A 260,159-nucleotide genomic window follows, 5' to 3' on the forward strand; every position below is an offset into this window, starting at 1 on the left:
TGAGGTTCTGGACAGAGACTTATCAGAGTATTCTTTTCTATTTATTTTGACTTCCTGACTCTGAAAATGTGTTGAGAAGCAGCAGAAGTGTCTGGACGCGCTGGTGTTGCTCCCCACTTGCTTTCTGATGTTGGATGATTAACATGCAAATGTCTGCAAGTTCTCCTCGCTGCTCGCTCGCTGCTTTGTGTCACTGGGTCTGCTCATGACAGTTCATGGTTCCTCTCCCTCTCTTTTTCTTCTTTTTTTTTTCGTGGCACACTGTCTTTCTTAACTCCTCCTTCTCTCTCTTCCTCCTCTCACTACAGCATGTCCCCTCCCTTCCTTCTTCAATGTCCTCCCCACAACGCAACCCCCCGCCGCCCGATTCTGCCCTCCCTTTTCTCCGCTTCCCTCTTGGCAGAGGTGCCAAAGTGGGCAGGCAGACCGAGGCAATCGCATCACGGGGCAGAGCAGAGGGCGAACCAAAAGCTGGCGAATTGATCATGTGTGTGTTTGTGTTTTGGTCTGTCCTCGCTCTCTTTCTGTATGTGTCTGTTCCTAAGTTAGACTCTGCTTTGGTGACACGCAGCTGCAAGTAAGGTGGGTCTTTGATTTTTAAGCTCTTCTCCTCCCTGCTGTTTACACAATGATTGATATTCTGATTTGTGCATTTTTTATTATTATTTTTTGGTTACAGGACTGTGTGAGAGCAGACGTCCCTCTGTTACTCTCTGTACGGACGGACGTACTCACGCCAGTAGGAGGGGATTGTGGGAAAGGGGGTGTAGCTCTCAGAGGGTGCGCTCTACTCCTCTCGCTTCCCTTCTTCCCGCCATCACGGCCCTCTTTTCAGCCAGTCGTCCGGCCCAGCCAGCCCGTCCGCCCGCCCGCCTCACCACATACAGGCCTCAGGTATTTTTATTTTTTATTTTTTTGCCTCGATCCCTGCGACAACCTCTTCTCGTCTTACTTACTGTCCTGCAACGTATCTCCTGCAGTTATCTCTCACCTTCTTTTCTGTTCTCCATCATGGTCTTCCTCCCGTAAAACGTGTTTTCCGTCGCTGGTTGCCACACCGCACCGTGCTCGCCACCATTTTGGCCAAATGGACATAGCGAGAGAAACTTTTCCTTGAGCCGAGAGTTCAACTCCCTCCTGACCATCCTTTTACTACTCCCTACTTTGTCTCTTCTTCCTCCTCCCTCCCCATTGCTCCAGCAGGCTCTGGCACACAGGCTCTGATACACAGTCTCTTTGTGGTTGTCTGTGCTGAACAGGTGTCTATTTGGAGGCTGGCGTTAGGAATGGCAGGCCGTCTTGGTCACGTCTGACCCAAGAGGGTCGACTCAGCTAGACAGCCCCGGTCAGTAAAAGTTAACCGCTGATCAACCAGTGGAAAATCTCGTTCCTCGCCGCCATTTTGATAGCTAGCACAAAAATAATGACCCTGCACATTATTCCACTGCAAACTTGTGTGCACTGTCTCAATGGTACAACTGAGAAGTGGCACCAGACTCAACAACACGTGCATTTGTGCAAACATGCGCTTAGTTTTATCTCTCTGAAATGCAGGGGTGTGGCAGTTCGCTAAAGGTCGGGTGTTTGTCCTGAAACATTAACTCAGTCGATAACATATAAATATCTATGACACAGTTACAGATGAAGAGAAACATGCAGTAATGAAAATGAGTTCAAGTCGATACTGGTATGTCAAAAAGACTGCAAGTTCTTCTTTTTAGCTGTTAACAGTAAAGCAAAAGATCATCTGCTTTCATAATGAAAAAAATATCCTTTATACACAGAGTCATGTCTGTTTGTCTACTTCCTAAAAATAGCCATGAGATTAATGTTTAACTATTAAGAACACCAAGACACGTCAGACACCAGAATAAGTTAAAAACGTGCAAATACAGATGCACGTTTTTAACGTGCATCAGGAAAAGTTAATTAACAAACAGCTTTTCTATACTTACTTGTAGAACTATAACGAAGTATCGACATGCAAAGTTTAGACTGTATTTGAATATCCTATTACCTTACTGTATCTAGGTCTAAATAGGGGTTGGCGTTAAAATGGCGCCTACATGCCACGTGTAAACACGAGCAGACCCTTTCAACATGCCCCTCACAATTCGTGGTTAAGCTGTTGCCAGTTTCTTTTCATCAGGTTTTGCTATTTCACTTTGCTTTGCAATAATTTAGGCTGCAAACTAATGCTCACAAATGTTAGCTAGCTTATCAATAAAAGAAACACTTTCATCGGGGCAACTGAAATAAGAGGATCATTTTTAAAAAGTAGTTTGAGAAAAATAGAGAACAAGAGTTACAGTAGAGAGGCAGAAAGAGAGAGGTAGGAGTGGGAGAGCTCTTTCCCCGCCCCTCTCTTATCCTCAGATGAACTTATCGTGTTGCCTCATAATGTTTCTGAGCTTTTTTCTCCTAGAGGCAGTCAGGCTAACTTCCTGCATTCAGCCTCAGCTCAGTTGATTGGCTGATATCTTGGCTGACCGGCCACAGTTTGCAGCGAGGCAACAGGAAGTTTTTCTTCTCATGCAGGAAGCTGCAGCTGTTTCATCCTGACATACACCACTTTGCACTTTTGCACGCTTCTGAAAAAAAAAAAAAAAAAAACAGAAACATGCACGCAAATGCACACACCCGTTTTGAAAAGGAATACCTGCGTATATGTGCTTTATATATATCTATATCTATATCTATATCTGTGTGTGTGTATCAAGGCTGCATGTGCATGCATGTTTATAGAATTTGTAAATGCTTTAACATGTAGGCGTGTAATGACAAGTCAGATAAGCACTGTTAGGCATCAGAAACATTTGAAACCATGGTAACGTCACATCTAAATGGGGGAAAAATTTATAAATTGAAAACCCTGAGAGAGGAAAGAAAGTGTAAATGGAGAAGGTTAAAGTATTAAATGTTTTTAAAAGTTCTGATGTGTAAAGGAAGAAATAAACTTTTAAAGTAGCAGCAAACTGTTGTCAGATGGCATTTATGGTATAATTAGATGCCCATTTATTCTTCATTAGATTTTGGGACATATGCCTTAACCTACTTGAAACATTTTAGTGTGTATTTACTATATATTTGAATTAACTATCACTAAGCCAAGTTATTAATAGACATTGGCTGAAGTGAGGTTTTCATGGCATAATAGCTTTGTGTAAAATACCACAGTTTCATGGTATAAACTCAATGTTTTAAAGCTAAAATATGTCACATCGTAAATTTGAATTATAAATTAAACTCTAATCTGTTCAGTTATGGGTGGGACCTCTTTAACCCTCACACTTTGACTGTCCATGTTTTTTACATCCATAAACATTTCCAAACCGCCATATTTGTCCACTTTAGCAGCAATGAAAATGTGGATTAGCCTTCATTCCACCAGACGATTGGCAGGCAACAGACTGTATTACTCTTTGATCCGTACAGAAAAATTGTGTAAAATTTGGTTGTTACCCAACATTTTAAACACAATTTTATTTTTGTCAAGCTCAAAGTTGTCTTAAGAAGAGCTATGTAGCTCGTAAACTGCTGTCGGACTGACTAACAATTTTCATTTACAAAACTGGCATTTTGGGGACTGCTTTGAAAAACAAAATGTAATAGAGTGAGACAGTATGAATAATTTGTAAGCACTGTGATAATGCCAAAACCAATTTACTGTTAGCCAGGAACAATGCTAATGGTAGTTTCATCTATTAAAAAAAAACAGAAAACAGGAGTATTGTGTACTAGTATAAGAAACAGCTTAGGTTGAAACAGACACAAACTAAGCACAATATCAAACTTGGACTGAAATATTTCACACTGATTCCAGACTGTTTAGAGCGCAATTTGTAATCTGAGACATCTTTATTCTGTTTTGAAGTAAAACATCGATTCTTTATTTCCAAATAAGAAACTTCAATATTTCCTTGTTTTTTTCTTGTTATTCAAATATTATGCTTAGTCTTGTCATCATCAGCTGGATGTTTCACACACCCTAAGCATTTTTAAGGAGTTTTAAGCATTTTGATATGTTGACTTCAACAAAAAATAGAAAACATACCTGTTGCATTGTTGCATTTATTTTGCAGGACATTGTACTTTGCTATTCTGTTTTTTACAGAGTAATTACTCCAACAATAACATTTAGTTCATTTATATAGAAGCCTTCACAACAAGGTAATATGAAGGCAATTTACCAAAGAAATCCCAGCTTTATAGATGGTAATAAATAGTCAGTTCTATCATTAAAACACATTTAAAGTCACTTATAGACATTTAAAATAGATCGGTAATAAAACAGTGCAGGCAAGTTCAGTTTATTATGACAATTGGTAAGACCTTTTGTGTCTCAGGAAACCCAGCCAAAAGTATTGAGTCTCTGACTTTGCAGCAATCCCTGCTAGGATGCTAGCAGGGTAATTCCTCAGGCTGTCTTCATGGCTGTCATAGCTTGTCGACTGTAGCTGTAAACCAGCGTTTTGATGGGCATCACAACTTTAATTTTAACTATCCATTGATGGTTCAAATTAGCCTTTTGTTCACAGTGAGTGAAAAGTTCATTAGGCATCTTTCAGCCAGCTATCCAGCAGTGCAGAGCAACTTGTGGCAGGGACAATGGTTTATTATTTCATACTCCATGCAGCTGGAAAAACTCTGAACACTCCAAGTACTTTAAATAGGCTGAAAAGTGGGACGGACACTTGAGCTGTAACGTTTTAAAATCATTGTATATCATTTACTGGCGTAAAAAAAGCTCAAGAGATTTAAATATATTGTCTATAGTTTTAGTAAGCCTGGCACTATTATTGAACTGAAAGCAGAGTTGTGAATACATTTTTGTTGTCACAACTGTTTTATATTTGTAATAATTTTATGTGCTGTTCCAGTTTTTTGTTTTTTTTCTTTGGTTGCTTGAACTAACACACCACAAAACCGACATGAATCTTTCGTGGTGTTCGGGAAGAACTAAGTGCTTAACAATATATAATATTTTCCTTGAAAGTCTATAAATGTTCCTCCCTTATGGGAGGTTTTTATCTCTTGCTGATGTCTCCATCCAGCTTTTTCATCTGTATAATTATATGTAGTTGTATGCGGAAGAATCTAATAAAATTAGCCAGTAAAGCACTAGCTCCTTAAATGCATTCAGATGAGGCAACTGGCCTGTTTGTTTTTGTGTAAGCAAATGCATATGGCCTTACACCCATGTATGTACATACACATATGAGCCTGAGTTGTGTGAGTGTTTAGCCGGGTTGATGAGGATATAAAGAACATCAAAGCGGGCACCATGCCAGGTAGCATGGAGGAGGCTTAGAGCACGCATCCTTCGTTCTTAAGTGTAGGAGTGAGTGAGGCCTTCTTTGGAAGGGTAGGAAGATTAAATATGCTGGTTTGACAAATTCTCTGTAGCATTTTTTAAAAAATAGAAGATCAGAGGACCTGGCTGGTGTGAAACAAGACATCCGTATGCATTTCTATAACAGAGAGATTTCTTCATCCTTCCATCTATTGTGTGACATGCTTCCTCTGCCAACACCAGCTCCCCCACTGAGCCTCCTCCTCCTCCTCTTTTTCCTTTTTTTTTTTTTGCCCACCACCTCCTTACTCCTTATTGAAATTCTGCCTGGCAAAGAGACGCTGCCCATTCTTGGCACAAAGCTCAGAGAGAGAGAGAGAGAGAGGGATGGAGAGAGGCAGAGAGTGGGAAGGAAAAAACACACACACAAGAATCTGCACCAATCGTTGGGTCCCCCCCCTTCTTTCTCCTCCTCCTCCTCCTCCTCCTCCTCCTCCTCCTCCTCCTCCTCCTCCTCCTTCTCCTCCTCCTCCTCAGTGGCGTCTCTGTGCCAAGCATTCATCCCGTGTCGTGGACGAAGGGACCAGGCAAGTCAGTAGGTATTTCCTTGCCTCTGCTTCCTGTAATAATCCGCTCCAAATTTGAGGAGTTTTCTTGGCAGCTGAATATTCTGCGAGTACGTTTTTTTTTTGTTGTTTTTTTGAGAGAGAGAGAGGTGGTTACTAATTCATTTGTATATTAGTTGAGGAGTAAATCTTAACAAATCCTGCCTCCAGGGGGGTGAGAGTAAGCTAAGGCCTTTTGTTACCATGATATTTACTGAATTTTGCATGTATTTCTTTTGAAGAGACATTTTTTTTAAAACTGTGTTTGGACAGAAGGAATAATTCTAATTGAATCTTCGAGTTTGTATAATGTGCAGATAAACAGAGGTAATTTCGTTTAGTACCAATTGTAACAGCACACATTTTTAATTATGAAATAAAAAGAAAGAAAGGGACGAAATGACTTGCAACAAGAGCTTTACAGAAATCTTTTACCAGGATTTTATTTCTGTTCTATCAGATTGTCATAACTTACAAGCAAAGCTTTAATCTTTTTTACTCAAAAAGCAATTTGTTGACTTTGAAGATATGGAAAGCTATCTGCTGAGAAGATCCTAAGAGAAACGAATAAGAGTTGTAAGTCATGCAGCTTTAAAAAAAAACAAAAAAAAACTTGTATCTGTCATCCAAAGACAAATGATTGCACTGAAACAGGAAATTGTCTGCAGAAAAACATTTCATTCTGTCACAGCAGAGTGCTGATATCAGAGGGCAAGGGGGCAAAGATTCATGGTCCTTGACTCACTCCTAATGCAAGCTTGAAGACTTGTAGCTTTTATTCTGCAGCAACAGATGCAAAGACAGTCAGATGGACAGATGAGAGTTATACATTTCGTCCCTCTCTCTTGTCTGAGACCCTGCCCAGCTGCCCAGTCGGGCTTTAGGGGGGCATTTATTCTGTAGCTGCTGACAGAAAATGATTTGCCTCAGCTGAGCTGGGCATGCCCTCCTTTTCTTATGTAGCTTAGAAACTGTTTGTAGTCTCAGAAGAGCTCGCGTGACAGACAGGCTCTGGCCTTTACTTACCTTCTAGCCTTTCCCTTTCTAGAATGGGACAGCAATTATTGGCAGTTTAACCCACAAGCATTTAATGTTTAGAATCAATTTATTTGACTAATTTTCCCCAAATAATCAGTTTGAGTTCCTCTCCAAGCCGTCTAGTCAGGGGGATCGTTCTTGGCAAGCAAACGCAGTTCATAGATCTTCTACTAGCTCTTTTGCAGAGGTGGGCATCATGCCAGTTCCCTCACCACCACCCCCTCCACCCTGCCCCATTTTTTTCCCCTGTCTGGTCTTCTGTGATCAGGCTAGTGGGGTTTACAGCATACTAACTGCAAACTAGTCTGGACCCAAGTCTCAGGGGTTGCGGCTGTATGCTAATTTATGCAAGCGGTGCACCTTCTAACCCATTCTGTGTCTTCTGAGGCCCCCCGGCCTGGCATTTAGTCTGGTGCTTATTAACTCTTCAGTTGCTGCCGTTTGAATCTGTTGGCATGCTCCGACCCCGATCTTAGCCGAACGCGCCACATGTGAGCACTCCCTTCTCTATGAACTGTCCAGCTGTCTAACAAGAAATAGTTTCCTCTGCCTCAATATTGGTGATTGAGCGTGTCGTCTGGGTCGGTTGGCTTCGGCTCACTGCTTGGCACAAGATTCGTCCTCTGTAACTTGTGATAGAACAGCTGTTCTCTCTTAATTGTGAGGATTGCAGGCTCAGGAATGAAAAGGGAGAAGAAAAAAACAAAACAAAAAAACAAAAACGACACGCAAAGTGGATCTCGTAATGTTTTTAAGCAGACCTAAAATGGCCGAAGCCTTGCAGGACGCCATTTTGTGTTTCCTCGTTGTGTTTTGGGGGGCAGAATCCCAGCTTTGTATTCAATCAGAGACAGCTGGTGGAAGCCGTTTTTTGCAGGCATCTGTGTGTGCGTACCTCCGCCTGACAAGCAGCAGCCACTCCAACGCAGGGATAGCCCCGCTGGAATGAGCTCAGTTTTTGGCAAAACCGGAGAAGGATTCCTGGCAGAGAATCGAACAACTCTCTCTCTTTTTCTTTCCTCGTTCGATCACATGGCAGAGTCTCAGGAAGCTTGTGAGTTGTTTGCTGAGATTTTGCACACTAGCGGTTACTTTCGCATGTCCATCTACCATTAAATTAGTTATCCGTGATTTATTCTGTTGGGAACAATGCTACAAATTTCTCTTCAGCAACAAAAACGCTACACCGATCAGTAAGAACATGTGGTGCTCCTTTGGCCGTCTTTGGTTTGTAGTGATTATCGTTTTCTCAGTTTGCGGCTGTCGAAAACTTATCATGAAGCATCAAGAGCTCCGAGAACCTGATATTTTCAAAGAAACTGCTTTAGGAACCGCCAAGAAATTAGTTTCACTCTGTTCCACAAAGAATTGTCTGTCAACATTTCATTGAAGATGAACATTTGTTGAAGTCACATCCAGTATCATTTTCAAAAATTATTTAATTAACATTCTCTGTCTCTTTTTTTTTTTCTATATCCTTGCAGGAGAGTGACATTTGTGGATCTTTGGTGTGGATGCAGCATAGATTGTGTCCTTGGGGCTGAGGTAGTAGATTGAATAGTTGTGGGGTTCTTTAACCTCTTTTTCAGATAACTATGCAATCTACTGTCTTTCCCAAGGAGACAGCTGAGCCAACCAGTCGTCAACTATCGTCTAAAGATGGACAATGCTGTTGCCTTGTCAAAATGCATGCAGTAATTGATTTAATATATATATAGAGGGTTATTTTTATTACTTCCTCAATCAGTTTATGTGCAGTGTGTTTGACTTGGGTTCTGTCAGGGTGAGGTAGTAGGTTGTATAGTTTGGTAGGTGGGACTGCACCCTGCTGAGGTGATAACTATACAGTCTATTGCCTTCCCTGAGGAGTCCACTGAACAGTTCAACACAATCTCTTTGCAGGAATGTTTTATTTATTTATTTTTTTCCAGACAACATAAAGAATAGGTAAATGTCTTACAGGAGGATTTATATGTATTTTATAGCTTTTTTTGTGGACAAAAGTTGTTACATGCTTTAAATATGTACATCTCAATAAAACTAGTCTTCTCAAATCAGTTGTCCAGAAGTCACAGAAGCTAAGAAGTTAGTTATTTTTACTCCCTCACATCAACAGGCGCGCACACACCAGCTCTGATTCTATCTGAACAACAATCATTGAGTTTGTTGATGTATGGTGCCCTCTAGTGGAGCGTTAATAAATTGCTGTAACTAACATAAAGCCGTGTTTAAATGTAATAACATCAGAAATCATTAATGCTGTACAATGATGGAATAATGTATTTGATTGATGAAATACCACAAACAAGCCCTTTTTTCTGGTTCTGCAAACACACATTTACATTTCTTAAACTAGTCGCTTGTTATAGCTTGCTGAATTGATTCATTTCTGGTAAAACAATTGAGCTTCAATGTGAGATGCTTCCATATTTGACAGTAGGCCTTCTGGATCTTGGGGATGCGACAAGCGTAGACCACTGGGTTGACTGCTGAGTTGGCGTGAGACAGAAGGATACCTGCAGGACGATCGGTTTGTTACTGAATCAGTAAATTTCTGCAATACATAAGGCTGGAAGAATATTTTGGAACTACAGTTGGTGAGTTTGGTCCATAAACAGGGTCATTCACATAAAAAACTGATTGTTGATGGTCTACATTTATTTATTTAATAACTAAGTTGATATTATTGATGACAAATATAAATGATTTAATAGCTATGCTTCTAGAACTGCTACATTATAGAGGAAACAACTTCTAGGATTTCTAAAAACAAACATTGGATGCACAGCCTTAAACCAATTTTTATTTTCTCAAATCTTCACAGGGTCAAAGGTTTAGGTACAGGCACAAATATGTTTCCACAATTTCTCTAATATTTGTTTTAACCTCACATGACTGAATACTTCTTGTGGCCAGCGACAAACACATGACATGTTTCTGGCTGGATATTTGACCACTATTCTTGGCAGGATTGTAAGTCATTTAAACAGTTGATTTTCTACTGTGGACCTGATTTAAACATACACAGGAGTCTTTAAATAGAGTTGAGAGGCTTTGGGAATCCTAATCTTAGCCTGCTGTGTCCATTCCAGAGTCATTTATCGTATTTTCGGGGGTTCATTGTCCTGTTGAAAGCCTACTTGTGTCCCATATTTCAATATTCTTGCTGCTTTTTGAGGTAATGTTAGTCCTCTTTTATTGCTATTTCACACACTTTGATGCATTAACAAAACAATCCCACAACATGATGCAACCACCACTGTACCTGTTTGCAGATGGCACATTATTTCTTAGGTTTGATCACCTCAGCTTGACTCTTTCAAGCATACAGTATGTCCCTGTGGTCAAGCAGCTCAATCTTTGCCTTATTTGACCATAATACCTTTCTTCCGAATAATATTTACCATTCACTAATATCATATTCGCATCGAGTTATGCTCATCAGTGGACACTAAGAGATTTTGCCAATATAAAAACTATTCTCCTTGTTAGGTCTTTACTGAGTTGCTTGGACTTTGACATTCTTTAAACTGTGTTGAGTATTGTCAAACAAATACTGTATTTTTATACTGGCAAATGGAAACTTAATGCCTGAAATCAATCCTGGTCAATAACTGGTCCTTGTAAAGTTAAAAGACATTAAAGACATTCAGTGAAACATAATAAAAGACCAAAAATGTATGTAAAGAACTAGAACCAAACATGTAGAATCAGGATTCAGTAATTATGCTCCTCTAATCTGGAACTAACTTCCAGAAAACAGCAAAAATCATGAGAGTTCCTTTAAAGCAAAGGCTGAACCCCATTTGTTCAGAGTTGCTTTTGATTAATCATAACTGGAGCCTCATTAGTTTTACGCTGGATTGTAAATTCTCTTTATTTTGCCACTGCAATGTATTAAGTTTTGTTTCTATTATGTAAAGCACTTTGGGTTGCCTTGATGCTGAAATGTTCTGTACATGATGATAATAATGTTAATTAACGATGATATGTTTAAGTCTACTGAAATAATTTGCAGCCTCTGTGGATCACACGAAAGCCACAATAAACGTTAACTTGCAGAACCGATATTGTTCTTATAAAATCAGCAATATAACTGACAGCTTCAACAAAATAAATTACGAAACCCAAAATTAATGTGACGTTAGATTTTTGCATGTAAATTTCCCTAAGACACTTGCTGTCTGGAGCTGTAAGCAATCAACTTGTTGTATATGTGGAGACATTTTAACATCTGTGCAAGGAATAGGAAAACAACTCTGACCTACCTGTATAAAGTGTTCCCTGGGTCACTGCTTGAGGTCCCCAGAGGAACAGAAGACAGTTCATGAGGTGCAGAGGGATCCAGCAGAATGCAAATAATGTGAGAACCAGAGCAAGTGAGCAGGCCAGCTTCTTCTCCCTGAGCAGCAAGGCCTGTGCTTGAGGGCAGCTGTTCTTCAGACGTTTGTGCAGGCTCCAGAAGATGATGATGTACAGAAGTGTCATGACCAATAGAGGGGCCATGATACAGCCGAGAAAGTTGAAATAAACCATAAAGGGCAGTGAGATAACTGAGAGGAAGGTGCATTGGGAAGAGCTAGGCAAGGTAGAAGATGTGTTGGTGGAATAATGGCCAGCGGCAGAGAGATTGTGCCATCCAAGCAGAGGGGTGAATCCCAGTAGAAAAGACAGTATCCAACAGATGGACATGGCCAACAGTGTGCGCCTCTGAGTGACGATGGCTTTGTATCTGAAAAGAGAGAGAAAAAATAAAAGGAGACAATGAGAAAATTATTCCGGCAATTCTTATAAAGTTGTGAGACGGAGGTCGCCTTTACCTGAAAGGCATGTGCAGCCGCAGGTATCGGTCAATGGCAATAGCCAGCAGTGAGAGGACGGAGGCCTCTGTCAGCACAAGTATGACGCAGCTGAGGAACAAGCACTGGTGAGAGGTCAAATTCACCCAGCCATCCAGCAGTACAGCTAGAGGCACGGCAGCTGCACCCACCAAAAAGTCAGCAACAGCCAAGGACACCAAGAAGCAGAAAGTCGGCTCCCGGAAGCAATCGTGGATACCAACAGCCACCGCACACACCACCAGCACGTTCCCAAGGCAACATGCCACAGCAATGAGCACTTCCAGCACTGTGTAAGTTACCCAAGCCCAATCAGCCATCACTGCAAATAGACAGCAAATAGTATCCTTGAAGATATTTCATGCACAAGCGTAATGAATTCAGTAGCAAGAAAAGTCCAACATAATCCTTCCTTGTTGTTCAGACTGTGGTTGCAAATGGCTCAAAAGACAACAAGCAGGGGCCTTTTATATGGGATCATGCGTGCACACTTGAAAGCTGACTGACACTCCATGGAGACACCATCTGTATTTCATCAGCAAGTCAAAAATCCTCCTCAAAACTTTGATAAATATATCCCTGGAGCGTGAGAGGAGAGGACTTCTAGATCGGTGGTTCCCAAACTTTTCAGCCATTGAACCGCAAAATGACACGTAGAGATTTGTGTTCTCAACTGTCACTACTTAAAGTAAACACACACTGTGAGTAAACCAATTAAACAAGAGCACACTGGCAAGCAATCGCATTTGTACATTTTCATTAGTTATTACAACTGTTTTTAAGTGTCGTAACATTAATTAATGTCATGTCCAATTTGCTCCATTTTTAATTTGTTTTAATTTGAGTGGAAATCATTTCAAGAAAACCCCACCTGATGGTTTGAGATCCACAGTGGGTCCCAGCCTTGTGTTCAGGTAATGATAGGAAATCGCAATTGCACTAAGATATGAACAACAGTCTGCATAAACTAGAAAACAGGTTTATTTTACTTAGCATGTGAAAGGTTTGGAAAATCAAATGTAACAAAAGATTTAATTAAACTCACATACTTTACACATTTTAGCAGTAACTGGCAATTTGGTCCTAAACAACACATTACATTTTCTATATAAATGTTTAGTATTAAATGTGAATTCCCTTGGGTTTAATTTTGATGTGACTCATGTTCAATCTGTTTTTAACACCATGTAGTCAGAAGGATGTTAGGGAAGAGAGGGGGGAAAAAATCCAAAGATCACATAAATGACTTGGAAACCATTAGAGGCCATCTAAATATTTTCTGCAAAATGTTACCATCTCAAGTATAAACATGTGGAGCGTGCTAAACACTACTGGGACTTCAACGGGAATCATGTGTTTTGGGTCACATGAGACTTAAATAAAAGTTGTCAGCAACAAACACTTCAAAGGATAAATATGTAGAAAAACACATTATTCTATGTTAAAGTGTGTGGCAACATGAACTCTTAGGAATACCATTTTTAAATAAGGACCCAGAAAAAGCTGCCATCATTTTTTCTATCAGCAGGAAGATGGTCCATATATATATCTATATATAGTGGCTTTTATCTCCTCCTTTGGCCAGCTAATTATTCAGATACCCTGCTGGAATAATTAGCTGGCCAAAGGAGGAGATAAAAGCCACTGATATTAAGACTAGAAAACTACTAACAATGCATGGAGGATTCCATCCCAAATCCAGCACCCTGAGACTGTACACGAGCCGCAAGGAAGGAGGCAGAGGACTAGTGAGTGTGAGAACCACAGTCCAGGACGAAACAACTAAGATCCATAAATACATCAGGGACAAAGCCTCAACAGACAATGTGCTCAGTGAATATCTCAGACAACAGGGAACGGAGGTTGAGGTGCCAGAGATACCATCATGGCAGGACAAGCCCCTACATTGGATGTACCACCAGCAAATAACCCAAGTGGCTGATATCAGTAAATCCTACCAATAGCTGGAAAAAGCTGGACTCAAGGACAGCACAGAGGCCCTCATCCTGGCCGCCCAGGAACAGGCCCTAAACACCAGAGCAATAGAGGCCCAGATATACCACACCAGACAAGACCCAAGGTGTAGGTTGTGCAAGGAGGCCCCTGAGACAGTCCAGCACATAACAGCAGGGTGCAAGATACTGGCAGGGAAAGCGTACATGGAACGACATAACCAAGTTGCAGGCATAGTGTACAGAAACATCTGTGCAGAATATGGACTGGAAACCCCGGGATCAAAGTGGGAAACACCCCCAAAGGTGGCGGAGAACGCCAGAGCTAAGATCCTGTGGGACTTCCAGATCCAGACAGACAAAATGGTAATGGCGAACCAACCAGACATTGTCGTAGTGGATAAACAACAGAGGAAAGCCGTTGTGATAGATGTAGCAATACCAAGCGACTGCAACATCAGGAAAAAGGAGCACGAGAAACTAGAGAAATACCAGGGCCTCAGGGAGGAACTGGAGAGGGCCTGGAAGGTGAAGACCACAGTGGTGCCTGTGGTCATCGGGGCCCTCGGGGCAGTCACCCCCAAACTGGACCAATGGCTACAACAGATCCCAGGAACAACATCAGACATCTCAGTCCAGAAATGTGCAGTCCTTGGCACAGCCAAGATACTGCGCAGAACCCTCAAGCTCCCAGGCCTCTGGTAGAGGACCCGAGCTCAGAGGATAAGAACCACCCGCGGTGGGTGAGAAGGGAATTTTTATATATATATATATATATATATATATATATATATATATATATATATATATATATATATATATATATATATATGAGGTGATAAGGACAACTGGAGCATAACAAAGAGTGACTATCTAAAAATTCTATCAATGATCAATGTGAGATCAGAAAACTGCTTTGGTTTGCAAATTCATGGATGTAACACCAGAAGAAATCGTCACAACACTTATTCTTAAAAGAAACATAAAAAATGGTTGAAAATCTCTATGAAGAAACCAAGTTAGTTTGCTATTGGAAACTTTATGACAGTAATTCTTGGCCTGTACACCTTGCTCAGTTTACGTGTGTGTGGGCGTGTGTTTGCGTGTGTGCGTTTATTGTTGTGAGGGTGTTTTTTGGATGTTACTGATTAGCAGGTCTGTTTGCTGTGGCAGTTTTTAATGCATGCTTGTTTTGCATAGAATTTTGGCTATGGTCACATGCCTGTATCTGCCCTGGTACAGTAAGTCTGTGTATGTGGGCTTGCTTCAAGCACATTAATGTTTATCTCAACAAGCTGCTCTTCACAAGGCATCTTTGTTTGTGTACATAGACAGAGAGAAAAAAAAAGACTTTTTTCTGCTCTTTTTCATTTTATTTTATCTTGAACAAGATATTTTGACACAAACAGAGCACATTTACGCACATATTTTCATTACCTGCAACACAAAATCACAAAACAGAGGAAAAACAACTTTTATTAAGAGACGGATTTAAATTCTACTTATAAAGTAGAGAATATGTCATAATCTTTTAGATTTACTTGGTGTTTGCCAGCTGACCTCTCATTCACAGCCTGAAATTTGCATGGATCACTTTCATCAGTCTTCTGACACACCACTGTTGTATCTATACAAAGCTCCGACTGTCAATAGTTAATGCGCTGGCCTTTCAAATACTTAGTATTTATTTGTCATTAAAATACCTTATAGTTAGAATCTGCACAAAATATGTCACATGAGTCCAATGATTTTCTGATGTGAGCTTTTTGACACACTAGCTACTCTAATTTGCTTTCTCCTTGTAGGCCTTTCAGTGTCTTCTCATCGAAGCGGTATGTGAGCTTCCTCTTCACCTTGTGGATCTCTCCAGTCCGTGAGTAGTTCCTTAGTGCCCGTGCCATCTTCTGGTAGGTCATGGTCTTGCGGTTTCCCTTCCGGCGACCCCACAGCTGCGCCAGGCTCTCCTTGTTCTGGGAGGAGAACTGAAAGGTCCCAGAGGAGGACTGGACCCACCAGATGCAGCTCCTCATTGATGGAGTCTGTAGCATCTCAAACAGGAACTGGAACAGGCGCTCCTTCCTCTTTCCTGTTGAAGAGGAAGCAGAGAGAGAAAAAAAAAGGGGTTGATCTGACCGCATCTTGTGTGCGTAGCTGGACAAAGACACTCCGTCACGAGCTTTTGTTCTGAGAAGTAGTCACTGTAAGGTGTTCTACCTGATAGTGGTGCCAGAGGCAAACTTCTGTCCTTCCTCTCCCCTCTGTCAGAGGGTGGTGATGGTGAATCTTGGTAATCCTGGTACTGGGAACTGCTTGACTGTGAGTCTGAATCAATGTATATACTGGTAGGCTCGTAGTATGTTATGTGTTCCTGGATGAACGAAAATAAAAATAAGACAAATAAATCCAACTGAAGATGTGTGATCTGAATACGCTTGACTTTTCTCACTGAATTTTATAAGATGTCAAAAACTGTTTACTCACCCACTGGTCTTGTGGACTCTGCCAGGCTGGATGTGGAGTTGGCGCCTTGTATTCCTCGTTTGGAGTGTGGCAGCCGTAGCGCCACTCGTACGGATGCTGACCCGACCAGCTGTTCTCTGAGGAGAGAAAGGCACAAGATTCAGTCGGGCAGAACATCTAAAAACAAACAAATATTCCCCCTCCGCTGCCAGCATTCGGCCGACCTATTATCCTGGCGTCCCGGTGGGAGTGAACGTGCGTTTGGTGACCCATGTTAGCAGCCATGGATGTTGAAGGTGTGTGAGCGGGTTGGACCTCGAGCGAATGCTCCTGCAGGTACTCCTCGATGACCTCGAGGTCGACCTCAGCGCAGGACGAGGGGGCCAGCCCACTCCAGGAACCCCGACATCCACCCAGCTTCACCTCAGGCACATAAGCCCTCTGAAAGTCACGCAGCAGGGCAGAAGATTTCAGACGCTCTGGTTTTCATGAACATTTTGTGTGACACTGGGATGATCTTTTGTTAGTTTTAGCCTCAGGTGTTAACACCTTACATTATTTTTGTTGTTTCAAAGCTTTTGTCACTATCTCATGAATTTTAAATGACCTCATCTTTTCCACAAATAATTTTCCATGTCGTCAACTTTCAAAAAATAATGGCTTAGGTAAAACATTTTTTGTGAAAAGTGATTTTGTCAAAGGTGTCTTAGGCAAAAAAAAAAAAAAAAAAAATCACATTTGGCACAAAAAAAAAAAAAGACTTAGGGCATTATTTCAGGAAGGTGTCAATATCCTGTTTTCTAAGCAAAAGACAAACTATTCTTATTTTGATAGATTTTACTCAACATTATGAAAATTCAAACTAGATCCAGGTTGCATATTGTGTCCAGCTAAGGTTTGGATCCTGGAAAAGAGCCAGTTACTAGCTCTGGGATTATGTGTATTTTAGTTTGACTGGCAAATTTATGCAAGTGTTTATGTTTTCATCTGCATAGATAACATTCAGGCACCACTGATGTGTGGTTCCTAGAAATAAACCCCAATGAGAAAGATCAAATCTTACATAAGACTCAAACAGTATTTAAAACACAACAACAGCAAAAGGTGGCATTGAACTCACCGTCTCTAACTCTGTCAGCATGCTTTAAGGACAAACTAGAAAAAAAAAAAACATAGAAACAAAACTCTTATTAGACAACAGAATCAAAGCAAAAAAACATAAAAAGGGAACTGAAAGATGCTTTCACAGACACTTCTCTAAGATGTAAGAGACAATCATATGACAGCAAAACACAATAAATACATAAATAAATAAAATGACAAAAGTGTAGCTGCACCTTTGTCAGGTCCTTTGTCTGGTGCTGTGAAGTAGTATCCTCAGGCAGTGAAGAGTGGCGACATGAGAATTGGAGTGCTCACCTGTACAATGCCTCACTACCTGGGCATCATCTCTCTTATATGGCATGTGCACACTCCCTGCTTCCCTTTCCCATTGGCCAGCAAGTGCTGAGGTGGGAGCGGTTTGCAGAACCAGGGTATTTCTGGATATCTGCTGATCTAATAAGAGAATTTTCCCCCCACACCAATGTACAATAAAAAAAAGTTTACTATGCGCCTGTATCTGATGCAAAGGTGTGAGTTGTTGGATTGTCGGTTTTAAAAAAGGTGGACTTGATTTGTTTTATGTTGCTGTTTTACTTTTTTTTTTTTTAAACTTCAGCACACTGTAAATTTTGAGTTGTTTCTAAAAACTTGTAAATGTCAGGGATATTTGAAATAATTTATTCTCCTAAACGTTCAGAGCTTAAGTTACTGAAGTTAGTTTTACTTAGCAATAAAGTAGGTAAATAAATAAATAAAAACTTTGGACATAGTAGGAAAAAAAGTCAACACAGCTAACAAAAAGTTAACAAGACTCTTTTTTTAAATTAAACACTGGGCTCGTAGTTTTATCAACTAAAACTGCAGCCTGCGAACACATTCTACATTTAGATAAATAATTTAAGTTTACACTTGTGGTTTTATGTTTCTCCGTCAATCCAGCGTCTTTTAAGGTTTGCATGACAGAAATTAGCACTCTGAACAATGTCATAGAAAACAATTTGACCAAAATCAACCATTAGTTCCAAACCCTTAAGTTTTAAAAGAGGAAAATATCGAAGTTGTTCATTTTCAAAACAGACCTTTGGCTAAACATACTTTTTGTTCAAGTTGTGAAGTTTTGACCTATAATTTCAAACTAAACTTGAACATCTGATCACAAGCAATCTTCTGCTCTCACACTGCCATGTCCAGGTGAAAGGGTCTAGTCTGAAGATTCTTGGTACATCAGTGAACATGTGCAAACCTCAACTTGTTTTGTCAAAGTCCTCTCTATTCAGCTCTCAGTACAACCATACCACATTAAAAGAGTTCATTAGTTATTTAGTTCAAATCAAAACTGTAAAGACAAAAATTTAAACGACACCAGTGTAGAGAGTGACACACTTCAAGTGGCTTACAGTCAGTTAAAACTTACAATTTGTTTCTAAGAAAAGCAAAATCTCAAAGTAAAGATTCATCTGGTAATGAAGCTATACTTTTATGTAACAAAATAGATTAATGTCTGATGACATTCTAATTTACTGAGGTGCACCGGTATCTTAAAAAAATAATGCATGTTATCTTTACCCCCAGATTTTGTTTTTGTACTTTTATTTCATGCAAATCACAGCCCATGGGATATCTGTGGTTTCTTATTGCATTTGTGACATTGGAGGAAAATCCTGGCTTTAATGCGGTGTTGGAGACATACAGGTAGACTGAGTACAGTTAGTTAAACATGTCTGCTGCAAATTAGAATTTGTATTAAAATGTCATATTAAAAAAATAGTAATAGATTAAAAGCAAAAAAAAAAATTATAATTTATTAAACTGTTAATAATGTTCACTTTGCTTCTGAATACATTTTAGGTTCTGGTTGTTTAATATCTGGGACAACAAAGAAATGTTTGTAAGGGAATCTTTGTTTTGTGATGATATATTGGTGTGTTATATATGAGAAAGAGAAAGAACACCAGAAAGAGACATATCTGTTTAATCAGATGTCACAAAATAACTTTAAGGTGTTATCATTAATAACCCCCATATAATCACTTTAAAGTAAGTATACATGGATTAAATATGCAGCAGTTTGTATATTATTCAATAAAGCAGGGCTGTTATCTCAAAAATGTTATAAAAGATTATACGTGGGCTGTTAGCAGAATCTAAGGAGAAAACATTTTCTTTAGAAATTCAATTGTTACGCTGACAGCTGCATAGTTGCCTTAGAGGCCATCTGGTGACTCCTTATTGACCCCTCTGCTCAGTTCTGCAAACACCTACTGTACATCTGTCAAACAGAACGAGATCAGTAAACTACTAAAGGGAAGCAAACAAACACCAGCATTGCATCACAGGTTAATGCATGACATGATGTCATGTACAGGTTACACTGCATGTATGCCTCATTGTGTCTTTCTATTGGGTTTGTTCCTTTTTAATGTTGTGCCGGAGTGTGCTTGTGCTGGTGTTTGCGCGCGCATGTGTGTGTGTTAACAGGCGTAGATTCCACTACAAAAAAACGGCAGCGTAACATTTTTTATTTTTTTCCCTTGTGGGCTGTCGGTGTCTAGGGATTCCCCCAGCTATGCTATTTTTTTCCTTTACTGTAAGAACAAATTTGCTAGCACAACAAACTGAAGTAACCTGTTGTGTCAGGAGAGGTCAAACGATTCCTGTATCTTTATGCATTTTGAAATAGACTACATGGTATTTCTTTTTCAAAATCGTTACAGATTAGCAATTCATTGCGCTAATAATCTCACCTAAACAGGTTCCTCCAGATTGTCTTTCAGGAGTTCTGTTAAAAGGTTGCACCCAGTTGCTATTTTTCCTGCAGTGTTTAAGTCTCTCTTTTTTAAGATTCATAAACACTGTTAACATGAACCATTATTGCAGTTTTAAGCTTGGATTTGTTTAAGGATGGTCATTTTGTTTCTGGGCCCTCTTGAGCCTTTGGACCAGCTAATCTGGATTTATGACAAATGAAGACGGGAATAGATTTTACTTGCTTCTAGTGTTTTGCAAGAATATCAACACAAAGATCCTTAAGCAAATTACTTTAAATTGAAATTTGAATGCGCTGACTGTGATGGCTAACTGTTCTTTTTTTTTTTTTTTTTACCTTGATTTCAAAGAGTGCATTATTCTCAGTGAATACATTACAAGCAGATCATTCACTTCAGGCAGACAAGACTTAATTTCCTGGTTTTCTCTGTGTGGGCTGAATACCTGGCATTCATGCGGGATTCCGAAAACAATCTAAAAAAAAAATGTATGCCAAAATGACCTGCAAGCCTCAGCTGGAAACAAGAGAGATCAGGAAATTATACAAAACAGAATTCACCCATGGAGCACTTTCTAGGACACAGGGAGTAAATGTTGACAGATTAACCCAGAACAAATAAAATAAATCAGAAAAAATATCATTAAAATGCTACTGACTGATGAATTTGTGGTCATCTTGAACCCAAGTTCAGAACAGTTGACCTCCTTGATAAGATAATATATGACATGTAATATATTACATTTATGTTTTACACCTGAACCTTTATCTCTTCATAATAAAAACTGGCACTGTGTTTGCAGGAACGGGTTTAATAACTTCAAATCAAATATATCAAAAATATTGCTGCATGGATATACACAGAGCAAAGATGATGGAGGTGAAGTAAGACAGCGTGAACAAAGCTGTGTAAGCGTGTCTTAAAACTGCCACAGTGATAAAATTACACATCCAAGCCCAAATCTTTCCATACATCCTCAATAATATTTGGTTAAATTTTTTTCCAGCATGTTGCACCTCAACCACATGTCTTTTGTAGGTATCAACTGGATTCTGGTAAAATCCAATATGCTTGCCTCAATATGTTTTGGCAGAGTTAGTAGAAATCATTCAGATTGGTTGCTTTTTTGACACAAATCCGGGTTTCAAGCATAGTCCACAAATTTTCAATAGGATTTTCTGGATTGGTTTCTCCCAAAGAGAGGAATGCAACATGCTCTCTATTACTGAACAAGTCTGTCACATGTGAAAGCTGCTTTTGGAAGCATATGTCAAACATATTCATTGATGATTGGCATTCATTTTAAGCACTATGAATAAAACCCAGGAATTTAAACCAAATAATTTTAATAAAATGTGACATTTGGAATGAAGATAGTATTCAAATATTACAAATAATAAGCTGTGGTCAAGGCTTGCTTGGTAACAATTCTCAAAATTGATTATATGGATTTTTGTCCAACAAAGCTTGAATCCTGTGCTGAATGCATTCTTGTTTTCAAAAATCATTGAAGTTTTATGTTGTTGGGAAAATCAATACGTCAAATAAATCAGCTACAGCACAAAATAAATTAGATTCAGGCTCAAGGTGAGTGCATATGTACTTCTGACCAAAAGTGTAGCTATGTGCTCACTCATATCCTAAGCTACTGGAACACCAAACATAAATATTTTCTCTTTTTTTACCCAAAGAACGCCGCTGATGTTCTCCGTGCCATGAATGTTTATGCTGGATCAGTAACTGCATCCACTCAGCTTCTGGTTATTGATTGAGCTGATTTTGTAATAGATTTTTTTCTCATTTATCATTTTGCATAGCCTGACCATTGCCTTCCAGTGCTTCCATCACAGTCTGGGCTTTCTCTCCTTGACTCAGATTATCTCCGGTAGATTTTTTTTTTACCGGGCCAAGTGATTCGGTACAATTTTAAACCTCGACAAAATCCACGGCTGCAGGAAGCAACCATTTCTCAACAGCTGAGAGCCCAGACCTTCTATGCGAAGTAAAGTGAAGTACAAAGGTATGGTTACTACTAGGCTATGCATAACCTTGCAACTCACTGCTGATGAGATTTAAAGTCAAAATGATCCAGGAACAAGTGAAAATGCTCACACCTAATGTACAGAAGAGCATGCACAACTGTTTTAACCCTCAGGATAGGGTGTGCACACATGCAAACAATGTAAAGGTACATACATTCATCCGAATATGTTAGATTAAGATTATACAGCATGTTTCAGTTTTGTCCCTGAGGCATGAGATTATTTAGTACTAATAAAAGCTTCACAAGAAAAGCAAACAGCTACTTTTTTATTAAGTTTATTATTAACCCACCCTGCATCATGCTGAAATCAGGATCATAATTTGTTTTTATGAGCTGTCGCTATCAAAACTCGAAGTGTCACAGACATAACAGCAGCTTTGTTATTTTTATATAATCTCTATGATAAATCCATCCATGTTAAAGTAAAAGAAAAAAAAAACATATCTGAGGGTGCAAAGTTAGATCTCGTGTCCAAACATAAATCTATAACTATTTAAGTTTTGAAAAGTATTTTACAACATTTGAGTGAAGAACATATAAGATCTAGGAGATTTTTAAAGTTTCACCTCAATTTGTATGATATTTTCCATTTTTTTTCATGTTTTTTTATGAATGAACTGAGCTCACAAAACGTTTTTTCAGGGAGATATTTCATTCTACAAGTGCTTGAGATGATAAATTATGTTTATGGGTTACAAAGATAATGTTCCTCTAACTGGCCACCAGATTCCCCAAAAATGACGTGTAACATTGTTATACACGTCATTGTACAACATTGTGTCACAATAAAACACATAGACAATGAGGAAACATTTGAGTGTTTTCTTCATGTTGTAAAAGGTTTTCAGACTCTCAGCTGATTTTTGAAGTTTTTGACTTATAAATGTATTTAACTACGAATTTTATTTTTAAATTTTAGAATTTTTAAATATTATTTCTAAATAAAAACCCCAAAAGACCTCTTTAAGAAAACACCAGGAGGTGAATAAGGGAGACTTGATAAACGTGTTTGGAAAAACCCTGGGCTTTCAGTCAGATGGATGACGGTTAGGATTCCTATTGCTCTGCGCGCACCTGGAGTATTCACACAAGGTGATAAGGCCAGGCAGTCTCTGGACGCTTACAGTCTGAAACACACCTATAAACCCACCGACACAGAGTTTCACTTACTTGATTTGTGTCCCTGAAAGAGTTGGGTATCCAGAAATTCAAAATAATCAACATATTAATGAGTAGACAGTGGCCTCTTCAATTATTAACTAGTTTAAGGAATGTCTGGCTCGTAGGGGCAACTGGAAAGAGACAGAAGTTATTGTTCAGTAACTTTCTGTCCACAAGCTGTGCACAACAATTGTGTAGTTGACTTCAATCAATGTGTATACGTTGCCTGTTGCTGGGCATGTGTGATAATGTCTACATGGGTGTGTAAGGGAAATTAAAAAGCGTGTCTGAGTCACTCATGTCATTCAACGGTCTCAGTGTAGCAGGTGACTTGTAAAACTGATTCAGAAACCTACACACACTGTTGGTCATGAGTGTGTCAGCTCTGAAGCAATTAAGATGATTGCATTGCCTCTTATCAGGCCCACCATCAGTTGCTGATGAGCAAGGGTCTTTGTGTTTATGTGTATATATCTGTGTGTCCAGGTGTCGGTGGATTTACAGTTACAGCTTAACCCCCCCAGATTAGTGAATATACGCAAATCACCTGTACACATGCAGGTTAGCGGGAATTCCCCCAACGCTCACTCAGAAGCAGAGAGTGTGTTTGTGTGTGTCAAGTGATAAGTGCCAGACTTGTTTGTTCCTAAAGGGAGTCTTTCTATGAACACAAACACTTCTCAAGGTGGACTAACTCGACTTATACAGTTTCCAGGGCCTGTTCTCGTCATGGATTTAATTGAAACTAAATGAAACAGCCTTCTTTACAGATGTCTTGTTTTTGTTTTTTTGCTACAGTTTGCATAAAATGTTGCAATAAAAAACAGTTTTGACAATTTACTTCATTTAGTAAGTGGAAATAGATAATTAAATCAACATGGCTCTGATGTGAAAATCTAATACTTGTCTGTGACAACAACAGTGATAACTGAAAGTTAGTTTGCTATGTTGCTCTGGTGAAATTTTTGCCCACTTTTCTTTATTTCAGTCACATTGGAGAGTTTTCAAGCATGAATGTCTTTTGAAAGTTAACACCACAGCATCCCAGTGATATTTAGGCCTGGACTTTGATTAGACCACTTCAAAACCTTATCTTTTTGTGCTTTGGATTATTGTCCAACTGCATAACCCAGCTGCACCTCACACACAGATGGCCGGAAATTCTTCAGGATTTCTTGGTATCAAAAGTAACGGTTCCATCAGTCACACCTCCAAATCACCGTACTGACACCGTCAAGTTCGGGGGTCTCATTGATTCCAAAATTTTGGGAAGCAAAAAGATGGTCTTTAGCAAATGTAGAAAAGCTTTTGAATTTTTGTTAGTAGTTTTTTTTTTTTACTTTGAACTCTCTCGTGGAATCCATTCTCCTCAGTTTTTCTTTCATATTGTTGAATCATGATCTGTGATCCAAACCAAGGTAAATGAGTCCTGAAGTGCTTTGAATGCGATCAACAAATTATTGCTTTGCTAAAGTAATTCTGGTAGTATCATGAACTGCGGTGTGAGGTGGTGAGGCAGGACGCAGCAGACCCAGGTTGGAGTGAGGAGAAGTAGTTTAATGAAGAATATAGTCCAAATGTCCACAAAAACCTGGCAGCACGACTGAGCAGAAGCCTGGGGTCAACGTTAGTAGCGGCAGGATAAACGAAGGGACAGAAAGACAGACTGACACAACAAACGACAAGGACCTGACAGAGATGCAGAGACACAGGTGACATTAAATACACAGGAAGTAATAAGGGAACGAGACACACCTGGGAACAATCAAGGGGAAGACAAGACAACATGGAAACTCAGAAGACACAGAAACTCAAAATAAATACACAGAAAAACACAGATCCTGACAGGTAGTCCACTTCTGAGAAGGTTCAGTGTTATTCTGTGTTTGCTCTATGTGTGGATATTTGCTCTCACTGTTGTTTGCTGGAATGTCAAAGCCTTGGAAATTGTATTAGATGTCAATTTATCTGTTTTTGAATTTGCTCCATTTAAGTATCATCTTGGTTGAGTTTAGCTTGTGAAACTAAATCAAAAATGTTGCTAAACTCAGTTATTTATGACTTACCACAGAAGGTAACACAGCACAGCAGCAGGCTGGTTTGGATCGTTCATTTCCCTTAATAAATAAAATCAACATTTACAAAACATTTAAAAAAAGCATTAAGGGGGTGACACATTTACATGGCATTCTATGCTATGAGCAATAACAACTGTTTGGATGAAAAGATGTGTTAGTTACAAAGATTATTTAAAGTGTCTGTGGCGTGTAACTGTTTTTTAACTGTTTCATGTCCACACCCACAAGTAGGGCCTGCCTCCGAGGCCAGGTGAGTCAGGAGAGGCAGGCTGGCAGGTGAGGAGACAGTTGCACTTCATGTTGGTAAATGATCAGTGTTTCAAAGACGCTGGGAAAATATGCAAAACTTGAGGTTGATGCTGCTGTCTCCACCTTCTCCAACACTATCAGTCTAACACACCCTTTTTTTTCTCTGGCTCTGCCCTGTTTTTTTTTTTTTTTTTTTTAATCTTGGCTCACATGAGAGGCATATTAATGTTTTTTGCAGCAGTCATCTTTGCAACAATGCCATCTAATTGTATACAAGTTTAACAACCTTGCAGCGGAGGCACAAAAGACATTCCATTTGCAATGGTCATGAGCAACCGACAAGTCAAAATGCTCCTGCTTTTTGAAGATAATATACATTGCTCTTATGGGAATGCTTGGAGATAAGGAATGGGACTGGGAACTGGTGGGACTCTGCATTCCCACGGAATATTGTTTGTGTCCTCCAGTAGGCAGTCCGACAATCTGTGGTCTCAATAAACACTCATAAAGCACGCGGACATGAACACAGGCCTACCAGCCTTATCGGAGTGACACATAAACTCGAGTGTGAAGACCGTACATAAATCATCTGTTTTCACGGCGAGATAAGCAGACAGTCAAGTGTTATCTGAGCTCCGAGGATGAAATAAAACATTTATGTGAAATTTTTTTTTATGCAAAAAAAAAAAAAAAAACACACACAATGAAGGCTTCAGGGTGTTTGATGAGTTAATCTGAACCAGACCTTTTTTCAGAGAAAAAAGCCCACACATTGATATCACACTGCGTATTTGTCTGTGAGCACAGGCCGCGCCGTGCGATGGAGAATCCCCCCGGCTGCAGATCCACACCTCCACGCCACAGCTGTCATAAGGACGGACCGGAGGAAAACAACAGCTCTCTTTCTCACCACGCTTTTCGCTTCAATAGCAACAAGCTCTCATGTAACACCTGTCTGCTGTGTTATGAATGACTCTTTTAGAAGGCGATGGGCCAGTAAGCGTTCATAATACAGAGAAAATAGCTTCTTTATAAAGTGGATCACGGAGGATCACTGTACGTTATGTGATAATTAACTGCTTATTCTCTTTAAATCTAATGAACAAAAAAGTTTTAGGTAGCTTTGAGTCTGTTTTAAATCAGACTAATATGATACACTATCCTGATTTTAATTATGATTTGATTGTAACGAAAATTATAAACTTTTATCAAAAGAAAGACATTTATCTTTCCTGGATGCTAAAAATGTGATCCATGCTTTTATTCCATCCCAATTTGGGACTGTAGCAGTTTTCATGAAGTCAGTGTTAACTTTTTGTTTCATGGCAGCAGCCAGTCCAGAATCCCACTGCTCAAAACACAATTATATTTGCTTAGTGCTTGCACTGGTTTCCCTTTAAGTGTCATGAAGTGGTGGATGTGAAGTGGTGAGGCAGACGCGGTAGACCCAGGTTGAAATGAGAAGCTGATTTAATGGTGAAAAATAATCCAAAATGACACGGTCCAAAAGCACAATCCAAAAACAGTCCAACTACCAGGCAGCACGGCTGAGCGGAAGCTAGGGCTCAACACCGGTAGCAACTGGCGAAACGAATGAACGGACTGGATCGACAGAGAACACATTAGACGAGACGGCAACAAACGACTGCTTAGACAAGGACTCGACAGAGACGCAGAGACACAGGTGACATTAAATACACAGGAGGTAATCAGGGAATGAGACACACTTGGGAACAATCAAGGGGAGGACAGGACAACACGGAGACTCAGAAACACAGACAACTCAAAATAAATACATGGAAAAACACAGATCCTGACATTAAGGCCCTTATGGGCCTTAATATAGATTGCCTTTGAATCTGTAGCACCTCAGTTACAGAGCTGATTAACTGATTTTATGTGCAGCCATTTTGTCAGTTTTAAATGTGTTTTGTCAATAGAAGAGAACCAAATGAAAATGTAAACATTGTGAATTTAAAACAAAACAGAAAAGCCTTTTCTGCCAAACCGATAATAGCAGTTTTCTCTTCCTGGATATTTTTTTATTTTAAATTTTATTTTTGCACAACTTTGATTAAGTCGATGCAAATGGCATACATTTTGGCCATTTTATTTATATATTTATTCTTCTTAAAGTTTTCCTTTAAAGAATAGAGCAATTTGTTTTCCATTTTCTTGTTTTTGAGCTGTTGAATCACATTAAGAACACATTTGTGCTCATTAGCTTTTAATATGGCATGAGATATTATTAATGAGATATCATTTGTATCGCCTTTTTATTATTACATTGATTTTCGTACTTTGATGTTGTTTTTCTACTGTATCTAGAGCACTATGTCCTATGTTCCAGTTGCTTTTAAATGTTCTGTATAAGTACATTTGAACTTGAAGATAAAGTGCAAAATCTAAAGCAATAGAGAGACTGTCTCAATTCACCTCCAGAGTGCTTAAATTACGGATAGGCAACTTTGTGTCAATGATGATATAATAGGAAAACAATTTATTAGGACAGGAAAAAAAAAAAAATCATAAAAATCAGTCGTCTTAATAATAATAATAATAACAATAAACTCTTATTGGTGACGTTTGTAAACCTCAGAAGTTGTTATGACATGAAAAGTTACTTTTGCATCATGAATGTCACTGCTAGTTTAAAAAAGAAACTGTGTAAATGCTTTGTTTACACTTAAAAACACAATTTAACACAGTTATTGTAAAGATAATGGCCCTTTATTGATAATGGGCAATTTTGTATTTACAAAGCAGCATTTGTATATTTTCTGATTGCTTGGGCTCAGAGATCTGAAGGCAAAAAGATTTATTTAAAGATTTATATAATTTTTATTTATTTTTTTGTCATTTTTATCTGTAATTATAATAAATTCCACAAATCATTGTGAACTGTTGTGAATGTGAACTAAAAACAATCATTTCAAGTTTTATTGCAACTAAGAACAAAAAATGAAGGAGTCGGCAAAACTAAAAGTTGTGATGGCCACAAATATGAACCTTACCCCAATGACCCATCATGCTTTGCATGAATAAATTGTGCAACTTTGGATCAAAATGCTGGTTAAGAATAAACATTGATGATGATATATGATACACCGATGTTGCTCACTTTTTCTTTTCTGTAACTCATACCTGATCTTGCAGACACTGACATTTCGTTTCTGGTGTTGGTCACGGCTCAACCACAATGTCTTTTTGAGAGTTTTCCTTTGCTGACCAAGTGAGAGAAATTGGCATAGCCTACAGATTTTTCAAAAGTCGCTTCAAATGTTGACACCCCGTTTATCTGGTTGTCTTGTCTGCAAATAACCAATAAAAAAAAATAATAATCTGATCAAAGGAAAAATTCGATACACAAGTTAGGCTTTGTCTGATTATAGGAACTATAGCGAACAGCACAACCACAGCTTAGCAGGGATGTGTCTGTAAGTGCTTGATTATTGAATCAGGCCAAAAAAGCAAAAAATTAGCTAAACTCTAAATCAATTTCTTTGAAAAATATGGCACTCTACATACAAGTTGCACGTACAATTATTCCAACAGCAACACTGAAGAAACAGATTGATTACTGACTGAAAAATAAATATTTAATGACTTCTACGCAGACTTGCAAAACTCCTGGGTTATGTTTAACTGGAGTTCCTTTGAGTAAGACACAGTATATTCATTGCAGATTTCCCTTTTGCATCTCTGAGACAGTTCATAAAGACAACTGTCTATACCTGAATAATGTGACTATGACTGCTGATCAGGAGTCTTTGAATACACAGCTGTTTTTAGGAGTGATTTAACCTGGTGATTATACCTCTTTTATCTTTTTTTTTTAACTGAAGACGTATGTGCTGAATTAGTTTTACAGTTTACATCCCTGCAGGCAAATATGTGCATATTTGAGCCACTGCTTGCATCAGCACATTTACAGATTCAGGAGGTGCAGCATACTGTTTACAATGCCACACAGCTTTGTACTGAAAATGTTGGCAAGCTGAGACTTGCTACAGATAATGATGATGAAAAAGGCCCATTTCACTAAACTAAGTTTTTAGTCGAAAGAGGCTAATGCTCTGCTTAAGGATAAGTTCTTTCCACTACTTGTTTCAGTACATTATATTTGGTGCTCTAAGATACACTGAAAGAATAAAATTAAGTGCCTCTGACTTAATCTGAGAACCTACCTCTGCAGAACCCCCCCCACCCACTCTCACAGAACCTAATTTTTTATGCATTCTGAGACATGAACACAAGCGATGCAACAAGAAATTCCAAAGAGGACATATCACAACACAGCACTGCAGAGTAAAGTTTAATCCATGGGAACTACATTATTTTTGGGTTTTTCTGCTGCTGTGATTTCTACAGGTTCAGGAGTGCCCAGGGAAGCTGGGATAAGTGCGTCAGCTTGTGCACATCGTGCTAAGAGATGCTCTGTTATAGCAGGTGACGGGCTTCCTCTTTCCACCGAAAAACCATGACATCGTCAGAGTGGCTGCAGAGATGTCACTTCCCGTCTGCTGAAATGCTCACAAGCCAGAGTGAGGTCAGCGGAATGAAGAACAGGATGGTTTGCCTTGTTTAGTCCATGCAATTTGGTTAATGTGGTCTGAGATTTGTGCTGAGTGGGCAGCAGAAGAATTATTGTGACATGTGCTAGCTATGACAGTAGAAAGTGTTTTAACAAGTTATTAAGGCCATTGGGCTTGATGTTGATGTTAATGTTTTTAACTCCTAAATCATAAAGACATATTGTCAACTTACAAGAATAATGGTCTAAGTCGTTTTTGCCAAAAGAAATATTTTTGATTTTTTTTTTTCCAAAATAACACTTTATGGATTTTCATAGGAAAATGACGATGTTAAAATACGGCTTTGTGTGTTTGAAATAATTGGAAAGCTTTCCCCCAAAGCAATCAATTTTTGTTTCTGCTACTTTTTTGTTTCTCAAATAAGTGACTCTTTTGTTATTTTTGACAGACTGAGATATTTTTTAAAGCACAACAAGAATCAGTAAGGAAGATGAATTTAGGAAAGAACTCCAGTTTGAAGAAAAAAAAACCCTGAAAACACAACCAAGACGTGGATCTTGATAGTTCGACTTCAAAATTGCTTTAATTCACGTAGCATAGTTGATAACTGTTGGAGACAATTCACCTGGCTTTTGGTCCACATTTACATAATAGCAATGTACATATAATGGACATTGTACAACTTCAGTAAGTTGTCTTTTTTATGTCTAACTGTTTAAATGGGTTGAGTTGCTCTCATGTGATTGGCTGATATGGTAAGCCACAAAAAGGTAGTACATACAAAAACAGGCAGTGAGACTCCTTAGAGCAAATAAAATGCTAATTTGTCAAAAACAATGTTTAGTCAAAGCTCTTTTGACACTGTTTTGTGTCTCTTCACTTATTTGCTTTATATTAGAACACCTCTTATAAAAAATGGAGTAATACATTTATTTTTCCAGTCATGAACAACATTTTAAGCGTTTTCCATGCTTAATAGTCATCTAACCATTTTAAGAAGATAGTGCACAAAGCCTCAATGATCCATACGTACTGACAGCATTGCCTGGTTGATAAAATTTTTTGTCTGCATTAGTCCTGCTGTTTTCACACTTGCCAGTAGATGGCAATATTTTATCACTGCATTTAAAACTAACTTCAATCAGGAGCGATTCACGCAGCAGCAGCACTGGATGATTTATATGATAATTGTATTCATGACTGTAGTTATGATAAGGTAGAGCCTGCAGAGGATTTATGAACTGTAATTTTGCAACTGTCACTATATTTAGTTTAGAGCTGGCTGATATTCTGGTGTGTTTACCCACAATAATCAGTTGGCTTATCTAAGTCCTGCATGAAGGAGATTTTGGGGAGACAGCGCCGTGCTTTCCATCATGGTTAACATTCCACATCTGTCTCCTCCTACAGCCAAACAGCTGAAATCATGTAGACCTGAGCATGATAACAAGAAGGGAACAAACAGCATTATTTGCATTTGAAAATAGTTCACACACACACACACACACACACATATCAATGAGATCCTGCAGTTAAAAAGAAAAAGTGCTCACCTACCCACACGCACACACACCGACATGACCATGCATGGCTACAGAGTTGAACTGCTTTCCAAGACCAATCAGCTTTTTAAGGAGACAGAACCAAGTGTAACAATTACACATACATGCATACACACCATCACACTCAACCAAAAATACATCACTGATTGCAGTGCCAGTGGCTCTGCTCAGAATAGCAACAAACAAAGTGTTACATCTCTTGATTTGCTGCTGGTCATGTGTAGACCTGCCTGTTTTAGTCAGCTTTTTTTTTCTAACCCTTTTGCTGTGTGCGGAGAAACTAAGCAAAGCCAAGATCAAATGCCAAGATGGCTATGTTTCATTTTTGTCTGCTGCATGAGAGTGAGAAGCAGACAAAGAGTCTTTAGATTGATTTCACCTTGTGTTTTGAAAGCTTTCCAAAATTATTTAACTACCCAACAAGCTTGGGCTTGAATAAAAATATATAGCTACGTGTCTATTTTCATACCTGTGGAATACTAGGTAGAGGAAATCTTGGCTTTTTTATAGCTATTCCACTTAGTACTGAGGAAGGACCTCCCTCTCATGTTCTGTTTTAGCTATTGCACAATAAATGAAAAACTGTTATAATCAAAGCAAACACCAACTTACTACGAAGTAATATCAATGTTATTTGTAGCTATCTCTCCATACACATATGAAAAAAGAGAGGAATTAAATCATAAACTCTTTATCTCTGTCAAGAGTTTCCAATTGCTCTGTGCTCAAGCCTTGGAAAACAAGCTGATAGGAGACTGATAGAAAATTGCTGCAAGGTTGATTTTTTTTCTCTATTTTGCTGCAATAATTTACAATTATGAACTCAGCAGATGCACAGTTTCAACAGAGTGTATTTAATGCACCGAAAAGCGGTGCATTAAATAATAAAGCATAACTTAACGAAGCTTCGAGGCAGATAAATTTTACTTGAGGAATTTTAATAATCAAGGTACTCGTATCACTCGAGGAATCGTTTCAGCCCTAGTGCGATGTGCTGACCGGGTCCGGTCGGTAGAACGTGGGGAATGCTTTGAACTTAATTCAGGAATATTCAACATGTTTGTCTTGGCCCGATGATCTCAGCATGTGTGGTGTCCCTCGACTGGGAGCGAGAACGTAGCCTATTGAATGTGACAGGTAAACAATAAATAAAAAAATAAAAAAATATATATATATATATCAAATTGCTATGAAATTTAGGACACCAGGCGGAGACATCTACTTTCTTTATCTGACCTATGTACTCAAGCTATTCAGTGAAAGACATCCACAGACCAAACAACAGATAGTCCCTCCAATGTACCCTGGTATCTCCTGTGTCTCCTCCCATTGGAAAATGCCCACAATATTAGGAAGGAGCTCTCCGTGTGCAGTGGGCACCTCACATCCATAAAAAAATGTCCAATCCACCTCAGCAAACTCTTCGAACTGTGAAAAACCACTCTCTACTCCAAACTCTTCTTGGATGGCTTCTTACACAATCAGTAATAGCGTCAGGATCACCCTGCAGAGAAGTAGGTCATATACACAACTCAAATCCACAATGTCATTCTTTTGATCAATTCCCAAATCCCATGACTCGACATAAGATGAAGAATATAAACCATCGAATAAAGTCTTGCCTTCCAACTCAGTTCTCTCAAAAATACAACAGACTTGTGTGACATCAGCATTTACGCAAAACTCACATCAGTACAGAGTGTCAGCACCCCACTCTGTCCTTCCCTCACATTTTAACCCAACTTCACACAGAACTACCTCCCAACTTTCAGATGTCATCTTGTTCTACCATGTTACAAAAATAAAAAATTGAAAAACGACAAGTGAAGCACTGAACTCAAACTACACCATTCACCTTTATTTTAAAGGATTAACTGAAATATGAAATCTGAACCGTTCTTTTTCAATCGTAATTGGTTTATAAAACAAAAACCCTTCAAGATCTAAAAATATTTGTATACACACTGCATGATACACCATTAAATCATCTGTGAATTAACATGTTAACATAAGACATAAATACAACCTAACCAACATTATATAAGATTCATATACTGTACCTATCATAATCAGCATAAAAGGCAGCTGCAGACTGAATATTTTCGATTTCTACCTGTGCTGCTCCCTGCTTTGTTACAGCTCAGTTGAGTTCTTCTTGAAGAAACTGAGACCGTTGTTGAGCAGACTTCATCTGCTGCTCATTCTTTTCCAGCACATCAAGTGCTAGTTTGAAGATCTTAAAAGATTCCTGAAAGGCATGCATGAAGACATGCTTTATTTGCAGTACAAAGGTACTGCAAATAAAAAACAAATTTCACTGTTCAAAACATTTCACCATTAACACCAATCCTGATTTCATCAGCACTATGAAAATACAATTCTGTAAAACAACTGATATACATTGTGTTCTGTCACTCTAAATGCTTTATGTTCAACATACTTATATTCACTATGTAAATAAGCTAATAGTTTAAAACAGACACAGATATCTTAAAGCGTGATACTCATTCATATTAAAGCTTGACAGAAAATAAATACATCCGTTATAAGTACAGTCACATAAAAAAATTACACTTCATATGAAACGTGGCAGATATTAAATATGTAAAAGCTGTGGTCACGCGTTAATATCACAAGCTTCAAACACAAGAAACATTGCATACAAGTAAGTCTAAATGTGTAAATCATATAGGCATCATCCGATTTGCACAAACTTTTTATGATTGACTTTTGTGAACCTCTAAAGACCCCAGTAGCATTAAATTGTAATTCGACTCCACTACGAACCTTCCATAGCAGCCGATCTGCACCAGATTTTTCGTGTGTCGTCGGGGAGCGCTGCCGGACGCATCGATGATTATCGCCTAGTGGACGGGTGCGGGAACTGCGCAAGAACGTCCACGCGGGTTGCGTCGCCGCAGCCGCCGCAGTCTCCACGAGGCCGGAGCGTCGCTGAGCTACAAGTTTCCGTTCGAGGCTGCTTGCAGCTTTTATTTTATTTTCATAATTTTGGATATTAACTTAATTACTTGGGATAATTTAAGACATGTATATTCAATGCTGCTGTTTTTACTTATTGGGATTCACAAATGATCAAAAGACTGTAGAAGCCCCGTGAGGAGATCTGAAAACTATTACAAACAGAACCAAAGCAAGAACAAACAAAGCCAAAACATGCTTTCTTCTCTACTCTGCTTTGATCCCGTTGGAAGATGGCAGGGTAATCCTTCTTCTAAATGAGGGTATTAATTCAGTGCTGACTTATAATAGCAATAAATGTCATTCAAAATAAGCCCAACGTAGTAAAGAATTCTTAAAAAAAATGCCTACATTAATCAATTTTCCATTATGGAAGTTTAGCCATATTAACAGACGTGTAAACAATTGTGAAACAATCCTGCTAGTTTGCCAGTTTTGTACCATGTGATTATTAAGATCTCTCCAAAGATGAGCAGGATTTTTAAAGCATATTGCATAATCTGGACTGGTTTTCATTGCCATCATCTGAATGCAGTGGTCCTCGTGTTTCCTGTTTATGTCTTCTTCATCTTGCATCTCACTCTTAGAATTTCCACCTCTGCCCATGTCAACTATATACCAGTTGTGAAATTTCTCACACTATTCTTGTCTGATTTCAGGGAAACTTACGGCGTATTATTGAGAGCTGAGAAGCTTGGCTGGCTTTCCATCCATGATATCATCGGAAGTCTCCTCAAAGACCTTTTTATGTCAGTCACAAGCGTGGAGCCAACAATGGTAATCCATTTCTCAGGTGGTATGTGCTGTAAAAGGTTTGAGAAGCTCTTTTGCTCCACCCTCTTGTCTTCAAACTCTTACCTCATCCCCCTTCCTCTCCTGTCCTTTCATTCATTCCTGTCTTTTGTGCTGTGAGATGCAGAAAGGAAGGGAGGAGGGGGAGGAAGGGGTAAAGGAGAGGGATCTTTTGTTGGCTTTCAGGTGCTTTCACATGAAAAGACAGAGTACACACCTAGGTTGCCGCCACAGCAACCCATGGCGTCTCACTTGCTTCCGCTGAGTATACCTGAGTTAGCCTTCAATTGCTTCTGCACCCCGGGTGTGCATAAATACATTGAGAGGCAGGCGCAGATACTGTAAACCTTAAATTGGCAGAAATACACACACCTATGTCACAAGAATATATTTTCAGTTTGTAACTCGCTGAGACACAAGTGGATGATGCTTATCCACGAACATGGTTGCAAAGGAACAAGGCGATACGGAGTGTGTGTGGTTTGAGTGGGGGCACTTGCTGATTGTGCGGCAGCTTTCTCTGTTCTCCCCGTGAAAGGAGCTCAGGTAGCCCTCGGTAATTTTATTTTATTCCCAGGTAGATCACGCTGAGTGCTCTCAAGTTAGAGTCAGGTGTCGGGTAGCTACTTGTCTTTGTGTCTTCAAGGCTGCTGTTGCTTGGATAGTGTTTACAGCCTGGGGAACACAGTGAAAAGGGGGAGGACAGGGCACTAACTTTGATCTGATGCAGACTGTTTGATAGTTTGCGCAGGAAGGAGATAAAGTGTGAGAAAGAGAAACGGGGTAGGGTAAATCCACATTAAGGCCTTGCTACAAATGTTTGCAGCTCTGCGTTTATGTGTATACGTTGTATACGTGTGTACATTCATGTTCAAAAGCCTCAGCAGTGGTACAAATATTATGGTTTGAGTTTTCGTTGTGAAAGTTCACATTGTTTTTATATTTTTGTGCAGATTTGTTATTCTAAAGAATTGTATCTTAATAATCTTAAAACCCAGCTCACTTGTGAAGCTTTCAAAGAGCCCGTCTCTATCAAGAAACACACAGAAAACGTCCGTGCTAATCCATCAATACCCCATTCGTGTCGAAATTATTGTTAAATATTAGTAAATTCTGCTGCTAGACTGATTTGTGCTGCTTCCCTTCTGAGCACACACTCATCCGTGAATTGCAAGAACACGTTCAATCTGACCAAATCCTGTTTGACATTCACAGCTGTATGAGGAGTCATGCAAACCGAAAAGACAGGATCAAAACAGGAAAACAAGAGAGGCCAGTAAAAAAAAAGAGAAACACAGACAGGCAGGAGACCAAACATGCAGTTTTCTTTTACAGAGCACTTTGTGTGTTTTAGGGGCCCCCTGAGGCCAGACAATCAAAGAGCATTTAAAAAAGATGACAGAGTTTTAGTGTGCCAGAAGGTTGGAGGTGCACAGCCAAGGAGAGGGAAAAAAATGTGCAGGTGTATAAAGAACATGTGCATGTTTTTTTATGTTTGTACACACAGATTAATGCCAGTGGGTAAATCTGTGTGCTTGCTTGTGCATCGGCCAACTGCAAGATCCTGCTAGGCATGCCTTTGATCAGAGAAACCATAATGTGTATTTGATGAGTAAGTAAAATAAAAAAAAATCAACTGACAATAGACAGATAGAGCACCAACAGAACTTCCACAACAGATGAAGAAAAGGGAGGAAGAAGAGAGTGTGAGTAAGAGAGAGGGACATTGTGAAGAACTGCTCTGAAAGAGTTTTTGTGGGGCCATAACAAAGGCTCCTCAGAAAACACTGTGGCATAGGAATGTTAATTAATTAATGAGAAACTATTCAGGCTAGAGGATTGTGGAGAAAGAAAAAAAAGTTAAGAGAAAGACAGACAGAGCAACAGGGAAGACAAACCTTTACGAGTGCATATATTTTAGGCCGTGAGGCTATATTTCTTCAATCAGCCTGCGTCCCATCTCCACAATTTTGGTAGTTATGAACTTGCGCGTTACATCCTTGTTTTTGGTTTTGCATCCATTCGCATCTGTGTTTGTGTGCCGTCAACATACTGATGTTCCAGCATGAAAGCCCCTGCCGCCTCTACACCTCAGGCCCAGCATTCGACTTTCTAAGAAATGCACCAGCTTTTATGAGGCCAACCGCTTGGTTTATATTAGCTTATGGAAGACGACGTAATTCCTCATAAAACATCGCCAGAACTGAAGAGATGAGGAGGAATTCTGAGGTGTTTTACTTCTAGGAACCAGCTGCAGGATGATAGTACTGAGAAATTGAATAGGAACAAATAATACAAGCTCTGCTTGATTCTCATAACTGGTCATCTCTTTTTAACTATAGAATTATTTGGATGGTGTGCAACCTCTTGTCACATATAGGAACCACCTGTGTCAAAAATGAAGCGGTACAGGGATCCTACATACAGGATCTTTATTTACCATTTCTATGTTTAACCCTATGTATGCACTCACTAAAAGTGAGATGCAAAATTCATTTGTTCTGTAATCTTGGCAGTAGTGATTCTAGAACAGAAGTTTGGTGTTTACTGTTTATATTGTTGTAATGGAGGGCATAAGGAGACTTTCAATGCATGTTTTATAATTTTAGACTGTATTATTGGCTCTTCTGCTCAGGGACTTCAGATGGAAACTAGTTTAAGCTAAATCTGGTGCGATGCATCTTTTATTAATGCTTTTTGCACATCGTGATGTTTTAAATAAACTAATAACCTAAACATTTGTTAATCGTTATTGGTAAGAACTATAAACATCAAAGTCCTTTCAGTGACCAATCATTTACAAACAGGCCAGAGGTTATGGTCAGTGACTGCCTCTCTTCACTTCTTGTGAAGGGTGGCACAATATTGTGCCTAAGATTATAAACAAGCTTTCTTTTTAGATGACCTATAACTACATTCTGTTGTTACATTAACGTTACATTCATCTTGGTAAACAGGTTGTTATTGTGCCCTACATACTCCATTAAATTTAGTTATTTAATATTGTTTTAATTCACAACAAATACCATCTTCACGTTACGTTACAAAAAATAGCTAAAGAAAATAAATTTAGGTCCATTTAGCTTTTTATATCGTTATAAACATGATACCATTTGTCAGCCCACACAAAAATTGTATTTTCTTCTAGTTAAATTGCAGGTTTTGGGTCAAAATGACTGGTATTAACAACTACTTATAATTTACCTTGACAGAAATTATAGTTCCATCGAAAGAAAAGTAAGCCCCCAGCATGATGATTCCACCTTCATGTTTCACTGTCGCTATGTGTTCCTTACTAAATTTTCCTCTCAGAATTCTGGTCAAAAGTTTACAATTCACTTTGTGAAGGTTTTTTACAAGTGAGACAAAATTTTGCCACGTTTTAGCCAGGCTTTAATGTTTTCTTTTTTAAAGAAAAATTATTCTGCCTTACAACCATACTTCTTAGTCAACTTATGGAGATTGTGGGATATTGTTGTCAAACAAATATTCATCAGTATTGCTGCCATGCTTTTCTCAAGCTCCTTGACCAATCCTATTTCTTTTCTTTTTTTTGGGTTGGTTCATTTGTTACTATTATCTTAAATTTTCTCCAGTCTTGGATGACTGCTTTCATTGTACTGTTAAATATAACTCTATTATGCCTTGATTTTCTTCCCAATTTGTTTTTCAAGTGAATTGTACAAGATATATGTGACATGGTTGAAAAAGTTGTGAAAGTATTTATCATGGTCTCAAAACCCCAATATTTTATAGTTTGAAATTCAGCTGCATTTCTTCAGAAAACCATACGCGAGCTTATGTGAAATGAATCTGCCAGTTGTTTTGCGTAAGTCAGTTACAATCTGCTACTTATCTGTGGGCATTCATACATGTGTGTGGGTGCACGTGCGCGTGTTGGGGTGTGTGTGTGAATGTGACATTCCGGCGGGGGGAACCTGAGAAGGTGCAACTTACGAGACACTAGATTCGGCTCCTTCTGGGAACTGAAGGGTGCTGAAGTGTCAGAATTTCAGTTTTCTCCACATGGTCGCCTCCAGTCACACACTGAACCGCTGCAGCTCTTTCACAAGTTCATTCAGCTGTTTTAGTCCTTATCCTAAAAAAAAAAACTCTACTTTTATTCCTCTGTAGGTCAGGATCACTCTGTGCTATATCATTTGCACTCTGTCGCTCCCATTTCCCCTTGGAAAATTAACTTTCTCACCCTCTGTGCTCAGACCAAGCTTCAAGGCATAGCAAAATTAGAAGGGGGGGAGGAAAGGGGAAAAAGAGAGGGAAGAGTTGGGAGTTTGAGAAGTGCGGGCCCCTCCCACTTTCCGGAGATGCTCCAGCCCATCCCTAAATTGTGGGCCAATGGGGCTGGCTCATTCACTCCTTCTACAATAGGTAAGGAGAGAGAGGCACAGAGCAACAGATATATATTCAGACAGAGATAGACAGAAAGAGGGAGAGATACTGAATTTAGCAGGAGGAGAAAGACAGTGCAGAGAAAAGATTTAAGAAGGGAGACGGAAGGAGGAAGGGAAGTTAAGATTAAGTGAAACCCTAGGGGAGTAAAGTAAAAGCTCGGAGACAAGCAGATTAATGGAGATGAAGAAGCAGATCTTCTGACAGGACAGATTTACAGTGTGGACAACCCACTGGGAGGAAAAGCAGTAACTAAAAAAAAAAGGAGGACAGGAACATCTGAGAGGAAACCATTTATCACAGCTGCCTCGTAAGACATTTCATAGGACAGAGGGGAAGCTCTTTGCAGGTGTAGATGCAGACAGGTGGACGGACAGACATGCTGCTTGGGGTACTGCTTCTCTGTGCTGCTGGAGGAAACTGGGGGTCCACCCCTGGAGCGTGGGGGTATGGACAGGTCCAAGACAGACAGGAGTCTGAGGCAGCTTGCCCGGCCCCTTGCCAGTGTGAGGAAGATGGCATTTTTATCATGGTGGACTGCTCGGAGCTGGGTCTGTCATCTGTGCCGGCGGGCCTGAGCCCTTTCACCACATACCTGTAGGTAACATCTTGAAGTTAAAGAATGTTTTACTGCCTGATCAGACCTGGTTTCCCTGAAATACCTTTAAAATTATGGATCTCTTGAAGTGTTTTAATGGCTGTTTGACTGTGTGGTTGTGCTTAAAGAGTTATCATCATCTAAACATCTGGCTTGCTTATTTTTTATGATGGAAACTTATATTGAAAATATTGTTAGAAACTGTAATACTGCAATAATGGTTGCATGTGTGATCACCAGTCAATGGCATAACACACATTATGTTAAAACTGGAACTAGAGCAACTCCAGCTCAACATATCAATGTAAGAACAAGTGACAGCGCGTGTGGGGGTGTTCGAGTGAGTGTGTTGTGCTGTCCACCACGGTTAAATAGCAGAAGTACTTTCAGTGTCAGGTTTCTCAACACCAACTGGAGACCATGAATATTTGTGCATGGGTGTATGTGTGTGCTCACACACTTTGGAGTTGAGCATGGCTTCTGCATGGTTTGGGCTTAATTTCTCTCCTTTGCCAATTAGTATCTCCATTTCATACCTACATGTTTTCATTTCCCTCTGCCTATTTTCAATTCACATCTAAAGACATAAGCTAGTGGAAATTACTCTTTTTTTCATAAAGTTGTTTTTTAATAAATTACTGAGATAAATTGTTATAAAAATTTTAAAATTTCATGTATGTAATTGTTTCTTTCAATTACCGTACATTATATTTCCATATAGATGTTTCATTGGCATTTGAACCACATGAACAATGACAGATTATGAATCCTGATTAAATCAAAAAATTACTAAGCAAACTTTAGCTAATAGATATCATTTAAAGGTGTAAATAACTTTGTTTCTTCACAGCAGATTATGTTCAGAGGGTAGGAAATGTTCTTCTGGTGGGTACAAAATGACATGCAGATCCGTTTTGTATAATTTTGTACATTTTGTTCGTACAAACTTCTCTACAGCCATTGCAGTCAATGCTCCACAAAAGACCATCGTTTTTAGTTGTGCTCTCTTTTTATTCGCTTCCATTGTCTTGTTATGAGCTTGTCAGAATACTGTCAGCTCCCATTGCTGAATAACTTTAAAATCAATCCAGAGACGTCCATTCTTACATCCACACAGTGTGCTGCTATGTGACATCAGTGTTCTTCTTCTTGGCATGTGGTAGAAGTACACACAGAAGTCTGCTTGCATCATTCGGTGGCACCACACACACAAAAGACAGGATTTCAGTCAAATATTGAAAGTGAGCATCAAAACCTGCTGTGTGAATCTAGACAAAGAGAAGGGTTAAAATGGGCTGAAGTATGCTTCAGTGTTTGTTCGTCTCCAGGCTTTTGTGGACTTTACTGATGTGCACGAACATATATTTGTTTAAAATGTACTATGTCACTCTCACACGTTGGTCTCTCATCGTCAATCAGGTAAAAATAAAACATCTACAATCATTTCTATTTGTAACTTCACAAAATGACTCAGTTGTGTAACTAATTCATAAATGGCGAAATACACAGTTTGTAGATGATTTGTGCGGTTATGTGTTTGAAAGGTTGCCATATCCTCCAAATGCATCTAAGAGCTACCAGCCACTTTAGAGGTAATAAGAGACACTTTAGACATCTTACAGAGCTCTTTCTTGCACCACCCTGCTGTTGCCTAAAAGCACATCTGTCAAATGTCTTCACGGTGCAAGCCTTCAGATGAAAGATTACCAACACTCTGCGATACTGAAGTGATAAAAAGTGATAAAAGTGAAATCCTGACTTATAGAGGTATGCTTGAATGATGCCTTGCTCTATGGACGTCTTGGGGGCCTGCAGCAATCAGATTTCACTGTGAAAGTTTAAATACACATAGTGTTTAGGTTTTAACTCTTAATCAAAGAATCCCTGTATAGTGGAAGCAAACAATTTATGTACACTATAAAAAAATAACAAGAGAAGATTTTATTTTTGATGATTTTTTTAACTCCTTAACACTCAATCCTGGAATCCAGGTTCTTTGCTGCAGGTTATTGAACCGACAATAAAGTTATGCCTTTAAGTCATTTGGGAAACCCATGGTGGTAATGATGCGATGGCTTTGTAAGCTTTTAATTCGCACATTTTTAGATAAGTGAATGCAGATGTATTTTATGGCAACACATCAAACTCACTACTTCCTTGTTCGCCATCACTAAAAAAACCAACAAAAAATAAGCAAAATATCAGAAAGAGAATTGTGACCCACCACAATCGAGCAGCATGGCATAGAAACTTGTTACAGTTACACCAGTTCTATCAGGAGCAATGGGCAAAAAAATAGTACTATCAAGTGTACTACTAAATACTGTATATGTGTATGTGTGCATGTTGCACCTAAAACATGTTTTGTATGGCCTTTTTACATGTGTAGCCAATGAAAAGTTTGTAGTTCTTAATGCTGCTGATAAAAGAGATTTTTTTTATTTCCTGTGGGCAGGATTGCGTCTTATCCTGCATAAGGACATTCAGGATTTTCAGAATTGGTATTGCTTGGTTATAGTGACAGAAATAAGGGCTTGTCCTGCCACAGTTTCCAACAGTGATAAAGAATGGCTTTGTTTGCAAATATCTAATTATAACTACATATGAGCATAGAAATTATTGGTTTGGGGCAACAAAAAAAACAAAAGCAAAACTAGAGTGACCTGAAAGACTATTCCTCTTTGGCAATTCTAATTGCTCCTAGCTGCTCCTCTGCAGCCACACACAAATACTCATCATTCCCTGCAAACACAGGCTTAATTGTTCATTTCCCTCCGTTACCTAACATTGGAACTGACCAATTAGTGAGTTTGAGGGCTGATTTAGAATAAGATAAATAAACTCAGAGGCCAACTACACACACCCACCCTGACTCACTCACACACATGCAGTACTCTTAGAGAAGACAAGAAAGGAATGTGGGATGGCAGTGAAGATGCCACAACAAATGAAGTTCCTACAGGAAAGAAAAAGAAAAAAAACTCAAAAGATTTCTCTTTTAAGTTGTTGATAAAAATGATGAAAGAGAAACAACTTCTGCCTGACTGCACTTAAGTGCATGCACAAACACACTAGGTCCAGTCTCCATGGCGAGGATATACACTTCAACATATTGTACAAAAGTTTATGACAGAGGTGAGCTGATCTCCACCAGCATCTGCTGAAGTGTCCACATCACCCCGTTGGGGTGTTCAGGCAGGATTAGCCTCTGAGTGCACAGTGCAAAGAGATTTTCTTTGGGATTTACTCGGAAACTGTCCACCTTAAAAACTGCATTAACACAAATCTCTGAAAGTGTATGACATCATTCGCTCGTGTCACCAGAGAGCTCTTCAAAGCCAGCCAAAATGTTCACGCTACGACATTGGAGAGGGTGATTCGGGCAGCGCAGGGACTATTACATCTTCCAGAGTTTATTTGCAAACCTGGAAGGCCTTACTGAATTCATGTATAAACATAATTAAATGTGAATCAGCAAAAACAATTGTATCCTAACACTGAGGGGGAGTGCAGTGTGGAACTCTGCAAAGGAATTTAACCACTGGGAGGCAAAAGGTGCTGCGAGAGGCTCAGAGCAAAGTTGCTGAAGATTTATGGCAATAATCGTTTCTGTGGGCAACGCATAAAATGAGCTGTCATGTGTGACGCTTTGAAAATCCTGCTCTTTGATATGAGATTAGGAAGGAAAGACAGTGCCCCAGGGTGAGAGACTTTGTGAGTGTGCATGGATGTGTGCAATGCTAGAGAACACTAAGTACAGTGGAGTTGTTTGAGGATCTAAATAGTTTGATGTTTAGCTGAAGGCTGAGTGTCACAAGAGACGGGGTTACAATGATTCAGTAAGTAGCCTGTATGTAAGAAATGTTATATGACACTAAATGAATTAGTCAACTGTTCTAATGACAGAACTGCTCATACTTAATGCAATTTTTGAAATAGCAACTAACTTGATTTTTGTTTCATGTTATATTGCATGCGAAGACTGATAGCATTTTTATATTTTGCCTTATTACAATCAAAAATGTCTGTTTTTTGCTGGGGTTTGATTTCAGCTCTCCCAAGTCAATACTTTGTAGAGCAACTTTCATAAGTGGGCCAATCTGACAGATGGTTGTGCTTTGATCTGAATCATTTCATTGTAGGCTTGTTGTACAAGGTTATTGTCCTGCTGAAAGGTGAATTTCTGCCCAGTCTTGAGGCTTCTGCAGCATTTAAGGATTGCCCAGTATTTAGCACCAGACATCAATCTATCCGATCTGTCAAATGTTTGAGTTCCTGCAAAAGTAAAGTGTTCCTACAATATGATGCTGTCACCGCCAGGTTTTATAGTGAGAACAATGTATTCAGCGGGATGTTGGTTTACCCAAATGTAGGGCTTTGCATATATCTCAAAATGTTCATCTCACAAGAGCACCTTCTGTCACATGTTTGCTTGAATCCCAAGTAAGATTTATTTCTTTAAATAGTAGCTTTTCGCTTGCCACTATTCCAGAACGGCCAGATTTGTGAAACACACAAAAAAACAACAACAACAAAAAAAAACAAAACAGCAAAAACATCAGTGTTGTCTTAACCATTAACAAACATGAACTGGTACCTTTAACCCAAAATAAAGGCATTTTGTGTCAAAATAGGAGAAATGTTTGGACTCCAGACATGTACAGCTGTACATAGACAAGTGTGAATAGAACAGGTTCATTGGACAGCATGCCTTAAATCGTCATCAGCTGACCAAATACAGGACATGAGGGGGTAAAATAATTGTAACATATTTCTTAACACATGTCTGATGCTGCCAATGTGTATTGACCTTAATAGTAACACGTTTTTTTTTTTCCCATTTTTTTCTCCGAAGAGTTTTTGCGGCGCTAGTGGCTCGTATTTTTTCTACAGTAGGCAGACAGGAAGGAGGGTGAGGAAGACATGCGGTAAAGGTCGTCGGGACTGGGAGTCGAACCCGCGACATCCGCGTCGAGGACTAAGGCCTCCAAACGTGGGGCGTGCTAACCCCCTGCGCCACCACAGCACACCCCAATAGTAACTCTTTTTACCGGGTTGTTGATTTCTCCTTGTCCTCCAAAGTCACCTTGGATGTCTTAGCTGCTTCTACCATTAGTGTTCTCCTTAATGGCTAATCAGTTTAGGTGAATAGCCAGGACCTGGTAGGTTTTGTGGTTCTGTCTTAGTGTTTGCATTTTGAACGATTGATTGATTGAACAGTTTTCCACCTGATGTCAGAAATGTAGCATATTGTTTTATAACCTACATCTGCTTTAACCTTCTCCACAATGTAATCCCTCTTCACACTGTTTGTTCACTGATGTTTTCTAACAAACCTCTGACACTTTTACAAACCAACTGTATTAATACTGAGAATTGCAGAGGATTTAATTTATCAGTATCAGAGTAAAGGGAACACATTAAGATGCAAGCCACAAGATAACGTTTTTAATTGTCAATTATTAAACAAATTATTAAAAGCCATGCATCAGTTTTGTTCCATTTTACAATTATGTGCTGTTATGGTGGTCTATCGCATAGAATCAGAATAAAAATATGTAAGCTTGTGATTATACAGAGAAAATATGGAGAAAGTGCAGAGGGTACGAACCCTTTTGCAAAGCACTGCAAAGTTCTAGTTCCTAAACTTTCCGGAGGCTCATCTTCAAGTGTTTCATGCCACTGTAATCAGTATTTCTTATGTGTATGCGTGTGGTGTGCGTGTGCATGTGGGGGTGCGTGGGGGTGTGTGTGAACTAGGAAAAGAGAGTGGAGCGTTTAGGTGAAGCTTCATGGTAAAGCGGTGGGTGCGGTGAACTTCTAACAGTGTTTTGGCCGAGGCCAGGAAACCACAGCTAGTGCATTACCAGACAGAGAAAAACCAAGGAGAGGGTGAGGATGTGTGCGTGTGCATGTGTGTGAGGACCACCCACACTGCAAGGGTGATTTCTTTTTTTTTTTTTCTTTTCTATTCGGAAGAGTTGAAACAAGAAAGCAAGGATGATGACGGGGCGGAATATGAAGAGAGTCGGAGAAATGCTCAAATCGGTATTGAGGATGCAGGATTGCATTTTGAATGACTTTGAAGATTTTATTGGGAGCGGCAGCGTGCGTATGGAGGGGACAACATCCTGCCTCTGTGGTGGCCATGACAGTAACAGGCGTGTGCGTGTCATTTAGCCATTATGTTGATGGAATGATTCCTATCAGGAGTGACCGGGGGTCACACTGTAAACATAGCCTCTTAGAGACAGAAGTTAGAGAAATTGTATGTGATAAAGTCAAGGGGAGCAAGAGGGGAAAGCAAACTGAAGTCAGAGAAGTGAGGAAAAAAAATAAAATAAAAAGACAACGCTCTGTGATGGGGTGTGTGTATGCATGTGTGTACACTGACAGTAGAAGGTTCTCTTTAGAGCAGTTATCAGCTCAAGCATCAGTGTCCTGGCTCCAGACGTCTCTGTTAGACCCCCGCCTTAATGACCCAGTCCTCCCTTGGTCTCTCTGTTTGACTCACCACAGCCCCCACCCATACCTATTCTCCTTTCCTCACCTGCTCTCTCCTATCTGTTTCAGATTGGAAGAATTTATATGCTCCAGCTTGTGTGCCTTCAGAACAGGTGCTGAAGTTGCCCATGCTGCACTAAAGTGTAAATGTATCATTTCTTAAAAAAGTTCATAGCTCGGACCTCAGGTCTGAAGAGAAGAAATGAAGGGTGTGAAGTGAAGTCAGATTTTGTAAATGTTCATATGTCCAATCTGGCTGTGAGCCAAACAACTGTTGGAGAGCTAAGAGGCCCATATCAGTGACCTACACTATCACGGTTAATCTGCTCTGCTGAAAAGCGTGCAAAAAGAAGTTATTTCCCTTTGCTTTCCTTTGTCCTTTATTATCCCTCATCCGCTCTTTTGTTCCTTCCTTCCTTGACAAAAACCTAAAGTGTTTACATCCAAGGTGTCAGTTCCTTAGGACCTTTCAAGGTTCCCCTGAGGCCCGGTGGCAAGCACTTGCAGAGAAAGCCCTTTCTGCTTGTTAGAAGACATATATTCATACCAGAGGATTCGGAGAAAAAAAGGGATAGGAAGTATATTGGATTGTCCTTTCCTGAGAGTAATCTGGAAGGCCTTTTAAACCCCGCTCAAGGACAGACGGCAGGCAGGCAGGTACAGAACAACAATGAGAACAATGACTTTTCCCTTAGGAGCCACGGGCGGAGAAGACACTGTGGCCATGGTGTACTCTGCCGCTGCACATCCTGTCCTTTAGAAAAAAGGCAGAAACCTATCACGACACAAGATCTTTAAGGGAATCAGGATGGAGGCGGGAGAGATCAATGAAGTATCTGTTTGGACAGCATATGCACAAATGTCGTCTCAGGCCAGACACCGCTATCCTCGCCATTGTCTTCTTGTGCAATTCTGCTTGAATAAAGTCTTGTTTGAGGAGCACAGTTTAGGGTTTCTCCCCTTTGCTTGGATTCCCTCTGGTAGATGTTCTGCTGGGCCAATCATCAAACAGAAGGACAAGTTGTGAACAATGACATTGATATTCTGCACTGTTTTAAAATTGCAGTCTGCATGTATTTTTAGCAATAGCAACAGAGGAAGTGAACGAAGCCATTAAGTTCACGCTGGTTACGCTTCCAAATATTGAATTACCATTAACAGCCGCCTCCTTCATTTCTGTCTTTGCAGTGGACGATGGTTGTTTATAGCACAGGCAATTTCTGTTAAGCTACACAGGGTCAAACTGGTGCATTACATACGTCACAGGTAAACATTAGCAATTGGGTAAAATTTAAAACCTCCAGGAAGCAATCATTTCTAACTAGCCCAAACTTTCAGTGCGAAGCAAATAGCGGTGGAGTAGGAGCTGGTTTTTACTAGGCTAGGTCACCGCTGGCTGAATTTATTAATCTGTATGTTTCAAGTAATGGCAGTGTGACGCAAGTGTATGACACACAGGGGCTAGGAATGCCCTTCTTTTAATGTGTGGTTGTGTGGTGAAGGGCTGCTTGTGTGCCGGCATGGCCCAGATTCCTATTCAGGCCCTTTCCGATCCTGGGAATCCATGGGAATGTTTGTTTGTGTGTGTGCTCACGGGTATATGTGCATGAATTTGTGCGAAAGGACGAGTCCTTTCATTTTCACCACAGAGACGGCATTGTCCTGTCCAGGGACAAACTACAGTTTGGTGCAAATGCGTGTATGTTTCAATGATACACGTATTCAGTTATTACTAGCTGTTTTTTTTGCTTTGGCATGATGAAGTCATCTTTATGAGTATTTGTATTAATTTGCAATTAATACAAAAATATTGCTACTTCCTGTGGTCTTGCTCTAAATACATTATCACAAGTAAAACAACTGATATTTGCTGAATAATTAGTCAAACTAAGTGCCAGACTAGAGCCTGCAGGCGGATGCTAAACACATATGCCACTTGCGGCTTTAAAAGTGGTTTCCCAAAACCAGTTATTTCTTATACCATGACTGGCTGAGTTTTGTGTGACTAGACATATTTTTCCTTCTTATAAGCAAGGGAAGCATATAGTGACATTTTTTTAATGCAACTTACTGTCAGTGTGCAGAAACATGTGAGGATGTGAGAGTGCTGGCTTGGTTTTAAAATCTCGTCACACTGGCACTTTCTCTGGTTTACAATCAAAAGGACTTCAAAACATAGAAACAATATGCTGGAAAATTTGTTAAAAGAGTGATGGCCCCAGTGGCCTTTATAAACAGTAAGAGAGAACAATGGTCCCAAGATCAGGAATCAAACCCCACACAGCTGCACTGAGGACTAATAACCTTTATATATGAAGAGGAGGGGTGTACTGGCCCTGGATGATACAAGGTTGAATCTGTTTTGAAACCATAACTTTTTAAACCGCTGATATACCTTGATACTTGAAGCTAACCGATACTTATTTAGTTCAGTTATTTTTCAAGATTCAAAAATAATAACCCCACAATTATCAGACATAAAGGAGAATGCGAGCGGCAGTGTTGACAGCAGGGTGTGTAAGACACAGACTTCTAAGTTCCTTCCCTACATCTCAACATAGTTTCTGTCTGTCTCCATCTACCTATCTGTAAGATTGCTGGCCAGGTCTGCTGAGCAGAGTGGTTCATGTCGGACTGGCAGTCTGCAGGTGATGACTAGCAAGAGCTAATGATACTTAATGCTTCTTACAACAATGGTCACACACACACACATTCACACACTTTCAAGATCTTATGGGGCACATTGCATGTGAATGTGTTGCACAAGCCTGAGAGTGTGTATTAATATAAATACATCCTTCTTCCGCACACAGAAGAGCTGTTAGTGGGTAATGGTGGATAATGCATCAGTGTTTCCCACAGAGTAGTAATTATTATTATTGTTATTAACCTTTATTTCACCAGGAAAATCCCACTGAGATTAAAAATCTCTTTTGAACGAGAATCCTGGCCAAGTCTGGTAGCAGTAAACAGTTTACTGAACAGTCACACCAAAAAGGGAGGTTGAAATGAGGATCAGATCAGATAAATAAAAAGGTCTGATTGATGCAAGTTTATTATAATTATGAAACACTCACAAATATGGATAAATATCAAATAGTCAGCCAATTAAATTGTCGAAAAAATAAATGGAAATATGATATTCATATCTTTCTGTAAAGTCTCTTAATATAAGCTAGCTTTAAATGGAGAAAAAAAACAGCATTTGGGTCGTTAATAACTGGCACCTTAATATTTTTGCATAGCAAAATGATGCTTGTTGAGAATGGTAGAAAGCAGACATTTTTATAAACAACTCTTATCTTAAAACAGGAATGGATGGACTCATAGTATTAGTATATTAATTCTTTTTAATATATTTTTTGAAAGACATTCACCGCTGCAAGGCCACTGCAACTGCTGCCAGACTTGCTCATGTCTCTATTACACGTCTGAGAAGGAATAAAAAGGGAAATCTGGATTTTTAGACGTGTGGCAAGAGGCCAAGCTAAATCTCTTTAAACCAACAGCAGCCACATGCCTTCATTGGAAGGAGGTAAGATTTCATCAAGTGCTGATCAACATTCTGTTCTAGATATTATCCATGGGTGCCCATAAAATAGACGGCACAACTGCGATGATCACAGCTCTGTAAATGCATGAGCAAAGTAGGACAGATGCCAGCAATGGAGTTGAGTGGTTTTCTAAAAAAAAAAAAAAATGCTTCGTCCTCCTGTTTCTGCCATTCAACCAAATGAAGTCATAATAGAGGATGACATTAATACTCATGAGGTTTCCTTTTACTGCTGGACTTTCTGCTAAGAATTGAATCAGCATGAAGGATAAAATAAATAAATAAAGCTCCTTAGCTTTATTAGCCAAGACTGTGCACAAACAAATAATTTGTCTTAGGATTTATGTGCTTAATGTGAAAATACATTTAGAATAGATACATAAGTAAGTATTTAAACTGAAAACACCTGCGTAAGAGTTATCCTGCAGTTAAATTTGTAATCTTTTCCAGACATTTGTAGCATCAGCAAATGTTTTTATTCTTAACCTCATAGCTTTCATGGTTAGAAAATATCACAAACATATTAAAACCAGAAAAAAAAGCCCAACTTGCTACATTGACTGATTAGTGGGCAGGGCAATGCATGCCTCTCTGCCTCCTAAAGTCATGGCCTACCCACAACAGCTGCCTGTCAGTCCTGTCCACATATTGGAGACAGTTGTATGTTGTGTAGCACCGACTGTTCCAATGCTTCCTGTTCCATTACTGAAGTGCTTGACCTTTCACCCCTCCCTCCGCTCTATCTCATGACAGGGTTTGTGTGTGTGTGTGCATGTGTGTGGGAGGACAGGGAGCGGACGTAGAGTGTGTGCGTGCACGTGGTTATGTGCGTGTGCTGTATACCAGGGTATGAATAAGTCCCAAAGGGCACGAGTACGTTTCCCATGACATGGCCTTAGACTAAACAGCCGTTCTCTCCACCCAGACATCCGCCTGCCATTCTCCCCGAAACCGCAGCAAGGGGAGAAGAGCACAAAACATGGAGGCATCTCTCGTTTTTTGTTTTTTTTTTCGTGTTTTTTTTTCTCTCTTCATTCCCCCCTCCGTGTTTCCTGGCACTTTTGTAGGCAGGTCCTCACCGTATCGCTCCTTGTCCAGGTGAAAGACTTCTCCCTCGCCCTCTCCCTTTAGTCTTTGTGCCCCGTGAATGAGAGACAGAGAGAATAAGAGAGGGAAAGATAAAGAGAGAGTGCATTTCGACACAAAGGCTGGTGTACCCCTCCCAGGAAGTCTGGGAGAGAGGGAGAATGAAAAAAACATCTTCAGAGGAAGGAGGAGGGAGAAAGGCATTGTGCCCTTCTTCCTGACTCTTTGTAAGTGTGTATACGTGTGTGCAAGCTCATGTGTGACCAACAAGAGAAACTGAATGCCAGTGCAGTCAGTCTATTCAGATTGAAAAAAAAAAAGAAAAAGCAAACACACTTAAACCTCACCCTTGCATACAATCCACACATACACAAACATGCTGTTATGCACACAACCATTTAGAGCCTCTTAAAGGCAGCACCCAAGCGCTGACTACCAGTGGCATTGTGAGGAATAAAAGATCCTCTTTCATCGAGCCTTAACCATTTCAAAGCTCTAAGGGGAGAGGATCAGACTGAATCCAGCTGAAGACATCACTATCATAATTACTGTAAAAGAGAGTCAAGGTGCGGCTCAAGCAACCCTGCTGCAGAAGTCCTGCCCTCTGGCTGCTGATTTTCGCTGAAGATCTATTACTCTAATGTTTCTCACATCTAAGCTGCCTTCAAAGGGAGTGAGCTTACTGCCATTATTGGCTGTTTGTCGGCTAAATATCTCCACCTGAGGAATGGGGTAAGGGATTGACAGAGAAGCATGAAAAAAGATGGAGAAGACGAGGAAGTGAAAATAACAGCCTTAGGTTATGGTGCTTTTGATTTTGGGTGTAAGTGTTTTAGATGTTGTACCTACATGCAGCGTTATGACTGTCTTTCAAAACATGTCACTTGTTGACACCTCTAGCATTTCTAGATATACTATCTCGGTATGGAAGCATTATGAGGAGTGAGAGGTCTTGACTGTGGCCCAATTGATGCAAAACAATTTTAATAAGTTACAATATCTGCATTGTGAATGCAAATCTGACATTTTCATTTTTACTAGACTGTCTAGAATATTGAATGATTTGAAATATTTTGCAATAGACCCCATTTCAGTTGAGGTTCTGACCTTTATTTGGCCCAGTTCACTGTTAGAAATGATCAATCTAAACAACTCAGTGATTGGTATGAAACATCCCAAAGCAAGGAATTTTCTTTTACATTTAAAAAGTTGGGCACAAAATGGTTGATTGTTTGGCCATGCACATAAAGTGTTTGGTTAGGCTATGGTTGCACTGAGATTATACTTTTTTATGATCATATGAATGGAACTTTGCAACATTCAGTGTTGATATCTGTTCACTCTCGAGATTACGGCAACTACTTGGACTCATTGTCCTTGTTTGTAGATTTCTCATGCTACGAATTTGATTTGTTGATTATTTATTAAAATCATTGTTCGGGTTGGTGTTGTAACAGAGACTGTCATTGGTTATCAGTATACTGTTTCACAAAAGACTTCAAGTCAGAATGAAATATCTTCTGGCAGTGACTGTAATTATGAAAGGACTGAGAAGGCACAGACGGTGGAAGTCAGTCTGAGTAGTGTCATTCCCATAACAACCATCTACTGCAAAGCTTAGCTGGCTTCACAGATTCAGAGTTATTGTAGAAATCATTGAAGGTCTGCTTTCCTATTACAACACATTGATGAGACAGAACAGACTGCTGGACTTTGTGGGTTGTTAGTTATCACCATGAGTACGACTGTGTTTCTCCAGTCAATCCAACATCACCTCTGTAAACCAATTAATTTTCCATCCTTAACCTTGTTGACCTAATTGCTTTTTTTAGTCTTGTGTTGTCTTGTGCATGAAAAGTGCTAAAACGTGCATCATGCTATATCAAACCTGCTGAGCTCTAGTCCACACCTCCTGTGTTTCTGTGATGTCAGCTTCCTTTACAAACATTTTTCCCCATTGAGACCAGTTCAATTGCTCAGAGCTGTTTGTCTATACAGCAATATGATGGACATTTTTTTGTGGAAGAGGATACAGAGATCCAAGCTTGCTAAACCTCCTCCTATATGTTAGTTCAAAAATATTTTTATTTTTATGTTATTGACAAGAGAAACTGTTCTCTCTTTGTGCAAAGCTTTTCAATTAGTAATGCCTGACATAAAAAATATATATATATATTGGTCAAAACATTTGGCTGTGTTCCTATACCTCACTCAGAATTTCTTATAGGGATCATTGGACTTCCATGCACACTGAAAAATGATGCTTGAGTGGTAGAGGGAGATGTTACAGTGAGTGGTCTTGCCAAATGATCATGACTGATAAGCTGGAATTTAAACAAGCTGCAAGGCTTTTCATTAAAGCAAAATTTTCCCTGCTCAGCTTTGTCTAACTGATGCATGTCACTAAACACTAACACTAAAATCCAAAAACAAACACCTGGTGGTATCTGGCCTGATCTGTGGGCGTATTCACTCACCAGGGTGGTCCGTCAAATACACCCAGAGTCTGGAGTGTGGTGTACGCTTCTCATATGATGTGGCCAGTTGTTGTGCTGTGCTAAATCACCAGCTCTTGTCAGCGAGGCTTCAAGTTTAAAACTGGCAACAATGGAGCTAGGGGCACATTCACACCCACGCATACACACAGCCTTTGATCATGGTGGTGATAACATACTTCAGTAGTTCTGTTGATGCCAAAGTGGAAATTTGATAAATCACATTATTGTAACTACAGAACTGTGTAACTCCATGCTCCAATTGAAATTTAAAACACGGATGCACAGAGAAAGAAGGAGTGTTATAAAGAGGTATAAAGAGCAACTGAAAGGGCCAAGGCTTATGAATGGAAATGTGCTTCTACTTCTTCCTACTTTTGTTCCTCCCTTTACTCAAGCTCTGTGCCATGGATTCACTATCAATCACAACATAAAGCATTTAAATACCCGGTGTTTTATGTTTGTTCCAATGCCAAACCTTTTCTTTTTCTTACATTCTCATGTGCAAAATTGTACACACTTAGTGGAAGAAAGACTAAACTATCAATCAAAGCAAATCTTGAAACAAAGACAGAGTAGAAATGGGAAAATGTTCAAGTCTTTAATTTCTCGATAACTAGCTCACAGTTCCTCACACACTACTGGGTTTAACTTAATAAATTTAATATAAGCACAATGAAATAGAATTCCTTTCACATGAAGGTGAACATGATCATTTAGTTTCTTACACAGCTGACATCCTCTGGTATCAGTAAAACCTTATCAGACATCAACGCAAATAACCTTAACTGTAGGCTGAAGAAAAAAAAGTCTGAACAAACTAACCAGACTAACTAATCAGAGAAGCCAAAGGCCTCAGACCAAGTGTCGCCACCCTCAGGCCTTAACAGGTAACACGTGGAATTCAGCAATTGTGTAACACCAGAGGGCACTGTTTTTTTCTATGAGCACACCTTAACCTCTGTTGTCATGTGATATGTCTGATATGCAGAAGGCATGCTTTCACTTCCTCATCTTTCTCATTGGGTTTTTTCACCATTGTGGTTTCAGTGTTAAATTAGATTAAAGCCAACAGCAACTTCCTAAGTAGCTCTAAAAAAGCAATTTCTTGAGCTACAATATCACATAATTCACTTTTGTGTCTTTTAAGGCCTGAAGGTGGCTGCAGACTTGTCACCAGTAGTTAGATAGTTCTGTTTGAGTTTATTAGATCTTGTAGTATTTGGTCTCAAGCCATTTGTACTAAGACTGATTTGCCTTAGACTGATTGATACGTGGCTGTTGAGTAAAATGGGATTAGGTCTAAGTTGGTTTGGTTTGAGGCCTTTTGGTCTTAGTCCAGGTTGTTTGAGGCCATTTGGCTGATGAGATTTGGTCAGAGGATGTTTTGCCTTGAATTGTTTTGCCTGTGGTCACTTGGTTTCACGCCATTTTGTCTGAAACAGTTTAGGATGAGACTGTTTCACCTAATTCTGGTATGATGCTGTTTGGTCTGAGGCTGATTGCCCTCAAGCCATTTGGGCTAATGGCATTTTGTCTGAGTAAATTCTGTCTGAAATTGTTTAGTCATTTTAGTCTGGTGCTATTTTTTTCTGCATTTTGTATGAGACTTTTTTCCCTGACTACTTGTGCATCGGGGTCTTTGTTCTAAGTGCTTTTGGGGTGTTATCTAGTATCCCAAGATCATATTATTTTTTGTCTATGGTCTTATGTTTGATGTTGTCTTCTCTACTGTCTGAAAAAAATTTTCTGAGACCAAAGGACTGTATTGCTAATCCTTGTGTAGAATCAACAAAAGGAGAATAAAAGGACCTGTTTAGAGTTGCTTTTCAGAGTATATAGAGATGAGCAGCTGTCTGGTTTCTGTGATGCAAGCACTGCTGAGGAGTCTTTAATTTGTCCTTCAACAGTAGAGGGAAATCTAAGCAGTGGTGTTGCTTTGTGAGACCCTTCTTGTTGAGAGATGGGTTCTTCTACAGGCAACATCAGACTGCTGAGTGTGATGGCTAAGATAGGGCAAAAACAATTCCCTGCTGAATTCTCTCATAAAAAATTAAGGGTGCAAACCACATGTGCTTCCATTCTGTCTTCCCCCACACACAGCAATCTATTTCTACGGCCCAGCAGCGTCGCTTGTCTGTGATGTGGTGAAAGGGTGACCAAGAACTGTAGCCACCACATCTGCAGACCCACTGGGAAACAATGGGGGTGTGAAAATGAGCGACAGACATCTTACCACACACACCACAGCCACCTATAAATGGAAGTAATATCATAAGGCACAAGCAGACACAAATACTGACACTCTGTGTTTCTCTCTCGCACACAAAAGTCACACAGTGGAGATGTGCATAAAATGAGGGATAGAGAAAACCAAAATTCTAACTGTGAATCTCCAATACACCACACAGCCTGAGAAACCTTTAAGCGCCCTTTCTCTCATTTCTTTTTGCGGCCGTTTGTTTGCGCTGAAAATATCTGCACGTCACAGCGCCAGCCGACACAATGCACATGTGGTAGTCATCAATCATAATTATCATGGTTTAAAAAAGCCACAGCTGTTATTTGATTTTAAAAACAAGCCATAACACAGTGCCTTCCAACGATACGTCAAGTTGTCAGCGGAGGCCTTGGCCTGCGCAGCAGAAACGTCTCTCTCGAGCTTCCCAATGAGCTTGCTGGAGCGCACAGCCGAGCTGAGCTGCATTCAACCTTTCCCCATGACTCACCAGCCTGTGTCTTTATTTTTAAACCTTTCCTTTCTGACTCTCTCTTTCACTTCATTGCGGCGTGCTTATTCTGTCTGAGCGCGGCGGCAGTCACGGACTTCACACAACGTTTGTTTATGACTTCTTTAATCAGGCCCAGATAATGTAGAGTTGTCTCCATCTGTGGGCACATCCCCAGAAACAGCCTGGATATGCCTGAATGGGAGGTGTGCGTGCGTGTGGGGGCGTGTGTGTGTGTGTGCAGCAGTGCTTTAATGATTGTTCTAGAATGCTCTAATAAATAGTTTGCTAAGTAGATTATTTGCACACGTACAATAAGCAGCATTGAGGTGTGTGTGTGTATTGTTTCCTGAGGCCACACAGATTTTTGGTGTGGTACATGATGTCACACATTTTTTTGATATGATAACAGTGGCATACACTGAAATTTTGATGGGCACCTTGTGCGACACATGGAAATGCTGGATGAGTTGGGAGTGTGATTTATTTTTTTTTTTAACATGAACAGCTTGAACGTCATATATATGCCTTTTTCATATCTATAGCCACATGCTGTCTGATTCATGTTAACCATGCTTAACACTCTTGTTTTTCCTAACAATCAAAACAAAGAATAGTATTAAACAAAAGACGCTGAAGAATTTTATGTGATTGGGTTTTCAGTTTCAGAACAGGAGATATAAACTAGCAACTCCATTCTGAGTAAAGTCACCCCTAAGTTAAATATGAAGGCTTTATCCCATTGATGATGCCCTCCTCAATGGGATGCAGATAATGCTATTCAACATGGCGACGAGAGAACAGAAGAAGGCTGAAAGTGAGCATTAATGAAAATAGACATTTTAATGATGGTACAGGAGAATATCAAAACATTTTTAACAATAAAAAAAAAGCAATACTGTTGCTGCTGCAAAATTGAGAGTTAGCAGGACAGAACCTCCGGGAATGACAAATCATAGAAATCTTCAGACTGAGATTTCTGCAGAATATTTACTCTCCAATATTTACAGACTCCCCCAGAAAAGGACACGTCATTTCTGATTCTTTCCTTGTGCCAGGTCTCAGCTAAAAAGTAGGACAAGCTCGAGGTTTGCTCAAACAATCCTGCTACCGAGAAAGTTTGGTTCACAAAGTAAATTGTGGTAGTAAGTTGACCCGGGATAACAGCTATCTGGCTTTCTGAAACCAAAAACCCAGGATATGCACATAGTTACCCAGGAACTAACTCAGGATTTTTACACTTATTTCACTTCTGAAACGGGGCACCAGTGTTCAGGTGTGGCACGCAGCATGCTTCTATGTCCACCTATCTGCTTTGAGCACTGTGGTTCACCTTGAGAGAAGTGTGGCTTGTCATTGTATGTTTATAGGGGAATGTTGTAATATAGGCTTTTAAGTCCGGAACTGCTACTTGGGCCACACAGTATACACTGCAAAAACAATCAAAAGGAAAAAAAAAAAAACTATTTTGTTAGGGCACTTTTTCGTCCAGTAGAAAACAAACTGGTGCTCTAGCACCACCTAGTGTCTATGTGTGCATGCCCCTGCCTGGAAACTGTGTTATGATTTCAGACTTAACATTTGTTACACTTGTTGCACCGTTCACCTGAAATGAGAGCAGGAACAATATTTAACACAAATGCAGCAATGCGACCCACAGTTACTCTGAAATGTTCCAGAAATCCTAAATTTGGTAATCTTTTGTCTTTTGGCAGGACAAACATTAATGTGCTTCACATATTAGGTTATTGTGGAAGAAGGTCTGTGGGAAAAGGTGATCTGATTAGACGAGAGCCGTATACAAATGATATAAAATATGTCACAATAAAAATTACAGATTTTCATGTTTCTTAGTTTAAAGTTAATTATTAATAATAGCATATTATTGCACCTTGATATTTGGGGATTATCTAGAGGTCCTGTAAAAATAGCTTGATCTACTTCTTTTTCGGCAATGTATGCTAAGCCGACAAGGGACAATGCATCTGGTTTAATGAAAATCTTGGGGGAAAGTTAGATACAAGAACATTCATAGGAAGGCTAATAAGTATTCAAAAACTTTAAAGTTTCAGAGAGCTTAAACTAATGACGGCACACACTGCAAAATCCAATAGCTCACCAGAACCTAAGAGTCGGATATTTAAATAGGACAGGTAGCTCTTTTCACTACATTTTGAGTTTTTAATCTTTGGTGTTTATCTGGTGCCTTTGATTCTAATTTTAAGGATTTATGGGTTCAATACAAAGACATTTTCCATGCACTTCAAAGGGGATTAAGAGCTTTTTTGTCTAAATATTTTTAAAAAGTCAATCCTTTCCAAGGGATTTGCTTATTTTCTTAAGAATTATTTAAAATTATAGCACCATGAAAGAATATTTTCACGAAGTACGTTGCATGCTTTGTTTATGCTTTATCTCAAATTTCGATCCTGCAAGATTTGGCTTTCAGGTGCTAAACTTAATCAGTCAACTCATTTCTCAGTTCAAGAGAAAGACTGATAGAGAATGTTGCTTATATCTGATGAGGCAACATTTCAAGGTGCCTGGGGTCATTGGAAGTATACAGAGAGCTTGGGTTACACAAACATGTCGAACAAATATCCTGTTCCTTCTTAAACATTTTCCAAATTTTATTGAATGTTTCTGTACATGGATTATTTCCGCTGCTTTGCAGTCTCCGTTCCTCCCTTGTTTCATTGGCCCGATCCTACTGAACAGCACCCAGTGTCAAAGCATTTCATAGTGCTCCATTTGATAAATCTGTGCAGAGCTTTAGGTTTGGCTCGCAACCAAAAATCCAAATGGTGGGGGCTGTGTTTCTAATAAACTTTATTAGCCAAGTAGATTAAAATTTGATGCACAGAAACTAAAAGAATGCATGTTATTCATTTCAGTTGAATGTGTTTGACGATTAGAAATCTCTGACTTCAGCTCTGCTCACATATGCATCCTTCACAAATGCCTTAAACTCTATGTAGTCAGAGCCAAGAGTCTTTGTAACAGGAAATTCCCATGCAAAGGAAAGTAGCATGCCATTATGGTATCTTCATAAGAAAGTAATAAATGCAAGCAGATGATGTAAAAAGGCAGACAGAAACATTAAGAACTGGCTGCTCATCCCCCCCAAGAAAAGTCCACCTCATCAGTTAGAGTTGAATGTTAGACTCCAATCAAATGTCCAAATGTCTACAGTAGACAGTTGCCTTAAAGTGATTTGCTCAGGACTCCCTGAAAGTTAGCTGTAGATCACACGTATGATGACAGATCTATTCAGCCCCCTGGCCAGCTTGGTTGATTAGACAAACAAATAGCAAGAGTGTCAAAACTCACAACTGCAAAGCGCTTCCGAAAGCACAGTTTACGCTTGCTAGCCTGGTGGTCTGCCATTATGAGCAATGGTTAGTGTCATACACATATGCAGGCACACACACAGATGAAGCTGACTCTCGAAGACTCAAGCAAGACCCCAAAGGGCCATGAAAGCACAGAACTGGTGACGCAACACCTCCATTGTGTTTATCAAACAGACAACTTTACACGACTGGGGCCATGCAGATATACTTGTTCCCTTACTAAAGTCTGAATCATTAGTTTGTCTTGAAATGTTTTAAAAAAGGGTATTTGTATTTTGAAAGTTTCTCTATCTGTGCGTCCTACACTTTATTTCACCATAATACAGCTGCATCAACACTCACCACAAAACACCCATTCTCACGTCAGCATAGAAACAAACTGTGTCTGTTAGAGCAATGAACAAAGAGGGAGGGTGGTGGTCTCCCAGAAAACCTGAGGGGGAAAAAAAGAAGAGTAATCAGAGAGGGAGAAGGAGAAAGCAAGAGGTAGATATAAGGGGAGCCTAAGGGGGTCAGATGTGAAAGAGAGTAGAGTGAGACATCTGGAAAAGAGAAAAAGTCCACAGGACAAGGAGGAAATTGCAGCTGCCCAACTGTGATTCATTGGGGAAAATTCTCTTCAGCATCTCCCTCTTCACCCTTTTGTCCCCCGACCTCTCTAACTAACCCCCAACCTCTTCCCATCTTGCTCCTGCTTCAAATGACATTTTGCCAAATGAAAACACATTTTATCATTCGTTTTTTCCCCCCACATCACACAAATAATATAAGGTATGCATTGATGCTTTTCCATTTTGTGCCTCCAGGGATCTCAGTATGAACAACATCAGCGAGATCCAGCCCAGAGCCTTCCATCGACTACACCTGTTATCAGAACTGTGAGTACAAAATCATTCAGCTCACACTTAGCTTATGAAACCCCGCTGTCAGAATTTACACTTGACAAGAAACACACATTTCCTGAGCAGTTGATATGAGCAGACCTTGGAGATGGGGTTGATGGGTCTGGCTTGCCTCTGATCTCTCCCACTAAGAAAGTGCCTGCAGTAACACGCTAGTTGATTTTGGGATGGTGGTAAAAAAAAAAAGGAACAAAAGGGAACCGGATAGTCACTCGGAGAGGGAATGCAGTCCTTAAAATATTTATAGGTTAGGTTTTACTATCCAAAGTACTGCTTTTGTCTTCTACCTTGAATTATTTTTCAGAGAATGCGGCAGGGAAAAATACACTTGTAGACGTGAGTATTAGCCAAAATAGACACATTATAGCTTGAGGTCAATTTAATGTAATTATATAAGCAGCACTCCAAGATAAAAGAAGAATGCTTATGAGGAATTTTCAATCCTTAGTGTACATAAATATGATCATACACAGTTTAATATTTCTTGTCCCGTACAGTCACAGAGTATTTTTTTCCATAATGTCAATAATTGGATGGACCAGAATTTTCTTTGGCTTAATCCAGAAAACTATATTTCTGTGCATTTTTGTAAATGCACATTTTAAAATTAGGACTCAACTACATTCGTAAGGCTGAAAACTACAGAGCATGCAAAAAACCTAAGTGCTGTTATGGACCTACATTTAACTAGCAATAAATCGGTGTACTCACATCTTTAAACATTGCTATAAATGTTTAGTACTGAAGCAGAACATGGGAAACTAGCGCAAGCTTCTGTTTTCAGTAGGTTTGGTTATTGTCGACACAGGTGTTGTGCAAAATCAAAAGCAGGTAGGTGCAGCTTATTGAAAAATCCTACTGCCAAATGCCTCTGGACTAGTCATCTCTTTAGAGAAAGGTTTTCTTAGAGTCCACCTCCACGTCTATGCTTCTCAGCTCTAAAAGCAACTCCCTGAAACCAGAGATGTGCAGGTGGCTCCTTTAAGTTACAATTAAAACACAATTGCTCACCCCAGCTTTCCAATGAATCCTCAGGACATTTTTAGACCTGTGTGCTTTAGCCCAAATCAATTATTGAGTTGGTTGAGCTATGGCTTTTTTCCTGCTGGTTTGGTTTCCTTTCATACAAAGATTACTCCAAGTGAACTAAATCACTGCAAACCGCAAGAGAACGTCCAAGTTGTTTATTGGTAAGGTGTGTCCAGGGCAGGAGTATCAGATGTAAATGCAGAAAGCAGATGCTGTGTTCTGAGCTGGTAGAAAAAACTGATTATTTAGTCATATAATTAGAGTGCTTCCGAGTACTATATCAGTCATTCAGCTGAGAAGTACTGAATGATTTTGAGGAGACGTCTCAATGCGTTGAGCTTTGGAAAACAGAAGTGTGACTTTCATTTATTAGTTTGCCTACTGTACTGGGTCCTGGCCAAAGGAAGGCATTTGGATCATCTTTTCCATCCACATCTGCTATGACACCTGAAGGAGGTGGTCTCAATACGTTGGCATGGAAACCTGTTAACTGTGTTCACAAACTGCACCAACGAGGGAAATTAGTCAGAGCTGGTTTTGATTGTGAAAATATTATCTTGTTTACTTTTTTAGTTTGTTTTTTAATCATGTATTATGTGTAATTGGTATTTTGATGCCAAAAAACCCCCCAAAAACTATTATATATGGATTAAATTTCTTATGAAACTTAGCTGTGCTTAGTTTGGTCAGAACCAATTAGTTCTGTGACAATAGATAGTTTAAAACTTAATGAAACTGTTGCTTGCTGCCCCAGCCCAGCCTTCACAGTCTTAGGAGTACCTTCAGATGAACAGATCTTTAATGTTTTGGTCACTAATTTTAATATTTCCACACAGGTGTCAAAACACTATTTTAAATATATTCAAACCTATATGACATAATGTTTATGTCTTAAGAAAGAAAGTTTCTAGTATAGAATGTGCAAAATTCAGCAAAGAAATTCCCACAACCTTTTGAACGTAGACTCCTGTGGCATTGCCGATATTTGATCTGACACTCAGCACATTTAAGCTGAGTCCCTGTTTAAGAAAAAAATAAAAACAGCTTGAAAATTTTCCCTCAGGTTGTGAATGTGAGCATGTCACTCTTCTCAACTGTTTTTTCCTTGAGTCCTGCAGTGTGTGCGTGTAGAGGGGACATGGAGTATGTGTGTGTGTGTGTGTCAGCTTTGTGTGTTTGCACAGCACACTGTTTTCTTTACTAATTCTTGCAGCTGCAGTCTGTGAAGCATGAGATGATGGTCATGATGGTGATCGTGGAAGGAAAGAAGAATAACTGAGTAACCGCTTGTTTTACAAATGCAATTCTGAGCATCTGTCAACCAAAACTCCTTAAAGAACAGATATTGGTGTTGGTCGGACAATAACAACCACACAAAAGGGGGTTATGTTGAACATAGAACCTGACATTTGCCTGCCCTTGGAGAATTAAGGGAATGCATTCTTGGATTGAGCCACACCTGCAGATTTTGTCTAGAGCCAGTATTCTAAATGTTTTACAACCCCATTGATCTCGCTTCGCCTCTATTGCTATGAAATTCTGACACTTTATGGAGACATTCAGCTGCTGTGTACTTCTTCCAAGGAGGATGTTTCTACTCTAAAGCCAAGGTATGTTGCTTGGCCATTTCTGGAAATGTGCTGAGATGAGGAAGATGATAATAACGGTGTTCCAAGGCAGGGAGAAATATAACATAGTTTTTTTTCACATCCACTTCTGTCTAGACAGTTTAGAGAGATGAGTTAAAGCAGACAACTGTAAAGCAATTATAATGAAAACAACTTATAGTGATTACCAAAACAAACCAATGGTCTAAGGTGGGCTGGTTTTGAAACAGACAGCTTTTGAAGTGGGGACTATCACACAGGATGGTAGCAGAAGGAGAGGCGAGGGCCAGGCATGTTGTGACTGGTAGAGTGGTAAACTGTTTGATGTTGGGCTGCACCTTACTGCCTGCCCCCCCTCTCTCTGTGTTTCCCTCCCTTCCAATTAATTCTATAGCCCCCTCTCTTCATTTCACTGCAGGTTATTACAAGCTGGAAATCTCTGCCTTTGATATTGCTTTTCTCCTTTTTGCTTTTCCCACATTTTTACGAACCAAGCAAAGCAATCAATACAAATCCGCTTTTGGCAACCTACTTGAATCTAATGCAGAAGAGAGAGAGTCAGATTTGAGAAGCTTTGGAGTGTCAATGAAAAATACAGCTATTAAGCAGAACCATTTTTATTTTTTTGCTCAGTTCTCACCCCTGCGACACGGAAGTACGAACATTTAATCTCTATTAACCCAGAAATCAGTAATTACATTAACATGCAAAGCAAGTAGAAAATCTCACCAGGATAAACCTGCGTTTGATTCACCGTAGTATCAACACTGATATTAAACTGTTTGTGCAGTTGTTGTCTTTCAAACCCTTTCATTGCCTCTAATTGCCCTATTCTTTTTAAGCTTTCAGTTAATGCTTTGATCAGTGAATCATCTCTTAATTTACACTCAGACCTCAGTGACACGCAGCATGAAAAGAATAAACTGAGAGGTGGATGGTTTAATGAGAGGGCAGAGATGCCCACACTTAAGACACATTGACTGCTTACTTGTCTGCCTGATATTTCAAAGACATCCCCCTCTCTTCGGTTGTCTGCTCTAGTATCAAAGATGGTCTACCTGGTTCTCATCAAATTGCAATTAGGAGGCAGAAGGGGGATGGTTGCCCTGTAAAAAGCTCTTCCTGTAATCCACTTTAGAAGGCGACAGTGGTTTCAGCCTATCATCTTTATCAAAGTCTCCACACACTGTGGAGTCACAGATCACATTTCACTTTTCCTTCTGTGTTTGGCTCTCCACAAAATCACCAGGTTTTGTCAAGTTGCATTGTATGTAGCCATCAATCAGCTACATTTGGTATTTTTACAATAGAACAGGGACGATTTGACACCCTCACCAGATTCTCTGCTTTGTGTTTTATTGGCATAGGAAGACATGTTGCCTAAGGCAGATAACTCTCCTGCATCACCTTCCTACCCATTCATTTTTGTAGTAATTTTAATTTGACCACCAGGTGATGTGAAAAAAAACTGAGTGGGTGTTGCAGCTCCCACTCATAATGTATAATGCAGATACCACTGTTACCTACACATCTCCTACTTAAATTTCACAATCGCCCAATACCATCCTTAAATCCAAAGAAATACTATGAAAGTAAAGATGATCTCAACTCATGACATGAACTTGAAACAGAAACATGACCTACTTTCTGATTAAATCAGTAATTTTTTCTGACCACTGGGGTCACTCAAGCATTCAACAGACATATGCCTTACGCATATACATTAATTAAAGAAGTGACAGAAACTGATATGCTACAAGATCTGTTTTATGGCTCTAGATGCATTTTTTCAGTACTCCAACATACACAATGTGACAGCAGCCTAACATGGCCATATAGGAAAAACTATTTGACAACGCAGCTGTTTTTTTCTTTTTCTCAAATTCAATTTTGCAAATTTGCATTTTTAAATTGATACAAATAAAACATGACAACTCCATTTCTTAGTCTAAAACTAAGTTGTTATCAATCTAGCCTTGTCTTGACCACAAACAGAGCTTAGAAAAATTCATCCAGCCTCGTCAAACAGCTTCAGCAATCACTCTTTCTGCAACGCAGTTAAAATGTAATAGGAATGAGGTCGGGAGAAGAAGCCAGAGCTACCCTGCTCTACTTCTGCACGATAAGATTGTCTGCCGATAAGCCAGGAATATGATGCGGTCGGGGTTTGAGAGGTTATGATATTGGCTTCGTTGATGCTCCAGGTGCAGCCCACAGCTGGGACTATCAAGGTCAATTAGAAGTTCTCATTTTAAAGCTGCCAACATGACCATTTGTCAGCAAGTCTATCCCTGAGAAACACACAGCCTCACACAGAACAGACACTCCTGCTGTGTATGTTTTACTCCTACAAATTTGGAGGTTAATGGCAGGTTAAGTGGTTGACCTTGGGGGTGAGCTGAGGGGTCAAACACCAGTAAGGTTGCTACAGTCAGAATTTTACTTCTATGTGTCACAAATGAGCATGTCCAAGTAGAAGACACTGCTGTGCAAAATGGTGCGTTCTCAGATAAGTCCTGTTTAATCTCTCTGTCTTCTTTCATCATCAGCTCCCATCACTCACCAACGCTCTGCTTTTCTTCTATCACTATGCAAGATTGGAGCCAGAAAAAATGATCTTGTTTTTCATCCTTGCTCTCTAACTCTTTAATCTGTCAGTTTGTTTATTATTCTGAGGCAATAAGACGCGGTGATACGTAGGATAATCAGCAGTTGGCACGCTTCAGTAAAGTCCTCGTTGATTAGCGCTGATAGCAGGGTGGTCTCATCTTCATGAAAAGCAGCACCACTCCTGTTTTTCTCTCCCCTTTACATTTCAACACCACTGTCCTCTGTTGTTTTATATATAAATCATTTTAGCAGAGTTGTGCCGAGGTGTAGTTTTTAATCTATGCAGAGCAGGGGCCAAGAACAATTCTAGCAATCCCCAAATCAAATTAAAAGCAAAAACAGCCGGAGCCCCGGTTTGACAAGTGCAAGGCGCCTTTCATTAGAATGAGATTGATGTGAAACGACTCAAAGCCCGAGTGTGGAACATTCACTCAAACATGCAATCCTTTACACACAAAAATGCACGCACTCATACCATGGAAAGAGTTGGTCCATGGCAACTGTCAGTGTTCTGTTGATGTTGTTTTTATCCCCCCTTTCTTAAATATTCATCTTCAATTTTGACACAAATTGTCTGTTTGACAAAGTCTGAAAATGAAGAAGGAGAAAAAAGGCTAAAGTGTAATTCCAGACTGTTAATTTGGATTCTGTGGTGTAGTTCTTTGATAGCTCACACAAAAACATAAATGCAAGGCTTATTATCTAAAACTTGAAATATAATATAATTGCAAGACTTTGATGCAATCATTTATTTTTCATCCAGTACATACACCACTGATCTCTACTTGTGAACAATAAACAGCAATTAGCCGACTAGCTGGTGTGTTTGTCATTTTATGTACAGTAAATATGTATAATGACAGAAAATTGGCTCGTTTTTGAGAATATTAATTAATATTTTTTCAGAGGAAGCAGATAAAGCAGAGCTTATCACAGCATTTCTTACATCTCTTAGTGTCCAATCAGAAAGAGGACTTGCATCAGAAATCGGTGTGATCTTTTGGTTAACAGTGTTTCTTTACCTGCCTATATCCCGCATCTCCAACAGCTTCACCACTTAATGGTTCTGATCACTTCCGTTAATGCTTTGGGTCTTAACTTAGATTTATCTGCCACACTGTCAGGAAACAGGTTTCACTTTGCCAACTGAATATTTGCTGTCAGTCAGGACTGATAGTATGTCTATCTCAATTCAAAGATGTCGCTATGTTTCTCTCTTGCTGTTGTACATGTTTCAACTATACTTGCAACTCTAAACTATCGATTATATCAAAAAGACAAAAATTAGCAGCAAGAAGGAGTGCTGCTCAGTCTCCATTCCCGGGCATATTTCATGTCTTACATCCTTGCTTAAAGTCATATGGTCAACTGCCTGCAGCAGTTCATCATGACGACTTCTTAATTATCTTCCAAACATCACTGAAGGTTATCCTAATCACGATTAAAATCAAATCCCAAGGATTGTTACAATTGGCGTCAAAATACACATCATTTTTCATACACAAGAGGGGAGACAGCATTCTGGAAGACAATTAAATATAAACCAAGTTCAAATACTGGTTTAGATTTGTTTTACAATTGCGTAGAGCTTTCAACACTTCTCCCTAGAAATGTGACTTTTTAATTGCCTCAAATAGCAATCTTATGCAACAACAAAACCTGACACAGCCCAAGGGTTGGAGAGCTTTCGTTTTTTGAGAGACAGTAAAACCATTTGTTGTAAACAAATCAGACGAACGGACAAAACTGAACTTCCTTTTCTAGATTTCATAAATTCAGGGACCATAGACCACATGTCTCCAATGCATTTTCCGTTGAGATCCAGACGCTGTGAGGGACATTTAATCAATCACTGTCAGTTGAACTGTAGCATTAAGTAACTGAACTGTAGCTATTATAACTTTGTATTTTATTATGCTGATGCACATCTTTTTTTTTCTTTCTTTTTTTTTAGTAAATCTAAGTTTTATAATGGTCTTACACTGAGCTAAGTTTGAGATTTGGCTTTTGTGATTGGAGTTGTGCAGTTCAATACTATGCAGTAATAATCATCTGTGATGCTGACAGCAACATCAGATGTCAGATGAAGTTTTTCCTGAGTTCTCCTTCATTACTGAATGGATGATAGCATGTTGGAAAAGCAGACAGTCCTTGATACTAATATTTCAGTACATTGATATTCATGTTGCAGCTTTGCCAGACAAAAAGCTGCTTAGCATAAAGCTGCACCTGTAGAGAATTGGTCTGATTTGGAGGAGGGTGCCAATGACTAACCTTTAGCGTATGTGTGCATGTGTTTAATAAAAGTGGGTGGTCTTGGGCTGTGAAGAACCAAATCTGTGTTTAAATTGCGATTCCAGCTTGTGACCTTGGGAGTTAAATCTGTTGGACTGAATGTTATTTATTTGGATATTTCATACACACACTCGCAAATGACCATTAGGTGCTGTGTTTGATAAACAAACTGATTGGATTGCTTGTGTGAATGTGTGTGGTTTCTCTGCCGTGCTGTCCTCATGGACCCTCAGAATGGGCCCAATTTCTCCTCAAGGACATGAGAATAGGCACACATATTCACATTGCACATGTGTTTGTGTGCACAAACACTGCATATGTCCCCACGCACATATAATTTCTTGCAGTGCACTCAGTTTTTACTCACTCATCGGAGCTCCCAGGATTGGTTAAGGTTTCAGTTTGAGTTTTCAGCCAATAGTAACCACACAGAAAGGAATCAAATATTGTTATTTGCATACTGCCCCAACTGTAACCCCAAAGTTGTAAATATGGAATGAAGTCATATTGGCGGAGCCTAATCCAAAATCGTAGAGGAAAATAAACGATAAAACTGTTCATCTGAGACTTGTACAACTTTTTAGTTAGTGTAGCTATGCTTGAATTTTTACTTTAAAAAGGCTCTTTTCTAAAACGTATGTTTCTCTTCCAGACGAATCTCCGGGAATCAGCTGAGGTATATATCAGGCAGCGCTCTCCAGGGTCTTCACAACCTCAGAGTTCTGTAAGTAAGCACCTTATGTCTTAGTCCTGTTCTGATATGGCTTTAACTTAATCCAGTGCTGAACAATCTTGGATTGTTCTGAGAAGCAGTCTTCCTGCCTGAAATAAAATGCACTGGCCATGGATTGTTAAAAACAGTTAAAGTTTATGGATTGAGAGAGACATGGTCTGCTTATTATTCCCTTCAAGTCCTAAACAAGTTTAAGTTTCAAGACTGGATTTATGGACAAACACACAAGTCTGGCCTTCCAAGTCAGACTTCCCAACAGGACTGCACCAAGTGTCAAAAAATTTCTTCAGAACCTGTTTAAAGCTGTTTTTTCTGACACTGCAGTTCTCATCCCATGCATGGTCAAAGTACAAGTCAGCAACAAAGCACATAGTACCTTTGGACGTGTGACATCCACTGAGTTATGGTCATATTTCCTGTGAACTTTTAAAGGTTCTAAGGAGGTTTTCACAAGCAATGGCAAGCAGCCCGTCTTTGGTCTTGGCTCGGAAGATTTGGGGTATTTATGCCACAAAATATAAACTTAGCTATTTACACTGCAGTTTGAAATCTGAGGAAATTTGGAAAGAAATAAGGCAAAGCGGTGTATATTTTAAGATCATGGTTTGTGAAACCCTCCAAGATATAAAAAGTCTACCAGCCATGAATTCAACCAATACCAATTAAAAAAAACAAATACATGTCTAAAGGTTTTCATTCACACTACAATGAAACTAACTTCAGAAGTTAGGCCTCAAGGCAAACAGATTCCTTTCCAGGATTCTCTTTGGAAATGTCAACATCTCAAATGCTGTGTTTCAATGTCTTGCAAAATTATTCAAATTCACTTGATCCTTTTACATTTTTTTTCCATGTTATCACAGATTTCAGTAATATTTCATATTATAGAAAACAGAAGATCGATTTCAAAATTGTTTGTTAAAGAAACGAAAACTTGTCATTCATTTTTATTTTGCTTCTTTTTACTTCCAACCCCTAAATAAAACCCTGTGTAATCAGAAGTGATCTAATTAAGAAATAGAGTATGCCATTTAATCTCTGGATAAACACAACTGTTCTGTGAAGGTCTTAGAGGTTTGTTAGTGAAAGTTTGTGAACAAACAGCACTATGGAACACAAAAGAAAAGCCTGGGATAAACCTCTGGGGAAGCTTAAGGGAGAGTTAGGTTAAAAAACAATATCACATTATTTAAACATCTTATAATAGCATTGTTTTATCCAAAAATGGAAAGAGCATGGCACAACTGCAAAACAACAAAGACATCACAGTTTACCAAAACTGGAGTGCGTGGTAATTTTGGTGGAGCTGCAGATGGGGAAAAACTGTAAATGATTAGCCCAGTACCCATTTCTTTGGCTTCTGTAAAAGAGAGGCAAAAAGATGATACATGATAGGAGGCTTTATGGTCAGATGAAACCAAAATAGTGAAAAGTTGTTTAGTCCATTTATTTTTCTATTTGTTGTTTTCCCACTTTTCATTTTTTTTTTTCACTTGCTCATTTGCTCACTGGAATGGAACTGTTTAGTCTATATTCAACAAGCTACATGTGGTGGAATTGTAACACTGTCCATCTGCTTAAACACACCATCGACAAAGTGGAAAATGGTTGTGGCAGCATCATGCTCTTGGAATGCTTTTTTCCATCAGTGAAACATGTTAAAGCTAATAGGGAAATGGATAGACTGGGGAAGTGGGGCTACCTTACAGCAGAAAGACTCTTAAATCTTAGCCAGAGCTGCAATGGAGTTGTTTAAATCAAAGGATAGTCATATGCTAGAATGGCCTAGCCAAAGTACAGACCTAATACCAGCAAGTCATTTTGAGACTGTGGCAAGACACATAAATGCTATTTATCCAATTGTAGTTTCCTCAGGTCAGATTTGTATGTCCTATTTTAAAAACAATGGCAGCAACAGTCGCATCATTACAGTTGCCCACAACAGTGCCGCTAAGAAACACATTGAGATTGATATGCTTTGTAGAAACTGATGTCGAGCAATAGATAGAGAAAATGAAAAATGAAGGAAGGAAGAGAGAAGACGATTGTTTCCTTCCCATTTCCCCCTCATTTTTGCGCCATTCTTTTGAGGATGACATCACCAGCCCACCCAAGGAGGTCCTGGTTGTTTTCCCCTTTTCCTCTGCTTCTCTTCAGACTTACTCAGACCACGCTACCTCCTGTGTCAGATTTCCGTCACAATGGAATTATTTGTTCTGCTTGATGTGAGCTGACAAATTAACTGCACTGATCTGATGCCTGAAGCTGACTCATTTGTTTGTGCCTTTATTAGGATGCTACAAAACAACCAACTGGAGAGACTTCCTGATGATGCTCCATGGGACCTCCCCAACCTCCTGTCCTTGTGAGTCTCTCTCTCTCACTCTCATTGCACACACAGTCTAATTATGCTGCTCTAGCAGGGAATAAGACACCCCGTCCATGGCCACCCACACTTGTCAGCTTTAACCACAGTGCAGGTATAGTGTACCGCTGACAAACTGCAGACTGTACCCCGGTGTCGGCTGCAACGGTCCTGCTTTCAATGCGAGAGCCTGACGGTAGGAGTCACGGCTCCGATTGTGTCATGGTAGCATCTGGAAACCATGAGGGAAACAGCAGACACTGCAGGCCAGCGAGAGCATCTCCAATGAGCTGTGAAACAACCCCATTTTCCACCAATTCTCTCTCTCTTCCTCCTCCGCTCATACTCCTCCGTTCTTCCCCCACCACCCACGCAGCTATCCCCCGGCTAATGAGCGTGTTTGGTCGTTTAATTGTCTAATCTGTGGGGTCAGCGTATAAATGTCAGCGTGCATGTTTAGACGAGCGCATTTGGACCTCCACTCCTGCAATTCCTCAACCCTGGCTGTTCCTCTCAACTTTGCCCCAAAATACATACCCCACTTCTCTGCTTTCCAAATTAATAATTTTCTGCAAACATTCTCTCTTTCATCAGACAGACGCACAAATTGCTCGAGTTGTAATGTACTAGGGGCCGGGCATGAAAGACATGAAGTCCTCTACAGAAAACCTACAACCTACCTTTCTGTTTGCTGTGAAGCAGGCCTGTGTTCCCTAAATAGCTAGAAATCCTGCACTCTCTCTCTCACACACACACATACTCACGCGCACATTGGACTTTGCATTGACTTCCATTCGTTTTTCATTAATTTCTATAGCATAACTCTGTCCCTTTCCCTAAACCAGCCATTACCGGTTCATGCCTACCCCTACACCTAACCTAAATTCACTCTATCTTGCTGATCTTTGTTTTTTTTTTACTTCTGTATGGAAAGGTTAAAAATGACCGAAGATAAATAAATAGAAAAATAGTCCTAAACCTAACCGCCATCTCAAAGAAAACCTCTAATGAGCTCACAACATAATATTTATTGGAAAACTGGACCCTACACTATAACAAATACAAGGCCACAAAACACACACACACGCATGCCCGCGCACACATGCACCTATTTATTGCTTAGGGTCCCCATTAGCTTGGCTTTATACCCAGCTGCTGCTGTCCATCATTTAAAAACGCACTTTGTACAGTAGAAATCATTCAAATACATGACAAATGACAAAATTAAAAATAATTACAGTTCATACAAAATGTTGATAAATTTATAAAATATACAATAATTAAGCATTTCAGTTAGAAGTATGTTGGTCCTAAAAACCTTTTCAGATTCCTTTTTTTAAGAAAAAAAACATATTCTGTTAAACCTTTTTGAGAGTTAATGGTAGAGTTGCACTCTTTTATTAAACATGAATACCATCTACACTGTACAGCACAGGAGAGGGTCTACCTGTTGCTGTCTTTGACCCAATACCTTTACATCTGATTAAACAATGAGCTATCTCATCGATACCTGGTTGTCTTCAGGCTCTGTGTGTGGGAGGTCTTCTTACAGTGCCTTTGAGATAGAAATCACATCGGGTAATGAAAAAAATGCACTCAAATATACACACAAAGCCAATGAACAGAGACGCACCTTGTCATTATAGTAATGATAAGCTCTGAAGAGTAAGATTACTGGAAAGGCTTTTGAGAATGAATCTTGTTGGCGCCTCTCATTGGCATAAGGCAAATCAGGTAAAAAGATGGAGATGGCAAATGAGTCAGCACATGAATCTTACATTGGCATAAACATATAAAGAAGGGTATATCCTAAGTAAACCATTGCTTAATCTCAGCAAAAATCCCTCTAAGTGCAGGAACTGATTCAAAGTTTTTCTCTCACCATTTGAAACAGGAAGCAGTGTTGTTGTTGAGTTTGGTGCCTGTCACAAGCTGACACATGTGTTTTGGGCCTCAACCCGCTGGTTAAGAAGCGTAATCACCACTGATGATCTTCACAAATGGTTGTAAATCAGCCCAAGCCTGTTTTTTAGAGATTTGACTCAAAACACTGACTTTAAAAATGTGGTCCTCCAACTCCCTTATTGCATAAACGCTTAGCCATCTGGAGAATTGAACAAACTCAAGCAGGTTCCCAGATCTCTGGGGTATTTTAAGAGATCCTTTTCTTTTTCTGCCTGCTCCTCATTCCTATAGATGTCAGTTAGACTTTGATGTGATGGGCAGGAAATAGTCTGCTTTATTGGGTTCAGTGGAACTTTCCCTATTTGTCTTGATCCTGTAAAGACCTGAACATTCTACCAAAATTATTTAGTATTTTGCTCCATAGAAATGGATAGGAATTCGAAGAGTCTTCAATACTTTTCACCCTTTGAATTTGTTCAAGGACAAACAAGTTCCCTTCTAAAGAGTAGGTACATGGCTGATCTCTAGGACTGTACAAAAGGCATGTTTTAAACGATTATATTATTTTTAAGAGCAAAAAAGCAGTTGCCCCCTTTCTTCAATTATGAATTAAATTTGATTAACCAAATTTTTGATTGCATTTCACTCGTCACAGCCACACTTTAACAGTCTGATTACTGCCAGATCTCTGGTTAAAATAATTAAATTAAATATAACCTTTATGACAACATGGAGTACACTAAAGGATTTCAAAAGCAACACATCATTGTCTTATCTACAGAAATTTATGAAAAGATGACAAAGTCGCTGACATCTATCAGACTGGAAAGTAATACAAAACATTTTCTGTGGCATTGGAAATCTCATATTCACCAAAAATAAACAAAGAAACATCAACAAAAAAACATCCTGATGATCCACAAGAGTTTTGGAAAGTGTATCCTATTACATTGTTTATGCAACTATGCAGCATTTTGGAATAAAATCTAAAGTGAAATATGGTGGTGACACAGTAATGATCTTGAACTGCTTTGCTTTTTAAAGACATAAATCATATTATAATTGATGGAATCGTGAATTCTGTTCTTTAGCCCCAAACTCTGAAGGATAAAATCAGGCAATAGCTTGTGACTGATTGAAGGTTTTTGAGGCCCTGGGTTTGAATCCTGTCCTGGCATCCGGCTGCATGGAGTTTGGTTTTATTCTCAAACTTCTGAGAGAAAAAAAACACTGAAACTGACACTGGCACTCAAGAAACATGTTTCATGTTTATCGGTCTAAATTGCCCTTAGAGGAGAGTGTGCAGTTGTTTGTAAGGTCTATCTCTGTGGTTCCCTTTGACTGACTGGACAGGATGCTTTTTACCCGATGACTGCTGGAGATATGCACCTGCTCCCCTGTGACCCTTTGAGGATAAGCAGGTATTGAGTATATGTACTATACCTGCTATACTATAGACAGTGGATGGATGGAGAGACCTTGTCAAAATTGAGATTTAAATCTTATTGCGATTTTGTGGCATAGACTTAAATAGGTCGTCCATGTTCTGAAACACCCAGTGTAGCTGAACTCAAACAATCCTGCAAAAAGGATTGGGAAGACATTGTAAAATAACTTCAGAAAGACTGAATGCTAGGTATTGCAAATGCTTGCCAATGTTTGCCAAGTGTGGTACAAACCCTAAATAGTTCTATAAGATAATTTTCCTTAGAAGGCCGAGGTTAGTTTGAAGAGGATTTACCATTTTCTCAGGATAAAATCGATGTGATAATCTGAAGCATTTAGGTGCTACAAACAAAAACGAGAGAGGAGGACAAGTATTTTTTAATAACACTTAGAACATAACTCAGTGCAATGAAGCTGTGTGTGTATACATATATGTATGTTCCATGGGCCTTTCGATTTCAGCATCTGCCAGTGTGTACAGTTGCTCCCCTTAATGGAAAATCTTTCTGCAGAGAAAAGTTCAGAGTTCAAGTTCACATTTCACTTTGATGACGCTTTCTCTTTGGTGTAGCCTCAGAGGGGTGATGAGGATGAGGACCAAGGGAATCAAAGGCGCTCAGTGAAAGACTGATAAGCAAGGATGTTTGAAAGATGGAAAAGAGCTAACGAGAGAGATTCAAGAGTTCACAAAAGCTGGGAGTGGATCAGCATTGATGTTGAAAATGAATGGAGAGGGGCCAGAGGGAGCAATGAGAGATTAATGAATGAATGTGAAGGGCCAGAGAAAAAAGAACAGTAAAAGGAAGTGGTCTCAGCTTGTCAACCCTGCCTTGAGGGGATCGTTCATCACTATCGACAGTGTGTATCCATGTGTGTATTTACCCGGGATGTGTGTATCCAGACTCTTTGCTTCTGGGTATAGGATATTAAAGGATAAAGAGGACAAACATATTTTAGGTTTTCTATGGTTCAAGACAAAAAAGTGTTCACGGTCATAACTTCTGCAGATGAAAGAAAATGTGTTTGTGGTGTTTGATGGAGCACCGTCAGTCCCGATAGTAACTGAGATTCTGATGGAAAGAATGCCAACAGGAAGAACGGCTGAGGACGCCTTTAATGGCCTTTCCCTTTTTCCAGACATGGATCGAAGAAATCTTTATACAGCATAAATAACTCGAGGACAGGGAAAACAGGCTCAGTGTAGTCATTCCTACATGTTTGTGTTTTTCTCATCTTGCATTTGATACTTGTCTGTACTGGTGAAGGTCAACATAGCTTATTTAGCAGGGGAATAAATCATAATGAGGCACTCTAAAGAGGTTCCAGTAAAGATGAAAGAGAGGAAATAAACGGGCTGTAATCCTTATAATACCATTCCCATAATCCAAAGTGTCTAGCGTCATGACGCATAACCACAAATATACAAAGGTATTCACACAAAAACACAAAACTTAAGTAATTATTGTGCTTTTGGTCCCACAGGCGTCTTGATGCCAACCTCCTGAGCAGGGTTCCATCTGAGGCCTTCAAAGGCGTTCGCTCTTTGAGACACCTGTGGTTGGACGACAACTCCCTAACAGAAATACCAGTGACGGCTTTGGACTCCCTGTCCTCTTTGCAGGCAATGACGCTGGCCCTCAACCAGATCACCCACATACCTGATTATGCATTTACCAACCTCTCTGGCCTTGTGGTGCTGTAAGTGACATCTTGATTTGTGCCTTTTTACAGCAGAAATGATAAACATGTCAATGTCTGTTTAAGTGAATGCATATTCAGAGGCCATCTTTACAAGAAATTTACACCAGATTTCAGTAACAACCCTATTAATCCACACAAGTCCATAAATAAAATCATGTGCCATAAAGTGGAATGGAACAGGAAATAAGTACTGAAAACATACTAAAATTGAGTTACCACTTGGGAAAAAATACTTTATTTTTTAATGATAAATGTGAGTGGTGGAAATTGAGAAAATGCTGCAGATGTAATTCTGACCCATCATTCCACATAAAATGTGTTCTGGATTATAGAGATCTTTTTCATTTACTCTAATCTTCAGTTCTTTAAATTTAAATGAATTCAAGTTATGGGACTGACCTGGTCATTAATATATATATATATATTTTTTCCATCTAGTTGAGGGTTTCCCTGACTGTTAGGAATAATTTAACTGAAAAATTTACCCGTTTCATCTTCATATTCTCATCAAGAATATCCCAGTTCATTTTAATCTTCTCTTTATAAGTCTGCCACTAGCATTTGCTGAAAAACAACCCCACCCCATGATGTTCCCTCTTACAAATATTGTTGGTATGGTGTTTTTGGGGTGGTCTGCAGTGTTTCTTCTGCATCCCGGTGTGCAATAACATCCCAGCAGATCAGCTTTGGTTTCATTTGATCAGACTGTATTTTGCCAGTATTTGATATGTCTAAATATTTTGCAGAAAACTTTAAACAAGTTTCAACATGTTTATTTCTGTAGTGGACGCTTGTGCAGTGAATGCTCATAGATGCCATTGTGGTTGAATGCATTACTTACTGTTTCCATGAAAACACTGTTCTAGTTAATTCCAGGTCTTTTTTTAATCACTCGGCAAGAGATTCGTGGCTCTTGCAGAACTGATCCGATTAATCTTTTGACTCCTCAGTCTGAAATATTGTGCGATGGCTGTTTCATTATGGAATAATATTATTTCTCCTTCTGGATTAAGGCTTCAGTGGTGTTCACAGGAATAATCCAAAATTCTAAAAATGTGTGTGTAGCCAACGGCATTAGTATTATGTGCATAAAGGTTGCAAATGCCATTAGAGGTCTTTGCTTTTACCCATAATGATATGTGCAATGCTTAGGTAATGAAAACATTTTTACTATGTAGCATGCTGATGCTGTCATGCTACAACATGAGCCCAGTCCGCCTTATTATCCACGCTAAACATAGTGAAAGTTAGTTCTAAGAATTCTCCATTTCAAACATCCATCAACCTTTTTATAGTTTATCAATAAGAACTAAAAGTTAATAATATACCTAAAAAGAGCAGAATTCCTTTCTTCAGTTATTTTTTAAGCTTTCTCTTTTTTTAATACAGCTTTTCATCATAACTTATCTCCAGTTTATTGCACAGAACTTACTTTATGGAGCAATTTGTGGTGTTAATTTCTTTGTATGTGTCAATTACCTTGGTTGTTGCATACATCTGGTGTAAATGTTAGATCAATAGCCTCATTAGAAATAAATTGAACTAGAAATACTTATTTACTATTCTGCATCTCTCCTGAGTGTTAACAGGCAAACTAATTGGCCATTTTTGCTCCCCAAAAACATGAATCTTTATGGACTTTTCCCAGGCATCTCCACAACAACCACATACAGAGCATGGGTTCAAGATGTTTTGAAGGTTTACAGAGTCTGGAGACACTGTGAGTATCCCCGAATTTAGAATATAATACCTCAGAAAGCGAATGCAATTAAAAGCCATCATTTCTCATACTGTATGCAGTTTTTCCTCATATTTTACACACATAATTGTGCTGGGTGTCATGAAGAAAGCCTTGAGATGTGTTTTTATAAATCATAGGTAACGTGTGCCAAAACGTTTGCACTGCAGCTCTAAATTATAAAGTCATAATGATTAATGTACTGGTAATTTCAGCAGGTGCTCGAGCCATTCGTAAAACCACAAGCGACAATTGAATAGGAATGCAAAGATGAAAAGATCCACTTTGATTACCTTGAAGCATCGTCAATGGAGTCCTCTGTGTTATGTTTAGTAATTGCTAGGCAGTAAGGTCAAGAACAGCACAGCGTGGCTCCAGCAGAGTTTTTCTGGAAGACGTGCCACAGCCTCAATAACCTAATCCTAACCACATGCCAATATGGAGACCACAGAAAACTGACACAGTGAAAGAAAGTGTGAGAAGCCTCCTGCAAAATTCATGGTGGTCTGATGAAAACACAGTTTCTGGCATGCTGCTTTAACAACCTGTTGAAGTGTAAAAAAATTATGCATTATTTCTTTACGAGAATGTGTGTGGGCGAGTGAGCATATGTGCGAATATATTCAAGTACCTTCGCCTGTGCAATCATAAACGTATGGCTCACTTTATACTCATGTTGAAAGCCATAATGCATGCTGGGAAACTGCAGAGGATGAAGGGAAACCAGAGAAAGTGAAAAAGAGATGGAGCCTTTTGGACAAGAATAGTGTGTGTTAAAGTGATTGGGCTATCACAGGGTGGTAGAGACAGATGGTTCGGTGGGGTAAGATGACAGGTGTCACTGACGTGGAGATTGTGCTGGTATGAGGGGTTAATCTCTTGCAGCGGCTTCCTTTATGAGATATATGCATTACCACATCCTACATCAATCCCCAGCATGTATATATAAAGCATTAGCCTGAGGAGCTGTCCAGTGAACTTCTAGAAAACACAACAACATATGTAAACCGGACAAAAGAGCAATAAATTCTCAACCGATTTGGACGGTTTAATAGCAGTACGGAAGAGGATTAGGGCCACCGAAAAAAAAAAAAAGAATTCTGAGATTAAAGTCAGAATTCTGAGTTTAATCTCAGAATTCTGACTTTAAAGTCAGAATTACTTTTTTAATTTTTTCGGTGGCCCTAATCCTCTTCCGTATTTATGTGCATAAAAATCCAGCAGGTAGAGAATGGGAAACTTTAAAGACATTACGTAAGTGTACAGCTGCAATGGCATACAGTACAAGTGTACACATATGCAACTCTACTCATACACACAATCGGGAACATCACTAGAGGCAATAAATGTTGATGTTAGTGCTTCTACTGTGGATCCACATTTGGAGGGGGTCCTTTGAAAAGTTAAGATGGTCAATATGACTTAGAGGACGCTCATAAGAACTGGGATGTGTCGTAGATTGGCTAACAAATATACCATTATTGCAATCTCGGTGTGCACAATATTAAAATCCATAACTTTTTCTTAGAGTTACTTTTGTCTGAAAGTGTGTCTTTAAGAGACCCATTTAGATTTGCAAAGAATTGTGTCACAAAGCCAAAGTATATAGCCTTACTTTCTTTAACACTAACCACTGCTTTGACCACAAAGAGAAGAACAAATGAAGTGAGATGGTGCAGTAAAGAGTGAGGTGAGCAGCTAGCCCTTACCATGTAAAACCAGCACATCTGTGCAGAAGGCAATTTTAAAATGAGATCTCCAGTACTTTCTCATTCTTGCATCATGGTAGGCATTGCATAAAGACCACAGAAAATCTCAGTGGCTTGTTGAAAAAGCAAAGTGTGTCTCCTTTAAATCGGCCGGGCACTTTGCCAAAAGTGATTTTAATTTGAGTAAAAACATAAACTTTGAAAAGGTTGTCTAACTTTGCTACACAAAAACCACACTAATGAGATTGATTTCATGTGCAAACACATCAACATTAATTTCTCATTTAGTTTGTTTCTGGTGTTGTTTAAGCCTGATTAACTTGTCTCTGTTTTTTTGGATTGGACTGGCTTCACTGTGCTACTGAGGGAGAAAGTCATTATGAAACGTTGATGCCATGTAGGGGGCAAAATCGAACACAATGACTTTAGATATTATTTAAGCATGACTGTTTATTTGACTTGCAGGGATTTGAACTACAATGATCTACAGGAGTTCCCTATGGCAATCAGAACACTGAGCAAACTTCAGGAACTGTGAGTACCAGTGCGCACACACACACACCCAAACACACCTGCCCGGCATGACTATCGTGGTTGTGTTATCCCGAGTAATCCCGTTAAGTGATTTTAATGTGGCACTCGGATACAATCTCTCTCGCCCCAAGCAGGTGCTGGCTACACACCCACGCAGCCACTCGCCCTGCACATACACACAGACGCACACGCACAAACCATGTTTTTTCCTCGGCTTCAGCAGATGTTTCGCAGCGTGCATATGTGTCACAGATACAGCGTATGTGTTGTGTGTTTACGTCTCATGTATCCAAAAATGTTCTTCAGCTGTGCAACGGCAGGTGCAACGCGAGGGGCACATGACTCACACTCTCACTCACAGTGTCGCTCCTGCAATCGGCCCGAAATGCAAAACATATTGATTGAGAGAATAACTAACAGGATGTTTTTGCATGTTCAGGGGCTTCCATAACAACAACATCAAAGCGATCCCTGAGAGGGCCTTTGTGGGAAACCCTCAGCTCCAAACCATGTGAGTTTCATGCTTAATCACAATGCTACAACTTGAACATATCAAATAAACACAACTGGAATTGCATGTCAACATCACTTACAACGCAGCTCATTCGAAGCACATTATACAGCATGTGTCTACATACAGTTGAAATCAGAGATTTACATACAGTGGATTTAAAAAGGAACAACATTTTCCCTTCTCAGTGTCTGAGATTAAATCGGATTAAATTGTTCCTGATTTAGCTCAGTTAGAATTACCAAGAGGATTTTCCTTTTTACTAAATGGCATAGTAATGAGAAATAGATTTCTTTAGAACCCGAGCGTTAAGTTCACGTGTTTAAACCATCATTCGCCAGTATAAACACCATGGGAATGTTTAACTATCATACTCCTTAGGAGGGTCAATATGTTCTTTGTCCGTCCCAGACATGAATAGCATTTGCTGTAGAATGTATAAGTCAGTCCCCGAAAAAAAAAACAGAAGATCTTTTAAAGATGCTGGTTAAAGTTGGAAGGAAAGCATCATTAACTACAGCTAAATAAAACGACTCCCCTACTGGCATGGGCTGAAAGGCCACTAAGAGGAAGATGGATTTACTCCAGTGGTGACACAAAAAGGCAGATTACATTTTGCAAATGTGCTCCAGTTATGAATTTACATTGGGCAGAATTGTCCTGTGGTTTGACAGAACTAATATCAAAGTGTTAGGCCATAATGACTATTGTTGCAATTATAGGAAAAAGAGGGAAGCCAAAAAGCCTGATACCAGCCTTTCATCTATGAAGTATGGCAGTGATAGTATCTGTTTGGTTGCAGAAAGGGTTTCTGCATGAGAAAAAGAATATTGTGTGCAAATATTGAAGCAACGTCTCAATAAATCAGTCAGGGTGTCAAAGTCTAAATTAACTTAAAAGCACAAATGGGTTCCATTTAAACAATGCACAAAAGCATTGTGCATTGTTGCAGCTATAGTGTTTGTACACTATAGCTAGTTTGTATAGTGTACAAACTAGCTATAAGCAAAACAGAAATTATTTTGGTCATCCACACTGACATAAAGCAGAAGTTTAATTTAATATTGTGCAAAAAATGGTTATTTGTGTTTTTCTATATAGTATATTTAAACATCTGGTCCAGACTGTATGTTTTCCTCTTTTTCTTGCAGTCACTTTTATGAGAACCCAATCCAGTTTGTGGGGAAATCTGCTTTCCAATTCTTACCAAAGCTGCACACACTGTAAGTATGTGGTCAATAAAAGCCATTCCAGTGAGTTAGTGCAAACACTGTTTAAATCATCCTCTAGCCATTGCAGCCAGAGCTCAGCGGACATGTGTAATGGCCTACTGAATGATGTTGTGTTACTGTATTGCTGTGCCGTGTGCTGATGTGGTAAGAGAGAGTGTGCTGTAAGAACATGTTGAATAGTATGACTTATGATGTCTGGTGAGAGGGCCAAAACATCCCGTGTTGATGTTGGAGGAATAGCTTGATGGCTGCAATGAGCTGTTAGACAGGTTATGCGTTTGTGCATGTGTGTGTGAGCATAAGAGGGGAAGAGAGGCGAAAAAAGCAATTGTTTAGGTTTTTGTTCTTTTTCTTTTTGCTTGACATCAGTTCCTTGAATGGGGCAACCCAAATTCAAGAGTTTCCGGATTTGAAAGGAACAACAAGCCTTGAGATTTTGTAAGTATCAAACACGCAAAGTAATATTTAAGAAATTATAGGATGCTCTAAGACACAAGGAACAAAGGTTTGGCAAACCAAGCCAATTGCCTGTCCACCTAAGTTAGATTGATGAGATTCTGGGATCATTTCATTTACTTGCTCTCCAACAATACGTTTTTTTTTTGTTCTCTATAGGACATTGACTCGGGCCGGTCTCTCAACTCTTCCCCTGGACCTATGTGAGCAGCTGCCTCATCTCAGAGTGCTGTGAGTGCACACATATAGACATGCACACACATGAATAGGATGAACATAACTTAAAAAATGATAGAAAAACCAAATCAAGAGAACTGTGTCCTAAAGCTATCACTCAAATTCACCTCATGAAATAGCAAATAAAATAAATACATGTATAAAAAAACAAAAAATGTATTGTTCTGCAGTATACCCCTGCTCACAGAACTGACACCCAAGTTTTCCTGTCAGCCCATAATTTCCCACACCATAAATTCACAGCTGGTCAAGGGTTTCTCAATGTCTAACACTGCATGTGATTTTTTTAAAATGCATTATTTCTATGTGCTGTTGTAGAGAGCTGTCATACAACCAGATACAGGATCTTCCCAGTTTTTACCACTGCTCTGCACTTCAAGAGATGTGAGTAATGTTCCCTTTCTAAATTACTGTTTACATTCAGGGATGGGCCGGATACTGGGAACAAGGTGGTTGTGCATTTTGAACAATTACATTTTTAAAAGCTCAAGTTTTTTCCACGTGTATGAAGTATAAAATAAGGTAGCACTGCCCCTCCCCATCTATTACTGAACACTGCTGTTCAGTTGGCTCATAGAAGGTCATTGCACTTTTCCCTCACAAAAAAAGGCTGTTTGGAAATTATTTCCTTGAAAATGCAGTATTGTATAGGCAACTAAAGAAAAGCCAACTCAACACATTAAAACGTTTTGAATTCCATAAACAGTAGGCATGTTTTTTTGTAATCTACCAAATTTGGGGTTTTGTATTCATTTAAACATGATTATATCTTAACTAATCAATATTTTAGGTTGGTTTTGCAGCAGTTTTCGTTTTCTCTTTGAAACAATTCCAACTTGTTACAAATGTTTATTTTACAATGTGCGTACAATTACCATATATGCCATGCTATGGACCTATGTGTCAGAATTTTTTATTCAACTTGTGTACATTTTATTTACGTCACTGCATGAAAGCGTCTGTATCTTTGTGTACAACAGTGGACTGCAACATAATCAAGTCAGAAGAATAGAGTCAAGCACCTTTCAGCAGCTCACCTCTCTTAGAGCACTGTGAGTTGATCCTTGATCTATGTTTTTCTCTTCTCTCTTTGTCTTACATTAGTTCTGTTAAAATTTGTTGTCTACATTAGAGTGGGTCAGTATCTAGTTCATATGTTTGAATTTTGGCAGTAACTCCAAATTGCCCCAATGTTTCAGAGTAATAGCGGATATTAGAAGATAGTTAGTGTATACTGTATTCCATTATGCCATTTGGTGAATGTGGCTTTTAATGTAAAGTACTTTGACAGGCCAGTAATATTTGAAAAGTGATAGATAAATGAAGTCCATTTGTGAATACAAAATTTTGAGACTTACAACATGCCAGTGAAAATAGTAAATGATAAATGTATAGGAGCTCTTCATAGCTCTTTCAGAAATACCAAATGGGTTTTCCTCTTTAAAATATTAGAAGTATGAAACAGAAATAACATTAAAGAGAAGAAATGACTTTCTTAATGAATTTAAGAGATAAAAACATGACTAGTGAAAGATGAAAACGCATTGGTCAAGTCAAAATTAGTATTTTAGATTTCCTGATACTGACATCTACAGGATCAGACTACAAAGTTCCTAAACAGTTTTCATATCCAAATTTCATACTTTGTAATACTATGTAGGAAGCCTGAATAATGAGCAGAACTGTAACTTCAATAAGTGCATTGAGTTCACTTTATTGTTTTTCTCTCACAGTGATCTAAGCTGGAACATGATTGAGAGGATCCACCCAGATGCCTTCACCTCACTTCATTCTTTGATCAAACTGTAAGCAAAAAACAGATACACATCTCTCACTTAGCCTGTCATACAGTTTATCTGATTCTTTAGTAGTCCCTTTCCCACTTAAAGTGGGTGACAAGGTTGTGTATCAGAATATATCAGTATGTCAGAAATGTGGGCATAATCACTACGGGTTAACACAACATTTTTAGCCTTAACACATTTGTAGCCAACAATCTCATTTCAAGTCATGCCAACTTAAAATCGCATACTTTGAGTGAAGACTGAAGTTTGTCTATCTAATCTGATAGTAGGTACTATCCAGAGATAATCTGATAGCATGTCTGAACAGGTTAAAGTATCAAAGAGACTAAACATTTTCCTTTTACTCTAAGGACTTCACATGCATAACATTTTACTTCTTTTATTTTTTTTATTTTTTATTTTTAACCATAGGGACCTGACTGAGAACCGCCTCAGCTCTGTACCAGTTGCAGGTTTAGGAGGCCTCACTCATCTCAAACTGAGAGGGAACAAAGACTTATATGAGGCCTTCAGTCCTGATCACTTCCCACAAATGAGGTAATGTACAAAAATATCACCTATCAGCCATATAGCCTATGCTAAAAAAACGTCTTTGCTTAACAAAGCCGGTTCAAAAATTCAAGTGGCCATGCTGTACACAACCAGTAAAATACAAAGTACTGCTGCAAAGCATTTCTGAATTCAACTTAGACAATAAAAATACATCTCAATTACAAAGTTAACTCTTTATGCTAATTTTTTTGAGTCTGAGTGGCACCTAAAAGCCATAATGTCAAGGGTCAAACCAAAAGCATTATGGTTTGAACCTCAAAGGTATTTGCCTAAATACCACCTGCCATGGAATCTTCTTCGTTATGATGATTAATATTGCTCCCATTTGCAACAGGGTGATAGAGATGCCTTATGCCTACCAGTGCTGTGTGTATGCATCCTGTAACACCTACAAGCCCACCACCCAGTGGGACACAGAGCTGAGCAACACAAATGAAGACCTTCACAAGAGGACGGTGGCCATGTACCCAGTCCATGCAGACACTAACTGTAAGACTACAATCCACACTCAACCACATTAAGTTCAATTGCTTAACAAAAATGCCAAACCTTGGTGATTAACAACAATATGATCAAAAGCATAAAAACTAAGATTATATTACTGAGTGTACAAATTCTGTAACTATAACAAAGAGCTGTTAAGCTCTGATATCTGTGTAATTGAGCTTTGTTGCACCTTAAATGATAAAAATTAGACACTGACAATTAAATTTTATGAGTACCAGTTACCTCACTGAAAAAATAACAACAATACAAACAATAGGCCACTTAATATCCACACACAATGCAAAGAACGTCAGTCCTTGTATTTTGATCATATAAACAATGTTATCTTCTAGATGACCCTGATCTGGAGGAGTTTCAGTTGGAAATAGAAGAATCCAAGTTACAGACCAGTGTCCAATGCACCCCCATACCTGGTAGGTGAAATCAGATTTGATATGACAAAGCTTTAAATTTGCTGCGACAAGTATTGACAAGAGTTTTGTGTCCGCTATGTTGCAGGTCCGTTCCGTCCCTGTGACTCCCTCCTGGGCAGCTGGCTAGTCCGCATTGGCTTGTGGTCCATCTCCCTGGTGTCTTTGCTGGGAAACGCCATTCTGTTCCTGTCTCTCTTTGGATCACCAGGCAGTCTGTCGCCACTCCGCTTTATTGTGGCCTGTATGGGTGCCTCTAACCTGCTGATGGGTGTGTGTACATGCACACTGGTCCTTGTGGATGCTCTGACCCTTGGAGAATTCAATGACCATGGAGCCCGCTGGGAGGGCGGACCTGGTTGTCAAGCAACAGGATGGGTTTGGGTGTTTGCATCTGAGGCAAGCGTGCTGCTGCTGACTCTGGCAGCAGTGCAGTGTGGTGCAAGCGTGACATGTGCCCGCGCCTATGGGAAATCACCATCCCTTAGCAGTGTACGCACATGCGCATATTTCTGTCTCACCCTCTGCCTCACAATTGCGTCACTCCCACTAGTTGGAGTGGGGGAGTATGGCTCTTCACCATTCTGCCTTCCGTCACCCCTGCCTACCCCATCTTCTCGCTTGCCATCCTCCCTGGGCTTCCCCTTGGCACTCATAATGATGAACACCATTTGCTTGCTTATTGTCACAGGTTCATATATCCGCCTGTATTGGGAGCTACTTCGGGGGGAGTGTGAGGGGTTGTGGGACTGTGCCATGATCAAACATGTTGCCTGGCTTATCTTTACTAATGGCCTTCTCTACATACCGGTAGCTTTCCTATCACTTTGTTCTCTTCTGGGTCTTCTTTCTTTGGGGGAAGAGGTTCTAAAATCAGTCCTCCTTCTGTTACAGCCCCTGCCCGCTTGCCTCAACCCTCTGCTCTTTCTTCTTTTCACAAGAGATCACTCTCAGTTGTTCTCCTGGTCTCGCCCTAAAACTCGCCCACAGATGCGCCGCGACCGCACCTTGGACTCGCTAGTTTCTGTCGAGACAGAAAAGAGCTCCTGCTCGGATTCTTCAACACAGGTGTCACTGACTGATGCCGATGCCACATACAGGGAAGGGTCTTCTCCCCAGCCTGGACGAGAAACAACCAGGTTTTCTCAATGCTCCTCTACATCCTCCGTTCACCTCATCCCTTGCCAAGTACCAACCGCGACAGCCAAAGGGAGGGAGAGGGTGACAGAATGAGGAAGCATGGGGAGTTTGGATCAAGATGCGATTCTTACCATTTTTCCTTCTGTGATGTGCTACAATGACTCATCTTATATCAATGAGCCCCTGAAACAGATGTCTAAAAATATAGGGGAAAAATTTTGAAGATTCAAGGACCGCAGCATTTCTGGGCTACCCATCTATAAACTCTTGAGAATGAGTCAACAAAAGATGTTGACTAATAAAGAGAGGTCAACAAGCGAACACTCTTTCTGACCAGAGAGCAGGATGGAAGGTTTCTTCTTTTGCCAGTACTGTTGAACTAAAGGACAATTTTGGAGACTATTCAGCGGACTGAGTCAAACAAGGAGCTGAATAAACAAAGCAATGCAAAAAAAAGCTGTTAATCACATTGAGAATCAAAGCTACAGACAAATTAATCGTCTACTCTGAGGGAATAAATGCTTATATTGAAATGTGATGAGAAATGCAGCTCAGAAGTTGCATATTGTTTAACAGCATTTAAGTGGAGTTTTGTTTTTAAATGCAATTCTATCATAGCATTAAGTTGTTTTGCTCCAAAAAGGGGGTATTGTCAATCATACTAGCACATTTCCCTAGTTTAAGCTAATGTGTTTTGTCCAGAGCAATTTTTATAGCCACATATAAAACGTTACAGCTGTGTAATAGAGCAATTTTTATGAAATATTCTAAGTGGAAAATAATCCAAAAATGATCTGGGTTGCACATGTATTTTTATATGGTTTACATAATTACACTCAAAAACATGCAACTTTGTCAAACAAGAGTTAAGCAGTCTTATGGTTTAAATGGGACGTAGCTGTATTTCTGCCAACCTTAGAGTAGGAAAGCGATCTTTATATACATACAATGTAACTACCTCTGAACTATGGTATTGACTCACTACAGCCTTATTGATGTTTGTCTCCTTTTTATAAACAGCAAATATATTATTTTATACATTGAGAAATAAAAATTTTAGTTTGTACAAAATAAAAACTTGTACCACTTAGGTTGTACATACTTTATATGTCTTTTAAATGTATGTTAGAATAAAATTATGATCAACATAGTGTATGAACTTGTACCTCTCTGCTTATGATACAAAAAAAACACCCAAATAATACACAATGTCCAGAAAGTGTATAACGTAGATCCTCAAAGTTTTATTATACACAGAAACACACAGTTAACTTATAAAGACGCAGTTCATGAAATGTATCTATTCAACATATAAGCAACACGTTAGAACAAGAAAAACAAAAAAGAAAGGATGTATATGCTATGCTAACCAACATCAGATAGCTCCAACAACTGAATGAAGAAAACTACACGCAAGGTCTCTTCAGCGGTTCTTCTGCCTCCTGCTGGGAACAGAGTGCATCCCGTTTCCGAGATGATAATTTCTGATCTGGAGCATTTTCTTTGTTGTCTTCCACAACTCCCTGATCAAGGATACATAAAAACTGTTTAATCTTTTCGAAAAACCCTACAAGTTTATAATATTCTGTAGACTATAAATTCAGAACAAAATGAGTACAAATTACAACAAACTCAAGATTTGAAACTGGTGCTTGAAGATGCAACACAGTAAAACATATATATAAATTGCAATCCGTTGCCAATAATAGTCTAACACAGCAACACATTTTTTCCAGGTTATTCAGATGCATTGTTTCATTAGTTGAGCCCACAAAGCTATTAGTAAAATTGTGTAGGAATTCTGGGAAGAAAGGAGCGATGGGAAAGATGCTGCAAGCTAACTATATCCTAATGATCTCAAATATAAGTTCAAAAGTTAATTATAATTTCAGTAAATCCATTCACTATGTGCAATACTGAGGTGATATTGTTGTGGGAATAAGTGTGACAACTTGCTTTGTGAGACAACCAGCTCCTCACCAAAAATAATCTAACTTTTTCTAATAAGAGAATACGGAATAGACAGAAAACAAGTAAAGCTACAGATACCCAGGTGAAACTTTTTTGAAAAATCTACAAAAAGACTCACAACATGTCAATAAATATAAAATCCTATAAATAAATCTGTTGTATTTTGTCGTGCTTAAAGCAAAACAACAAAATAAGGGGTGCCCCAAAACCTTTTAATGAAATTTAACTTAAAATTGCAGAAGATACATTATCCTGTAGACTATGTTCAATCTAGAATCCACAGCACAGCCTTGTGGTTCAGATGAACTACTACACAATTGGTACTAGCAGGACCAAAAATAAAGTATTATGGAAATAAAAACATCCTATTCATGCAGAGATCACACAACAGAGGTAGAAGAAAATGAGATAATATGTCTTACTTTGTTTGTCTGAATTGCATGTTCCTGTGTCCATTTCTTGGCCTTCTCTGTGAAGAGGTATTTGTTGTACTTGAACTCTGATGACTGGATTTAAAGTACATAAATAAACATTCAATAAATAAGAATCAAAAGACTTTCGATTTAGAGCAGTAGCAATATCCAAAAATATATTTTAAGTTCCTTCAAACCCTTAATGAAGCAGCTCAAACACATAGAAATATACGGCTGAAGGAAAACAAAAATAAGAATGCATGCAACTCACTATGTCAGCCATAAGTGGGTCATCTGGATTGGGCTCAGCCATGAGAAGTTGGATTGAGGTGAGGACCGTGGAGATATTTAGAGATGGTTTCCAGGCACCCTGAATAAAAACAAACAAAAAAAACCCCAGCAGATTATTGCGTCTGATTTGAGAATAGAAGCTTAAATAGTTGACAGCAAATACAAAATACAACACTATACTTTTCACAACCTTTGGTGGGAGTTTAAGAGCATCATGGCAGATTCGTCCTGAGTTGTCAATGTTTGGGTGATAGATTGGGGTCAAGAAGCGAATGTTTGGAGGTTCAAATGGATACCTAAGGCACATAAATAGCAGACCTGTTGTATTTAAATGGTTACATCGGTTTTATGAATGTTCAAAAGGACAGAAAAGTACCTTTCTGGGATCTTCACCTCCAGGGAGAAGATTCCACCTTCATAAGGAGTTCCTACACCACCAACGATCTCTGCAAAGTAAGATGACACTAATAAATTACCAAGATAGATCTGAATTGAAATAACAACAAAACATCAGTTAATTAAGTAAAAAAATATAATTCAGTGATTCTTGAGAAGAGGGACAAAACAGGTATTATGGATAAAGCACAGAGTTTGAATAACATATACACAAAATATAATTTTTCAAATATCTGACTAAACTAATGTTTAATTTTACTATACTGTAAAGATTTCAAGGACCTGATGAGCTACAATATGGCCTCCTTCAGAATAACCTCATATAAATTGAGGTAGTTTGGCATTTCGTCAACTCCGTCAGACGTCAACTCCGTCAGAGTTTTTAACCGACGGTGTGACTCTTTCAGTGATAGTGTTGACAAATCTCACTTAAATGTGCAGTTAATTCATTTTAATTTATTTTACATAAATGGCATTACTTCACATGTATCAAGTATTTCTTTTTACTCACTAGTTTGTCACCACCTCCAGTTCTGTGTCAACACTGTCATGCACTGTCAACTCTGTCAGATGGACTTTATGTTGTTTTTTGTTTTAAATAATATTTCTTTTGTTTCTTGAGAAGCATTTGTCTGTAAAACTGAGTAAAAATATCACTAATAGGGTCATTAAACAATAATTTTATATTCATTTTTGTCAGATGGTGATGACAAAGTTCTAGGTCAGGTCCATTAAAAATGTAATTTTCAAAAAAATGTTGCGACTGGGAGCCTGCACCTTAGCATCTTTACATTTCCAAAACATTATTTGTCATATTTGTATATGTAAGCTTGAGGAACAATTAAAACATTTTTGGGGAAAATTTAAACCCATTTTGTCCCTCTTCTCAAGAATCACTGAATTATGTAATTATATCCAAAAGGTTTAAGTAACATGTAAAAGTAATAAGAATCAAAATTTAGACCATAGTGAAACTTAAATATCTATCTAATACATATTTTTACTTTGTCATACCCAGGAACATGGGTATGTTTATGGTTTATCCTCATGTAAAGTTATAGTTCCCATCATTTCTGAACTGTCATCCTGACTATTGCTCCATTATGGAAATATCTCTAACTGCTTTAGGCCCAGTGACAGTAAGCGTACGTGCTCGGAGGTCATCAATCCGCTCCTCGGTCTGCCAGCATGTTATCCCAGGAGGCGGCTCAGTGCTCAACATCTGAAGTTCACGCTTCAAACGGGAAGCTCTCTGCATTCTTTAGAGTGGGGGAAAAAAAGTAAACTCAAAGCAATTTTCTCACACAATTATAAATGATGTCATATAAACACGAGGGTGCGGCATACCATATGAAAATTGAACCTGACTCCTCATCAAAGCAATATAAAAATTGTGAAATTAGATCCTCTCATTCTGATTAGCAACAAACTATGAGACTATTACGGGATATTTTAAAACTGTTTATTGTTGATGAAGACTGAAAAAAACGTGTTTTTTAAATAAGATTTGGCTATGGTGTCCTTAAATCAAAAAAACTCTTTTAAACTCAATCACTTTTGTTGAGCTTTTGAAATTTTTCAAATCATATACAGTGCTTTAACTAGTGCCTGTCATTTTTTGTTGACTTAAAGCAGTTTTTTGTTGTTTTTTAAAAAAAAACTCAGATTACACAAATCACAAACTTTGCTCTGGTCCGAGGTTATCTACAGAGTGAGTCTTGAAATCATAACAATTCTGTCAATGTCTGACTTAATTGGTTTATTATTTTAAGCCGAATCTCATGTAATATTAATATTTCTCACAGTTTTTTGTAAATTTAACGAGGATTTGACTAATTTCACAAACTGTGCTTTACATAGTATGTGGCCATTTTAAAATTAATCCAACTCGGCGTAATTTAAACGCCGAACTAAACGTCATCTTCAGCGTTTAGATATTTATAAGATAATTGGTCATCTCGTCTGTATTTCTGTCGGTTGTTAACCGACCATAAATAAACTAACTGCTCAAGTCACGGTACCCTTCTATCAAGGTAATCAAGGTATTTTTTTCCAGATCCTCCACACATAGTATTATCAGCTCATTTCTTTACGTTTTCTTACCTGTCACAGACGTTGTACTCACTGATGAAGAATTAAAAACTCGTAAACTCAATGAGGGAAGAAAAAAAAAGCTCAGAGAGGACGGTTTTCGGATTTCCCTCTTCAGCGTCACACTTCTTCTCGTGCTAATCTTGTTGTGGTTGAAAAAGAGAATAGCGCCATCTACTGTTATGGAGCCGCGATAACGGAACCAGCCCCCCAAAATATGTGCACTATATTCATATCAGTCGAAGTAAATGGGGAATACAAAAAATATTTTGGTACACCGTATCAAGAGGTGGATGTTCATTCTCCTAGGTTTCTCACAAGTAGTCAATAAAAATATTGTCATGCTATGTTGAAGGAGCGTTTTCAAATTGTTGTTTTTTTTTTTTATCTCAGTTTGATAAATACACATTGCATCATAACACATATGTATTTGGCCAATAAAGCCATTATTTTTCAATCAGACATAAAAAGGAAAATTCTGTATATCCGAAATAATTTGTTGTATTTACATTTTGTTTTCAGATGTATTTTTGTGCTAAAGCAATCACACTGTAAGTTATCAATTATTTTCTTTAATTGATCTCTCTCTACAGTGTGTTGTTTATTTATTTGTTTTATTATATTTTCATTTACTTTTTTGATCATCCCATTGAGCTAAACAAATATAATCTTTGCAATTAGCTGCTATGTTTTTTCTTCTGGTGACATTTCCATTTACCTGTGCTTTGTTCCTCCTTTGCACAACACCCAAGCTGAAAGTGTAGTACTCCTTCCAATTCTCTTCATTTCTCAATTTTCCTTCAAATTCTATAGAATAATGAGTTTTTTCACATTTTCTATTGCTTTTCCCTTGTCAATAGGTCTAAGTTCAGTGCATTCAATTTGTAAAAGTATTGATCTAATAATTTATTTGGTCACTGATGTGTTTTTTCCCAAGCAGTACATACCACAATTATTTTCTCACAAAATTATTTCAGGAAAGCTTTATCTTTTATTCTTTAGAGTTACAAATATGATTTATTGACCGGTTCATTCGTTTTGCAAATGTCTGCAATAATTATAAACTACCTTTGAAACAGTCTCTATTGGCAAGAAGCACAGTAATTAAAGAAAACAAAGCAGGAGGAGAATATTTCTGATGCCAAAACTGCTTAATCTTCTTGTGTTTACATCATATAAGAGGGTGAAGATTGCAGCTTGATCAGAAATTTGCGTCTCAGTGCCCGGTCATAGTTTATCCATTTAAATGGCACACAATGAAAACCTTGTATCTTAATCCTGAGTGCAGCAGTCACAGAGGCAGAGTGAATTAAACACTGTCTCACTTTAATGCCGTGGCATAAATAGCCTGAAAGGTTATGTTTCTGTGTTGAGTGTCTTCCATCCTGACGTCAGTGAAGCCAGAGTCTCTCAAAGCTGCCATGTAGGCCTCAGGGCGCCAGTTCTCCCCCGGCATCACTCGCTTAGCTGCTAAAACAGCTACATGGGAATGCCTCAGTGTTGTGACAATAAGTCCTCCTAGGGTCAAAATGTATTTTAAAAAAACTGTGTTTAAATTTGACCTTTTTTATATACCTCAAGAACGTAGTGTGTCTTACCTGGTTTTATTACACGGTGGATTTCTAAGGCTGCTTTCTGGAGGTCGGGCCAAAAGTAGTAGCAGTTGCAGTGAAAAACTTTATCCACACTGTTGTCCTTCAGAGGCATTGCTGAGACATCACAGAGATGGAGGCTCACTTTGCCACTTTCTAAAAATTCCTTCACTCGTTCTTTGGCCATCTGTCATGGCAGAAAATAAAACAATTTGAAGTTTCAAAGGGAAAATATGACCGCTCTTTCCACATGTCTAAAATCTATTTAGTCATTAATTAGTAATAAATGCAGGGATTGTTGTTTTTCAGACACTTTCTTCATTAAATTTTGGAAAAAACACAGATCTATGTAATAATATGAAAACATCTCACCTGATGCATGTAGTCAGAGTAATCCACTCCTATCATGTGACCTGTAGGCGCTGTGAGGAGTTTGGCTGCTACCTCCAGACCCAGACCTGGGCCATGACCAAGCTCCAGCACCGTGTCCCCTGGTTGGATCCCACACAGCTGAACAGCACGCTCCTCAAGAACCTTGTTGCGTGTTTTGAACATCTTGCTGACCAACCATCCCCCCACAGATCGAGTTGGCCTGCCCAACTGACTCCCCAATTTTGTAGCCCACATGCCTGGGGAAATAAGACTCCAGAGATTACACTGAGAATATATGTGGAGCCTTTTTAATGCAAACTGATGGTAACACAAACAGAGTAGAAAAAATTTATTGTCACCTTATTAACAAAAGTAATGAGCTGTTGTTCATTATTTTTGTCATTATGACCAATAATGAATAGCAAATAACTTCTATAAACAACACACAAAAAAATATTTGCAACAATCATTAAGCAATTTCAATTATTTAAATCCAAAGAGTTTTAATACAGTTTTCATGTTCAGATAAAAAAAAAAATATTCAGCATTATTGAATAATCCTCAACAATGCTGAAATATTATCAGTCAACACTTTTTCTTTTAAAGGATAATGAAAGTAATTATAAAAAATAAAAGTGAATATAATTTAACAATATAAATTCACAATAGCTGCAATTCACTGAAAGCCCACACGTAAATCTGTCGAGTTCGAGTCTGAGACGCAATTTCTGTTCCTTTATCAAATGTTGTTCCACTATGCAAACACCTCTTTGTGGGTTTTTGGTTGTACAAAAATACCTTAAAAGACCTGCAGGAAGATTTGTGTGAGAAAAACATGTGCTGGAGCTTAAGAAAAACGTAGGCTCCAGCACCGTGTGTTGCTATTTCAGTATTAGGATTATATAAAAATCCTATTAAAAGTTCAAAATTGGCTAAAACAATATTAGGCACTTTATCACATAAAGTGATATAATTATATATTCATGAACCTGTTGCATTAAGTAAATGTGTTTTGTAATAAATGTGTTTTTTTTCTGATGTGGGCCCCACTTTATTCACAACAATAGCTAATGGGGATCCTAATAAACAAACAGAATGTATAGCCTTTTTGCTGATTTTTTCTTTACTCCTTCTTCAGTAATTTCTTTTGTCTACTTCTTACTTTTACTTGAGTGAAAATATGTTGAAGTGCCATGTTGAAATAAATCTGTTGAACTCAGTTTTTGGGTTGTCTACCACATTTGTTTACTTCTATCTGAAAAGAGAACTTTGGACCACTGATTAGCCCAGGTTTTAAATCTCGTTCTTCCAGGTTAAATGCCTCTTGTTTTCTTACTTTCGCTTTTCTTAAAAACAGAATAACTTAGCTGGATGGATGATGTTGCAGCTAGTTACTCCTAAAAAGACTCGATTTTCGGAGTTTTTTCCTCTCCATATTTAAAGGGATTGTCTTGAGCGGTGTTCCATAGGGAGCCCCTTCCAGCTTATTTTTTTTATTTTATTTTAATTTTCCTCAATTTATTGCAAGTAACATCAACATGGCGGCTGTCGTTTTAAGGCTATGTTTAATCCAGCCCGTCCCTCTCGCGTTGCCTTAATATATCACTTACTTTCTCTTGCAGAGAAACTCTCTCAAGTGTTTGAGGACTTCCTGTATTAGAAGAGGAGGAGCAAAAGGACGAGCTCCTATTCGTGTTTGGTCGACGCAAGCGCGTCTCCTTTCTTTTCCTTTTCACACTCCCACTGCTTTATAGCCACCCTCGTCCTTCTGCTTTTGTCTTCACCCTTCATTTTAGCAGGAAGTTCCTTGAGATGAAATCTTTTGCTTTCTTTCGACGGAGAAATGGCCTCGGGGCACACAGACAGTTTACAAAATCAAATGGTTCAAAGGTTTCATACAATTACATGTTTTCTGTCAGTCTCTTCCACTGAAGTTATTTTTATTATTTAATACGCAAAAGCACGGGGGAAAATCCCTTTACATGTAACATCTAAGAATTTATTTCTTCCAAAACCGCCCTGTGGAGCTGCAGTCAGGGTTTTTTGGAAAGGTGCGCGATGCCTTCCACCAATGAGCTTGTTTTGCACACACCCCCTACGGGGATTAGGTTTCTTTCGTTTTCATTTCCCGGAAGGGTCGAATGTGAAAATAGTGCAGTTTGTTTTATTTGTTCATCGACAACATCGTGTTTTCTTTAAAAAAAAAAAAAATGGAGTTTGGAAAGGTGTGACGCAATTTTTTTGGAGTTACTCGAGGAATCAGCTTATGAGAAAAATAGCCCCGTTTTTCTGGTGCAAACTAAAAGATAAGGGACATTTACATGGCGAGCGTTTCCCCGTCACCTTTGATCAAGGTAAGTAAAAGTCTCTGGGGCTAAACTTCCAACAATCCAAGTCATTCTCTTAAACTTCAATCAGTTTTAATGTTTTATTAAACACACATAGTCAATCTTGAACAGAAGCCAGTTTATGTTTTATTAAAAAAAGTTAGTTTTTTTTTTCTGCACTATTCTACTGTTGTTTCCAATATCGTGTGTATGTTCGTAGCAAGAAACCAGTCCTTCAGCCATAATGCATGGGAGGGAGGTCAACCTTCCTCCAACTGTACATCACCCTCCCTCAAATCAACCTCCTTTGGTCAGTCTCCACACTCAGGAGGACCTGTGGCATCTACCTGGAAGACTGAGTGAGACCTATTTTTGACCATCTTAAATGAAATTAATACATGTATTCATTTCCCATAAACAGTTTCACTCCACCTGTTAAAGTCAGTGTTTTCTGATTAGGAATAAATCCATCTCTGTGGGATAAGGAGGATGTTGCCCACTGGCTCCACTGGGCGCAGAAGGAGTACTCGTTACGCCGACCAGAAAAGGGACATTTTGAGATGAATGGCAGGGCCCTTTGCCTCTTGACAAAAGAAGACTTTAGACGCCGCTGTCCGAGCTCAGGTACAATTTAATCTCTTTTTTTGTTATATGTAAAAAATATATATTTCTTTTAATAATCTATGGTGGTTTTCCTCAAGGTGATGTTCTTTATGAGATCCTTCAATGTGTAAAGCAACAAAGGAGGAGTGTTGTTTGCCAGTCCCCTAATGTTTCTGCTCTGGCGGCGAGTGGACACATTCAGGCTCCGGTCAGCAGCCAGATACCACCTCACTCTGTCCAAGAGCCACAGTCTCCCATTGTCAGCCCAGGTCAGAACATGGACTTCTAGTCTCTTTTTGTTTTAGCCACACTACAAATGTCTTTCGATCTTTTTTTTACTAAGTGTATTGCACTTAGTAAGTAACATTTAGTAACATTTGCAAATCAAAACCTGCGTAGTGACATGAAAAATTTTGTACCCTTCTTTAGACTTTTTCACAATTTTTTACCTTGCAACCACAAACATTCAGTGTATTTCATCTGGGCTTTAAGTGATGGATAAACACAACGTAGTGCAGAATTGTCAAACTCAAATAGTTACATATCCAAAACACTATGTTGCAATCATTAAGAAAACAACGCTAACACACCATCTTTACTTTGAAACATGGAGGTAGCACAATAATGCCAGGCGCTTCTTTTTGGCAGGAACACAGAAGTTGATTTGAGCTGATGCAAACATGTATGAAGATAAACACAGAACCATGTGGGGACAAATCCTACTAAAGGCTGCAAAAAAAAAAATAGATTAGGGTGGTCACATTTAGTAAGGACAACAACCGTAAACATAAAGCAAGACATCCAAGGTAATGGGTTTGAATGACCAAGTAAAAGCTCAGACATATGTTCAACTGGCGAGGCCATTGTTGTTTACAGATGCTCGTCATCCAATATTAGTTGGAACTATTTTGTCCCTTCCACTGAATAGACAAGAATTTTAGCTGGATGTGCAAAGCTGGGAGAGACATTATATTCACTAAAAAGGGTAGTGAATACAAATGCACATGACACTTATTAGATACTTATTTGTAAAAAAAAAAAAAAAAAAAGAGTTGAAATGCCATGTTTCACCTTTCTTTTCCTCCAAAAATATGCATTATTTTACATAAGTTTAATATCCAATAAAATCCTTTTTTGGGTCATAGCATGGTGAAATGTGAAAAGGCTTGATGCTTATGCAAAGTTTTCCACAGCATTGTAAAGCTAAATTTGTTCTCCTTATCAGGAATAATGTGTTCAGCTTGGAATTTCTTCAGTTGCATTTTGGCAAGCGCAGACAAGAAAAACTAAATCCAAATTACACCACATAAAAAAAAAGTGTCTTAAGGAGCACTGGGGTGGCATTTTCCAAACAATAATTTTAGAATTAAGGAGATCCAGCTGTATGATCACACCATACTAAAGTCAGATCAAAATCCGGAAAAGAAACTTAATAGAAACTAATGCAACATGTATAAAAAAAAGAATGCTATGAAGCATTTGCAGAAAGTTGTGGAACCAAGTACATATTCTTGTAGAAAGAAAAACAGTATAGAGAAACAAGTACTATAAATTCAGTGTGCTCAAATTCAATATTTGTTTTTGGTTTGGTGCACATCAAATCAGACTTGTTTATTCTAGAGAGTGTGTTGGCTAAGAGACTTTCTGATCAACATGTCTTAACACACTGAGGCTACGTTCATGCTCTTTCTTGCTGCATTTCTGAAGAGTCAAATCAAATTGCCTTATCTCTGCAACTTACCCAGCAATGACCATCACGAGTATTAAGAACCCCTTTTGACTTCCATTTAATGCTTTGTCCTTCGGCAAGTTATTGACGCAGGTGTTGCAAAATGCCTCCAAATAATGTTAAATGTTACTGTTTTTAATCGTAGTGTAGCCGTGAATTTATTGATTCGTTACAACTCTTTTGACCATTTTGTTCAAAAAGAAGTGTGAACTCAAATACCAGTAACTTATGAGCTGCCTAATTCATAAAGCTGAACATGAGTGCAGTTGAGCCACATGCATTCCTGTTCTTTGACCCAACCACAACAGGGTGATTTCCATTCTAGGAAGACGGATGTGTGCTAATGGGAGGTAGCTGCATGGATTGTGGTATAATCTCACAACTCCATCGTCTTCCTTTTTGTTTTGGCTTTATTCGATGCCTTACAGAGCCCCATGTAAACTGATGAGAAAATATATTTTTACATTAAACTTTAAATTGATGTTTGATAACTCCTGTTTATGCAAAATTTTGAAGTTGTTGCAAGACATTGGTTTTACTTTCTGTTTAGCTTTTCACATTTCCTCATATTTCACTCTGACAGTTTTCCTTGCAGTCACTGCGGCAGCGCCTGCAGCTGTTGTAGCTACTGTGAGCAATCAGCCTGAGCCCATTTCTCCTCTCAGAGAGCGTCCGCCTGTTTTTTACCCTTACTCTGCTCCACTCACTCATAACAGTGAGTATTAAAAAAAACAACTATTCCAGAAATACTTGAATTCTCTGTCCTGCTCTATTGACCAAGATGGTTTATTTGTTTTATCTCTTTACTTTGCCTCTCTCATAGTTGGTTCTGCAGCTGTGTCTGCTTTACCTCCAAACCAAATTCAATCGTTTCCTCTAAAAGAAAGCGTGATACAGGAGCCTCTCAACCTATCCAGCCGAGAGAAGCCAAGGAGCCCACTGCACAAAGCCAATGGACGCATACCAGGTACTGTCAACTTGGTTTGAAGAGTTGAACAATGATCTTAAGCTGTTTTTGTGGCCTCCAAACTTCTTGGATCTCAATCTATCATTCATACGTAGGCCATGGCGAATAATCAAGTCTGATCCATGCAGGTTTCACCTTTGAACTTGCAATATTTTTGTATCAGATACCACCTCATACATTCAGGGATCCAGTTAAGCCTATGGCCTAAATATATATCTTTTGTGTTCTGGGGATATCTACAATGGGTGAAAGAAGCTTAAACAGACATAATTTGTGTTTGGCCAGAGTGCAGACTGCTGTGGGACTACGTGTATCAGTTGCTGTGTGACGATCGTTACCAAGACTACATTCGGTGGGAAGATCCCGACACACATGTATTCAGGGTGGTTGACCCCAATGGACTGGCACGCCTCTGGGGAAACCACAAGGTGAGTCAAGAGATCTTCACCTCATGAGGAATTTGAACAGATTAAGGAAAATCAGGGCACACAGAACTGTCATGTCAAGCAGTACAGACTTTCTTAGTGGCGTCTTTACTCCATTGACAGAACCGAGACAACATGACCTATGAGAAAATGTCTCGGGCTCTGCGGCACTACTACAAGCTTAACATCATCCAAAAGGAACGAGGACAAAAACTCCTGTTCAGGTCTCTGGTGATTTAGCTTTTTTCACCATTATGCTATTTTCTCTTCTCAAAAACCTAGCAATATCATGCTTACTGTTTTCCCATTGATTCTCCTCAGGTTTCTGAAACTCCCCCTTGACATCAAGAAACACCAAATTGACACATCTGGGTCCCCTGAACATACACCACCTCAGGATGCGGACTTTGCAGACAGCAGTCCTTTACAGGATCTCAGTGACGACCACTTTGAGGTTTCGCCTGACCGAGCTTCTCCACAGCCTCCCCCGACTGGTGCTCCAGTGGGATAGAGAAGAATAATATACAATTTAAATATTCAGGCAGAACAAATACATGTATATTTATTCATTTTCAAAACCGAAACTGTTTTGAAAATGATCCATGCTTGTACAGATTGACTTGAATATTCTAGATGTTTTCTGAGGTTGCGTTATGTGCTGTTCATCATTTTACATGTGAATGAACACTAACATTCAGGTAAAAAGAAATATGGAAAAAAATATCTTGATTCATCCATAAAATCATTGTAGCACATATGGATTTGTTAAACACAATCACAATATGATTTCTGGGTTTATTTTCACAAACCATTCCAGTCTGGTATATAAGTAATAGCTGAAGCAGGGGCTAACTGTGATCAAACAAAATTTCTGCTGGTTCTGTTGTTTTAATATTTTTTTTTTATAATGAAGAATTAGTTTTTGTGAGAGTTTTGGATGGTTGCTTTGCTTATGGAAATAAATGTTTTATATGACAGTCAAAATTTCTATTGCTGTTCATAAAAGTATTCACAACACTCGAACTGCTGCCGCCATGTTTTACAATAAAGTTGGAAACTATTAGCTTTCCACCACATATAACATTTTGAATGTATCCCAAAAAGTAAAGTTTAGTTGGTCATCTGACAGAAGCCTGATGTTTCACTTGTATATTATGGGAAGCTTTAAATATAACTTCCCATGGCTTTCTGGAAACAACAAAGGTTGGCTTCCAAAACTATTAGAGCTCTCAATCTCTGTAGCTTCCCCAGATCCACTATGGGACTTCTATTTGATTCTCTGAGTGGAGTTCACCTAGCTCCAATCAGAGAATGAAGAATGTCCATTCTTCCTGTCAAGAAGGGACATTTCTTGACAGGTTTGCAGTTCAGCCAAACTTTCTACTTTTTATATTTTCAAAGCTTAGAATAATGTTTTCTAAGCTACGGCTTTATGTAACTTTTCCACAACTTTATTTATGACCTGTCAAATGTTCTCAAACAAACTCTTGATGCTTTCATAGACCTGGGTTTCAAAATTAAATTAAACACACGTACTGTTTCATAATGAGGTGACTTCTGAATGTAGCAGGTTGCACATGATTTTATGCAGAGATAACAGAATAAAAGGTGTGCATGCCACACTTTCGATTTTTATTCATACCCTTTGCTTTTATCCTTTACAAATTGAAAACATTTCTTGGGGTATGAATACTTTTAGAGGGCACCTTATCATACAGCATCTTTTGCTAAAATAAAAATAACAAAATCTGTCTTTGCAGATGGGAAAGAGATCTCCCTTTACACTCTGTTGTTTAGGAGTGTGCCAAACTTGTACCTGCAGGGGATGCTGTGGAAGTGCTTTGGTTAAAGCTGTTACCTGACTGCTTGCTTTCTCTCTCTCTTTTGGTTTATGTGTGTTTTGTGAAGTTGCGCTAATGGTCTTTAAATCCCGTCAAAGCAAAGAAAAAAGCTGTTTGAATTTGGTTTGAAAAAATTAGGAAATTAAGGAAAATCTAAATGAAATAAATACCACAGGCATTACATGTATTTTTGGGTGTGTTTTGCAGAAATAAACTATTGTAGATATCTTTTAAATTCTCTGGTGTATATCAGTCATAAGCCTATATTTTCTATGTAACAACATAATAAACTTAAGAACTGAAAGTGCCTTCTGACTTAAACAAGAAGGCCTTGAAATCACATGGCCATGACCAATACGATGTGTCCAATCAGGATGTATTTAAAAACTCTGCCTGACTAGCCCTCAAACACTTTTGACAGAATGCTTCATAAATGCCTGTTCTAACTTGGTATTTTTCATTTGCTGTTGACTCTCTAATGTTGATTAGATTAATGCTGATAAATAATTATTAGGTTGTTGACACTTTTCAAGATGCCCCATAGTATCTCCAGTTCTCACTTTCGTGAGGTTCCTTATGATATTTCCTTCTCTGGGTCTGGATTCCTGGCTACCTATCAGCTCGGGGTTGTTCTGTGCTTCCTGAAGTATACACCCTGGATCCTGCAATCGGCTCCCCACATCCTTGGTGCATCTGCCGGATCTGTGGTAGCAGCTGCAGTTGTCTGTGAAATAAACCCAGGTAAGTGAACTTGTTGATTGTTCTGAATTTACTGTGCTATTTGCGTCTATGACTTTAACCTCAGTGTTCTTTCCTGTCACAGCTGTCATTCGGGATGAGATCATCCTTTTTGTCAAACAGGTGATGGCTGCCCCACTTGGACCACTGACCCCTTCCGTCAATGTTTTCAAGTGGTTGGAAAGTGTTTTGCACAAGCACCTTCCTTCGGATGCACACCATTTTGCAAATGGTCGCCTTGGTGTTGCTGTGACACGACTGTCAGATGGGAAGCACCTAATCATGTCAGAATTTCAGTCCAAAGAAGATGTAGTGAAAGTAAGTTTGTGCTTGTGCAAAATATAATTTTTTTTCTCAAATAATAATATATTATAAACATTAATAATAATAGTGGAACACTGCATTCTAGTATTTAATGGTTTATTGCGGAAACCATTAAATAGATTGCATTACAGTGCATATATTGCAATCTGTCTTTATAACATGTCTATGTAATGTGTCTCCTTATACACCGTATAAGGAGACACATAAGCTAACTACCAACATACCCTCATGTTTTAACTGTCTGATATTCAATCACACTTTAAAAGTGATTTTTATGACATCAAATGTTTCTTTTATCAGCTAATTCAGAATTGCCAAAATTATTTCTATTTGCTAGCAGTTTAAAAAGGTGAGATTCTTTTTTTTTCTTTTAGAAAAACTTGTTATTCTTTTCAAAGTCAGAACTTTGTTTTTCCTCTGGCAACAAAATAGTTAGGCTTGTTCATGTCTGAATGTCTGATGCCTGACAGTGTTGATCTTTTTGAACCTGCCTTTGTTGTAGGTTGGCACCATCACAAATGATGATGTAAAACTGTGCACAGTTTTCCACTGTGAACAGTTTCACAAAATCAAAGTTTTTGAGCTTAATATCAAGTTATATTGTTATTCTCTCATCAAAATAGCACCTGGAGTATTGCTTTAATTCTTTCATGCATGGTTGAGTACGAATCTCCTGAGAATGGCTGTAAACGGCATAATGGAAAAGTGTTCTTGTGATGATGTCTTAAGAGACTCAAATTTCTTTTAAGTTATGTATGTTATATATAGTACACACCATTTTTATAACTACTGAATGTATCGTAGTTACTTGATTGTGCAATAAAACAAGATACATAACTTTGTCCCTTTAAAGCACAAAATTGATGACATTTATATCCGTGCTTTGTAATAGTTACTTGTTGTGTGTTGTCTCTAGGCTCTCCTCTGTAGCTGTTTTGTCCCTGGATATTGTGGCTTTCTGCCTCCAGCCTTCAAAGGAGTGGTGAGCATTTCAGAAGAACATTGCCAACTAATTCCAGGAGTTTGCTAAGTCACAAGGTTTTTATGTTTCAACAGCACTATCTTGATGGTGGCTTGAGTGGATTCCAGCCCTTTCTCTCTGAGCCATCCAGCCACACACTAACTGTATGCCCATTCTCTGGAGAAGCTGATATATGTCCAGCTGATCCTCCTTCTATGATGGACCTGGTAGCTCCTGGAACTTTTCTAAAGTTCAACATGGCTAACACCTTCAGAATCATCAATGGTCTTTACCCTGTGACTTTAGAGGTAAGATTCTGTATTGGACTTTTTCATTTTTAGAAAAAAGTTTTATTTTTTGCATTGCTAATGTGTTATACAGTAGTCTTATTGAATGACATTCAGAGAGTTCAGTAGTTAGAAATCTTACTTGTCTCTGTTTTATTCTAATGAATTGCCAACAACATTTTTCAATTACCCCACTGTAGCAAACAATGCTGGGCAATAATCACATTATCCTAACATCCTAACACAGCTGAAAAAAAATGTTTTATTTCCACAAAATCCACTATTTACACATAATTAAAATACTTATACATTTCATTACATTTTCTAAGACTTAGGAAGATCTAATTAGGGACTATTTTTTCTTATAAGTTATTATGTCGAAATAGTACCTATGTCTTTCAACTTAGTAACTTGGCGTAACTGCATTATTGACAAGGTATTACACTATTAATTTAATATAAAACACAAAATGGCCAAAAGTATTACAATACTTAGCAGTATTTGCATTACTGACCATCATTACAAAATTAGTTTTGAGACCCCACTCTCTGCTCATTTAACAAGACTAAGCTACACACACATTTTCACTTCAGGTTAAGCAGGTGAACTTTCCACAATGTCAGCATATATTTGTGTCGAGCTAAATTCCCTTGATTCAAAACAGTTCAAAACCCCTTATGTATCTAAGCCTAGTAACTATGTTATATAAACATTCATTGTTTTTAAAAGAGAGATTTAACTTGGTTTTGGTCTTTGAAAACATATGCAACTACTGACACATGGATTTCATATTGCCCTATAGTTGCACTGTTTGTTTACCCTTGTAGGCTGCAGAGCAAGCCTTCAATTTTGGCTACAAAGATGCCATCAACTTCCTTCAGCGCAATGGTGAGTCAAGTTAGAAATTAAATGCTTTAAGTTTACAAAGCATTTAATTTCTGTATTGATGTATTTATTACACTGATGTATTTATTTTCTTTTTTAGATGTTGCTCTTGCTAAGATAGGGCATAGTGTATCCCACGGGTCCTCAAATGGTAACTCCACCAATCCAAAGACATCCAAAGTAGAGGAGCAGAAGATGAAAGGAGGGGAACAAACCGACCTGAAAACATTTTTTAAAGAACACAGATCCATGCAAATGTTCAGCTCCACCGTGCAAGAACCCAGTGAAGATCCTCTTCACCATTTTTACTTAATGAAGAATGGTAAGGTTCTCACTAAGCACAGACAATCATCTTTAGCAGCTAATTGATTAATGTTAAAATTTACTGAATTGTTTAGCCAAACAAGAGTTATCTGTAAACCATAGGGTGGTAATCACAATCAGAACATCTCTAAGAAAACATGCATTCTCAAAGTCAAAGCAATGAGTCATTCTGTTGACATCTGACATTACTAACCATAGCTTCATGAAGGCAGCTTTAGAGTACTGAGAGACATGGCTTTCAGTTCAAAGAAATAATGAAACAATGCAACAATGGATTTTTTTCAAATTATTAAGCTGCATTTGGAGTGGCATTTGTCTTTAAAATTGAGATCAGTATACTGATTTTTTCCAATAACTGTGTTCTTTTATCTTTCAGTTCTGATGGGGAATGTGACAACTTACCTGAGTATGTTTGGGTTACCAGTGAGGATCTTCTCTCATCTGCTTCTACCTCTCGTGGTGTCATTCTATGCTGTGCTCCAAAGGAGACAAGGGTAATTAATACACTTAAGGCAACACAAAATGTTTTGTTTTTTATCAAAACTGGTCTGATGTGAAAGTAGAAATTACCCTTTGTTGAACAAGGAATTGTGATAAATGGTGATCAACCGTATGTTTTGGGGAGCGTTCAGTTTCATAAGCCACCACCAGGGCTAATTAATGACAGAGCTGATAAATAAAAATATACATTAAAGGAACCCGTCAGGCTAAAAGATCCTGATGCATAATCACATCATGCATGGATTTTTGGGTAAATATTCTATGGACTCAGGAGACAAAAGTGGAACATTTTGAACGGTGTGCATGCATACTTTGGCATATAACGAACGCATTCACTTAGTGATCTATAAGTAGATCACCAACTGAACATAGATCACCAAGTGAATGAATTCGTTCTATGCCAAAGGATCTATCTATGGTGATGCACGCAGACCTTTTAAAAAGGTGTGCGTGCATCACCATAGATAGATAGGACATAAATCACCAAGTGAACATAGATCAATGACACAGGGATTAATGTCTTTAAGCCTTTATATTTGTATATTACAAGCTTAATCATGCTGTCTTTGTCTGGAAAAATGATGAATGTGACTCTAAAGAGGAAACATTTGTTTTTACAGCCAGATATACAGTATATGTTAACACAATTTAATCATAAATATGTATTTTTTTTTACTTAGACTGAAGATGCTGCTTAAAGACATCCCTGAGTTTCTTGTTTGGAATTGGTATTTCATAGGACATTGTGGGCTTTTCTTCCTGAACATTTTCATCTGTAGCCTCAAGAAACTAATAAAAGACCGGTAAGATGTTCTTCACCTCGACCTGGAAATGTTGTTACATGTTATTATATACATATGGAGATATTGTTTTTCCCATGAACACAAGCTTTCCATTTAATTTTAGCAACTCAATTCTGACTTGATTTGACTGAAATGAACTGACTTTGTGTTTTAGGTTAACACGGATCATCTTGCTGCTGCAATGGCTAAGGGTTTACACACAGCACAAAGACATGTGACAGGAGCAGGATTTATTACTTTCTGATGTACTTTTTGATTTCAAAAGAAATCAGCCGCAGGAGCATTTGAAAAATGATGAGTCTCTTTATCTCAGGTTCATGGAACCACAGAAAAAAAGTGTATATCGCTTGTGCAATTAGCAGAAATGTAAAGATATATATTCTTTTGGGTAGGATGTTAGAGCTGTTTAGGTTTAACAATATAACCAATTATTTCCAATAAGGTTTTAAAGAACAAAAAATAACAATAATATATATATATATATATATATATATATTGTACTCTACTTCTGTTTCATTTAAATCCATCATTTACTAAAATTAAAGCCAGAATGACTTACAATATGATGTACTGATGTATTTTTCAGGTGTAAAGCCTGAGAGCCTTTAAACCTGAAAACAACATTTAAGTTGTTTTAGATTAGTTGATTGAATTTAGCTATTAAAAATAAATCAATAAAACTAATCAGTCTCCTAATTTTCCTGTTTTCATATTTTTTGAGCAGCATTTAGGATTAAAAAAGTACAGCGAGCTTAAATTGTAGTTTAATGAGTAAAGATGTACGATTTATCGGCATTAACATTAGTATCAGCCGATGTCAGCTGTCTTTTTTTTTTTTTCCATATCTATATTGGTCTTTTTTGTTTGTGAACACTGTGGAGACTGTGAGCTTGATTCAGTAAAATTACAGTGTCTGTAGAAAGTGCACTACTATCCCAGGTTTATTGGCGTAATAAAATTACACCATGATGACCAATTTAAAAACTTTGTTGGCATATGTGACATTTACCTAATTCAGCTTGACTACAAACATAGATTTGTAAAAGAAAAAATTTAAACCATGTGGCACTAGTGTGAACACTCCTAAACAATTACAAGGTTGAGGCTTTATTGACTTTTGGTGGTACATCAGCTAGAATTTCTCTTCATCCTCAGCTTTCTGACACACAACTGCAGGATTTTAGTCTAAACCTGCTGGTATATTAAATAGTAAATAGTAAATGGCTTGTCCTTGCATTGAGCTTTATGAAGTCCAGAGGACCCCAAAGTGCTTCACACTACATTTAGTCTGTCTGTTGCTTTTGCACAATGAGATTATTTTTTATCCCTTTTCATTGCTCTACAAAATATATATTATTACATTGTTTATACTTTTACCTAACAGATTAGCTTGTTTATCAGTTGCATTATGCTAAGCTAATATTGGTAAGATTCTAAGAAATTTGGGGCTATAGTCATGTGTCAGAAGCAGACAGTAACTGAACACATTTATAACCATTACAGTAATTGAAAATATTAAGCACTCTGATCCACTAAAACCACATTTATTACAAAGTATAAAATGCTGACATTTATGAATGTCAGGCTACTGTCACAGACTCTTATTCTCACAGGGAAATACAGAGTTACAGTCTGATTTTCTTGTTTGTTTCTGTTTTGTCTGTTTTATTGTGTCCTTGGGTGTTTTTCACATTTAGAGAGAAGGTGTGGAGAAAAAATGCCTCAGGTCTGTGATAACAGTTACCAGGAACGGGTATGCCTTGTAAAACACTTCTTTTGAATTCAGTGTGTTGTTCACATTTTTATTGCTTGTCTTATCCAGTCAGTTTCTCTAAATTTTCAATACATTTTTTTTTCTAATTTTTGATTAGTGCTGCTAAGTTTTTCAATAAATGTGTTTGGAGTCTTAGTTTTTTTTTTCTTTTAAAGTACACTGACATGTTGCTTGAATAGATAAGACAATAGCAGTAGTCAAAGTTAAGTCACTTAAACAGTATTAGTTCCAATAAACTAATACGTACATTTCATGGCTAGTCGAGAAGTTGAATGTTATACTGTTTTATTCATTACAAATCCAGTTCTGATGGATGTACGGGAATATTTTCTGTTTGAAACGTCCAGTTGAATCCAAGTTTAAACTCGCTGACTGAAACTGGCACTTTGAAATCAAGGCAAATTTGTTAGTACATCCCAAGAACCTAGTTTCTGACGACAGCATCATCCAGTGATACACACTTTGTACAAGTTTGGACCAAGTTTGTTGAATAATGAATAGCGAGAACTGCCTATAAGTCATTTAACTTTAACCTGAAATTAACAACGTAATAGTCAAACATAATTGGGTAAAACAAGTTTTACATAATGACAGATAATGCTTTGCTATGTGATCAGAGAGACGAGCTTGTTGGCTCCATTAAATCCAACAAAACCTGTTAAGTGTTCATGGTTCAAACTTGAATAAAAAAAGCGAGCAGAAGTGAAACACTGTATTGTTCTAAATTGGTCTCACAGAGACATTTTAAAACTTGTGATTAAATTAAATAGCAGCTCTTATGTTGTTATAACCAGAAGATGAGACATACATCTTGTTCCCAGAGTTTTTTTAACCACTTTGCCCAGAGTAAATGTTCAAATTCTAGAATGTCCTGTTTCCGCTTTGTGCATTTCAACCACAATCAAGTTGAAGCCTCAGATGACTGTAGGGCTTTTGGAAGAGGAGATTGTTGACAGCAGCTGCTTTGTCAAAGTGCAGAGTTACTTGTATAATGGTCTTTGTGTGCTTATATGTTTATTATGGTTAGGTCGCTACTTTACCTAATGCCACTTGCCCAGATTCAGTAATATTTTACAAATATTTGTTGAAATGTGCCCAGTAGCTCTCTGTAATTTAGAACAAATTTACTATTTTAGTCTCACCAACTATGATGTTTTCCCTGTTTTATGAATGAAATTAAATAAATGCAACAAAAAAGTGTTTTGTAAGCATTATTTGGCAGTCAGTGATAAATATGTAAAGGACAAAACATCTCTGTAAGTTTATTTATTTCTGCTGTCACTGAAGTGACCATCTACACACAATACAAACACTGCTTCTGGTGACCTTGTTGTTTTATCTTATAAAAACGTATTTTCCTCTTACTTCCTACACTCGGAAGTAAGAGGAACTCAGGGATTTTTCTGCCCTAACTCAGTGATTACACAAAAGTCTACATGTTTAGAATTAAGATTAATGACAATCAAACGGTCAAAATGTATTTAAACATCCAAAAGGTTAGCAAAGCACTTTACAGTGAAAATAAAACATGAAGTCACTGTAAAGCCAGAACAGTCAGTAACTGAGAACAAAATGAGCATTTTTGCACCACTTTCTATTTTAATAAAATAAAATGTCACAACTATTGTTACATATTGTTCCTTTATTTGTATTTTACTTTTTCTAAAGTTTAAACGTTTAAACTTTTTGCCTGTTTGAAGTGCCACTTGAAAGCCAAAGTCAAGTTTCTTGGTTTTGCATACAGCTTTGGCCAATGAAGAGGATTTTGAAAATAAACCAAAACGCACATGTATCCACGCCCCCACACACGCCCCGACACACGTGCACACACGCCCCTCTCCCCCCCCACAATAATAATGAACTATAACAAATTAAAAGCATATAAAAGGGTCATATTGCCCTTGTAGATAGTAGGAGCAGAGTGAAAGTGATGATGCAATGATGACAACAAACAAGCACAACTACTGTGAGGACAACAGGAGGATCTGACATCGAGTGACTAAACGAGAAGCCCTCACAATGGAGATTTTGATTACTGGATGCAGCATAATTAAACATTAAATAATCACTAAATTAAATTAAATAAATGTGTAAATGAGCAGATGAGGAACAGGTGTAAGAAGACCAGGAAACTGAAGCACTGAGTAAAAGTAACACGAGTAATCTGAAACGCAAGAAAAATGAGACACTCAAAGCTCAACAGATCATGGTGACTGTAAAATCAATTTAAAAATGTGGAAACAAAGAAACAAAAATCTCCTAAAATGTGCGCCAGGGCATCACAGTGGCGCTAAGTATTAGAAGCCAATTTGACTAAATAAGTCTTAAGTTGTGACATAAAAAGCACCAGATCATCAGTTTAGCATAAATTATGGGGAAGTTTTTTCCACATCCTGGAAGCAGCACAGGCAAAAACAACGACCATCCAGTTGTTTATAACTTGACCATGGTAAGGTGAATTAATTGGAAGACCTCTCATATGATAAAGAAGAATGAAAATTTCTGAGACTGGGGTGAATATTACTTACATACTGTAACTAATAAAGACTAATAACTATTTATTCAAGTCTATTTGTTTAAGAGACCATGCTCCTGTCTGTGAAACAACTACAAATTTCTAGAATTCAGCTGAAACTTGCACCATCAGCTGATTTAATTATGAATGAAGGGAAATACTTGTGTGAGTGTTTGATATTGAATCTAAATGAGAACAAAAAGAAAAAAAAAACATGGTAATTTATCAGTGCTTTGATAAATATTGTAGTAGTTCTCCCAATCACAATAGTAATATTTTTTGTAACTCTGCTCTTTGCTTTCCTTCTAACCTCAGCTTTTTTGTGCCGTTCTAACTTATCTGTAATGTCCCTCACTCCTTGTCCATTATCTCGAAATCGTTGTGGAACTTTCCGTCTTGACGTCTCGTTAATGATGAAGCACTCTCATGCATCTTTAAGCACTTGACAGGAATCTTCCACAGTGAAGTCTCAGTTTGTGCAACACAGCAACTCTGAGAGGTATTCTTGTTTCTTGTATTATTTGTCTCCCAACTGGACTGGGACTTGTTGCATGTTGCATTCTTTAGGAACTCTATTAGGTCTTCTTACATCTCGATGCAATGAGGCATGGGATCCCCCGTCTTCCTGCATTTGAATCATTTAGAGAGAGTCTGCGCTTGAAGCTGCTGTAAAGAGACAAGGAAGTTCTGGATGGAAAATGCAGCCTTTTGTGGTATTTTGTCAAAGACATATCACAGACATATTAGGAAACAAGGAACTAAATTCAGTTTGAGAAAATATAAAGACTTGACGAAAGTCCATTGTGGGGACCAATTCCATGAAAAAATACAGTTTTTGTTTTGTATTTGCTTGTTTGACACTGATATAGTTCAGAGCTTTATGCAAATTTTAATATCACACTAGGAAAAAGACTGGAAAAATCCTAAAGGAGAATGTCCTTCAGTCATTTTGGGACCATAAGCTTGAATAAACCAGTAAGTTCACTTTAGCATGGCTCCAAAAAATAAAAATAAAATAAAAAATCTCGAATAAAGGTTTTTGGAGTGGTCATAGTCTTGGTCTTAAACATTTATTTTTGTAGACATAAGTGTGGCTGAATTAAAACAATTCCATATAGAAGAGTGAAGCAAAACTTCTCCACAGAACTCAAATGTGCTGTGGTGGCGCAGGGGGTTAGCACGCCCCACATTTGGAGGCCTTAGAACCGCGGATGTCGCGGGTTCGACTCCCGGTCCCGACGACCTTTGCCGCATGTCCTCCTTCAAAAATGGCGCCGGCTCAGCTGGCTGCCTGCAGACGCAGCTCCTGTTGTGTGTGTGTGTGTGTTAATCTGTTTATAAAAAAAATTCTTGCTGTAACTGCGAAATAATTTAATAATTTCCCTGCTGGGATGAATAAAGTAATTCTTCTTCTTCTTAAATGACTCCTGTGTTTGCAAACGCTTGAGAGCAGCTACAGCCACTAATGGTGACATAACCAGCCATTGTCTTATAAAATTGACTTTTTTTACATCATGTTTTAATGTTGTGAAGCTTTAATCATTTAATCTCCCAGGGCAGCCATTATGTAGTGGCTAAATGCTTGCTTATGAAATGCGCTACCTATTTACCCAAAGCTTTGCCTTGGAGCTTCATTCTCCAGTCAAACATTCAGCCCGCAGAGCACCCCACACTCACACACACACACGCACAGACCTACCCACCCCTACCCACCCCCAAACACCCCAACACACACACACACCCCTACACACACACACACACATGCCCACACACAAAAAAAGATAAAAAGAAGATGAAATCTGTGAAGGGGGAAATACTTATAACAGTTAAATTTCTAATAAAACTGTAATATAATGTTCAGCATTGGTCCAGTAACCCCACTGACTTTAAAACAACTGAGCTTTGAGTGAAACACATAATTGTGTATACCTACTAGTTTTAGGGTCACAGTTCTTCTTTGCAAGGTAAGATGCACGACTGGACAAAAATAACCTAAACATTTCATTTCAGCTGGTGCTAAAACAGCCACTGAAAAATTCTCATATTTTCTATTGATACTATTTTACACCTACGTAATACGGCAGAGTTTTACTTTTTTTCAAAAATCTGTCCATTGCGATATGCTGCCCTCATGTGAAGACGTTATCAGCCGAGACATAAAATAAAATCTTCCATCTCTCAAACCCAATTGCATCTACAGTAGAGAGTTTTTCAACTCTCAACCCCGTTACCGGGGCTGCTCTTAAGGTATCATTATGTCCAACAGTCCATTATGCAGACTAGGTGGCATGTGACCTCACAGCTCCTGTTTCTTCATAAGCATCAATCACCCCTCCTTTCCCTCGTTTCATTTACATCTCTGTTTCTCACAATGACCTTGAGGGCTCCATAGTGTCAGTACAGTGTAAAATGTAAAGTCAAACTCTACAACTGAAGGTTTGATATGTTCTCTGCAGAGTTTACAGCCGACAGTGACTAAAATAACTTGGAAATATTCTAATGAGGAGGTGATTAAAAACACTTACTTGTTCTACTTCAGCTTGAAATTTTGGAAACATGTTCACAGTCATTGTTCATAGTCTTGCATAACAGTACAACAGTTGTAATGTGACAACACAATTCAGCTCTAAAGTTGCATGTGAGTATGTTTTAATCTGCATTTCAAATGAGCAATTTCTTCAAGAAGTTGTTAAGATTGTGTTATTCATTGTGTCGCTCCCTGCTGCTTACTGAGTTTTTTTTTTCTGCTGGGGCAGGGACAGTATCATGCTTGATGTCAAAAAAACATCACTTTTTTATTTATTCAATATGAAAATGTAGTTTTATGATTATCTTGAGCAACTTGATCACATTTAACAATATTAGCAAAGTTTTGTTAAAATGCATTGAAAATATGACTAAAGAATTATTACAGTTGTGAGATAATTCACAAAGAATGAAAGCAACTGCATAAATACAATAATCAAAATCACATAGCGGTATTAAACTCTATGTATTATCAAATTTGACTACTGTGCTTAACTGCTGTCATGAAAAAAATAGTCAGCAGCTTGAAACCCACAATAGAACTATTCGAGTCAAACAAAGTTGATCAAACTAAATATTTAATTAGCAAGCTAAATATTTAGCTATGAGCTCAGTTTTTCATTTGAAGCTAAATATTCAGTTAGCAAGCTAGTTAGCCTCACACTAAATATCTTGCTCCAAAAGAAATATTTAGTTAAATATTTAGTTCAAAGCCAAACATTTACCAACTACATATTTAGTTCAGAGCTAAATATTCTGTTTGTAGCTTCCAACTAAATGGCTTTCTAGATAAATATTTAGTTTAAATCTCTAGGTGACCTCTATCGGTGTTGAGGGACTAACAATAGAGTGAAAGTGGAGACATATTCTTACCTGAAAGGGCTCACAAGTTGGAATTCATGAATATGAACTATTTTTCTAGTAAACATGATTTAATTGGCTGTATAAAAAAATTGGAATACATGACTTTGAAATCTGTCTGAAATCTCATTTTGGAATTTGATTCTTCTCTGCAAGATGTTTTTTTTCTTGGATTACCAAATACTTATGCCGAGAACAATTTTACAATATACATTGAGTTTTTTCAGCACAGAGCCAAATAGAGCCATTCCTCGACCTTTTAGTTAATGACCTGTATAAGTCTATCGTATTTCTGTATTTTGTTACTTTAATGTTTATTTGGCACATTTTCCTTTAGACAGTTCAATCACCCAATAGGTTCTTTGACTTATCAAAGTAGGAAGAATCACAGGAATGACCTTCTAGAGATGCTTTTGGAAAATGTTAGTCTAGAATCTAGACTAACATTTTCCAAAAGCATCTGCATGAGCAATTTAGAAATCTTTGTGAATCATGTTTTGTTGAGTTGTTTTCCTTTGCAATATGTCAATAATCAATTTACTTTTGTGTTATTCTGAACTAACTGAATACCACATATGAATAATTGTTCATTAAATATTCATCTGATGGCATATTTAGGTTAAGCTTAGCATAAAATAAAAACATTGTGCTCTAAAGAGCAACATTAACATAGAAGCAGAGACGAGACAAAAGAATTAAAGCTGTGGTTTATTGCTTTATTAATACATAATGTCTTCGCTACTGTGAATAAACAAAATCAGTATATGATTATGAAAGAGAAAATGCAACTTATGTTTGGTTTACAAACATTCTGTAAATACACAGTTAGGCCCACTGTGGCCCATATGTGATGGACAGCGGCTGTGTTTGGAATAGCTGTCGGCTATATCTTTGCATATTATGCAAAGACTATTTTAAAACTAAAATATTTAATATTACTATTGACTAATTTATAAACCCTTCTATCATTTTATTCAAAACATAGTTGGTAAATTAGTTATTTACAAATTAGGCTCTGCTAAGTTTAAGTCAGTAACAATGACCTGTCCATTGCAGCATACAGGATGGGAAGCAATATATATATATATATATATATATATATATATATATATATATATATATATATATATATATATATATAATGGTCATTGTAATAGATCGTTGTGTTTTTTATTGTTTCATCTATGAAAAAAGATACATTTCTTATGCAAAATTTATTCAATAAGCTAATATTTATATTAACAAATAAATGCTATTTTCTCATTAGTTAGCTATACTTGAAATGTATTCAAATATCTTAAAGGAAACAAGGAATAGCTTAGTTATGACTTTTTTTTTTTAGAATTTATAAACGAAAAATGAAAAAAAAAGGTTTCTTTTTAGCAACCAACCTGAAATGGAAAACAATGAAGATGAATGCTTTTTAAATATCATTGTTAAGTATGGCAAATTCAGCAGTACACTAACATTATATAATTTAAGGCACTCCATTGGAATCCATAATGTGGAGTAAGTTAAATTGTAGGTGGGTAGTTTTTTTAAATCTCAAAGTAAGTGAGAAATTGTTAGGAAAACAATATAAAACATAAGAAAATTTTTCACAAGCAGAATTGAAGGAACTCTGTCAGCTTTTTATTTAAGTTTTATTTTAGAACTTTGGTTGTATTGGGTAAGACCTGGCCATACTTCCAATCAAAATAAGTTTATCCTTAGCAACATTTTAGGGTTGACTGAACAAGTAATGTTTTCAAACCAAAATAATATACCAAAATTTGGACAGATATCTGATAAGATCTTGGTCAGTTTATAAAAGCGTGGGTTTTGCAGTAAAATTTTATTGTATAATGCCTTGAAAGGCTGTTCAATCATAGTGGTTTTTCAAAGGGGTTTGTTGGGTGGGATTGGAAACACTAATTCTTCAACTCTTGCTACACATTCACAAACAAATATAGACCTGGGCTTTGATTCAACCCATTCCATCACATAGTATTTAAGCTCACTGTCCTCCTGGATGATGAACCTCCAAGTCTTCTGTTGTCATAATAGATTTTTATCAAGAATTGCCTGTACGTAGCTCCATCCATTATTCAGTAATCTCTTACCACCTTTCCCGATACTGTGAAGAAAAGCATGTCTACAGCATAATGCTGCCAACACTGCAATTGAAATATAGTGGTGTATTTTTTGCATGTAGGTCAAAACGTTACATTCTAACCTGGTCAAAACAACGTATTGTTTGATGTGTTCCCAATATGGCTTTTGGCATTTTGCAAGCAGGACTCCTAATGGAGTCAATAATGGTTTTCTTTCAGCTACTCTTCCATGAGGATCAGATTTCCAGAGAGGATGATAGAACAGTCAACCTATCAGCTGACCTGATCTGTGGATTTTTAAGGTTTCCACAGTGTTACCATGGGCTTCTGGCTGCTTTTTAAATGAATGCTCTCCTTGTATGGTCTGTTGCTGGATCTGGATGACAGTGGTGGGTTTAAAGTCTTGCCATACTACCTCTTCACAATTCTGCATTAGTTTGTTTTAGTTCACCATATAGGGTTTTAATAAAAATATACTGAGGCCTGTAGTTGTAACATGACCAAATCTGTAAAAGTTCAAAGAATATGACTACTTTTGTAAAGCATTATATATATTTAATTAGTGGTCATCGTTATGATCATCTTTAGCTACATTTGACATTAAATGTCTGAAAATTGTGTTGTAAATAAAGATATGTGCATAAATATCTTTTAACCAAAATAAGCTAAGGTTGAGAGAAATAATGGCAAAGTTTATGAAAAAAACAATGTTAAAAATGAAACTGTTTAACACTTAATTTGCATCTTGAATGATAGTAATGAAAGATTTACATATCTAAAGCGACAACAAACAGTGAAGTTAACCTAAAATAGTGAAGAATGACAAAAATTCCTAAACAATAAGTGAATTTTCAGGTAAATCCACAAAGTGCCATTTTCATACAAAAATAAATAAATAAATAAATACAAGAGGTAAGTCTGGTACACCCTGTTTGTTGCTATAAAACATTTTTTCACCAAAAGAATAAGTATTTATTCAATCTTAAATTCATTCTTTGGATTCATTCTCACTAAAATTTAAGTCGTTTTATGTTTCCACTATTTTTGCTGCTTGATTGAAAAGTTCTTTCTTAGTCAGCAGTTTTTCTCCTTTTCCTGTCAGATACCATTGACCTTATTAACTGAAGGATTGCTACCCTGTTTGGTACTTTCTTCTGCCTTTATGGCTTGCTCAAGAGCCTCTGTCATGGGAACCTTGTCCTCTGCTTCTGTCTCTCTGTGGTAGAAGTAGTTGAAGTTGGAGACAATGACAGGAACAGGCAAAGCAATTGTCAACACACCAGCTATTGCACACAGTGTGCCCACCACTTTCCCCCCAAGTGTGATAGGACACATGTCTCCATAACCTACAGTTGTCATGGTCACCACAGCCCACCAGAACCCATCAGGAATGCTGACAAACTGTGTGTCAGGGTCATCTACTTCAGCAAAGTAGATGGCACTGGAGAAAAGAATAACTCCAATGAAAAGAAAGAAGATGAGCAAACCAAGCTCCCGCATGCTTGCTTTTAGAGTTTGTCCCAAGATCTGCAGTCCCTTTGAGTGACGTGACAGCTTGAAAATACGGAAGACTCTGACCAAGCGGATGATACGCAAAATGGCCAAAGACATGTTCTGTCCTGAGCTCTCCTGAGGGGTTGTGGCCAGTTCTGTCATCAAAGTTACAAAATAGGGGATAATGGATATAATGTCGATCATGTTCATGAGGTTGTGGAAAAACTCACTTTTGCTCGGGCACACCACAAACCGAACAATCAACTCAAAGGCAAACCAAGCTATGCAGACAGTTTCAACAAAAAAGAAAGGATCGGATAATGTTTTGAGCTTTGCACCAGCTAAAGAGCCAGAGTGGGATACTTTGGACTGGTTGACATGTTGAACCACTCTTGGAAAAAAGAGTTCAGTGTCATCTCTGAACTCTGGCAGTGTCTCCATGCAGAATATGATGATAGATATGACAATGACCAAGACAGAAACTAGCGCTACACCCCGTGCTGCATTGGAGCTCTCTGGGTATTCAAACAGGAGCCAAAATTGCCTATGGATTTCATTTTTAGGGAGAGGTATGTCAACATCTTTTATGAATCCTTCATCTTCTCTGAACTGTTCCATAGCTTCATGTCCGAGCTCATAGAATACAATTTCATCAGCAAACACATCAAGGGGAACGTTAGCTGGTCTTCTAATTTTGCCGCCAGACTGATAGTAATACAAGATCCCATCAAAACTTGGTCGATTCCGATCGAAGAAGTATTCATTCCTCATTGGATCAAAGTACTCTGTCCTCTTAAAGGGGTCTCCAAGAAGTGTTTCAGGGAACTGGTCCAGTGTTTTGAGCTGTGTCTCAAAGCGAAGACCAGCTATGTTGATGATGACTTTCTGGTCTCCATCATCCAACCCTCTTTTATCTGCAAACAGATCCTCACAGCACTCCTTCGTGAGCCGACTGAAGATTGTTTCACTTTCCTTCATGCCTTCACTGTTTAACAGCAGCTTCCAGTTGGAGATAATGCTGGCACAACTACTGCGACCCTTTCTGCTTGGTGATGGCATCACTGGTGACTGAGGTACTTCCAGTCTCTGCGTTGGTGGAATGGGTGAAGAGGAGGTGGATTCCCAAATGTAGGAGGGCATTGGGCTGTAATGTGAAGGGGTGGAGGAGAGTTGATGGGGTCGTTGACGGTTATTGATGTCAGAGCTGTTTTGCTCTGGAGGAACATCCACTGTGAGAGCTGTTGTCTCATCAGCATAGGTGTCAATCTCATCCTCAAGGGTGCCATTAATGTCCTCCAGGCTCTCAAAGTCAACCAGGGCCACCTCCATGGATGGGGTTCAGCCAGTGCAATGCCTTAAAACTACCAGGATAAGAGAATCTCACACTTTGAGTAACAGAGGGATAACTCAGTTGTCAAAATATGTAGCAGCATCAGCCCACCAGAGTTGAGTCTTTAGGAAGACTCATAGGACAAACAGGAAGCCATTGCTGTTCTTAGCTTTCCTTCAACACCTATAAAAGAAAAGACAGAGTAAAGAGAATTTGTCAGTTTTGATTAGTGGTTAGAGACTTTTTATACATTACCTTTCTTAAGGTAAGAATATTACCATATCTAAAAATGCCTTATTTTATCTTTGATTGTTTCATAGAAGATTGCCTTCTTTTTGGAAATGGCATAATAGAAGAATCAGTAGCAAAGGAAGAAGTCAATCTCAAAGGCATAACTTTGATTACGAATACTTTTCAACATGTTTCTACAGCCTTTTGAAGTTGCAATTATGGACCTTAGGAGTGGATGTTGCCGTTATTAGCACTGTTATCATGTGCTCTTTTTCAGTACTCTGGTTTCCTCCTAAAGTTCATAAACCTGCACATTATGTTACTCAGTCTCTCAAAGTTGTCTTGAGAGAGTGTGTGAAGGTATGAATGATAGTTTTTCCTATGTGTGTGTACTGGCCTGAAAAAGAATGGCGATTTGTCCAAGTCGTACCCTGCATCATATTCAATAACTACTGTAGATAGGCACCAGTCCCTCTGTGATACTGCAAGAATAAGGAGATAAAGACAATGGATGGAAAATAATTTTGATCAATTTTAAGAGATGTTTTAAAATTTCTGAACTGAAGAAATACACATATTTTCATGCCATACCAGTGTTTATTTTAAGTTATCAGGTCAAACATTTGATTTCTTGTAATGTAAAAATCAGTAAATAATCAGACAAATATTTGCTAATTATTTTTCATTTTATCTAAGTTTGTAGTAGTGTACACCTGAGCACCTGAAAGGAAACATAAGTGTACCCTTTGTAGTGCCCTCACTACAAGCTACACAAGGACAGGGTAGTGCAAGGTAACCATGGCTTTGCATAAATTAATGCATAATTAATTGGGGTAAAGTAATAGCATGGGTCTCCCTTCTTCCAGACAAGACATTTAAACTGCACAATGCCTTGTAATTTCCAGAGGCCATGATACTGGAAACCTTTGTCATTTGTGATTACACTTAACTACCCTTGATTGCGTACCATTTAACTGGTCTAAAAAAAGGCATAAAATAGAAATAGTTGATTGTGTAATAAGATGGCACCATGTCCCTGGAAACACATAATACTGCTCCTTTAAGTGACTAAATATGTGATTGAAATGTCTGCAGATGTTTAATTAAAGACTTCAGAGATGAATCAACACCTAAAACCAGCAATGCTGATTCTAGCCCTGCTCTGCAAGAAATAAGCAAAAAGCAAGTGAATGAGGAGAATGACATGGAAATTGTTGGGAAGATTAATGTGGGTGGAAGAACTGGGTGGGAAGAGAACTGTGCTGCAAAAAAGGGAAAGTGACAATGAGACAAAATGGGAGCTGTGATGTGGGTGGATGGATAGACGGGATGATGAGAAAGAACCTCTGGCAAGGAAAGAGGAATTATTTATCACAAGGAAGGAAATATATAATGAATAGGGCATGAAGGAAGCAAAAAAGATTACTATCACAGGATATAAATCAACCAGTCTGCTGTAAACACAAATACTTTGTTTTAATTTTTCAGTATATTCGTGATTAACAAACATGTTTGCTCAGTTTCAGAAAATCAAATAGCATTTCATCTTTTGCAGTGTAACATCTTTGAAAATGTATTTGTATTGCCTGCCTTTTCAATTCTGCTGTAAAAGATTAAAAGGATAATCAAACCCTCACATTCAGATCCAGTTACATACAATCCTATTTATTTCAAAACCATGCAAATAAACTAATCCCAATGCCATAAGATCTAGTTTAAAATCCAATTTCAGTCAAATCCAACCCAATAATATTCTGGTACTCTATTCCAATGATGTCATGAATTCAGCAAGTAATATTAGAATTAAACAAAAATGGTGTGAATTTATCATCTGTCTATATATAAAACAGTGTGCTCACAATGACTATATAGTCCTATTATTAATAGTTAAATATTATACTGACCCCAAGCTCTCCAGGACTCAAAACACTGTACTGAAACAAAGTATACAAAACTATTCAAAAAGATTTGGACAACTACTAAAAAATAACATACACTATAAAATGGAAATGCATAAAAATGTTTGAAATTTATCCTAGAATAAACTTAATATACTTTACACATATAAACCCAGTAAAAGCTGACCTCTCTGAGGTCAGCAAGACTTTGTGAAATGTCCTTTTTTTGAGCATCCATTTCACGGAATAAACCCAATAATAAATCTTTTAAACAGGTTGTAAATCAGAGAAGTGCATAAACAACACAGATTTTACCTTCTTTTAAAAGACGCTCTCCAAATCTGGTCTTTGCAATATGGTAGAAAATTTCAACAACTAAAGGAAGATACAAAAATTATCTGTGAGTTCTACTCCTCCTGCAACTTCCTGCTGCTCTTCTGCTTTAGGCGAGAATGCTTTATCTTTCTTGGACTACACTGGGTAACCTTATGCTGAAGAAGAAACTGGAGCTGTGGCAAAGGCCAAACAAACCTACACACAGGCACGCATGCATGCACACACTGATAAACACACAAACCCGCACTATTTCTGTGGCGTTTGTCTATATATATTGACGTTCGTCCACACATGTCAACATACATACACACAGGAACAGATATATACCAGTGGACGGCTTTCTTAGATTTTAAATGGCTAGCAGTGTTATTTTTCTTATGAAGTGTGAGTGGTATCTTGTTTGGACAGAGGGGGTGTTCATGCGTGGCATATGCTGTCTATCAGTGATCTAAGTGATGTGCTCAAGACCTTCTAGACTGGAACGAGCCTCAGATTTCTCAATGCTTGACTCACTTACCTTACACACACATGCCCCTGTCGTATCAATATCTGACTTATTTACAGTATCACAATGAATATTTAATATCTTACTTCACAATGCACTTGTTCAATACTGGAGGGTAAACAGAATGATGGAGCTCCCTTTACACAGCCTTTCACTTTCAACACGTCCTTTATTACCACTATCTTTAAGCCTTTTAACTGCCCACTGTGTCTAAGCTGTGTATCTTCGGAGCATAAATCTTTAATGACCATGAGTTTAAATTACTGTTTAAAATGTTCCAACATTAAATTGGAGAAACTGGATATCTGAACTCTTAAAGGGGTCTCTGGATATTTTTTGGCAGCTAAATGTGAAGGATTTGGTATTATAATTCAATCCATTATGATCTTCTGAACATATCTCTGTTCTCTCATTGTAGAAATTATTTGCACAAAATGGTGTGTATGGAAGCTGAGTCTAAAATTAAAGGGATGATGTGTACACTAAGACACATCACGTTATCGCGCTAATTATATATATATATATATATACACTGCTCAAAAAAATAAAGGGAACACTTAAACAACACAATATAACTCCAAGTAAATCAAACTTCTGTGAAATCAAACTGTCCACTTAGGAAGCAGCACTGATTGACAATCAATGTCACCGGCTGTTGTGCAAATGGAATAGACAACAGGTGGAAATTATTGGCTATTAGCAAGACACTATTAAGAAGGAAAGTTATTAGGTTAGCTTAAATTTTGGAAAAAAGCATGGCTCTCTTTTCCTCCTGTTGGCCGGGTCCCGAGCGGATGTCGTCACGGCTGGCAAGGAGACGGCGAGGCACAATGACATCACAGATCACAGAGTTTAATTCATACAAAGCAATCGACAACAAAGCTGCAGAGAAACAGAGATATACATTTTATACAGACAAGGGGAACAGACAACACGAAACACAAAGACAGACAAAAGGGCGCCCAACGTGGAGAAAAGATGGAAAAAACTCAAACTCTCGGGTGCGGACTTGGAATTATAAACTAAAAAGGTGTTTCCCTATTTAATATATGCAAAGAAGGCGGTCCGTCGTTCGACCACTCAGAGGCCTGTTTCGGCCCCCCTTAGAGCTCAGCTTCGAAGGTGCTCTGTTTTTTGTCCAAGCAACCCGGAGGGAAACCCCCCAGTCTTGCACGAATATCCCCCGCACCGAAGTCCTGCTATAAATCTCGCCGACTCTCCTGGAGTTCCTTCTCCCCACATTCCAGCTGCCGTTTCCATGGAGATGCTAATTTTATGGCTTTTGTATGCTCTTAAACAGACAGTGGAAGGCGTCTGCTTGTCTCCTCCGGGCCTCTTTCGAAGGGTCACACAAAGCCTGTTTTTTCAAATACGAGTGATTAACACATGTTGGAAGATTAACTGCATTAAACACCAAAATAATCATTTTCCTCTACAACACACTCAATAAAGGAGTGGTTCTGCAGTTGGGACCACAGACCACTTCTCAGTACCTATGCTGTCTGGCTGATGTTTTGGTCAGTTTTGAATGTTGGTGGTGCTTTCACACTCGTGGTAGCATGAGATGGACTCCACAACCCACACAAGTGGCTCAGGTAGTGCAGCTCATCCAGGATGGCACATCAATGCGAGCTGTGGCAAGAAGGTTTGCTTTGTCTGTCAGCGTAGTGTCCAGAGGCTGGAGGCGCTACCAGGAGACAGGCCAGTACACCAGGAGACGTGGAGGAGGCCGTAGGAGGGCAACAACCCAGCAGCAGGACCGCTACCTCTGCCTTTGTGCAAGAAGGAACAGGAGGAGCACTGCCAGAGCCCTGCAAAATGACCTCCAGCAGGGCACAAATGTGCATGTGTCTGCACAAACGGTTGAGTGCTACCTCAACGGTACCTCCATGAGGATGGTATGAGGGCCCGACGTCCACAGATGGGGGTTGTGCTCACAGCCCAACACTGTGCAGGACGCTTGGCATTTGCCAGAGAACACCAGGATTGGCAAATTCGCCACTGGTGCCTTGTGCTCTTCACAGATGAAAGCAGGTTCACACTGAGCACATGTGACAGACGTGACAGAGTCTGGAGACGCCGTGGAGAGCTGTCTGCTGCCTGCAACATCCTTCAGCATGACCGGTTTGGCAGTGGGTCAGTAATGGTGTGGGGTGGCATTTCTTTGGAGGGCCGCACAGCCCTCCATGTGTTCACCAGAGGTAGCCTGACTGCCATTAGGTACCGAGATGAGATCCTCAGACCCCTTGTGAGACCATGTGCTGGTGCGGTTGGCCCTGGGTTCCTCCTAATGCAGGACAATGCTAGACCTCATGTGGCTGGAGTGTGTCAGCAGTTCCTGCAAGACGAAGGCATTGAAGCTATGGACTGGCCAGCCCGTTCCCCAGACCTGAATCCGATTGAGCACATCTGGGACATCATGTCTCGCTCCATCCACCAAAGTCACGTTGCACCACAGACTGTCCAGGAGTTGGCGGATGCTTTAGTCCAGGTCTGGGAGGAGATCCCTCAGGAGACCATCCGCCACCTCATCAGGAGAATGCCCAGGCGTTGTAGGGAGGTCATACAGGCACGTGGAGGCCACACACAATACTGAGCCTCATTTTGACTTGTTTTAAGGACATTACATTAAAGTTGGATCAGCGTGTAGTGTTATTTCACTTCAATTTTGTGTGTGGCTCCAAATCCAGGCCTCCATTGGTTAATAAATTTGATTTCCATTGATGATTTTTGTGTGATTTTGTTGTCAGCACATTCAACTTTGTACAGAACAAAGTATTCAATGAGAATATTTCTTTCATTCAGATCTAGGATGTGTTATTTGAGTGTTCCCTTTATTTTTTTGAGCAGTGTATATATATATTTTTTTAACTTAAAAAATATATATAATTTTTCTAAAAAAATTGTAATGTTCCAAAACCTTCAACATCTTTCTCTAAAGAATGTCAAAAATCCCAAGCTACTTTGTATCAATGTCAGTTCTTTTAAAGTAAGCTCATAGTCAAAATGTCCTTGCACCTTTCAAAAGCAGTTAAATTATCAATTAAATTACTCATGTTTAAATTGATTCTACATTAAGATATTTAATTTGAATCCTGAAAGCTCAAAAAGTTGAAGAGTTGTTGGGGATTTATGTGGGTGTGTATGTGTAGGGGCTTTCCCTTTAAGAGGTGCAGCCCAGCTGCATGTCATGTGACTTCGGCCAGGAAGCCAAGCTGAGTTAGATTTCATGTCACCCATGTGTTTAGTCAATCCAGTTCAATCTGTATCCATCTTTGCCCGGACGTAGCATTGTGGGTAGTTTATGTTTAATGTATTATTATACATCATTATTTCTTACATCATTTCTGGTTGTTGAGGTGGATGTTAAATATGTTTGAATGTGTATTGTAGGAACAGTATTTAATTTGGTTATACTAAATTTGTATGTACATGCTTGTAAAAAGAATGTAAAGTCATGTATCCCCTTTTTGTGTGTTTCAGTTTCACACTTCCTTGAAGTCAATAAACCTGTGGACAAAGGTCAACTTTCCTCAGAGTCTTTATGTCAGGGAAGAGTTTAGCTGTACTGTCTAGTTGCATTTCATATGGCGAAGGCAGTATAATTGTTGAAAACATTGTGTTGTGTGCTAATATTTATTTGCACGGTAAGCCTTACCAGATTACGCATAAACGTCCTAGTACAAATAATAGACACTCAAAAAACTCAAACATTTCAGTAAAGTTTCTCTATGAGAATTTCATCAACAGCATAACTTCAAAATTATACTATACCCTCAATAAAATTACTCATATTCTGGCAAATGTAGCTTTGAAAACATTTTTATTCACACAAGAAGTGTGGAAAATGAGAAAGATAGTCTTCAAAAGTTAATAAATCCAAATGAACTTATCAGTGCTGTTTAGAAAATAAAACCTCGTGAGTTATAAAATCTCTTATGACATCTGATCCACTAAAACAGCCCCACTCCCTTTACCCCTTTCTTTCCTCCCAGTGCTGGACAAGGATTAAAAAAACTCCACATTGATAACAATATAGTAATTTAGATTTAAAAAACAAAGAAAAAATATGGTGAAGCATGCTGAGCCGAGCTGCGCACTTCAGTAAGCTATTCCCTGTGAATTTATCACATGTGGGTAAACACGAGCAGATGTTCTGGCAAATCTAGCTTAAGCCAATCCCTTGCTGGCTGGTTTGCTTAAAAATGAATATATTCGGTATTTAACAATGTCAAAAGGTATACAGTTGAAACCGGATATTTACATACACAAAAAAAATGGTCACAAACACATTTTTTTCTCACTTTGCGAAGGAAGTAGTGGCTTCTTCTTCACTGAAAGGCCTTTCAGCCCACATAGACACAGGACTTGTTTCACAGTGGATAATGAATGTCTCTTACCAGCTTCATCCAGCATCTTCACAAATTCTTTAGCTTTTGTTCTGGGGTCAAACTGCACATTTTGGACCACAATCCATTCATCTCTGAAATTCATCACATTTATTGTGCAGCTGCACAATTCTGTTCCTGATATCTTGGCTGGTATCTTTTGACTGTGTCAAAAAAGAAAGCATTATATTTAAAGTGTGGCCTTAAAATACATCTACAGGTGTGACTACAATTAACTCAAATGTGTCAAGTTAACCAAACGTTTGTGGAAGGAAGCCCAAAACGTTTAGCCCAAGTCATGCATTTTAAAATGTATGACTTGGATAACTGAATTCAGAGGAAGTTTTAAAAATAATAATAAAAAGAAATGTTCTCACTACGTTTTCTGGCATTTAGCAAACACAAATGATTAATTCTAACTGACCTAAACCAATTAAAAATTTGTCAGATTTAGCTTGAGACGGCAAGAAAAAAATGTGTACATGTCTTTTTATTCAATGCATGCTAATATCTGGTCTCGACTGCATACAGTTAAAATAAACTTTACTGCTTTGCTTGGCTAATTTACTAATACCTCTTTCTAACATCAAACACCTTTCAAAAAAACAATACCAGAAGCTGCCAAAATACTTTTTGGTAAGATGTCTTTTGTCTGGGATGTGCAGGGAAAGATCTTGAGAATAGATTAAAAGGGTGAATGAGAACCAAATTCATGGTTCTGACAGGTCTGATGTTCATCTTAACCTCTTTGTTAAGATACGTGTGTGTTAATCTCACTTTTGTGAGATTAACACACAAAAGTGTTAATCTCACTCTCACCTCTGGACAACAACTTAGAAAAATAAAGAACACAACAAATCTCTGTATGCCATATTCCCAGTTTCTGTGCATAAAGTTAAAAATAAATAAGTAGGAAATAGAGTTTAAATAATCCTGATTATTTTTCTAATACACATGGTATGCTCTGTTTAATTAATTTGAATCACTTCTGATATAGCATTGCATGATTTCTAGGTTACAAAAAGGGTTAGACAGAAACAAATGTGTACAATTTACATCAACTTTGACCAAAGCTATTTAAAAATTATAGGGCAAAATGCAATGTTGCATATCATTTATGCACACACTCACACTAAAGGGCAAGTTTAGTGTTTTTCTGGTGTTTCCTCATTTCTCTCCAGAAACCTGAATGTGTTCTTAATTTAAAGTAAAAACATTAAGAAAAACTTGACATACTGCTTTAGTGGATGTTATGATTTTGAGATGGCTAATTCCAGTCAATTGCTACAAAACTATACCAACATCTGAACATCTTCTATTGCAATGCCTTTCTTTAAAGAGTCAGTTTTTCATGTTGTAATTGCACAATTTCAACCTAGCTTAGATATCAATCCAATAAGATTTGTCATTACAACTTTCTGTCAGAGGAATCGGGGATCCTCTATGTTGTTTATGGACAGAGCAAAGGCATTTTCCACTCCTGCATTTGAATTAATTGTTGCAGTTTTCCAAAAACCTTCTAAAAACCACTGGAATTGTCTTTGTTGTTCTCTCTGCAAGCTATAATCCAGTTATTTGTATTAATTCCTAAATTTGCTGTGTGTTGTGATCTCAAACTCCAGACATTTAATTTGGTTTTCAAACACCTAATAATCACAAATCTGTTTCATGTGTCTCTGTGCCGGTCCTGTGATAGACTGGTACCCTGGGTGTACAGTGTCTCCTACTCAACGATTGTTGGGACACTAATGCAATGGTGTGTGTGGGACAGGGGGAGTCCCAAGTTGTAGGAGTGCTTTGGCTGGTTGGGCTGGTATTTTTGGATCAGAATTTTCGCCCTATTAAGCAGATTAATGCAGGATAGGCAGCTCAGTGCTATAAGCCGAGGAATCTCTTCCACTGGATCATCACAGATACCATTGAGCTGGTGAGCCAGGCAGTTCTGTACTCAGGGAAGAAAGAGATGAAAAGTAAATAAGCACCGATAGTATAACATGTTGTATTTTATGATTTCAAATGGAAAACTTCCTATTTTCTACTTGTATTTTGCTCTACTACATCTTTTTTTCCCAAGTGAGAGAAAAAAAAAACATGGCATTTTATACATTGATCACCTGCAGCAATAGCACCAGGCCCATATTGTTCTCCAAAGCTGAGCAGAATAATTAGTAATTGAACAAACAGCATTAGGTCCTGAGATGTGTCATGCTAGAATGTTAAAAAATGATCCCTTAAACACTGTTTAATTGGAGGATGTGACATCTGACTTCCCTCTAATGCTTTCAAACCAAATTAGATTAGAATATGGGACATCAGGGGTCAAATGTAACACCCCACACAACAAACATGTTGTGTAGTGCTAGGTGCCCATCACCTGGCATTGAGTGCCAAGTGCTGGATCAGCACTTGGCTGATCCAGCACAGCACTTAAGTATTAAAATCAAATTAATGTAAATGCAACGTTCACTGCAATTGTAGTGGATAAAGTGTTAACACTTTGTGCAAAAACATAGCAACAAGTGATCTAACCAACCACAAAGCATTGCATAATTATCTGTTGTTGGAGATGTATGAATAAATCAGCTGGTTGATGAAATTGGCGAATTTCTGATCAGAAACATTCAGAAATTTGATCTTTTTTCAATTACTGATTACACTCTAACTTAACACTTTTGTACTCTCACAGGTTTAGACACCTTTAACTAAATAGAGAAAGCATATTTTTCTGTAGTAAATACAGTTTAACATGTTTTTTCTATTTATTTATATGACCTTTATTTATTCAAACTTATTGAGATCCAAAATCTCATTTACAGAGACTCCAATGATTTTTTTTTTCTCCATTGTAAAATATTAACACTAGTAAAAATCCTGTTTTAAAGCTGCTCCTATTCCACATGCATGCCTGGGGCATAAATAAATAAATGAACAAATAACCAATCACAGCAGGAAGTCTGAAGCAACTTAAAATAGCATTTCCTAATCTTCGTTGGCAACTTTTACCAGTGCCAAAAGTTGCTACAGCTTTCGCAAGTGACTCTAGATAAGACACTACAGTAGTTCCCTTACTCTACCCAGGTGGGGTACTAACAGCTTTGCCTTCAAAAGTGTTATAATTTTCCTCCTTCCTGTACATTCACATAACTAAACTAGATTCAGATTGATCAGTTATCCAAACATATGTGTTTTCCACTGTGGGTAGAGCAGGAAGACACTTATGAAACAGAAATGATAGCATTTGGCAGGTTCCCCTGTCAATCAGATTCCCCTTATCTTAGCTGTGTGTCTGGGAATTCTCTTTATGATCAAACTTTGACTGATCTCTGATCCTTATTTACAATAATTGTAAGGGACAGTAAAACTTTGGGAATCCATTTAGCAAATTCAATAGCTTACGACACACTAGTTTAGATGACTGATGCAAGCTGAATTGAAGAAAACGTAACTATTAGAAGACATCTGAAAATTATTTTTCTCTCACTGTGGCTTTCCACTCCATATGTCTTTCGAGAACAGCTTGGTTAGTTGATGTGTCATCCCTGCAAGGCATTTATAAGCTTTAAGCTGCTGATGTTGACATGGGTGTGTCTACAGGCCGCAGGCCAAGTCTCAGTGCAGAGCAGCTGGGACCAAAATCCTCCCTTGGCTTTCTGACAAGGCATGTACACACACAGACACACACACACGCATTGGAACAAAACATCACAAAAGTAAATCTCTTCTTGATAAATTAAAAGCTTCCTGTGGACAGTTAAAATAGGAAACTAGTAGATGAACTAATGTATCACTGGAGAAAATTATAAATTATTAGCAACGGGATGGGTGCAGTCAAACATCTCCAAAAATTAAAAGCATATTACTGTTTGTTACTGTTTAATTGAGGTACAAATAATCTGATGCAAAATTAAATTAAGTCGCATGAAAGTCTTTTTGTTTAAGATTTGGATGAATGCATATGTAACATAATTTTAAACAATACTGTAACACAAAGACACAATAAAAACTGATGAAAAAAACCTTTAATATCTTTACATGAAATGTAGTACAAAAAAAAAAAAACGCTATTTATTTGAACACTAAATTACGACTCGTACTTTTATTCATACTTTTCCCAGATACATAGCATATTAGGTATGCATGCTTAAAACATTCTTACCAAGCAAATTGAAGGATGCTTCCCCGGTTTAAGCCTCATATATTTAGCATAGTGTTCCCTTGACTGTTGATATGTGAATAAAATAAACATCATGGTGAGGTCAAAAAGATGTCTGAGATATTCAGAAAGAAAGCTGTGACACTTTATGACACTGGAATAAAAGGTTTAAATAGATGTCTAAAGAATTTGAAATAAATCATTCCACTGTATGGAAAATACTATAGGTTACAGTGGAGACCATGCAAAGCAACTGCTAACTGCTAAGCAACTGCCTAGCAGGCTAGTTTACACTGATATCTGACAACAAGATGCTAAAATTAGTTTTCAAAACCATAAAATGTTATCGCAGGGCAGCTATAGCAAGTACTTGTAACTACTGGTATAAGTGCTTGCCTGCATATTCAGAAAGAGACAACAAATGTTTATCTTTCATTGGAAATGTGCAAGGAGGAACATGTGTTCAAAAAAATCTGAAGGCAAGTCTTGAGATTTTCTCTTTAAAGAATAATCTACTAGCAAAATTACGTTTTACGAAGATAGGCCTACAAATGTTTTTACTCCTTCAATGTCAAATAGTTATTATTGAGGAATAATAATTTAACAACTGCACCAATAATATGTTTCTCAGGTTGTTTGCATAGAGAGAAAATGCTGTTTCCTATTTGGGTAAAAACACAAATCAGCAATAACATCTCTAACTGTTTTGACAAGGCATTTTCCACTGCGGGCACTGACTGATGCACCAGGCTGTTTCTATCTGCTAACACAGCCAACAGAACATGCCCACATATCCACCTAACCGCAGGCCAGCCATTATAAAACCATTCCTCCAGCTGCAACTCTGTATCTATGACAGACAAGAGTACTAAAAAGCACTTTTGTACTCTTAGAATGAAATGTATCTTATTCTCTTATTTAATGCAAAAAACAAAACTCAAAATGAGCATGGTGATATTATTCACACACACATTTGTGACCCTCTATGATCTTTTATGCCTCTTGTATAATTTCAAACATGTTTTTTTTTCCTCGTATGATGTATTTACCAATATACCTTTGAATTTGCTGTGCTCTAACAATGCTCATTTACTCCTATTTGTTAATAAGCACAACCACAGGATTACACCGCAGCATTTAATGTTACTTAGAAGCAATGAAGTGTATGCTCTCATCTGTTCTATCATGCACCCAGGTCACCTCATCCTCACCCTCTGGCATCAGTCTGGCACAGATGGGATTAAGGGTCTCTCATTTCCACAAATATTAAATTATTTTTCAGAAGCCTTTTTAGTGCTAGAACCAGACGGGGAAAATATGGACATCTGGTCTGACTCTATGACATATCACTAATCTCAGGTGGTGCACAAGCTAGCAACAGGCATGCTCACATATATGCGCATAAACTGATACAAAACTGCACATGTACACAGGGTGAAGCCACATCTGCTCCTAAAATTACCACATGACACATACTGTACTACTTTATTTGACCCCTAAAGACTTAAATGCATGGAAACACAGTCTGAGCAAGATCTTTAATAAGTATGTAGTTAATTAGGCAGCAGCTGAATATATCTTTTAGCAGGTGGTCATCACAACATCACAGGTTCATCTGTTTACTATAGGTCATTTTAGAATTTTGCTGTCTCCATAATAATCCACTTGTCAACACTAGGATTACCTGCAGTGTAATCCGAAATGCAGTAGGTGCCACATTTTTTTTAAGAAAAGGTTTTCTTTTTGTTTGTTTTTCCACACAGTCAAATACAACCAAGAGATGTTGAACTGAGAAACCTGGGGAAATTCTCTCTCTTATAGAGCTACACAGGGAACTAATGCCAGCTTACAGAAAATGGCTTGTTGGGAGTATGTAACAGGGTAAAAGGTCCAGTACCTGGCTGGGGATTAAAACAAGGAAAGACCAACTACACGTGTCCATCTTTTAGAAAAATGTTTGTAACTTGGAAAACAAGGCTGATTATTTAACATTTCCATTGCACATGCACCAAGAGGCAGTTTGTTTATGTTTTGTCTGAAACTTGGCCAATATCCCTGACTTGATAATCCAGCTGGATGTGCGAACAGACAGCAATTAGATAGCTCCATTACATAACCTGAGCATCTTGGCTCGGAAACTCCTTTCTGAGCAGAATAACAAAATGGTGAAATAAGTGGTGAGGATATACTGAAAACTCAGTTCCTGGAACATACATAATAACCACAGAGACAGTGGAGCAGACATGTTCACAAGTTTGCTCCCGCCCCGCAAGTCGAATCTACAGTCTCAAATGACAGAAACAAACATTTTCTCATCAAATGGATGCATCTACTCAGTCTATAACAATGTATTACAGTAGGCTGTGAATTCAGTTTCATCCTTACATTTCATCCTTAGACCTCATTTGAAACAAACACATCTTAAAGTTCAAAAGTCAGCATGAGGATCATGGCCTTAACTCAACCCCTTTAGCCCCAGACACGTTAATCAGGTGAATGGCGCAAATTTTAATCCACAATCTCAGAGCATCCTGTGTAGGCACACATGGACTGTGATCTTGATAGAGGGTCTTGTATGGTGTGCAAAGACAAAATCATCCATGATGGGGGTTAATTGAAAATCTATGTTCTGAAAAGATGAACTTAACCATTAAGCCTATTTCACATATTAAACAAAACAATGAACACAAATTAAGTCTTTAGTAGAGGAAACAAGTAGGACATCCTCCCTAAAATATCTAGTGTTAGCTAGTGAAATATTTGTTGAAGCCATCTAGCAGTCTCAGAAAAAAAGTCTGAGGAAAGCTTCCCTCAGCCTTCCTTACATTATCAAATATCACTATGCAACATCACAAAAGTTAAAGTTCAAATCAACTTCAGATTTGTTTATCAGAAATATATTAATGCAATAATGTTTTAGAATAGCTACCCTCTGTTTGTGCATTTTATAATGTTGAGTTAGTCAGGTCCTGCTGTAGCAAAGCCTTCCCAAACTACACTTCCTACTTTAGGTGTTGCTTTTTCTTTAAGGCTATAATTGCTTTATGCCAAATAGACACATTTTATTTGTATTCAAAGATCCTTAACCCACAAATCTTGATTGGTATCTATATTATATCTGGCAAACTGTATCTGGCCTTTTTTGTTTTTTTAAGAAAACCAAGATTTTGTCCTTAACATTTCCCATTAAAATTGTGCAGTCTCTTTATGTTGTGCAGTCCTGCACTTTCATATCAACAGCAGTAAGAACCTGACGTAGGTCATCCAATGACATTCTCAGGGTTTTGGAGACTTCTTTTAGCATCTTGCATTTTGATCTGTTTGATCCTCAGGACCAGAAATAAGGAAAACTGTAATAATTAGCTTCTCTATTAGTGTTAAGTTGGTTTCCACTGTGAATATGTATAAATATTAAGGTATATTCAGTCTTTGGATTATTAATAAATGCATTCTTAGAGAGGGTCTCAAGTATTTGTGGATTTTGGCTATTTGTGGGTAGATGTGATTCTTAAACCCAGTGAATAGCAGGGATTCACTGTACTGTAATTAAAACACTTAGGATATTAAAATAGTCAAATAAACCTTGCACCCAAAAAATAACAGCAATTTTGCAATAACAGCAAAATAACAGCAATTAAATTGTTTTTAAATTTCACCCCAAGTGTTTCAAACGAAAAATCTCACAATATCTACTCATAAAAAATATAATTGAGACAGACCTAGAACTCAGAGGAGCTTGACACTTTACATTCCAGACCTTTAGAACCAAGTCAGAATATACAGATCTTACTAGAGACAGCTAAATGCTCTCTTTGTAGATTAAGGGATTAAGCAGCATTTCTCTTATTGAGTAAATCAGTGCATGTCAAGTAATCTAATCCTTGCAGTTTCCAGTCAGGGATTTTACTTGAAAACGGTCATATGACAATTTAAATTAATAAAACGTGTAGGTTAAATGCAGTCCTGTCTGTGGCATGAAAGTAATTTCATATTTCTTGAAATCTAAAGATGGAAATATTATAGTTTCTGATATGTCAATTTATAATTCTTAGAGCATCAATACAATGTTACAATCCAGCAATCAAACTTAGAAATCACTGTTAAATGGAGAAGACAGTAGTTATTAATAGACTGTTTCTTTTTCCTTTTCATTTTTTATTTTTATTGTTCAGTAATATTAGTAAGGATAACCTCAGTTACAGTCTTTCAAGACTGGTAAGGAAAGATTAGCAACAACACATGCATAAAAAAGTATTTTATTTTGCTAAAACTGCATAAGACTATCTTAAGAGCCTTCTTGACAAAGCAAATTTTTTTTGCCCAGGTCTCTCTTGAAAATGAGATCTAGATCTCAACGGGGTTTACCTGGTTAAATAAAGGAATATATATAGGGATATATATATATATATATAAAGCTCCAAATGAAAAAGCTTGATTTTATCTAGGAAGCTCTAGTAGTTAAGTACTTCCTCAACAAAGCACGTCATTTTCAGAAAATACATTTATGATTCATAGAGTTTCAAATAGAGATTGGGGTCTTCTATTCTTTTTGAAGGCCAAATACTCACTCCCAAGCAATTTTATTATGCCCCACTGACTGTAAATACAAACTGCAAATCAGTCAATTACATGGTGGCAACTCAATCTGTCTATGCATCTGGATATGGTGCACTGCAAACCAAGCATCAGAATGGGTCAGAGTTGTTAGTAACAGACCTTTTTCAGAACTGCAGATGTACTGCTACGCTCACACAAAACCATCAACAAACTAGGGCTACACATTTATTGAATATTGTGATGTGGGTTTAATGATGTGAGGAACTTTTCTCGGTCAACTTTAATCTCCCTAATAATAGCTGGGTATAATTTCAATAAATGGGAAATTGACTGAATTTTGACACAGCCTTTCACAAAATATGTGAACTCACTCATACACTGATGTGGAGATCATAGGCAAGTTGGGCTAAAGTGTCTCTACCCAGGGGGGCGTTGATATGTAGCTGAAGGAAGCTGGAATCAAATCCAGAAATTACAGAATGCAAAACAACTACTCTGTCCATTTCCGGACAACTCAAATTGTCTAATTAGTTTGGTGAACGTGATATAATCTGAGCTTACTTTGCTACACAAGGCCTTTATCATCACAGACTCTCATCAGAGATGAGCAGCTGAAAAATCTACTGCGACCGTGTGATGCTATCACATCAATATAGATCAAAATCTCTGGGGAATGTTGATGACAACTTGTTAAAATTCACAAGCTACAAGAATTGAGGAAGCTGAATTGAGGACTTAAAGCTGTACTTAAAGGGCTACTTCATATTGTTGCAGTTGAGTATACAGTATATAAACATCTGAACTGGTTCCTATAAAGTTTTGAGCAATATATCACAATTCTCTATCCAAAAATGCAAGCAACTGCTGTCATTTTTAAATATCACAAATAACTTCAGATGTAAAGTGTTTCTACATACAGCTTCTACATAGACTATAGAGCTAATCAACAGTCTTTAAAAAAAAAATCACAAATTAAGAAAGGACGCAAATGCAAAGGCACCTGCAGCACTGGCAAACGACACTCCCTGCTAACAAAAACGTGGGCAAACGTAAGTGATATCTGTTCTGTGGTTCTGATTGGATGTTTTTTTTTATGTTTACTTGTTTATTTTTGCTTATCGGAACTAATATTCCCAATATAACAAACCTGTAGAACATAGTTGGCACATAAAATAAACATAACTGCCTACCTTTAAAAGAGAGGCGGTCCTGTGGACTTCAGGTATCGTTGGGAAAGTTTGCCCGAAGGCATTGTTAGTCTATGCGCACCGGATCGCCAGACCAAACGGCGCTTCCAGCCCTCCCCGCTACGACAGCTTGAGCTGGCGGGGTCACCGGCCAATCACTCACTGGGAGCAGATGTGAGTGATATAACCGCGTCATAATTACCCGGTGTTTAATTTGGCCAATTCCCTTACTTTGTAAAGTCCTTGTTTTTATTCGTCCACCAAATAAGGCTGCGCGGATTTCATCAGGGAGAGAGCGCGAGAGAGACAGCGAGAGAGAGAGAGAGCGCGAGAGAGAGAGAAAAGAGAGAGTTGTGTCCGAACATCTGTCAGTCTGCTCACAACACCACACTTGAACGGCTCAATATGGGTTTGTTTTCTGCAATCTTTTGAAGACTATTGTATTTGATTTGAAGAAATGCAAGCATGTATCCTGGACAGTTTCTCAAATAACAGTCCTTTGCGCAGCTCTGTTTCTGTAGACAACTTTTTATCGACTTAATAGTTATCGTAAATGTAATGCACAGCTTTCTAAACTCTATGAAATGCAAAGTACTTAGAAAGCTATAGATCAAACATAAAATTTCCAAGGAGAGTGGAACTATAATTCATTATATTTGTCTGTTAAACAGCTGACCAGCAGACCATACTGTCCCTGCAATGTGAGTCTGCTTATATGTAGCAGCACCAGAAGAGGGCACCCGTGTGGCCTTGTGTTCATGTAGGCTAGATTTAAAACAACGCAGACTTTTCTGTTCGTTTTCCTGTTCCTTGCTGTTCCACTAGCACATCATCTCAGATTCTGCTCTGCTGGCCTTTTTTAAATATATATATAAAGATGGTTAAAAAGAAACTATTAGTTACAGAACCAACTGTAATGACTTAACCATTAAACATCTTTGATTTGACATGCATTACAGAAATTGGCCTTTGGACCTGCAAGCCTCTACACCTGGAGAGGAAAAGCAACTGTTGATATAGCTGCCAGAGTAGTCAGACAGGGAATACTAAAAAGTAAAAGTAAGAATAGGTTTCCATCTACAGGCAGATAGTGACACTGCTGTTTGTCACACTGGCAAAACATCAAGCGTTTTTAAACCCTTTAATGTGCCACATAATGTATACATTTTAGCTAACTATCAGATACATTAATGGAAAAAACCTGCAGCATCCTGATTTTGAAGACACTCCTATGTAATGCCAAACATCCCTGATGTTCAAATTTGGATTGGGAGATTTTACTCAGGCCTAGATAATGTCATGGGGACAAAATCCATTTAACCCTTGTGATTTTTCAATATGTTCCATAACTTAAATAAGGAAAACTGATTTTATTTTTATTTTTTCTGATTGTACATAAACCTTAGCTCATCTTTATTTGTTTTTCACTATTATAAATACTTACTTCTAATGCACATTTCATATGTAAATCTATTTGTAAGATAATACCAACACTTAACATTCACATCTCAAAGAAGAGGAATTTCTCACAAATAGCCCCACAATACTGGATTTCATCCAGATATTCTTGAGGATATCTTTTTTTTTCCTGGAAGCTCTGGTTACATATCCCAGCAGGCCTTCTTTTCTTCTCCCACTCATTTTCTCCCACTGATTTTTCTGTCTTGAGAGCTGTTCTACTATAACACTCTGTTATTTCCACATTCTCTTAACTGAGTGACACACTTAGAACAAGGTAGAGTGGCAGTAAGGAGAAGAGATAACTTAGAAAAAGGAAGCTTTTTCTTCATAGGTTTTCTTATGTTTTTGTTTTGTCAGCCACAATAGCTCGTGGGTTATATAATTTGCAAAAAAAATAAAGCATATCAAACAAGAACATTCATGCCTCTTCCTTTTTAGTAAGTATTAGTTTACAAGAAAACACATGAGCCAAATAGCCAGTAAGTAATAATGTTTTCTAACCACTCACTCAGTCACATCCCTCTAGATCCAAGAGTAATGCAATATGAGACATTAAGGATAAAAATAAAAATTTGTAAGAGCTTATTTGTGAACGTTTTTCCGAGCGGACTGTGAGCCATCTTTCTTTTCGTATTAACCTGGAAGTGAAACACACACCCAGGATATCACATAATTCTAGCAATAAAGCAATTTCAAGCTTGTGAATCTAATGATCTAAAAACAGACAACATTAGAGAGGGAGGGCGAGAGAAACCAAAAACCAGAAGGGCGATTGTAGAGCATGGTTTTAGTGCATATGAATTATTTATGTGAGTGGGATATTTTAAGGCCGTCACATTATGTCTGGGAGCGATGAGTTAGTGGGAAGTTCAGAGAGAAGAAGATGAAGTGGATATCATAGCCTTTGTTTTTACTGTGGCTACTACGACTGTACTTTGCAAAGCCCTCAGTGACACTTACGCACTCAGCAGCCCTTGATTCCCAGGCCCTTATAAAAATTACAAAGGGCTTATAGAAGTGCTGCAAACTGGGCATTTATTAACATATTTCTCCATAAAAGCCTGTGAATGGCTCTTTTGCAGCATGACATACAGTATGTACTCTGTTATTTCTGTTAATAGATTCTGTACAAATGTATTTAATGATTTCATGTGTATACAAGTTAGTGTTGATTTTATAAAAGTACTTATAGCCACTTATTTGTAAAGTAACAGGTGACTATAAAACACAAAAGATTTGAATTGTCCAGCAGGTGGCAGAAATGAAGATGAAGAATTTTCAGCAAACTCCATAGCTGATTAATCTGTTGCTCATATTTTTGCTTTTTGTCAAAAATTTGAATATAACCCATAGATGTGTGATCACTTTTATGTTTTCTACATGACAGAGTTGTTTTATTGTATTTGTTCAAGTTATTTGTAAAATACAGGAGGTTCTCAAGAAGTGACTGTCCTAAACAAGATATGTTTTTGTTTTATATTAATGGGAGGGTTTTTTTTTAGCTTGAAACATGTTAATGTTTTCTCCAAGCCACTGTTTTATCTGGCTCGTATGTATGTGCTTTTGTTGCTGGTAAAACTAATACATCAATGGAGAAAATACTAACAGAGGGAAAAAGTTTGTCACTTGGTAAATAAGCCAGGATAACCTTATTCTTTTAATGCTACTGAAATTAAAGAATAATTAATTTATTCACATCTACAGTGGTAGATGCAAATCTCAGCAACATTAATATCATAAAGGGTCTTACATCAAGTTCAGGAAGTGATTCTTCTGGTGAGTGCCATGATTGTTTAGGTCTGAAAGTATTTACACCCTCCTAAATGTATCTTTTCATTTCTCAAATTACACTGCTCGTGACTGTAGTCATTTTAACCTTGTTGTAACAATCTACTAACTCCTTTAAAAAAAGTCCGTCAAGACTTATATCCTCCATTTACTCACCAAATAACTGCAGTGAGGAACAAAAAGGAACCATGCTTCAGTCAAAAGAGGGGATTAATTAGAGATAAGAAAAAAGTGTCATCTTATTCCAAGACAAATAGGAACACAAATGCGAGCACCGTAACTGAACAACATTCTCCCTCTGAGAATAATGTGGCACAAAGGAAAGTTCAGATTTACAGGCCATTAAATGCGTTATGCATAAGGTGGTAAATCAGTTCTCACTGTATTGGGGAAGTGCTGCCCGGCATTCATTTAGCTTATTGCATATGGGCTCAAATTACATACAGACACAAGTGCACTTGTGCTGGTCAAGATGATTGAATGGAAGAAACAAGGTAGGAAAATGTATTGGAAATATATGGTTCAATATATCTTTATTACAACCAATGGGCAATTTTATGCTTGGTTGACAGGGTGAAATGCATTTGTTTTATTATTATCAAATAGCTAATGTAAAAATTTTATAGGAATCACAAAAAATAAAGGACAACATAACACACAATGCAAAAAGCCACAAATGTTAGATATATGTTGTATTTTGGTTAAAAGATAACTGAATGAGACCCTTATGAGGAAAAAAATCTTACTATATTACTGTTTTTCATAACGTATGTAAGACATTTTTTTTATGTACATAATTAGGATAATAAAGCAGTGGAAAAATACCCATTAGTTATCATGAAAGATACTAGACTGCCTTCCTCTGCTAACATACCGGAACCCAGTCAACTGAGACGTCCAGGGGGAGTTCTGCACTCCACCTATATGTCTGAGAGGAGAATCAGCTCAACCGCTGAGCATTACCTCAGTGCTTAGAGCTGCTGGAGCTAGAGGGTAATGAACAAGGGAGAAAATTTGTTAGACATGAAGTGCCAGAGAAAGCAAAAAGTGGAAAAACTCAAGTAAAAAAAAACACAAAGGCAAGAGCAGGACAAGCAAAGATTATGTCTCAAAAACAGCTGATATAAGGAAATATTCATACATTTTCATGAACAGGAATGTCATATTAACTTTAAATAGCTTTCAAGGATGCTTTTGAACAATTATTCCAAAAGCATCAGTAAACAACAATAAACAACTTTAACAAATTATAAGAACAAGATGAAAGTTTTGGTGCCCAAGTTTGAACTTGTTGTGGATTTTCCTTTCAACCAGACCAAATCAAAGACTCAAATACATAAACACGCCTTCAGCAGTTTATGGACATATGTCCCTTAGCAACTTGCAGGAAGACACATATCAATGATCTGATGGCTGACCCAATAGGTGTGTTCAAACACAACAACAATCCCACATGCATATTAATATTAGTTTGGGAATAGATAAAGTGGGCTAATAAGCTTCTGGAATTAGCTTAAAAATCAATATGGGTGATTGATTCCAAGTCTCAAAACTACCTGAATGTCACATCGTGGCCACCATAAATTTCCCATGTCTAGTGTGTCCTGTCTGTGCTAACTGTGGACCTTTGGAAAGCACTTCAGCACAGCCAATAAAAACAACATTTGATGCTCTACATGAAACACTTTTCTGAATTTCTAGTTCTACCAAATTAAGATTAATTCGAAGTAAGGCCCTAAATATTCAGACCTGACTTGAATGTGCTAGAGAATATGTGGAGGTAACTAAAGATGTGAGGCTTATTATCAAAATTAAGACAGAGGAAACATCCAAAACTCTGGTCAGCAGCTATGAAACCGAATTCTTATTGCCAAAAATATTTTTCAATTGATTAATAAGAAGCCTATTAACAATTTTCTGTAAGTAAAATGTAAATGACAATAGATTTTTTTTCCCTCAAAAGTTATATTGCTTTTATATTAATTTATTACCTTTGAATAAAAAAAAAGAGTAGAATAAGCACAAAAACAAAGCCAAGTAATTTAAGGAGTGCAGGTAAATGTGTGTAAAATATAACATATAGAAGTTTATGATTTATGAAATTTTCTAGTTAAAAATGTAACATTATTGGACTCATAAAAAGAAACACAACAGTAACTTGTGTTTATATAGAAGTTTTTTTTTCTTTTTTTCTTTTACTGACATCATTTAGATCATTACATGTTCCAGTTTTACAATATTTTTAAAATAATGACACTGGAAGATTTTCCTGACTACCGTATTTATGTCCATCAGAAGTCCATGGGTAGCATTCCAACACATAATTCTTCTGTAGGCAACAACATACAGTTTGTTTCAAGGGCTTTTCAACACAGTGGTGAAAGACAGCAGCTACACAGAAAATTGAGAAGAACCATAGGATTAGTTAGGCTTTATGAGTGTCACACAATTGGCTCAAGGTATAGAAAGTAGACAGAGTAAGACACAAAGTATTTAAGCAAGGCCTGTGTGTGTATCTTCAACAAACCTCATTCACTGCATTTGATTTAATGACATTCAACAAAAAGCAATATTTTGTGGTAGTACACATTTCATTTTTCACTTAAATTGTATTATATATTTACTATATGTTCATATATATATATATATATATATATATTGTGATTAGATTAGCAGCATAAATTTCAGTTTTGAAACACATGGGAGTCTATACATACTGTAGCAGTAGCTTTAAGCATTGTTAGACAAAAGACATCATATAAAGCAGCTAGAAACATTAGATAAATTAGCATGGCTACACAAGTGCAATCATCTGTGGGTTTTAGTCCTTGGTGGCCTTTAGGCTACACAAAGCCACATGTAGGTTTTCCATCCTCAGGCATGTCCATTAAAATAATTTTCCACAGGCAGTGTATGTACACATTAGTACACAAGCTATATGTTCAAATGGTAGGTGTGGGTTTTTGTGTGTAAATATCCACGAGTTGGAGGAGTTTTCGGCAGTTCACATTCTGTTCTTAGACTCCTGTTGGATTCTCCAGGAGAACAATTTTGTCTCGGCAGTGTGTCACTTCAGTTGTGTGTTTGGTAACAAGAACTGAAAGAACAGGGCTCAAGGCCAAACTTAAAGTGACATAGATGTTCAATAACAGAGAGTTTAGAGAAGCACAAACCACTGTAAAAAAAAAAAAAAACTAAAAGAGAAAGAATAGGAACTTGGGTGTAGGCAGTGTTTATTTTACATTCTTTATCAGATGTACTGCATCCTAAGACATTTTTTCATGCTTCCTGCAATATAGGCCTTGGCAGACACTATAGCTTATCCCATAAGCCAACACATCCTTTGTGAAGCACATCTTCTGTGTAACAGGGAATTCTGTCAGCGTCCCATATTAGATGTACTTTATGCATATGTTATGTATACAGACTGTAAACAGTACACAGGGATACATTAGAAGACAATGACCGCCCCTGTCATTTGAGCTAGCAGTTAACAGGACTAGCTACAATGTTGTCTCTAAAAGCTCAACACTCGGCTTGTGTGTGTGTACAAGCTTTCCATTCCTCTCGTCTCTCCCGAACACACACATGCACAGATACGAATGTACGCCACACATCAAGCTTGATGGAACGATATGTCAGTGAGAGGAGCACTCATACGTTTCCTTGGAGCATTATAATACACTCAGCTGAGCAAAAACTCTAACTATGAATCTCGTTGCATCCACTGGGTTCAGCAGGTAGTAGCTGTTGTGCTTTTATTTGGATAATATTCAAGACACTGAACTGTTGGGAGAAAGAATGAGTAGCTAACGTCCAACTGTAGATTTCCAGGACTATAATCATACTTTCCCTATTTCCTGTCATAAATTACCGTATCTGTCGAATCATAAGGACTCATAGACATACAGCACTCTCTTAAAATGGATTGTGACCCAAGTGAGTTTTGGAGCACAGTTAAGTCAGTTTAATACTTAAATGTTATTCATTCTAGGGCATGCTACAACTTTACAGGGCGAGTAGTTCTACAAAAGCAGAATGATACAAGTTAAGGAGGAACAGTAAATGGCAACCCTGCCTGTTCTACATTACTGCATTTATGCATAATAGATTGATACAACAGCTGAGCTAACAGGATACTAAACTGAGATACATACAACAATCAGGTATAACATAAAGTGTTTTCACTGTTTTGCTGTTGAAACAGCCCTGACTTTTCCACCAGATCCCTAAAGGTGTGTTGTGTATCAGCAGTGTTAGCTGTATATCCTTCTAAGGTGCTTACTCAAATGTATAGACCAGGGCGCTTTGATTCTTTCTGGTAAACTTTCACTCTGTACTTCTGAAAGAAGACCAGACCATCATGCAGCTGAAGCAGCTATGTATTTAAGAAGGTATTGCCAAAATGATTGTTGACCAGGAAGGAGAAAAAAAAACCCCATAAAGATTTAAAAAACAAACTCATTGATTGACAAGCACCAAAAATGTAAATCTAATCCCAACACCTTTTTCATAAGAGAACAAACAATGGAGCAACACAAAATTTATTCAGTCTGGGTGCAGATTTATTTCTTAAGCATAAGAGGCAGGCCACTATGCATATCATACAGGACAGCAAGCTATCCTCCATGTTCCTGATGTTCTTTCTTTAGTTTGCTGGACACTCTGTTTGTGTTTCCCACTATAAGCAAACTGCACAAGGGTTCCCAGCATAACATTGAGCGAGCATCACATTGACTCCGCCAGCTTGCTAGTTCTCACAGTGAATCTTGATTCCACTTGTTTTCCATGTGAACAATGCACATGCACCAGTATTAGCTTCTTCTTCAATTTGAGCTACAGTTGCTCATCTGTTGCATTAGGCCACACGGCACACTTATCGCTGAACACATGGATTAGTCAACCATTGTCCCTTCCTTAAATCCTCATTGTTGGATACTAACCACCACAGGCTGGCATGCCCCTCAAAAGAAGCAGTTTTGAAGATGATCACAAGTTAGCTCTCGTCAAATTTGCTTCCAACCATGACAACCCATTTTCTTCTAACACATTATCTTTGAGGGGAAAATGCACTCTTGCTACCTAGTATATCCTTCCCACAAACAAGATACACAATAACAGAGTCCAGTGTTATCTACTTCTTCTGTCAGTGATTATGTTATGGGTAATAAGTGCATGTGTTTTCAGCCTATGATACAAGAGGGACCATGGCAGCCTGCATCTACAGTACAGGAAAATAGGTGCCTTAATTTGATTTACTCCAGAAGGACGTAGTTTACTAATTTGGATTTATTGGTTGGGAGAAAATGACAGGGGAAAGTAGGCATGAAGAAGTAAAGCATTACATTAAGCCAATAAGTTAGTATTAATGTTTCTACTGCAGCTACAGTACCGCTTAATGTTGTCAGCAAGTTTCTACATAGATTTTAAAATGCTAACAATTATTTCATACCTGAATAACAACCACAAAAAATATGTAACACTCCAGGTAAATGACAGACCTTATAACACTCAGAGTAACTGTAGTTGAGCTCCTTCTTTGGTTGAATGTGGTTCTAAAAACAATGGACAATGCAGTATAAAGCATAAATAATCAAAATCATACATAAGGTCGGTTTTCTGCAATATATATAAAATGCACCTGACATCAGCTTCAAGATAAAGTACATGACATAATAAAGCTTCTCCTTAATCTCTTCATAACATGGAATGATTTGAAGTCCAGAACAGCAAAGATTTATGTTGGGCAGTGGTGTTAAAATCTAACTTCACAGACATTTATAGGTTGTGGAGTGTGGGGCATGTCCTAACACGGAGGTTATTTCAAGCACAGACATTTTACAGAGTTTCTTAGAGTTAAGTAGTGTGTACATCCAGACATTTTGAGATTTTGTCAAAAGAAAATACAGTGCACATTTTCAGACAGCTCCCACTTAAATTCATAGAGATTTGCTAAACAATTTACAGCACCTGTGGGGCAGGATGTAAAATGTCTCTGCTGCTACTTTCAGTGATGATTTAGAAACCCTGTAGGTTACTAGAACAGGCATTGAGTTTCATTTGCAGCATACCAATTAAAATGGTTGAAATTAAGATTAAAAAATAGAATAAGGAAATCTATGTCCAATGGTTGTACATGGTTGCAAAAAAAGTGTTAGGTTGTGCCTCGCTCTCCCTTACAGTCAAAGAGAAACAGGCACTGACTCTGAGCAATACAGTGAAAATATTCCCTATATCCTTGAGCATTGAAAACATAAATGAGACATGTATTTAACACAATAAAAATATACTACAAAAATATCAAAAATATACAAAGTAAACATTCTCATCATTCAGTTCAGACAACTCTTCTAGTTGTCTGAACTGATTAGCCCAATAGTTTGGGTTATTAGTAGAGATAATTGCTTGTCCCCACATTGACCTCTAGTTTATACTAAAAGAAACAGAGCAAAGGGATGAATGCTAAATGCAAGTCTCTGATTGTACTGAAACACCATTATGACTGTCTCAGACTCTCTCTGTTGCTCCGATGAGTATTCCCCCAACAGAATAGTGTGATTCTGTTTTTCTTTTAATCGGGGCCTCAGTAGTTTGAGTAGCAGGTTAAAGTTGCCCGTGAATTCTCACACCAGACCTTTTGTCATTACAAGCTAGGTTACAAATTCATAAAAAATGCGAACACTAAAATGATCTTGACTGTCCATTTTTGTCTGGAGCAGTTTAAGTAATATAATACATACTACTGGTCCCTTTATGTTGCAATAATGAATTATTATTTATTAGGCTACTAGTTGGCTACTGATGCAAGCAGGACAACCACTGTTACAAACTATTTCTACTGTATAAGACTAACTCCATGCAGACATGAAAATGTCCTAAACAAGATGGCTGGCAGTTCTGCAAAGTGCACTGTTTATTCTGCGTGATAGGAGAACTTGAGGTCTTCTCCATCTACCCTTTGTGTGAGTTCATCTTGCTCTCATCTTGTTCTGCTTTCTTATCCTTGGTACTATAATTCATGAGCAGAGGGAGACATGAATTCACCTTCCTGCAATACTAACAATGTTTGACCTTCCATTGCAAGTCACATTATACATCTGTACGCATTTTAGTGATATTTACGAAATTAGTATTGACCAGAGTGCAGTTTCCTGTTTTTTTGCCCTCTGGTCGGAAGTCCTCAGTACTGTGGTTAACAGGCTCCTGGATCTCAACATAGTCAGACTTACTGAGGGTGGATCCACTCCCACTTCGACCACTCTTCTTCAGATCATCAGCAGAACTGCCTTTAGGCACACTTGGGATATTCAGATACTGTGCTTGTTCTTCACCCTCTGTCTCTCTGTGGTAGAAATAGTTAAAATTTGATACAATGACAGGCACGGGCAAGGCAATAGTCAGCACACCAGCAATTGCACAGAGAGAGCCCACAATTTTTCCTCCAATAGTGGTCGGTACCATGTCTCCGTAGCCTACAGTGGTCATGGAAACCACTGCCCACCAAAATGCTTCAGGGATGCTGCTAAACTGTGAATGTGGCTCATCTGCTTCTGCAAAGTAGACAGCGCTAGAGAAGAGAATTACACCAATAAACAGGAAAAAGATTAGGAGGCCCAGCTCACGCATACTGGCCTTCAGTGTCTGTCCTAAGATCTGGAGACCCTTAGAGTGACGTGAGAGTTTGAAGATGCGAAACACCCTTACTAGACGAATGACACGGAGTATGGCCAAGGACATGGCCTGCTGGCCAGCCTGGCTATCCTCTGGCCTTTCCGCAAGCTCTGTGCCCAGGGTGATGAAGTATGGAATGATTGCCACAATATCTATGATGTTCATAATGTTACCAAAAAATCCAGCTTTGCTTGGACAGGCAAAAAATCGAACGAGGAACTCAAAAGAAAACCAGATGATACAGAGGGTCTCCACAATGAAGAAAGGATCTGTAAAATATGTTGAGGGGTCATACGTAGAGGTGGAGTTGGACATGGAATGCAGTGGGTAATTGTACATCTCCTCATCTTCATTTCGGAAAAGTGGCAGTGTTTCCAGGCAGAAGCTTACAATCGATATAAGAATCACCATGACGGAAATGATGGCAATGATTCGAGCTGGACCCGAGCTCTCTGGGTATTCAAACAGAAGCCACACTTGTCTCTGAAACTCATTTTCTGGCAGTGGTCTCTCCTCTTCCTTTATAAAACCTTCATCTTCTCTGAAAATTTCCATAGCCTCCTCACCCAACTCATAAAATCGAATTTCCTCAGAAAATATGTCCAGAGTCACATTGACAGGCCGGCGAAGCCTCCCACCAGATTGGTAGTAATACAGGATAGCATCAAAACTTGGTCGATTACGGTCAAAGAAGTACTCATTCCGGAGGGGATCAAAATATCTCATCCTTTTCTTGGGATCACCCAGCAGCGTATCTGGAAACTGAGACAGGGTCTTCAGCTGAGTCTCAAAGCGCAAGCCTGAAATGTTGATGACAACTCTCTCGCAACACTCATGGTCTGGCTCTGGGTCATACTGGTCATGAGGCTGACCTGAATGCGTCGCTGCTTCATCTGCAGGGTCGCTGGTGGCAACCGTCATGGTGGAGGAAGATGGGGCCTGCAGCTTTCAGACAGGATGGGGCCACAGTGGGCTGGATGTGAAAGTTCTTTGCACTTGTGGGATGGGGCACAGGCACCTCTGCCTGCAAAAAGCTAAAAGGACAGAAAGGGGAGAAAAGCTGCAATATTAATGTAACCACTTGTTACATTAATAACAAGTGTATTTACTATTAAGTGAAACAAATGCTAAATTCAAACTGAATTTATTTTTTAAGTTCTAAATCACTACAAAGACAAACTACCTTCAAGTGTGTTGTATAGATTTCTACAAAAGGAGTAGATACTGCCAAGCAAAGCAGAATTAGTGACTGGGGTTGAACAACAGGAGTCTCCTTGACTCTACTGAGTTTAAATATTAGGTTAGGAGTTCTCTCTCACATAAGCACCCTGCAGGATCAATATTCTCACCATAATGCTGTATCCAATTTTACAGGGTGAAATTACAACAAGCAGATCTGATTAAAAGTTGAGTGCTTCTCACATTCTCCAAGGTGGATGCTCAGATTATATATGTGACTGGCATTTTTCTAAAAACAAAGAAATTCAAGTTTCTATTGCTTTATATTTCAACTACATTTGGGAGGTAGTTCACATGATCTTTAAGATAATTTAGCTTTAAGATGTTATGAAGTTTAAATCAGTATGCCTGAATACAATCTGAAACTTGTGCCTATTTGTCTGTTAACAAAAATATACCTTGATGACAATGGCTCAGGTGATGAGTTTGGTCCAAAGTAAATCCCCTCTGACAGATGAGCTCGTTTTTGAAGGGTTATCAGTCCCCAGATGACTCCGCCTCTGCTTCAAGGCGGCAGCGGGACTACAGGAGGGGGGAGAAGGTGTGAGGATGCTGGATCAACCCCCCTCCCCTCTGCGTCCTAACAGAAACATGCTGGGCAAAAAGTACTACAGACTGAAGCTGCTTGGCTAGGTTATGCTGGGAAAGGCGATTTATCTTAAGATCATTTGAAAATGCTGTCATCAGCAAAAGCGGACCTCTGTTTTCTTCAGAATAACATGCGGACGCGACAGGCGGCAACAGCCAAGGTGATCCTCTGCAACCTCTTATCAGCAGAGGCAGTGAGGAAGGGAGGCTGAGCGGGAAACGCTGCTGGCAGCATTTTTATTCAGACACCCCATGCTTCAGCAAATATGTAAGGCGCAATCACCTGTTTGATTCTCAGACATGTTTCGCCCCGAGGGGCTTTGCATCTCTTTTAGTCTTGAATTGTGGTTTTTAAAAGCCAACCCCATGTACATTTCACCATCTTTTTTTTTTTCTAATGGGAAATATCCATGAAAAATAACAAGTGATGCGCATAACAAGCGGATGCTTATGTTCACAACCCATTCCATGGACACGCAATCCTCCGATTACGTATTTAATCGCTAATATGGACTTATGTTTTCTCCATGACTTTTAAAATAAAGCAGCCAGCCAGGTTCATGCACTGGGATTATCATACATTTAACGGCATCTTGTTCGGTAAAGTCGGGTTAGTTTGGAACGACAGGTGCCAGACATGCTCAAGCCATTTGCAGCCATCCTGTTTGGAAGGACAGCCACAACAGTCTTCATGCACTAAACAAAGCAGCATAGCATTATCTTCGTACTATAGGATTGCTTCAGAGGCTAATGGCATGCAGGAATTCACCGGGATTCTCTTGTTGCGCAGACGCATGGATTTTTATCCAGTTTGTTTCTTCTTTTGAGTTGCCTTCAGGTCGTTCTTCTGCTCCTTGGCATCTGTCCGTCTCAGCATTGGTTTGACTAACAGCGACAGCGGCTATGTTTTTGTCATCACGACTATCTGTTTTTGAACCGCCGGCTCGTCTTCTAGTTTCTCATATTTCACCGTAATTCACCATAGTTGAGATGAGTGGGCTGCAGTTGGGCATTGCAGCGCATACTAAAAGCTTCTTGTGCGCCTCGCCCTATCCCTCTGCGCTCCGTCTTCCCCGACTCTCCCGTCCTTAGTGGTTCACATTAAAGAGGAAGCGTCGACCATCACAGTGTGGGGGAAACACGCGCTTCTACAGAGTGAATAAAACACAAGTGTTTCCCAAATGTTGCAAATCGATCGCTTTAACAGATGCAACATAATAACCTGATTTGAAGGAATTCAACCTTTTATTTTTGGTGTTATCATAGAAAAAACAACAAGAGCTTGTGTTATATTTCTTTTCGTAGGTATCCATACCTTGTGAACTGCTTTTAAATGGATAGTTGTTACTTTTTTTTTTTAATGTAATTATTTGAAAAGTGTGGCGTGTATCTTTATTCAGTCCCTCAGATTTATATTGTATTTTCCACAATTACTGCTGCTACAAATTATTTCATGAATGTTTTAACCCACAAATCAAAAATGGGGCAGATGGAGAACTTATTAAATGCCAATGACTTCTGCAGATTGCACTTTTTTTATTGTTGTTGCATACATTAGAACTGGTTGCTGTTACTTAATTGTGCATTCTGTTTGTTTGTTTTTTTCAGATGGGGCAGGTTCATTAATGAAGAGGGAAAAATAAGAAAAATAAAGCTAATGAAAAAAAAAGAACTCTGCCCAATCTTTTCTACATAAGGACTTAAGTCCAATATGATTGAATTGAGCATATCTGGCTGCAATATTTTGGTAAGTCTGAAGTTGTGCCACTCTCTTTCTGTTTTGAGGTCATGGACTGAACAGTGCTGGAACAAGTTACATGCAGTTTTGTGGTTACAATGTGACAAATGGGGTATGAATAATTTTGCAAGCCTTTGCTTAAAACTTTTAGACACCAGCTGGATAGTAGTGAGCCACTTAAGGTAGATGTTTAACGCAAAGGGCTTTATTATCATTTATACAATTAACTTTTTACCTCCTCATCTTCATTCAAAACACACAAAACTAAATAAAAAAAATGCTGCCATGTTATTAATGTTCTCACGAAGGCAATTACCTGCTCTTTAAATTATTAATCACAGGAATTAGCATGTGAAGTTTTGCTTCTGTTTTCACTTGTTTTTCTTACCTATAGTTGTAAAAGTAGGGCAGGCGGGAAACCCAGAGGTCTTCAGGCTTAGACCAGTACCTTCTCCTGATCTATACCACCCAGATTCCACTTTTATTTCCAATCTCTTTGTGATAAATGTGCAGAAATAATAAACATTAAGACATTTGACAAATCAAACAACTGCAGGTTTCTCTGCTCAGAGCTGGTGACCAGTTTCTGCACTGCTATCTACCAAGAACAAGAATTTGTTCCATTACAAATGTATTTTATTTTAATTATTTCGACACACTGTGGTTCCATTTCATAGGTCAGTCCCAGTCCTTATTATTCCAGACCCCTAGAATCAATTAATATCTTAAATGCCATCTGTCTGACAACAAGAAATAGGCTAAAAATGCTAAATAAAAGCAACAGATAATTAATTAAACGAATTAATGAAGTTCAAGCACAGTTAAGAAACAAAATCATTTTGTATCAACCAGTCTGGAAGGGGTTACAAAGCCATTTCTATGGCTTTGGGACTCCATGCAACCAAAGTCAGGGCTATTATCTACAAATGGAGAAAACATTAACAGTGGTGATGCTTCTTAGGAGTGGTCAGCCTACCATAATAACACCAAGAGCCACACTGATGACTCATCTGGGAGGACACAAAAGAACCCTGAACAACATCTAAAGAACTGTGGACCTCGCTTGCGTCAGTTCGGGCCAGCATTTTCTGATTCAACAATAACAAAGACACTGGAGAACAATGGCATCCAGCTCAGAGTTTGGAGCTAAAAGCTATTGCTAACCAAAAGGAGTAGAAAGGCCTGTCATCTTTGATGGTCCCTAGGAAAATCCTCACCTTTTTTCATGCAGTCAGAAAGGCAGTGGTAAATGAGTGGAGGAAGGCAGAGGGGAAGAGACAAAATGAAGAAATAAGGTTGTGACAGCAGGGGCAGCAGGGGAGGAGCTTTGTCCTGGATGACCTTTGCTGTTTCTGCAGCATGTGATCATTCACTTACGAACTGCAAAACCTTCAATTTACTTAGGTAATGCACTGATGTATGAACCCACAGTCAACCAGAGTGCACATCAATACATTTGTTTGAATTTCAAAAGCACACTGAAAAGAAATAAGCAGGTGTACAAAATAGATAGATTTTGTAGCTGATATTTTGAGAAAATATTTTCCATGCCTATGGAAAGAAAATTGATTAGAACAATGTTTTAAAGATAAATTTTATTGCTTTCTTCAAATTATTACATTCAAATACACAAAGACTACCATGTCTTCATACAATTTTAGAAGCTGATGAACGAGCTAACTTCTTAAACGTAACATAAATACTTTATATTTACGTTACAGCTGATCCCAACTTCCTAATGGCTTTGTTTTCAAACCTTCCTTTTTTTTGTCCTGCTACCTAAATTTTCTCTTCCTGTTCTCCTCAAGGGAATACCTATAAATAGAAACTGACCTTGGACGTTCTTCACCTGCTGACTGCATTCAGCTGGAATTATCACAACCTCTGCTTCCCTCAGAGGTATGTTCACTCTCAGATGGGAGTACTCTCAGACTGATTTAGTTTCAAATTCTCCAAAGAAGGAGAACAGTGCCATTTTACGATATCTAATTTGCTGACCTACAACCAATTATCAAATCATTCCCAGATTTACCTGATCAAGATTAATAGGTCCAACACAACAAGTAGCAATTAAAGGATGTCCAAGCAATTGTATTCTAAGGTGTAGAATGTTTAAACTTTATTCTGACAGCCATAATCAAGAGTCAGCTAACTGTGGCATGAAGAGTGTGCGTGTTTTTTGTTTATGCCTCTTCTAGATACACTGTGTAAAAGACAGCATTCATCCCTAGGGAAGAATAAAGCTACTCCCAGGAGGAATAAGAAGACCAAAGGGAGTGTTTGTGAAAAAAAAAAAAATCCAAAACATAATCATGAAGAACAGTTATGTATAACCGACTGATCGCATGAAGTGGTAATTAAGGATTGTGACTTCGTCAGCAGGACAGGAGTTTGCAGAAAATCAAATTGGAAAGGAGTGGATAGAAGAAAAATAAGTAGAGAAGGGTGAACAGATAAAGGTCACGGTGACAGTATGATGAGTCATTCAGTGTGGAGCACAGCAGCATCTTTCCCAATGTTATACTATCACCCTCTCCACCATCTGTCTACTTGCTATGACAGTAAAAACTGCCATGACTGGCAGCAGACCGTCGTTTTCCCATCACCGCTACAAAAATAAAAATACAACCTACGCCACTGAGAACTACAACTGAAATTGAGAGAAAATCTGGAATTGAAGTCACGTCAGTGTATATCTGAGGGTGTTGTATTTCACATTTTGTGTATGGAGTATCTGTCAGGATTGCCTGGTTGCTGATCAACCAATGAGCTTCCAGAAGTAATTGAATTTTTGTGAAACCACTAGCAACAGCATCAACATCCATGGCAACCTATTCTGGTCAACACTGCCAAAGGCTGCTAAAGAGGAAAACACCACACGCAAAGTCACTACAACACTCCTAAAAAAAAAACCAATCCCTAAATGATTGTCTTATATAATATTTGTGAAAAACTGAACATTTATGTCTTAATTTTACAGTAGATTCTAAAGGTTCTAGGAAAGGAAGCACAATATATATTTAAGTATAATATTAGGAGCAATTTTTAATTCTAATTACTTTTAATGACAAAAGATCCCCAATAAATCCAAGCAAGATGCATGCTTGGATTTATTGAATATAACCATAAATCTTTTTAGTCCAATCATACAGACTTATTCAAAGTCAATACATTCCATCAGCTGTGGTCAGCTGGGGGCTTGAGAAATCTAAGTAGACACACCACAAAACCACAAGCCCCACTGCCCCTCACCCACAAGATGCTGATCCTTAAGTGCTTTCTATGTGAAAGAAACAGTAAAACGTTTATCTGATAACTGCATCAACAAGAGAAACACATCCAAACATATAAATCCTGAGTCAGTGGTAAAATCTATGTCATGAAAAACAAGTTTGTAACAACAAAGTTCATTTGGATACTTTGTCTAGAAGAGAGGGAGTTTTAAACATAGAGGCAGGGTCAAAGACTAACAGAAAATGAAATTATTGGCAGCAATTGCTCAGCATAAGTCCCCATTCAGCTAAACAGAATTCCAGGGCCAGGCATAACTTCTATAGAAAAAAACAGAGAACACATAAAGTTAATTTGAGTGAAATCACTCACATTATATCATAGAAGTAACAGTAATAATTTCTATTTTGTAAGGGGAGAAAAATCAGTTTGCTGACCTCTGAATGAAAGCTCAGTGGGGACCAACAAATTAAAAATAGTACAGGTTATATTAAAGTTGCTACATTATTGTCCAAAATATCTACTGTGATTAAATTTTCTCTCAGGGGCAGTGTATAGTGCAGAAACAGGAGAGAGGTGTGTTAAACTACAAACCTGTTTCCTAGTCTGCATCCTGAGCTCTCAATCTTTCAGAGATTCCAAGAAGGAAGAGCTGCTCTGCCTAAACTGCAATGGATGCCATCTTTTTGGATCAGACTAGATTTTTCCATAAATCTTTGCCAATTATCAATGTGGCATGAACAATCTCATTTCCAAGCTTTCGTCCAATAGATTCTGGAATATCCCTTTGTCATTTTTCTGTTCTGAAACAAAAGTTTATGGATTTTACTGACAACATTTCTCTAGTATGACCTGTGTTACTGACATTAGTCTGACTCATCTGCTGTTCAAATAATCTTTGCGCGGTGCCTTTCAATCTACACGTGGAACACCAATCCTCTTGTCAGAGACACACATACAGTAACAGATCATTGTAAATATAACAAATGCATGACAGAGTTCCACAGCTCCCACCCTTTTCAGAAGTTGTACGGACATACAGTAAATGATCTGGCAGCTATTACAAACGCAGACATTGGAAGTAGCTATATCTTCTGTTTACCTGCAGGGCCGAATCTCCCAGTCTCTTCATCTTACCAGCTGCCCTCCTTTGTTTCTATGGAGATATTCTGCTGCAGAGCCAAGGGTGGTTGTGAGCTTCTGTGACATCAGATGTACTATAGTAACATCAGATGGAGCTGCAGACATTGAATGAACATGCAAAAGGCCAAGTAACAGAAGTGGACAGACAAGGTTAGGAAAACCAATAGAGAAACATGTGAGGTAACACTTTTCTAATATGCCTTATGAAAAAGCATATTGGAAAGGAATCACTAGTAAAGTGGTAGGTTATTCATTGAAGCAGTAACTCATACCTGCTGTTATACAGCATGACAGTGCAACTGCTGTAAACCTTTGTGAGAATGTTAATATTTACCCCTTTGGCACAGACAGGATTGGAAGTTTTCCACTCTGCTTCGGCTCACTTCTGTTATCTTTACGGTCCAAACACGCTGCCAACACAGCAGGGAATCACCACGTCTTTTCCAAGCCAAACATAAATCCCTGTAGCTTGTTCTGCTTAAGTTTTTTTTTTTATGTCTGCCACAGTGTGGTGCATCTTTTATTTTCTGTATGTCTTTCTTTTCATTCCATTGATGTTTACTGACTTTGTGTTCTTTTAACAGACTGGACCATTTATGATGTAACAGGGAGCTTTCAATTGTTTTAACATATGTTATGTTTGATGTGTTTCCCTGTGATCCAGAGACGACTGCTCACTACAAAAAAGTGCAAAACTCTGCTTGTTAATGTGATTAAATAGTGAGGTTCCCTGTGTGTGAAAGATTCCATCCAGTAGTGTATTCTTTTAACAAAGAGATCTTCAATGACCACAAATATAACAAAGTACTGAAAAAGAGATTTCAATCGCAAGACTTTACAAAATACACTTTTTGAAAGCAAGAGGGGAAAACATGACTACACATTCTGTGTATGGTTGATGATAACACAAGGGAAAGCATAATCAAGCTCAACAGCTGTATTTGTAAACGCTGGTGAACAACTAACCTTCGACACATTTAAAGAAGTAATTAAAAACAAAACAGAAACATCGTACAACTGAACATACTCAGAGGAACTGATCAGATACTTTATGTGATGTCATCAGAGGCATGTGCATATAGAAGATTGTCTCAGGTAGGATAGATTTTAACTTGATCGTGTAATGATTTACATTGAAAATTACAAAACGAACTATCAAATCTTGTTTTATAGATGCCAAACTGTATTTAAAATGACTTTGACAAAACAAGAATAAAGCCTGAAATATTTTCACAGGCTCGAGTCAGTTCTAGTATCTGTAAATAAGTGGAAACAGGCTGCAGCTCCTGTGAAAGAAAGACAGTACACCTCATAATCTCTTTATATGGGTCATGTTGAAGACAGTGCACAACGCAGAATAAATCCAGGCACACACAGCCTTCAACTGTCAATATTCTGCTCTATCCCAAATGGAAAAACAACAATAAAAAAACCCCAAAGTGCACTCTGGGATAGAGCTGAGACATGTAAACAAGTGTGTGTTTGTGTGTATATGTCTAAAGTGTCTGTATTGACATGTGCCTTAATTCAGTTGTGTTGTTCTTCATGAATACGTCAAAAGAATAGCAGCAACCAGCACACATGAGAATGTGTCTGTTTCACATATTTAGCAATACAGAGCACACACATATAACAAAGGCATATGGCTAACAGTCTTTGATTGGTATCACAGTTTCATATCAGTCAAATCACAGATGGACTCAGTTTTTTTTGCCACTTCTTTTTTTTAAACTTGCTTTCAAATATTTCTTATTTTTTATTGTCCATGATTATTATCACCTTTGGGGGAAAATAAATAAAAAACAAAGTTTAAAAAAAACAAAAAAACAAAGTCCCCGTAAAGTGAAAGGTGCTTTGCAAAAATGCTGGCAGTTTGCTGTGCTTAACTATTGTATGCCATTTAGAAAATGTCCAGATGATTTTTTTTTTTTTTACATCTAAATGACCTTTGACCCTGCAAAGGCTCCATTCATAGAGTATCAAGTCCAAACTGTGTGCTACAAAATGTTCTGAGAACAGCTTTATGTGCCTGTTGATTATGCATTTTGAATTGAAAAGTGGGAGAATTACTAGTCACCAATTGGAGGGCACCAGTTGAAATTAAGAAGGCAGGGGAAGTAGATCAAATCCACCAGGCCTATCCAGTCCAACAGAACCAGAACGAAGTCTCTGCATCCTGAGGAGAAAAATAGATTCAGTCCAGGTTATTGGATGAGGTGAGAGGCAGATGGGAAACCCATAAAACATGAGGGGCAGTGGGTTCTGAGGAAAAGTACAGAGATTCTCTGACCTAAACTATACTGTTTTTAATTTTGCCTTAACCCTATAATCCCAGATGTATTATTTTTGACATGTCTGAGACTTCTTACACAAAGTTCTCCCTTCCTTCTGAGACCTGTTGTGTAAAAGCCAGTCCTTTCTTATTCCCTCTGGTGGATGATCTGAGTACTACAGGAAGCAAGAGCCAGTTTTGCTTTAGGGGTAATATGGCTGGGCACACCTTGTATATAGTAATGATTTTACAGAGTACAGCAATCATTTTTTAAATAATTAGAAAATGAAATGTAAAGGAGCTAAATATTTAGTCAAGTGAACATTTAGTAGACTAAAAAAGCCAAGATTAACTTAAATATCCATAGATACTTTATTTTTTAAAAGAAAGTGAAAATGTGTTTATTAGTTGGACTAATTTACATTTAAAATGACATTTTATGAGTCACTCTGTCAGTTGTTATAAGAGGATTGATTTGCACTCTAATGAAAAATGTACAAAATACAGTCATATGTTTATTTAGACTTCTGTATTGCACTAAATATGTTTTGGATTATTCCAAACTGGCGTCCTGTCCAGGGTGTACCCAATCTCTCGCCCGGAACGTTAGCTGGAGATAGGCACCAGCACCCCTCCCGACCCCAGTAGGGTGTTAGAAAATGGATGGATGGATGGATTATTCCTTGATGTTTAAGCCAATGTGTAATTTATCAATGTAACACTGAAATGATTTCAATATTTTGATATGTAATTTAACAAAAGCTTTTTCTGAGAATTATTTTATGTGTCAGACTTTGTGGGGTCAGGGTCATTTAAAACACATAATGAATTATAATGGTTGTATTGTTGTTTTTTTACCTTGAAGGGAGGCAACTGAAATGAGATCATCAGGGGATCCGGGACGTCTGAGCAGAAACAAATTCTTTCACCTGAGGGTTTGAGAAGAGAAAGAAAGAAAAGGTGTCAGAACTGCAGAGTATGTCACTCTGATAGTCTCATTAACAAAGGAATCATCTTTCTTCTTCAAGTTTGGTCTTGCCATGCCAAAGCCCACATTGGAAATGCTCAAAATTCAAATCAAGTTATGCAATTTTCATTTGATTTTTATTCATACATGTTCAATTATTTATACAACACATCAATGATAATAGACCTATTTTGATAAAACAAAAGAAAAACATACAAACACAGTAGTAACAGAGTTAATTAAGAATGTCATCTCAATTAATTGCGTTAATAAAATATAAGCTAAAAAGAAGAGCATGTCTCATAAAATTATTTCTCTTTTTGTCTTAACGGACATTTTTAGTAATGGGAAACTGAAGTAAGTATCTAAGGACAAATAATCTGAATTCCCATAGTTTGTTTCCATTAATAGCTGCATTTTTACTGGTAGCTGTTCAGCTGAGGCACTGTTTTTTTTTTTCAAGAAACAAAGTAAAAGTATTTAATAGCATAAAATACATGTGAACTGCAGCAATAAAAAAGAGAAGTAAGTAAAATATAGAAAACAAAGGCAAACTCAAGTGACAGAAAAGAATAAGAATTAGAAAATTAGAAAAAAAAGTAGAAGTCTGGGTTGTAAATCAATGGGAACCTTTCATAAAATCAGAAAGTCCTAAATATTTATATAGCACCACTTAGTTCAATCTTCAAAGTAAGATATGCGCACCCTGATTATATTTAAAATGCCACAGATTGCACTATTTTTCATTAAATTTTTTCACCCACTTCTATTGAACATGCTTAACATATATCAGCATATAACGTGGTATGACCATAACTTATATCTATACACAAACGTGTAGCTTTACGGCATGTTTAAAATGAGCTGAAATCAACTTAATGTTTTACTTCAAAGGGTAATTAAGCTGAATGCATAGACATTTGCGCACGAAAGCATTTACATAGCCTCCAGTGGATAAGCCATCACAGAATAAGATAATCCATAACACAGATGAAGAATGAACTGGGTTTTTTTTGTTGTTTGTTTTTTTTGCACTTTTTGTGTTTTATCCCAATGTTGGTGAACCTCTGGAGAACACAGAGGTCATGAAAGCAGGTGTGAGCCACTTGGCCTGTTAGAAGCAAACAGTGGCCACCATGGGGCACAGCTTAGACACGCTGATTTGGCATGCTGTTGCTGGCCCTACTGATTTTATATCCAAAGTCAAATGAAGGTGAAAGGCAACCTGGACACAAAGGAAGAACATTTTGCCCTTTGCACAAACTACACAGAGATGCACACTGGCTGGAAGGCTAAACATGTGAAATATGTGCACCTGTAACTGATCAGATGCCAGATTATTAGAATTATACACTTATTAAAAATGAATAAGTAAAAAAAATAACTGTGATGGACTGGCAACCTTTCTGCCTCTTGTAAAATGACTGCTGGAGACAGACATCAGACACCTGAGAAAGCTGCAAGTAAAAGCAGGTAAAGAGAATAGGTGGGTTTAAGGATGGATGAATGAAAAAATGTTTTTCACAAAAAAAGAGATCTACTGATAAATACCATGAAACAAATCTAAATGCCACAACAACCTGTTCTTTCATGTGTGAGGGAGCCCTGTGCACAATCATTCATGTTGACCTGCTTGTTTGAGTTTTTTATGTCAAACCTTTGTCTGACTACTAGACACGCAGATATAGAAATACTGTAAGACTTTTTCAATATAAACAAAGGGATCACAGACAGAGCTTACCATTTTTTTTTGTCAGTGGAACAGCATCCTCCGATGGCCACCCGCAGTAGTGCACTCGGGACAGTCGTGCAACGTATTCCCAGTCCATTCATAATTCTTCACACGCTGCCTCTTCCTTTCAGTCTCCCACCACAACACCGTTTTGAGTCATGGCTCGGGATTGTTGACCAGTTCAGAGTGGCTGAGGTCTTCACTGAATTTTTTTATTTTTATTTTTTTGTACCGGCAGTCTTTAACAGTCGTTGAATCTGAATATGTTTTGGTCTGATTGATTAAGACACCGAAAAGACAAGCCACTCACACTTGAATCTCCAATATAGCTTTGAAACCATCTGGGAGGTTACTGTGGAAACAGTGATGCTATGGCAACGGTGACTTGGGGAGGGGGGAAGGGTTACCGAGGAAACACGCGTCACCATGGAGACTGCATCACAGCGGGCTATATTTGAGGTCACCACAAGAGAAACGCGCCCCATCTTTGATCGGAGAACGCGCCCTATTTTGTCTCCCTCCTCACGTGTGTCTAGTATCTATAATGAGACCCTGACGGCCGTCTTGACTCTGGTGGTTTACGTGGAGCTGCTTACGCATTAAATAGCCTACCAAGACAATTTATATCTATGGATTTTTTTTAAGACAGTAGTATTTAGACTAGACTTTAACGCACAATAAAGGTATACCACAAAACGGTTTATATGACATAGATATATATTATGCTGGACTACGTCATTCTGATATGATTTCTGCTTGACCACACACAGAGGCTACACATATTTAAATGACTCCGAATATTAAACATATAGGCTATTACTGTCGAATCACGACTCTTGACGCATGATAACACCGTGTGAGCGTCCTTTCTCAGAAATATCTACTTGTACTCGTCTTTCACAGTCATACAGCTTTTATCTCTACCTGTTGTAATGTGCTTAACATACTGGTCACTGCACGGCGCACAGCAGGTTCGTTACCGCTCATTCAGAGAACAACAGTAGATGTGAAGGTGGAGGTCGTTCTCTTTTTGCAAGCAAGAATTACTTAAATATATAGATTTTTAAAAAATCCAAATTGTTGGAATGGCGCACAAAGCATCTCTTTAAAACAGACGGGCTGTGCCCATTTTTATCCCCCCCCTGTCGCTCTCATTTTATCTGCCGTTGCTTCCAAACGCTGCTGCATATAAGTTTTGACTCATTTACTGTAAAGCTGGCTACACGTCGGTGAAGATCTTTTTGTTTATGTTGACACAGTTCTGAGAGTTGTTCTGAGCGGTGGTCGTGGTGGTCGGGAAGTTTGGCTGCTGCTTGAACGCGCTGTTGATCCCGTGCTCCTCTATCACCATGTACTCGCTTTTACTGAGTGAGGAGGAAGACCGAGTCTTCCTCAGCTCCTCCGTGTCCGCCAGGGGTTGACAGCTCCCCACGTGCAGATACTGCGCCTGCTCCTCCCCGTCAGTCTCTCTGTGGTAGAAGTAGTTAAAGTTGGAAACGATGACGGGCACGGGCAACGCTATGGTCAACACACCCGCGATCGCGCACAGGGACCCCACAATCTTGCCCCCGATCGTCACGGGGTGCATATCCCCGTAACCCACGGTGGTCATGGTGACGACCGCCCACCAGAACGCGTCCGGGATGCTGTTGAACCCCGATTCCGGGTCGTCTGCCTCGGCGAAGTAGACAGCGCTGGAGAAGAGGATGACCCCGATAAACAAGAAGAAGATGAGCAGCCCCAGTTCGCGCATGCTGGCCTTTAGAGTCTGCCCTAAAATCTGGAGGCCCTTGGAGTGCCGCGAAAGCTTAAAGATGCGAAACACCCGAACGAGCCTGATTACGCGCAGAATGGCCAGAGACATGGCCTGCTGTCCGTTCCCCTGCCTCTCTGCCAGCTCCGTGCCCAGGGTGATGAAGTAGGGAATGATGGCAACGATGTCAATGATGTTCATAATGTTTTTGGAGAACGTGGCTTTACTCGGGCATGCAAAGAAGCGCACCAGCAGCTCGAATGAAAACCAGATGATGCATAGCGTCTCCACCACGAAGAAGGGGTCTGAGAAGGGGCTAATGAAATAGGGCAGCGTGCCATTTATCAGAGGCGCAATGGTGATCGGGTCCCTGTTCTCGTCCCTGAACTCCGGCAGCGTCTCTAAGCAGAAGATGACAATGGAGATGAGAATGACCAAGACAGACACTATCGCGATTCCCCGGGCGGGACCCGAGCTCTCTGGATACTCAAAGAGCAGCCACACCTGCCTTTGAAACTCATTATCAGGCAGCGGCCGCTCCTCCTCCTTAATAAAGCCCTCATCCTCTCTGAACTTCTCCATAGCCTCCTCGCCCAGCTCGTAGAAGCGGATCTCCTCAGAAAAAATGTCAATGGGCACGTTAACAGGTCTCCTGATGCGCCCGCCTGACTGATAATAATAAAGAATGGCATCAAAGCTGGGTCGGTTCCGATCAAAAAAGTATTCGTTCCTGAGGGGGTCGAAGTATCTCATTCTCTTCTTGGGGTCCCCCAGCAGCGTCTCTGGGAACTGTGACAGCGTCTTCAGCTGCGTCTCGAAGCGCAACCCTGAGATGTTGATGACCACCCGCTCGCAGCACTCATGGTCCGGCTCGTATCGGTCCAGAGAGTGGTGCCCCGGCAAAGCCGCCGACTCCTCCAGCATGTTGTCACACGCCACGACCGTCATCACGTCGGTCTCTGTCTCGGTGTAGCCGTGGTTCACCAGGTTGTCGCCTCTGGTTTTGGTTGCGCTCGGCGGGGGTGATTGCAGGAGACTGAGGTGGTCGTCCATGCGCGGCTGAAGTCGCATGCAGGGGCGGACGCCTCGCCCCCTCCGCGGACCCCGGTCAACCACAGCCGCCGCCACAGCCTCGGTTCTTCCACGTCTCTTTCTCTCTCTCGCTACTCATGCGCCTCACTTTCGCTCTTCTACTGTTGCCGTTCCCGCCCACGGGAGAGAGATCTGGATTTATCAACCGGCGATCCACCCGCCTACGGCGCGCCGCTGATTGCTTTATTTTTCCAATAGTCCGCCAATAGCAGGGCGCACCGATACAGAAGACACAACAGACGGACGTCATTCAGTACTTTAGCTTGGGCGTGCCAGCCTCCCTCTGCCCCCATCCCCACATCGTGCTCACACAAGCACGCACACACACCAGCTTACACTCTCATTTTAAACAAGGTCATTCCTCACAGACAGGACAGTTTCAATTAGGCAACTTATAAATATATCAAAGCCCAATTTATTCTTGAAGTAAAAAAAAAAAAGAGTCTGTTCTCAATTTCCACCACCTTAGGTTACTTCTTAAATTCAAAAGCAGCAAAACTGCACATAAAAGTATTTGCAAGGTGTTAAATGTGTCTTTTTGTATATCACTTTGTGGCCTTAAATGTCTATACAAAGGAAAAGGCATTGTTATGTTTTACAGACAATACATAAAACTGTAACTTTTAACTGTATTTTAACTTTTTATTCTGCTTACAGCGTAGGATAAGTGGTATGAATGTAACTGATTCACTACACAACATATTTGCAGTTTAGCTCAAAATTGTTGATACCTCTGGCTGATTAAGATGTAAGAGTTTAAAATTGAACCAAGAGGTTCAAGAAATGACCCTAGTTCCTAGAGATAATCGGCAAGTGGCTGGGCCACTTCAAAACGTTAACATCCCTTCCACTCAGAATCAAAATGTTGGTAAAATAATTATACTTAGAAAACTCTCTGTCGTTATTGTGCTATAGGCTTAGGCTGCTGGAAGATAAACTGATCACTTTTTCTAATTTCCTTCGTCCATCACTCTCCAATTTGCACGACTTAACATTTGTTCAGCTGTGAACTTTGTTTTCTCTCACTTATTTTTCTCTATGTAGAAGCTACACCTGGTCTGGCATTCTCTTTGGCTGTTTTTCTTTCCTAGAGGGGGGCATCTCACTCTTCATCAATAAAACCCAAGTGATTTTCTGCTGTCACAATGAGCTCATCCAGGTTGAGTGAATGCTACAAGTCAATGACTTGAGGCAATCTGTTGGGCTTTATAAGATAGAAACTTTTTAAAACTACTTTGAATATTTAATTGAGGTTGTGTTACTCTTTGATAATAGGATCAATTGGAATGTATGCGTGATTGAATTGAATATTTTTTAAAGTGCCTCGAGACAACACTTGTTGTGAATTGGTGCTCTATCAGTAAATTGAACTGAAATGAATTCGGACTGTTTGACTAATCACTGTAGTTTGGTTTATATTTGCAAACTTAGTTTGCCAGGTTTTAATTTGCTTTATCTAATTCAGACAATATTTATTGTGATTTTCTGGGGGTTTTGTATAAACATTACTGTTTGGGACAGTGGCTTGCTGTTTGATTCCCAATTTAACGATTTGTTTTTCATCCACCAGCTGTGTTGTTTGACCCTCATTGTTTAACAGTCTTTATTTTTTGTGGACACATGAAGCCATGTGCAGTCTGTTCGGTTGTGTTAAAAGATATCAGCTTTACTATCTGCATGACGCAGGACAATTTCAAGAAATGACACAGACTTTTTCATTCCCCCAAAAGAATGAAACTGAACACCCACAAGTGATTGATTCTCTCTCAATCACTTGTTGATACTTCTGGCTGATTAAAAGGTATCAAAACGCACCGTATGCATGTTTGACAATGCATACAGTGTCAAACATGTATGCATTTGCTTCTGTGTCATGTGCGCTGAGGGAAAATTAAATAAAAGCATGACAGCTGACAGCTAACTGAGCTGAATCTGTTCAGTACAGAAAATACCAAACAGATGAGGCATCATTAAGTACTTCGCCAGTTGTTATCTTGGCTCTTCTGATGTCTTTAACAGATGGAGCTGACCTTGCAGATGTGTCCAGCATTTTTATTTTTATTTTTTTTACCTTCACTTTCTTAGGTTCATTGCATGCTAGCACACAGGCATGCACCCTGACAAGAAGTGGAAGGAAGAAAGCACAAAAGAGAGGAAAGGGGGAAAAAAAGATAACCAATTGTGAGAGATGATTGTGCGTGTGGCCTAACAACATCTGCTTCCTCAAGATTAAATTAAAGTGAGTAATAAATGACTGAACTAATCTATAAAGTATCTCATTAGTGTAGGCAATCTGTGCCAACACCCAGACACACATATTCAGCCATACTTATAATTTACGGTATAAATGTTCAAACCGCTGTTCATCCATATGTGTAGGAGCATTGATTTACGTGTTACAAAGTAAATATATAGAGGAAAAGATGTCATATCATTAAAAAAAACATAATTGTGCAAAGGTGATATAGGCTATGCATTTCCATTTTTGGTTTTCAAGATTCTACACAGATCAGAAGCTTTGATACAAAGATCCTGGGCAGGAAACTCATTGAAATTTATGCTTTTAATAATGAAATTATTTTTGATGGTCTAATATTCAAGCAAAGGGGAAAAAACTGTATGGATTTTTAAATATAAAGGTTATGAGCACGTGTTTGTTTTTATGTGAATGGTTTCACACAAACCATTCCGATCAATGGTTGACAGGCTGGCCCTGTGTGACCGGGAGTTACAAGCTGCTGATGTAAACAGATTTTAGTTACTGTGAATTTTTTTATGGGAATGGTTTCACATAAAAACATTGTTCAGCATTGTTGTCCTGTTGGAACATGTAATAATGTCCAGGTTCCAATCATCAAACTTGAACTCTCGCTGAGAAGAAAGGAAATTGGTAAGGCTCCTCAGAAGGAGCCATCAAAAGTCAAACTTCTCAACTTCGAAGTGAAAAGTACAAATCAACAGAAGAGGCATCTGAACCAAAGCTGATACGTTTAACATCGGCAGTCCTCCACTTGGACAAGGCAAATGTTTTGTGAGGACAAGTTTCAAGACAAGTTGGAGAAGGCAGATATTTGGTATTTAGTCAGAACAATAAGTGTGTTTGAAGGAATCACTGAGAAGCTTTCAGACTGAGCCTCTAAACCCACACCTACTGCATATTGCTTGCGAGAACCATAATCTCAGCGTCTTTCATGAAGGCTCTTTTATCAATGAAATACTTTGAATTATTTTTTTTATTTACATACGCTGTTATCTTTGTGTTATATCCAGGGATCTTCAGTTGTTTTTGTGGAAGAATACAGCAGTCTTTTAACACACAGAGGGCGCCATATGAGGACACATTTGCCAGCCTTGGAATCCCAAGACTGATGACCGAGTTTATGTCCTGAGCTGTTTGTTTTGATGTGCTGGCTCTCTCTTATACATGCCCCCCCCCCATACACATCATTTCAGCTTTAAGGTAACTCCCCTGTGCCTGCTGAACAGGTCTGCTGCGCAACAACCTGATTTTGGATCATAAGAACAAAACTGGTTATTACACTGTTATTTTTATTTTCTCAGTTTTAGCTCTATTTACTTGACTTAATCTTCCTTTAAAACGTTAGCTTAGTAAATATTATAAAGCTTTACAATCTGTTACACCTGGGCTTTTATGACAATGACATTAATTAACCATTTACTGTAGAACTTAATTATCGTCTGAGGAATTGATTAAATGTAATTGCAAATGTGTAAACTTTTCGGATGTTTTGTTTTTTTCCATCTTTACTTTCACTGTAAATGTGCAGAAAAGAACAATATCTTATTCCTGCTTCAACTTTTTAGAAATTGAAACTTTGTGTCTTTTAAAGATCAGTACAACTTTTATTCATCCTTCACAGTAAGAGTGATTTTAATGGATGCATTTAGCTGTGGCACATTCAGTTTAGACCCTGTTTTCTTATTGAGGCCACATTGAAGCTGTCTTGCACAAAAAAGGGCCAGTCAGTCTACAGGGACAAAGCTCTGGGACAGCCAAAGGGCCTTCATATGGTTTCCTCCCTCCATGTTAAATATAGGTCCACTCTAGCTCCCTTATTAACCTACGAAATGAGGCTACCTTTCACAGAGCACTTGAACGCATCCAAAGTGGAGTGTAGCAGACTGAGAGTCAGTGAAACAGAGCCGAGAAGCAAACAAAATCGGGCCATTTGAAGAAGGAAATGCTTTGATGGCTGAGCTTGTGAACATCTGGTGACACTTGAGGAACCATACTGGTTAGGATCATTTTTTTTATGGATGCGCAGTAGCATGCACTTGAAAGACTTCTGGGGAAAGGATGACAAACAGGTGTTCTATAGAAATTGTATACTCAGTTTAAGTTTCCACCGGTAAACAATTTGAATTCATTAGAATTTGACCACAAATACAGTAATTAACCTTTTTCTTCTTCCCATATTTTAGTAATACTGCTACTGATATCTGGAAACCATGGAAAGTCTTGTGTGCCATGGATAGTCAGGGATGGTCTTGTGATCTCTGATGGTGAAGTGTCTTTGGTGCTGCTCTTGTTTTCACCAACAAGCAGGAGGAAGGGCTGTCTTGGTTCCACACCAATGAGGAAGGCTTTAACATTGGCTCCCATCTTTGACAAAATGCTAAGACGACAAAAAAAAAAATATTAACAATATATAGCACAGCTACTGTACATTTAAATAGCAAACTAAGCCAATGACAAAGTGCTTCTACAAAGAAATAGGATCATTAGAATAACCTCATACCTGCACATATCCGACAACATGGTCCACGGTTTGACATGAGCTGTTTTGAGCTGTTTTGACTGTTTTGGCCTTTGGATGTGGGAAGAAGCACATGAACCAACAGTAGAATGCTGGTTTTTCCCAGCCTGGAGGGAAAATAAGAAAAATAGCAGAAACATTAGGATAATAAAAACATATTTTAAAGAGAAGTGTGAGCAAAGCTAATCAGACCCACCTGTGTGTGTCACCATCATATTCATTCAAAATACTCTTAGAAACAGGCACAGTCTGAAACTCCTTCAGCCGCTGCTTTCTTGCTACTCAGCTTGTGCAACTTTCTCTCCAGGCCCACATCCTGTTCTTTACCACATGTCCATAAACAGCAAGTGCACATAAGCGCTGCCAAAGAATATTTGCAAGTGAAGAGTTGGCTTGTGGAGATAGAGCATTTGCACGTGTGAGTAAATTTATTAAAACATTCAAATTAGCATAACTAGTGACACAGGATGGCTGGCGTGCAGCTGCACATGACGGAGGATCATGGGAGGTAGAAAGGAGCAGTAGCACCAAATGAAAGAGGACAGGGCCATCTGTAGAACAAAGCCTGACTGGCCAGGAGCCATGTCAGGGCCTACTGTAACCCCAGCAACGGAGAGAAAAATGTGGGAGAAAGGGTAAGTATGGAGGAGGAACATTGTAAAATTTCAGCTGGTCAAGACACTGTGTACTTGATGGAACTTATTGGACTTTTTTCCATGGTGTTTAGAGAAAAGGATATAAATAAATCTCAAGCACTTGCATAAAGCATTCGTGTGCACTTCTGTACGTGGTTGGACAAATACCGGACAAACATATTGACACAACTGCATCCAAGGTTAGCCTTTATCAAGCGCTGCTTTTTGTTTCAATTCCTGGAGACACACTGTGCCACTATCTGACATGTGGTTGTCAAACTGAATTAGGCACAGCGAGGGATTCTGGAGAGTTCTAGCTTGTGTTTCATGTCATAAATGTGAAGATGCCAAGCAGCAGGTTGTATGACGGTATACATAAAACGGTAAAGTCTTAGAGAGTCATGGGATTATTATGCTGCAGGAGTAAAACCAGGGTGTTCCCTGTTTTCCAGTCATAAATTATGTTTAGATAAAAACACAAGAATAGACAGCAAAAAGAAAAAAAATGACTTGGGAAGAAAAGTTCACAGAGATTGATTATTAAAAATGATACACCTCATCTTGAAACACTGGAGACAATGCAGCGTTTGTATGGTTACATAATGCCACACCCTGCTGAGGATTCAAAGCAGGAAGATGTTCATGTTTCCAATAAGTAGGTATATTGTTAACTTGATAACTTAAAACAATGGACATTTATAAAACAAAATAACTTTATAAATCAATGAGGTCCAGTCTCTCTGCTTCTTAAGAGTGTTTCATTAAATTAGAGACAATGCTTAATTGTGGATTGTGAAACCACTTCATGAGTAAATCCACACTGGACCAGGAGGCATGAACAGCTTCACTAAAGAGCAGCTAAGCATTTAAACCTGGTTCAAAGTTATGCTACATGACCTTTACATGATTATATCACAACATTTAACATGGGGAAAAGTGAAAACCTCAAACTGTGAAGCCACACAGCACAGTAAAATCTGCTTGGACTCTGAGTTTTGTACATCCAGATATTGTGACAAGAGAGCATAGCTGCAAAAAGTTGAGAGAGATGGCCTCCCCCGCTGGCCACCCATCCACCTAGTTTGAGAGGCAATAAGTCATTATGAGTCTGACACACACACACACACCCTTCCACGCACGCACACACACACACACACACACACACACACACACAGATAATTACTTTGTGCCTGGAGCTCCTTGGTGGACTACCCAACCTCAGCTTACATCCTCTCTAAAGTGGCACATCCCTCATGAAGTGGGTCAGCATGTCTTTGCTTCCTTTCTATTTTGCTGTCTCACATCCAGTTCATCTAACGCTCTGCCATATTTTTCTTATAACAATAAGAAAATGATTAGCCAAAGTGAAATGTTGTTTCGTAAGCGGGTGCTTAGAGAACCTAATGCAACACAAAATTTCCGAATTAATTAATTTCCTTGAAATCAAGGTCGCACAAGCAAAATCAGACTCGTACAAGTCAAGCACCCTTCTCATTGAAACATCTGTCTCTATGTTTCAATGTTTACTCCCGTCTCTCCCTATTGACTACTTCTTGCTTGAATGAATCATTGCTAAAGGTTTCGTTTTGTTAAATGCGCAATATAAGGGGTTGTTGCCAAGTTAAAGGGGCCGTATTATGTAAAATCAACTTTTTGGATGTTTACATCAGGTTATAAGGTTATTCCCTCTTCAAAAGCATACCTGGAGTGTTGTGTTGATTCTTTCATGCATATTTGTGAATTCCTTAATCTCCCATGGCAACCACTCAGCTGTGCAAAAAGCTCAGGGGGACTGAACACCGCCTCCGAGATGCAGAGCACCGCCTGACCCTGACCCCACAGCTGCCTCAGTCAGCAACCCCAGACTAGCCAGCAGCAATTAGCAAACACCTGGTGGAACTGCACATCTGTTGAGCTTATTGCAGGAGCTACTGTTCTGTACTATGACAATAAAAATGTTGTTAAAAGGTTAACAGAGGAGCAATGTTAAGTCAAATTTCAAAATGTGTAATTGATTTTGACTGATTAAGACTTACTGAATTGACTGTGTATTTCTGTATTTTTGCCTTGAGATGGCTTTTGCTGTGAAATGAATTTGTACAATAAACTGAAGTGAGGTCATCATATAGAAGAAACAGTGTGGCATCTAGATTAGCATATTTCCTATAAAAGCTAAGGAGTACAGATTGAAACGCTTCTAAATGTCACTTGACACTAAATTAAAAAAAATTAATATGGATATATTTTCATCAATCCTTCCTTGCATTATCTTAGCATTGCTACCTTGTTTCTGTTTGTATTTTTTTTCTGCCTACAGGTCATTGTTTATTCATTTTCACACTTACTCAGAGTTAGTTAATTACTCTCCCAGTGTAAATATACCTCCAGGTTGTTCTTTATCAGATTCACATTGATCCTCGTCTCCTTGTTTGTGCAGTCTCTTCCAGTTCATGCTCAGGAAGGTTTTGTTTACCCTACCATTGCCGTTTTGTTACTTTTGCTTAATGAGGTTTGCTTAAACCACTTCCCTGCTTCCCGGTTCACTGATTAGGCACTTCTTCTCCCTTTCAACAACAGCCTGTGATGCATTTTAAGGGACAATGCTACACTTTTTGTGCAGATGTCCTAATTTTATGTAGAATATTACCGCTTGACCACATTTATTCATTTATTAATGTAGCAGAAAAATGATTTTTGGAAGTTGTAAAAATGACATGAATGATGTTTGCAGTGGAGTCAAATGCAAAGAAATATTGTTTTAATGAACACAAACCAGGAAGCAGATAACTTGTAAAGAGGCTGACAAAAAACTAAAGGACCTGATAAGTGACTTGCTGAAATAATCAGACTAAAGAACGATAATCCTAAGCCCAAAATCCATAACAGCATAAAGTAAAATTCATATGTCCAGTCTATTTCTCCTTTATTTAAAGGGTCCCTTATATTTCAGTCACATGACCAACAACTGTCATGTATCTGAAACTGTACTGTCTTTAAATAAAAACCATAGTGTTCTGCAGTCACTATTCACATTCCTCTTCCAAATGTTTAAACTGCAAACTGATCACGGTTACATTATTTTACCTCCAGTTATTTCTGTGACACTACAATAGGAAACATTTAGATGAATAAATAATTATTGACCTTAATGTGGAATCATATTTCTCACAATAAGTTAAGAGGAAAGCTTATGTGTGTTAGTATTAAAGAGACCATTTCGCTGATCTGTTAATGTGCTAATAAGACATTTTGGTCGCATGCCATATTTTTATACAAACACACATAGTGACTGTGTGTGCATGATGTTTCTTTAGCAGCCGTTTTCTCCAGCCTCTCAATCATCCAACTCATTTTTCTTAATTCCCAATCACTGTCATCTCTCAAAGGTGTCCCCTTGATAAATAATTCAGCACTGGCATTTAGGAGTCTGCCCTTATGAACAGAGGGGACACACATTTAAAAGCCGATATCACACGTCTGGCCTCAATGTACTTTTCTGCCTGAGCAGAAACGATATAACTGTGAGGTTTCTGCGTGTGTCTAGATGAAAACATGTTCAACAAAAGCAGAAAGCAAAAAGGCTTTGTGAACTACAAATGAGCTCAAAAAGCCACCATAAATGAAGGAGTTACCCTTTCAGCTGCAGCTGAATGAATAAAAGAGTGAGACATAATACAAGCTTTCAGGCAGCAGTAAATATAACTAAGGAATTATTTTTAATAACCTAATAAAAAAAACAAAGATGCTGCTATGGAACATAATGAAAGAAACAACATGGTTGTTGTAAATGCAACACTACACGATGATAACTAAAAGACAGCACAAGCATACGACTGAGAACAAAGTAAACAAAGGAGTATTTATATTGAAGGAGGATCAGCAAACAAAGGTAAGTCATGAGAACAAAACAAATCCAAAACGAACAAAAGAAGAAAAATTAGAACTCAAAACTAAAGGTATGAACAGAAAGTGTCATAAGACCTGGCACGGCACAACAAATACACTGGATGTCAATGAATATTAAAGCAAATTAGTTTACCACTAGTGCATGGTACATTCATATTTGTTTAACTGTAAATAGCCAGTTGAGTAAAAGATTACTTCTTTTCCTTTGGCACATTTCCCAGATCTTCATTACCAGATAAAAGTATTACATCTTTTTTCTACTACTTAATTTGAGTTGTTTTCCCTTCATTTTCCTCTTCTTTTCTTCTCTTCTTACCATGATATTAACATCAAAGATAACTTACAGAGCCATTTTAGCAGAAATTCTACCATGTGCTAATATTTAATTTTATTTTATATATGTTAAAGTGACTGCTGGAAAAAGGCACCACAATGGATAAAGCATGTTGCATAATGTATGGATGGATATGATTAACTATCATATTGCCACTATGAAAGAATGACAGAAATGAATCATCTCAAATCTTTAAAGTCAGGGTATTGTCAACAATCACATAAGAGTCACAAACTCAGAGTTTAACCTATCAAACTCACTTCTCACACTTGTACTCCAACATATTCACTATCTTCCTATAAATCCACTGTTTTTGCACAATTTTATCTGACAACTTGTTTTCCTCAGTATAATAAGCCTTATTTTTATATCATGTCACCTGGCATTTTAATTCCCTCTTCCACCAAGCACATTGTGTGACTTTGATTCTGTTCCTGGTAATTAGATGCACAAGCTGTCTGCTGCCAGTTGTTGTGGAGTTCAACATGATGAAAGAAGTAACCCGATTTTCCACCACTTCAGATAGAAAAGCCTTGAGATCTTATTATCCCCTGTGAACACAGACACAGAAACATCTAAAAGAAATCTAAAACCACACAAAAAACCCATTCAGTCCCCTTAAACCACTTAACATTTGTATCTCATTATAACCAAATATCTATAATGGATTTGACTGGGATTTTAGAAACCAACACAAAGCAGGGAAAACGTCTTCGCTGGAAGAAACACTATATGAACACATTTAATATTAATCTACCTTTCTCTCTGTATGACATGGTTTTATTTGGATCATATCCCTTTAACTCCTGTAAATAAAACCCAGTCCACCCAAATGCATTCAGAAGTCACCACAAAGAGTCCACCTGTGTGTTATTTAAACACAGCTGTTCCGCCATGCCTCAGAGATTTATCAAAAAACAATAGTGAGCTAATGGCGTCGTTGACATGAAAAGAATCATTGGGATTGAATTGAATTTTGACCAAGGAACACACCAGAAAGGTCAGGCAAACGTTCACCTTCCAGCAAAAACCCAAAACGCACAGCTAAAATTAAATGGTTCAGATCAAAGAATATGCATGTGTTCAAATGGTCTAATTAATGTCCAGGCCTAAATGCAATTGCAATCCATGGCCAGATTAAAATTGTTGATGTTCACAAATGTTCTCCTTCCTATCTGACCGAGGTCAAGCTGTTTTGCAAAGAACAAATGCTTTGGTATTTTTAAAAGTGCAAAGCTGGAAGAGGCACACACCAGAAGATTAAGATGTAATTGAAGTAAAAGTGGCTGTACAGTCTATTTTCTCAGGAGGGGCTGAAAATAAATGTGCACCACATGTTCCCAAATTTGATTTGTGAAATGAAATGAAATCTCTGCATCATTTTCCTTCCTGCTTTATTGTGTCCTACTTAGTTTGTCACTTAAGTCCCAATAAAAATAATTTATTTTGGAGTCTTAATGTTCAGAAAACGTATAAAAATTTCAAGACTATGAATCCCAATTGCCAGGCAATGTATTAGTAATCAAATGACTAATCCCTCCTGGAATATGGAAACTGTGAACCCATGCCAATGACGATGACTCAAACACACTCTTTAAGATTACTTAGTGTTTTAAAAGAAGATACATCTGTGCCTTTCTATCACCTCTGTTATAACAGACTTCAGAGCTTTTGGAAGTCAATGCTGTTTAGCTTTGAAGGAGAGAAGTTGTTCAGAGTACAAACGTACTGTCAGCACAACAGCGTTTTGTTCCAGCTTCACCTTTACAATAGGGCAAAGGGCTAATAGCACTGAGACTGTGAAGGACCTGAGCAACTGAAGGAATCAGGGCAAATAAAAACTGTCCCAGAAATAGTCAGACACACAAATACCAGATACACTGCGAGGAGCTACCCTCGATTTTCACAAACCCACTTTGACAGTTGACTTCCTCAGACATCCAGCAGATGTGAGACAGTGTGAATTGAATTTATATAAAAAAGGACAAACACACAGACGAACACACATGTTAAAATGCACACGCCTACACACATCCAATAATCACAATCAGACAGACACTGTTAAATCGCAATAACATCGCAGCCAGGCATAGTTTTGGCCACCTATCTACTTCTCTGTCACCATTTCCAACTTTTTGTGTCTTAAAATTTATGCCCAAAACACCTGATTTCAAATGGATTATAAATATTTAGCATTTGTGCATGAGAATCTATTACTGCTACTTTGTGCCTTAATAATTGTTGGATGTTTTAGGGCTTGATGGGTGGGGGGGCAGAGGGTGTTGGGGTCATTCAAAGGGAAAATCAGTGTTTGAAAGATTGAAAAAGAAAATCATGTTGACAAAAAGGTGAGCCAGAGAGGGTGTGAGGCTGCAGGAGCTGTGTTTGTTCTTGAGGAAGTAATTTCAGACGCATGTGGCAGAACACAAGCCTAAGAGTTGTTGATGTCTAACCTCATTTCCAGAAGCACACCATGGCTGAGAGGCTTCAACTAAGAACATATGGGTTACATTGTGAGAGAAGTACATGGGGGAAAAAGGCCAAACAGGTAATAAGCTAAGTTCATATGAATTTTCCATGAAGAACCATGGACACCATCCTTCAGCTCTTGTTAGTTTGAGTGTTATTTTGGTAAAGTTTACAAAAGTAATACTTACAAAAGTAACCAGTAATGTAAATGGAACCAGTAAAGTAAAAATACTTTTCGGTTGGATATTTTTGTAGAAAAAAAATACAACGTAAATAAAACACAGTTGGAGGTAAGTATGGATATCTATTAAATGATTTCATAAAATACATTAAATAGGACGTGCAGGAGGTGCTGGGAGGTGGGGCTAACTGGTAGGACTGGGCTGACCACAAACTTTGAGTGGAAGCTGTGGGTGATGCAACCATATCACAGTTTGGATTTGGAAATCATCTTAATTCAGCACATAAAGGCCACATATTTTTATAAAAACCTTACAAAAAAGGATGAATGAAGATCTTGTATATCAAGTTGTGGCTAGTCCTGCTCATTTATGTCAGAAAAAAAACATTGAGGAAGTATTTGATTAAAAAAATCTACATAAAGAAAAAAGTAATACAAGGAAAAATATAAATGCACATCCTCAAAAGAACAGTTGCCTTATACCTATTGTGATTTCACCAGTGGGGTGAGTAGATACAATTTTTATTAAGTAGTAACTTTATAATATAATATAATATAATATAATATAATATAATATAATATAATATAATATAATATAATATAATATAATATAATATAATATAATAAACAGATGGCAAAAAAAATTAAAGCCAGTTTTTAATTAAATAAAATTTCTTTATTTCCACTTCACAGGCATTGCTTACTTTGTGTTGTTGGTTGTAATGATAGAAAATGCAATAAGAATTCAAGCACAATTTTGAATAGCACTTTAGCAGAATAATCCAAAAAGTACATTATTTAGCCTCTGGAAACATAACAAACATGTCTTACTGCAAAGGCACAGCTGCAAATGGATCATGTGCAGAAAGTTGAAGTTTTATAAATCTGAATAATAAGTTCTTACACATATTTTAATTGTAGTTCTTTAGCCAAAACTGCTCTGCACTACAGGTTGAGAAGCAAATTGCACAGACTCTAAAAGAGTACAACTAGCGAGATTAAATGCAATTTTACTTTCACTAATTCAAGGACATTAAAGAGGCATGAAATACATAAATCTAGAGCAAACTTAAACAAACTTCAACTTCACATGAAAGAGAAACAAGTCTAATTTGTAACAAAGAAGCAGAACTGACTGTAGGGACCAAAAGAACGCCATGCAGGCACTGACTTACTGAAGGGAGATAATGGCTAAGGGAATAAAAGTGTGGTAATTGGAAGCAAAGGACCAGATGTGTAGGAAGAGTGGAAGACATGAATGAGTGCCCACAGGGGGGATTTCTCAAATTAACGCAGAACAAAACAAGAAAATAAAGTGTCGCAGGACACAAAATGAAATGCTCAACTAATACCAAAGGAAGGATGGGATGTTGAACTAAAAATGCTGGGATGGAGGAGAAAGGCGATGTGAGTTTGTAAAAGGGAAGGTCTTTCCAATGAACCAATAACTCCCCTCTGCCCTTCACTAGCTCTCCTTATAGTAACAATACCCAGTAGAGGTATTTTAATAATGTAAGAGATGGTAAAATAAAGCTGCCAATCAAAAAGCTTCATTCCCCAGTGCCCCGAGTGAATTATTCACCACAGGCAGTGATTAGCAACAGGCAGACGGACGAGGAGAAAGACATTGACAAAGGTGTGGGGAGAGTGACAAAGGATGCAGATTTGACTTGCAGGAGAGTGGAAAGGATGGCATTCACATGTTACGTAACTCAGAAGTATAAAGAAATGTTTATTTCACACAGTGAAATAGAACAAATAAGGCAGTATTCTCATGGAACAATATTACTTGGACTGAATTGTTATTTAAGTCAAAAACCTCAATCTCTTTTGAAAAAAAGTAAAATCATTTTACTTTTACTCCTGAAAAAGTTATTAAACTTTTTGGGAAAAAATTAACTTTATTGCCAAATCTTTTTTATGCTTTTTTTTAATACAAAAATTATTCTGTAGGTGATATATTTTATTACCATATTTTACATTTTAAAAATATGCAAATTAAATTTTCTTTTAATTAAGGAATACATTCAAGAGGATTTTTTTTCATCAAGTTAATATTTATGGAAGGATTTGTTTTCTTTCACTTCTTACCCTTTATATGAGAAATGCTGGGAACACATTTCTTCCTGGCAAACTTTTCATAATTATGATGCAATTAGTGACTTAAACACATTGAGCTCATGTGTAATTTCAGTCTTTATTTGATCACTTCAACATAAGGCAGCATAAGACGTGGAAAGAAGCTTCTAATTAGAAGCCTTTGGCTGAAAAGGAAGTGTGCCACGTTCGGTAATCACTTACACATGTGCACACATAGAAAGCTCCTTAAAATTTTTTGCTTCTTTTCAGGTGTTTACCATCCAACCAAGCGGGAAATGAAAATGAAAATGGCGAAACCCTGCACTTCACATCTCTGAGGGAAATACAATCACCAGTTAATATTTTTCTTCTTTAATGGAGTTTATGGTTTTTTGCAGGACTGATGAAGCTGTTAGCATGTGTGTCTGCACTTGTAAAAAACACAAACAAAAAAAACCATCCTGTCAGGCACAGTTTATATGTGTTAAAGAATAAGTTTACATTAAGGCTTAAGGTAGGGATCTTGGTTTGGGATGGCTGACTGTCCAAAAAATGAACATAAGTCAATGCACAGTCCTGTGTCTGTCTCTCTCTGTCTTTCTCTCTCTCTCTGCCTCTCTGTCTCTCTCTCTCTTTCCAAGCATCTCTGTGTGTGTCTAGCATGTGTGCATATGTGTGTAAGTGTTTGTTGACGGTGGTAAAATGTTCCTGAGTTCTGTTTATGTCATGATTACACATGGTGGAATAACGCTTCTGGCAAACAGATGGAGTCGCTCTGTGTTAGAGCTACATAATACAATTTCTATTTGCTTTTATTCACGATGAAAAACAAATGTATTGAAAATGTTCTGACTTTGAAGCACTACTTATTTAAATAAGAAACAAGAGCTTTAAATTGTAAAGTTCTGTATTTTTTGTTTTGTTTGTTTTTGTTTTAACCTAACCGAGCTCAAAATGTCTTCATCACGTTCTCACTGATATATCTGGTAGGTTCCTTTGCCTTTATAATGCCTCTAAGGCCTGAGGCTGATTCCACTTGCCGAATTACCTTCTCAGTTTGCCATTTAGTTCTGCACAGGTCTGTTGGTGACCCACCCTTTTAAAACTAATATCATGGAGCAGAAAAAAACATCTTAAACCATCAGGACATTTGTCTTTGAGAACCAGGATTGGACTTTAGTTACTTAAATTGTTCATATCTTGGAATACCTGTCAAATTTATTTAGACCCAACACCATTTAGGGTCTGAAAGACCAAGTCCAAGATTTTTAAGCAAGTCCTTTTACAAACAGGAAATTGGTGCAGTGATTGAAAGGTTGGTGTGATATGATCTATCAAAACAACATCTATTTATGTACTGGATAAAATATAAACTACACACAGAAAGGTTTGCTCAACGGAGTAAAACTAGGAACTGGCTTGATTTCTTCCTTCTCATAATTTTCCTAACATAATATAAAATCATGTGCTCAATTTCCTGTCAGCCATGGAGCCTAAGTTAAACCTGATGAATGTGACTGCAGAGCCAGAACAACTTGCTAATTACCACAGAACTGCATTCAGGCTCCTTTGTAACACAGAAAGTTCAGTTGCAGAAAAGCCCGTTTTGATCATCAGTACACATGTTGATTGGAGATACTTCCCTTGAAGTTAACTTTTACAGACTTCACAAGTTTAAATAAAGAATTTTCCCAAATAAGTGTCCAAGTCAATCAAATTACTGTCATACATACAACTAAAAATCTAAAGAAAGAACTGAAGAGAAAAGTGCATAGAAATAATTCCAGATTTTATTTAAGATTTGACTTCAGTTCATACGGATTGATCGATCAAATTCACACCTGAGCAATGTGACTTGTGTCTCCTGTAACAATCCTTGAAGGTCTCCTTATCAAGAAGGGCATTTCGACAAAGAATTTTTTCAAGTGTACATATATTATAAACATTATTATGCACATATTTGTTTTGTTTGTTAAGGAGTCACTTGGGTGTGACTTTTTTTTAAATCTGAAAATCAGTTTGAGTCTAATGTGATTGATGTGATTTATAAAAAACTTAATGCTGCTATTAAGTTTTTTAACGACTTTTGAGTGATTTTTTTCATCCCACATGTTTGGCGGTTATGAGACCTGATGTGAAATTAAACTCAGGTTTCAAAACAAAAGGTTTAATTACATCTGACTCAACAATGGGAGAGGCTTTTTCACAAAGGGCCAGACCACCTTGTAAGGTCTTTTTCCCTCTAATTAATAAAATGATTGTTTCAAAACAACATTTTGTACTTACTCTGGTAATCTTTATCTGATATAAAAGTGTGAATGATGTTCTGGAACATTTGTCTTACACAGAAAAAGGTAAAACAGATTTCTTTCTGAGGAAAGGCTTTTTTTTTACAATGCAATAACACTGAATAAGGCTGCTCTTAGTAATTATGATCAATAAAATTTTGGAAATGTAATGTAAAGGTTGGTAAAATGCTTAAGAGTAAAACCGATCATTTTTCTCGACTTCTGTTTCAACCATCATTTTTACCATTGAGATTCTCCAAACAACTGCTGCTCTCCAGTGGTCTGAATTTGAAACTGAAACCAAATTCATAATAAAAAAAAAAAAAGTTTTCACATTTAAATCCTAAATCAACCAAGAATCATAACAAAAGGGAATCATTAAAGTGGTTCAGTAAAAAATAAAAGGTTCAGTTTTGACAATGAAAATGTTAATGAAGAAGCACAGAAAGGAAGGTAGGAGTAAGTTTTGAAGAGGGAAAAAAAAAGCAAAACAAACCAGAAGAGATGTAGAGACAGACTGTCTTTGTTCTGCCATACAAAAGAAGAGACAAAAAGCCACGGACACCTGATCGCCAGAGCCTTCAACCAGTGAGAAACGGTGAAAAGGAATCAAGAGAGAGCCAGACGGGAGCATGAGGTGCATTTTAGTCGTATGTGTGCATCCAAATGAATGTGTGTGTGCCTTTAGTGTTGAGAAGGAGTCAAAGCCGGGGAACAGGTCCCCATTGTGCAACAGGGAGTAATGAAGGAGGTAATGAGGGTTTGAGTTTCCAGAGCTGCCCATTATAAGTACACCATGCTTGGGCCCAAGAGAGCCAGGGGGCCAAGAGAGCAGAAAGGGGGTGGTGGGCTTCAATGAAGATAGGGTAGCTTGATCTAGATAACAGTGAACAGCCATCTGTCTCAAACAACAAAAGGAGTCAAGATGAAAAGTGAATTTAATAACTGCAAACTGCTATTGTTTAATATGTCAAACTCTTATCTTGGATTTAAATAAGTTGTTCTTGCAGATGTTGAAGTAGGATTAATTGGCATGCAATGTTTTGTTTTATTTCTAGAGCATAATGGTTGGCCACCTGGGGGCAGCAAATAACATGGGAGCTGAATCCAAGTCTCTTGCATGTGGAAGGCAATATCTAAGCTGTATTAAATTTTATATCAATTTTATTTTATTTTAGGTTCAGATTTAAGTTGAATAATAATGGCAAATAATGACTTAGAAGTAGACTTCATGTACACATAGTCGCTTTCAGAAATAATCCTGTTTTTATGAGAAACTGAACAGGAACACAGTTTTTGCTCAATAGAAAAACTTCAACTTACTTTACATGCATCATAGTTGAACCTGAAAATATATTCAAAATAGAAAAAAAGACTTTAGTTGGGTGAACTTAAACACTGATTAAGTTTTGATGAGTGCTTGCTTTTATTTCCACTTTTTTTTTACTTTGTCTTTTTATAATGTTTTTTTTTTAGACCGACAGTTTAACCCTTTCCCCATTACTTGACATCACATTCCAGGATGGTTACTAAAGCAATAAACTGGTCACGTCATCATTTTCAACAGAGCAACACGTTGCCAGCTGAAAAAATATTTATTTCTGCTTCATTTTTAATTGGGATTCAACAACTCTCTTGCTAAACTACATTTACTGAAGTTTAAACCTCATAAATCAAATCAAATAGAGCTAATAACATATTTAAAAAACAACCATATGTGTACCGACACCTCATTGTGAGTATTACACACAATAAAATTGAGCTGACATGTCCTCTGCCAATCTAAGTCAAGCGACTCCCACCCATCGTGCAAACAGAAAAAAAAAAACAATGGCTCATTGGACAAACTGAAAAGCAACAGTGGAAACAGTCTTCTTTAATGGCTAGGTGAAGAGAGATTTAGTGCAATACATGTGTATTCATTATGTGAACGCAAACCAAATTTGAGAGCTGTCATCAAAAGCCAACATATTTGTGGGATGTAGGAAGTTGACTTTACAGGAGGGGAAACACAAAGTGCTTCAAAAGGATTAATATATCATTATTAGTCAGCACACTCATGTCAATTTGGTGTTAGTGTATTCTTCCTTAGTGTCCTCTTTTAGTGTTGGATCTACATAAGATTTTTCTCCCAATACAAATAACCTTTGATTGTTCTCTGTGTATGTAGTCGTAAAGCCTTCAAGCGCCACCTTGTCATTACGTTGCATAGAAGTTTCACTCTGTAAACTCAAGAGACAGACACGGGGATTTGTGCAGGACCAGCTACCAAGTGGAATGTAAGCATTTGGGAAATGTGAGAACTTGTCCGCAACTTTGCACTCTGCTTGCAGGTCGAAGCACCATTATGGTCTGGACTCATGTGGATGTGTTTATACGTGGTCTGAAAGCTCAAATTGTGCTCTACTTGTGTGAAGAAATGATTCAGGGGTTCTTTTGACAATGACAGGATAATGCAGTAAAAGAAATAATCACTTTATGTCAACATCAAAAGCATAGAAGATTTTTGTTGGGTACTCTTCCCCAAAAAAAGAAAGGTTAGAATGGATAAGTCTGAATGAGACTACAGAAAAATAAAAAGTAACACCTTTAGGTTACTTGGCAATTTGCCATCGCAACACTGAGAAGATTTGTATGTGAGTCTGCAAATCATTACATGGTGAAAAACAACAATGTGCTCACATCATTACATTTGGAAACACCTCCATCAAACCTCAATCACACATGCTAGGTCTCATTTTGGATCTTGCAGACTTGCATGTTGTACATTAGACCCAGAGGAACAAAGCCAACAAGTTACAGTCCAATCTGGAAAATGTGCATTTCAACTCTTACAGAGGTTAGAGCAGAACATTATATTAAAAATGTTTTCAGGTTAGACAATTATGAAAACAACAACAATAAGAATTACATATCCTAATTTAATTATGAAGTCATAAATGCAGCTAAGGAGTTTTCTGATTCATACAGTATCATTTATTGCAACTGAATCTCATCGGGCTTGGTTCCGAGACTCTGCCACGTAGCGCTCAGCTGCACTGGAACCAGCAGCTTGTGGGAAAGAAGTCGTTATGAGGAGCTGATCAAAAAGTCAGAAGTGAGCTTTAGGAAATGTCTGGTCACATTATGTTCGTCATCCAATAGGAAATTTTGATACTTTAAACTCAGGGGTGACGAGAACAAGAATGTACTACAGCATAGAAACTGCTGTCTGGGGCTGCTTCAAAATTATAAACTCTAGATTTTAACCTATTAGTAACCATTTAAAATTAACCACCCATGACTATTTAAAAATATATCTTTATTTTTCAAACAGACAAACTGAAATTCTAATTTTGTGTTTTCCTTCTATCTCTTTTAGATAGTTGCTAAGCTAAACCTAACGGATATTTTCAGGGTATTCAGGTACGTGTTAAAGGTAAATCAATTCTTTGGCCTTGCCTTAGTTTTACATCACATGGTTTCAAACTGAATCAGAAACAATGTGATTTTGAAAAAAAAATGTAGCAAAGAATTTGTCTGCAATAAAATACACTTATATAGATATTCCAGTTTCTCTGGGAATAAACATAACAGTATAACAAATTTTTTCTCAAGTTTCTCTTAATTTGAAAGTCAGAAATTAAGTACGTATCTTTATCAAGAATTAGGATAAGGTTAAAGTTTTAAAACAGCTGCACAATTAAAATAAAACTATATATTAACAAGAAAAAATATTTGTATCAGTCGCACATTTTTCTATTCCTGTGGCACAGGACCCTAATGCAAATTAGTAGATACACACATTTTAACCTGCAGTTATTGCTTCCTGTCCAACGTAGTATGCTTGTAACACTTACATTTTTGTGGTTGTAAAAATTGTAGAAAATGACTGTTACTGACCACAAAATAATGATTTGATTGCTTCTCAGACAAGCAAAACTGCTAGCCAAGCAAAAATATTTTAAAGAATCCCAAATGTCAAGTCTGACAGCAATCAAAGTGAGCAAGAGCAACAGGAACGTGCATTTCAATCCCAAGTCATTCAGTAACTTGGCCGCTTTCCATACCACTTATTGTGCCCTATTGGCCTGCATTAATGTAACTTCATCCAAATTTACTTATACTTACTATGAGTTAAGTGACTGTTGGCAGAGTGAAATCTTCTAAGGATTGTGACCAAACCCTCAATTTGATTTTATTATTTACTGTCAATTTATTTTGCCAAAACAAAAGTTATCTTATGGTCAAGTGATTGGGACTTTTGGGTTTCTCAAAATACTTTTTAAAATACTGTGCTTTTTAAATGCATTTGCAAGTAGTTAAATTTTAAAAAAGGAGATAACAGACTTCAGATTTATATCTGTAAGGTTTGCAAAAATCATGCGTTGAAGATTTAAATATATGTTCAAATGAACCTTTGCAAAGCTGGTAATAGTTTTTCTCTGATCTCCTTATTTTTCAAGTGTATCTCTCCATTAGTGTTCTGGTTGACATGAGGCTGTAATATCAAAAGCCCACTCTCTGTTTGATCCCATGTTAAATTTCAAAGGGGGACACTTGATCTGTGCCCTGGACAACAAGGGTGAGGTCAGAAGGTGTGGGCATGGGAAGAGATGAGTGGCAGACAATACTGAGTTTGAGGAACAATCGTGGTTACTTGGTTAGTTACTTCACTTTTATGTTTGTCAATGATAAAGTTTTATTACAGATAAAATAATATATATATTTAGGTTCTTAAGTTCTTTAGCAATCTTTTCGCTAAATCCTCATCAATTACCTGTTTGTAGGAAAGCAAATTTTACCACATTCAGTGGATAACTCAAGACAGGCTGTAAGCTTTGTTGAAAGTAGCGAACCTAAAGCTAGGTTTATAATTGACGTGTTGAGCCGGGTGCACAAGGCCACTGCGCCGTCCCGCCCCTACACTCATGCGCTGTCACGGCGTTTGGTTATGCACCTCCGAATTTTTTAAACTTGACACGAATCGCACATGCCGCCTTTCATTCAAACTGGACGATTTGTAAGGTTTTCTTACAGAGCAGGTCCCCATGCAATGGCATTTCTAAAAATCCTCTAGATGAGTGAATTTTCACAAAATATACTGCACCAAGGTACCCTTCAAGTATAAACACCACGCTGCTTGCTTGTCCTGTTCACACTTAACACAAATTTTCAAGAGGTCGACTACATCTCAGCATTTGCTTTAAATCAAATCTTTCTTGCTGTGATAATTAAGGTTTCCCAAGTCCTTGTCCTCATTTGGCTTACAGAGATATGTTACAAATTGTACTGGTTTAACCAATATCTGTTGTTCAAACTCAGCCTAGATTAGCCCATTTGAACATCTTCATCGTCAATGATGTGAAGCCAAACATGCATATCAACAGACGTCTTTATATGTGTATTCTTTTCACCTTTTTGACCACATTTTTACATTTGTAGATGGAAGTCAACATTATTTGCTCTATTTCTATTCAACTGAAATATATATAAAGGGTAGTGCTGGCTATTTGCGGAACTAACCAGTGTGTATACAGAGGGGGAGATCCCAAACTGTAAAGTGGCAGAATCTACTTCAAGCTTGCTTTTAGTTCGCGTATGTCTAGTGGTACTGATGTCCACTTTGAATGTACCAATATGGAATACAGGCGAAGTAGCAGATTTTATCTGATCTTATCTTGTACTTTTATTAGACAATTCTATTGACATGTAAAGAACGTCTTTAAGAAATTCCTAAGTCACAATAAGCCAAGGTTCAGCATGCTACAGACACTGACTTTATGGGCCTAATGGTGTTCTGGAACAATAGCAGGAATTTTTAGAGTTCAAACTGAGGCCCAATCGCCTTTTAGGCATCAGGAAATTCTGCCAGAGCATGTGACTGTTTTGCTCAGAGGACTTCATGAACGACATTGAACTATCTTGGCTATGACTGCTGAAGCAAAGGATCAAGGAAGTTTTATGTGTCAGACTTGGGAACAGATGGTGGTGAAAAATGAGCTCGGATGATGCTGCACTCGTAGCATATTTACCGTGACTTACTTTTGCTGTAAATTTCTGAGCTTAGAGTGTGTTTCTTGCAACGTTTAGACTCAGGCATGAAAAGACTGGAATTATCTAACGTAAAACACGATCAAAGCAACAAAACTATCAAAAGCTTAAATCTGAATAAGTGTGTTTTGCCGGACACTGATAAATCTCTTATTTGAGAGAGTCCATAAATTAAATCACTGTTGCTAGCTATCCCCTAAATCATAAACAAGACATAAAACTGTTTTCATCTGCTCTATAAAGCAACAAAGAAACCTGCACACTTGAAAAAAAACAACTGCACCAATAAAACCTAGTCTTAATGCTCTTTTAGGGAGTTAAGCCACTTCTACATCTGCTAAATATTTTGAAAACAAGACGTTACCATAATGTTGTTGACAACTGTAATGACAGTATAGATTGGAATAAACCCAGATGAGTTCTACTACTTTTGTATTTTTTCCTCTTTTAAAGCTTCACTGCTTCCCTTGTCACAGAGCTTCTCAAGGGCAGGTACAAAAAGTAAAAACAAAAGTGAAAGTCTGCCTGACATGCCTGAGAGAATTTTGGCAGGCACCAGGTAGAGTTTATATGTATGGATGCCAAAATGTTGCACCATGCTAAATCTTTATGCATTCTAGAAGCCCTTTGTGAGAGATCCGATTGGACACATTGGTACTGAGGCGATAAACCATAACTTTCTAAACACTGAAAGATCAAATGAATAACACTGATTTCCTCATCATCATTTCACCTGAAAATGGATGGGATAAGTTAAACAGTTAATATTTTGTTCATATGAAGTGATCATGCAAGTCGTCCGAAGCAGTGTAATGGTTTTGGCAATATTCTGCTGAGAAGCCGTTGTTCCTGCCATAATGTGGATGTTCCTTTAAAATGTGTTATGCACACCCTTTCATAAAAACAGCATTCTCTGATGGTGTCATTGTCTCTCATGGGGGAAATGTGTCCCTCCATTACTGAAAAATATGTTTCGGGGAAGGTGTGAGGTGCAGAAGTTTGAGGTGTTGACTTGGCCTCAAATCTCAATCCCATTGAGGGTCTATGTAATGTGCTGGACAAACGAGTCTGATTCATAAAGGCCCCACACGCCAATTTACAGTGCTTAAATAATCTGCGGCTTTCATATTCCTATTCTCTCGAGAATGTAACTCACAAGTTTATTTCCAGTGGTGTCTACCACCATAGAAATTTGCATGATAGTTCTGCCTCTGACTGTTTCAGCCTTTGCATGAACTTTAACCATGTTACATTGGAGGGTTTCCACAGGGAATTATGGAAATACGGATAGTTTAATTCAGCAAACCCAAGGAAAACCTAATGAGGAATTAGCAGGACTAAGAGTCTGGCTTACTCACATAAAACAGAAAGTTTAGATCAGTGGTGGTCTCTGCTTTTCTTTATGGAGTGAATTAATGAAACTCACAACTCATTAGGGGCAGCAGTCAGCATTTTCCTTTGGTTTTGCTGTATGCATGTGCTTTTACATGCAGACAGACAGGCAAGCCCCTTAATCATACGTACATTTCCACTTTTATGACACAACTTCCCGAAAGCTTGGGTAATTATCTGTGATTAAATAGAGAGAAAGTTTACACCCTGGAAATAAAATGCTGTTAAGATGAACTTGTTCTCCCACGAAGCAACTAGAATAAGGCTATTTGAGTGAATTACATTGGCACACATCGTTTCCAAAGTCCAAGTATTCCCTGGAAAATTCCCTAAGAAGGCCTAGTCCTCTACTGGATCAGAAAATAGCTTGATGAAGAAATAAAAGTGAATATACAGGCAAAAATACATTAAAATAAAACCATCTAGCCTTCTTTCAGTCAAGCAGTAACATTAGACGGTGCCACATAAACATTCACATCAGCGTAGTGTGAAGGTTAATGAAAGTGTCAAAAGCACTGAACACAAACAGATCTTTATTGGGGTTTTTCAACATAATCCAGCCTTGAAAATTGTTATTCATCCAGTTAAAGATAATGATCCATAAAGAATAGGGCAGTGTTGCTTTATCAAAACACATCCCATAATTTGCCATTATGGCTGATTTTCCGTTTGAATTCTGGCCTGTACGGTCTCACTGGCTTCCCTCGTATTCAGTCACATTCCTCCAGACCGGGCCGGTTGTGCAGAACGTGCGCTCCAAGCTCTTATGCAACCGAATACATCACCTGGCAAATCAAAGGACAGCAGTTACCCTATGCTTTCTATTTCCACATCCAATACTTTGTTTTTTTTTCAGTAAACAATATCAGTGTTACCAAAACTTTCTGTTGCTGCTAAAATGCATGTGATTTTCATTAGCGGGAAAAACAATAGTCTCCTGGTTTAACCCCACCTCACTCAACTCTGACCCATGTTATGGTTTGCAAATTGTAATTCTATCCCGCAGAATGTCATACGGCGGTACAATACGGCGTGGAAGCTGACGCTGTACTCAGCATATGTGGACAGGATTGGTTTACTAAGGTCCAATCTTTTATTTAGTATGTGCCAACATGCTCATGTATATGTATGTGTACGCTACAAGAATATGAAGCGCCATTTGAAAGAATGTCAGTAAAAAATTGCTAACCAGGCAACCACAAATACGGCTAATGAAGTTCGACTATACTGACTGAATTTTGCGTTGCTTTTGTGGTTTTTTGCTTCAAGAGATGCAAGGAAAGGTCTGTGTGTCCATATGGGAATGATATTTTATTTAGCAGATGTCACTGCCCCTGGTCACACTCCTCTGAACAAAAAGACAAACAGTGGCAACCCAAAACCACAGGCCTGAATGGCTCTCTTGTAATAACCCTGACAGCATTAAAAATAAACGCGAAACATGGCAATTACCACCTATTAGAATCAGTCCTGCTCAGCTGCACAGTCTGCAATACATGGCCTTTGTGTATAGCTTCTTTTTGTGTATCTTCCTTAACATTTCTGAAATAATTTCACAAAAAAAAAAAAAATCAGCCAATTTTAGAAAATTCAATAATTCTCAGAGTAAAATGAGTACATTTACAACATGTTTCTTACAATCTAAAAGATTTAAAATAACATTTGCTCCAACATAGATTGAAAAATAAATTCAAGCTGTTGCCACGTCACAGTTCCAGTTAACGGGCGCATTCAGAGCAGTAACTGTTTAGTCACTCGCTTTCTACTGAGGGAGGGAGTCTTGTTTGAAAGAAGTTGTCTCTTCCAAAAATGCAATAGGTGTCAAGTCACTGTTATTCAATTTTACCATTCAGTGAAAAAGCTTTCCAAATCAGCCTGCCATTGTAGTTTACACTGATGTGCCTCGAGTCACCACTGTTTCAAACATTTCTGCAATAAAAGCTCGTCTTTTTCTGGAAACGTCTTGAAAACGAGTTTGTTACTAGGAAGTCGTACATGCTGCCACAGTAAGAACCTTTTTCATAGCTTTCGTGTGTAAACACTTTGAGACTTCCTGGCTGGTTGTTTGGCTCTTTTTAACAGGGAGAAGTCCTCAATCAGGTTACTCAGTCATTTAGAAATGGTTTATCATTAAAAGAGGCCAAATAATTATCTCTCGAGTTTTATAAACATACTGGGCCCCAAAAGGCATGAAAGTCTAGTTAACAGGAAGACCATCTTTAGCACAACTTGACTTCCAGCTAAAGTCTTCTTGAACCAAATATAAACGTCATTTCATACTGCTGTTCTCATTTTGGCTTTTCTCTCTGTTTTTTTTTTCTTTAGCATCACAGCATTAAGACCAAGCTTCAGCCAGCAATGGATGATGGTAAACATTGTGAAGTGCTTAACAAATTAGAAGGTCCTCCTCACAAGGAAGATGTGCAGGGGAAGTGAAGTGGATACATTTAGGAATCAGCTTGTCCAGTACAAGTTTACTTTGATTGCCTAAAAATACTTCTTAAAATAAAAAAGTACAGATTCTAAGTTGATTTATGGTGTAAATGAATTGTGTAAAATGATTGTTGTTTTGCCTGCCTTTTTCCACTGACAGCTGAAAACCAGCACCAGCAACTCCAGTTGCTATGATAAGAATTAAGCTGAAAATTAAACTATAGAACATAGAAGTTTAAGCTTTATTTTTCCTAAATATAAATAATTTTTAAAAATCACAACAATAGCATACTTAAACAATTTTTTTCTTTGGAACATCTCTGCTATAAGGCTTTGGCTTTATGTATAGTTTATCTCCAGTCATCTGCTTTGTAGCAGTACTGATTAAACTACTGTCCTCCTCTTGACACAGATGACAGAATGTATTAGCTGATTAGCATTACAGCAGGGATTTTCCATCGTCTGGTCATCCCTCAAGATATCAAGTGGAAGCCCAGATACTGAGAATCTGAGACATAGTTATAAACACATGCTAATAACCCTAGACACCTGTGAATACTTAGGGTAAAAAATTAGTTTCTCTCTGGAACATTCCCAAACAGACACACAATCATGTGCAGCTCTAGACAACCAAGATCACATCTGCATCTTTAACAGTGTGGAGGATGTAGTGAACGTTGTTGAGTTTCCACGCAACTATTTCCCCCAGTCTTTGTGATTCATCTCTAAATGTGAACAAGCGCACAGTTTCACACACATAATCCCTCGTGCAGACAGCTATTGAGGCCACCTGGTAACAATCAGTCAGGGCCAGGGGTTAAAATCATAGCTTCTTCAGTGTAGCAAAATTGGTAAACCGCAAGAGAAGACTGAATGTAGTTGATAAAGTGTGATGCAGTCACCCTAATCGAGCTTAAACACCTTCAAAATGTTCTTATTTGCCTGTTGGATCAACCTCTGTGGCTTGCCAAGCTTTAAGTCAGGAAAGATAATAACTATGTCTTACTAACTCAACTGTCAAAATTTTTTCCAAAGAATATAAAGCCACACTTTCAAGAAATCACAAGTATTAGTCCAAATTAAACAGTTGTAAGTTTAGAAAACAGTATTGTTCAGTTTGGGCTCAAACACACACATCAAACTTTGTTGTCAGATAGAGGGAATCACAAGATGACATTTTAAATCTGAGCAAAAGTACATAAAGTAAGTTAAAGTTAGCAATTCAAAAGCTATGGAACACAAGGTGGCCAAAACTGGATTCAAAATACCACAAAAGTTTAAGCCCAGTGTAAAGGCTCAGATGTCAATCTGCAGGTAAAATCTACAAGCTTTAAAAGCCAAAGATGAGGGTGTTTTCCTTTTCCTGTTCTTGTTGCATTAAGCACACAGGTCTGTATTGTTTCTTTGTATCACATTGAATGTCTTTAAAGTAAACTGTGGCATAGGGAAGAAATGCCACAAGTTGAATCAACTTACAACGGGAATCAGTTGTAAGTTGATTCACAGTGTAAATCAACTTACAACTTACCTTCTAACATATAGACTTGGTGTCTCCATTTAAAATTTCAAATTAAGGACGGCTTTTGAGTACCCCGCCACTTGCCCGAAACGTTCGCTGGAGATAGGCACCAGCACCCTTCCTGACAAGGGTGTAAAGAAAATGGATGGATGGATGGATGGATGGATGGATGGATGGATGGATGGATGGATGGATGGATGGATGTTGAACAACGTTGGTGACCAGTGTCAAGATGCTGGACTCACAAGTTCTCCTTTACTTTCAATGCAGAGGATATGGTGACAAGGGTGATGAGGCCCTCAAACTGAACATTCTAGTGCTCCAATATCCTCAGTCTGGAGTTCCTCCCCAAATGTGTATTTGTGTATTAAACATTTGACTTTGACTGAAAACAGGACACAGTAACACTCAGAGCCATGTCACATTTTCCATACATGTTTCTCTCTTTGCCTGTACCTTTCCAACATCACTCTCTGCCTGTATTTCTCTTCTTATGTTCGTTCTGTTTCCCATTCAGGATGTAAACCAGACCTGGGTCAAATGATAACATAAAACAAAAACCTGTTGCTACAACAATTACTAAAATAAGCAGCTGTTAAAGAATAACATCTGCAAAGGGAGTTTATTGTACTGTACACCATGATGGGTTTGTTATGAAGTCCCTTTGTGGCACATTAAGACCATAAGATATCAGTAAAACAAAGAGCATGACAAAATGCAATTCATTCATTTATCATGTACTGTTTTTTTTCTGTGTGTTATTCCTTCAACATTGCTAATTTTACTTTTTTTTTTTTTACAATGTTTACAATTAGAACATATATATATTCTACTTAAATATGAGTATACTTTGGTTCTGTTTTCTCTTTTAGTGTAACAAACTGAATCACACATCCGAACTTACACAACCCTATTTCTCCTGCTGTCTTTTGACATGCTTTACTAGCAAAACAATTAAAAGCAAATTTTCACTCCTAATTACAAACTAATTACTATCTTGACTTTATCTAAACACATGGAACAAATTTCTGTCCTGCTTGAATGGATGTCCATCTTTGTAAGGAACTAAGCATTCATCCAATAGAGTTCTCCATGAATGACAAAAGCTCCGGTCACAATTGTCTAACATATTATGGTTATAGAAGATTGTTGTGTGAGCAATTAACAAATCACATACCTAAACTAATAAAATAATAGATGATTAAACTTTGATTTGACATGAGTTCAAACCTAGTCCTGTGTATTTTGGACAGAGTAAACAGACCCAGAAGTGATTGGGTATCTGTCAAGCTGTCCTTTTCCAGGTGCTTTAAACAACAATATTTATTTTAAATTTGTCACATTTTGGATAAAGCTTAGATTGACTCCATATGGGTACACCCCAAACTGGGATTTGATGTCATCACTTAGGTACATGAAATAACTACATTCTTCATGGACTGACATGAGTTTGTTCTTAATATACCCCACAAATGGACAGAATAAATCAAACACTCGAAATGTACTGATGGTACTTGTGTGAAGAGTAAGTCTAGACAAGCCCTATTGTGCAGTTTTTTATATAGTATAATTTGTGTTTAATTTTCTATTTTTGTAAAAAAAAAATAATAAAAAAAACAAAGAAAGAAAAAGGAAAAAAACTGATTACACATTTTGATTTCTCAAACACTGGATTTATTTTTAACTTTCCCTCTGCTTCCATAGATGAGCTCATAACCCAAAAACAGTTATTATTTGTAAATCTTGTTTGTTCCAGTTCTACTAGTGGAAGCTTTGAACTTGGAAGCAAATTTTGTTTGTTGATGGAACAGTTTAAAAGTTTATAGAGGCAGTGTTATTTATTTTCCAGACACATAGCGTAATTTCACGGCACAACCAAGTAACTATGTTACCTCCAGTTGTTATGAAAATGCTATATACATCAAATATGACTTAAAAGAAATTTGACTTTGTATTTTAACCCCTTGAAATTGGACCTCTGTCTATTTAAATTCTCCTGCTCTTTCTGAAACTCCACCTTTAGGAAATCATCACTTCACTTTTCTATTAATCCTTTAAAAATATTTTTGCCAGTGTTGCACTGAGAAATATTTCATAAGCTCAGCAGATGCGCAATTCCTCCAAGTGTTTGCTAATTGGTTCTGGTTAGTCTGAAGGAGCTGTATGGGTGTGTGTGTGTGTGTGTGTGTGTGTGTGTGGAGAGGTGAGGGGAACTACCTGAGCTTGTAGTTCCCAAGCTCAGAAGCTTGGGAACTACACCTCTGAGGAAGACGTGCGCGTTGAAAGTGGCGCTCGGTCCACGCAGGCTTTGTGTACAGCTGATTCGTTGCCATGGGAGATTAAAGGATTTCTCAATGTATGACAGAATCAAGGCAATACTCCAGATATGTTTCTGTGATGGAACAACATATCATTTTGTAAAGCTCAAAAAAGTAGTTTTTTATAGGTTCCGCCAAGTGGCCAAAAAAGTAGCATAATTTATAAGAAAATATATCATGTTTCAGATCCAAGCATTCACTTTGAATAGGTACAAACCAAATATCTGCATAATTCTCCTAAGGTTTTGGAATATGGTGTGAGGATTTGGTTTTTCTGTGTGTCAATTTAGTTCCTGTGCTGTCTCATCTTGTCTGCTCTGATTCCTCCCAGCTGTGTCTCGATTTCCCTGATTATCTCTTGTGTATTTAATCCCACTAGTGTCTGTGTTTCCCCATCGGATCCTTGTCGTTGCTGCCATTTGTTTGTGTTGCTGATTTAGTTCTGTGCCAGTGCTTGAGCTCCTAGCTTTTGCTCACCTGTGCTGCCTGGACTTTTGTACATGCCTGTTATTTTCATTAAATCATCAAATTCAGTTGCTGCCACACCTCTGTTTTTGGGTCCACATTAAAACCCCAAAGCATGACAGCTGGGTCATTTCAGTGACATTTGAGATGTATAGTTTGGTCAATTTCAGAGTACGTTTGATCATTTTTAATTTTTATTATACATCAAAAAAATTTGATTCTGTTAGAGATACATGCTACATTATTGCATGACTAGTTACTTGGACTCCGTGCTGTTCTGATGGTTTTGCATCACAGCAAGATGGCCTCTTGTTCAAATTTCAGCTGGAAAATTTATGAGTAGAGTTTGCATGTTTTCTGGGTATACTCTTACATTCTCCTGCAGTTCAAAAACATATATGATACTTTATCTAGTACATCCAAACTGACCAAAAGCCAGAGTGTGCATGACTGTTTGACTTGCATATGCATTTCTTGGCCCCACAAAGGACTTCCAATTTGTCATAGGTTTACCTTCCAATTTGCCTGCAGATTCAGGTAAGCCATCTGAACAGGACAAAGGTACGACGACCTTAGGCAGCTTGCAGAAAAACTGGTTTGAAAAAAACAGTTTAAAAAAATACTGAAGAGTATTAATGTCCAAAGATCTTTAAAAACACAACAAATCTGATTGTGAAAATAAAATCGGCCATTAAACACAAGTTGAAATTTACTTCAACAAATTGTGTAACACGGTAAGCGGTTCCAACTTCGCTGTGCAGACACAAGATATTTGAAATCACTTTCGGCTCCATCATGAAATGATTATGAAACAGTCCCAAACTTCAAAAGAAATGTTAGAGCTCTGAACAGAAAGACGAGTGAAGTCACAACATCTTTTCCCAGTTAGGAAGGCTTAGGGTGCAGCTATCTCGCTTCATTGACCTGTGTTGATTACAGAAGTGTCTGGCACAGAGGCTGGGTGTGTCTTGCCAAGCTCTAACCACCCAGGAACAGCGGAGCAGACACGCACACATCCACGCATATGCACAAACTCGAGCAACAATAGTTCTTTGGATCTGCAGTTTCAGACTGTTCTTGTGATTTTGAAGTCATACCTAAAACAGCAATGGATCATAGTGAGTCTGGACTTATCATTTCCAGTCATTCAGGACTAATTAGTAACTTCATTCCATTGTGGTGATGTTTTTTTTTTCTCCATGTGATTCAAAAAAGTCATATTCACAAGTCATTACAAAGCATCGCCAGATGTTCTGTAAGGATATTACTGACTTATCACTTAGCTCATTTTAATATTTATTTTTCATTCGTTCATTCGTTTCATTCGATTTTGGCACCACATTATTGATCTTTTATTGTGTTGTAGATGTTTCAGGTAATATATGTAGGAATTATGTTACCGTGGTTATAAGAAGTGCCAAAGTTTTTTTCAAATGTGATAAAAAAGGGGATTTATGCAACATGAGCTATGACTGTCACATTAGTTTTGATATGGCCACATTACCAAAAGTACCATAACCCCCTTTAATGAAAATACTATTGTGACTTACTTAAAAAGTGAGGAAAAATCTCCTCTGACTACAGAGATAATTGAGGATAACCAAAGCCAGTTTATCTATCAGCTAACTGGGTGTTATTAGGAGGAAGATGTGACCCACTAGATGCAACAACTGAGATGAGTTTAATAGGCTGCTACTAAAGTGAGGGCATGATGTAAAATAGACTTTTTTGAGCAGTACATCACGTTATAATGCTATTCTTTCATCAAAAATATACAAGGGTGTTGCTTTGATTCTGTCATACATGTTTGAGAAATTCTTTACTCTCCCATACCAGCCATTCAGGATGGCAAAAATCTTGTGGTCTCACCAAGCACCGCATCTTCAACACTACTCCTCCCCGGAGCTACAGTCTCCAAGATGAGCTTCCGCTTCACAATGTAACCCTCTCTCACAACTTCAACACTCAGGTCCTCCAAACTAAAAGCACCAGCAATTAGGAAATATCTGGTGGAACTTCTGAGTTCATCATAGTAACTACTTATCAGTGAAATTCTGCAAAGAATGTTACAAAGTAAATTGGAGTATGGAGAAATGTTATTGCGATGATATGCTGAGGATCAGAAAAAGCAGGATCTTCTTAAAGAGACAGAGGCCCAATTTCAAGATACTTAATTGCAAGGTGTTCTTTTACGCTTTTGATATATATACAGCATTTTTACTAAAACTGAAGGTACTTCAGTTACTTGATTGTGCAATGAAATAGCACTTTGTGCCTGGAAAATTCATAATACTACCCCTTTAAAATTGTGTGGGCATCCTAAAAAAAAAACCTAAGCAAAACCACAAATCCTCAGAAAGGCAAAGAACTGTTTATAGAGTTGTGTAATATGAGCAGATCTTTTCAATCTTTATGTGGAGGAGAATTTGCCAAAACTAAGATATAGAAAATATGTGCAAAAAGGAGTAAAACTTACCTTGCAAAAGCTATCATTATGAATTTCCTTTTAAAACACTGCAAAGTATATTATGCTTACTACCCCAAGAACAACACTTGGGGTAGTAAGTGTTGTAGTCTAAATTGACAGGAAAAAAAAAATAATATAAACCTCCGAATTTTTTGGCAAACATCTAAAACAAGTTTTATTTTACTTCATTTATTTAACTTTTATTTTAAATAGCACCTGCATGTAACCAGTGAGTTCATTAGAATGTCTATTGATCTGAATCCTGTCCAGGCCTCTACCAGTGAACTCAGTGTTTTGATTAAGGCTCAAAGATTCTTGGAAACACAAGTGGTAGAGTGTGTGTTGCTTGTATTTATTTGTGCTAGTGTAAAATATTTCCTTCTAAGCCCATGGCAACTCCAGAGCAAGCTTGTAAGTTCATCTGTATTTCATGTCATGCATTTTTTTTTCAAGGATCAATTTACTAGTTCAATCTGATTTATTTAGGTGTACCTGAAAATAGCTCAGAATATATGCCTAAAAGCTCATAAAAGCCCTGGATCAAACAATAGTTTTATGTTTGTGCAAGTGATTAAAGTCCTTTCAAGTCTCAAAGGTTTGATCTTGTTGAATGCTTGTCATGTGACTCATGGTAATTTTACCTTTACTATGTTTTGTTATGGCAATTAAGCTCTTAAAATGTTAGCACATTTTCACATTTAATTCTACTGCCGCATAACGTACAAGTGACATGCTGTACTAAGTTTAATTACTTTAAGCACTGTTTGTCAAGCGTAAAATATTTACTTCTTTCTTTTTACCTATGCTTACCAGCCCTTCCAGTCTTGGAAGTTCAGCCTTGCTTGAACAATTAAACAGATTTGTGTGGCCACAAAACGCAACTAAGAGCACTTTTAGTGCAGTTTTAAAAGTTTCTGAAGTGCAGCATACCAAGTACTCACTTCTGGGAAGATTTCTCCAGGGGGCCATGAATATCCTCAAAAACATTCACACATTTATCGTTTTCCACTTATTTTCCTCCTTCCCAAAATCAGCACTCCTCTTCGTTCTCACAATCCTTTATTTGTCTTTTTTCCCGTCACTCTCCTGTCTAGGCTCAGATATCAGATTATAGCTGCCATTCTGGAGTTCTGAGTGGGATGGAATAATGTTGCCCCTTTTTGACTACGTTTTCATTTTGCTGCCAAGCTTGTTTTGGTGGTTATGGAAAGTTTCTTTATAAACACCACCTTTATCTGATCCAGAAGCCTAAAATTGTTAAGAACTTCTTCACCTCCAACTGTTCTTTGTCTTTTTAGCTTCCTTCTCTGCATTAACTCCCACAGAGTGGTTGTTCTGATTTGTTCTTGATCCAATGGAAGAGTGGAGACTGACAATGACAATCGTTAAAGCTGATATCCAAAACAAGAATGCTGCCACATACATGAAGTGGACAACTTTGATGAAGGATGGTCACTCATCAGGCTGGTCGCAATGCAGTTCTCTGTGAACAAAGCCTAAAATCATCCACCTAGGTCCAAGAATAAAGCCAACCACTCCATCCTCAAAAAGCACCAGTCATGTTACAGCACTACCACAGAATAGCAAGCAGGAATAGTATTGCCACGAAGGGGGAAGGAGAACGATCAAGAAATCTCATTTTGGACTATTGCATACCAGCTTGTCAACAAAGAAGACCCTGGAAATCAACCCTAATATGATAATAAACATAGAAAGAATCTTGAGAAGCCCTGATGTTAGACTCTTTGGCATCAGCGATGTTCTTTGCAGCCACAACTCACTATACAATTACTTAATATGCACACCATTACTAAATTGAGGCAAGGGTCTGACCCAGAAAGACATCAGACCAAGGGAGGTCAGGATCCTTTGGGCCTTGCAGGATTTTTAGTGTCTTGTTGAGCATCTGAGATACTGTTTGCAGGATACAGAAAATGTCAGATTTGGTGAAGACAGAAGAACGGAAGTGATGTTTGGATTGACCTGCATGTTTTTGAATCTTATCCTGCCAAGACCTCCAATTTGGATAACGTTGATCCCTATAAGATAGAGCACTTCAGAGATTATCTAGAATGCTTGGACTGAGTAGATGACAACAACCAGACCTCCAGTGACTTTCAGCACAGCTGTCATTGTGATGAGGGGGGATGATGGAAAGATAAAGGTTCCACCCTAAGGATTCCTGAATGAAAAAGGCTCCTGAGTAGAGGTTCACAGACAGCTTAGTGGAGATGTAAAGCATGAGAGATAAAGCAGAAAACACACCTTCAGGCACTGTCCTCCCTATTGTTTGGACAGGTACTCTGTCATGGTGTAAACTCCAACACTGAATATACATAGCAACTGAGGCAACGGTAGTGTTGAATTCCAACGCAGCTACACTAAACCCAGCAAGTCCAATGAAATGCTCACTTCCTATGCTGCTGACAAGGAGAGATACTTCCAAAGCACCCCAGTTCATGGATCAACCAGCCATGAAGTAGCCCCTCACTGAGCCTCTATTGGCTTGTTGCATTGCCAGGAAGCCAATTCCAAGCACTACAATTCCAAGTAGATTAGGACAACAACGTGGTGATATTTGGAGCCATAGTTGAAGGCTCCCAATATCCCTTACCTAGCTTGTTGAGACTACATTTTAGTCCACATTTAAAACATTTGGAAATCAGTAACACTGTGTAAAATTGACCTTATTGACATTTACATCATGTTATAATGTTGTAAAGCTCGTGTTTGAAGAATTCTTGAATCTCTGGCGGCAGCCATTTGGGGATGCCTAAACACTTGCTCTCATGAAGCATTGCTTATTTTCACATAGCTCCTCCTCTGAGTTGCTGTCCCCAGCCGAGCTTCCGCCTCATAGAGCACCCCTCCCACGCACCTTTCCCACATTACTCCTCCAGAGTAGTGGTAGCAGCAACTAACAAACACCTGGTGAAACTTTGAGTATTATACAAGCTACTCCTCAGTCCAATGCATCTAAGAATGACTGTAAACGGCATAATGGCAAGGCATTATTGGGATAACAGACTGAATGCGAAGTGTCAGAAAGAGTAGGAGCTTCTTCAAGTGCATCTACTCCAAAAGAACATATATAAGAGTGTGTACAACCTTGCTGTCGTGTATTAACTTTTAAGAAGTTATTACAATAGCAACAGGCAAAACTGTGTTTGGATTGTTTGTTAGTGATGTGTGGGTGTCAGATCTAAATTATTATGTTTGTAATGTGGTAATTGAGGTTTTCCTGAAAATACAATCTTACTACATATACAGTACCACCAAAATTCAACTCCCATGCATTCCAATCATATACTGTAATCACCTTCAGGGTTTTTACATGCCTTCACCTGGTTGCTAAACTATTCCGATTAGTCACAACTGGAAACACCCTGGGATCTCTTAAGCGTCATAAGGTGAATATATATACATCTTTGTTGGCTTAAACTTATAACCCTGTCAGAGAAAGCAACCCTGCAATAATTAATAGCCAAAATTGACAAACTGCCATATAGCAGGATTACAGTTTTATATTAATACACTTAACACTGTCACTTGAGCATCTCCACGTAAACATGCAATGATACAGAAACATTAAACCTTTTTCATTTCAACCTAAGGAAACATAACTTCTGATTTGACAAGTTGTGTTTGGACCTGTGTGAGCCACATGTGTATAAATGCCTTCCTATTGGTATGTGAGGGGGTATGTGCACGAGTGCGCATGTTGACCCAGTTTAACCCTTTTCAAAGACACTCTGTGGGGTTTTCAAAGAGTAAAGCCAAAACAGCTGCAGCTTTGTTCAGATACCAGGTGTCTTTTTTTACTCACCTCTCAAAATTAACTCACATTTCTTCACCTCTTCTCACCCAAACATTCTGTCTATCTGTGGTTGAGTTTTGAAATTCCTCTGAAATACTTACAAACTGACAATTTCCCTTGCTTAGTTAAATCATTAGTGTGTGCTTTTGAACGACAGGTAAATACTTTCTTCAAGAGAATTAGTAGAAACTTGCAAATAGCATTGTGGCCTTGGAAAACAGGTTGGGTTGCTATCTTATTTACCTGGGTGAAGCCAAAGATGTAGTCAACAGGAAACAGAATTGCCACCATCTCTTAATGTTGACAGGTTTTGCCTTAAGGCCTTGTAACTGAGAAAACAAAACCTAAAATGGAGCAATGGTTGAACAGTGTGCTCATTTTGGCAAATGTGCAATGTTGAAACAGGTCTGTTATTTACTTGGCTCATTTCTACAAGTAGTGAAGGTCAGTAGAGCAAAAACCATCTTGAATCCAGCATCTGAAGCCTCTCCTAGTCTAAAAGTTTAAAATTGATAACATATCATCAAATTTCCCATTGTTTTCTGATTGTACATGTCACACAGTAATGTGCAACTAAAACAGGCTTACGTAATTTTAAAAATTGCTGGTAATAGGCTAATAAAAATCAGACTTTTCCTGTTAAGTAATGTTACCTGGATGGTAACAAACACTGTCATTACTGCATGACTCACTTCAAGGTATAAGTTCAAGGTTGGAAATTTTAGAGCTTTTGTTTTTGCATATTGCTCTATGCCAGTTGATTATCTTGAAACTAGTATTTAACAAAGCATCAAAATCCCTGTAGTCATAGAAACATCATGTAAATCAGCACATCTGATGCATTTTCTGCCACGACCACCAGGAACAATCACCTGACAAAGCAGGTAGCCTGTGCAGCACAGTCTATGCCATCAGCATCATTCCAGTCAAAAACAGTGAGAAGAAGACAGGCCATTTTTTTTTTCCAAGATGAATTCACTGTCTGGTCACTGTCTGGAAAATGCTGACAGCAATACCCAGTTTAAAAAAAATATGTTTCCAATATATCCAGATTTAATAAGCCCATCTCAAGATTTTACAGTTAGGTTTCATTGGAAAGCATCGCTAGTATGATGTTGGCATGACTGGGAGAAAAAAACAGTCATTCCAACTGACATGACTGTTGGCATGAGTTAAGTGATTTCCTTCTCATAGTTAATGTCTTTGTACATATTTTTGTTACTTTACTAAGTTTACAACTTAGATGTAAACTTGGAACTAAAATGAACATATTTCTCATTTATTTTCAGTGTGCTTCATGTAAGACAGCAAAATAGAAATAGGTCAACGGTCATATAATACATATTTTATTTAAATACAAAATGTTTTTTTATTTAAATTTCTTAATTTGTGCAGATGTAAACAAGTAATGCTTGTTGTGCAGCAAAATATTACTTATGCAACTTCTCATTTTATTTTTATTTATTTTCATTATTCTGTGCCAGCAGATGGAGTGACTGGGTTCAATAAAGATATCCACAAGAAGCTGTGATGTGTTTTGATGTTTAATTGTGTAGGATACCAAGTGTTTGTTGGCAACACAACAAATCAACAGATACCTGCTTGTGCTTGCTTATTGCTCAGCTATGCAGGGCTAATGACAAGTGAAAGCGAAAAAAAAAATCTTTAACAAATTGACAAGAATGATCTTCAAGAGCTTTGTAACATGTTGAGAATATGCTCTTACATGTGCTGCAGTCGGGTGAGTCATGTCACTGTCACAATAAGTGGAGGGCAATGACCGTTGAAACTGTGTATCTCATATAATCTCTGTAAAACGAGAAAAACTCCTTGTGACTTTTGCTTTTCTAGAAGCAGCAAAAGTCAAACCACAAAAACGCTGGAAATTCCATGTGGAAATTAGGTTAAGGGTAAGATTGTGAGAATGATAAGGGGTTCTTGTTCTATCTTTGGCTATGCTTATGGTTTAACCACAACAAGATTTTACAATTTTGGTGAGGGCAAAAGTTAAGTGATTTCCTGCTCATAGTTAATGTCTTTTGTTACTTTACTAAGACCATTACTAGCTCTGGCTCTTAGACATTATGTGTTCTTGTACAAGGTAAGTATTCCATACTGATTTTGTAAGTACAGTCAATAAAACGTTTTGAGATGAGGCCTGTAAATCAGCAGACTCTCATGCTGGAGTTCCATTATGGGTTTTTTTGTGTGTAGAACAGCTAGTCATTAAACAAGACATAATACTTATAAAAATAACTGACATGTAAAGTTCAAATAAATGCCTAGAAACTTTGAATCAAATTAAAAGGAGCAAACAATCCTGAACCATTGAAAGAAAACTGTTAACATCTTAAGCAGATATTGCTGGAGATTGAAAGAGTATTTGAGAGATTCTACAATCCCTAATCTCAATACAGACTCTCATCCCTTCACTTTGGCAAAGACCCAGATGTGAAATTAACACAAGATGTTGGTAGATTTAAAATTGCACAAAGATCTCTGGGAATATGTTTCAGTAGCAGTGGGGCATATCTCGGACACAATGGTGAGAGAGGCTAAAGGTTACTACGCTCATTTTCCCAGTAGAAACACAGTGAGAGACACAGGAACACATAAACACACACAAGGGGGTTGGGTTTAATAAAGTTCTTGATTTCCACTGCGAAAAGATTGGACTTGGAGGACAAGTGTGGGAACAGCTAGAAAGGTATTTAAATTGTGAAATCATGTTGGATATCACACACCAGGATATACACTTTTTTTTCTCTGTACATTATATGTTTTCCAGTGATTCGAGATCCATCTGTGCATACTGTGCATGATGTGTCTGAAACCAAACCGGGCTGTTTTCTCTTCTGTGTCCGTCCCTAGTGGGACAATAGCTGAATTCTGTATAGCGAGACCGTGGGTGGAAGGAGACAGAAGAGTCAATGAGTGAAGAGGCTTCTGGGGTGCGTCAGAACAAGGCCATGATGAGGGTGTAGGAGGACGAACTATCTAATGGGCAGAGCAACAGCTATTCAGTTACCTCACAGGACAACATGCATACATACAGTAGATGTGACTACCTTTAACAAAAGTGCAGATGATATTAAGCAACTCATTTATTTTCTATGTCACCAATGGACACCTAGGCGGACAGCCACAATCAGTGATCTTTATGAAGGTTTTCACTGAATATGTCAAAAGAATCTCCCCAATCCTCACCTAATTAACAGACTGTCTGTGATTCGCACTGGTTTTTGCAAGCATTACAAAGCACTCTTGATAATGTTGTAACATGTCATAACTATTTACTCTGCTGCCAATGCAAAAAATGTCATATATTAATATAATTTATATTTAATCCAAATTTCTGTATGTTCAAACTTTAACTTAATAGATTCTGGGCTATGTCTTCATTGGCCAAGTTCCTTGCATACATAACACTTAAATAAATGTCATATTTAAAGCCTTAAACACACACATTAAAAGTGTAACACAAAGACGAATTTAATAAACAAGACAGGATTCATAATTCAGGAAGACTCCTTAATTATCAAGTCAACTGTTGGCAAGAGGGTGTGTCTGGCTTCAGATGAAAGGGAGTTTGTCCCATCAAGCAATAATGGATAATTGGAAAATTACGATATCTTACAGAATGTACTTCTTTCACCATTTGCAGAGTAAGACATTAGGAAAATGTTTGAGAAGTCTGGGAAAATCCAAGAGTGTAAAAGCCAAGACCGGAAACCAGAGTGAGGGAATCAAGCAACTGTCAAGGTTAGATCTCCAGAGGTTTGTGTTTATTCTGTTTTGCACGAATTGCAGCAGGCTGTCTTAGATGAAATGTGCTTGATGTTGACAAGCCTGCTTGCACTCCATACCTGTCTAATTTTTAACAACTTATTATGAATCAAAAAAGGCAAAATCTGACAAGTTCCAGCATTTGCTTCATTAAAACCCTTGCAAAAATTGTTCTACACATTGCAGAGGATTTTAAACAGAATGTAGAAAGTAAAACAATATATCTCAACATATTTTTCTGATATGATTGGCCTTTTACATTTTTTTATTAAACATCGACTCATTATTTCAATAACAGTGAGTTTAATAAGCAGCTAATGATTTCAAAATACAATTCAGCCTCTTAAGAACAGAGTTTCACAGCCATTTAATAAGTTTTCATTCTTGGACAAAAGCATTTTTATTAGTTATTGAGAGTGTCAGTAAAAAAGAAAAGGATTTATTTTAACTTGGGGCAAAAAAAGCCCTTTTTTGCTGGTGAAGAAAAAAAGGGCTTCACCAGCACCTTTGTGCATCTGGTGTTTCACATTAGACAAAATGATTTTGCACTGTTCCTTGAATAATGGAAAAAGTTTAAATATTTTGGAAACTGCTCATTCAAGACATTTTCTCTATATGTCAGTGTTGATTTCTCTTTGAAAAGATAAACAAACTTTTACCATTTCTGAGAAAAATGACAATTTCCTGTTAGGATGTTGTCATAGACAAGTAGCAGTTCTGTGATATTCACATAAACCAGAATAGATAACAGGAATTGGGGTTAGTCCTGCAACTACACAATCAAACGCTGCACAATTTGAGTTCTAACCAGTTTCTTCATTCTGGGAAATGTAGTTCTCTTAAAGACAAATGACAGGAACATGAATACTTAGAATATCGTGAACAACTTGTGGCGTCTGTTGTAATAATTGTGTGTGTGTGTGTGTGTGTGTGCGTGTGTGTACACTCTCTGTCTTGAAACAACATTTTGTGCCATGGAGAAACTTGTCCAACCACTTGACTGCTATGTCATTCACAAAATTATTAACAGAGACTAAAAGGTGTTGAGTGCTTTCATGAAAACAAAGACTGTTTTTTATGTGTTGTCGAGATTGCATGTCGCTTCATCTATGTGGTATTCCTTTATGAATAATGCACTGTAACAAAGATAAATTCCCCATTTTAGTGCTTGAAATCCTGCCACAAGCACCTTAAGATAACTGCCCCTTGCAGACAACTTATTGTGTCTGGATTAAAAAATCTTGAAAGATGTTTTAAAGTACTCTAATAAATGCAACTGAGATAAAAAATGTATATATATATTACATTCTATCCAAAGATTTTGCCTAAAACACATTCAAATTCATACACAAAGGACATCTGCAGAAGCCCCTGTGTTTAAAATGCCTCAAATATGAGAATATGGTTGCACTCTTGACCTCTTCTCCACCCTCTCAGTCAAAGTACTCAACCCTCTTCAGCCTTTCTCGCCCCTTAACCAACCACTGAGCGGGGTGCAGGGCCATAGTTCAATATCTGGGGTTTCCCCTTTCAGAGGCGTTATAACAAGGACAGAGGCGGTTTTGACAGTGACCGTCTTGTACGCACGGCCAAACACACACAAGCACCCATGCATACTGGTGGACGTCTGAAAGGGAACAATGTTCGCTTGGGTTTGAAGTCAACCCCATGGGGTCAAAACTCTTTAGCGGCAAGAGAGCCTTCTCATGTTTTTACTGGTTTTCCTTTCAAGGCTAATTTGAAACCCATAAAGTTTTCGATTATTTAACACAAAATATCTTAATTTTTCAGATGAAACAATACATTTAATCTTCCCAGCAAGAATAAAAAGCGATGACACTGACACACAATCCCTCCTTTCTCTTTCTTTTTTTTTTTCTTCCGTTGGTTGGCATGGTTGGGATATCTGAGTGTTCAGCGCTAGGGGCTCTGACAATGATACGGTTCACGTCAAGGGGAAACCTTGAAATGGAAGACACGCACAAAACCAGAAAGACTGTGCAGAAACATGTCCAGGACATTATGATAAGACTTATATATTCATAAACAAGAAAGTCAGAAGTGTTGCGATACCAGAGCAGAAGGAGTCCGTTGAATACAGGGTGTGGCTGGCAGCTACTGTGGTGATGGGATATCACAGTCGCTCGTTTTGACATTTTTCTTTGCTTTCTTTACATTGTTCAACGATGACAAGTAGCAGAACTAAATAAATTCCTGACTCCACCAGACCATCAAACTTCTTTTCTTGTACATGCATGCATGTACAAATAAACTTGTTTTTAGGCATGCGTTATTTTATAAAATCAGCTAAACAGCGTGGGAATTTTATCAAAATGTTTGAGAATCTGTTTTATTGACTTTCACTCCTTTGACATGTTAGAGGTTATTTACTTATAATCAAACTCTTCTAGAAGGTTATCTCAAAAAAGCTGTCAGAAGGGACCCTAAGCGACAGGACTGGTTAAAAGCATTTGCGCTTCAGAAAGAGTCGCACAGAGGAAGGAGTGAAATGAAAGGAATACATGAATGACACCAGCACTAGGACCTGCAGGGAGGAGACTCTCACTAAAGATCAGCACAGACTGTGGGAGGCACACAGACTGAAGTGGATGGCCCAAGACCTGGATGCAGAAGCGGGATTTTGATTTTGGGATAATTCTTCTGCAGCTCTGGGGGAAAACAAGAGAAGAGGAATATAGCTGACTTACTTTTCAACTTTTATCCAACAGTGGAGAGAGGAGAAGGAGCATTATAACGTGGTGAGTTTTGTTCTTCTGATTTGGGAGTTGAGGTAAAACCTGAGGAGTGTGCATGGCGTTTATTTTTAAAGACTCTTTTCTTTTTCTCTTTTCCTCCTTTACCTGCTTCTTAGTGAGAGTGAAGCCCTCTTGGTAAGGCTGAGGTTAAGCACCAGGCAGTTAGTCCTGCTTGCTGGGGAGAAAATTTCAGCTGGAAGCAGCACACAGGAGGTGCCATAAAAAAAGTTTTACAAGATAACACTGCTAATGTTTGTGGTGCCATGTGCTGTCAGCATTTTTGCGTCACACACAATCATTTTCTGGGTTTGTTAAGAGAGCGAGAGGGGAGGACTGAGTCGAGCTTCAGCAGAGCAGAGAATACAGACATGAAGATTAGAGAAGAAAAGAAAGGGGTTCTCCAAACTTCAATGGGAAGTCATTTACTGCTCAGTAAACTCCTGGGACATCAGGTTACCTCGTCTCCCCCCCTCTCTACCTTTTTTTTTTCTATCTGTCTTTCTTTCCCACTCATGTTACACAACCCTCAAAAGACTTGTAGATTCTGATGAGCTCCAGTGTCTAACATGAAGTTACGGAGGTTATCTGAGGGAGGGGCCTGGTGCTTGTGTGGGCGTGCCTTTTAACTTTTATTATTATTATTATTATTATTATTATTATTATTATTATTATTATACCGTTTTTTTTATATCCAGAGTTGTATATTTATGTTTCAAGGCAAGTTTGTGAATTTAACACTGACTCTATGCCTGCCACTCCTACGTGGAATTCTTTTCGGGCTTTGACAAAGCAGGAATGTCATGACGAACAAACATTTACTCACACAAACCAACATTAGACATCAAGGGCTTCAGGAGTAACTCCATATCGATTTAGCCATATCGCGAAAGGTCAAGTTGATTTTGTTTTAAATTAAATATCAACATAAAAAAACAAATGTGATACTAAAAAAAATAGTGATTTTATCACTTATTTTTGCACTAACATCAATGTATCTGTGCTGCTGTTTCCCTGGGTAATTAAGCATCAAACATTAAGTATCAAAGACAAAACTGTGGAAGGTAAAAAAAAAAATTCTTAAGTGATTTTTGTGGCTGGTGTGAACCAACATGGATGCTGACAATTTTTCAATGACTTCTTTTTAGGACACAAAAATCCCATGGTGTGGTTCCTCAAACCTCCCCTCAGGTTCATGTTGCTTTTACTGTTACAACTGCACATTCAAAATTAACTTTCTAAAGAGTCCTAATCCTTTTTCTTGCTCTGTGAAATAAAGTTAAAAAGAGAGATAATTTCTGCTTGAGAAAAAGTTTGGTATTCTGTCAAATTCCTTGCTTAGTGAAAAGAGGTGAACTAAAGATCTCCTAAATCTTCACTGATTCCTTACATGTGCTGCAATTCTTCTGTTAACTGTGTGTCATGGCTGTGGCCTTCTGGCATAAAAGTATGTTTCATTGATGAATATGTTTAAAATTTATTCTTTCAAATTGTTTGACTTTAAAACAGATTTGCACCAATTTTTCACGGACTAAGAAGCGAACCTGGTGCCAGAGCTAAAAACAGCTTAAGGCATTTGAACTCATGTTTCTATGTGTATGGAGGGCAGATGGACAGTGCTGTTTTCCCCTTCAGACAAAGATATCTGTGATTATTCATGACCCTCTCAGGTTTCCCTTTGAAGTTGAGTTACTGCTTTCTCTCTGTTAGCACCAGTGTATTCCTGTGTGCATTGTTTATGTGTGTATTTTTGTGTAATCTGTGTGAGTGTGGACTATATGTTGAAGAGGGAGCAAGCGCCACAGAGAACTCTGAAGAGACTTGTACAAAATTCTGAATGTCTTGCATGTTAGTGCAAACTATGATGTATGCTGGGTTAGCCAGAGGTTGAAACATGCTACACTATTTACACATTTGTGGAAAATTACCACCTGTTAACAGTCATTTTGGGTGTTCATCAGTTTTAAGTTAAACTGTTTTTAAATTTTGTGAAGCTATATGTGTTATTTGTAGGATGGTAAGATATAAAAGAGCCATAATGATGATGACTTGACTATATCAAAAGCATAATATTTCTAATATAACATTATAATAGCTTTAGCATGTTGAAGAATGATATAGAAAATAACTATTTACAAATCTGATTAGAAAGAGAGAGAGTTAATTAGTTCTAAATAGTATATGATTTTTTTAACTTTACTTTTTTCCCTTTTAAATAAACTGCAAAACGCTTAGTATGATTAGTATTGTGTTTAAAACACCCAGGGTCCTCATATTAGTCCCAGTCTCTTATAAACTTTTTCCACCTAGATTTCATCTTATATATTTTTTCATCTTCTATTTGGTTTGTGTCAATATATGTTCCTGGTTCTGTCAGTTTTAGATTTGGATGTAGACCAGCGGTCTTCAGCTCCAGTTCTTCATGGCCAGAGTCCTGCAAGGTTTAAATGTTTCTTAGCTTCAAAATGCCTCAGTCAAATAATCAGGTCATTAGCACGACTCTATCTGGAGAACTTGCACACTAAGGAGGTAATTCAGCCATTTTATTGCTTGCTTGGACACATATAAAAGCTGCAGGACACTTGGTTTTGAGAACTGAAGTTGAAGATCCCTGATCTGGATGCCCCCTTCATCTTTCACGCTGATTATTGTGTTTTCATCCAAATATTGATTGAAAACAGTGACAACTGTGCTGTTACGAGCTAAATATGTCACCTGTCAATGTTCCCAACCTTTCAGTTTCACATTCTACAAAAATAATCTAAAATGTGAAACATATGTGACAAATAATTTATGGTAAATAGGAAAGAATAGATAAATTGATGTGTTTTTTAATCACCTGAATGGAAAATGCATATGTAGTTATTATCTGCATACCATACATGCTTATTACCATTCTCCAACAAATGCAGCTAAAATGTTATTGATGGAAATGTTAGTTATAATTTTCACTACTAATGTATTTTTCCAGTTGTCATTTGTAGCTTAATATTGGACTTTAAACAATACATTTGTAATTGTTGTAACTATGGGTAATAAGTATCCAACTAAATAAAGAAACAACATGGTGTTGTCAGCAGGTAAAAGCGTAATTTTTTTTCCACATATGAGTGCATTTCATTTTAAAATTCAACCAAAATTGTGATTCAGAGACTTGCAGGAATTTCATCTGTATTTTCAATCATATTCTGATTGACATTTTTCACATTTAGAAAAGCAGTGATGTTCTCAGTCTAAGAACAGTTATCTTCTGCTTGTTTTTGCTGCCTCTAATTCAAGTTTTAGAAAAACTGAAATAACTAGTAGAAAAGTGTGGAAATAATAGTAGACTGTCAGGCTAACCTGACAGTCTACTATCTCCAAGTTATCTACTATCTCTAAATTTCATTGGTATGGTGGCAGAACAAAACAAACAACATATTAAGGCACTTCTTACATGGCAAACAAAGCAAAAACTGATCTATGTAATTCTGCCTTCCTGACATTTGCTTAAAGTCTTTCTCTTCCTCGCAATCTGAAAGAACCACCAAAGTATCTCCACATTTCATAGACAATTGACAGTTTCCTATTAAGGCACTTAAACTTTATTTTAACACAACTCACTGATACCGAAAAGACAAGACTTCCTTATGCTTGACGTGACACTTTTTCACTGATCAGAGGTAATGAAACTGATTTAGCTACTGGGATGGTGAATGAGTGACTTGAGACGCAGGTGTGAAAACTTTGTGGAAGGCAGTGTAACTGGGAAGAAACCTGAGCAGGGAAACTGAGGGCAGGAGATTAACTGACACAGAAACGAACATAGTTGGAGCCAAGCAAGCTATCAAATGATCTTATGAACAAAAAGCTAAAAAGTAACACTAAAATAAATATCTAAAGCAATACACACAAAAAAGAACCATAATTGACCACAAACACAAGCCAAAATCTAAGCCAATTGAAAGGCAAAAGCACATCTCTTGCTGTTTTCTTCCATTTCCTTCATTATAATGTTCTCACTGTTTTCTGTTAGCTTAAGCATTTCATAAAGCAAAAACTTAAATCTGCTGTTGGGAGTCAAGGAGAGTTAGAGTCAAGCTGGTGACAGGTATCATTGGCACCTGAATGCCTGGTACTTAAAATATAACAGAAAACAAAACAGCAAGCAATCCATTGCAGCTGCACTCTCCCTCAGGAATTTCCATTTGAAACCAAAAATAAAAATTCTCCAAATGCATAAAAGATTTTTGTTTTATTTTTTTAAATAATTTCTTTGTTTTGTCTTCACTTCTTTTATTTTAAGATAATGACGATGTTAGGTAGCTGACATTTTGCAAGCAAAACATTTTCACACTGACCAAACTCGGATTGCACAAAAGTTTACTCTGCAAGCAAAACATGCAATTAAACAAGTGGAATCTCTCCATCACCCTTCCTGTAGGAAAAAACAAAAAAGATGTTTGAACATATACAGGAAAGCATCTATTTACAAAAGGTAAGGAGGTGATCATTCATGGCTCATAATGTAAATTGAGCATGGTTCTCATTTCATTCAGCACTAGGGTTTAAGGACATCTGGTGAAAAGCAGCCAATTGTAAGATCTGTCTGGAATCAGTGGGAGGACAAAAGGTCAGAGTTCATCCTTGGGATTTCACGTCTGAGCCTATGGAGGAAAATAGGCATCTGGTAGGCATGGAAGGTCAGAATTTAAAACCATAAACACAGGAGCTTAGAGCAGAGACTAGGGCAGAAAAATGGGAAATGTGGCCAACCTTAAAGCTTGAGAAATGGTTCTTCCTGTGATTTCTTTGTGCATTTTTAATATGTTCTTTTCACTTGTTATGTACAGGCAGGTTGTGCTTCATTATCTAATGAGTTATGTGACAAATTGATTATTTTTTTGTTTCTTCTATTGTAATTGCTGTTAAAGTTACTTTATTTAAAATTTTTTCACAAAGTCTAAAAGCGAGGTTGTTTACGAACAGCACCGATGTTGTTTGATATTTAGATCTTTCTGAGATTAGACAGACAAGTTGTCTCACATGTGTCGTTTCTTCATCTGGACCTGTTTTTCTGCCTCTTCCTATTGTACAATAGGTCAAACTATCATACTCCCATGTTTGGATTTTTCCAAACAGAAAATTGAACCCAGGGCTGTTGCTGTGCGAGTCAGCGTTTGACATTTGCCGTTCTTATTTTTGACAGGTGCTACATTTAGGTTTTCTGTCTTCCTCTGTGTGATACTTTTCTTGTGTTTGTGATCATGGTATATGCTTCAAAAAGTGACACCTAAGTGTGCAGACATGTCTGCACATTCTGCATTAAATGCCTCTCTGGTGCTTAGCTATGAGTCGCTGTTTCTTCATGCATGTGCAAACACAGTAGCTGATAAATCATCAAATTGCTGAAACCTTTTTCAGAGCAAGAATAACTTTGTCATGGTGCTAATCTGTTGACTTAGTGCATGTCTTCTGTTTTGAATTGTTTCGCTGCAACTCTTTTGATATGTGCGCGCGCGTGTGTGTACATTTGGATTGTTTTGATGACACCGTCTTCGTCTCCCTCTTCCTTGCCCTTTATTCCAAATGGGATGCAGCTTGTCTGGACATGACAAGAACCTCTACCTTGTTGCCATCATTATGGTAAAAATATGTCCTTATTTTACAGTGTTGATTAAGAAGCAAGCAGCATTTTGGGCTTTTAAGAAGATGCTCTACAGTGAGATGAATTCATAAACCTCCATTCTTTTTCATTTCCTGTCAGAAGTCAAATGAAACAGGCATGTTATTTCTTTAGCAGTTCTGTGAATTATGCACATGTGTGCACATGTACAGTATATATACACACATACATGTCTACTTGGATGTGTATTAAATGCATGCACACACCTTAGCCCCAAGAACCAAAGCAAAGCCACTCACTGTGCACTTATTTGGATTGCTCTGATGGGAGAATGCACAGAATGCAGAGGGATGAGCCACTGGCTAGTTGCTACAGACTGCTCTCAGCCAGCAGACAGAATTAAAATGCCGTCCTTGCTTCCATCTGTGTTAGCCAGAGATGATCCCTAAATCACTATGACTTCAAGGTCTTTATAACTGCTTTTCTTGGCCTTTATCTTCAAATTTTCTAATAGAATTGTCATCTAAAATCCGAGTATTTATGGCGTTTCATTAAGATTTTTCACTGAACATGAAGGCATTTGAGAAGACGTGATTTATCAGAGATTACATGCACAACCAGAAAACACAAGCAGCTGAACTGGAAAGCAGGCACTTTATCTCTTTCACCATAGATCTGCTCACACACTTAACATGGCATGCTGCTTGCAGACAGAGGATGGGCCTGGGAGGTCCCACACAGACAGGTGGTTGACATCAGCTGGAGGGGAGGGAGGGCAGAGAGACACAGAAGCACAGAGAGAGAGAGTGATGACAGAGTGATGTAGAGACCACACAGAACAGAAAATGGTGGGGTCAAGTCTTTAGTAAGCATGACGGCAAACTGACAAACACCGGGAGTAACATTAGACTTTTCTTTTTTTTTCTTCAAGCTTGGTTTGTTGTCTACAGAATGCACAGCAGTCTTGCATGTGAAACTCATATTACCAGCAAGTAGAGGTAAATTTATGCTTTATATTGTTGACCAAAACCTTTTAGAAGGCTGTCGTCTTAAACATAATAAGATATCTGGTTAAAAAAAAAAAAGTGATACTAACGAAAACATACATGGTTTATTAGAGTAATTACATTCACGTTATTTATTTAATTTGCTTTGAGAGTAGTTCTTTGCAATTCAAAAAACACATTTTGAAATTCTAATAATATAACCCAGTGCATTAATCATCAACAAATAATTTACTGTCTTAGCAATGGTATTTTAAGCTTAAATATATTTAAAAACACTTTCTAAATTGAGTGAAATAAAGGTTGAGAGACTGAACATCACTAAGTGGTAATAATTAATTTCAATAGATACTTCTTTAGTAAGAGTCCAACTACATAGCGCCAAAAATTTTAAGATTCTTTGGTTTTACCATTTAGTTGAAATTGCAAACAGGTTTATACAATACCAGAAGGACCATTCAAACAATTCACAGTTTGCATATCCTTATTTCTGATGAAACATATACACATTTTTTGTCTACAGGGCCACACCCATGCTTGTGGCACCAGGACAACAGCGCAGCAGGGAAAAGGGCACAATGGAAAATTTTTGGTGGCTGAGCAAGCACATCAGTATCTTTACACCCACGTCTGAAAACATGCAAATTTTACCCGACAACTTGCTTCTGATTAATTCTCTGTTTTGTTTACTATACCGCACAGTCACAGGTGCCATAGAAATGTATGTACTTGCATGTCAACGGCGGAGAGGTCATTGAAGCGCAGATTTGTAGGAAAATGAGTCAAGGTCGACTCAGGCTGGTGAGCCGTGTGACTCACCCTTAGTCAGCGATCTATATATGAAACACAGCTAAGATTTATCTCATGTAATTACTATTGTTGAGTTTCTCCATTGGAATTAATAATGTACAAACCTCTTCCACACTGTAATGATTCTGATATTAATCTAGATTTAAATCAAAGTATTTATCTATTAATGTCACAAAAGAGGTTGGTGGTTTCGGAGGGGGCACCCGAACGTGGCCAAAGGGAGGCAGAAGTGGAGAAAAAAAAAAAACCTGTTTAATAAAAAAGACATCTTACAAAACCAAAGTCCAAGGTTCAAACTTTCAAACACAAAATGAAGACATGAAATAAATCCCAAAACATACCAGAAACATTGAGGGAAGAATTACTCACTGGGGTAGTTTCAAGCAGAATACATCAGCTGAGGATGGATGAACCAACAAAGAACAATGAAAAACAGTCATCTGATGTACTGAGTGATGAATGGAGAATGACACTGAATGCAGGTGAGTTAATCAGGGGATTAGGAACAGCTGTGAAAAACAGCAAACAGGCAGCGTGAGGGGAAGATGAATAATTAACCCAGAGGAAGCTGAACTAAACACATTAGATAATAACTGGGTAAGTTTTGCAAATGACAGAATTAAGAATATGTATAAATCCTTTGCAATTATATATACAGATGGTTCAAAAGATTTAGATTAAAATAAAACTGGATTTGCTTAAACTACTAATGAACCAGGTGTATTTATGAAACAAAGAACATCTGACCATTTAGCTATGTATACAGTGGAAATGTTAGCGATATTGATGGCCTTCAAAAATAAATTCAAAGATCAAAATAAAATTGAAAAAGTTCTTATATGTTCAGATTTATTATCATCACTAATGTCTATTTTAAATGCCTCATCTGACAGTCATGGAGTTGGTGTATGAAATTTATGAAGTTATATTTAGAATGACACAAGCTCAAATAAAGATTAGGTTTACGTGGATACCTGCTCATAAAGATATAGAAGGGAATGATAACGCAGATCATTTAGCTAAGGTGTCTTTAAAACAAAGTAGAATTATGGAAATAAAATCTGAAATAATGTAAATCTGAAATAAAATCAGTTATTAAGAGCATAATTAAATCCAAATGGCAACAATTGTGGCAGGAAGGAACTAAAGGTCGTCATTTATTTACTATACAAAAGAAAGTAGGGAATATGGAAATAATTGGAGAAAATCGAAAAGAGCAAGTAGTAATGACAAGATTGCGGCTCGGACATAATGGATTACATAAAAACTTTACATTTGATAGGTAAACAGTTGTGAGTGTAGTATGGATATGGAAACAATAGAACATGTAATAATTCATTGTGAAAAATATATAGTAAGTAGAGAGAAGCTAAATCAAGAAATTAGGAAATATGATATAGAGATATTAAAACTTAATAAGATATTAATTAAACATAAAATAAATAAAGCAGTTATTAGATTTTTGAAGGAAACAGGATTATATATAAGAATTTAGATTACATTCTAAATTATTGTAGAATTTAGAATTTATCCTGGAGTGTGGACTATGCGGGCCCACACTCCAGCATAGTAGATGGCAATAATACATCTTAACGTTAGATGTCACCCGCCAGTAAAAATCCAAAAGAAGAAGAAGAACTAGACACAGAAAAAACGCAAACGATGAGGTACAAGCACAGAGAAAAGAATAGGTTAAACCAGGTAACTAAATACGGAGGAATTAACTAATATGTCATAGCCTTAATGGAAATAAACAACTGAATATGGAAAAATATATTTTCTTACAGTAATAAACTCGGAAATAATTAGAGAGAAACACAAAAGAAACAAAAAACAGGCACAAGCACCTGTCAATAGTTTCTTGAGAAGAAACATTGTGCTGAAACTCTACCTGGCCTCTATCCATGAGTGATTTTAACTCCCCATTAGGACCATTAGCTCAGCTCTTGGATTCATGTTAACCTAAAATGTTGTCCCTTGTTTTTTGTTTCCTCATACTTCACTTCTACTTTACTTACAGTATATTCCCAATACAATATTACATTCCCCTTCTCTAGCCTCCTTTATAACTTGTTGTCTCTTCCCAACCCTTGATGTATCCGACTTCTTTCTCCCTGTTTTTCCATCTTTGTCTTTGTCCTTGACCGTGGCCAAACAAGCATTCTTGCATCTGGCCCTCCTCTCTAGTCAAAGCTGTGGGATTTTAGATTCTCTCCAGGAAGGGGGAGTTACTGCCATAGCTATGCTAAAAGATTAACCACTTGTCATGAGAAGATTGCTGAATGTCAAGGTCATAAAAGCTAGGGTTCTAGAAAACATGTTAATCATTTTGTTCATTCTGCCTTCAAGGCCTTAAAGACTGGACTCCCACGTCCACTTGTCCACTTCAGGAAGAGGGTGGGTTTACTGGTTTACTGGCTGGACCCAATTATAGCGAGGTGAGACCGGAGAGAGAGCAAAGCCTTTCCAGAATACAACTGGGATGCTCTGCCTCCAGAGGTTGGTATCAGCAAGTTGCATCTACTTAGTTTCATTTATTTGAGTACAACTAGTGTAGTTTTAGTAGGCCATATTTTGGATCTTTAATAAAGTAAATTACACATTCCTCCCTGTAAGAATTTGTTTCATCTTAATCTTTAAAATGCCACAATTTGCACCTGACTTTATTTTATTCCTGTCATGATATCCCTTTAATGTTAAATCAGATGCTGTGATCTTACTTGAGTAGCCTTGTAAGCAAATACTTTTTTACTCTTGCTTGAGTATTTTCTTTGATGGTCATTTTTTACTATTACTTGAGGAAGAATGTATTGAAGTAGTGCTGCTCTGACTTGAGTACAATTTTGGAGTGAGTGCTCTGCTCCTGGAATATGGACAACCTTATTGCTCAAATTTACAGGTCCTAGCCCAAGTGCTACAACTATCACTTGGGGTTTTTTCTACCCAAAATATTTTACAGAATATATAGCTTTAAGTTAGTTAGTCTCAAACTAAGACAATCAAATCTTTAGGTTATAATAAATTTTTGACTTGAATGAAAAAGAAGCACTCCAGCAAAAAAAGAAGAAAGAATCCCTCACTGTTGTATTATATTCAAATGCAATTACTGCTGAAATGAAAGTCAGAAGAAAATGTTTATTTTGGAGTTACTCATAGATGCCACAAGGTGATAGTGCTGTGTTTGTTTTGAATTCCCTTCAGGAATATCCCAATGACTCAATCTTACTGTTAGTGATTCATACTTCAATGTAGCGTAAGTGCCTTGAGGTACTGTTTTGGCGTGTCTACTCAATGTCAATGTTGCTGTTTAAAAACCCACAACTCCGAAATAGAGTTTTTAAGAAATTATGTCTAGGATTGTGTACATTAAACCAGTGGTCCCCAACCCCCGGACCAATTGGTGCCGGGCCGCGCAAGAAATAATTAAATACTTCCGTCTAGATTCCGATGTAGATTTACTACAGAAAGCTAATGGATCAGAAAGAATCATTTGCATCATCATCTGCTGTTGTTTCAAACTCAAAAAAATCGTTATTTTTTGTGACTCGTATGAGAAAAGGTAATTTCTTTATCACCTGTGTATGTGCATTAACAGAGGAGTAAAGGCGCTTGTGGACACAAGCGTGTTTTCAACTACACAACTGTCTTGAAGTTGTTGGGAACATACTTTATAGGATGTGAAGTCTTATCTCATATATAAGATGGTCTTCCAATAGGTCACTGTATAGCTTCTATGGCACAGTATGGTCATTTGTATCCAATTTCAGTTAATTTTTTAATGGGAAGGAGACATAATCTAACCTTGACCAAAAAGATCCCTGGATTTTTATCAAAAACAATGATTGTGTAATTTTCCTCAGAGACAAGACAACATTAACTCATGCCAGTGCTCTCCACCTGCACATATAAACTTGCATGGTTCTGAAATCTGTTCTCTGTTAGACACAGAATCTGCTACTCAGGAAGTAACCTCTGGCTTATAACTGTGAGCCAGGTCTAATTCCAGGAGCAAAAAGTGGGGATACAGATAAATGAAAGACCATCAGAAAAAACAGAGTTGAATGATGACTTTTTTTACAATCCCTCGTTTTCATTTTCCACACCACGTCTGTTCTGATTCTCTCAGGATGTCCCTCAAATATAGTTTTGTCCAATTTTTCCACGGCTAGTAATCAAAACATCTGTGGGAACTGATAGTCTGTGTTTATTACAAACTTTCTTTCTGCTTTTTTTTGTTTAAAATTGGTTGATGAATGATTTAATTTGCTCCAGAAGTTTACTTGCATAATAAGGCTGAGAATTCAGATAAAATCTTGAACCTGCATACCTACCTGATTCTTTTTTTTTTTTTTACATTTAATTGAAATCTACATTCAAGGGTTTAAGATGCTGTGCCTATGGGCTATAAAGTTTAGGAATGTTGTAGAGCCCCACTCAATAAATCCATCAAGTTAATACAATGTGATGTGAAGAACTGCCGTCGCCTTTTTTCCCCTTTGGAGCATTTCGACTCTGCAAGCCTTTGTAAATGTTTTTGTACTGTGTTACATCATTTGACATTTTATTGGGGAATGAAGTGCTTTAGCAGGAAATGTATCTCTGTCACATTGGCACTGGTTGACTCATTCTGAACTTTCAGGTCAAAAAATGTAATGTTTCCAGTATTTCTGATTCACAACAGCTCACTTGGGTCTCAAACCATATGCCTTTAAACATAAAGAACATGTGGATACACATTTAAAAATAAGGTGTATCAAAAGTTCATTGAAATAGTTGTTCTTAACTCAGTCCAGAAGCCAATGAATATAAGGCCTTGAGCAAATATGTCTCACCTCAGTACAAATTTTCTACAACAATGCAAATTTTTGTTCTTCCATTTGGGTCTCTACTACACCCAGACATTTTCCTGTGGGTATTCTACATCCTTGCTCTAATTGGTGTAGGACGCATCTCCTGAGCTCTTTGTAGGAATTACTTCTCAGCGCAGCTCTCCTACGTGTTGTACAAAACTTAATGGAGAAACATTGTGATGACGTCCTGAAGGCAGAGTGTCAGATAGAGCAGGAGCTTCAGAGGCCCAACTTCAAGGCGTTTAATTGCGAAGTCAAATTTTATTTCAATTTGTGAAATATATACAGTGTTTTTTTTTCTTAACCCCTTAATTGGCAGTATCCCATCCATGGGACAAATCTAGTTTGTTTGAATACTCTGCCCTTTTCGCCACCAGTTAAGGGGTTAATTATGCTATAAAATGGCACTATGTGCATCCTAAATAGGACCAAAATTAGTTGTATTTTTGTCCGATTCACTTATTGCACTTGAAGAGTGGCACCTTATGGTTATTTAGAGCTTTATGCAAGTTTAGTTATTCTTCAAAAAATTCTTATGCTGTTCAAAGTGTCACTGAAATGCGTTTCAGTGATGTTTCAAAGAATAGGGAGATTTACTGTTGTGCTTAGCAGCATGCCAATAGAATCTCATACATTTAAATGTGATATTTCGACAAAACATTTCTACAGTATTATCTGATTAAATATAAGCCATCAGAAGCGTTTACTAACATTGTGGATAGTTTGCAAAACTTTCTGAATTTCAATAAATTCATTAAAAGCACTTATAAATCAGAGATTACAAATTAGCTTACTTTTTTATTGGCATTAAATAAATCAGAGTTGACTTAAAATAATCACCATTCGATGACAGCTATCAGGTATAAAAGTGTAAACATCAGTGGCATAACTTGAGTTTAAAATGTGCAGCTTGATTTAAAGTGAACATATATTATCAGATTGCTGGGTTCTTTGTGTAAATTAAAGATAAACATATAGAAAACATATTTTATGGAATGTTAATATTTTTTAAAGCTGTTTGGCTGAAACGGTACATTTTGCTTAAATAAAAGATATTTTTGTATGTATGTGAATTACATCTTTTGGAGTTATTTGAGGTGGCTGACCCCATCCTGACATCACTTAAGAACCCACATATTTATTTTGACATTGTGCGTTTCCATGACTACTTCTCACAAAGCACCTAAAGATGCTTATGCAAACAATATGACATCATTTTACATGACAAAAACTAAATTCAAGGCAGCACCTTAGTGCTTGAAAGATTTTGACTGCCTGCTTATCCAACTGAGACTTTGTTTCTCATGAAACACTGAATAAATAATGATTGCAATAATAACTTTTTATTTGAACTAGGGACTTTCATTTCTAATCAAACAAACCGCAAATGTCAATCTCACTTATGGGAAGCAAGATGACCTGGCAGCCATCCCACTCGAAGATTATTTCCAGTGGTTGACAGCGAGAGGAAATGCACTACACTGAACTGTTGAGCGACTCAGAAAAACTGTTTACCTTTCTCAGTTTTTTTCTCTGCTACCCCCTCACCATCTCCTTTGCTCTTCCTCCCCCCTCCTCTGCTGCTGTCACGCTCTCCTTCTCACCCGCTCATAATCTGATGCCGTTGTCATCATGCTGACAGATGTGCGTGTTTGTTTGACCAAACCGCTGAAGCGACGTTCCTGCTCATCTTTTAACAGGGACTTGTTACTAATGACTAATGCACACCACAGATAGGACAAATCTGTCACTTACTGTAAACTAACCTCGTACTGATGGAAAGCAATGCTCGCCTTTCATGGTGTGGGCCACCTGCGTTTTCTTTACTGTTCACCTCAGCCAAATTTAATTACATGGCATGTCACTGGTACATTATATTAGTCGATCATTTTTTTTGTTGACTGGCTGACAAAACAAAACCATGCTACAAGAATCTGTTGTGTATATGGCTTGGCTCCAATGACGCTGACTTAGAGAAATGTCTCTGTCAGAAGTGTTTCCGTCTCCTACAGGACTTGCTTTCATTATCATAGCTTTGCAGCTGAGTAATCTGTGATTTTTCTCCACTTATATACATTTTGTTTATTAAAATAACTTCTCTCTGCCTGAGCAATCGCTTCTTCATTCTTGCGGTGCCTTGCCATGCTCACGCTTTCACCGCATACAATGAGAAATTCCACAACAGAAAATGTTTCTGATTAATTGGAAAAAAGGGAACCTCCTCTCTTTCCAGTAAACTACGCATGGCTGCTTCTGCCACATACCAATTCTCCTTGGAGGGTCCTGCTTATTGTATAATTCATAACAACTTATTAAACAATTGCTTTGTTTACATCACTGTGTGAAAACGTGAATCACACCCTGTCTGCTCTTCCTGTTGCTGAGAGTTTTGGAATTTCTTTGTCATTATTTGGACACAAAATCATCTCCTTCTAGCGTTCCAATTCTTTCAAGACATATCTCATTATGTAGTATATTAATGAGTGATGCCTATCCACCCAATAAAAATAGGTTTATTTGTGGCTATGGGAATGAGATGTTGCACTCTGCAAAATGTTTTCCACCACATTGCCATAGTTTGTAAATCTGTCACTTTTGGAAAACTGATGTGAACCCTGACAAAAGCAAACACAATCTCAGATGAGCCATCATATGTGTCAGTCTGAGCATTAGCAGCAGTGATCATTAGCAATCATCATCTGTTGCACCATCTAAACATTTTAAATCTTTTTGGAGGAGTCTTCGACTACTCTTTATGTTAGATAGTTGCATCAGCTAACAAAAGCTTGGAGACTTTTGTTTATACATGTTGCTCTTAAGGTCTGACCACAAAATTTGAATCAGATGCAAATCTTAACTCTTCTTGGCCAATGCGACAGATGGTTTTATTTCGTTTGCTCTCCTCTGGTTGTTTATGCTGCTAAGTGACCCGTTTTCAACAGCCAGACTAATTACTTAAGTACGCAGAGCGTAGTGGATCAAGTGAAGAAATAGTTGACATCCGTTCACCGTTCGTGGAAAACAAATGTTTCCATAATTGGACAAAACACTTAAGAACTCATCTGAATATTTTCCTGCACTAAAAAAATTATTTCATGCATTGCAGTAATGTGCATGTTTCTTATGTACAGTATTACTGTGAGAGATTTTGAGGCAAATGCTAAGGTAATCCTATAACTCAGAAGTGTTCTCTAAAACTCTCTGACCCCCATGCTCATGGGAACAAGTGTTTACTCTGCCTCCACCAGTATTAAACAAAAGCCACATATTTTCAACATTAAGATCCTACAGGCTCACCTCGGGCCCGGCTGCCCGTCAACCTGGATCAGTCAGTTTGCCCCATGTTTGGACCACCTCCGGATGTGTATATGTGAAGCTGAGTGTGTTTGATTGTGTTTATTGAACTCAAAAGATATCCCTGTTCTATCAGTTTGTCAAAACAATAGCTATCTGCATGGCCAAAGATTACTTGGTTGTTTTGGAGATGCAATGCAAACTGACCTTCCACCAGAGTTTCCTTAATGCATTCATGCTACCTAAGGCAGTAAAAGAGTAGGAAAGAATTTGGACATAGAATCCTCACATTTTATAGTTGTTCTTAAGTAAAATACAACAGAACATCACCAACGGAGAGAAACAAGAAGTAAAAGACTGAAACCACTGTTAAAAGTTTTCACCACTAATTATTACTACATTGGACTAAGAAGCACATTTCCCTTCATCATGTAAGTAGAGCGAGAAATGAACTAAAAGTCAAGCATAGTTAATATTTGTCCTATTGTCCTGTTGTTTAACACAGTTCGCTATTCATAGGAATCTATATTAATGGTACAATTTTCCAAGTTGCAGTCAAAAGCATCAGTGTATTTTATTGAGGTTTTATGTAAAAGACCAATCCATAATACCACACAATTATGAAGAGGAAGGAAAATCATACAAGGTTTTCAAATTAGTTCGTTTTTACAAATCAATCTACAAAGCCGGTTCTTTGGGCTCCCAAATGGCTCCTCAGATTTTATTGCATAAATTAGAGAAGTATATTTGAAATAAATTGCCAATGAAAAAAAACTAAATTACATCAAATGTTCAATGTTCAATATTAAATTTTTATTTTGCATTGCCTACAATCTGTCTTTTAGCTGTCTATCACATTAAAATCTGTTCTAATTTTGTGTGGATTTATTTTAAGTATTATTACCCAGCTTGTAAGATCTGTCTAAAGGTTGAATTATAGTTGGGCTTTTGAAAGGGCACCCATCATGTTTTAAACTTTTGCAGTTGTGCGTCCTAATCATTTTTCAATGCCTTTAAGGAGTAAGCACTGTCCTGAATGCTTCCAACTCGGTCCACATGCTAAGAGATACAGTGATACCACGCTGGCAGGATGTGGGGAGTAGCGTGTGTGGAGAGGGTTGGGGCAAAGGGCATACTTGCTGGGTAGGTCTTGGAACCCATCGGCAACTGCTTGCAGTTCTACATGCATTTGTGGTTGTAACGTGACAATATCTGGTCCAAGTTGTATTGATACTTGTGGAAGTTGTGTCTAACTGCCTTGCACATAGCCAAATGTGGAAATTGTAGTTTGAAGAAAAAAATATAATTATAGCCTCTAACAATATTAGCTTGTGGGAAAATACCTGAGCATGGATTTAAAATACCAAATTTATTCTCTGTAGTCCAGTTAAGATTTCCAAAGGGAACTGAGCCAATTATATTTTGATAAGCCTCAGCTGCCTGTCTTTGTAAGCTGGTGGATACAAAGCAGGCAGTACCCACACATAATGGATCTTGCTATGTTGTAAAAGAACATTTTTCAGAGGACCTCTGTGCCTCAGAAGGTAAAATTAAAAACAGAAGCCACTGTGTTTTTGTTAAGAAATATACCATCGACCACTAACTGCTTTCTGAGCTTTGCTATATCCAACCAGAAGGCTGCAAACTTCACAAGGCAAAAACATTAAACTTGAAGAGGTAAATATTTGCAGCACCCATAAACTTTGTGGTATTTCAAAACTGAGACTATAACAGTGAGACGGATGCAGCAAAGTATTGTTGATAAGTAGTAACTGGTCAGCTTCAACTCACCTTAGTGACCTCTTGAATATTTGCATCATTGAAAGACATATATTCATACACATTAAGGCATCTAAATATGCAAATTATTCTTACAAACACACTCCTACACATTCCTGTATGTACATGAATGGGATGTCTTTTGAAGTTGGTGTGGCAACATTTCAATGCATGTATTCAGATCCTTTGAGTGGTGCATGTTTGACAGCTTTATATTAAATAAAGTCCATAGCTTTTAAAGATGTGTGAGATGCCCCATATAACAATGAGTCACAAGTCTTAACTTCGAAAGTTTTAAATGGTGAGTGTATGCACTTAGACTGCACTGGATAAAATGTGAAAGCTTTACCTTTAATTTGATTTTTTATACAATCTACTGGCATGTATCAGCCTGAAAGAAGACAGCTTGATATTTTGAGACACAATAACTTTGTTACTTATGCGATGGTAACTTTGGCTTCCAAAGGAAAAATAAATAAATACTATATCAACCTAAAACACTATTGATAGGTACTAGTTTTAGTAAAATTATATTTCTTGTAGCCTTTATTTTGTGTATGTGTGTGTGTATCACAGAGCTACGGTTCAGAGGGTCCAGGTGGCAGGCATGAGGGCCCCAGTCTTCATTGGAGTTTGGCTCTAGAGTCCACAGGCGCTTCTTCAATTGGACACATTTCACAGGTACATCTAGACCTTGCAAACCAACAACAAAAAAAAGACAGATAAGAAAGGCAAGACCGGAACTGTTGTGGCCAGTCTTTTTCTGAGTTATGTATTTATATAAATATTCTAGATAAGTGCCTTGCAAAAGAATTCACACCCCTGGATCTTTTTTTAGATTTTTCATGTTAATACCACAAACTTTGTTTTATTTCTCACGATAGATGAACATGAAAAGCTAGACCACTGTGAAGAGGAGGGAAAATCATGATTTTCCTATTTGTTTTTACAAGAAAAAGTCTGAAAATTGTGGAACCTTTAGAAGGATTCATCAGCTACTTCCTCTAAATGGCTCCTGACAAACTCCAAACAGGACTGTTATTTCAGAGTTATTTCACATGAAGGTCTTGTATGTGGAGCGCACAACTAATAGTTCTCCTGTCAACAGATTCTTCCATAAGCTGTTGCTCTCTGGACGTCCTCCAGAATGACATTGGGCCTCTGGGCTCTTTGCCTGACCTGTCAGTTTAAGTGGATGCTAATGTCTTTGTAGGTGTGGATCTGTCAAACTCTTCTCAGTTTAAATAATTTTATCTCTGACATGTCTAGTGTGTGCTAAAGTTATTTAACAATCCTATGGGTGTCGGGGTACTTGCTTGTTTGGGATTTGGCTTTTGTATTTTTCAAATATTTTCTGGTGTTTTATTGATGTTTTAGAAGTTGGGCCAACGTTTCCATGATTCGAGTACACAAACTGAAGCAAAGCATTATATCACAACATTAGCCATTAGCATTAAGACCGAATGAGCGGTAAAAGTGTTGGAATGGTGATTTCATAGTGTGAATGGATCACACCCTGAATCATGCTGGAAATTATGTATTGTGCTGGAGGGGGAGTTGTTTCACTTTGTGTTATCCAAAACCGATCTTGTGAGTGGGTCATTTTAATGCACTGATTCTAGATTTAAAACACTCAAATGAATGGCCCTTCCCATGATTATTGCTTGATATTTAGTTTATTCTTGTGTTCTCCTCTTGGAGCATTTGGATATAGTTATGTTAGACCTGTCTTAATTTTTCCCCTTTGTGTAGTTTGTTTGAGTTTTAGTCACTAACATCTACCGAGAACGTCTGGGATGACTCCTACCACCGTCACCCCAGACAGTCTCAGTAATTGTGTCCATCAGCAAGACAGTGGTCAAAGGGTGCTATTTACAGTTTAGTTCAACTCCCTTTGTGTCCGTCTTCCTCTCTCAGTTTCCATTTTTCTCCCTGCCACATCTGTACCACATTTTCTCTGATTAGCTTCTTTGTCATTTCCTCAGCATTAAGGCTACTGGATTTTGTTTGTTTCTTCCTGGATTCTTTCGTTAGACTGTCTGTCACACTCACGCCAGTTCCATGTTCTGTTCCCTTAGTGACTACTGTATAAGTCTCTATTATTATTATTAAAGAAACACTCCAAACTCGGGTTCTGCCTGCATTTTAGTACAACTAGAAACCAAATATAACGATGCCTTCACAGAACACCTGTTTTAATACTGACGATAACGTACACACAGGTCATTTATATTTACTAAATGAGTAACTTGTGAAGGACATTCTATGAACTTGATTTTTTTTTTTAGGGTTATCAAAGTCTATCAAAAAATTAGCAATGAAATACATTATAGCTTGTGGGCAGAACATTGAGATAAACTACATTAGACTCAATTATACATACATTCTTCTAAGCTACTCATTGGGCAATTTCTCAAACATAAAGCTGTTGTAATAGTGCTAACTAAGATGATTTTCTGTCTTTGACCCAGGACGTGTGCCCATGAGGTCATCACTACTGGTTCTGCTCCTCCTGATCGGCGTCCAGGCTGTACTGAACATGGGAGGTGGTTTGGCCCGGAACCCTGGAGCAGCCAATCACAGCGCAGGGCAACAGGAGACAGCAGCAGCCAGGGGACAGCTTTCTCAGGACCAAACTTCATATCAGCAACACAGGACCACCCATCATAGAACCAAGAGGACACAGAGTGCAGCCTCAAACATGCAGAACAGAACCCCTGTCATTGGACCCTCTCCAGCAGGTTCCTCTCCAGACCCCTCCAGCCCAGTGGTGGACCCGAAGCTCTTCTCTAAGAGACATTATCGCCCCTCACCTCGTGTTGTCTTTAGCGAGGTAATCCCTTCGCATGACGTTCTGGATGGTGAGGGTTATGACTTTGAAAGGGTGAGGGGGCTGAGGGTAAGGCGCAAAGCAGTATCACACACCATGCATCGAGGAGAGTACTCTGTGTGTGACAGTATAAATACCTGGGTGAACAAGACACGAGCCACAGACATGTCTGGAAATGAAGTGACAGTACTCTCCCACGTTACAGTCAACAACAAGGTAAAGAAACAGCTTTTTTATGAGACCACCTGTAGATCCCCGACACACAGGAGTTCTGGAATCGTAATCGGGGGACGATCTGGAGGACGAGGTGGAAAGCAAGGCTCCAAGACAGGCAACTCAGGTTGTCGAGGCATTGACAGCCGCTACTGGAACTCCCACTGCACCAACACAGACATATATGTAAGCGCTCTGACCGTCTTCAAGGAACAGACAGCCTGGCGTTTCATCCGCATCAACGCTGCATGTGTGTGTGTTCTCAGCCGGAATTCTTGGTCAAGAAGACCGGGACACTGACTGAGGTGTGGACCGCTCTTGACCACTGGACTATGAAAGCAAACACACATTTTTACAAAACAGCCACTGCAGCATCTATGCCAATGCTCCTATCATACACCCACTGATAACAGCAGTCAATAAACATACACATGCACACGCACACACACACACATACACATGTCTTCATTCAGTCCCTTGTTCCCTGACCCTACCTCAGTCAAAGAAGTCCTAGTAGTTTTAAGTTATGAGGACCGCATGTTATATTTATGGTTTATACAGACAAATATAAAAGTATATACAGTATGTGTATATATACAAAATTATTTCAACTTTTTAAATGTTATTAATGTTGTTATTGTTGTTGTGTTGTCCATGCTGTTATTTATTAAACACCTCAGTGCTTGCCTGCCTGGTTGTGCCGTTTTTATCCCACTCAGACAGCGTTAAAGTGCTGTGGAAATGTTTTTGTTCCTCCCCTTTCTTGCTTTTTTGTCACACTGAAAAAAAATTACACCAGAAAAAAAGCATATGGTGGTAAATAAAAATTAGTTTTTAACAATTATTCCTTTTGTTGTTGGATATAAATAGCTAAACAATTGATTGAATCGCGCTTGACGACAATGGTTTCCATCAAAAGTTTGAGGTAAATGACAATGAAACTTTTACATCACCACATAGGGATTTTGGTCGACTCCTTCTTGCATAATTGTTTCAAAATAGTTACGTCAGCTTAAATTCAACTGGTGGTTTGACATTCTCCTTAAAGACTTTCTAGTAGAGAGGAGAATTTCATTTACAGAAAGTTATTCAGGTTCTGAGAAGCAAGGCAACAACAGACCATTAGACTATCATCAGTGATTAACTGTCAGATGTTTTTATTATTAAATATTGTACTTTTAAATTAGATGTAATGGGGTACACATGTTCTAAAAATTACTATTTTTTTCTAATCAGAGACCAGAATAATTTCCCTAGAGTTTTTGGAATTGTGATGTGTTTTGGCAGATTTAAGAAGGGTCTTTGTGATCTTTAGGGACAGCAGTGGTTCTCCCCATGGACTTGCATGGATGCCATTTTTGCCCAGTCTCATTCTGATGAATGAGACTGATGATGCAGACCTCTCTTTCCTGAAGTGAGGAAAGAGAGGTTTGCAGTTTCAAATGCTGTGCTGAGTTTTAGTGACATCCTGGATCAGTTAATACACTCTTGGAGTTATTTACCTTATTTGTTTCGCAATTTGTGGGTAATTTCTCTCCCTGTGATTCAATGGAGTCCCAAAGCCTTTGTGTCTCTCGTAAAATCGAGGTATCATGGTTTTTGAGACAATGTAGCTTAGTTTTTGTTGTCAGACTGGTTCTATGTATATAACGTTTTGACTACACAGGAATCTATGTTGAAACATGGACTCCTGTGGCTTATAGACAAGTATGGGTTATGTACTTTTTATATTCTTTTTTCAAAGTTAAGAGGTTCGCTAGAACAAAGGTTTAACATTTATTACAGTGTGTCTACTGAAGCCATATATAAATCCCACTTTGAATGAAATTACTAAAGTAAAGCACATTTCATTCCATTTAATCCTGTTTTCACTATTAGGTGAACACTGTTCGTTCACTCAGGCAAATCATTATATTTTACCGGACAATGCCGCCCTCTTGTGGTGACAAACAGAACAGTGTTCCCTCCCTGCTGATTCCCCACCTTTCCTCACAGCACCAGGTGCCTGGCTGTTCTCTCACCATCACTAATAATGCTCTCTCACACATCACTCTTCCAGTATAACAAGTACACAGTGTGTTTCCAGGAAACATCATTATGCCAAGCCTGTGTGATCAAAGGTTTTTCTTCTTTTTTTCAGAAACTGACTCTAGATAAACTCCATTTGGCAGAAGCTACTGACATGCATTGAGATTTACTAACAGAGCACTGCCTCCTTTTGATCCTGCAACAGCAGCTGTGCAGTTATACAAGGTATTAATGTGCAGAAGCAGAAAGTGAAGCAGAAATCACAGAAAATATGCAAAATGTTATAGGTTATGTTTTTTTATACCACAATCAAACACTTACCATTTTCACAACTTAGTCCAAAATTGCCTTGAAAAAGGGTTGATTGTTTTTACCAATTAACCAGTCTGTGAAACAGAATGGTGGAAAATAAGTTTACTGACTTACTTAAACATTAGCAATTCTATCTCTGAATGGCTGAAAAAAATAAAGTTAAAGAGAGAAAAAAAGGGGTTTGGAGTAACCTAGTCAAAGGGACTTAGAACCAGTTGAGATCATATGAAGTGGCCATCTTGGTTATTTCCAAGATGGCGGCGCGCGTAGACGCAGCTGCTCTGTGCTCACCGACTCGAAGTTCGTCTTTTCCACTTTGCTCGGTTAAGAACACCTACAACCGACAAAATTTACTGGCCATTGGTCAAGCAATCGGGGAAAGGCTGTCACAGGAGCTTTTCCGTGTCCACAACAACATTCCGGTCGATATTGCGCGGACACCGGGCTCTCCCTGGATTACAATCCCAGTATCTAGGAAAGGGCGACGGCGGAGAGATCGTAAACAAAAGAGGGGGTGTCGCAGCGGCGTGTTAGTTAGCGAGGCTCAGGAAACAACCACACAAACCACCGCTACCAAGCATCTTTCTCTCCAACGTGAGGTCTCTCGCTAACAAACTGGACGAATGGAAGCTGTGGATTGCAACTGACAACCTCATCCGGGAATGCTGCATTCTGTTGATCACGGAGACGTGGTTAAATCCAACCATACCGGACCCGGAGATGGAGTTAGCAGGCTACACAGCACATGGACAGGACCGATCAGCGAGCTCCGGTACGAACTCCACAGTAGTTGTTAGTCACTGTTCTCCAGGCGTGGAGGTCATCACAATTAAATGCAGACCCCGATACCTCCCACTTGAGTTTAACGCCATTCTACTCACTGCGGTTTACATAGCACCGGATGCTAACGCTAGCTCGGCCGTGGGACTCCTGCATGATACTATCAGCAACAACCAGAAGAAGTACCCCGAGGCTGTTCATATCGTCTCTGGGGACTTTAATCGTGCTGATCTGAAATCAGTCCTCCATAAATTCCATCAACACGTAAAGGGCACAACCAACTTCATGCTGCCCTGACCCACTTAGAGAAGCAGGGGAGCTACGTCAGAATGCTCTTCGTGGACTTCAGCTCAGCATTTAATACCATACTTCCCCAACGTCTGGTGTCCAAGCTAGCAAACCTTGGGCTTCCATCAGCCACCTGCAGTTGGATCCTGGACTTCCTAACATGTCGCTCCCAGAAGTTCAGACTGGGTCCCCACACCTCCACTGCTCTGAGCCTGAACACCGGATCGCCACAGTGTTGCGTGCTCAGCCCACTTCTTTACACCCTCTACACTCATGACTGTGTCTCCAACCACCTCAGCAACAAGATCATAAGGTTTGCAGATGACACGACTGTTGTTGGTCTCATCTCAGGCGGGAAGGGGGAGCTGGAGTACAGGGATGAGGTGAAGCGGCTGTCAGAGTGGTGCAAAGTCAATAACCTGCTCCTCAACTCCTCCAAAACAAAGGAGCTGGTGATCGACTTCAGGAAGAACAAAACGGACATCCAGCCTCTCACCATCAGTGGGAGCTGTGTGGAGAGGGTCCCAGTGTTCAGGTTTCTGGGCATGGAGTTGGAGGACAAGCTAACCTGGAGCACCAACACCAAGGAGCTGTTGAAGAAGGCACAGCCGAGACTGTACTTTCTGAGAATACTCAAGAAGAACCGTCTCCCCTCAGACCTGCTGCAGGTCTTCTATCACTGCTCCATAGAGAGTGTGCTCACGTACGGTCTGTGTGTGTGGTACGGCAGCAGCACATCCACGGACAAGAAGGCGCTCCAGAGGGTTGTTAGGGCAGCAGAGAGAACCATAGGCTGACCCCTCCCCACTATGGAACAGATTTACACTTCCAGGCTCCACAAGAAAGTTTTGGACATTTTAAATGACTCTTCACACCCTGGCCATGGTCTCTTCCAGCTGCTGCCATCAGGCAAGAGATACAGAGCAATAAAAACCAGGACAAATCGCCTAAAAAACAGTTTTTACCCGATGGCAATCATGGCACTAAATTCAAAGGCATAAGAACTTCTGCTCGTGACATCACTTTGTTATAAATGTAAATTCTGTTGCGACACTTCCAGGCGCTTCAACCATCTTCTGATGTCTATTTATTTCTCATTTTGTACTATTTATTTCTTTATCTTTGTATATTATGTATATACACATAACCTGCATCTTAACTCGAGTCGAGCAAATCTCAATCTCGTTGTAATCTGTTGATGACAATGACGAATAAATCTTATCTTATCTTTAACAGGATGTTGGTGCTCAAAAAACATCCAAAGAGGATGAAATAAAACACTTCAGCAAGGAAGCGGAATAAAAATTCCTCAACGACAATATGAAAGACTTAGAGCCAATTTATTCAAATTGCTTCATTGCAGTTGGTGCCAAAAGAGGTATCTATGTGTCCCTGAAAACCTTTAACAGTGGTGCCACCTTCTCAGAGGCCAAAACTGTTATTGGTCTGATCCAGGACATTGATGAGTCTGCACAGACAGGAGGTGGATGAGCTGGTCTACTGGTGTGGTCAGAACCAGCTGAAGCTTAACCCACACAAGACTGCAGAGATGATGGCAGGCTACCAGAGAACGCCCCCAACACTCCCTCCTCTTAGCCTCCTCAGCAACACTGTGTCTACAGTGAATTACTACTGGTGCCTATGAACTACCTGATATGGTCCTCACACATAGAGACTGTCTGGAAGAAGGCCCATCTGAGACTGTACTTTATGTGGAAACTCAAGACTGCCACAGGAGCTGCTGGTACTACTGTTTTCGCAAAGGTAAGATACCACATAGACATTTTCTTAACTCAGAGTATCTTGATAAACAATTAAAGTCCCCAGATCAATATTGTGCATATTTGCACAAATTAAAGCTTTTCTTGTTTTGTAAAAATACTGTATATATTTAAATGTACAAGAATACATACTAAGGCATATCAAATGTCTTCTTTGAGAGAGAAAGCAAAAGGACAATAGGAAAACTGAAATCAAACTAATTGTTTGTGTGCACAAACTTGGAGAATAAAGCTGATACTGAACAAAATAGAGAACTATTGCAGCCTTAATGTGAAGCTTTGAAATTACCACCAGAGGGCGTTACACTGCCACAGATGGAAAGTGTCCTTCACATTCAAAACATCCCTACGTTTTGCTCTTGGTTTATTGAATAATGACTTTCTCAAATACGTCAGAAATGGCGGAGAAGCTGAAGTAGATATGGGTGGAACAAGAACAGTTCTTACATAAATATGATCTCAGTATATTCCCATTAACTGTCTATTTCTAACTCATAAGTCAACACAACATACAGTATGTGCTATAAATGGTCTAGTCATCTATTTACATCTAGCTGTTTCCATTAAGACCATGGCTTACACACATTATTTCCTCCCACTTTAACATAGCAACTGAACCACCGCTGGCACAACAAACAAGCTGGAACCTCTTGGTCTTATCTGCATGTCCTTTTACTCTGGACAGGTTCCAATCTAAACTTTTCTGTTCTCTAACCATACTCCACCATTCTTCAACTGGGTCTGAAAGCACGAGCTTGCAAACTTGTAGCTAATATAGTTCTGGGGCAGAACAGAGTAAAAGTATCATGGATAATTAATCTTTTCAATCCAACATTAAGTGGCCCGTTTGTGCCAAACTCGCTGCCTGTCCCCTCTCTATCACGCCATTCCTGTCTACCTCCACCCTCCATCAATCAGCATGGCAGAGTGCTTTGTTACTCAAGAAGGACATTTTCTTATGATGGCCTAATTGCCACTAATAAAGCAGCAGTGCTCTTTGGATGTTCATTCCATTGTTCTCTGTGGCGGTGTGGAAAATATCTATTTACTTTGATGGAGCACTCTCAGTTGCTCCATCAAAGTCCCTGCTCTTTTTATGTTAGCAGTAGTACATTTATTGTGTATCTTCTTTGTGCTTAGCAACTTCTAGGTTGGAGTAAGTTGGAAAATTCATTAACACTGACATGGAAAAAGGTCAAATACAACTCAGGCTGAGTAATGGATTAGCTTAACTCAACATCCAAAAACTTAAAATGAGCCAAGAAAGTACACAGTGAAACAGCTACATCAGTGTTAAAACAGATTACTCCTCAGGTGTTCACTACACTTAGCATTTCAATGGAAAGTTGTTTCTCTCTATCTGGCTGCTACGATTTTTAAGAAGTATAAAAAGAAACTTTTAAGCAGAAGTCCAATTTCACTATGACATTTTGGAAAAGCAAGTAAAAGATGTTAGCTTAAAAAGGAAACAAAACACATTGTATTTTTTGTAATTGTGTTGCAAAAATCATTCCTGGATTAAGGAGGGCTGCAGAAATGACTCTTTCCTGGAGTTTTCTTGTTTTCTCAACACTGAGGTCAAATTTAGTTGCATAGCACATTTAGAAACAACCAAATCTGACCTAAATGCTTACACTTCTGTGTTTATATTTCCTCCTTGTAGTTAACCTTCCAATCTAAAAAAAAACACTGGGTGTTTAATGGTTAATCTTTATTACATATTAACAGTTTACTGTCACTTTTACATGGTGACGGTAGTGATGTAAAAACAGAACAGAAACAACGTTGTGAAATGAGTTTCTGCAATTCATTTTGGCTTAGCCTACAGACGGTTAGAAACTTTGAATCAAAGGGAGGTTGGAACATATGAGGCTATGTATAAGCAATACTTTTTATGGAAAATATCTCTCTTGAGCAACCAACAACAACGTCTCCATCGAGTAGCTTCAACCCCCCTGAGCCACCCTCGGCTGTATTGAAAGGGGCGGTCTGGAAAGATTAAGCGGCTCCTGCGGTGTTGCGTGTGTGTGTGTGTGTGTGTGTGTGTGTGTGTGTGTGTGTGGGTGCGGGTGTGTGTGTGCGTAAGTGTCAGAGAGAGGAAGAGAGAGAGAGAGCGCGCTTCTAAGTGCTTTCTGTTAGACCGTTAGCTTGTGAGTTTGTTCATCAGTGTGAGCATTTTACACGGACAAATACCAACATCCAGCCGACATGGGGAAGGTAGAAGGAGGAATGAAATGTGTGAAGTACCTTTTGTTCGTCTTCAACTTTATATTCTGGGTGAGTGCCTATCGCACATTTGCTGTACTGCGGGATGAAAGAGATGCGAGTTGAGCAAGTGCAACAGTGCAGAATAGTAGGTACTCCCCATAAGCATCCGACAGTCAAGAGTTTTGGCTTCGCCTAACTTATGCGTTGTGAAATTGCCCTGCGCGGCGCAGAAAGGGTGACAGTCTAGAGTTTTTTTTTTGGTTTTGGCTCACCGGGCACAAATCAGATTTTCCACAGAGGAAAAGAAAAAAAAACCGCCCTCCTTTTCCCCGGGAAGCGTGTTTTTGAAAGGAAGGCTGAATGAAAAGCCAGAGAGAGGGAGAGAGAGACTGACAGTGCATGGAAAACAAACTGCTGGGCTTCCGCGCCACGTTGCTTCATTAACAAACTCCGCGAAGCTCTGATGAAGTGACGGTGTAAACCGCAACACTTGCTCTTTTAAATGTTTTGGAAACAACAGTTCTGGGGCTCTCAGGTGGAGGGCGCACTTAATTACGTTATCAGAAACAGGTGTGTTTCTTAAATAAAGAGATATTACAATTTTCAGTCTGTCGTTTATAATGTCCTGCATTGAAGTGCATTCATATCACATTTCAGCAATAAAGAAATTCAGTGTTTTAAATGTTGAAAACGTATAATAGACAAAATTTTACAAGTAAAAGACACGAAATGGGGAGCTGCAATACAGACTAGAATTAGTCTGTTTCTCTTTACATGAATCTAAGGCAACTCTGAACAAATAAATTGTGGCATTAATTTAAAGGTTTCAGCATTTTTCCATTTTTCCGGAGGATGTTGGTAAGTTTGTTCCAGATTAGAGGAGCTTATAATCTGCTGCTTCTATACTTCACCATGTTTTGTTTTGACTCTGGGGATGCAGAGAAGACTCGAATCAGAAGAAATGAGTGGTGCTTCTACTTTACCTGAATCTACTTTTGGTAGAGTAGTAATGTAAATAAAACATAATGTTTTATTTACATCAATGTGTTTCTTCTTAGTGGACTCATATTATCTTTCAGAATTTGCTCGTCTAGAGTCCTGACTTGAATCTGAACTCATCACCAAAACATAAATCGTCAAAACACCAGTGGAAAAATGCACGAAGGGTGTTGCTGCAAACACTTCCTTTTTTATGTTTAGTGATGTTTGTGTATACTGCTGTTTGCACATTTCTTCCTGATGAAGATATGTCTGTTTGTGTATGTTTGTGTGGAGAGGTCTTCTCGTGTGCATCTGCTGAGTGGTTGAAGGGCTGAATGCACTCTGAATGAATCCATTGTGACAAAAGGACAATAGCATAATTTCAATGGGATGATTCAGCGCTGCTAAGCTGCAGCAGCACCTGTCAGATTCATGAATTCAGCAGTCTTTAGGGTCCACTGACTTCTCTTATCGCCACGCAGAGCTATCTTTGGTTTATCATGTCCGAGTGTGGACGTAGGCATCAGTCTGGGAGAAATAGAAAATGAACTGCAGTCAGATGTAAAAAGTAGGATTCATAGCAATACAAATTCAAGGGGATAAGAACAGTGAAGGAGAGAGGGGGAAAAAGAAGGTCAATAGGAGATTGAGAGGGATATTCATGTGGGTGTTTGTGCGCTCACAGAGAAAACACGGACAGTTGGCCGGAATTTGACCCAGATACAAATAAAACAGATCAGTTTGATGAGAACAGAGTTACATTCCATAGCGGCGTGTTGTGTTTTATTTAATATTACTAGTGATTGACCATTGACATTAACTTTTTCAATATTGTTGGCAGAATATTCTTAAAAAAATAAAAAGACTGTTTTTCAACAAGATAATTTGTACTGTTGCCCAAAAATGGGCAAATTGTAATTTATAGCTTAATCCATGTTATCAGGATGTAAAAATTACTATGACATTAGCACCTCAATTAGCACTTTTGAAGTTAGCTTTCTCAAAAATATATAAAGAATTGTTTTTCTTTGCAGTGAATTTGACTACAAAGAGACAAAATAAAGCATAACTCTATTCTTAGATTAATTCAAACAAGGATCTGGCGCATACTAAACATAGGTTTTATAGTATAAACAAGAATGCGGTCCGTGCACATGTTTCCAGCTTCAGCTCTGCACAACTTCTTGAATTGTAATTCTGCACAATATTCTGTTCTTTAGCTTATGTCGCCTGGAAAGTTCATTATTTTGTACGGGAGCTCTGCAGACATTTTTATGTTGTTTTCAAACATCAATGTCCTACAGTTGTTACAGCTAGCATGTGGTATCGAATGGCATTTTAATTTTTTCATTCTGTACGCCTTGTAAGGAAAGTACCTCCAGACAACGGTTTTGTGTTTGCCTTGGAGGCTAACAAGGGTGGCAAATGTTTTTTTATTTGTTTGTTTTGTTTTGTTTTTCTGGCTGATGGTGTGATGGTGGTAAGTTAGCCACAACTGCCCGGGGGCAGTCTGGCAGAGGCGAGGCTGCCATGCACTGGTGCCATCAGGCCCTCTGACCATCACCAGCTGGCAAGGCAAGTGAAGTATCTTGCTCAAAACTGAGACAGACGGAGTTTGAATGGATGGATAGGTTATTGATTTTTAGGGGGGAAAATAATTTACGTGTTCCACGAATATTTTGTGTTTCACACAAGATGACCCCTGGTGGAACATCATATCCTTCCGCCAATTTCTGTGTTAATCATCATCACCAAGGCAACAAAGTCAAATTTGGTATTGAGTCATCTCCTGTTAGCTTCAGCCTAGGAGGCCTAATAATCCTGATTTGTGAAATCAAGAACAAGTATCTGCTGCAAATAAGATATGAACCTTTTGTAAAACTTTGTAAAAGAAACTCACATTGAAAATTTGCAACTGCACCTTTAAAATCTTTATTGTGCAGAAAAGTCGCAGTTGGCATAATTTTTATGTTTATCATAAGGAACTTGGATGACTGAAGAAAACTGGGAATACAATAAATATCTGCATTTATCTAAATCATCTAAAATAACCTTTTCTGTTTTCACTTAGTTTACATTTTCCCACCCACACATGATCGAAGCATGTACTGTGCCCCCATTTAGCTACAGCTATACTGTTTCTGTTTGTGGAGGTGATAAGATGTTTGTGATGGGAGTTGAAGGGAAATTATGTTTTTTTTCTCAAACTTCGTTGCGAGAGCTCGTGTAAAGTGAAGGTCAGACAAGTTGTTATTCAGAAAGCTGTCAAACATTCAAAACAAGGGCAAATCCGAGGTGAAGGTCGACAGTGGATGGTTAATGATTACCTTCACAGAACCTCTAACATTGCTATTGTGACCTTTTAAAAATCACACTACTGTGTTGCTGTAAGATTTCTCTTAAGAGTGGCGATAAAAATTGCAAAAGAAACTAGATCTGTTTTCTAGTTGGACTTCTTTGGTTTTACCCCCTTGCTATGAGTGCTAACCTTTTTATTGATTCCTTTAGTCAAACATTAAACCTGTGTGGTTAACAAGTCAAGGACAACATCTCATCTGTTCATTATGCTCAAAAGCTGTAGAAAAAGCTTTCTCTGAATTAACCCGCAGTAAATCTTCCGTATGTTTTCTAATGTGAATGTCAACTGTTTTTTTATTATATATATATATATATATATATATATATATATATATATATATATATATATATATATATATATATATATATATATATATATGTATATATATATATATATATATATATATATATATATATATATACAGTACAGACCAAAAGTTTGGACACACCTTTTAATTCAATGAGTTTCCTTTATTTTCATGACTATTGACATTGTAGATTCACACTGAAGTCATCAAAACTATGAATAACACATGTGGAAATGTGCACTAAACAAAAAATGTAAAACAACTGAAAATACCCCTTTTAATCTAGTTTCTTCAAAGTAGCAACCTTTCGCTGTGATTACTGCTTTGCACACACTCTGCATTTTCTTGATGAGCTTCAAGAGGTCGTCACCTGAAATGGTTTTCACTTCATAGGTCAACCTGCCCTGTCAGGTTAATAAGTGGGATTTCTTGCCTTATAAATAGTCAGGAAAATAAAGAAAACCCATTGAATTAGAAGGTGTGTCCAAACTTTTGGTCTGTACTGTATATATAAGCATATCTTCACAACAATGCTCCATTATGCCATTTACAACCATTCTTAGGAGACTTGAGCTTCCATGGTGTTTGCTAATTAGTGCTGCCACTAGTCTGATGGAGCTGAGTGGTGAATGGATTGAACTTATATAGTTTTTCCAGTCATTTTGACCACAAACACTTTACACTAGAGTCACATTCACCCATTCGCTCTCACAAACGTGCATGAAAACAATCAAAGCAACACTCCTTGTTTGTTTTTGATGAGGGGATAACTTTATAGTATGATGTAAAGCTCAAAAAAGTTGATTTTACATCATTCTGGCCAGAATACCTTAAGGTCAAAGGAAGCATTGTACCTTTTGATTAAAATTCATTCCACCAAGGAAATCTGAGTAAAGGTTTACTCGAGGGGGAAAAACATTAAATGACAGCAGGCTCAGATCTCCTGCTGAGGGGATGTTTCTCATTCTGTGGTCTCAGCATTTATGCTATACCAGCAATCACAACTCTGATATTGTTCTACTGTATAAATACATCTCAAGAGGCTAAGTTGCCTAATGCTGAAGATGAAATGCAGTTGAAATTAGTATTTAAACAAGATAGCGACCCCAAATACACCAGGAAGTGTCTTGGTTCTTGACTAATAAAATTAACATTATGGAGAGGCCTGTCTGAACCCTGTATTCTATTTTAACAGAGGAATTGTGCTACATAGTTACTGAGTAGGAATACCTGTTTACAGGTGTCGGAATCAGTTTCTTCATTTGCTGTTAAATGATAACAAAATAGTTGTTTTTTTTTATGTTTGCTTTTGGATAAATGTACACAGTGCGTTTGCATGTGTGGAAATAAAAGCTGCCTTTAGTTTTTTTTAGTGTCGCTTGCTTTTTTTTCAACACACTTATTTCGAACACAACTGAAGTCTCAATCATTGAAAAATGTGTAACAGGACATTTTGAACTTATCCACTTCCCGTTTGATTCAGAACAGTACAAAGTTAAACCTGGCACCAAGTTAATAAACAGCTAAAATGTTTATGCTAGAACATTTGACTCTCCTGCTGTTTTCCATTCTGAAATTATGTTCTGTTTGCTGATTGCAGTTCATGCTGTCACAATAGTGACAGTGTGCACTCACTGACGTTATAATTATTGCTGAAGACCAACGCAGGCCTCCAAACAGGCACGGCTACATGATGGAAACCAGTGTGAGCCTTTGCCCTGTGTCTGTCATCGGGTACAATTGGATTTACTCCCACCCCCATAATTATCTCCTCTATTTACATTCTCCATCTGCCCATCATTTTTTAATATGCCGCTGTGTTGGTTTCCCCAGACATGCGTGAGACATAGGACTATTTTTGACAAGCTTAAATTGCTCACTAATTACTGCTAGATTTCGAAAAGATGTTTACAGTCATGTTGCTTTAATATACAGTAAAGCTTGTTTCTTTTTTTTTTCCAGACTTTGTGCCACAGATTGTTTCTGACCAAGACCACAGTCCTGTCTCAACCCCCACCCATGTTCTCATGGAAATTCCCCTCACAACAAAACAATCTCTAGCTGCCACATTATAACCAGTTCTTTAAATCGTGAAGAAAACTTCAATAAAGCTTTGACAGAGACATTTCTATCTCCACCTTGTAATATTCCGACATACAATGGCGTTTTGGTACAGAAAGATGCTTGTGTCTGCAGGCAAAGAAAAAAAAAACAAAAAGGATGATGGGCTCTGTAATGATTCTGGGTTTTTTTTTATCTTCCCTTCCATTTTCATATCATTGTGTCTTTCTCTTTCACTCCCATTGTGCACTAAAGCGTGCAGTCAGAGAGCGAGACAGTGGGTCTTTGTCCTCTGGGGAGATAGGGAGGGAAGGGCTGAAGTGAGGTGGGGTAGACGAAGGGGGATCCGTGGTGTTGTCAGGGGTTGGAGGGAGGGGTACGCGAGGTCAAAGTGGGGTGGAGCAGGGAGGCCTGATGGCAGATCGGGTGTTAATGGGACCTCTGGGATCCTCGGGCTCCTGAGTGCCAGAGTTGGGGATGCTTTTAGTAAATCACTTCTCCGGCTGTTGGAAAAAGCTTTTAACAGTAATTGCAATTACATCAGCTTGTGTTCAGTGTTTTCACCAAGCATACACCAACCACTTCCCCTAAATAAAAACACAACAATCTACAATATCTTTGGAACACTTCATCAATATCAGGTATTATTGTGCAAACCAGAGTCTATCTGTAGACTAATCCAACATGCTCAGTAAATCTACAGATCCTCAGTCTTTGCTTCACTGTGCTTTATCACTTTGGACCTGATAATCCTGAAGCCCCAAGAGCTCAGCCTACTCATACATCACCCTGCATGACACTAAATCCTCAGTTTGGGAGGACCGGCTTCCCAACACCTGTCCTATTCTGATGCTTTACAACTAAGCTACTGGCTTTACTTCAGAAAAATGCTGTGATATATTACCTGTGGGTTTGGACTAGCAGCAGGGAAAGAATTGTAGACAGCAAAAGATGAAAGACAGGAGACAAAACAAAGACAACTTAAATTGCAGGACCCAACCAAGATAGATTACACTGAGTAAACAAGAGATTTCAAAGTAAAATAAATTTGGTAGAGTTTTTCTTGACTTTGTTTATCCTAAATATATTAACAGAGCTGGAAGACTGCCAAGCAAGCCATCACACAAACAGTGGTTTACCTAAATTCTGTATCTGGGACACAGACTTATCATGTGAGAGCCACTTCTGAATACTCTCCATTTATACTAGTAATTTTCTAAGCAAGTTATCTCTCTGTGCACAAAAAAGGCAGCGTGTTGTTAGGACATTTCGCTTGAAGGCTTTTTTTAGACTGAATTATCCTCTGGGTACATTGGTTAAGTCATTACTAAGACCTCACAATTTTGATCTGTCAGAAATGCTGCTGAAAAATTCCCAGATTGATGGAAACATTCTTTGACAATTGGATAATGTACTGCAAGTACATTTCCGATCAGTCACACTGTGGAGTGAACAGTATCCGATGGAGAATTTGATGAAGGAAAATATAAGATACATTTCTAGGTAAACTGGATGGTCTGCTCTTGGCTTCTGGTGAGACACCAAAGAGATCATCTTCTCTATACAGGAAACTGGAGATTACTGTTTTTGGAGTTTGGTGTCTCAGGATTCCACTTGGGCTGGTCCCTGTTTATTTAAAGGATCTTTCACTAAACACACTTTTACAAAAAGGAATCAGGTCTATGATTCAGATGCTCTTGAACTCAACACAAAATTACAGGGAGGGATATTTTCAGATAAAAAAAAAAAAGAAGCATAACAAAATCAGGGCTGGAGTTTTGTAGTGTCTGAAGCCATTCTGTGATGCACATAAAAAATGCTTTAAAAAAGTATTTTTAAAAACTCTTACTAACTTGATTGTTAGTAAGAGTTTTTAAAAATAGTTTTTAATTTTTAAAAGTTTGACAACCTGATTTAAATTTGTCTTTTTCCATGTTTAAAATATTATTTTAATTTAGTAGTTCTATTTTTTTCATAATGCAATCTATGTAGTTGATTGTTTCATTGATATGACATGTTCTCGGTGTTCAAAGAATTGGTACATATCTTAAACATAAAAATGGTTGAGTGTTTTTGTTGCTGGATGTTTGTGGTCTTATTTATTATCAAATGCAAATAGCATGGCTAACAAAAGTTGAACAGTTTGTGCTTTACAGATTATGAACATCTTAATTTCGCTGTATTTTTATGAAGAACCTGGGGTCAGTGAAAAAAATACCCTTCTTACTTATTTATGTATTTACTTACTTTCTTTATGTATCTACATATACCAGATTTACCCCATTTTCAATTATATTTCAACAAATTACAACTGTCACTTGGACATGAGCTCATAGAGTCTCACAGCAAGAATAAAATACCATAGTTTCAGAATAGCATAGAATTTACATAAATATGTATGCTAATATGAATAATGTAAGCTAATTGCTCTTTAAAACATGAAAACATGAATTATTGATGTGTGTATTCCTATTAGCACTTTAATAATAGAATTGAGACAAAATACAGAATAAAACAAAGCCTCCGTTTGGGCCAGCTGACGAGCAGTGTGCGGCAACAAGCAGTCAAGAGTGCACTGTTACTCTATGATTCTTTCGGTATAAACTCTGGTCACCTCGGGACTTTCCCTGGCATCTTAATTTAGAGTTTAAAATCTGGGAAAGGTGTGGTGGAAAATGTTGGAGGTTTTAAAACTGGCTTTTGGTATACCTTATTACCTGTAACCTGTGCTCGCCTACTCTCCATGCAGTCATAACTCTGTTCCTATAAAATATAATGACTAGACCAAGTGGACTAGTGAAAAAACAATTTTAAGAGAAGTAGGAAAAAAGGACTTTTCAGGGCTAATGATACAAAAATAACATGTATACTCATGGATGTGCTTTACATGAATACAAACCCGTTTATTTATGAATGGCAATTAGTTTTTAACATTAATTTCAAGTGTGCTACCAAAACACAATGTGTTAATATACAGGAAATGATTAAAGAACACTTGGAAAGCCAGTGTTTTTTTAATGAGGATATATTTAAAATTGAATACAACACATTTAGATATTATCTTTAGCATGATTCTGTGTCAATCTTTGTGTGCAGCTGCAATAGATGTCTTTGTGTCTCCTTTTGTCTTTCAGTTAATGGGATCATTTGTTCTGGCAGTGGGACTTTGGCTGCGTTTTGACCCAGAGACTGTTTCTCTTCTTAGTGGCAGTAGGGCTCCAGATACCTTTTTCCTTGGTGAGTGCCAGACTAAACCTTAGCTTATAGACACCTTGTATTATAGGGTAATGTATTAAAAAATATACAACAATTTTTTTTTTTTAGTGTCACCCTAATGTTATAAATCACCTCTGGTACACTTTGACTCGTTCTCACTCGGTTTGCTGTGTTTATATTTTGTTTTTACCAAAAATTTAAAAATATTTTGGTATCTGCTATATTAAAATATATTCAGTCTCCTGGAAAAATGTGCTGATACCCTTTCATTTTTGAGGCATATTTTCTTTCACTTCTTTTTTTTTTTTTTATCTGAAAATATCCCTCCCTGTATTCTGATCCCAGTAAATAAAGTCAAGTTCAATTAACACTAAAGAACATACCAGAGTTAGGTTATAATAGAATACCTCAAAGTGTGAGCATCTCACAGGGCACTGATAAATTAATCATCTAAAAAAAGAAAAAGTATCTCACAACTGAAACGTCCAAAATATGGTCCCTACATAAACTGAGATGCCAGACAACCAGAGCCTTAGTCAGAGAAATGGCCAGATGGCACTACAGAGATCAATTGCTGAGGTGGGAGAATCTGTTTGCAGGGCAACTATGTATTCTCATAGTTTCTACAGTTATCACTTTTGTTATAGATGGAGGTAAAGATAGGCTCTCTTGAAAGCAAGTCAGAAAAAGTTTTCTTCAAAATTTGCCACTTGCCATGTATGAAATACAGTAAAGTGTGGTCAGATGAGTCCAAAATGTAAACTTTTTGGCCTTTATGCAAACTTCAGCGTGACAGAAAGCTAAGATCACCCATGGCCCTTAACACACCATGTCCAAGATGAAACTTGGTAGTGGCAGTGTCATGCTGTGGGGAAGCTTATCAGAGGTGATGGGTAAAAAACTGCATTTAAATACAGGACAATTCTGGAAGAAAACTTGGTAGGGACTGCAAAAGAATTGAGAATGTGGTGGAAGTTACCCTTTCATCAAGACAATGTTCCTAAACATATAGCCAGATAAAAAAAATGGAATGGTTATGAAGCATATTCATATGCTAAAACATCCCAGATCCAGAGTCCAGATGTAAGTCTTGTTGAAAATCTGGGATAACCAAACAGTTTAGATTTGATACTAAAAAAATCTGTAAAAATGTCACACTTTTGCAGCTATAACACTTTTGTTATAGCTGAAAAAGTACATTTAAACTTTTGCAGCTATAAGAAATTCTTCATATTTTCATTTGTAAATAAAAGAAAACCTAAGACAAAGGGGCAATAACTTTCCTCCGGCCTTGAATTTATCCATGTTCTTTTATCCACTGTTATGTGTTTCTGCCACATAAAATTCTTAAGGCTTGACATTTGTGGTTGCAACATGTCAAAGTGTGGAGAAGCTAATTGGATAAATTCTTTCGCCAGGCTTTCTATTGCATCATTCCACACTCAACTCATCAAATCACACCTACAACTTTCCAAATAAGTTTTCTTTTTTTTTTTGTTGGTCATCACTGTCTGTTTTTTCCATGCACCAACATGCTTTCCAAGATTTTAGAATATTAAACTTTTATGCAAAAGAAGAGTGTGTAACCAAGGAGAGAGAGAGTGCTACACACACTGACTGAGAATCCATGAGGGAAACCACAGGCCTGCACACCACCTTTCAAGTTGTCTCTGCCCAGACGGAAAGAAGGAGACAGACGGCAGAACAGCCACTGTAAAATACCCATGGAAAAAAATCTTTGAAGCAAAGCAAAGCTGGAGGAAGTAAGAAATGAAGACAGAAATGTAATAAAAGAAGTATAAAAAGTAATAGAGACGTTTATGGCTTGTTTAGAGTAGTTATAGATTAGAAAAAAGAACTCAACTGTAATTTACATTTTGCATAATCTCTGAGTAATTTCAGCAGTCTAAAAAAATAGGTTCTTCTTTTCCTGACTCATACTTTACATTTGTTAGTTGTAGACCACTCCAGCTTATTGAGAAATATGGTTGTACAAAATCCTATGATAATGTAAAGGTGTGCCCTAGAGAAAAGTCTAAGCAATCCAGTGTAAGATGCATGGCTGTGATTATGTTTTCCTAGATTGTAGTGCTTAACCCAGTTTGGACAGGGAGTGGGTTGTTCTCATCGGTACAGATGAGAGTGTGTAACTGTTGCCATTCCTCGTTGCATCACCGTTAAACTCCCCATGGATTCTTCTTTTTTTTCATGCCATAAAGTTACAATAAAAATTGATTTTTAAAAATGTGAAAATGCTAAATTACCTTTGTGGGTTTTTTTCTGTATGTGGAGAAAAAGGCTGAATCATTTCTGATTAGACAAAGGAAGTCAAAAAAAGAATCAGCCTATTTTCTGTTTGCCTCACAACAGACTCTTAACTATAAACTAATCTTGTTAGGTTTCTCCATGCAGACATAGCTATGATGTTTATACACATATATATACAGTATATATATATATATATATATATATATATATATATATATATATATATATATATATATATATATATATTAAATAGTAGATCCTTCAAAATCATGGCATGAAAGGGAAACCTCCCAGGTTAAACTTTCAACAAATTATAATATATGTAAAGACACGGAAAGAGTGCTCCAATTGAACAAATCCTAAAAAGGCAACTTGGAGAGCAGCAACATTAATATTAAATGACAGCTTCAAAGTCTGGTTCGGATCTTGGAAATAGAAGTACTGACAGCATTTGCTCAGATCCTTAGCTGTATACTGCCATCTGCTGTTGATACTGGCAAATGCAGATTCTACATGAATGAGTGGAAGATTGTTGAATATGTAGATAAAGTTTGTAGGTGATAAAAAACATTCTCTCAGAGAAATCCAAATATGAACGTTTTCAACGGGTTTTCATAAGACATTTACAAAAGTATACCTACAGCCATTTTTGTAGTAGTGGTAGTGCCTGGTTGACTCCACTTTTGCCTTTAGATGCCTTTTATTCCTTAATGTCATAGATTTAAAAAGGGGTCCAAATGGATTACAGTGAATTATTCACTGTATTCTACTATAGCCCATTTGTATCAAAGTACAATATTTTTTGTGTTTGGATGGTGGCCACATACTTTGGTTGTAACCAGATATTTAAGCTGCTCTTGCCTTTCTATGATCCTGAATCAGTTTTGCCATTCACACATGACCTTTGACATCAACAAGGCCCTTTTTACCACTGCACACTTGATATTTTCTCTTTTTCAAAACATTTTATGTAAACCTGGGAGGTGGGTGTGTATAGAAAACCCAGAAGATCACCAGTTTCTGAAATCCTCAGATTAATCATGCCACATTCAAACCTAGAAGGCCTTAACTCAACACTTGGCACTTTTTTGTGTATTTCTGGCCTAAAAACAAGATGCTGGTTAACACAAATAGTTCGCTGATGCATACTTATGAAAAAAGTAGCTGTAGCTGTGGTATTTACCCTATGCTCTTAATGTTGTCATTTAAGACTGAAAGTCTATTGACAATGAGCTGAAAATTATTTTTGATCTTAGTCATTTATTTTTTGGAGACTGAGTTAAATAAATGTAAACAATCCTACTGGATAACATAACCAGTAGGTTATGCAATTGGGGTTTTTTGCATTTAGCAAAAAAACTTTTTTTTTCCATATATTGTCAGATTATTTGTTCATATATATTTATGTTTAGTAAAAGAAAAAGCTTGAACACTTTAAATCTATTTTTCTCTTCCTCATTCTGATGTTTGGTTTGAGCTTCAGCAAGTCTTCTTCACCACATGTCTACAGGCATTGAGTTGATGCTATGTCATTGCTTGTTTGTGCCTAACTAAAATAGCCAGTGAGTGTATATTGATATATACCATTTATATAATAAAGTGGTGTTGAAATGGTTTTATTCGTCAAAACTAAGAGTCTTGTTTATGTGTTTACAGGTGTCTACATCCTAATTGGTGCTGGCAGTCTGATAATGCTTGTTGGATTCTTTGGTTGTTGTGGGGCTGTTAGAGAGTCTCAGTGCCTGCTGGGTTCAGTGAGTGCAAATTCATAATTATTACTGTTTATCACAAGTTTGTGTTAGAAAAACTACATTCATTTAAGGATTTTTCTTTTCTTTCAGTTTTTTGCTTGCTTGCTGATCATTTTTGGAGCTGAGGTGGCAGCAGGGGTGTTTGGATTCTTGAATAAAGATAAGGTACAATTTTCTACAGCCTTGGTCATTTCTGTGAGGTTTTTAAACCTGCCAGATGTGTAACTCTTCTCTTCTCTCATATAGATAATTAAAGATGTGCAGAACTTCTACTCAGAAGCTTATCTTGAAAACAGCAACAGCACAATGATCTTGTCCTACCAGAAAGTGGTACGTTTTCAAATAACCATGTGTTTAAGTTAAGTTGTCATTACTTGATTAGAAGTTTGAAAGCGTCTCTCTTGTGTTTTACGTCTTATTTTTTTAGTTGAACTGTTGTGGAACCAAATCGACCCCCTGTGATGCTGAACCCGAGTCTGAAAACAAGGTGTGTCATCAGCTTCACAGTCACTAATGAATGATTGCTGATTAAGTGCATAGCATCCTAATAATGTCAAAACATAACACTACTTTAATGCCATTATCTGTACTCTGCAGGATTGTGAGACAAAAATCAAAGACTTTTTCGACAGTAAACTCTTCATCATTGGTTATGTGGGCATTGGCATCGCTGGTGTAATGGTGAGTCACAACACAAGATATGTCAAAAATAGTTTTACAAGCTTCAGAAATGACCAGATTTTTGCTCTCTGCTCCACAGATCATTGGGATGATTTTCAGCATGGTGCTGTGCTGTGCCATTCGCAACAGCAGGGAGGTTATCTGAGATCCATGTTTAATCTACGCTCGCCATTTCCATAAGTTTCAGAAATTCGTTTTCACCCTGGTGCTCTGCTTCCATCTTTTGATCTGTTTATATTTTATTACTATTATTATTATTATTATTATTATTATTATCATTATTCGTAGTCACAACCAAATAGAATAATAGCTTTTGTAACCATCTGTTAGGACAGTTTATTTTGACCTGACAATCTCTTAAACAGTTTTTTCTCTCAACCATTTGGGAATTTTAACCCACATACTGTCACAGCCGTGTCAGTGCTTTTTCACACAATCTTGACGCTGACCCCTCAGCTGTGGGAAACTGGAGCCTTAGAGTGCAGTCTGAGGTTTAAACAGCTGAGTTTGCTTATGTGTGACACAGAAGCACACACATACTAACACACTAATGCCATGCTATGTGAGACCATAACCTTAGGAAAAAAAAAACTGACTAGTAGTGCCTCAAAAAAGGCAGAGGCACATACTGTACACAGACTCTGTGTACTGCTTACATGGGAGTTTTTCTTCAACAGAACAACTCTTAATATAATAATTGTAGAAATTGTAAATTTAATTCATTTGGTTTTTCAAAAAATCTTTATTGAAACCATTGATGCTCAAGCCAACCCTTTCCTCTGAATTTGAAACTTATAAACGGATCCAAACAAAGAAAACAAAAGTGGCGCTAGACATTTTCTGAAGAGATTTTAATGTCTTGCAAAATCAACACCAATTATTGCTATTGCACTGATCTCTGTGAGAAAATAGTTGATCACATATTGTTAATTTATGCTAATTTCGGCAAGCTGACCTTGTGTTTAAGGTTGTTTGCACACCTGAAATGTTTAATTCATTTGAAACAACCTCCAGTTCTTTTCCCTCTTGTTGCAGTTCATTTCTACAGATATGAACACAACTATTGCACTAGGTTGCAGACCAAGGCAACCATACCGAGACCGGAGGAGGTGGTCTTGGTGTGGTGGCAAATAAACTCTAGGCTGAGTTATTTATGGTGTGAACGTCATCAGACCTCAATCCAACACAAGCACCAGGTTTACACCCCAAGATTGAGTCATACGCCCTCCTCTTGCCAGATCTGCTTTGCATTCTGAGCGGCGGTAGAATACACAACCTAACACACAAAGACCGTGCATCTTTTTTATGAAAGCAAAAAAAAAACTTGATATAACTTTCAAGATCTTGTCAATCAGTAATCTTCTCAGATGTCTTTTTTATCCAGAAACAAAGTAATATAATTCAATTCTCAGTGTTTTCTATTAGCTCAGAAGACTAAATGGCCAAAATATTCTGGAGCTGCAGATACCCCTTATGCCCATATGCATAGAGAAAATCCGTAGACTGCGAAGACACAGTCTTGTTGTTTGTGTTGGAATAGTCAGGAGGTTCAGTTTTGTCTTGATCCAGCCACAGTCTTGGTCCATTGTGAAGGAAACCTAACACTCAGAAAGACACTCAAGTTATTTTACCTTACGTCCAAAAATACAGGTAAAATACTCATGTGATCGTCCTCCCTAAATATACAGCAGAATAAAACTACTTTTTGTGAAATATATTTAGAACATAAAGCTTATGAATAGAGATGCTTAAAATGAATGAAAATGCTTTTTTTGTCTAAATGTTTTACGCAGAAAGTTGAACAAAGTGTCCCAGCTGATTAACTGAGAACTTTCATTGTCAGTTTAAAATCTATATCTCATTTCAATATAATCTCTTTTGTGCCTTAAAAACACCTCTCCCAAAACATCAAAAAAAATGTTTAGAAAGTCAATGTGTCCCTTCTAATTCATTAAACCAAGTACTGGATGGAATCATGACCAATGTGAAATTGTTTACATTTATGTGGGTTGAACTAAGTCGCTGAAACTGCTGTCGCAGTTATTTGAGTGTCAGGATTCCAACTTGTAAATATGTTGGGGTTTTTTTTGTTTTTTTTATTAGTTGTAAATTATTTGTGGCAGATGTGGTAGTTATTATTTAACATGTTCTATGTCAAATTGTGTTTGGTGTAGATGTACAGTGACAAAGTAATGTCAGTTTTAACAATTCGGAAAGAGAATTAACTCATACAGAACTTATTAATGTGCCTTTGTTTGATGGCAAGCATCATGTGTTTAAAGAGCAAATAAATGTAGCAATGTGTGCATACGTTTGTAGAGATGGACTACTAATACAGTAGTACTAGGTTCTATTTGAGAAGTGGTTCATATGTTGTGCTCCTGAATCTTTCCTCATTTAAATTGGTTAAGGTTTCAAAATTAAGACCTTTCCATATAGCCATAATAAAACCTTTTTTATACCCACAAATAAGTCTTCTCACCCAGAATAATCTGCTTATAGTTGGTTGATTAAGGTCAAACACACTTGTTGTTGTTGGTCAATAGCACTGACCTACTGCGGGTTTTGCTTTTGTTATTTCAGTGAAGAATGAGTCAAATATAAGAACTAAAAGGCTTACGCACTACTGCAGGCTGCCAGTTGGCAGTGTTTACTCTTACGATTCAGGCAACACATAAGAGAGCCCCTAAAGTGCCATTTGGTTCAGCAGACTTTCAGTGTTTACTGCTATTCACTCCAAAAGCTGTCGCTGTGTAAATTTGGAGTTGTGACAAAATGTGAACCTTTAAAAATAAAACTATGCACAAGCTCATAGATGATTGTCTGGTAATCCATTTTAGTCAAATGTCAGGCTTCTCAGGAATGCAGTTGTCTGAGGTTTAATAAAAGTTTTACACAATCTCTTGTGTCTTCTCATTGTTAGTTTGTCTAATTTGTTTCACAATCTTTAAAATCTGGTTTTGTGTGACCCATACATCATTAAAGGTATCTACCTATTTTTCTGTAAAGGTCTGTTAAAAAATATTTATAATGTAGTATATTTATAGTTTTTATCATTATACCCATCAAACCCGGGTATTAAGAAATCCAAATTATGCAGGAAACTCTTGAGTTGTTTTATTTGATAGAAAATGCATTGATAAAAATTTGACAAAAGTTAAATCTTCATTTAGTTAAACATAACTACTCCTTAAGTAGGCATATTTTCATGTATGTTTGCATTATGTTCATGTTTCTTTCCTTAAGTTAATCATTGAAATTTATTTACATGATTACTGTTTGTTAAATAATTGACTCTTAATATAAAAGAATTAGTCCAAATATAATACACTGAAATGTTACATTGTGATTACATTTTTATTAGATTCTGCCAATTTTTGTAAGTAAATACAATGAATTGCTAAAGACCAAACCAGAACCGTCTCCTGTAATAACATAGCTTGCCTCTTCATTTCGATGGCTCGCCTCTCTGCACTTGAGTTTCGAGAACAGCTGAAAACTTGGTTGAAGGGATAGTTATGTGTGCAATGCATCCGTGGCTGTAGGATTACCCAAGATAGAATTTCCCGTCACTGCAACATGGGCACTTTCACTGCCAAAAACTAAACTACGCTTGTGGTGCATGCTTAGAGGGTTAGTGTAACACCTATCAGGCTTGCATCCGAAAAAAGGGAGTCTACATTTAGCCTCTTGTATATTATGCAATGCTTTACTGCAGAAAACAAACACTGGATTCATAACAATTTGTTGGCATGTAGACATTTTATTTATCTCCTTATTGACCTTGAAAAATGTGATTGACTTTCAGTTGAACAGATTTTGAATAGTAAAAATACAGGACACATAAGTCACTGCTCTTATCTTTGACATTTAATGATAAAACATTATATCTGCACATGAAATAAACATAACTTTTCAGGCGGAGGTCCTCAGTGCACAGTGAAAGTACTCTTCTTGAACTTAAGACAACAAAAAATGTTCCTGTGTGATTTAGTAAAGGAAAACATTTTGGAAAAACTTCTATTCGAAAGCCCCTTAGAGCCATTAAAAGTAATCTGGTGAACAGACAGCCCAAATGTTTATTTCTTTGCACGCCTTGACCCCTTAAACAGCCTGTTTTCCTCATCCTTCCTTGTCAGGTTACTGAAAGGACACTATCACAGAATTATCTTGTGGCACTTGTATGAAAAAGTTACTCATCTTTAAAAACAAATATACAATATATACAAAGACCGGTATCAAGCATCAGACCTTAGCTGCACATGTAATCATGTTTCAGTTTTATGCCTGCAGTCTTTCGAAGCACTGCTCCAAGACATCAAACTATGATTCCCAAGAGACTGAAGCTGATATAATATCCAGGTTAGGCTTACAGTAAGGGTCAAGTGGTGTGGGGGTATATTTAGGGGACAGGCTAAAATCTAAAACAGGGGGGAAGAGGTCTGTGCAAAATATTCATCAGACAACATAGTCCCTCAGTGAGGGAAACAGTAAGCTCCACTGAAGCACATAGACAAGGAAGTACCAACTTTAGACTTTTTAAGACTTAAGCTATAATAGTTAATCAAGCTAAAGGCATGTTGAATAGAATATTTGTGGTCCCTTTAGCATTGACCTCTAGAACTCTACGAATAAAGAGTCTAGACAGCTGTAGAGAGCTGGGTCTATTGCCCAGAGCATAGCACTGGCAGTTTAATAAACGTCCGTAAACATCCAGTGACAGATTGTTTATGCAGAGTAGATATTGTAGGGAGTGTACCCCAGCAGAAACTCTCCCACTCCGACACAGTACACCACCTGGACAATGCCAAAGAGTGGGGCAATGACCAACGCCCGGCAACTGGCTCCTTTAAGGAAAGCTCTGGGACCCTCTTTTCTCAGGATCTTTCTGCAATCGGAAGAAAAAGCCAGGATTAAAATGTAACTCATCCCAATTTGGATGTGCTATAGAATGCCCACTAATAAAGAAATAAGTGCCTGATGCAGTCCACAACTCCATTGTAGGTCTCCTCATTGGATCCTTTTTTGAGCGATTGCAACCTCGTCTTCACCACTGTGAAGCATCATCCAAAAATGTCTGTAAATCTAATCGTTGCTTGCTACTTTCCCAAAATATGTAGCCATTTTTTGCATGCATCTCACCGTCACAAGGGTTGACAGCTACAGCGGCAACAGATCCTGCCAAACATCCGGACATAAAGGACCAATAGAAAGGCACAGATGGATCTTCTGATGAATGCTGACCAAGCTGTTGCAGATGGGCAAAAAGAGGAAAATACACAACAGAGAATGGGATGTCCCTAAAAAAGAAAGCAATAAAATAAGTTAGTAATCCAATTAATTACTATAATAATGCATAAAAACAAAAGAAATGCACAGAAAACTCCAGTCACCTCATCAGTGTGGCCCCAAGGCCCCTGTATAAACCTGCGACCCCTTTAGTCCTCAGAAGCTCCCTAGTTATCTCTATGGCAGACATTCGAATAACCTGAGGTGTAGCGGTGTTGTAGGAACGACTGAGAACAGCACTGGTCCCCCCCATCTTCAGTGTAGTTACAACACTTGGCATTACCCTCTGCTGAGCCACTGGGAGAAATGGCAAGCAAAATATATTTGTCTTAAGAGAGTAACATTTTAAAGAGGTAATTCATAACTGATTGCACAAAGACACAGATTTATTTTTTACCTATCCTGCCTGCATCTTGCAGCTGGATCTTGAGCATCTCCATTGGTGTGGTAACGATGACTTGGCACATTCCTGCACAACATCCTGCCAGCATCTCTTTGAAAACTGTAAGCCTGCCACTGAGGATAATTGCATAGGCTTAAAACAACCCAAGAATGTACAATAATGAAAAAAAAGAAAAATTTGAAGTAGTTCTTATTATCTACTCACATGTCATTACTCAACTGGTGGCGAAAAAAGTCATTAGCAGCTAGTTTTATGGCCTTCTCTGGTGTTACCAAGGTAAGATTTACTGCAGCACCTGGGCAAGGAAAGGACTAATTACAAACTGAAATATATTTTTAAGATGCAGCTGTTCGTTCTCATTTTTTTCCTTCTACGTGACCCAGAAAACAGGAGAAAAAAAACCATTTTCTTAAGGCATCTGTAGATACTGGAAAGTTTTGGTTAAACTACAAGCCAATTAATTGGTTTTGAAACCTATGTGAATTTGGAACACATTATTAATGTTAACACAAAACTCCTCAGCTAAGTAGCTGCAACAAGTCTCATTCAAAGTCTACTAATACTCACCTCTGTACATGCCAAAGTACCCTTCAGACTTAACAGTTTTAATGAGGCAGTCCATCCTGAATGAAACATGAGAACCCGATCAGTGAAGGTTGTCAGATGTTTTCTTTTTATGTCAGGTCAACACAAAGAGACGGCTGTCTTTCTCTTCAGTTACTTCTTACATGTTCTTATACATTTGCTGCCCACTGCGCTGGTTCTGCAGGCGGGTCTTGGCCAGGTCTATCGGAAACACACAGGTGACTCCTACCATGCCTGCAATCCCTCCATTGATTAGTTTGGCAGGTAAGCTGTACAAAAACACAAAAGGTGTTTACAGTAATAAGACCTTGCATTGTTGTTCTACTGGTGATTCTACAAATGAATAAGGGAGGGTAATGACAAAAGTCTAAAACTGAACTGAACGATTTTTCAATAATAGAAAGATGGATAGTGGGGAGATTTTTCTTTACACTTCTTAAGTGGTATCAATGGGTTGTGTCAGGGTTTATTTTAACCATGCTTCTGGGAACCCAGTCATCCAAAAATAACTTGACATTCTACACATGGACAAAAGTCTTACATGTATCAAGGTCTGAACTTTTTATTTACATAAATTATTCATCTTAAATAATGAAGTCATATTTGTGTCTACATGCATATCATGCTGCTAAGGTTCATACCTAATCTGCTGTTGCTGGGCCATGGTTTCTTGTTTTTGGCAAGTGCAAAAATTGGTCAGGGGGACAAAGCAGGCCGCAGATGGAGACAAGGCTGAGAGTCCCTGAGAGACACGGAGCAAGGCAAGAGAGCAAAGATGAGCAGGGTTATATAAAGGGAAGGGAGACATAGCCCCACTGGATTTAGGATCAATTTCACATCTAGCTCCGCCCACATCCCCTTCAGCCAGGAAACTGAGCCAGAGTTGCTTGTAACCTCAGCAAAATTCCCTTCTGACGATACACCATCCAACTGTGTTAGAATTCACTTAATTTATAGTAACTGGTTTCCCTGATCCAGATTAAAACAAACCCACATAATAAGCAACCAAAATACTACTCACTGAAACTAGTGAAACTCACTCATTGAAACTAGATGTAGACATGAGTTTTATAAAGATACACATAACACGTACACATTTCTTTCTCACTGTATAGCAACAGATCACACTAAACTTTTCCTCTTTGAGGTCATTTAAAATGACTAGATATTATATTTTTGTTAAATGCCAGAAAAATGAGAAAGACAAGTTCCCGAGGCCTGTCCACACACAGACACCCCTTCTTCCCTATCTGTCTGATTACAGGCTGGAACTCTTCACCTCTGCATATGTGTTTTCAGACTATAAGGATCATCAAATTGCCTCTCGAGACTTCTTTGGAGATGGCACACAAAATTGAGAAGAGCACAGAGTTCCTGTGCAAAAAGATACTCAGGCATGAACTCAAGGCTGCTTCTACCAAGACAGAGAGTGCACCCTCCAACGCCAAAGCCGGACCTTCCAAGACCGGATGTTTAGAGTTCAAACAATATTGCAGGACGTTGTTTTTTTTTGTTGTTGTTGTTGCAGTTTTTTTGTATTTTTGCTAAACATATTACCAAAAGTGCATGGAACAATCACTCAACCAAAACTACTTGTTGGTATTTAGCTAATATTTGTCACAATAGATTTAAGTTATTAAATCTATTCACATCTACAGACCATTTCTTCAAACGACACAAATTTCTTCTACGTTTTGTGACTCTTTGAATCAAGTGCAAAACAGTCACACCGAAATTAAACTGTGTAATTTAACTAGTATAATAATTAAGCGAAAACTATGACTATAAAATGAAACTGCGAGCAGTTATCATTGGTTCCAACCCTACCCAACAAGTCTGCCCTTGCCCCTCCATGAGTATGTTTGTGTACCTGGTTGTCTGTCCCATGTCTTTGTATTGCCCTGTGATGGACTGGCAAACGGTCCAGGATGTTCACTGCCCCTTGTCTAAGTACACTAATAAATGTGAATCTGTTGGTTTAACTTGAACTTCATTTTGGACTGGAAGGGTTAGTAACCTTTTTGGTTTATCTCAATAAACATGCATCTCACACTGTATCTAAATAGATCATGGGCAGTGAAACCCTTTGCTATAGTGCATATGAATTATGCTAATTTTTGTCCTCCTAAAGTTAACAATGTGTTAAATTTTTCGTGAGTGCAGTGAGCATGAAGTCCAACAGAAGCAAAATGATACAATAAAAATGTCCAGAAATTGGAATGTCCATTTAAAATGATTTATTAATGTGCATGCAAAATGTAATTTATTGATGCAGCACATGTTCATTGATGTATCAGTTTCCAATCGAACTACAGAAAATGTTACAGCCATCTAGTACAAATACTACTCATTAAGCTGGTTAACTGCCATTTGACATGTAGGTGCATTGCTTTTACGAGCATGTTGTCAGGTTTCCAAAACATTTCAGATTCTGTTTCTCCATACCACCAAGTTCCACAGAGCACTGATCGTAAGAGTACGGTCTCGGTTTGACACAGTGGTGCGTGCGCGTGTCACAGCGCCTGCAGCTGCAGCAGCGGGCCGCGGGATAATACAACTGTGAGCTGACATCCTGAGGACAGCCAGGAATGAAAACAGCCCGGTACACAAGGGAGATGGGCACACAGCTCCGCTGAATCAGGAAAGCCCTGCCAAATCTGCCCTTCAGATTGGTATCCTGGAGGACAGGAAGAAAGGATGAGAGGAACAGAGCAGTTTTTGACCAGAACTTCAAAAATGTTTAAAAGACTATTTCAGAATCTATTCTTTGAATGTGCAACACCACTTTAATTATCCATCCATCCAACCATTATATATACTTGGTTAACCCTGAAGATTATAAGGGGGCTGGTGACTATCTATTGCTCTCATTGTGAGAACCGGGGCAAGTCCTGGACAGGCTACTCGTCAAACACAGAGCAACACAGAGACACACAGATCAAAAACACACACACTCACACCTAATAACTATTTTAGAGTAACTAAATAACCTAACTGATATTTGCATTATGGGTGGAATTGTGTGTGTGTGTGTGCAACCGCAGCGCACTGAAGAACACCTATGGGGAGAACCTTAATGGAGAATCACTCTACGCTGCCACCATACAGCCACACTTCAAATACACTTAAAAAATACTTTTGCAAAAAATAAAACCAAACAGAAACAGTCTGTTTGTGGCAATTCTCACTCTCGTGTAGCAGTAGCCACTGCATATGGTTGTGTTGACTGCCACACACTGGGTACAGTTTTCCTTCTCAATCCATATGGTGTGATTCATCAGCATACAGGTGTAGACAGCTCCAACCATTAATGCAAAAAGCAGAGTCCATCTCAAAATAAACAGAGACATGCTAGAAAATGCAGATACAGACATAAATGAGCAATCAAGAAGCAATCCTTCGGAAAATGTAAAGCACAAACATAAAGATAAAACATTTGAAAGACGCAGAGCACTTCATCTGAACAGATTTTGTTGAAATGTTTACAAACCTGTTTGTTTAATCTTGGTGAATTAAACTATTGTTGTTACCACATCAGACATGCAGTGAAAAAAAATGAGTCCTTCTGGATGTGCAATCTCTCACGTTTAGAAAAAGATATTCTTTGCACTGCTGTTTTTCTACTTAATGTCATCTAAGTTCTCCAACTCTTCTCTGCTTTTCTCCTCTGTTAAGATTTGAAAGTACTGTGTCTGTTCAGCGTCTTTTATGCAAACCTTAATCCATCTTGGCTGCCCCACTAAACTTCAGTCTATGATATCCTCCCAGACATTATGTCAGCTGACGGCAGGTGTGTGCGTGCGCACATGAATGTTCATTTTCACATGTCGTACTATTTGGTGCACAGACGGGAGGAGGTGTCATGCTTATCTAAATTTGAGTTCCAGCAGGTTCAGATGGCGGTCAGTAAACTAGTACATATGCCAGCCAGAACTGATCAGTGAAACTGGTTCCTTGGGTTTCTGGAAACTGAACAAATCCAGATTTTAATAAAAATTATTTCTTTTCTAAACTTGTGACACATTTTAAGTCAACGTTGCTTAAAAAAAAATGAAGCGATAGGACGGTTATAATGATTAAATAAAATAATATACGTTTTTCATCAAGAAGTCAGTCGCAAATCAAGTCATTAATATTAAATCAGTTTGTGAAAATCAAGCATCTTTGCTGTTAATCCAGCTTATGTTGGGACAATACTCACATGAAAAAGTCCCACTTGAGAAAAAGGATGTAGCTGCCTGTCAAACTAATCTAAATAGTTTTAGATGAGCTCAAATTACAGCCTGAAAACATTGCTGATAAAACACATGGTTTTATTATATTATATTTCCTTCAAATAGCTTATTTTTATAGGTAAATGAGGAAAGAATCGACAAACAATGAATAATTTCATGAATAATAAGCAGTTTGTTTTCTCCAGTATAGTTTTAAAGACTGCAGGTGCATGCATATAACACGAGGGCTCAATCTGAATTAACTACAATTTTATTGTCAATATGAAGAATGAGCTAATATGTACGAACACTACAGTGAGGAAGTTGATCATGCAAATCTTATGACTTTCACAATTTATCTGTTTTTTCTTTTTTTTTTTTTGACCTGGTCTTACGGATGGTTTGTTTTTGCTCTACATTTCCGACGATGGGTCAGAACTATGTAACAAAGCTATCAGATGAAAACAATAAACTGGGTCATAAACAGTTCAACAATTATCTTCCTTGACACACATTTGAAGGGTTTTCATCATTTGGGTGACAAGAGGTTTATGAAAAAACAAAACCAACAATGATAAAAGTTATGTATGTCCTTAGGCAGCTAGAGTGCCTATGCACAATGCTTGAAGAAAATAAGA

The 260,159-nt window shown here is 38.1% G+C and overlaps 14 protein-coding genes, 1 long non-coding RNA gene and 1 pseudogene across 23 annotated transcripts; 6 read left to right on the forward strand and 10 right to left on the reverse strand.

The window, feature by feature from the left end:
- The first annotated feature begins 353 nt into the window (after positions 1-353).
- LOC111608502 lies at positions 354-8,990 on the forward strand. 3 transcript variants are annotated; one of them, XR_002752707.1, is made up of 3 exons: positions 354-582; positions 680-1,345; positions 8,421-8,990. It is a non-coding gene; the product is annotated as an uncharacterized LOC111608502 (long non-coding RNA). The 3 variants fall into 3 exon arrangements; XR_002752705.1 differs by having other exon boundaries at positions 680-894; XR_002752706.1 differs by lacking the exon at positions 8,421-8,990 and having other exon boundaries at positions 680-2,613.
- LOC102236858 (adenosine receptor A1-like) lies at positions 8,836-13,348 on the reverse strand. The gene is made up of 3 exons (XM_005808665.2): positions 11,757-13,348; positions 11,205-11,668; positions 8,836-9,452 (listed from the first exon to the last, which is right to left on the reverse strand). Exons 1-3 carry the CDS (start codon positions 12,092-12,094, stop codon positions 9,289-9,291), a joined length of 966 nt encoding a protein of 321 aa, XP_005808722.1. The 5' UTR covers positions 12,095-13,348; the 3' UTR covers positions 8,836-9,288.
- A 1,244-nt stretch (positions 13,349-14,592) lies between these two features.
- LOC111608472 (transcription factor PU.1-like) lies at positions 14,593-17,629 on the reverse strand. The gene is made up of 6 exons (XM_023333005.1): positions 17,524-17,629; positions 17,307-17,341; positions 16,411-16,627; positions 16,208-16,323; positions 15,941-16,094; positions 14,593-15,812 (listed from the first exon to the last, which is right to left on the reverse strand). The coding sequence occupies exons 2-6, from the start codon at positions 17,325-17,327 to the stop codon at positions 15,505-15,507; spliced, it is 816 nt and encodes a 271-aa protein (XP_023188773.1). The 5' UTR covers positions 17,328-17,341; positions 17,524-17,629; the 3' UTR covers positions 14,593-15,504.
- A 22,260-nt stretch (positions 17,630-39,889) lies between these two features.
- lgr6 (leucine rich repeat containing G protein-coupled receptor 6) lies at positions 39,890-88,766 on the forward strand. Its single transcript, XM_005808666.3, has 18 exons — positions 39,890-40,462; positions 60,990-61,061; positions 69,279-69,350; positions 71,653-71,724; positions 76,558-76,773; positions 78,425-78,496; positions 80,689-80,757; positions 81,197-81,268; positions 82,420-82,491; positions 82,870-82,938; positions 83,116-83,187; positions 83,512-83,577; positions 84,174-84,245; positions 84,927-84,998; positions 85,410-85,535; positions 85,885-86,039; positions 86,390-86,470; positions 86,556-88,766. Exons 1-18 carry the CDS (start codon positions 40,221-40,223, stop codon positions 87,698-87,700), a joined length of 2,817 nt encoding a protein of 938 aa, XP_005808723.2. The 5' UTR covers positions 39,890-40,220; the 3' UTR covers positions 87,701-88,766.
- A 68-nt stretch (positions 88,767-88,834) lies between these two features.
- LOC102231709 (ubiquitin-conjugating enzyme E2 T-like) lies at positions 88,835-92,909 on the reverse strand. Its single transcript, XM_005808644.2, has 7 exons — positions 92,782-92,909; positions 91,828-91,937; positions 90,659-90,728; positions 90,473-90,578; positions 90,263-90,361; positions 90,001-90,084; positions 88,835-89,130 (listed from the first exon to the last, which is right to left on the reverse strand). The coding sequence occupies exons 2-7, from the start codon at positions 91,934-91,936 to the stop codon at positions 89,014-89,016; spliced, it is 585 nt and encodes a 194-aa protein (XP_005808701.1). The 5' UTR covers position 91,937; positions 92,782-92,909; the 3' UTR covers positions 88,835-89,013.
- Positions 92,910-93,737: 828 nt separating this feature from the next.
- On the reverse strand, positions 93,738-96,421 carry LOC102237379 (uncharacterized methyltransferase YdaC-like). Its single transcript, XM_005808667.3, has 4 exons — positions 96,344-96,421; positions 94,734-94,990; positions 94,368-94,548; positions 93,738-94,287 (listed from the first exon to the last, which is right to left on the reverse strand). Exons 2-4 carry the CDS (start codon positions 94,986-94,988, stop codon positions 94,091-94,093), a joined length of 633 nt encoding a protein of 210 aa, XP_005808724.1. The 5' UTR covers positions 94,989-94,990; positions 96,344-96,421; the 3' UTR covers positions 93,738-94,090.
- Positions 96,422-96,487: 66 nt separating this feature from the next.
- Positions 96,488-102,854, forward strand: LOC102237636 (transcription factor ETV7-like). 2 transcript variants are annotated; one of them, XM_005808668.2, is made up of 9 exons: positions 96,488-97,087; positions 97,281-97,419; positions 97,520-97,684; positions 97,762-97,932; positions 99,976-100,107; positions 100,216-100,359; positions 100,645-100,787; positions 100,908-101,008; positions 101,106-102,854. In XM_005808668.2, the coding sequence occupies exons 1-9, from the start codon at positions 97,055-97,057 to the stop codon at positions 101,293-101,295; spliced, it is 1,218 nt and encodes a 405-aa protein (XP_005808725.1). In that variant the 5' UTR covers positions 96,488-97,054; the 3' UTR covers positions 101,296-102,854. The 2 variants fall into 2 exon arrangements, with proteins under 2 accessions (XP_005808725.1, XP_023188704.1); XM_023332936.1 differs by having other exon boundaries at positions 99,988-100,107.
- Positions 102,855-102,940: 86 nt separating this feature from the next.
- LOC102237891 (patatin-like phospholipase domain-containing protein 2) lies at positions 102,941-110,385 on the forward strand. Its single transcript, XM_014472355.2, has 9 exons — positions 102,941-103,366; positions 103,449-103,681; positions 104,604-104,669; positions 104,744-104,956; positions 105,763-105,823; positions 105,921-106,142; positions 106,521-106,638; positions 107,326-107,448; positions 107,603-110,385. The coding sequence occupies exons 1-9, from the start codon at positions 103,159-103,161 to the stop codon at positions 107,664-107,666; spliced, it is 1,308 nt and encodes a 435-aa protein (XP_014327841.1). The 5' UTR covers positions 102,941-103,158; the 3' UTR covers positions 107,667-110,385.
- Positions 110,386-116,347: 5,962 nt separating this feature from the next.
- LOC102238150 (potassium voltage-gated channel subfamily A member 10-like) lies at positions 116,348-137,566 on the reverse strand. 2 transcript variants are annotated; one of them, XM_005808670.2, is made up of 2 exons: positions 137,300-137,566; positions 116,348-120,224 (listed from the first exon to the last, which is right to left on the reverse strand). In XM_005808670.2, the coding sequence occupies exon 2, from the start codon at positions 120,038-120,040 to the stop codon at positions 118,316-118,318; it is 1,725 nt and encodes a 574-aa protein (XP_005808727.1). In that variant the 5' UTR covers positions 120,041-120,224; positions 137,300-137,566; the 3' UTR covers positions 116,348-118,315. The 2 variants fall into 2 exon arrangements, 1 of the variants encoding a protein (XP_005808727.1); XR_002752666.1 differs by lacking the exon at positions 116,348-120,224 and adding an exon at positions 120,673-120,754.
- A 5,108-nt stretch (positions 137,567-142,674) lies between these two features.
- Positions 142,675-151,642, reverse strand: LOC102231961 (potassium voltage-gated channel subfamily A member 2-like). Of its 2 annotated transcripts, XM_023332904.1 has the most exons (3): positions 150,813-151,642; positions 149,854-149,977; positions 142,675-149,250 (listed from the first exon to the last, which is right to left on the reverse strand). In XM_023332904.1, exon 3 carries the CDS (start codon positions 149,135-149,137, stop codon positions 147,635-147,637), a length of 1,503 nt encoding a protein of 500 aa, XP_023188672.1. In that variant the 5' UTR covers positions 149,138-149,250; positions 149,854-149,977; positions 150,813-151,642; the 3' UTR covers positions 142,675-147,634. The 2 variants fall into 2 exon arrangements, with proteins under 2 accessions (XP_023188672.1, XP_023188679.1); XM_023332911.1 differs by having other exon boundaries at positions 142,675-149,276; positions 149,854-151,642.
- A 171-nt stretch (positions 151,643-151,813) lies between these two features.
- On the reverse strand, positions 151,814-164,515 carry LOC102232222 (potassium voltage-gated channel subfamily A member 3-like). 2 transcript variants are annotated; one of them, XM_023332835.1, is made up of 4 exons: positions 161,136-164,515; positions 159,286-159,356; positions 158,233-158,331; positions 151,814-156,250 (listed from the first exon to the last, which is right to left on the reverse strand). In XM_023332835.1, the coding sequence occupies exon 1, from the start codon at positions 163,948-163,950 to the stop codon at positions 162,346-162,348; it is 1,605 nt and encodes a 534-aa protein (XP_023188603.1). In that variant the 5' UTR covers positions 163,951-164,515; the 3' UTR covers positions 151,814-156,250; positions 158,233-158,331; positions 159,286-159,356; positions 161,136-162,345. The 2 variants fall into 2 exon arrangements, with proteins under 2 accessions (XP_023188603.1, XP_005808703.1); XM_005808646.2 differs by lacking the exon at positions 151,814-156,250 and having other exon boundaries at positions 157,470-158,331.
- Positions 164,516-198,903: 34,388 nt separating this feature from the next.
- Positions 198,904-224,348, reverse strand: LOC102238413 (annotated as a pseudogene).
- On the forward strand, positions 207,485-228,678 carry LOC102232475 (neurotrophin-7). Of its 3 annotated transcripts, XM_023332999.1 has the most exons (4): positions 207,485-207,630; positions 217,393-217,542; positions 225,543-225,647; positions 227,438-228,678. In XM_023332999.1, exon 4 carries the CDS (start codon positions 227,449-227,451, stop codon positions 228,307-228,309), a length of 861 nt encoding a protein of 286 aa, XP_023188767.1. In that variant the 5' UTR covers positions 207,485-207,630; positions 217,393-217,542; positions 225,543-225,647; positions 227,438-227,448; the 3' UTR covers positions 228,310-228,678. The 3 variants fall into 3 exon arrangements, with proteins under 3 accessions (XP_023188767.1, XP_005808704.1, XP_023188770.1); XM_005808647.3 differs by lacking the exon at positions 217,393-217,542; XM_023333002.1 differs by lacking the exons at positions 217,393-217,542; positions 225,543-225,647.
- A 6,605-nt stretch (positions 228,679-235,283) lies between these two features.
- LOC102232743 (tetraspanin-2-like) lies at positions 235,284-251,931 on the forward strand. Its single transcript, XM_005808648.2, has 8 exons — positions 235,284-235,475; positions 244,249-244,351; positions 248,255-248,352; positions 248,440-248,514; positions 248,596-248,679; positions 248,777-248,836; positions 248,947-249,030; positions 249,110-251,931. Exons 1-8 carry the CDS (start codon positions 235,407-235,409, stop codon positions 249,173-249,175), a joined length of 639 nt encoding a protein of 212 aa, XP_005808705.1. The 5' UTR covers positions 235,284-235,406; the 3' UTR covers positions 249,176-251,931.
- An 842-nt stretch (positions 251,932-252,773) lies between these two features.
- Positions 252,774-256,064, reverse strand: LOC102216603 (mitochondrial glutamate carrier 1-like). Its single transcript, XM_005808671.3, has 9 exons — positions 255,949-256,064; positions 255,451-255,576; positions 255,290-255,345; positions 254,927-255,017; positions 254,717-254,835; positions 254,424-254,616; positions 254,173-254,330; positions 254,008-254,083; positions 252,774-253,918 (listed from the first exon to the last, which is right to left on the reverse strand). The coding sequence occupies exons 1-9, from the start codon at positions 255,969-255,971 to the stop codon at positions 253,759-253,761; spliced, it is 1,002 nt and encodes a 333-aa protein (XP_005808728.1). The 5' UTR covers positions 255,972-256,064; the 3' UTR covers positions 252,774-253,758.
- A 1,635-nt stretch (positions 256,065-257,699) lies between these two features.
- On the reverse strand, positions 257,700-258,681 carry LOC102216862 (follitropin subunit beta-like). Its single transcript, XM_005808672.2, has 2 exons — positions 258,496-258,681; positions 257,700-257,984 (listed from the first exon to the last, which is right to left on the reverse strand). The coding sequence occupies exons 1-2, from the start codon at positions 258,679-258,681 to the stop codon at positions 257,700-257,702; spliced, it is 471 nt and encodes a 156-aa protein (XP_005808729.2).
- Positions 258,682-260,159: the final 1,478 nt, after the last annotated feature.

Source organism: Xiphophorus maculatus, chromosome 1 (genome assembly GCF_002775205.1).
Source record: "Xiphophorus maculatus strain JP 163 A chromosome 1, X_maculatus-5.0-male, whole genome shotgun sequence".
In the NCBI taxonomy this organism is placed as follows: Eukaryota; Metazoa; Chordata; class Actinopteri; order Cyprinodontiformes; family Poeciliidae; genus Xiphophorus; species Xiphophorus maculatus.

Coding starts and splice junctions, on each gene's coding strand:
- LOC102236858 (XM_005808665.2), bottom strand. CDS start 12,094: ATGGCTGATTGGGCTTGGGTAACTTACACAGTGCTGGAAGTGCTCATT. Junction 11,669..11,756: donor CGGCTGCACATGCCTTTCAG/GTAAAGGCGACC, acceptor CTCTCTTTTCAG/ATACAAAGCCATCGTCACTC. Junction 9,453..11,204: donor CCAGGGAACACTTTATACAG/GTAGGTCAGAGT, acceptor ATCGTCCTGCAG/GTATCCTTCTGTCTCACGCC.
- LOC111608472 (XM_023333005.1), bottom strand. CDS start 17,327: ATGCTGACAGAGTTAGAGACG. Junction 16,095..16,207: donor AGAGTCCACAAGACCAGTGG/GTGAGTAAACAG, acceptor TCGTTCATCCAG/GAACACATAACATACTACGA. Junction 15,813..15,940: donor GCCTCTGGCACCACTATCAG/GTAGAACACCTT, acceptor CCTCTTCAACAG/GAAAGAGGAAGGAGCGCCTG.
- lgr6 (XM_005808666.3), top strand. CDS start 40,221: ATGCAGACAGGTGGACGGACAGACATGCTGCTTGGGGTACTGCTTCTC. Junction 71,725..76,557: donor CTCCCCAACCTCCTGTCCTT/GTGAGTCTCTCT, acceptor TTGGTCCCACAG/GCGTCTTGATGCCAACCTCC. Junction 81,269..82,419: donor AACCCTCAGCTCCAAACCAT/GTGAGTTTCATG, acceptor TTTTTCTTGCAG/TCACTTTTATGAGAACCCAA.
- LOC102231709 (XM_005808644.2), bottom strand. CDS start 91,936: ATGCAGAGAGCTTCCCGTTTGAAGCGTGAACTTCAGATGTTGAGCACT. Junction 90,729..91,827: donor GATTGATGACCTCCGAGCAC/GTACGCTTACTG, acceptor CTTACTTTGCAG/AGATCGTTGGTGGTGTAGGA. Junction 90,085..90,262: donor ACCCACTTATGGCTGACATA/GTGAGTTGCATG, acceptor CTTTAAATCCAG/TCATCAGAGTTCAAGTACAA.
- LOC102237379 (XM_005808667.3), bottom strand. CDS start 94,988: ATGTGGGCTACAAAATTGGGGAGTCAGTTGGGCAGGCCAACTCGATCT. Junction 94,549..94,733: donor ACTCTGACTACATGCATCAG/GTGAGATGTTTT, acceptor CTGCCATGACAG/ATGGCCAAAGAACGAGTGAA. Junction 94,288..94,367: donor CCACCGTGTAATAAAACCAG/GTAAGACACACT, acceptor TTTTGACCCTAG/GAGGACTTATTGTCACAACA.
- LOC102237636 (XM_005808668.2), top strand. CDS start 97,055: ATGGCGAGCGTTTCCCCGTCACCTTTGATCAAG. Junction 97,088..97,280: donor CCCCGTCACCTTTGATCAAG/GTAAGTAAAAGT, acceptor GTATGTTCGTAG/CAAGAAACCAGTCCTTCAGC. Junction 100,788..100,907: donor GCCTCTGGGGAAACCACAAG/GTGAGTCAAGAG, acceptor CTCCATTGACAG/AACCGAGACAACATGACCTA.
- LOC102237891 (XM_014472355.2), top strand. CDS start 103,159: ATGCCCCATAGTATCTCCAGTTCTCACTTTCGTGAGGTTCCTTATGAT. Junction 103,367..103,448: donor TGTCTGTGAAATAAACCCAG/GTAAGTGAACTT, acceptor TTCCTGTCACAG/CTGTCATTCGGGATGAGATC. Junction 105,824..105,920: donor CAACTTCCTTCAGCGCAATG/GTGAGTCAAGTT, acceptor TTTCTTTTTTAG/ATGTTGCTCTTGCTAAGATA.
- LOC102238150 (XM_005808670.2), bottom strand. CDS start 120,040: ATGGAGGTGGCCCTGGTTGACTTTGAGAGCCTGGAGGACATTAATGGC.
- LOC102231961 (XM_023332904.1), bottom strand. CDS start 149,137: ATGACGGTTGCCACCAGCGACCCTGCAGATGAAGCAGCGACGCATTCA.
- LOC102232222 (XM_023332835.1), bottom strand. CDS start 163,950: ATGCGACTTCAGCCGCGCATGGACGACCACCTCAGTCTCCTGCAATCA.
- LOC102232475 (XM_023332999.1), top strand. CDS start 227,449: ATGAGGTCATCACTACTGGTTCTGCTCCTCCTGATCGGCGTCCAGGCT.
- LOC102232743 (XM_005808648.2), top strand. CDS start 235,407: ATGGGGAAGGTAGAAGGAGGAATGAAATGTGTGAAGTACCTTTTGTTC. Junction 248,515..248,595: donor GATTCTTGAATAAAGATAAG/GTACAATTTTCT, acceptor TCTCTCATATAG/ATAATTAAAGATGTGCAGAA. Junction 248,680..248,776: donor TCTTGTCCTACCAGAAAGTG/GTACGTTTTCAA, acceptor TTATTTTTTTAG/TTGAACTGTTGTGGAACCAA.
- LOC102216603 (XM_005808671.3), bottom strand. CDS start 255,971: ATGGCCCAGCAACAGCAGATTAG. Junction 254,836..254,926: donor CACCAGTTGAGTAATGACAT/GTGAGTAGATAA, acceptor AATTATCCTCAG/TGGCAGGCTTACAGTTTTCA. Junction 253,919..254,007: donor GGAGTTGTGGACTGCATCAG/GCACTTATTTCT, acceptor TTCCGATTGCAG/AAAGATCCTGAGAAAAGAGG.
- LOC102216862 (XM_005808672.2), bottom strand. CDS start 258,681: ATGTCTGTATCTGCATTTTCTAGCATGTCTCTGTTTATTTTGAGATGG. Junction 257,985..258,495: donor GTGGCTACTGCTACACGAGA/GTGAGAATTGCC, acceptor CCTGTCCTCCAG/GATACCAATCTGAAGGGCAG.